General features: G+C 39.6%; 6 protein-coding genes and 1 long non-coding RNA gene across 18 annotated transcripts; all 7 read right to left on the bottom strand.

The window, feature by feature from the left end:
• Positions 1–54032: 54032 nt before the first annotated feature.
• On the bottom strand, positions 54033–55679 carry LOC120565331. The gene is made up of 3 exons (XR_005640223.1): positions 55467–55679; positions 54971–55253; positions 54033–54816 (listed from the first exon to the last, which is right to left on the bottom strand). It is a non-coding gene; the product is annotated as an uncharacterized LOC120565331 (long non-coding RNA).
• Positions 55680–75652: 19973 nt separating this feature from the next.
• Positions 75653–78053, bottom strand: adra2a (adrenoceptor alpha 2A). Its single transcript, XM_039809816.1, has 2 exons — positions 77788–78053; positions 75653–77608 (listed from the first exon to the last, which is right to left on the bottom strand). Exon 2 carries the CDS (start codon positions 77402–77404, stop codon positions 76166–76168), a length of 1239 nt encoding a protein of 412 aa, XP_039665750.1. The 5' UTR covers positions 77405–77608; positions 77788–78053; the 3' UTR covers positions 75653–76165.
• Positions 78054–93242: 15189 nt separating this feature from the next.
• shoc2 (SHOC2 leucine rich repeat scaffold protein) lies at positions 93243–106918 on the bottom strand. Of its 4 annotated transcripts, none has more exons than XM_039798660.1 (9): positions 106849–106918; positions 101304–102358; positions 100597–100734; positions 100358–100488; positions 99876–100064; positions 98151–98273; positions 97431–97568; positions 95692–95809; positions 93243–94773 (listed from the first exon to the last, which is right to left on the bottom strand). In XM_039798660.1, exons 2-9 carry the CDS (start codon positions 102004–102006, stop codon positions 94565–94567), a joined length of 1749 nt encoding a protein of 582 aa, XP_039654594.1. In that variant the 5' UTR covers positions 102007–102358; positions 106849–106918; the 3' UTR covers positions 93243–94564. The 4 variants fall into 4 exon arrangements, with proteins under 4 accessions (XP_039654594.1, XP_039654603.1, XP_039654612.1 ...); XM_039798669.1 differs by lacking the exon at positions 106849–106918 and adding an exon at positions 106712–106834; XM_039798678.1 differs by lacking the exon at positions 106849–106918 and adding an exon at positions 106368–106666.
• A 3230-nt stretch (positions 106919–110148) lies between these two features.
• pdcd4b (programmed cell death 4b) lies at positions 110149–123980 on the bottom strand. Of its 3 annotated transcripts, none has more exons than XM_039804480.1 (12): positions 123860–123980; positions 123274–123382; positions 122578–122895; positions 118395–118489; positions 116540–116653; positions 116168–116389; positions 114692–114789; positions 112743–112857; positions 111690–111797; positions 111238–111348; positions 110974–111113; positions 110149–110857 (listed from the first exon to the last, which is right to left on the bottom strand). In XM_039804480.1, exons 2-12 carry the CDS (start codon positions 123314–123316, stop codon positions 110797–110799), a joined length of 1425 nt encoding a protein of 474 aa, XP_039660414.1. In that variant the 5' UTR covers positions 123317–123382; positions 123860–123980; the 3' UTR covers positions 110149–110796. The 3 variants fall into 3 exon arrangements, with proteins under 3 accessions (XP_039660414.1, XP_039660430.1, XP_039660422.1); XM_039804496.1 differs by having other exon boundaries at positions 122578–122892; XM_039804488.1 differs by having other exon boundaries at positions 123842–123966.
• Positions 123981–124593: 613 nt separating this feature from the next.
• Positions 124594–176529, bottom strand: rbm20 (RNA binding motif protein 20). Of its 7 annotated transcripts, none has more exons than XM_039815406.1 (16): positions 175883–176529; positions 143810–144857; positions 143227–143291; positions 142731–142840; positions 141449–141549; positions 134188–134208; positions 133739–133885; positions 131516–131647; positions 131356–131435; positions 130507–131212; positions 130328–130414; positions 129582–130164; positions 129111–129176; positions 127525–127646; positions 126519–126594; positions 124594–125628 (listed from the first exon to the last, which is right to left on the bottom strand). In XM_039815406.1, exons 1-15 carry the CDS (start codon positions 176002–176004, stop codon positions 126565–126567), a joined length of 3420 nt encoding a protein of 1139 aa, XP_039671340.1. In that variant the 5' UTR covers positions 176005–176529; the 3' UTR covers positions 124594–125628; positions 126519–126564. The 7 variants fall into 7 exon arrangements, 6 of the variants coding, with proteins under 6 accessions (XP_039671340.1, XP_039671331.1, XP_039671316.1 ...); XM_039815397.1 differs by having other exon boundaries at positions 126539–126594; XR_005640663.1 differs by having other exon boundaries at positions 125553–125628; positions 126539–126599.
• A 13036-nt stretch (positions 176530–189565) lies between these two features.
• Positions 189566–219869, bottom strand: smc3 (structural maintenance of chromosomes 3). Its single transcript, XM_039800752.1, has 29 exons — positions 219674–219869; positions 218863–218938; positions 218601–218639; positions 218428–218495; positions 218143–218214; positions 216852–216931; positions 216687–216765; positions 216289–216406; positions 215921–216096; positions 215531–215611; positions 213713–213877; positions 211867–211988; positions 211479–211692; positions 211123–211226; positions 209720–209819; positions 207933–208093; positions 207103–207244; positions 205953–206103; positions 205631–205783; positions 203099–203250; positions 202755–202913; positions 201596–201703; positions 201149–201257; positions 199883–200130; positions 195762–195974; positions 194720–194911; positions 193858–194035; positions 193311–193417; positions 189566–190683 (listed from the first exon to the last, which is right to left on the bottom strand). Exons 1-29 carry the CDS (start codon positions 219686–219688, stop codon positions 190612–190614), a joined length of 3654 nt encoding a protein of 1217 aa, XP_039656686.1. The 5' UTR covers positions 219689–219869; the 3' UTR covers positions 189566–190611.
• Positions 219870–221392: 1523 nt separating this feature from the next.
• On the bottom strand, positions 221393–226490 carry dusp5 (dual specificity phosphatase 5). Its single transcript, XM_039810414.1, has 4 exons — positions 226018–226490; positions 225001–225140; positions 224106–224325; positions 221393–221853 (listed from the first exon to the last, which is right to left on the bottom strand). The coding sequence occupies exons 1-4, from the start codon at positions 226379–226381 to the stop codon at positions 221447–221449; spliced, it is 1131 nt and encodes a 376-aa protein (XP_039666348.1). The 5' UTR covers positions 226382–226490; the 3' UTR covers positions 221393–221446.
• Between the last annotated feature and the right edge of the window lie 30890 nt (positions 226491–257380).

The raw sequence follows: 257380 nt of genomic DNA, 5'->3' as shown, positions 1-257380 counted from the left end.
GACTTAACAAGGTGGGAAACAGATAATATCAATATTCAATTTTCATTTTTAGAACAGGCCTGAGGGCTACTCATGTGGTCCTTGGGGGCTACCTGGTGCCCGCGGGCACCGCGTTGGTGACCCCTGCACTAGTGGCTACAACCCCTTCATTTGCCTATGTTCATTTTCTACTTGTTATACATCAGTATATTCCTGTACTGTATGGAACAAATCCTTTGAATCACATCAGATTTAAATTTTTAACTTCAAACATCAAATAAATAATGTATTTATTTATTGCATGAAATTATGGAATCAATTATGAAGCAATTCTGCATCATGAATATAGATCATTTATGCACAGCACTTACACATAGCCTAATGTTACTGGGGTCGGATAGTGACATGGCATTAACTGGTCTGGTGTCTTTATGGGAGTAGAGCGTCAAGGAAACGTGTTAGGATGTATTACTACCTGAAAACTCTGCGGGACTCCGGGAACCTCGAGGCTACGAGGGACGTGTGAAGTGACCAGATGTGATGCGATGTGATTTGACTTTAGTTTACAGTAGTTTTGACCCTGTAAGAAAGTTAAACTATATTAAATAAAGGCCAAATACATGTATTGTCCTCTGAGCTCTCAGTGTTTTGTCTGACTATTACAAAGGCTATGCTCGATATGGCAGAAAACACTGTGCGGTCATGCAGGAACAGGATCACTGATACCAGAAGCTGATTGAGATAAGTTTTAAAGGCCTTTAAAGAATGACTTAACCCCATCTGACAATGTTGTTTTTGCTGACATCCGAGTTTAACTTATTACCTCGCTGCATAGATGTAGAAGTGTCTAGCCAAGATGCTCTGAGCCATGAGGTAAAAGAGTAGGAGTACCACTCTGTCTGGCATCAAATTTCAACCTGATCTTGACAGGGTTATGTTCATCTTAATTTTGTTTCATAATGAGCAGATCACACGCATCAACACGCTGTTTACCCCACCGGTTGCATCAACACCAAAAACAATATTTGAGACATGTAAAGCTTTTCTAGTTACTGAAACTCCAACGTAGCCAACGGAGGGCTGTGTTGAAATTCTACGTACTGTGAAACCAGTTCAAAAAAGTTCAAATGCGCATGCTGTTCGTGTTTTTAGAAGTATGAACAGCTTTTACAAAGTTTGTAGTTGCAAGATCTTTTGTATTCTAATTTATACAGTGATATTAGTTCCTAGTAACCAATAGGCCTACCCAAAATAGATTTTCTTTTTAAATGTAATATTTTCACTTGACATGGAGGTTTGAGGTTTTATTCTATTCCATCTATTATCTTTATTTGCCAAGTACATTTACACATAAGAGGAATGTATTCAAGTAAGTACTCAGCAGTGCTGACAATGAGCCACGTGCCACCCGGTGTACACACAAATGTTGCTCAAGGACACTTACGCAGCCGGGGAGCTTCTCACCACAATGTCTAACTCGAACGACGAACACCGTGTAACCAGTAACCAGTAACATAGCTCAAGCACGTCATTCGACTGGTCATGAGAGTTTTCCCAAGATGGCGCCTGCCTGTATACCGAACGGTTCTGTCTTTATAAACTATGTTTTTAATAAACTGTCTGTACACTTACAAAGTTCTCGATGCTTCGGGTTACATGTAGGGACCCTCATTATGCTACCGTGGAAATGTGGTGCTATTTTGAGCCTTGTTAGTGCTGTAGAAATAGGGATTTCTTTTTACTTTAGCATGCCCCGATGACTAGCGTTACAAGCTAATTACCGTTTTGCACTAAAACTGGTCACATTCGATTAGCATGAAAACATACCCCAGAGAACGGTCTACTCGGTACCCATGTGTTGTTAATCCCTAGGTTCATTTTGCGCCGGAATTGTCCTTTAATAGTGAAATCGGTTAACTGCTCAAGTGTTGAACTGCTGCATCCCTAAATTCTCAACATGAACTTCATCCGTGTGCTGCCTCAGCCTGATGCTGGCAGCTGCCGCCGCCCAGTCACCACAACCCTGTGGTGAGTATGGACACCCCTGTTGAGGACAACATTTATTTTTATGTCGGTGTATTGTGTGAAGCTGGATTTCAAGTGAATTAAAGCAAAGTGAAGAAAGATGAAGAATTTTTGTTTTAGTTTTGTTTAAGTTTGTTGTAAAAAAGGTACATTTCACAATAATTCTTCTATTTAGTTGGTCGTAATTTATATTGGTTTATTTAGTTATATTATATTATATATATACATATATATATATATATAATATAAATAGTTTGTATGTGTTTGAAACTGGAATTTGGGGTAGCCACATTCAAAATGTACGACATGTTTTTGACTAACTACTATCTCTATACTATATTTACCAGCAAAAACAAATATAATATAATATAAAATATTTATATATAGATTTTCTAACAATCGCTCCATTCACTTCGAATGACATAGATAGATAAGACATTGGCACCAAAGGAAAGGAGGATTGGTTCAAGGTAGGTTCACACAGATAAAACTTCAGGAAGGAAAACTGTGTAACAATTTATATTAAATGTATGATACCAATTAAAACAGATGAGAGAGGATTTGTTCAGAGTTTTAACAAAGTAATGTAACATATTCACAACAGATGTTTTCTTTGTGTGAAGCATGTGCAAGTGAGGAAGAGGAAATTCCTACTTGTATGATTTAAATATATATATATATATATCTGAATGGTGACTGTTTTGTGCAGCACTTTATTGTTAGATCCTCACATGTGACTTATGCTTTATGTCATCATGCCATTATTGGACTGTCTTCTCTGAGATTGGCTGCATCCCTATGACCTTGTCTGGCTACAAGCAACCGGATGGGGCACGATTAGGTGAGAACCTGAGCTGACGAAACCGCAGGAGCATAAAAACAGCAAAATAACCAACACCACAATTCAAAACATTGCTACTATTCATGTTAACGCTAATTTGTCAATAATATACTGTATTATTAGAATTATAAATAAGATGAAATACAAATCTCAAAAATGTTATAGAGCGCATTTTAAAACAACTGTTGACCAAAATGATTTACAGAGAGATGACAATTAGAGATAAAAGTGTGAGAGCCAACAATTCTGCATACATTTTAAAAAGCAAAAACAGAAATATAGGTCAGGTAAATGATCCAGTAATCATCATAGTAAATGCTATTTAGATTAACATGATTTCCAATGTTGTTTTAATCTGCTAAACCACCAGACAACACAACAAGTCACAGGGATGCATGTGAAAGTCATTTTAATAATCTTGACGCGTCACTTGACCCTGTTTGCATTGTCATAATTTACACAGTTCCTTGGTGCTGCAGGTTAATGGGAATCGTAAAATGATGAAATGGTGGTAGCAAATGCAGATTATTAAAGTGTAAATTAGACGTACACTGAGAACCAAGTAAGGGGACCTTTCATTAAAAATGTATGTAGCTGCATCCCTGCTATGTTTTCTATCTCTGTTATCCTCTTCAATAAAATCAGTTAAAAGCATTTAATAATACTGTACTAGTTTGGAGTTGGGTGCTTCAATGGGTGAGTGAATAAGACAGCAGAAAACAAATAAGATGTAGAAAAGTACAAAGAAAATAAATGAAATGGAAATGTTTAATCCATACCGAACATGTTTTTCATACTTTCTTTGGGTCTCTGGCAAAGAAGACTAATCAAGTAGAGTAAACATCTGGCTAACCCACCAGGAAAATCACTAATACTGAACGCAGCAGAACTACATTTTGTCTCAACCAATCATGGATTATCATGCTTTCATTTCCAAGGTTTTTAAACATTTTTAAGATATAAAGGTTCTTACGCAATACAATGAATTAGTGACTGAAAATGACACAGGCACTACACAATGCCAACAAAATCAAAACAAAACTTTTCAATAACACCTCATATAGCTGGATCCCTGCATTGTATTCCATCTCTGTCACATTCTTCAATAAAATAAAGAGGCTATATAGTCTTTACCAAACAACAAATTAAGCATACTGGTGGCAAATTAATCCATGATGTTCATCACTTCAAAATAAAACCATACAATTACTGTGTGTACCATAGCCTGAATACATGTCACACATATGTTTTCAAAAGACTTATTTTATTAGGTTTATAAGGGTTGCTCCTGTTAAGTTTAGATGGTAATTTGTCTGTTTGTCTGTTTAAATCCCCACATAGAAAACTGCAGTACTTACTGTCCTACAGCAGATGGAGGCAGCATTGCTCTTATCTTAGCGCTGCTTTGGTTTATGCATTTGGCCAATTTGTTTCTTAATTACAATGTTTACTGAAAATAAATAACTTAATGACTCTAGATCAATTACTCAAGTACCCTAGGTGGTAACAGTCCATGGTGATAAAACTTTATTTTAACCTCCCTATTTAGCTATTATAAGCAGGATATAAACAATAAATGGTCACAACACTTTATGACACCAGAATGTAGTTGTAAACTGAGATAAGCTATTTTTAAAGTTTATTAATGTCACTGTCATCAACTATAACTCCTCCTGTCAGGCAGGATAGAAGTACATTAGTATGCAACTTTCCTTATGTCTGTTTAATGCTACATTACATTGGGTCATTAACAATTAAGTATATACTGCTTAGAAAGGCTGCATTTGGGAATTGAAGTAAAGTGTTACCCAGAAGGGAACATGTGACTTCTACTTAAAGTAAAGTAATTGAACTGATACCAACGCGTTAACAGGCTGCTGAGCCAAGTGGAACATCAGTTTGCCTAAAGTTAGAGTTCTCTGCTACCCTATATGACACTTCCATCCAATTAAAGGTTATCTTTTGTTGTTCCATCTTTGAATCTATTTGAAAACTTCATGAGTGGCCGAATTACTCAGCTGTCTCTTCCTACAGTAATGGTTGACTAAACCACTGGATAACAATGATAAGAGGATCACTTTTAAACATTAGAGATCCTTCAGACTTCTTTCTCCTTCTGGGCATTTGTGAGTCATCTTCTAATAATGAACGTCAAGGTGTTTGGATTTGGCTACCTAACAAAAATATTAAAAAATGACTCATCTGTCCTGTGTGATTAAAGAGATGTGAGAATGCTCTTGAAGCATTAGCAGCAGTAATAGCCTTGCTAGTCTGTTCAATTATTGGTCTAATGATTATCTAAGCATGCTGGGACTTTGGCGCAGGCCAGCGCAGGAAGAAACGGGCTGAGTGTTAAGTCCCTGTTGTGATAAGGAAATTACATTGTTAAAGTTAGTTCTACCTTCCAATTTTACCACATTTAACTGAGCCTAAATTGTAAAGTGGGAGACGCTGTATGTAGATTTGTTAATTTTGTGACTGACTGCCAGCCAAGTCAGTCAGTGGAAAATCGAGGCAATTTCAAACCCTGCCACCTTAAAAATTTCAGCAGTGTCACATGAACAGGCCTAAAATAAAGCTCAATCAACAACTGAAACAGCAAAGAACGTAAAGCAACACTATGTAACTTTTCCCGCTTCGGTCCCCCTACAGGTTGTCTCATTGGAACTACAGCTGCAGTTAAAAGTTACATAGTGTTGGGGCGACCTCTAGATCACCCAGTAAGAGCGTGCGCCTCATGTAGGCTGAGTCCTTTGCTGCGGCCCGGGTTCGAGTCCGACCTGCGGCCCTTTGCTGCGCGTCATCCCCCATCTCTCTCTCCCACCTTTCCTGTCTATCCACTGTCACTATCAAATAAAGGGAAAAGCCCCCAAAATAATAATCTTAAAAAAAAAAGTTACACAAAAGTAAACATAACTTTGAACATAACTTTATTCTACAGAAGTGATTTTATTGACTGTGAATCAGTACTAAGCTTTGCTTTGCATGATGGTGCTGACAACCACAGAGGAAGATTTCAACCCCACTATAAACCCAATGTGATTTTAGTCAATTGGACTGAGCAAATTTAGCCAAAGAAATACTGAAACACTTTTGTTCTGTGGTGTAAACACACAACAAATGAAGCATATTTTTCAGACATCAGGAATAAAATTATGATCTTTTTAGACCTTTTTGTGGCCTTGTAATTCCAAAAGTGTTATAGATTTGTTTTATTTCTTATTATTATATAGTCTATTGATCAAGTCTATTCCTGTGCTTCCAAGTAGGATTTTAATATGTATTCTATTTTTTTCCTGGTTTGAGAACTATTTTTAAACTTTGTTTATCGTGTTATAATGCTAACATTAGCTAATTAGCACTAAACACAAAATATAGCTGAGGGGAATGTCATTAGTTTGGCAAGTATTTTGTCATAAACCAAAGTATTGGATACATTTGATCTGATGATGGTGCTAGAGGAATAGTCGGGGATTGGTAAATGTAATAGACCGATGTTGCCATGGTTGCTAGCTTGGCTAAATATTTAATAGAACAGGGCACTCGTGCAAAAGATAGTTACCATTGTTATATGACCATGACCACCCTGTAAAAACGACTGTATGATTGAATGAATAGCACTCCGTGTGATCTACAGTATATAATGCACAGTAGAGACTGTTGACACCAGTGCGAGAGTGAAAGGGAGTTAGAATTCATTACATACCAGATGGCATTGGTTGTATTCTTATATTTTTTGCTTTAAATCTTAGAGAGGTAATGTGTTGAGTCTCAAAGCATTTAGTGCCTATCAGCATGACTTGGATTGTAAATCCAAGCAGTTCCAGTGATTACAGGGTTTCTCATCCACAACTGATGCGTCATCAGATATGTCCAAATGCAAATTAGTGCATGCTGTCCTCTTGAGAATTTTAGTGACTTATTGAGCTGCCTGTACTTTTCCTAGATTAGAGTCATCCACACAGTCTCAGGGTCAACGCAGAGAGGAGTCAGCTGAGGTGGTTAGGTTTAGTTTTGGGTCTAGGAAAATTAAATAATAGTTACATATAGCAGAGTTGTTGTTTTTTTTTTTCATTTGAGAATATCTGGTCATGCCCATAATGAAAAACTGTCATCTTTTGGGTACATTGCATGATGGATGATTGTTAAACATTAAGGCAAAATGGTTAGTGTACAGTGAAGCTCTTTCTGTTTGATGCCAACACCCAAAGTGTACATATAAAAAAAATTCCCTGATGTAGTATCATCCTACAGTCCTTGTTTGACCAGTTGTACAGGAGGAAAAGCCCCAGAAATGCATTGGATGGCTGTTTTCAGTGTATTTTACTTTGAACTTAAATGTGTCTCATGTCAAATTTTCCTTTTTAAGCAGCTTATGTAGCACAACATATTTTAGTGTTTTAAACCCAAACACACAGTATTAATTCGGCCTGGCGATAGATTTTCAGGTCTTTGGATAATCCCTCGATATTATAAAACACTGCCACATGAACCAGTCACTGTTTATTAACCTTGTTACAAGAGAAACCCTTTATTTTGCTAGTTCTGTCAGGTTTACTTTCTGCTATGAGCAGAATGTACCAGGAAAGAAAAAACACATCAGTAAATGTATGCATGGACAGGGTGGCATGGACCCACTCATTCACCCACTACACATAACACACGCCTCGCACACCTCTTTTATCACTGCTCACTGTACTTATTGAGTGCTCATCCAGCCTGATCAAAGAGCCCTAATTACACCCATTAGAGAGTGACGACTCCACTGAGTGGGTACTACACCTACAAATAAGACTCTGTATGCAAGGTTACAGGTTTTAATGTGCGTGTATAAGAAGTTGTGTGTGTTGTGTGTGGGTGTGTGTGTGTTTGGAGTGTCACCAACAGTGTACATTGGAGCTTGAATGTGAACATGATGCAGTTGCTCCTGGTGCACCGGAACAATGTATTAGTCACTGTCACCCGCTATTCAGCAGAGGATGATGGACATCGGAGGGTCAGCCACCAATTATCCTCTTTACACTGAAGAGAGAGAGGCCGGCCCTCTTCTCCATGCCCCTCAATCTCCTCCCCTCTTTCTTTCCCTTTGTCATTCATGTTGTCACAGTATGTTTATCTGTTAGGAAGAAAAGGATCATACTAAATGGTCATTATTTGTGGAGTGTGAAGTGTGTACAAAGTCATTTTGGGAAAATGTCTGACATTATTTTATGATTATTATGTTATTTTATGTTTATCCCTGTCACCAGTACAACTTTTTGCATTTTAGCCTCTCTGATCCTACCATCCCAGAGGAGCTTACATTACTGCCATACAGCTCATCCTAAATTAATCTTCTCGTCGAACTCTCTGCATTAAAATGGAATAAGCATATTTCTCCAGATGTCAAAGACGTTTGTAAGACGTAAGACGGTTGTTCCCAACCTTGTGGTCACCCCTCAAAACGAAGCAAAGTCTACCACTGTTGCAATCACTGGTTGCATACATCTACTGGTCATGACCAGTTCAACCAAAGTCAACAAGTGTTTTACTTGAATTATTTTAGTTATTTATTAAACCATTAATTGGCCCAAAAAAAGCACAGATTAGTAGGTTTTTTATGTTCTAAAAAATGTAAGCTTTTGGTTTTTGATGTGAAAATGTGCAGACTGATGAACTGCAATAAGAAAATAAATTGGTAGAAATTAATATCTGTTACTGTTTACGTTTATATGGAAAACAAAAACAAAAAAGATAAATCACATCATGAATACATTTATTTATATTTGGGGGGCTATAGTGGCTGTGGGACTCTAAGCAACCACTTACTACTTTTAGCCCTCAAGCCAATGTAAGTTTAATGTGGAAGTGGTTCATTTAAACTTCTATTCTTTTTTTGACCTATACTGGAATTAGTAGGATTAGGGACTGTTTGTTATTTATTTCGAGGGCCACCGGAGGAGTTTTGGGACCTTTAGTCAAAATAGTCATGACCGTCCCCTCGCCAGTAATAATGTTTCTATGACCCTCCAAAACAATTTGGAAAGAAGGCATGACCCTCCCATAACAATTTATTGATATCTTCTGCATTGGTTTGGCTTGGCAAAGATATACAGATTGCCATTGATTTTTTACAGCCATGACATACATGACTAAATCTCTGCTTTCTCATCTGACGCATCCTACTCCTCTGTTATGGTGTTCGGGCCATTGCAGTAGATTTACTCACTAACGTTGTTGTGGAAACACAATTAGCATGGAAACTAAATGTACACTTCCTGCATTACTGCATTACTTCAAATACTGAGTTACTCCTCTAGTAAACTAGTATTCACATGAAATAAAACATTGAGACCATTCAGCAAGGCACTCTGGGTAACATTCAACACACAAACTGGTTGCTATGGACTCATCACTAGGCTTCCTCCACTTCGCCGTTTAAACAAAGTGGAATAAACGTAAGTCCAAATCTACACAAAACCCTAGCAACGTTCCTTTTCGTTTTTTGCATCCTGCTGCTCCCATCGTCAGCCAGGAAATATTTTTTTTACTAAAGCAGTATATGAAATCAGAGGTATTACCTACCACCATTTAGTTGTTTTGTGTTATTTAGCAAAGATATTTATAAAATATCTGGCCATGCCAGACGTAATTATTCCACTCATTTTTTAAACAATGCAATTTCAGCCACCAGGGGGGCAGTGCTCCCCCTGCCCCCCAGCAAACTCATGGGTCAGACCCATCTGGTAGCGAAGGAGGGCCGAGACTGAGAGCTACATGGAAAACTATGCACCAAATAAGCCACTTTGAAATTTTGCTGTTTCTATGAATAAAAAAGTTGGTTAACCCTGGACTAAAAATGGATGACCCTCCCCTCAACAAAGAATAAAAATACATGACCCTCCCCTATTTTCCTCCAGTGGTCCATTCCATGAATACCGAACGGTCCCTTAGATAGTTTGTAGTGTTGAAAGAAGTGAAACCTATTTTTGTACAAAAAAAACAAACAGGATGGAGTGATGATGAGGAGAGTTAATGATGTTTTTCATAAATTATTACAGTACTGTGAGCAACTGCTCTTGAATGCTGTTCCGCAAAAAGGTTGTGAAATTTATATTGTCATTCAAGGGGAGGAAAAAAGCAGAAGTTAATGGGCAAATAACACACTTTATGACTTTGCTGAGTGGCAAGTTCTGTAATGCACGCTTGTTTAAACAGACTCAAACATACTGGCACAGCATATGGCCATGGATATGTTTATGAACATACACATGTTCACACACAAACACAACATACAGAGTTTTTGCCACCTGTTAAGAAAAAAGAAAACGTCATTATTCAATTTGCGTCACATGAATAGTTACATAAGGAGCCGGTGAAACAAGTACATGATGTATTAGTAATGCACGGCTGTTGTGATCAGATGTGGAAATGAGGTGTGAAAGCCATAGGTGAAGATCGGAGGGCACAAATAGAGGAAACCATGCCATTATTCTTTTTTCATATCTGTCGCGTTAATAAGCGTAACTAATACTGGCTGACAGGGTACAAAATGTCCAGGCAGACCCCTAGAGAAAACATATTGTTCCCTTTTCCACAATTATCCAAGAAAATCTCCCCACATGGGTACCCCATCTGAGCCTGTTAGCTTCTTACAGAGGGTGACTTTTAGCAAAAAGTTCAACAGGATTTAAAACAGCTTTTCCCAAAGCATACGATTAAATTAAGCCCTAGCAAAACATGTTGACAGAGGGTTTAATCTAAATTACATGCCTGTTTTAAGGTCTGTCTTCCAGTGTGAATTAGTAAACTGCGAGTTGGAATTTGGTCTAAAGAAGCTATGCCAGTTGCATTCTTAACTGAATGGTTAATACGTCTTTCTTTTTTAGCCAAAATTGTAAGGAATGTTCTGCTAACTGAGCTTTGTTATTTTCACTAGTAATGTATAAGACTTAACAAAGATATCACAAGTGCAATTTGTATTCTTTTAATTTTGCTAAAATGTTGAGGTAAAAAAGGCTCACCCGGAATAGGACAATAGGCCTCCGTGTAGATATGGCCACACTGTGGGCTTACATTGCTATTCACATTAAACTGTGGAATTGCTTTGTTGTTCCTGACACCTTTCAGCCACCGTGGACACACCTTTTCTGCCATCAGTGTTGTCTGTCTAACTGTGCATCACAAACTTAACACAGCCTCAGTCTTTAAAGTCAGGCTAGCAAAAATTTAATCAAAGGAAAACTATAGTTTAGCACAACTTGGGACTTATTTTCGTTGCTCCAGACATCAGTTTTGTTAGTAGTACTACATGTTGTAAACAATATGGCAGTTTAGCCACATTAATTAACACTTTATTTGAAAGTATAACCATTTTATTACCATTTGCTTACATAGGCATGGGAATGTAATTGCTTTTGCAGGTATTTAGTCATAAACCAATGATGATGCTAGAGGAAAAGTCAGTTAATCATAAAGTTAATACAATTTATTCTGAGAGAGGCATGAATGCCTGTACTAGATTTCAGGGCAATACATCTGATATTTGTTGAAATATTTCACTCAAAACAAACAAAAAAAATTTCAACTTCATAGTGATGCTAAAGGAAAAAAGCTCTAGGATCTTTTGGGCACCATGAATGTCTGTACACAATTTCATGGCAAGATATTTCACTCCGAACCGCGTTGGACCAACTGACCGACCATCATTGCAGGACCACGCCGCTAGACCGGCTAAACATGTTTGTTTAATCTGTATTTCCATTTAACAATGCTTTGTTAAGATCCTTTAGATCCTAACTTCTAAAGTTACCCATACAAGGCTTGTTTTAATGATAGAACACTTAAAAGACACTTTCTCCACATAAATAATTGGAAATGTACAGTGAGGGAACAGGCTACATCGCTTTATGGGGCCCTTAAGGCCCTCTTTAACAGATGGACATGCCAGCACCATCAGCAGATACAAACAAGGCCCTGAAATGAATAGTCTAATTGATTTGTCTGTCTGAACAGGCCGTGTCATCATCAGCTATAGGTACAAAAAGAGGCCGATGTGTAATTATCGCGGCACATTGCAGGTCTGGAGAGGTCTGCTCTAATTCTCTAACTACTTGTGTGTCACAGAATGTGTATGTGCGTAAGTGTGTGTATGTGCGAGTGCCAGAGCATAGCAGCCATGGAAATGAAAAACACCCACTACACTGCTGACCCTACATGCAATATAATGCTCCAGAACCTTTCATCTCCGACGACCTAAACATTAGGAATAAAACAGATTTTACACTTGTTGAAAGTCCACACTGGTATTTAAACTTAAAACACATTATTGCAAAGTCATTTTTTTCTTCTTGCTCCCATTTTCAAAGGTCACAGCCTCAGCAATATACCCAAAGTAATGTGAACTAAACTCCCTCTTGATAAGCCATTAGAAAGGTTACAGCAACATTTTTTAGGTAGGTTGAGCCATCAGGGGATTATAATGGTAATTAGAGACTGCAATTTTTAAAGTGCAGGTTACTTTTTTTAAATTAGACAAGAAAAACACTTTTTCCACTTCTCTCATATGGGTTCTGTTCCTTTTTCATACACTTCAGATTATAAGAACATAAAAACAAAGACAGGAGAGACTCCACTTTGTGTTTAATGTGGCACTCACTGTTGACTGTCCTGTTAAACAAATGAACACACTATGCAGACGTCGTTCTAAGCGCTTTTGCTCTGCGGCTCACCAATAATCTGTGTGGATGCTGGTTCAGACAGTGCGAAGTTTCTGTTGATTTATGCTCCTTTACTCAGTGGACAGCGGTTTCACGCAGTGGTGGTGACAGATCCGGCTTGACATCCGTCATCCTGGGCCCATCACTCGTGATGTCAATGCTACATAACAAATTACAACCTTCAGTAGGACTCCGGTTTGCGTGTGTGCTGTACTGGGTTTCTGTTTATATTTGCATAAAGAGAGAGTGTATTACTATTTGAGCATGATTGTTCTTGTTTGTTCATGTGGGTGGATTCTGTTTTAATACTACCTGGGATTAGAAAGATACTCCTGATAGCTGTGTCATTATTCACTCCGTTTATGCACTCCAGTCAGCCAGTCAAAAGTTGGTTATGAAATATGTTGTTTATTACATTTTTTTGACATTTTAATAATGTAAAACTGTCCTGTTGTTCTGGCTTGGGCTGAGAAGATTGTTTAAATGCTATGAAAAATTGAAAGTGTCAAGTCGGTGAATCCAAAAGAAGTTACAGCACATCTAAAACATTTATATATATATATATATATATATATATATATATATATATATATATATATATATATATATATAAATCCATTCTGACACTGCAAAGTACATCAGATGATGAATTTTTTTATATTCGCTGTCTCTAAACCTATGCAGGCCAAAATGAAGAAAGACAATAATCATCATACTGACAGACAGTTGGGATTGGTTTAAAGAAATACAAATGAGCCAGAGCGTTGTTTCCCCTATCCAAGAATAGATAAGCGGTGTAGCCAGACCTTACTCCAACACTGACACAGTTTCACAATTTTTTTAAGCTTTTTCAGACACAGCAGGAACTCAGCTGGCCAGACTTTACCTTGACCTACAATAAAGGACCCTGGTCCAAAATAAAAAAACACCCGCCATTACTGAGACAGTTATACAAACACCCAATAACAGATGATGGAAGAAATAATGGACCCTGCCCATCAACAACCCACCATCATCCACTCGTTAGTCCTCACATATCCGCTTTAAGTTCTGTTTTCATGCGTATGTGTTTGTCCTCGTGTATGCAGCTGCTGAAATAGCCCGCTGAGTGGATGTGTAATGGGGAGTCGAGGTTAAGAACGGGTGTCCTCCATTACCTGCAATGCTTCTGCTCTCAACCAGTTTTGCTCAGATGTTCTCCACTGATGACGATTTTTTTGTATATATGGCCATTATGTGCCTCCGTACAGGAGGTGAGGGATAATCCAGAGCCTATCAGCTGGTTTGCTGATGACCTGTGTTCACTGCCTTCCTCCACCTTCTAATAATGTTGCTAAGGTCGACTCATGTCTTGTTCAAGTTTTTGTAAAAACCACAATTTGCTAATGTGCATTAGTTTGCATGATTCATCACTGTAATCTCCTGGTGTAGCGCTACATAGCTACTGAGCCTTTACAAGGGTCATGTCATCCGTATGACATTAAGCTGTTATTTGGTCAAGAATCGCAGATGGTGAGAGAGAAAGAGACAAAATGACTCAGTCATCACAGTGTTTCTATATCATATTCCTATAAAAATCATAAAAAAAGAATTTAGAACATACAATAGTAACACAGTTTATGGTAGGGGTGGAAAAAATACTTAGATCCTTTAATCCATAAAAGTTGTAATACAGAAACGTAAAAACAGTCCATTGCCAGTCATGTCCTGCATTCAAAATCTTACTTAAATTTAAGTTAAAAAAAAGTATTCTCAGCAAAATGTATTTAAAGAGGAACACCCATTTAAAAACCTTTTGCTCTATATTAAAATATGGTTTGAGAAGTATGTGTGCATTTTAAAGGATTCCTAGATTTTGAGTTTTGTTAACTTGCACACATTTCCTTGTGCATATATAGTTGTCCTTTATATATTATACATATAGTATGTAACTGCATGTATGATTGCTTATTAAATGTAGAATTAAATGTTTTGATTTATTTGTATTTTTCCCAAATCTTTTGGTAGCGTAAAGGTGCTATAAGCAAAGCAAGCTTTAGTCTAGTGTCAGTCACGCAAATTACGCCTCTGGACGGTTCGCCCTGAACAGACTACTAAGCTGTAAAATAGACAGCAACGGATGCACCAACCGCATGAGGAAGTGTTTCGTTGTGTCAACTTAGCCTCTGACTAAACTCATAACGCTAAATAACCAAAAACTCTGGTTATTTCCCTAAAACTCACTTTGCATTCTGCCTAAACACAGTATAATTAATTAGGAGTGCCAGTGCTGCTTCTCTTGAAATTAAACTGAAAAGAACACAGCAGCAAAACTGTGTGTTCTCTAACCAAGTGTGATCATAACGACTTGAAAAGAAGAATAAAAGGTTGATGAACTCTGAAAATGTCTTTACAGAATTGATGTAGGACTGGTTGATAAAAATTCAATACAAGCAGACCCCCCTCTCATTTATAATAAAAAGACGAATGCAATACACACGTCCATGGGGAATAAAAATACCAGTCTCCAGCCCATGCAAATCCTAACTGCTCCCGTAAAAATCATACTGAAAGTCTTGGCACTGCGCATGCACACACATGCGCGCACACAGAAGGACAGCCGACACTCAGCAGATGGTGTCCAGCAGCATACATATGCAAGTTATATAACTGAGCCAAATCCTCTACACTGAGACCTGGCAGCGTGCCAAAGGTCTGCAGCCAACTGAGCATTTACAGGAAAATCACCCACCTGCATATTTAAAATCCAGCCACAGATACTGAGGTGTTTCTGCTCAGGCAAAGCAAAAAGGATGTGACCACTGATTCTGTCAGCAGCCGTGTGTTTGTTTACAGACGTAAGAAAAAGACGGCCAGAGGTGGGAGTGTTTTTCTCTCGAGGCCACCAGGTTCTTCTTTGTATTTTAACTGTTAAGTGTTTCAAGTGATATGATGGGGCAAGAGTGGCCTTACAGTGAGAGATCACAAAGAAATATGCTCAATTTCAGCGAGCTTACATAGCTTAAAACTTGTCACCTTTGGGGAAAATACACCATTTTGAATGCAAAATATGTTTCATTTTGAACTAAATAGTAGTTTTTGACAACTGCACTTGATACTGGATTCCATGTCACATGTTTGTGATGTAAAATGTTTTCAGTTTCTGTTTAACTGAGCTACAGAATGTTAGCTCGTCCAAATCAAGCTAGCTTTAGGCTTTGTATGGACCTCTGACAGTGGCTGACAATTAAAAGTGGTATGTAGCAAAGTCTAGTTCATAATCAGATTAATTTTCTATGGAACACCACGGTTCGCCTCTCAAGGCAGTGTAGTCAGCAGCGTATGATGTGTGTCAAAACACCCATGCCTGTTTTCTATGGAAGTTCTACACACTTGCACACATGCTTCTGTGGTCATGCACATTGTGGCTACTGTACCCTAACTATGTCTTTTGTTAGTATTGTCCATCTGATATGTGTTGCATGCCATCCCAAATGTAGCAGAGAGAAGGAGAGAAATGGTTGAGAAAGAAAGCGTGTCACGGACACACAGTACATACTGTAGCTAAGCAGAGACAACATCTTTTTCTTCCCACTTGAGTTTGCAGCTATGCTCTAAACAGACTCAGTTATAGATACTAATGTTCATCAGCCAATTTTGTGTCATTGCTGCCAAAATGGTTTCAAGGTAGAAAAACATAGGGGCTTTGTTGGGGACTATTCATAGCTGTACACATTTGACGGTGAGTATTTAGCTCAATGGTGTTTTAAGCCCCCAATGTCAACTTCAAGGCAGCGCTGCGACCATTGACTTCAAGGCACCTAACCCTAACCTTAGCCGGGTTCAAAAATGGGCAGGAAGTAGGGTAGGGGACCCCCTACTTTATGCCCCTGACCAGATTTGGCATTGTGACTGGTTTTAATATTTCTTGAACAACAATAGAGCTTTATTGAGATATATCAGGCTTTGATACAGAGACAATAGTTGTTTGTATGATCAGTTCATTGTTGGTTGTGGTCTATAATAGGATTTGGGGACCATAAGAAAGATATCACTAACCTGATCTTTTCATTCCACTGCAAACATTTAGTTAAAGCAGAGAATGTGGTTTTAACTATATTCACCAACTACTCACAGTGTAGTTTTTAGCTGTGTACAAGTTATGTGTCAGCTAAGGTTGACCATTCTCAATTCTCTGGTTCTCCAACCAGAGGTTATCCTTCCTCATTAGGCAAATGTTTCAGGCCTCCACTGGTCAAGGACCCAGAGTGCCCTAACATGTAAATTAAATGAATAAAGAACATTGTTAATGTAGGCCAGGGTATGTCACAAATGAACCCTAGTTAGAGTGTGCTTATTTGATCTGTATCACTGACAGTAATAATGGATTATTCTCGTTCAAAGAGGAGCAATGTGGCACAAGATACTTGTTTCCTTAACAAAAATGCAATGCATTTATTCAAGTAGGACAGAAAAAAGAATTAAAGGAGAAAATAGATAAATAAATTGCTAAAGGTGCCATCTGTTTATTTCTCTACAGATAATTTTGCCTACAAAAGTGCTGCTAAAGATCAGTTCAGGATAAGTGCAGTAATGTTGGGATTGATGATGGTAATGACGACAACAGCGCCTCTTTCCTTCAAGGTTGATGGTGAAAAGCTTTCTTGCTCTTTAAAAAAAAAAAACGCAGCCCAGAAACCTTTCAACAAGAATTTCAAAACTGAAGACTGTAAATGGAAGCAAAAGTAAATGCCTACATATACTGTATAACCAGTGTTGGGAGTAAGAGTAAGTCAAAAAGCTGGCCGATGCCCAGCTTTATGCAAATGAATCATAGAACATGATCCATTCTATCCAGTAGAAGTAGACGAAAATCTTTCAAACTAACCTTTGTCGATCTGAAATGAAGACAGATTCAGCAACTGCATGGCCTATTTGTCGCTTAAAATGTTTTCAGAAACACATTTCGGTGAACTATTTTTGTAAAATACGAGATCGTATTCTCAATGAGCTGCCATGACACTCTGTTGAAATTCTCGAGTAGCCACACCCATGTCACGCATTCGTCCAATCAGCTGCTGGTCAGGGGCGTGGAGCATCAACCATGGCTGTATGACGTCGCAACACCACGCGATAGTCGTGTCGCAAAAGTGGATCTGTACCGTCTGTCTATCACCATAGACGGGCCAAATCAACCAATCAGATCAAACTGTTGCCGAAACCTGGAGAACAGCAAAAACATCTTTTCCTCTGAGAAAAGCCTCCAATGCCATTTTTTGCTCTTCTTTCAATGAAGGAATACTTTCTAATTCAGATAAATCTTGCATGATAGCTACGCTCATCTCATCCGTGGAAGCTGCCATGTTGTTTAGACTGAACAGTCGCTTCTCGTTGCGTCACACCTAAACCCGCCTCAAAACCAACGCTGATTGGTCGGTCATTTGGCGAACGGCTCCAAATTTTCTCTATCTCAAGATGCCAGACTGATCTGCGAGTGGAAAACTGGAGCTCGCGAGATCAGGACGGTCTCACGAGGCTACATTGGCGCAGGCAAACAAAATGCAAGAGTTGTCCCACAAAAATAACCTGCATCAGTTTTTGCTAAAACACAATCATTGCACCTGTAGGACCAAAGCAGCTCCTTGTGTTTAAATGCTGGGCAAATATTTCCGGTCTGAACACCCCTCAAGTCTACCCCTGGTCCAGACGGTGTGATGCTGATTAATAATCGAGTGTAACAGGGGACTTTCTGGTCAGTAGATAATCAATCTAAACCTGTCAATCATATCTCAATCATAATTTGTTTCTTTCAAACCAAGCATGCAATTCAAAACAAGAAGGATGTTGAATAGCCAGCAGTTTGGTAGTTTTTTTCTCTAACTTTGTGGCTGTTATTGAACTGTGCCTGCAGTCATCAGCCGGCATATTGGTTCTCTGAAGGGTGAGGAAAGTAAATATCACTGAATAGTTAAATGATGAAGTTTATTCGGAGTTCACTGAGGCCTCAAGCTGTCACACTAACCTGCATGAAATCCAATTGAACTTCTCCCGCGTTGATGAAACTTTGCTTGGCCGTGTTTGGTTTTCTCAGAGGTGCACAAAATCTGTCATCCATGTGTGGTGTAGTTTTCCACTGATTAAAGCCCTAGCTTGACGCTTTGTCCACTCCCTTTGCCTCCGAATCCACATCAATAAATCCATGGAACCACTCGTAGAAAAAGTATATCCGTTTACTCGGTTAGCAACATAAACTTCAGTACAGAAGTAGTACAAAAAATAAAAATGATTATTAACGGCAAAAGGGAAAAAGAAAAAATAGAAAGAGAAGGTCAAAAAACTGTGAGGCTCCACTCTATCCGTGCCTGACTGACCACTCGGATAACCCCTTTTTTCTTACTTTACTTCACGACTCTCGCGAGAGTATTCAATGTAATTAAAGGTGTATACGGTTAAAAGTAACAATGCAATATTTCCAAAATATCACCAATGTAATATAAATGCACTCTAAATTATCCACGAACATTTTAGATAATTAAACAATTCCTTGCATTACTGTAAATATTAACTAAAAATATTACCCCTAATTTCCTCAAAATAAATGAACAATGAAAATTAGCATTTAACACATAAATTAAAATCATTTATCAGTTAGCTGCATTTAGGCTACTACATGTGGGTTCCATTCAGCTATTCCTATTTTGAAATGGAAGCAGTGTTTTTTAAATGCACAAACATCAACCAAATGAATAGCCTCCAGCGAACGGGGTTATTTTAGTGGTTTTCCATACGGTGATTTATTTGTGGCGGCCTGCCACAATATCAACATTGACCGCCACTTTTTTTTTGTTTACTTACCACAAGTAAGTCTGTTTCTGTCTGCCGTTGGAAAACAACAACTAATGTTAGCTATGATAGCTGACATTAGCTGATCTTAACGTTAGCTAACGTTAGCGCTTGTTCCAGCGGACCAGCATAACGTCAGTTAGGTTAACTTTAACCAGCCTGGTTCTATATGAATAAACCACGGCAGAGAGAAACAGACTTAGCTTAACATACTTGCTGTTTGGGAGTTCCAGGTGAACCAATGAGACATTTCTGTGTTGTTACAGTTTTCTTCGATTGCTAAACGACAGTGGGCACAACTGGAGTCACATGTGCAAAACGCTAACTACAGTCTGAACAGCAGCAGTTCATGTGGACCAAACTCTAGTTCGTTTTTCATTGCTTGAACACAGTTTTCAAAACTCTACACACTTATCCCATGACTTTAACCACAACGTGCACAACACTGTAGATTTACAGCACTTTGTTCAAATGCTAACACACTGCTGTCAAAACTGTTAACCACACATTCAAAACAGAATAGATTTCAGTCTGGTGCCTATCAAACACTGCTGATTGCAATTTTAGCTGAAAGCCTAAGCAGGTGTCTTGTTTTAGACTAGTTAGTGAACATATATGGTATTTATACAGAGAAAGCTCAGAAAGTCTTTTTTTGTATACAAACACCAAATAAGAATGAAACTATCATACACTGTACTGTTTGAGAGAAACAGGTAAAAGAGCAAAGATACTACAGTAATATGTCCAGGTAAGATGTCTAAGGGTATGTCCACAGCTATAAAAAAAAGTGAAAAACACTATATCTTTACAATAGTAAAACTACGTTCTTACTGTTTTTCAGAAAGTAATGGAAGTGAAAGCAATGGAAACACCAAATTCATTTGTATTTAGAGATGATGCAGACATCCAATGTGATGAAGAAAACCTGCCACATGATGCTGGAGAGAGGCAGGCTTAGTCACACTATTCGTTGGTACTGTTATGTACCTTTAGTTTTTTTCCCCAGTAATTCCATAAATTACTAGAGACAAAATACTTTATTGAAGAAAACTGCTGATTTTCATTCCTTCTTGTTTACCTTATGTAAAAATTGGTATGCTATACAATCTATATTTTTTCCTTAAATAAACTGTTGAGTAGTGTCAAGTCACTCAAATTGTTCAAACTGTAAAGATGAAAAAGTTTGTAATTTCTGTATTGGTGTTTGATGCTAGTGTTTTTACCCTCAGTGTGTTCTGAGTGACAGTGTGTGTTATCTCAGTGAGGCCTGTGCATAGTGTTTGAGACGTGTGTTAAGAGTTGTGTTGCTTTGAATGAGTTTTGCAGGTGATGTGAACTGTTTAGTTCAGGTGACTGTAGGTAGTGCAGACTGTAGTTAGAGTTTTGCACATGTGACTCCAGTTGTGCCCACTGTCGTTTAGCAATTGGAAAAAACTGTAAAGGTCCCATGGCATGAAAATTTCACTTTATGAGGTTTATTAACATTAATATACGTTCCCCCAGCCTGCCTATGGTCCCCCAGTGTCTAGAAATGGCGATAGGTGTAAACCGAGCCCTGGGTATCCTGCTCTGCCTTTGAGAAAATGAAAGCTCAGATGGGCCGATCTGGAATCTGGCCCAGAGAATTTGGTCCACCCATGAGAGAGAGATATCATGGCTTTCAAACGAGCAAAGTGGCAGTTGGTCAAGGCCACACCCCCCCCCTCCACTTTGCCCCCCCCCCCTCTCTCCTCCTCAATAGCTACAGACACAGAAATGGCACATACTAAGGAAAGCTCATTGTGGGACTGCCTCTAGTGGCTGTAATTCTGCACCAAGGCTGAATTTCGGGAAAGAGACTTCAGATACAGTATTAGGGGACCACTAAGGCCTATATAAAAGCATCCAAAGAGCACCATGTCATGGGAACTTTAAGGAAAAACTCAGGAGCAGCACAACTCATTTCACATACGTAAAGAATGTTCAGGAGACTTTGATGACTTGGAGCATTTAATGAACACTCAATTGAGGAGACAATTAAGCTGGCAGTAAAGTTTAACCACAATGTTCTATTGTGCCGCACCGTCCCAACTATCTGAAGTTCCTTTCTTCCTGAAGGTGAATTTAAAAATAATTCTCAGTCTAAGCATGGCTGTCATTATCCAAAGCACTGAACTCGGCACTGGAACAGGCAAAACCCCAGATATAAAATCCCTCTCCTGTCCCTCCACAACCTCTAAATTCAAGTGACGGTAACCAAGCAACCGACGGCAACTTGATTATCATTCATCTGGTAAACCACTTACTTTTACGGAAAAACTATTTTCCTCCCTGACCCGCCCTGCTCAATTCCCAAACATAAATGCTGAGGTTGAACAACAGAGGCTGGGACTATCAGTGTTGTGGGAGAACAACGGTAAATACAATTTACTGCAATCTTGCTTCAGATACTCATTGATTATTTTTCTTGTGAAAATTAAACTGAGAGATAGATCTGGCTCTAACAGTGTACAGCAAAATAGCACATCTACATTATACAACAATATTTGTATGACCCTTAGACCTTTTCTAATTGCTTATTGGGTTTTAGCTGCAATTACATTGAGCCTTTTATTCCATTAACAATGAGAATAATGCCTAATGTAACAAACATAAAAATATAAATATATATAATAACACATTTTTTTAAAAGCTTTCTTTATTATGTGTTAATCCTACTGCAATTGCAAGCAGAGACCATTTTTAAAACTGCTGCATGAAAGTCAGTGTAGAAGCTTAAATCTGGCTTGAAAGAGCCAGCCCATTCTCACTCCCAACTCATAAAAATACTGATGCTTGGTCAGCGGTTCTCAGCGTGGGATACTGACGCAAAAATCACCCTTTAGTGTGACTTTAGCAGGAGACCGGGGTTCGTGTCCCGTTCGTGTCCCATCTGTCACTGAAACGTACATTTTGTAACCCCACCCACGATCTTTTCCTAAACCTAACTGTCCCGTTCTTGTGCCGCATGTCAGTCCCGACCAAGCACGTCTAAATATGACGCCAAAGGGCCAGGCGCTAAAGGAGACTTTTTGCATCAATAACAAACGGCAAAGGCACCTGACCAAGCGTCACTTTTTGATGCAATGGGATTATTTGTCCAAATTTCATTTCTGCTATTTTTTTTTTTTTTTTTAAAAACATTTTTTTTAAAAAAAAAAAAAAAAAAAAAAAAAAAAAAACCGAGGGGGGGAGGATTTTTTCCCTTTTTTTGTGCATCAGTAGTTTTTTGGGACATTGGTGTTTCCTGCCACCATCACCTTCCCACACTTCTCATTTACCCGTCTCTCATTTCAGGGAGCTAATTGGGCCGTAAAGTTGACTCAAGTGGTAAAGCTCAAATAGAATTAGCCGCGTTCTGCCTCATTTGGCAGAGGCAGAATAATCCAGCCCCCCTTTGCTTAGCCGCTGGCGTTCCCTGGTTAAACAGCTGTGGGTAAACACAGAGGAGACAGGATCACAGCCTCCTCCTCAGACAACGTTTGGATGTTCAGTACACAGCAGGCCAAACCACTCAGGCAACGGAGCTGCTGAGCCATAACAAATGCTTTTATTTTCTTTAGTTTGTTTACCATTAAAGATTCATTTTATATATATATATATATATGATAGAATAGAATGTTACAATGATATCTGGACATAAAGCAGCAATTCGCTATTGTCTCTAATAGATGATCAAGTCAGAATATTGGTGTAAACCGAGCCCTGGGTATCCTGCTCTGCCTTTGAGAAAATGAAAGCTCAGATGGGCCAATCTGGAATCTTGCTCCTTATGATGTCATAAGGAGCAAGGTTACCTCCCCTTTCACTGCTTTGCCTGCCTAGAGAATTTGGCCCAGCCATGAGAAAGAGAGAGACATCATGGCTTTCAAACAAGCAAAGTGGCAGTTGGTCAAGGCCACACCCTCACCCTCCACCTTGCCCCCCCCTCTCTCCTCCTCAATAGCTACAGACACAGAAATGGCACGTACTAAGGAAACCTCATTGTGGGACTGGCTCTAGTGGCTGTAATTCTGCACCACGGCTGAATTTCGGGAAAGAGACTTCAGATACAGTATTGGGGGACCACTAAGGTCTATATAAAAGTATACAAAGAGCACCATGTCATGGGACCTTTAAAAACTTAATCTACAAAGTAACTAGTAACTACATATAGTATACAATTTAAAATATAATATAGAGGAGCAAAAGTACACTATTACCCTTTGAAATGTTGTAAAGTTGAAGAATAAAGTAGCATGAAAAAGAACGTACAGTACAAGTAACTCAAAACTTTGTTTAAGTGCAGTTCTTGAGAGTAAATATACTTGGTAACATTCCACCATGATTGATTCCACCAAAATATAATGAATAAATTATACTGTGCAGTAACCTGTAAACATGTTTTACTGTGAAAATATGAATGGTCTTATGAAAATATATCATTCATTCAGAAGAGCGGAAGAGTTGGAGGAGTGTTGTGCCCCGCTGCCCGTACTCTACCCCAGCGACACTTGTGCACGTCTGTGTGTGGGGGAAGCCCTGAGGGCAGGGGGAGGGAGTAGATGGAGCCCAGAGGAGATGCTACTTTCAAATCTTGCTAGTTTTTCAACATTACCAACCCTGCCTTTAAATACCATGCCATAATGTAGATTTAGATGCTATAACATGTTTTAGTCTGGAGGTCTGACTTTACTGCAGGTTGACTGCACTCATCGTTCTGGAACTAAATTTAAAATTGTATTTTGGTTGATCTGCTATGCAGTAGTTTCAGTTTATATGAAGAACAAAACAACACAAATATTTCACATTCCTAGCCTTTATGTTCTGGGAACATCTTAGTTTGCGGAAACAGAAGGGGCCCTGCGCGTTTGTGTGATTTGGACATCTTGACAATAATGTCTAATTCAGGAGTGCTGGCTGGTTGGCTCCGTATTCTGGAGTAACTATCTCCTGGTAACACTGAGTGGGAGCAGGTTGTACTGTGTGGTGAGGTATTTGTATGAAATACTATCCTGGAACAAGAGGAGGAGGAGAGAGGGAGTAAGGGAGGAACAGAGGATGAGGCAGCCCAAAGCTAGTAAATAACGCTGGCCCATGTAATGAGCTGCAGGCTGGGCACCAACATCCTAAATTTGCTATTGATTTGGACACATCGGCCTGAGCTGGACCCCTGCTGTCAAATCTAGAGGTTTGTGGAAGGGAACAGTGATAAAGTGTTTTGATTAATTCTACTATAACTACTGTTTTTTTCCTCATTCGTTGGGTCTCCTACTTTTGTAAAAATTAGACTAAAAAGTCACAGAGTAATATGTATTTGAATGAGATGTCTGCATGTAATGTTTTGTAAATCATTTACCTTTACAATGTTCCTTCAGCCTCTTATAATCCTAATAAATCACATGGTTACACAAACACACACATCTATATGCTTTATCTAGAACATATTACAACAGGAAAAACACTGAGCAGCAGAGCAGCAGAGACATTGTCTGCTCCTTCCCAAACATTAATAACCTTTTCATTGACACAGTCACTGTTGGGCCACCAGCTCTGTGGCCCTTGTTAGCCATTTCGCACCATTAATCTTGTTCTGTTTACTCTGGTTAAAATCACTCACCCAGACACCTGTAGGGAGGGTTTAATGATGGCTCCCGTGAAGAGACTTGTGTGGTCAGCCGAGGTGGATGATGGCCGGCTAATGTGGTGACTATTAGCCCGCAGGCTTTGCTTCCATTTTTCTTCCTGCACAGGCTGACTCACCATGTGTCTTTTTGCCTGTTGTGGTTGGCTTCCCCCCATTTTTTTACCCAGTTACAAGCAGTCCACTCTGCCAGAGTATCTCCCTCTCTTCCCCTCATTTTTCTTTCTTCTCCATCTCCCATTATCCATTCACACACACACAGGTTCAAACTATTCATCTTGCTTGCTGTCCTCTCAATCTTTTGACACTTTTTCCAGAGTAAAATTACACCTGAAAGTGAAGATGCTCTTTCTCTCTCTCTCTCTCTCTCTCTCACACACACACACACGCTCTTATTTCTTATGTGCTTTTTCATTTTCTTGCTCTCCTCATGCTGGTATATGGTTTTCCTGAAAAACTGTAACCCATTTTCTCTGTATCTAATTTTTTAGGTCCTCAAGCAGACTTTTCTCTCCCAAGAGATCACGTTAGCCAACAATGAATAGCAAAGTGCACCACTGCTTAGAATCACTAACAACAAACGTGTTCAACAACTGAAGAGTTTCTCTTTTGTTGAAGAAAATGTTGTGAACCATGTAAAGTTGATTTGTTTAAGCAGTATTAATTCATTTTTGTGGGGGTCATTTGGGTGCACCAGAACAAGCTGTAAACACAACATTGACATAATGATCACCTTATAACAATATGGCTAACGTGTTAGCAAAGTTGCCTATTTACACATCCAGCAGACACAGAACAACATTAGCGATCATTTGCAGGCATTTTTCTGCTGATCTGACAAGTAAGGCCAACATTCACTCTCTTTAACCTCTGTTTTGCTCTCCACCAACTCCTAATGGAAAGTGCTCCACTATGTTTACAAGTTAGTTGCTAACAGCAGTTAGTTTAGTGCAGAACAGGTTGCATACAGTGAGTTAACAAATGCCTGCTGCTGGAAACAAGGTTGATTAGAAACAGTGAAAGTGAGCCAGAACAGTAAAACCAAAACAATGTGCTAAAAGACACTATTGCACTCTGGTAAGCTCAGGGAAACTGCAGAGTCAATGATAATTCTCTTTGGTTTCATCACAATGCATGACACCTTTCACATTACACATGATAATTATTATGACTGTTGTCAATATAAAAGTAGTAGATTAGTGCAGCTTTAAATCATTTCATTGCCACTTGGTAAATATAGCAAGGTATGGTTTATTAGTTCATTACAGTATTAAGATGAAAAAACAGAACCGACAGGAGTTGTTCAGGATCTACCAGAGCAAGGTAACAAACTATTAACTAAACTATTAAACACTACATACTGTAATTAAATGCAAGGAAAACTAATGAAAAGCAATTTTGAAAATGTGTCTGTATACACAGAATCCTCTGAAGCTATAGTATGTGGTTGCGGCTAATAGATACAAATTTAACATTTCTCTCCCTCCTCACACAGCGACAAAATTAATCAAGAGAAGTTCATTTGGTGGAGTTCATATTGAAGCTCCTCCTCATTTAACCCATAAAAGTGCATCATTGTCATGGTAACCATCTCTCATAACTGTATCGAGAGAGGTATGGAAATACCCTTCCAGGCAGAGTCGTGCAGTAAAACTCTCCGGTTACCTCTTTGTGGATACAGTTCGAGACTAACTTTGACTCATTGGCGTGTTAACGCCATTCTTCATTCATGATAATTTAATTTTCCTACAGTGTAGGAGACGGAGAGAGATAGACTGCCACATTTAAATAGGAAGCAGCACAGCAGATAGAGGAGACAATTTGGGGTTTGTCTGAGTTTCAGTATGAAGTGTGAGAGACAGATCAGCTATAAATAAAATAAAACTTGATATTTATATCGGCGATTCGGCCCAAAAGTGGGAAAATGCCCAGTATGCCCGATGGCCAGTCCAGCCCTGTGTACACGTAAGTATGAGAGTCATAAAATTGCACTAATAGGCCATACTTACAGCCACTTAAACCTTGACGTCTTTAAAAGACCCTCTGTTAATGCACATCAATCACGGCCCCTCTATAGGAGTCATGAGGTTTCCTGAGCTGCCATTTTGACCTTGCATGATGACTAGATGTTGGAGTACATGTGAGCAAGAACATTAAGCCTGAAGAAGATATCAGCATTCCATACATGCACTGCTACTTCTACATATGAATAACTGCTATAAATAGCAAAGGGGTCACGTCCTCTTTCACTAAGTTGTGGCAGAAAATGATAAAAGATTTGCAAAAGTGGATGAATGTTCTTGGTTGGTCCTCCACTTTGGTCCAGACTCAAATAGCTCAACAATTTTATTATTGGATGGATTGGGACATTTTGTACAGATATTTATGGTTTCTGGAGGTTGAATCCTAATGACTTTGGTAATCCTCCAACTTTTCCTCCAGCCAAGTACCGCTACAGCCACACAGAGCCGCTAGCTAGACTCTTACTAGGCATCAACAGTTATTTCTTCATTAAGATATAACAAAGACTAGAGGAACAAAACAAGCTTCTTCTGTTATTACACCACCTTTAGCCAAAATTCTTTAAGGCACCTGTATATACCATCATGACATGCAACTTAGTGATTTGACTGATCACAGCCATATTATTAAGCCAATTGCAAGTGTAAACATGACACTGTTGTGAACTGGCTTAATTGGTCACATATATATATATATATATATATATATATATATATATATATATCTGGAGCAAGACCGCGCACTAGACCAAGACTGTATGGCTGCAGCCTGGAGCGTCCCATGTCATGCCGACCCGTCTCATGCCATCCCGCCTGGTACCGTCCCCGAGCTTCTACTTTTCAAAATAAAAGCTGGTGTCTGGAATAAAATACTTTACTACTTTAATATTTTATTACTAATACATATAATTCTGCCAAAAAAAAGATGCCAAAATATCCACAGCAATCTCTATCACCACAGACGCTCTGCTGCTGTGCTGGCTGCACGCATCTGTTCACAACGCTGCCTGTCGGAACATTCTGCTTAAAGTGATGGTTCGGAGTAATTTCACCCTAGGGTCCTTTGCACCATGACCTCGAGCCAAACACCCCCCCAGAAGCTTTTTTCACCTGGGTCGAACATTGGGAGCGTTAGCGTAGCGTAGCGTTATCAGCTGAATAGCTTAGCGCAGAGGCTAATGGATCCGAAGTGTCTCTTAACATTACCCCACTAATAATGCCCGAAATGATACCAAACGTCTACAGTAGTACAAATAGGTTATGCACTCATAAAACGATGGATTGTAAAATTTGTAAGTACACCAGAAGTTTATGTAAATAACACTTGCCTGCTGGCTTCTGCTCTGCTGCTGCTGCTGCTGCTGTTACTACCGGGCAGTAAGAGTGCTTAGGAGCGTCTACAAATTACAACACCGAAAAGAGTGCAACAAAAATATTTATTAATTTAATGATTAAATAAGGTAATGTCTCCAAACTTACCTCAATTATTACTTGTCTCCTGCTAGTTATACTACAGCACTTACTTTAAAAAATAAATTAAATTAAAAATATTTTTTTTTGCATCTCTTTGTGTGCTGTAATTATGTATATCCCTAAGCACTCGCTTACAGCAGCAACAACAACAGCAGAGAGCAGAAGCCAGCAGGCAAGTGTTATTTTACATAAACTTCTGGTATACTAACAAACTTTCCAATCCATCGTTTTATGAGTGCATAACATATATATACAGTTAGACCTTTGTTATCATTTCGGGCATTAATAGTGGGGTAATGTTAAGAACACCGGTATCCATTAGCCTCTATAGCGACGTCTAACGCTACTCTAGCTAACTCTCCCAATGTTAGACCCAGGTGAAAAAAGCTTCTGGGGGGGTGTTTGGCTCGAGGTCATGGTGCAAAGGACCCTAGGGTGAAATTACTCCGAACCATCACTTTAACGTGAAAAGCTTAACGTGGTTTAATGTACCTCAACAACGATCAATGATCACCAGATTTATCATGGCCATATCTTGTAATGAACACTTAAGCCTGTCAAAAGAACTAAATCCAACGATTATAAGTTATCTTACATTAACATTTTCTTCTTCATTGGCGCAATGACGAGGAAAAAGCTTGTGAGCTTGTGTGGTAATCATTGATTACCACACAAGCTTTCTCATATTGCTCCTCATAACCACTGAAAACTGTCAAAAAATCGAACCAGAAATGTGGTGATGATTGATCGTTGTTTAGGTACATTAAACCATGTTAATCTTTTTCACGTTAGGACTTATAAAGCCCATGAGAACCGTTGGGAGTCAACCCACAGCCGCTCCGCGGCGCCCTGCTGAAAATGTGAAGCAGAAACTCGTCAGATGTCAGATAACGTCCATAATAATAGGACTTTGGGTCAGATTTTTTGACAGTTTTCAGTGGTTATGAGGACAAGAGTAATTTGAGTTATTTATTACATTTAATCACATTTTACGTAACTACGTTTATTTTAGTAAGCTGCAGCGATGGGTTTCAAACGGGCGCGTCCGAAAGAAAAAAAAAATTTATGCGTCATTGTACCCAGCACTTCTGGAAATGTACTTCCAAATGCGTCTCTGTCCCCAGCACATTTCAAACCAAACTGACGCCCATGGATTTACCCGTGAATCAATCTGGAAAATAATTCAATTTCGTATTTTTGACCCTCTGAATTTACCGTTGGATACGCCTCTGCATGAGACGGGGCGGCTTAGGACGCGCCAGGCTGCAGCCATACCCGCCTCCACTAGACTAGAGAGTGACTGCACGTGTGTGTGTGTGTGTTTGTGTGACTATAAATGCAGCAAACCGTCCTTATAGCTGTGTTTTGCCGCTTATTAGACCGATCACCCCCGAAATTGTGCAATGCAAAACAGGCTCATTGCAGCCACTAATGCAGGGAGAATAGACCTGTCTTGCCAAATGGATTTCTCTTCTTTTCTTTTTTTAACAGATTGCAAAGTGGCACTTTTATTTATTTTCTATTTTTGAACTTGCTGTTATTTGATGTAGATAGTTGTTTGTATTTCAATACAACTTGTTACTTCAATAAATTGGAACATTTTAAGCTTGTTGCGTATTTCATTAGCATTGTGTTGGGGCGATGGGGGCAGGTGGGGCTTGAAAATTCCCCCTTGTCCAAAGTGGGGAATGACCGAACTTTATAAAGTGATGTTACTGTAGTAACATCACTTTATCCACGCATATTCACTCTTTTTTAGCTCTGCTTTGGTCTTGACCAATTCCTGAGGGACATATGGGGATACTATGTTCACCAGCTAGTTGCTAACTGTGTCTGTCTGTCGTTTGGTGCTGAGCACGTAGTGTACAGTGGGTTTTTAGAGCTTTTTAACTGAAAACAACTGCCTGCTGCGGAAGTGAGGTTGGTGAAATTAAACCAAAACAATGAAGTTACAGGCCAAAAAACAAAACAACTCAAACGATTCATAGAGCTGAGTGGACGGGTGGTAAATCTCTGTGGGTTTATCACAACGAGTGACCCCTTTGGCATTACAGGTAGTCATTTGCTCCATTGTTAATATAGATTAGTTAGGAAATTATTAGTTAGGAAATGTTTCTTCCAACTGAGAAATATTTCTAAGTTAAGGACACTTGTGACTAAGGATGAATTAGAGATGATCATTCATGCTTTCATTTCTTCATGTTTAGATTACTGTAACAGTCTTTTTACCTGTCTGAGTAAGAATCAGCTTTATCGTCTCCAGACTGTTCAGAACTCTGCTGCAAGGCTTTTAATGCACATTAACAAAAGAGCACACATCACACCTGTTTTAGCAGCACTTCACTGGTTACCAGTCCAGCATAGAATTCAATTTAAAATCCTGGGCATTACTTTCAGAGCCTTGCACGGTCAAGTTCCTTCATTCATCTCTGATTTGATACAGCTACATACCCCTGTCTGAGATCATTAGGTCAGATGCTATTAGTGGTTCCCCGCACTAATTTTAAAACTAGAGGGGATCGGTCATTCCAGGCCGTGGCTCCTAGGCTGTGGAATGACTTGCCTCTCTCGCTACATTGTGTGGATTCTGTCGAATCTTATAAAAAGCAGCTGAAAACTCTGCTGTTCAAGCAGGCTTTTTACTTAGTTGAGGGGTTTTTATGGTTGTTTGTTATGTTTTCTATTTGTATTTAAATTTGCTTCTATTGTGACTTCTTGTGTGGTATTGCATTTTTATTGTGAAGCACTTTGTGATTTTTATCTGTGAAAGGTGCTATACAAATAAACTTTACTTACTTAGAAATATTTATTAGTGCAGCTTTAATGTCATATAATTAATATGCAATATGCAGAAATTGTATTGAAAGCTACTGGCTAACTACATATAATCAAATGATAGGCAATACATCATTCAGGTGTGTTTAAGGAAGGTCTCAAACTTGCAAAGTCAGTGCACAGGACACTGAGATTAAGAGACAAATGTGATGTCCACAGCTGTTAGAATGAAATAAGGTAACCTGTCATCAATACTCAGCTATGAGTATGTATTTACTGCTGGTTAGTACTGCTGCTCTGACCCACTTACAAAACACCATCAACACACACCATTTTATTAGCCTTGAAATCCAGACCCAAATACGAAAGATTAAGGGTCTGGCATTGAGTAATGAAAATGGCCCAACTCGAAGGGCGGAACCAAGCATGCATTTGAAAATCTCACTGCACGCAATTGGATAACACTACGACCAATCACAACAATACACGGGGTGACGTATCCAGAGCCCATACGCTTAGCTACCAGCGGAGCTAACTGGTAGATTAAACTGTCATCATCAGTTTAGCTCGCCTCTGGACCGCCTATATCAGATACACTGATGTGATTGGTGCAGCAAGGGCATAGTTAATGAGCATCATTACTCATTGCCAGAGTGACTTGCTGAGCAAATTCAAATTGTGCTCTCGCGAGAACTCTGGATTTCCAGGGTACCATTTTATATCAGAAAGAGGAAATTTGTCAAATTATAGTTTTTGCTCTGATTTGCAAATGTGTTTTTGAAAATAATTCGAAACAGTAAAATATTTCTTTGTCTTTGGACTCCTAATGCAGGGTTAATCCAGTGCATGTGAGAACAAATGTTTTTATTACACGTTGTAATTCAGTCAAAGTTCTCTCTCAGGTTGACCATGGGTGAATTAAAATTTCATGAGCTGAAAACAAAGAGTGTAGAAGTGTACTCAACAGCACCAATAAGTGAGAGAGATGACAGATACAGAGAGAAACAAAAGCACCCAACACATTTTCAACAAACCATTTAAACGATTTGCACTTCATTTTTTATGCTATCCAGTGTTTCTGAAGATTGGCTCGGGATTAATAAATTGCAGCATACGATGAGTATTTAAAAGATTATGAATCATTATCTTTTATTATTGTGCAAATATTTAGAGAGGAGAAACAATGCATTACATCCTATTATATGAAAGAGTGGGTAAACACAATTTTCTTCCAAATTACCTTCATCTATATCTACAGACTACATCTACTGCCTACTCATCCCACATGCAGAATATATGTTATTATATGGTATTAAAGATGATTTTTTGGGGCATTTTTAGGCCTTTATTTATAGAGGACAGCTGAATTCATGAAAGGGGAGAGAGAAGGGGAATGACATGCAGCAATGGGCCGCAGGTCGGAGTCGAACCTGCGGTTGCTGCGTTGAGGAGTAAACCTCTACTGTATATATGGGCACCTGGGTAGCTCACCTGGTAGAGCAGGCACCTATATATGTTTTTTAAATCCATGTGTGTGACGTCAGAGGGGTTGTCTGAACAGGTTTTCGGGTAGAATGCCAAGCAGCCCACCTCTCATCCTCAGGAGGGTAGAGAAATACTCCATTTTACCATACTTCAGTAGGTGAGAGGCGTACCTTTGCAAACAAAACATGAAATTACTCAACGCCTTCTCAGTGAATACACAGCTGGCCTACACACACAGCTCTCTACTGGAAACTGTGTGTGATGTTATTCTCTATGTGGTTATTCAGAGAAGTATGCATGAGATTATATTCTTTGAATGTTTTCTGTGTTTCATGACAGCATAATGTGATGTAAAAAGAGATTCATCACACATTTCTTTAATAGGAAATCATAGAAAAATAGCATAGAAAAATACATTTTGTGTAACATCTGCTGCTTGCCTACTGCTTCATACTGATACAACAAATGATGATATACAAGTCAGTGTATGACTTTATGACAATATGGTTGAAGTGATTTTAAAATCACTACATCCCAGGAACCCATTACTTTTTTCATGGGATTCCTCACAGCTGTGGATTATAAATCATAAATTAATAATTTATTCTTAGTTTCTTGTATTATTTCATATTCATTAGATAATGTGGTAGCAGAGTAACAAATTCCTCTTGAATTGCCTCATCTTGTGGTTGCAGGGGAGAATATGACCATCTTTGTGCTGATACTGTGTGGAGTGGCAGAGAAGGAAAACCTCACATGCAGCCATTACAGCATGTTGTTTCAGTGGTTTGGATTATTGTTGGATGTTTAGCTGTGACATTAGGGCATATGCACTCGATCAGAGGCGATTTCTTTAAGACTGCAAGGGAAGCTCAGCTTCCCCTAAAATGTCAAAAAATTAATGGTCAAATATGTACTATTGTGTTAACATTTTATTGACTAAAAATGCATTAGAACATGTTCATCTTGAAGACGAGTTGGTTCAGAATCAGCTACATATAGCAGGTCGACTGACTCGATTTCCTTCTCATAGATTCCCATAGCGTCACAGTGCATTTCCCTGTTGAAGCCTAGAGTCCATTGACTTCGGGCTGTTTTGAGCAGTTTTTTTCAGTGCTTCGAAACTAGAAGGTCATTGGATAAATGCTGCATTTATGTCCCGCTCACGGACGTCTCTGGAGGTCAATGGAGGAGTGAGCTTGCCTGGACTCCGGGCTTCTGCGTGATGATTGGAGGGTCTGTCGAAAGCCTGCATCTCCTTTTGATTGACAGCGATTTTGTACTATAAAAAGTTTCCAAGCTATCGAGCTCAGTCCCATCGCAGATTTTGCAAGTGTAGTCGAAAGATGAACTGCTGCAACCCATTTCTTGGTATTTACTTGGCAAAATTGCTAGAATTAGAATTAAACAGCAGGGCAGATCAACACCTAAGATTGATTTAGTGCCAGCTCTCCTGGTATGACAAAGTTAGCTGGCTGACTGGAAGTGCTGTGACAAAGAAAATGTACTGCTGGCCATGCCTCTTGATGAAATCATCTCACAGATATTATAAATAATAATAATAATAATAATAATAATAATAATTAAATATAAAAAATAAATTTTATGATGTAGGCCGGAAATTCCCCTCTTTGAAAGACCAGCAGCCGCCACTGCACTCGATGTACACTTGTTGAATGCCTCCCTGTGCTCTGGTTGTACGCCATCCTGCAGGTCTGCTTGTTAAAACTGCCTGCAGAGTTTTCCTGTACAGATCTGCTTTGTTCACTTATTCAAAAAATATATATTTAACCACACAGTTAGTTGCCATTTTAGCATTAAATGTGGAGAAACTGGAAGAAACGTTGCTGGTGAAATGTTGATGGATTCTGCTCTGTTGGACAGAGCCAGTCTAGTCTGTGCTAAGCTATGCTGCTGGCTGTAGTTTCACATCTAATAGATTACAGTTGACATGAGAGTGACTGGTATTCAATAATTGTATTGTCACACTATTCCTTTAATGTAAAGTGTATTATTCTTTCAAAACTGCCCACATAATGTACCTTCTTACTTGGCTTCATAATGTTAAAGCTGATACACCAAATAATTGACAGCAATTATAGAAAGTCCTGTTTCCTCCAACTTTCTCTTTCTTGGGTGTCACCTAACACCTAAAGAATTTTCATCAGCATGATCGCACAGTCATTGTTAGTCCAGACAGGTATTTTTTTATATCCTAGGCTACCTGCACAACCCACAGCTCACAATAACCCTGTATTATTTTAGAGCCTCTCCTCTGATCTTTACCTCACTGAGGCACAAGGCTTTTCTGACCACAACAAGCTCTTTATACGGTGATCGGCCAATTTGGAGTTCCGCAAAGCCGAGAGTGAGAACAGAGCACCTGGCTATACGTGAGGGGCATTCATGCTCACATTCTCTCTCACTCTCTCTCTTCACTTTGCTCTTTTGCTCTGTCCTCCAAGATTGATTCAAGGCGCTCTCGGAAAAACACTTTTTCTCTGCACACCTGTGGCGCTGACCTACTCGCTGGTCACAACAGGGTCTTCCACCAGCCTGATTTCGAAGCCAGAGGGCTTTAATAGAAGAAAAAAAACGTAATGCTACAAGCCTTTTTAAAAAATAAATAAAATACTTGGTTATGGTTAATTTAAAAGTAAAATGTATAACCCTAATTATATATCATTTTAAATGTTACCTTCAGGCTGGAGGCTCATTTTGAAATGTCTTTACTGTGACTGTTTCAACAGAGTTGTATTCATCATTACAATGGCAAAGGGTTGTTTTGAAAATGCAGATGAAAATTGTTGCTTAAGTGTGAGCAGAAAGAGTGCTGTTGTTATGCTGCCACATTTCTTCTCCTTCAGAAATATAAACAAACTTCTTCCCTGACCTGAATTCAGCTTTCATCATTGTTCTGCCAGCAGACTTGTTTATGTGTCTTTCCTTTTCTTTCTGTGTAGACATGCATTGATAGAACAAAAAAAAAAAAAAACCTTTGTCTCCATTGTCTCCATTGTCTCCATTGACATGGCAAATTTGGCTCCGTTTCAACAGGGTTCTGTGGCATCATATACAGTAGGTCATGTTTTAAGTGGAATCTGTCACATTTAGTAATGGAAATGTTCATGTTTTACAAGAATTTGAGAGTTTGAAAAGAAAGACCTAAATAAAAAGAGAGAATGTGGCCGCCAAAGATATTGACATAATTAAAAGACTGTTGGATGCTGCTTCTGTTGCTGCCAGCAATCCTCAGCAAGGCCATATTGGATATATTGAACTCCAGAGGAGCCATCCATCTGATTCAATACAGACAAAATGTTGTGGAATTTCTGACACACGTATTTAACACAAAATCATCAAGCACTCCTGCAGCATTCACTGTGCCACCAATCATGTTTCAGTACTAAACTGCGTACGTAAAGAGAACTTCTGAATACTGGTGTTGAAAATGTATCCATGGGTAATTTAATAAGTACTGCTGCTGGTGAACAACAAAGTTCTGCATGATGTGATGTGATGTGATGGGAAGGTTTCCAAGAACACGCTTTCACATTGTTAGCTAAATCATGTAGGCAGGGTCCAGATGCAAGAAACACATTGTTTCTGGTTGTTAAAGCTGCATTAATGAATCTCCCACCACTAGGGAGCAGACTCTCCAATAAAAACTACCAGCGATTAGTATGGGCTGAAATATGTGCCACCAGAAACTGAATTTGAATCATTTATATTTGAATTTGAATTGCTATACTTGAATTATTGCATTGAAAAACTGAATTTGAATCATATAATTTGAAATTGTAATACAATTTCAAATTATATGATTCAAATTCAGTTTTTCAATGCAATAATTCAAATTTATCAATTCAAATTCAAATATAAATGATTCAAATTACCCAGAGACGGATTATCATGACCGCGGGCCCTGGACACAAAATCGGAATGGGCCCCCTTCCATCCCCTAGTACCTACACACACAGATATTAACCAATACATTAAACGTGGTGGATTACCATTTTGAAAAAGTGTGAAAACAAATATCCTACCTATAATTTATCAGCCATTCTCGTGGTGCCACTTGTGCATTAGGCAATCGGCTGCACAACATGTCATTATTAAACGAGCGAACTCGACCACCTATTCAATAGTCTCTTGCTGATGCAGGGTATTTACCTCCTCTGTTGTGAAACGAAGAGGCACCTCTTTCAATGAGAATTGTTTTTTACTTTGTCACTGGATATATTTGCCCACATTGCAGGATCCTTAACAGTCTCACACCAAGAGTCGTCATCAGCCCCCCTCTGATATATGCCTGTAGTCTGGTTAAAGACAGTGTTGCCAACTTTGTTTCTAGATTTAGCGACTTTTCAGACCCCCTTAATGAATTTTTGTCACAAAAGCGACTAGTGACAAATCTGGCAACTTTCTGTAGAAAAGAAAGCGACTTTCTGTAAAAAAGTCGCCAGTATTGTCCAGCGCAAGGTATTTCTCTCCTGTGGCCGCCAAAACAGTCACCTCTCTCTTCTGTTCTGTGACTTTGGTGCAGAGGAGCAGCCCCTCCCCTCTCTCCTCATGTGCAGCAGCACGGCGCACAGTGCGCAGGCAGGTAGAAAGGGGAGAAGGGACAGGGTGCAGGGGCCGGTGGGAGAGACAGCGGGGAGAAAGACGTCGCTGAGCTGGCCTGGCCCTGGGCAAGCCAACCTTCTTGAGAATTCTTTATCAATCTTTTTCCCTCCCTTTGTAAAATTTCTTTTTTTACTTCAAAGATGGGCTACCTAAGTAATAATTATAAGGTAAAATAAATTCCTGTATTGAACAGAGGTGGGTAGAGTAGCCAAAAATTGTACTCAAGTAAAAGTACTGTTACTTCAGAATAATATGACTCAAGTAAAAGTAAAAAGTAGTCATCCAAATAATTACTTGAGTAAGAGTAAAAAAGTACTTGGTGAAAAAACTACTCAAGTACTGAGTAACTGCTGAGTAAAGTCTGGTTTATTTTTTTAACACAAACATTCAATCAGACAGACAAAAATTCAAAATAATCATCTTTAGGGAAATTATAGTTCATCCAATCAATAAAATAAATTAAAATAAATTAATTAATTACAAAATATTTTAAATTAAAATAATCCAGGTAAATTCAAATACTTAAAAAATGAAATGAATAAAATAATAATACATAAAAAATAAATAAGCACAAGAAACACAAATTTCCAAACCTTTATACTTTTTTTTACCAGGCTCTGCAGGCAGAACTAGAACAAGGTAATGTAGCTGCTGTTTGGCACTTTTACTAAGGTAACCATGCTTTCATTATGAGGCCAGAGGCCTGTACTACGAAGCAAGATTTGGTATTCTGTATCCCGAAGGTGGATCACTTGTTACCGGGTTCAATCGCTGTGGTAACTCATGCTGGACGCCTAACCTGGTCGGGAGCAGGTTATGTTGGAGATCAGAGATCAACCGGTGTAAAAGCACCACCCACTGACCAATCAATACTCGATTGATAACGGCGTCACCGTTCTTAGAAGATCAGGCGGAGCTCGGTGCGCAGAGAGGGAGAGAGGGGGGTGCGCTCATACAAAAAACATTTAGAGACCGACAACCCCGTTAACATTCCCTGATGGGTATATTTATGAAATATATAAATTTTAATGGGAGGGAATTACATATGGGCTATTTGTCGGCTTCTTGAGTCGTGTGTCGCCAATGCGCACATCGGTTTGAATTATGTTTTTTATATTTTTTATTTGCTCTCACTGATCGCTTCCACTGCCAGAGTTGCAACTCCTCTTTTAGGAAGTAGCGACTATATTGCGTTTTGTCTGTAAAACTGTGTCTGTGTTCTTCATATTTATGTAGAATTATAGTTTGCTCTTCTTATGTAAAACATGTGGCTATTGGTCATGTTGTGCAAACATCACCTCTTTTATGTGAACACGCGCCGCTAGATTGGGAAACCCTGGGTTGATTGAACTAGTTGTTAACCACCGTTATATATGTCAGTGGTCGTGACACAGCTTGCGGGACCGCGGTTGTTAGGTTAGGTGAAGCCGGGTAACTGAAAGAAATCCGGGACATGTTGATCTGGCCTCTGGGGTGTTCCTCCTCATCTGTGTCTGCATTGCCGATGGTTGATTCTGACATTGTAAAGCTAACCCATCCCGCCGATGAGATTGAGTATGGTCACGTGACGAGACTGCACAACTACGTTTGATTGGTGAAACACAGCCACGTGGTAGAGCCTTTAGCGGAAGTCTCTCTCTCTGTCAAAATAAAACATTAAAATGAGGCGAACGCGGGGGGATAAAAACAATGACGCGTAGAATACCAAAGAGGTAAAAAGAAAAGTAACAAGCTCATTGTGGCCTAATGTAGCGAAGTAAGAGTACAGTTTCTTCTTCACAAATCTACTCAAGTACAAGTAAAAAGTATAGTGATTTAAAACTTAATTTTTTCAAAAACGTACTCAAGTAAATGTAACGGAGTAAATGTAACTCGTTACTACCCACCTCTGGTATTGAATTTGTGATTATTTGGCTAAAGATGTCTATTTCTTTCTATCTACCTTTCTGACACAACCACTAAGCTTTATGCAAATGATTGCATAATGATGTCACTACTTTTAGCAACTTTTGGAGCTGGTGCTAGCTACTTTCAAATTGCTGTGGAGTAAAGTTTGGTAGCTCTCGGGGGACCCCTCACGGCCGGGTGCCCCAAGCAGTTGCCTGGTTTGCCTGTTGGCTCTTATCATACCGTGAATTAATTATTTTTTAATGATAATTTTGTTGGGCTTTTCCACCTTTTCTTTTTTGACAGGACAGCTAGGTGAGAAAGGGGGAAAACATGGAGGAAATAGTCACAGGTCGGATTCGAATCCTGGACCTCTGCATCGATGTATACAGCTCTCAGTATACGTGTGCCTCCTCTACTACCCACTGAGCCAACCTGGCCACACTCTTGCACAAATTATTGGCGTCACACAATGATAGTAAAATTTCAATTCATCAGAACGTTAGGGGCCCCTGTGGAGCGTCAGGGCCCTGGGTACGTGCCCACTTTGCCCATGCCAATTCCCTACCACCCTAGCGCCCTTTATATAGAGAGTGTGGCCAACTCAAATCATGGGCACCATATTGGATACCAACATCAGACGACTCTACAGTGTAACCCTATGGGGCGAATATGCTATCTTGAAATAAATCGCTTATTTTCACCATAAACAGGCATATACATGTTATTATCAACATTTGTCAATATGTAAAAGGCCCTTACAGAAATATTCCAGTTTATATTTACCTTATATATCGTAAATGGGCCTCAAAAAAATGCCCATTGTAGTGAGTGACCATGTCGCCTAATAAGTCTCAGAGCATGAGAATAATGTCCGCTAGATTACAGACTAGCTATAGCTAGCTTTGTGTGTAATGTAACAAAAGCCCACCCATCTGAGAGGAATATTGAATGAATATTGAATGAATATTTCATTCAATAAAATTATGGTACAAAAGGAGCATTAATGCCACAGGTCTTATGTTGACAACTTGGACGCAGATATGGGAAACTCCGAAGGCAGTCGTAATATTTACCTAGCAGGCTAGGCTAACGCTGTTGCGTTAAAGTTAGCAAACGTCGGCATAGCGCTAGCTAGCTGTATAAACTTGTGAAAAGTCGAACAACATCCCTGTCCAAGCTGTGTTTCAATTTCCCTCCAATATTATTATGAACATAATAAAGACACCTGGACTTGGTAGAGACCAAAAGCCATAGCTATGACTATGGCAAGATCACAAGCATTTAGGTACATGGAGTGCTAGCGAAAAAGCTAACGCTAGCATAAGGCTAACTTCAAACTTCATTAATTTCTAAAGCAGTGTTAGGACTTTTTTGACAGCATGGTACACATTAATGATGGTATTACTATATTTGTCCTATGTAATTTGTTATCATATCAAAGAGAGAAATTGACATTTACCTCACACAATAATTAACAGCTCCCATACTTTTCGCCTTTTTGCTTCATGGGGGGACTTGTGAAATCTTTTGCTGCTTCCCTGTCTTTCATTGCAGCCAAACGCACAACAGTTAGGCATATTTTCAGTGATTTATGTCATTTTTTAAATAATTTACAAAAATGTTCCACTATTCCTTGCACTATGTCAATGGGAATCAGATGAATGTTGGTATCAAACATGGAGTCCACGAAACACATGACCACCTCGGAACCATTCGCATAACGGGATAGCTCAGAACATTTGATTCCCTAGTTGGCAGTGACGGACTGGGAACAAAAAACGGCCCTGGCATTTCCACCCACCAGAGGCCCACCAGTGCGGGGGGGGGGGTCGCAGTTAGAACTTTTGACGCACAGAAAGAATACGCACTTTTGATAGCCCCAGTGCTGGTGAACATATATATATATATAAAAATGAATAAATCATCAGAGCCAGCCACTCCATAATAATATAATATTCTGAAGTAGCCAAATTTACTGTACCTACAATCCCTCCTGCAGCATTGCTCTCCATCTCTGTTGCTTCTGGTAATCCACATTCAGACCCTGCAGGCTTGTTGTTCTGTGTCTTAGTTCCATAGATTCGTTATCCATGTCTATCTCTTCATCCTCTTCTTGCTCGTTTTGTTCTTCCTCTTCCTCATTGTTCTGTCTTCTCCCTGGTGTGCTGGCTCAGACCTGTCGCTAACATGCTAGCTGTATTAGCGCTAATGCTAGCTGAAGCTGCACTTGAGTTTAAAGGGGTGATAGAATGCAAAACCGATTTTACCCTGTCATAGTTGAATAACGACAGTTCGGTGGGTAAATAGGACATACATAGAAGCTCAAAATCCCATTGACACCCCTTTACTATGAAAATCTCATATTTTGAAACTGCCGCTGAAAATGGGCGAATCTCAACAAAGCTAGTTGCTTGCGTAAGCATCTCAAAATCCGGAACCTTTGTCACAGCCGTGGGTGTATTAAGAGAATGGTCACGCCCCAACATTTACATAGGCTACACAACTGACCTGAGATCAGTTAGTCTTCTGAATCTAGGTCGTGCAGATCTCAGAAAATGTATACATTGTTCATATGCTATTTTACCATTAAATTCACTTCTGAGACTTTTTTATGCGAGAAATCAACTACTTAGAGGTCAAATATGGGCCGTTTTACGAAAATTTATGTCTAATGCAAATTTTGTCCGACTGTGTGTCGGACTTCAGAGGCTGGTGCTGCCTGTGTTGCTGCCTCGCCGCCTGGTCTGCCTTCCTCCACAGACCCCAGCTTGCTGTGAGCTCGATTGAGCTCCGCCGCGCTGCTGCAGCCACAGCACCCTCATACCCGCGCAAAGTCACCATTTGGGCTGGTGGACTACTACCAAACACGCTGCTCTGACAGAGCTCCAGGGCCTGCAACTCCCCTCTTCCTGCTAGCTAGCTAAATGCCCGGTGTATGTGAGTGAAAGCGCGGTCAGCGAGCTTTTTACGCCAGCATTCTCTTACCACAGATTCTAGTTAATCTTATAATGTGTGTAATTATAATGTGTTGAGTTATTTAAACAAACGATTGGGAAAATAAACTTGTCCATGAGTCTCATTGATAGAGCCTGCGGCTGGATGGAGCTCTATCAATGAGAGATAGCTAGCCTCCTCTTAGAATTCCTCTGGAATTCACAAATATTCATTAACTTGAAATCGGACACCGTTGTTAGCTTTATAAAACATATAGTTAGATGTTGTATAGCTAAGTGGCGTGACATGTGTGTAACATGCTCGCTGACCAGCCCACACACACGGGCCATTTAGCTAGCAGGAAGAGAGGAGATGCAGGCCCTGGAGCTTTGTCAGGGCAGCGGCGTTTGGTAGCGTAAGTCCACCAGCCCAAATGGTGACTTTGCGCGCGGGTATGAGGTGCTGTGGGCTGCAGCGCGTGTGCCCGTCGTAAGCTCAAAGGCCGAAGCTCAGGGCGGCGCCGTCTTGGAGGAGGCCAACGGGCGCAAGGCAGCAACACAGGCAGCTGAACCCGCACACAGTTTTACCAAATTTGCAATTAGCCATCCATTTTCGTAAAACGGCCCATATTTGAGCTTAATATAGTTGATTTCGCGTAAAAAGTCTCAGAAGTGAATTTGGTTAGGAAACATTGCAGTGTCTGGAATATGAGATTCTGTTCGCGTTTCTAATGTCTGTGTATTGGGGATTCGCTCAACCAATCAGCACACAACCTCTAATGTGTGTGTATGGCGAGTCGCTCAACCAATCAGCCGCGTCTCTATGTGTGTGTTAAGGGGCTAAGGCTCAACCAAGCAGCGCGCAGCTCATCTAAATATTCATGACCATACCATATTTGGAAGAAAAGCTCTTGTTACAAATAGGGCCAAAACACAGGGATGCATAAGGGCCAATAAAATATCAACCAGGCTATTTTCAGCCCAACTAATGTTACATACCCCATTAGGAGACCATAAGGAACAGTGTGAAATACCCTATATAATCATTCTATCACCCCTTTAAAAACAATCAGTCAGTTTGCAGCATTTTTCAACGTCAGCCAACAGTGCTCGATTCTGTCTTTAAATTCCCAGAAGGCATTGCTTCATTTTAACTTTTGCAAACAAATATTCAAATAAATGAAATACAGGTAGTTTGTTTTATTTTAAACCATGCACGTTTACATTTTTGTACATCTGATCTGAATAAGTAATTTTGCTACAAAACAGTACAGACTAATGTAAAAGTTTGTGACTGTAGAGGGTAACCGTGACTGTGATATAGAGCGACTCATATGTGGTATAAATACAAATCAGATTACATTTTTTCTAGGTGTGAAGGATTAGGGCAAGTTTGGTTATTGTTTGGCCAAAGATATTATTAATGCTTGAGGGGGCCAAGAGAAATTATATGCGCCGCTGTTTACAATTAAGTGGCCGCATGGGTGTGACAATCATGCGGCTCTCTGATTGGCCGGCTGGCCCAAACGGCCCATGAGGGCCCGCGGCCCCTCTGGCATCTGCCCAAATGCCAGATTACCAGTCCGTCACTGCTAGTTGGCCACACTCTCTCTATAAAGGGCGCTATACCACCCCCATCTTGATCGCCCCCCTGGTGGCTCGCTGTGGTTTAGGTCAAAATCTATGCCCCCTTCATGTTAGCTGATGGGGCATGGAACAAACCAAAAAATCAAAGTAGGCTACACATCAAATGCATTTTTCCCAAAGATGGTTTCTGTTATTTTACATAGTTCTTAACACACTGATTTATGTAAAGTGTTCATTTTTCTGATTTGTTTTTAATAATTTATTTGGGGGAAAAAAAGGAGTAATGTCCGTTACACTGTGTTGCTTCTACCAGACTCAAAAATACCTTAAAGATTTGGTTTAAAGCGTCGCTAATGCTGTTGGACTGGAACTGCTTCCAAGTTTCTTCATGAAATGTTTTGTAGCCCACTGCAATAGCTCTCCTCAAGGAAAACAATTATTTTTTTCCCATTAGGTTATGAGAGCTCTTGTGCCACTTGTGAAGTGGGTAGCAACATCAAAGACACTGCTACAAAACATCAAATGTACAGTTCAGATGGATGGCCTTTAATTAAATTGTATCAGATACTGAATGTTGTGATGCTTTACATGTGATCGTTATCATCATGTGTTGTGCTGTATTAAATAATTCAGGATGTTGTTGAGATGTGGAATTTAGTAAAAAAAAACTGTCAAATCTATCATTCTGGGTTGTCTCACCTTGTCTTTTTCTTGTTTGTTTTTGTTTAGTCATTTGATCATTCCGACACTTTGGTACCTCAACAACTGCTTTCAATAACACTGTGGATATTCGTGGTCTCCAGATGATAAAAAAAATGATCCTCCAATTTTCCCCTTTTGCACCATTATCAGGCCTCATCGTCCACTTGTATACAAAAATATCAAATCTTAATAAGTCCTCATCCAACACCACCCTCAGATATCAAAGCTGCATTATCTGATATTGTTTGGCATTTGTGTGCAACAAGCTGTAAAGATAACACTGACATGTCCCATTACACAGTTGCTATGGCGACCGTGGAGGAAGTCATGTAACTTGGTAGAGTAAGTCCATTAAGGGTGGATGGGAGTGGCAGTGGATAGGTCAAACAAGCACAGGACTTTGACCCAGGGGACAGTTTGTGTCCCGTTTGAAAATAAAAGTGCACGGCATGTTATTTTAACGTTGCCTAGCAAACGGAAGTAGGTCACGCTTTATGTTTAATGCGTAGCATTAATAATTATATAGCCCACAACAACAATAGCATTATCTGTTTTGCAGATTTCTGTGAAATGTATTGAGCACATTAATCTCAAGGTTATAAACCAGTTGTTTCAATTTTCAATAACTAATGGCCACCGTCAGGACAAATTTTAATGTATTAGCTCCACTAATGATGCGGCTCTATGAGCTGTAAGGGTTTTGACATTGTTGCCTCTAGAGGCAGCTAGCAGGCTTCTGCGGTTTAATTCTTGTTTTTTGTTTATATGCTGTCTGTCTTACAGGGATTTATAACTAACTACCTATACACAGTGTGCAGTTTTGTGCTTTGCTTTTGTTTGCTGTACAGACTTTAAAGAATTGTGCCCTGGAGCTGTACAGATGTATCCATCTTACTCTTGCTGTATAGCAATTGTGCACCACAGGGATTATTATTCCTTTTTTCTTAAAATTCAAATTCCGCCCTCGTCTCACCTTCTTTTCAGGCATGACAAGAAATCATTTGGCAACCTGTGATTTTATGAGTTTTGTGTTACAGGAACATTCAATCCAGGATTGTCTCCCTCTCCTGTGGAATAGGGGCGAGATTGGCTGCTTCTGCCTTGGTAAGCAGTGCAAGACAACAAGAGCTCAGAGAAATACAAGATGCAACATGGCATATTATTACACCTTTCAGTTGGCAATCAAACTTTGACAACATATGGCCCAAATGTGGTAGTCAAATAACAGCATCTTTGTTATTGTGTTAGCTTGGCGCTGCAGAATAGAAGCCCTGACAGTGCATTTGTGCGGGTTATAACACATGTCCAGAGAAGAGTGGCAGATGTGAATTCAGCATTTGTTTTCATTGTAAGACATTTAGAAACTTTTGAAGCATACAGACAAGTAGATTAAAAAGCAAACTGTTATTTGATAAAGATGGCCTGGGGAGGTGAAGAGCCTCTTCATAGTGGGGAAGCATGTGATTCAAACAAAAGACCAATAAAACACTCAGCAGAGGGAGAAAGTGGATAGTGGAGCAGAAAGAACGCATAACGTGCAGCAGATGAAGCAATGAGGCTAGCAACTGACAAAACAGTAAAAAGAGACCGGCAGCACAGATACCAGCAGCAAAGCAGGAAAAAAAAACTGAATAACAGGCGCAGCAGAAGACGGCTACCACAAATACAAATAACACCAGAGGCCACTTGCACCTGTGGGGGGAAACATGTTTATGACAGATGGAGAGCAGCAGGAGCAAACACAGCCAGAACACAGTAAAACAAGAACCAAAGCGGCAAAGCATTAATCACTAATTACAACTGGTCTACATTTAAATTGGGGTTTGCAGGGTTTTCAGCTGTTGTTCTGACAATGTGAAAGTTTTTTTTTTCCTCCTCTCCTGTGCAGTGCATCAGCGTCAGAGCTGTGGTTGAGGTGGAACATATTCATTTCCCCAGTGAACCATAACTATTCGCTCATGTCTGTTCTCTCAAGTTACCAATATGAATTGCTCTAATGTTGATTAAAAAAAAATAAAAAAGTTTTTCTGCTTCCACTCTTCAACTCTTCTGAGTCAGGGCAATATTTTTAAATGGATTATTTATATTTTCTCTGATCAATACACACTTTCTCATCAGTCATGTTGCTGATGTGGGAATCCACCCTTTGTTTACCGTGAAGGAGCTTTTACACAGCTACGTGGTAACTCGCTGCTTCCAGTCATTTCAATGAGGGAAGGCAGCAATGGGGAAGCAGTTTTGATCATGGCGGTAGGGGTATGAAGCGTTTGCACCATGAAGCGGGGTTCACCGTTGGCTTTAAAGTTTGATGATTTGTTGATCTATCCATCCACCCTGAACTCCCTGCACAGACTTTGATATTAAAATGTACATTCAAATTGAAGGTTTTTGACAATACTATGCACTACTCCATGATATGTGTCTAATATGATAACATCTTGCTATGGTTTAGCACCCCAAACACGGTGAAAATTGAGTCTTTATTTTTATTAATGGCAGTGATTTGCTGGTTATGGTTACAGGATTGTTAGGCCGCGGATACACGGTTGTTTAGTGCGACCCAAACCGTGGGGTCTGTTCTGTATTTAGACATTATCGTTAAACGCTGTCTTCTCTGTGCTGTGAATCCACATTACATCAGCCCTAGCTCTTTCTGCTCTCTTCTGTTTTTCTCCCAAAGATGAGTAAATATCTAATTTGCAGAATTGGTTTCATATGACGCTTTGGCCTCTGTAATATCCGCTTGCCACTTGATGCATTGTGTTTCATTTATTTTTTCTGGTTAGTGCTTGTGCCTAGCATTAGCAGCCCCCCACCCCCTCAACTCAATGTCCTCAATGTGCACAGAGGTGATACGCACCTTGTTAGTAAAAAAGCAACAGCCACATGAATCACTCGCAGGCTTTACTCCTAAATGGAGAGGTTGTCATGATGCACAGAGTTCAAGAGAGAAAAAGAGAACAAATCCTCCTCACGCTTTACACAGCAATGTGTTTTCTTATTGGGATTCGATGTTTGCGAATGAAACAGAGAGCAGCAAAGAGAATCATTATGACTTTTCACATGTAATTCTGGAGAAATAATAGGGCGTTCTTTACTCTGAACCGCAGTTCTTTGTTTGTAAAACTAGAATGCTGAATTTGCGTGAACATAAATTTGTAAAGAGGTATGAAGAATGCACAATGTTTAAAATGCTTCATATGTAATGTAACACATTTTCTTAAAAGATGGATATTTGTTTCTACTACATATTCTCAGACAGCTAAACAACCCCCTTGAATTCAGGCTTTGTTGTCGAAGCATTTTCCTTCGGTGACTCTGCAACCCATTTTCAGACAGCGTTGTTGTTTCCAGAGAATCAGATGAGGCCTGGAAGAGGAGATTAACACAATTAGTTACCATGCTGACTGTGTAGGCATCCTAGCACTTTTCAGCCTTTGTTTTAGCAGGCACATTGGCAAATGGATTGGTTATGTAGAGCAGCAGCCCCCAGGGGAGACATATTCATACCTGAGCGGTCCAGTATAGCCAGTCTCTCACACTGCTACTGCAGATACTGGGAGCATCAGTGATTAACTTCTTCCACATCCTTCAGTGTGTAATCTGAAGGGTAAAATACTTCATAAAACATTTTTAACATCATTAAAAACATTGGTAATGTATCATGAATTTATGTATATTTTTGTCCTTGCAGATGACTAACCAAACATAGATGACATCACACTGAAGTCAACACACTGAGATATTTCTAGTGAAGCTGTAATACTCTTTAGTGACGTTTCAGGGGTCTGAAATATCAACAGAAAAGATCAGGGTTTGGTGTCAGGCCTTAAAATGAAAAATCAAGGGCTTCTTTCAGGATTCACCATTTCATACAAATATTCAGGCGTAGCGGTTGCAGATCACCAGTTTGATCCCCTGGAATGGCAGGAAAACTCTGGCCATAAAACTACTGGTGAAAAACTACTAAGTCTTAAAACACTGGAATCAAACTAAAAATAGGTTCTTTAAATGTCCTAAATCCCCCCCAAAAGGAGCTAGTATGACCTCAGTTCTCTTACACACACATTTTATGTTGTGGAAACAGGCACAATCATGGCTGGTTTAAAAGTTAGCCTACTCTTTTGTTAAAATATGCATACACTCCTACCATTCACTAAAAGCAACAGATTCATACAAATCAAATGTCAGTAGTCACACACAAAGTCACTCTGAAACGAGACTGTCCTCCCTGGAAAAACGCCAGAAGTTGTTTGTTCAAGCAGCAATTGCGACCCATATTTACGTTTATAGTGGTGCCCTCTGTTGGCATTAGTAATCATGGCGGGATCAAAGCAGGAAGATAGTAGGAAGGAGGCATAGACAGTAAAAAGAAATGGACCAACAGATCCCGTTGCTCTGGACGGAGACCAGTGAAGGCTATAAGAAGCACTTTTCCGGTGAGGGCTGGGCGTTACTGCGCAGCCTCCAACGAGCTTGCCGATGTAGATGTGATATGAGCAACCTGTCGGAAAGTTGTAAGTCTTCTGGTAGCTGTGCCAAGAGCAATCTTAATCATTCCCAATCTTGTAGAGACGGAGAGCGTAGGTATATATAAGGAGATAACATAGACACAGGCTAATTATTGCTAACTAAAATGCTAGTTAACATTAGTAATTAAACCTAAACAGCTAATGTGAGTCGAAACTGTCTGCGAGCTATTCCTGTACTGTACGATAATTCCTCTACTATGCGACAGCAAGTCACGTGGTTATGACACAATCGTTAGCCTATTTTTACAAAAACGTCTGCTACGGAGCCATAACTTGAGGTACAAGGTAATGGAGCCTTTTATACATTGTCGTGTTTCTTTCGAAATAAACAATGGACAAATAAAGTCTTTAAACGCTTCAGATGTAAAGTTATTCGGTGTCAAAGTGATGTCAAAATTAATGGCAGTCAATGGGATGCTAACGGCGGGTGAGTGCTTGTTGCTGTTTGAAAAAAGTAAATGATACGGGTTTTTTTGTCTACGGAACAACAAAACTATGTCACATTTGGCGTCACAAGCATAACCGGATGTGAAGTGCACAAATGTAACAATTTTAACCCAAACCACAATCTTTTTCTAAACTTAACCAAGTAGTTTTTGTACCTAAACCTAACCAAACTGCGACGGTTTCACAACATTGACAATGCGTTAACAACAACCGATACATTCTCTGGTTTAGATATGAGGATGGAAAATGCTCCTGTGGGTCGTATGATGAATTAAAGACCTATATGACCTTGTGGTTTGGAGGATTTGTCTATGGGTGGCAGAGTTAGATTGTTAAAAGCCTCTGTTCTCCTTGTGTCTTTTTTTTTATGAATTCTCTTTTCTGTCATCTGTTTTTAAACATTAAACAACGACAATGGAAATGAACTGAGGACAGTGTTTGTGTGCTGTTGGTTATGACATAGTGATATGTTTGGTTTGGACACTCCAGATTTGCTTTTATGGCTTGTTGGTGTTCATCTGTTAGACTTTGGTCAGAAGTGCGTTATCTTTGTATAGCACAAAAAGGCGGAACCACACAGACGGAGGTGGATAAATAAAGCATCGAGCCAGTGGGACAGTACAGAGCAGCAGCAGGAGTGTGATGACCGTGAACAAGCTGCAGGATGATTGGTCATTTGTATGAATACGTGTGTGAATGATGTTTTTTTTTAATGAATTCACACTTTTTATCTTTCAAAACTGATTGGAGAGTAGAGAATGTAATAAAAATGTTGGCTGCTTTATATGCATATTATTTCAAAGCTAGCCAAAACAGAAAAAATATAGTTCACCGTCTGATTATCTCCGATATTGTTATCTCGATAATTACCCTATAAGATTACAGATCAAAGAAACTTCTCTAAAACTTATTTTTTAGTTTAGAAACAGCTGTGAACCTTTTTCAGAACAATATATGTCCGAGACAAAAGTACATTAACTTCTAGTGATACATGTTAAAGTAAAGCAATATTAGGATTATATAATTTAAGCAAAATAAACATTAGCATTTGTATTGCTCTCTCTGCTATAATGATAAATGTATGTCTAATTGGCATTTTGCTGTGCCCAGTCCACCTGTGGGATCCCTCATATGTTAGCAGTCAGTTGGTGCAATTAAAAATAAATTAACAAAACTATACTGTATATTGTACTAATATATATGTATGCATTTCCTTAAAATCTACCAAATAATGTCATATAACACCGGCACCATAACTCCCTCAAATTTGATACAGTGTAAAAACTTCACAAAAGTGAACAATAAACAAAAAATTGTAGCAATACTTACATTTTGGAAGGGATTGTTTTCCGATGTCTTTGCATGCCTCTGCTCCTCACATTTGAAGATACAACACATTGGGATGCTTTAACCATTTGGACACTACAAAAAATGTCAGGCAACCTAAACTCTTCACTACACCGAACTATGAAGAGGTGTGAGTGTTTTTGGCGTCTCTACTGAACCAGACAGTCAGTAGAAAAGCTCAACTGGCAGATATATATAAAGATATTCTGACTTTTTTTTCTGTGTGACTTATATCAGAGTGGAAAGTGTACAGATGAAGTTATGAGGCTGAGCTATCTCTGTGGTTTTAATGAGGAATGCTTACGATGGCACTGTATGGAAACCAACGGGCAAAAGTCTTTTTCCCACAATGTGACAAATGTCAGCTGAAGAAAAATAACCCACAAAAGTCAAAATGTCAACAAAACAAAATCCCCTAAAGACAAAGTCTCACAATGATTGTTCCACCGCTATGAGAACCCTTTTTCTTTATTTTCTGGTCACTTCTGTATTAACAAAGTCTTAATGACCACAGGGCCTGTGACATACAGTAACTGACAAATACAATCTTTTCCATCGTCTTTTTACCCCTGTACGTCACCGTATAGCTGACAGATTCTCGTGTTCCAAAGAGCATGTCGATATTACAGCCTCTGTGTAGGAGACTGTAAATGTCACAGTAAAATTTCAGCCATACATCAATCCGAGCACATAGCTGTTTTCCCTGGTTGTGAGAAAATGGCTATGAGAGATGAGAGGTTTTCACCGAATAGACAGTGACGACCCATCACCACCTTGAGAACTGGTAAAGTTAATGCTCCACAACGTTGTCTGTGCTGTGTGCGCCACAGAGCTGGAAGTGAAGTTTTCTCCAAGCCACCACAGAGACATTTAAAGAGGGCTAAACCTAATAAAGCCTGAGGAGTGAGGACTGCCATCGCTCAGCTGCAGAGTATTTCATTACCATAGGATGCTTTATCTGCCCTCAGCATCACTCACATGCATGTGACCCAAACTTGCCAGCACGCACATAATCAGAAGAATGGAGGTAAATATTCAAAGGACAGGAGAGAGAAAGCCTTTTATTGACACCTCAAGTCTTTCTTGGAAATTATTATTTAAAGATAGAAATGAATCAAAAACACTTTGACATTTAGCTTTGCAGGCTTTTTAAAAATGTGTCTGAATAATGGCTTTCGAAAGTTCTAGATGATGATTTGGACCAAATGGAAGCGCACTTCTGATTGGAGTTGGATGAAAACTGGGCTTTCATCAAATAAAAAAAGTTGGGATACAAGCTTCTCTCATCGGAGTTAAACTTCAAAAGTTTACAAAGTTGGCTTTTTTTCACCTCTGACTTTAATCATCCATCAAAATGACAACTTCATCTCCTATTTTGCATAACAAGCTTTTATTCACTTTTTTAGGTTTACTTTTCAAAGCTTTCTGGGAGATGATGACGCCTCAGGATTCACCTGACGAGTCTTGTTGTGATGTTCTCTCCTCCTCTGCACTGGCAGACTCACTTCTGGGAATTTCTGGGAGGCAGCTTCTTCCTTTGCCCATTGATTTCCTGCAGCAGCTTGTGGGCTAATTGCTCTTATCAAAATCATGACCTGCTACATGATGGCCGCCTTTAATCGCCTGCACCCTCGCCAGCAGCTACTGACATTTGGAACAATTAATTAATGCAAAGACAAGAGGGGGATGGCATCTGCTTTGCTTAGCTACGATGGCAGCTTTTGTTATTTAACACAGCCAGGCGAGGCCTCAGAAAGGGGGAGAGTTGGCAGTTGATATCTCACTACAGAGAGGCTGGGCTGAAGCATTGGAGATGCTCAGTTACATTAAAACAATTAAAAGCCTGTTGGTTTGAGAGGAAGGTAATGTGGGAAAACTGTGTTGGGTCTTTGATCTGATTATCTTGCAAAATTGCACGCAAGCTTTTATCCACCTTGAGTTACAAGTGCAACCAGTAGCGCTGGCAGCCGTAACCCTGTATGCACTGTGCGCACATATTTTGTTTATGTATCTCTGTTGTTGTTACTGGGGTTGGATTTCACCAGGGAGTGAGAGCGCTGGTTTCTGGAAAACACTGCGACACATCTGTAAGTTTTCTTGTCACTGTTTCGAGTGGTTTATTAAACCGGTTAATGCGAGAACTTTACTCTTGTCTCCGACTCGTAGAACCTTACAGTGAGGATGTGTGTACAGAACTGTGAATAAATGGATCGCCAAATCCAAAGTTAAACACCGCACTGGACATTTGTTTATTTTGTCCCGGCATCCATCTTCCTATTGGCTGTTCTACATGGCTGTCAGGCTTAGGTAGGTGGGGCTGACCTGGTCACAAGGCCACTGCTAGTTTACAAGAGAAGACTGAGAGCAGCTGGCGAGAGATTGAGATGTGAGTTCGAGGGAGACGGAGGTTTCGCTGTGTGTCGTGGCAGAGAATGGTCGCAATCCCCTTTTCCCCATTAAGTTGTGTTAATGTTACTGTCCACGTCCTTAAAGGTCTACAAATGAACTGTCAACCGAGAATTGATGCTAACCAGTGTCGGACCACGGAGTGAGCTGATCGAGTGACGGATCAAAGTGGTGACGGAGCAGCGAGGACAGGTAGGCCTTTTCACCATACCTGTAACCTGGCAGCCGAGCACTTATTTGTAGACATTCATATATGCATGGACGGCCCAGACCCTGGAAGCCCCTAGACAGGTATTGATAGCATCAAATTTTCCCAGGATTGTGGTTTATAGCCCAGAAAACGCATCCGAAACAAGTTCACGTGTTTGCCCCTCAGTTGCTTATTTAGATAGTCCTTTGTCTTGTAAAAGTGTAACATACTGTTTGAAGATACAAACAAAACATAAATCTAACCTGTGTGTTGCTTGTGCTTGTATTTTCCTCTAAACAGGATGCTCAGAATGAATCATTACAGTATTTCTGAATTGCTAAAACACTTTTGAATGTTTCTCTTGCTTTCTCAAAACCTTAAACACAAATCACCAAACTTAAGCTACACTGTCAAAACCTTTGACTTGTCTTGCTATATCAAACAATTGCTTGAGAACTAGGTTATCTTTACCCAAAACCAAACACTGTTTTCAGATAACACACACACCCAGCTAATGCATAAACACTACACAGCAGTCATTACACACTACAGAGATCAATGCTAAACACTGCACTCATGGCAGAGCAGGGGAAAAACATTCTATTTATTATGAAGTACTTTCACAATCCTGCACACAAATGTAGTCAAACAAAATATGCAGCAGATCGATAACAAGCAATGTCTTGGAGTCATTCTGCCTCAGCATCATGCCTTTGGGCATGGTCAGGCCACAGGACCTCATTGAAGTCACAGGCAATCTTGTCCCTTGCTTAACAACGGGGAAAGAATCCTTTAGCATGCCGAATCCAACCTTGAATCGCTTACACTCCAATGTTGTCACATGCTGCATCCATTGACTGAATGAGATTTTCCTGTGCATAAGGATTTCTGTCATAGACCTTCCACCTCCATGCAGAAAAAAATTCTTCAATGGGATTAAGGAAGGGAGAGTATGGTGGGAGGCACACGTTTATAAAACGTGGGTTATTTTCAAACCACTCACGAATTCACATTGGAAAAGTTCACATTGTCCCAGATTACCACATACATGGGATGCTCTGCCTGCTCATCACCTCTCTGTTCACGTCTCAGTAGCGCTTCCTGTAGAGCATACAGAAACTTTATAAGATGGGCAGTGTTGTAAGGCCCTAGAGTTACATGGTGGTGAATAACCCCGTAGCTGCTGACAGCAGCACATATGGTCATGTTGCCACCACGCTGCCCTTGCAACGCTCCCATTGCAACGCTGCCCTTGCAACGCTGCCCTTGCAACGCTACAATGGCACGTTGACCAATAATGTTGCGGCCTCTCCTTCTCCTCTTGGTGAGATTGAAGCCAGCTTCATCCAAGAAGATGCACTCATGAGGCCTCTCCATGGAATCCAGTTGAAACGGTCTATAGAAATGAACAAAAATAAATTTTTGAAGTAACGTAAATGACATAGCATTCCAGGCTTCATGACTCTATACATGTGCTGCATTACATTCAACACAGTAAAGATGTACAGTAACTCAATAGTGCTGTATAATCTCTGGACATGATTACTTACTTGTACATATTGATATAATAGCTCTTTTACCCTTTCAGAATTTCTCTCAAATGGTACTCTGTAGGCTTGTTTGAGACTTATCAGGTTGCGTTTCAGGACACGGTCAATTGTGGAGAGACTCACACTGTTGATTCCTTCAAAATTCACGTTGTCTTCCTCAACTCGCTGTTGTATTTCACGCAGACGAATGAGATTATTTTGAAGGACCATATTGACAATAATGGTCTCCTGCTGTTGTGAGAACATAAGTCTTCTTCCACCAGCATGTTGCAGTTTTTCAATTCTAGCAAATAAAACCTCTTGTTAGAATTGTACAGACAGGCCTAATGCATTGAAATGTCACCAAATATGTACAATACATAAAATAATATACAAGTATATCACTGCAAGAAAAGGGCCAATTTCTAGAGCTATGTTACAGTAATTTACTGAGACGTTCCACAACTGTACATACTGTACTGTAAGTTTGAGGGACCACAAATGATAGTCCAGTTACCTGTTCTCCTCTCTGAATGTCCTGACAATGGAGGCCACAGAGAACCTGCTTATGTTTGGTTGAACACGTAGTCCTGCTTCCCTCATACTCACTCCATGAACTAGAACATGGCCTATGATTGTTGCTCTAATTTCATTGGAAATGATGGCTCTTGATGTTCTTACGTCCACGTCCACACGTCCACGTCCACGTCCACGTCCACGTCCACGTCCACGTCCACGTCCACGTCCACGTCCACGTTCTCTCCTGCCCTCCATTGTGAAAATCACACATGCCATTTGGATTTGACATGGCTTTATATCCTGATTGCTGATTAGGTGCAACACATTACTGATTTGAAACAGGTGTGTTCAATTTTGAGTGCTTGTGTGTTACCGATGACAACAGTGTGTTGCTTGTGTTTCACTTTTGGGGGCTGTGTTGTGCCATTTTGAGTTGTGTGCACCACAATGCTACATGTGCTTTGTGAATGACAATGTGTTTACAGTTTTGCACAAAGAGTGATTCCGATTTGCTAGTTGTGTCTAACCACATGAGAAGTGTTTAAGGTTCTGCAAACTGTGTGATTCAATCAATAAAATGGTTTGTACACTTGCAACTTTGGTTTTGCAAATGGATTTTAGTGTTTTAGCAATTCAGAAATACTGTAACAAGGAGACTGCTGTTTGTCTCCCATTTCTAACCGACAGTCAACCTTGGTTTTATTAAAGCATGACGACGATTGTTCCCTATACTTAACCATGTGTTAATTAATGTAACCATGGCAATGGAAGTCCCCCAACCATAACCCGTATTTTAACCCAAACCATTAACTTGGAAGAAACAGAGAAACGGCATCCTGCTGATAGGGCCGTCAGATAAGAAAATGCTTGTGTCCTTCTAGAGGGCCTGTACAAACAATCTATTTTGACATTTAATTTGGAGGACTTGTTGTGAAGGACAGTCAGTTCAAGACTCAGCTTACAGTCTCCTGTTAGGATCCAGAGTTGCTAACACTCGCATCTCAAAACTCTTTGTAACCACAGTTTGTGGCATCATGGAGGTCCAGTGGAAAACCAGCTGTACACAAACAGAAAGCAGATAACTACTGCCTATAAAAACTGTGCAAATTACAGTGAGATGCCAGGGACAAATAGTTGAAGTGGAACTAATAATTCAAGTACGTTAGGCTGCGTTCAGACTGCAGGCAAAAAAAAATCTGATTTTTTTGGGGTCAAGTGACGAGGTCAGACTTCAGAAGTAGTGTGAACACTCAAATCTTGCCCAGATCAGATTTTTTTCTAATCAGATTTAGACCACTTTCATATGTGGTCCTAAATCAGACCCAGGTCTGATTTTTTTCAATGTTCAGTATGAACAACCAAGGAGGATTTGATGCGACTTTTACGTCAATCTACATCAACATTTGTCACAATTATGCGCCGGCGGGAGTTAGCCCTAGACACAGACAGTAAAATAAAAACTTGACTAGGCCTACAAAATGGAGAACAGTGATGGAGCAAGATAATGAAGGGAGAGTGAGGTGTTAGACCTAATTAGTGTATGGGGAGATACTTCAATTCAATCGAAACTAGAAGGATCATACCGTAACTGCTCCGTTTTTGAATAAATAGCAAACGGGTTAGGGTTATGCCAAAATAGCCAATTTGGCTCTCTTTCTCTTCATTTTTCTCCTCCTCAGAACCTGCTCATTAATGTTACGGCTGCCATTACACAAACATTTTGTAATAAAAGCGAAAATGCTTACTTCCTCCATAACCTCCCTAACATTAGTGCAACAGCGTGCTGCGTCATTGTTATTGTTCTTTTGCACATGCGGGCCAGTTCAAAACCGCAATCAGTCCACACTGGAATCTGCTATAGGCCACATTTTAAAAGGTCATGTGAACAGCCAAACAAGAAATCGGATCTGAGCAAAAAATCTGAATTAAGCATTAAGACTTGCAGTGTGAATGTAGCCTAGTTGTAAGTTTGTTTTGTATTACTGTAACAGTCTTTTAGACCTTTTCTTGTCCTCTGATTGGAGCTTCTGAAAGTGAAAAAAGCTATCCAGTACCAAAATGTTCTACTCTGATAACAAACAAGATGCAAATAAGATGTGTTCTCACAAAATAGTGATAGTTAACATGCTGGGAAGCTTCGATTATCTGAACACAAAATCAAGAGTGGCGAAAGACTTATTCAGATCCTTTACTTGGCTAAAAACTAGCAACCAATTTCCCTTAGCTGCAGTTCCATTCATCTCTACAAAGCTATATATTTTTAGTGCATTGGTAATACTTTATAATAAGGGTACACAATTACCATTGACACGCCATATTCAGATGGCCAGACACACGACTCCAATGATACAGTACTGTAATGTTGCTTCGATGATGTGTAAATAAGCGACTGTTGCTAACACAGACTGATCTCATGAATTGGCGCATGTATGACACGCCAATTATGACACGCCACTCCCAGGCTTTCACCTGGGAGAGCCGGGTTCGCGCCTCGCGTGTGGCGATTTTTCGGCCGTTTTTTGCCGTTTTTTGTTTTTAATTTTTTTTTTTTTATAAGCCTTACCCAATGTTTCTTTCCTAAACCCAACCATTTGTTGTTGTCGTAAGCGGGTTTTAGTCGTTATTTTCCGTGTTTTTGTCACTGTTTTGTTACTAAAGCCTTTCCCTGTGTTCTTTTCCTAAACTCAACCATTTTTTTTTTCTTGCCAGGCGTGTGACGTTGTTCTCGCGATAGTACGTCGCGTTCTCGCGATAACGCGCAACGTGGCGAGGCCACATGGTGGGTCTGTTTACATCAGCTGTTTCCAGCGTGTATCATACACGTGGATAGCTGAAAATGGCGTAAAATAACACGCCATTTGGCTTTATGAAAGTGGGGTATATATTTACGCAAAGTCATGATGCCATGTTGGCTAACACGTTTGCCATATAAAATGAAAAGGTGATAGTCTAATATGCAAATGTTATGTTTGCAACTTGTTTCCACTGCTTTCAAGTGACCAAAAAAAAATCTCTTCAGTGGAGTAAAATGTACAATATTTCACTCTGAAATGTAGTGAAGTAGAAGCATAAAGTTTTACAAAATGGAAATAAAAAGTACTTAGTTTTTAAGTACTTCAGTTAATGTAGGCTACATGTTAATAAAGCAGCTTTAGCCATTCAGCTTACTGCAAGAGCAGCACAGAAATAAACGCATATCTTCTCAGTTCAGCAAAGTGGAAAGTTTATAAATGTTTGCTTTAAGCTGAACACCTCGGTGTACCTGCTGCACTTCATCTATACCTCTATTCTAATCCTTCTCCTGCTTATTGGTATTCTTGAAATGGAGGTTCAGCTTGCAAAGTGAAAGTGCATATTGGATGAATATTCATTTCACTACTTCACTGAATTTTTAAAAGAAACTATAAAGAGTCATGGAAGTATAACAGCACTAATAAAATAAGGCAAAAAGCACACTGCAGAATAAAATAAAATAAAACATTTGAAGAATTAAAGCCAGGAAAATACTGACGGAAAAAGTATATATATATATATATATATATATATATATATACTGTATATAATTTATGCAGAAAAAGACATAAAGACAAAAGATGAGTGGACCAATGAAAAACCACACACACACAAGCTTACTATTACTGTTAGTGATGGGGCTCAGTCAGTTACCTTTATTTTATGACGGACAGACCTTCCTCTGGGTAAACACTCTAATATCTCTCTAATCAAATATCGCCACGGGTCTCGCCGACAGAAGATGCCTCCACACCACCTAAAACTGCCTTGTCCACTCATGTTTATTTGCTTTTTGTTTACAACTACTGTAATATTTTATATTATATATTTTTGCTGCTGCAACACCGTTATTTCCCATTTTTTGGGATCAATAAAAATCTATCTATCTATCTATCTATAGCCAGAGTTTCTACCTGTTCCTTCTCGTTAGGCCTGTAGTTTTTAACTCTCTACTGTCTGGTTCCACAAGGCTGCAAATATTTTTCCAAGCAGCAGATTTAGCTCGGTGAGTGTACTGTTTGTGAACGTTCCTGTTTGTATTGCATCTCTCCAGCGTTATACCAGAATAATAAGTTCATCATCCCCCTGGAAAATAACAGTGTAATTGGAGTATGGATGCAGCACCTTTGGGAGGTCCCTGAAATTACGCACAAGGTCCCTGCAATTGAATCCCCCTCTGGTAATAATTCCTGTCCACCATAAAATAGCAGCGATAATGTGCCTGCTGCCGTACGTACAGAGTGATTGTGAGAAGGGACTCCAAAAGTCACAGGCAGTTTGGCTCTTATCTACCGGCAGCAGTCACATCCCTCTGACTTGTGTCTGGCTTTTTGTTTTCATATTTCTGCAACAAGTTCCCACTTAGTCAAACAGTCAGTGGGGAGGAGAGGTCACCAGATGCAAGAGGAGGAAAAGAAGGAGGAGGAGAGAGGATGAAGAGAATGTGAAATGACAGGAGAGGAATGGGGGAGAAAATATAAGTAAATGGGTGGAAATGAAAAGAGAGGAGAGGAGGAAATGAAAGAAAAGAAGAAATGAGCCAGAAATTAAAAGAGACGAGGTAAGGAAGGGGAACAAGAAAAGATGAGAAAGAGGAGAGGACAAAGGGGAAAAAAAAGAGAAAAGATGGGGAGGATGAGAGGAAGAGGAGAGGAGAAGGAGGAGCGGGGGTTGGGCAGTTCCAGAATAAGCTGAGCTGTTTATCATTTTACTCCCCTAGGACGGCTAAAATCCTGTGAGAACTGACTACTGTGGAGTACTACACAAACACGCATGTACACACACACGCGCACGCACACACACAGTCTTAAGAAGCCAGCCACCATCATAACTCAGCATGGCGCGTGTTAAGGATTTCAACGACTTGCCACCTGCTCTGTCAAAATCCATTTCGACAGCAGAGATATTGATAAAGATATGCTCAGCGACACTTTTATCAAGGCGTTAAGTCATAAGAAATAGATTTTTCTAGCTGTCAGGACGTTAATGATGAATAACGATGACTGATGGCCAGAATGTAAACATCCGCTCGCTGAACTTGATCGGCTTCTCAAGAGTTTGGCAAAATTGTGAGATGTTTTATGAACTCGGAACAAAGGTTGTGAACTGTTTTCCCATGTAAGCTATCTGTAATACAAGAGCATGTATTTTGAACGTGTTTCATGTAATTCGTGATTAATGCCAAATCATGTGCTGAGAGCCTTTCTTTGATGTGTTTCTATGCCTCCCGTATGTTGGGGAGATTGATGTCTGTATTTCCATCAGATAACTCCCCCACGGCCTGAGTAATTCCCCCAGAAACAAACAAGAACCCAAAAAACGTGACGAGGAGTAGGAGAGAGGGAGAGTGAGAGACCACGCCAGATGTCGTCCTCCCTGAAGCTCGACTTCACTTTCTTTTTTCCCGGCTCCAATGATGTTTAGCTTTTTCATGCACAAATGATAATCCCATCAGTATTCACAGACAGGCCCTCTCCCCGTTGCTGTCTACCTCTCTGCTGCCCATGCATAGCCGTTTCTTTCTCTCTCAATTTTTCCCATTTTGCACCACTTTTTCAGCCCACTTCCAACTCCCCCGCCAAAAGTCTGGATAAATTAAAGAATTAAAGGAGTCATAAATTAAAGCAGAAGTTCAACATTCTGTGCGTGTATTTGTTGGGTATTTTAGAGTTTCCTCAAAATATATATCCACATGGGAAGGGAAGAGCAGATGGAGAAGTTAAAGGGGAAATACATTGTGGAGCTTTCAGGGAAGATCTGGAAAGCAGAATCTTCTCTTTGTCTTACTATTAAAACCAAAGTGTGTGATAGTCAAATTGAAGCATTGACAGCAATGCTGCTGCCAGTGCCGTTGTTTACCTTTTTCTTCTTCTTCTAGTCCGTAGAAATAGCAAAGTCGGTAGCATTTGCTCATTAGCGCCACCTCTGTTCAGGAGAAGACTGCAACTAGTGTTGTGACCACCACGCGCGAGTATAAACATTTAAGGCACTCTCATGATGTCACACTGGCGCTCGACAGCTCAGCTACGGCGAGTATATCCCACGTTTGAAAATAATGTGGCTCCCCGCAGTCTTGCGCAGAGAGCCATTTAAAGGCTGACCTTTGTTGGGAAAGGGACGCTATTAATTCATTGGCTTTGTTTAAAAGTGTTTCTGCTGAACACAACCTGAGCAGAGGATTATGGAGATAAATATCTCAGATATGGCTGTGTGAACAGTTTTGTGTGAGCTTAGAAGACTGTTGTAATATGTGTGTAATAGTAGTTTAACAATACATTATGTTCTCTCACATAAATAATAGCTTAATATTAAATTTAACTTTATGAGTTTTTTTAACATTAATATGAGTTACCCTAGCCTGCCTATGGTCCCCCAGTGGCTAGAAATGGCGGTAGGTGTAAACCGAGCCCTGGGTATCCTGCTCTGCCTTTGAGAAAATTAAAGCTCAGATGGGCCAATCTTGAATCTTCCCCTTATGACATCATAAGGGGAAAGGTTACCTGCCCTTTCTCTGCTTTGCCCGCCCAGAGAATTGGGCCATCATAAAAGAGAGAGAGAAAGAGAGAGACTTCATGGCTTCAAACAAACCAAGTGGATGCAGTTGGTCAGACCCAAAAAGGCGCCACCCCTCCACCTTGCCCCCCTCTCTCCTCCTCAATAGCATTTAAAGCTACAGACACAGAAATGGCACATACTAAGGAAAGCTCATTGTGGGACTGGCTCTAGTGGCTGTAATTCTGCACCAAGGCTGAATTTTAGGAAAGAGACTTCAGATACAGTATTGGGGGACCACTGAGGCCTATATAAAAGCATCCAAAAAGCAGCATGTCATGGGACCTTTAATCTTTTACACAGTATAATGCAGTCTAATGTGCTGCAACAAGCCTGTGTTATTGCTTCATTTGAAGGAACAATGCAGCCACGGTAGCAAAGTCCAGCCATAGACATCACTTTTCCCTTGATCCAACAAAGGAATATTTGTCTCCCACCTGATTTCTCTTAAGCAATTATGTTTCATGTTTCGCAGTTCAAATATTTACAAATGCACACTCTCAGGGGAGCATTAAACTCAATTTGTAGGTAAGCGTTCTCTGGGAGAGGCCATGCAGAGTATAATAAAAGAGTTTTTCTGTTTAACAGCACACAGCATGGGACACTGATTTTATTTTGAGGGAAATGAATGAAAGCAAAGTGAGAAAGCACAGATTTGCTGATGCTCTGTTTTGACATATTGTAATTTGCAGCTGTTTTTGTAATGACTTGTTCAATTGTGCACAATGTCCCAGGGTTTCCCAACCCATTTTCTCCTACCCGCACTGCTGTTCAATGTACACATGATGATTTCCTCAGAATGTTCCAGAGAGAATACCGGTGGTTTTCTTCCATTTGTGTTTGCCAGCCACATAACCCAATACACCCATAAATATGGGCTATCATGTCCATTTTCCATGCCTGGGCCTCAGACTAATTTACCACTGGCATTGATATGAAAGATAAGCCTTTTGTCTCAGGGAAATGGGATTATTCTCATTGATGGGAAGAGGCAGAATCACATCAGCTTTGACAAAAAGGGGACTGCTATGTACATGAGAAGATGACATAATATAGAGTTGGAGGCAGCAATATATAAAGTAGTCAGCTGAGCAGAGCTTCAGGTTTTAACAACTTGTCATGCAAATAGGGCGGAAGGCTTTAGCATATAGATGAGATGGACTTTGTGTTCCCGCCAAAGTGGCTGGTGTCACTTCACTCTTTCTGAATTTCTCTATCTGTCTGTTTCACCCACTCTTTCTCAGACACACACACACACACACACACACACCCTGCTCGTAAACCCTTGGCTTTATACCATTTGGATTCATACTTACTGGCACATCCCTCAAACATTTTCCACAATACTTATAATTATCTATAATGCATTTCTTTTCTGTGATTTGCAGGCATTTTGAATAATTCATTTTTACAAGGTGCTGACGTTACCTCTATTGTGCTTGTAAAATGAAATGAAATGACATGTTGAATTGTTTCCACAAGTGCGTTTACAATGTACATAATTACATTCACATACAATGTGCAGACTGACAGGCGAGTGTCACTCAAATTAGGATTACAGACACAGCTGTAGACCAGAAAACAGTGAGGCTGCTGTTTGTTAGATGAAACTAAGAACAAGTTAAACAAACCACAGAAACTAGGCAACTACAAATGTACTGATATCTGAACACAGAGATACTTTAAAATACAGTTTCTCTATAGTCTTTTGCATGACCACACTTGCTAAGACAAACTGAATAGGATACTTAATTTACCTAATATTGTCAGTCTGCTTCTTTACTTTGTAATTCTACTACTACTGCTACTTTTTTTTTATCATTGATTTTTTTTATTGCAACATCATCATTTTACAACTCAAATCTGTATAGAATACAGGTTGCAAAAAACATTTTGATTTATCCTATCCCTCTACCCTTAGCCCTTACACTACCCCCATCCCTCCCTCCACCTTCTTCCTTATCCCCCATGCTCCCCTCCCCCTCCCCCCCGGAACCATATGGGTCAGGGATTAATCCCATTTTATGTCTAATTTTCATTGTTAGGTATGCTCTATGACAAAATGTATATACTGATGGTTTGGAGTTTTTGATGAGTTTTTCCTTATCTGTTTTGAGGGTCTAAGGATTAAAGGTTTCATATTTTGTATGCACCTATGCAATGAAATATGTGATTTGACTTGACCACAGTATCATATTACTAAGGGGTCCCAGTAGAAATGCACTCTGACTCCGGGAATAAATCATAATACATTGTGCCAGTGGGAATGGGACATTAATCTATGGTGTCAAATTCACAATCTCAGCTCGAACAGTTCACAATGAACAGGAGACTCACAATGAACGAGAAAAGTAATTGAACAAAACTCATCCTATTGTTGCTGTTGCTATGGCAACATTTTTTTCTGCTCAACTTGTTCTGTTTTTATGTTTCTTTAAAGCTGTACAAGGTACGTTTTTGATGTCATTAAATCTATATTCTTAAAAGGCTCTGCAAACGTCTTCTCTGTGACTTTATGACAAAGATGTTCTGCCAAAGTGAGAGCAGTGTTCATTATTTCACGTGAGATTTCTGTGTTTGTGGTTTTCTCTCTTTGCTGTTCTCACTGGTTTGACGTAAGTCTCCCTCAGTGGGAGCAATGCGATGTCATCACATACATGCACCAATCAGAGTTTAGCTGCAATCAGAATCTGATGATAGTTGTGTTTCCATTGTCACTGAAATCTCATCAAACCACACACACACACACACACACACACACACACACACACACACACACACACACACACACACACACACACACACACACACACACCAGCTTCACCACATCAGCTTGTTTTTATTGAAGGCTTATCTTCTTCCACAGCCCCCTCCTTCAACCTCTTACCACATTTTGCTCTCCTATTTCCCCCTCCCTTTCCCCTCTACTATTCTGTATCTTTAACTTTTTTCTCTCTCTGCCTCCTCCTTTCTGTCATGTATACATGAACACACACACACACACACACTTCTGATGAAGCAGATTAGCTTTGCTTTTTAAGTAATTTTTTTATAAATAACACTTGTCTTGTGTTCAACTTTGATTGCTTATTTAGGCATGCCTATCTAATGGTATAGAGAATGCTGAGACTGACATATCACCCTGTATTGTCTTGAATAGATCAACTTCACAAATTGGAAAAAAAATATGAGTACTAGCTAGGGCTTTGACTCCGAACTTCGTTATTCGAATATCATTCAAAAATTTAAAAAAATAATGATATTCGAACGAATATTAGCCAGCCCTTAATATTCGAACCTGTTATGGGCATTATTTTTTGTAAATGCATTTGCTTGTAGCCTAAACGTTGTTTTCAGTTCAGATTCCGAGGCTTTTTCACGCATTTCAAAATGTAACTACACGTCGCGGCGACGCACGTCTCTCGGCCGTGGCTCGGTAGCGTTGCATTCCCCCCTAATTCTCAAAGAAGGCTGGCTTGCCCAGGGCCAGGCCAGCTCAGCGGCGTCTTTCTCCCGTCGCGTTCCGCTGTCTCTCCTACCTACACCGGCCCCGCACCCTGTCCCTTCTCCCCTTTCTACCTGCCTGCTCAGTGCTGCTGCACATGAGGAGAGAGCACAGAGGGGAGGGCGGGGCTGTTCCTCAGTCACACAACAAAAGAGAAAGGTGACTGTTTCGGCGGCCACAGGAGAGAAATGTGTTTGTGTTTAATCCAGGGTCTAACTTTTATTTATTTTTTTTAAACTGAAGGCATTTAATGGTCAAAATATTATTAATAAATATTCGAATATATTCGAATATTAATATTAATAAACAAACGAACTTCAAATATGATTTTTGGGCAAAAGTCAAAGCCCTAGTACTAGCTCAGTAGTAGCGATAGTATTACTACCAGTGTGGGGGGTAGCCTATAGAGGACAGAAGTACTGGACTTTCTCTGGAAAAAAAGAAAATATGTAAAATGGGACCAGGATCCACTGACAGCGTATTAAAGTGACTGTATATGTAATTTACTAACTCAAAAAAGTAAGTTTAGATTATAGTTACTCTTTCAGTTTTTAAACCAAGTTTTAAAAGTCTGGCTGCAACAAAACAATACAATCCAGCTTGATGATCCATCATATTTGCCCTACTTATCAAAATAAAATGCTGGTGTTGTTTACAGACATTCCTCTGATCACACATCATCTCTACAGCAGTGCGTGAGCTGAACGTACTAAGAGATCTTTAGCATGTTGCATCTGTTTGGTATAAAACACCACCAGCAGTCAGGTTGTACCTATAATGTGTGCAGTCTACTGCCAACACCTCACAGGATTTCATCTGAACTGAAGTTCAAATTTTTTGGTTGCCTGCCCTTTAGATCCACTAATGTATGAGGTTGCCTAGAGCGGCTTTAAAGGTCCATTTGGTGACTGTTTCATAGTTAAAGATTAACTTAGATATTACTAGCATTGTGTTTGACTCCTATAGGTTGTATGGAGGCATACAGCCCATTAGAATAGCATATTCTGATCTATTGTGGTTGGAGAGGTGCACAAGGAATGATGCATTTCTGTTTACAGTAATCAATGAACAAAAATGATTAAGGACAATGTTACCACTAAGCTCTATTCAATGAATCCTGCAATCATCAGACAACACCAGCTTCTGCAGTAATGCATCAACGTGCAAAAAATGCAGTTGTGACCTGGCCTTCTGTCCATGGTGCCACAATTGTGGAGAGTTCTCACCTAAAGCTTTAAAACAAAATGAATCTGTCTATCCACGTTGCCTTAGCAATGTTTACTTGATTACGAGCGCTGTGGTTTGCACTTCAGGGCCACCATACTAAAAGTCACATTATCAAATCACAAGTCACAAGTCACGCAGCACACACTGACACACAATCATTTTTGTACAACTGTAAATATATTTTACATTTACACAAACTGAAACGTTCCAATTGGTGTTAGAGAAACAGAGCTGCAGTATGAACTATTCAAAGACAAACGTCAAAACAAACACTTGGCTAAATTCATGACAAACACAACAAGCTGCTATCCACCAACCAGCTGCTTTCATTAAGTCACCATCATTAGGGGCTTCGGCGATGAAACAGCAGAGTGCTCAGGTATAATCTCCTTCAAACGCCCACCGGCCTGTCCATCAGTACACACTAGACAGTCATTACAGACACTACAGCAACCCACTTCAACTGCCCTCGCTGCGTCACACTGACTTTGCTGTTCCTGTGTCACCAAACAGATATTCTTCTCTGCTGTCCGTCACTCGTGGAGAGACAAGGGAGTTCAAGCAATGATCCTGAATCATGGAGAGCTCAACTCTTTGGCGCTTTTGTCTGCAATAATTGCAGAGCTGCACAAATGTGCCAGGAGCTGGAAATGTGCTGGTTGTTTTTTTAATCTTCCACCTCTGTTAAACTCTCGGTTTCGTAATACTCTCTTAACCATCGTTGTGCCAGAACACCACTAGGACATTAAAGCAGGATGACTCGTGGTCAGTGGTGGGAGAAGTACTCAGAACTAGGCTACTTTGTTACAAATAAGTCTTGCATTCAAAATATTACTTAAGTAAAAGTACATAAGTATTACCATGAAAATATACTTAAAGTACCAAAAGTAAAAGTACTCATTATGCAGAATAGAATGGCCCATTTCAGAATAATATAGCCTATATTATATCACTGAATTATAATTATTGATTCTTTAAAGTGTATGCATCAATAATGTCGCAGCTAGTAAAGGTGGGGCTAATTTCAACTACTTTAATAATGGTAACTTAATCCATAAAAATCAACCCTGTCTCCTAAAAATTACGCTCCCATTCAACTAAATTGCATTGTCAATAACGTTTAGAGGGAACGAAAACAATCCGGGTGAAAATATATTTCCCTCAAAATGTAATCAAGAATGCAGTTAAGTGTTTTTTTTTAGGAGGCAGGGCTGTAAAATCATTCAACATCATAATATATTAGTTGATTTATATTTTGTATAAATCTGATTCTATTCAAAAGTAACTAGTAGGCTAACTAATGCTGTCAAATAAATGTAGTGAAGTTAATAGCATAAAATGGAAATACTCAAGTAAAGTACAAGTACCTCAAAGTTATACTTAAGTCCAGTACTTGAGTAAATGGCAGAATGACAGAAAAGTCTGTCAACTGTTTTGATAATTTAGTGGTTTTTGTATATTTATTTTTGGATGTAATTTGGTTGTAATTTTATGTTTTGATGTAATTTACTAGTTTGCATAATCATCGTTGTCCAATGAAAACCATTTATTTCCCAAAGTGTTCATTCACAGGTTGAGAAAATCTACCTAATTTTGAAGCTAAATAAACCAATTAAATTAAGTTAAATTAAAAATAATTTCATTATCTGATAAATGTATTGTCACAGCTTTTTAAGCTCATGAAAAGTTTACATTTTGGAGATATATGGTTTTCATAGGACAGCAATGATGTAGATGTACGTGTGTGTATGCATATGCACATGGGTGTGTATATCTGCTGTACATAATTGATATACAGTATGTGTACATGTATGTTCATGCAGAGCTATTTTTAGATGTATTGTCTTGCATTCACCTTTATTTTTATTTATATATGTATGATTTTATAACGATAACTTGAATACCAAAATAAAGATAAATTAAATAACTGATTTAGCGTTTGTCATTTATCGAGCAAAAATGTTTGTTATGCAGGGATTTGGAACATCAAACCCTACGCTGTCTCCTTTCTTCAGCCACAGCGAATTACCTCGCAGGTCTAATAATCATGCTGCATAATGCTGTGTGGTCTCTGTGAACGATTGGGAGCTCATTGCTCTCATCACAATGAGCTTCTGGAAAATAGATTTGTCTAGACAAATTATTTCCCAGGGAAATAGCCTCTGCCCAGCATTGGTTTGTGTCTCCAATCAGACCCTGAGGCCTGACAGCTAATCAGCCTGTCGTTAATGAGACTGGGACTCTATTTTAAATGATACCTCTGAAACACTTGTTAGACTAAGGAGCTGACAGCCAACTATGAGCCGACTGTCAGAAAATATGATCCCACTTGAATATGTTCTTCAATGGTGTAAAGACCTCTTGTGAAATTGCCGCATTGAAGACAAGCAAATAAAAGTAGGGGAAAACAAGAGTGAGTCATCAATAACACTGTGAATAATCATGTATACTGCAGCCACCTCGAATGGGCGGATGTCACACTAAAACAATAAAATAAAAAAGATGTGCAGGTTGTTGCATGTGGGTGTCTCAGTCAATACTCATCATCATCATGACCTCTTCACCCCGGCCACCTACGGTACAATTGCACAAAGCAGGCACGCCCATCCTCCCACATCTACACACACACATACACACGCACACGCACACGCACGCATGCACACACACACACACACACACACACACACACACACACACACACACACACACTGTCACCTCAAAAGTGAGGCAGACAAGTCAAATGCAACTGCATCCCCCCACAACGCCCACATCATCCCACTACAAATGACTGTTTGTCCTGTATAGTTTTAGTGCCTGCTGACATTTTGTCCCTGTCTCTTTGAATGGTAGCTGCACTTAGCCACCATGGTTAGCCTTTTGGAGACAAATGTGCACTCTAACCTGATGTTCCATACCCCGATTCCCAGAGGCAAAGTGTGTGTGTGTGTGTGTGTGTGTGTGTGTGTGTGTGTGTGTGTGTGTGTGTGTGTCTAGACCCATGGTGAAGTGGAGAGGCATATAGTCTCCCAGCTCCTGACCCTGATGGAAGGCTTGAAGCAAAGGGATCATGTATATTGGAAATTCTTTTATTAGGAATAAACCCTTGAGATGTAGCATCTCGTTTTCGAGGGGGTCCTTAAAGGCAAACATATACAGTACATTCACAATTAAACAAAACAGTTAACAAAACAACTTGAGGAAACCTCAAGAAAAACATACATCAGACATACATACATACTAACAGACAAACGACAGGAAGGAAAAGGAAAATTAAAATAATAATAATATAAATAAATAAAATAAAGCAAGTAAAAAATAGTTAAATAAATAAAAATATCAAGCATGAGGAAAACAGTTGCAGCTTGTATACAAATAATTAAGAAGAGCCATCTTAAACTGGTGAAAAGAAGAGATAGCTCTAAAAGACCTAGGTAAACCATTCCAATCGGAAGGGGCTTTAAATTTAAAGGGGTGATAGAATGCAAAACCGATTTTACCCTGTCATAGTTGAATAACGACAGTTCGGTGGGTAAATAGGACATACATAGAAGCTCAAAATCCCATTGACACCCCTTTACTATGAAAATCTCATATTTTGAAACTGCCGCTGAAAACGGGTGAATCTCAACAAAGCTGGAAGTTGACGTCAACCTCCCAAAAACCGGAACCTTTGTCACAGCCATGGGTGTATTAAGAGAACGGTCACGCCCCAACATTTACATAGGCTACACAACTGACCTGAGATCAGGTAGTCTTCTGAATCTAGCTAGGTCACGCAGATCTCTGCTATTCCATTACAAAATTCACTTCTGAAACTTTTTTATGCGAGAAATCAACTATGTAAAGCTCAAATATGGGCCACTTTACGAAAATGGATGGCTAATTGCAAATTTTGTCCAACTGTGTGTCGGAGTTCAGCGCCGGTGCTGCCTGTGTAGCTGCCTCTCCGCCCGGCCACCCTTCCTTCACAGAACCCGGCCGTCTCTTGGGCTAATGACAACCAAATGCCCCTGCCCTGACAGAGCTCCAGGACCTGCAACTCCCCTCTTCCTGCTAGCTAAATGCCCGGTGTATGTGAGTGAGAGCGCGGTCAGCGAGCTTGTTACGCCAGCAATTTCTTACCACAGGTTTCAGTTAATCTTTTAATGTGTATAATTATAATGTGTTGAGTTACTTAAACAAACGATTGGGGAAATAAACGCCGCTTGTCCGCGAGTCTCATTGATAGAGCCTGCTGCTGGATGTAGCTCTATCAATGAGAGCTAGCTAGCCTCCTCTTAGAATTCCTCTGGAATTCACAAATATTCATTAACTTGAAATCGGACACCGTTGTTAGCTTTATAAGATATTTAGCTAGATGTTGTATACGTGGCGTGACGAAATTCAAACTGTAAATATACTTGAATTACGACCAAAAATGAAGCTAACTATCCGTGATTTGTAGCTACACAGGTAGCTAGGATTGAAGGGACAGTTGCAGCTAACGGAAGCCCTACTCTTCACAAATATTCATTAATTTGAAATCGGACACCGTTGTTAACTTTATAAGACATTTAGTTATATGTTGTATACGTGGCATGACGAAATTCAAACTGTAAATTTACTCGGAATGACGCCGAAAATGAAGCTAACTATCCGTGATTTGTAGCTACAAATCTACATCTAGCCGCAGGCTCTATCAATGGGACTCGCGGACAAGTGGCGTTTATTTCCCCAATCGTTTGTGTAAAATAACTCAACACATTATAATTATACGCATTAAAAGATTAACTGGAACCTGTGGTAAGAGATTGCTGGCGTAACAAGCTCGCTGACCGCGCTCTCACTCACATACACCGGGCATTTAGCTAGCAGGAAGAGAAGAGTTGCAGGCCCTGGAGCTCTGTCAGGGCAGGGGCATTTGGTTGTCATTAGCCCAAGAGACGGTGACTTTGCGCGGGTATGGAGTGCAGTGGGCTGCCAGTTGTGACGGAGCTTCAAGTACCTCATAGCAGGCCGGGGTCTGTGAAGGAAGGGTGGCCGGGCGGAGAGGCAGCTACACAGGCAGCACCGGCGCTGAACTCCGACACACAGTCGGACAAAATTTGCAATTAGCCATCCATTTTCGTAAAACTGCCCATATTTGAGCTTTACATATTTGATTTCTCGCATAAAAAAGTTTCAGAAGTGAATTTTGTAATGGAATAGCCCGATAAACAATGTATAACTTTGCAGTGTCTGAAATATGAGAGTCTCCCATGTGTTTCTATGTAGTTTGCTCAAACCAATCAGCACGTAGCTCATTCGGAATATTGATGAGCATACCATATTTGGAAGAAAAGCTCTTGTTCCAAATAGAGCCATATTCACAGGGTAGTTAAGGGCCTAATAAAATAGCATTCGGCCGATTTTCAGCCCAACCAATGTTACATACCCTATTAGGAGACCTTAAGGAACAGTGTAAAATACCCTATATAATCATTCTATCACCCCTTTAAAGGCTCTCCTCCCAATTTCTTTGGATATATGTGGTACAAAGAAGAAAAGGTGTTCAGTATCTCTTAAACTATAGGATGATTGATATAAGATCAAGTGTTGTTTCAGATAGAATGGGTAGTTTGAAAAAATGCATTTATAAACAAACTGCAACCAGTGAAACTGACGTCTAGCATTTAGTGAAATAATTGATTTTGGCTGTGTTCAGATAAACAGCATCCGCATTATCAATTATAAGCAATAATAGTTGAGTAATAATTTGTAATCTAATCTGTTTTGTAAAACAATTAACTGAGTGGTATAACATTCTTAAGCTACAGTTTATTTTTTTTCACAATGGAGTCATTATGAGGTCTGAAGGTAAGTCGGGAATCAAGATATTTATTCTCTAGTGGTGTACCATCCAGGAATTTAACCTCAAGAGAGTTATTTTGCTTATGGAGTGCAGATCTAGTTGCAAAAAGCATGCTATAGCACTTCTTTTTATTCAATAGAAGCAGATTAGAAGAGAACCATGTTTGAATACGATTGAAATCAAATTGAAGAGAGGTTTGAATCTCATGGCAGCCACAAACCGACCAAACAGGACCTGCTCGGAGGCGCTTTAGTCAGGACAGCCTCCCCACCCCCACACACACACACACACACCGCACACACACAATTTTATTCAGTTATTTTTCAAATATGGTGATGTCTCTCTCCAGGCAGGTTTGACCGAGAGATGGACATTGGAATCCCTGATTCGACTGGAGATCATGCAGATCCGCACCAAAAACATGAAACTGGCTGGCGACGTGGACCTGGAGACACTGTGTGTGTGTGTGTGTGTGTGTGTGTGTGTGTGTGTGTGGAGAGGAAACTGCTGACTTTAAAAGCTGGCTTCTTCCAATTGCCTGTCAGCAAGCACATCTGCCTAATGACATCACTGCTGCTTGTTGATGTGTGAGGTACTGAGAGGAAAAGGAGGGCAAGGCGAGACAAACACATATTTATCACTAAAAGTCCACTGACAAACCCTCTGTGCTGCTTCACATTTTTAAAGGATAGGTTCACATTTTTTACTTTTTTTTATACTCACATGCCCTTATGTACATGTAAAGAGTTTAGTTTAGTTTATACTAACCTTGATGAGATCACTCTGTAGCTCAATTCCAATGTAAGTGATGTGGAGCAAAATCCACAGTCCACACAGTCCACAATGCAAAAATGCATTCAAAAGTCATTGAAAATGATGCTTCGACAGTCTGACTTAGCCCAACGTGATCATATTGGAAGGTGTATAATTAGCAATTTTAAGGACATTTTGGGTTTCAAAAAGTTCCGTATTTCACTTGTCATTTAACACGCCATGTAACACATGGAAAGCAAAAATTTTGTAGTGATAACCTGCTAAATGTGTGAAATTGGTTTGTTTTTTATGACATTTGCTGATACACCTTGGCTAGTGACTCGCATCCAGAGTTGTGAAATTCCCTTTTTGCACTACTATCTCTGTGCCACAGCTTAGCAAGGAAACACTGTCTGGGGGAAGAGGAAAAGACTGTCACTTTGGAATAGATAGGTACAGGAAGAAGCCTAAAATTAGTTTTATTAGTTAGAGCACGCCTATGTGAACTGGGCCCAACGGGGGCCAAGTGGCAATTGCTTGATCATGGTAAATGCAAGGTAACTAGTAGTACAAGTATTGAAGAGTCATAAAATCAGCAAACTGAGTCAGAGTTACTGAGCAAGAATCTATCTTATGTTTAACATTAGCTTTTATTTCTCTATGTATTCAACTTTTTATTTGTAGGAGGAAGAATGTGTTATTTCTTTCAAAAGTTGCATAATCTTGTCTTAAGTTCTTGCACAGAAGAACTGTCGATTTTGTTCCCCCATCTCTTAGATTGGATTTGCAGATTTTTTTTACTATAATGGAAAGGAAGCAGGATTAAAGCGATCAGGAACTCTTTAAAGGCTACATGAGTATTTTGTTATGATATACTTGAAAATATTTTAACCCATCCTTTAATTTCAAACAAATGGCACCTTTGTCAGTGTCAGAAAAGATTTAAAGGCATTTACTGTTAATTCATCCTTAAATTCTTCTCAAGTTTTCTGAAATGGTCTCTCTTTTTTGAATGGGGATGTTTCACGAATGAACATTAATCAGACACCTTTCCTCTCTATTCAAGCTGGCTTCTAATATTTGGAGCACGTAATTTAGGATTTTCTTTTGCCAACATCAACTGAAAGTCAAGCGTGTCTGTCCAGTGGGAGCTCACCCCATGTGTTTATATGCACTGAAAACACACATGCACATTCTCACGCATACTCCGTCTTTCTCACAGACTGAAACACTTAGGCATTTTGTAAATGAGAAAGAGAGAGAGAGAGAGAGAGAGAGAGAGAGAGAGAGCGAGAGAGAGAGAGAGAGAGAGAGAGAGAGCAGAATACTCAAGTAAAAGTATTTCAAAATTGTAGTTGGCTACAAGGTAATACATTCCACCACTGTCAACATAAATACATAAAACTGTTTTCTCAACTCTAAATGTAAATAAGGTGCCAGAGTGCATAAAAAAGCATAAAAAAAGAGCTTGTTTATAAAAAAAAGATTCTTGAGAGAGGATCCCACTTGACCCCCCTACAGAGGTCTGGGCTAAGCCCACAATGTCCATATCCTAGAAATGTCTCTGACATGCACCATCCAGGCTGTGTTGGATGAGGTGCTGAATATACTGTCAGAGACTCCCAGAAGAACCAGTTAGCTTTCTGAGGAGAGTGCTGTTCACCTGCCTTCCTGACTGTCAAAAGGAATGCATTTAATTACAGTCCATCCACTGGGAAACGTTATATTCTCTGTATTCACTGCACAGCTGATAGTCAGTCTATTGTTATATTCATCCATTGTCCTAGACTTGAGCAGAGCAGATTAAAGAGAGAGAGAGAGAGAGAGAGAGAGAGAGAGAGAGAGAGAGCAGTCAATCGGTTTCTGGTCTGACAGGCTCCATGTCTACACTTAATGATGCAGACCGTGGTAACACAAAGAAGCAAATGAGCCATTACTTCTCCACTTCCCGTACCACGCATTACAACTGTGCTCATTATTTACAACTGATTCATTAAATGCCTCAGAAAGATTACAAAATGTAATTTAATTTTGGGAATCTGAGATCTCAGAATAAAGACCTCAATGATTAATCTGAGGGCCGAAGAACGTTTGCACATGTTCTATCTGGGCTCATTAAGAGCCGCGCTCCTTTTTAAATCTCTTGTAAAAGGTCAAATTCAACAGACGTGAACACATTTGTGTGTGTGTGTGTGTGTGTGTGTGTGTGTGTGTGTGTGTGTGTGTGTGTGTGTGTGTGTGTGTGTGTGTGTGTGTGTGTGTCAAGGCAGTGTAACAGTGCTTTAACTTGCTGTGGAGCCTTGAGACCAGTTCAGGAAATGGGTTTTATTCTTTAAAGAGCGAGCATTTATCCCACACTTTGTTATCATCATAGTCATCATCATCATTCTAATCATCATCGTCATCATAACCATCATCCTATCATACAAAATGGCACAATACTGTATCCATAACAACAAAAATAGAGACAGAAATATTCAGACAGGTCATTTTGCACATCAAACTGTCGTAAAGTACAACACATCATGACTTCACTATGTTGGTTTCATTGATAAAACTAAAAATAACATTTACAATAAAAACAGGGTTTCACTGTGGTGTTCTGTTAGGGTTAAACCTCTCTGTGTGATCGCTGTTGAAGCTGTGTGAAGATGTTCTGAAAAGATGCTGCACGTAAAGCTCATCCTGGGAAAGCCTTTCCAAGCAGTTACACCTAGAGCGTACAGGCCAGTGACTCATGCACAATGGTGTATGTATTTTATAATTTATGTACAATGTAGTAGTAAAAAAAAAAGTATGTACATTAAGACGGAGTTCATCATACATATCTTCTAGTGTCCCTCTTGCACAGTATCTTTTTGAACGACCTCCTAAAGTCATTGTTGAAGATAGTGTAAATGATGGGGTTCAACGCACTGTTGCAATAGCCAAACCAGAAGAAGAACTTGAACAGGGTGTCGGGCACCGGGCAGGACTCGCACAGCGTCATCAGCATGTATGTAAAGAAAAAGGGAAACCAACAGATGACAAACACTCCAATGACCACGGCCAGGACGAAGGTAAAGCGTTTCTCCCGGTTCTGTCGGCCCTTCCAGCGGCTGCCCTTGGTGCTCGCTGCCCGCTTCTGGATGCCATCGTCCCCCGGTTTGATTTGGCTCAGTTTGGTTTTCCCCTTGGTCGCTTTCTTTTTGATCGAGCAGGGATTGTTCACTTTGTGGTCGGAGGAGGACGACTCCTCGACGTCCACCCCGTTGACTTCGCCCTTCTCCTCATCCGCTCCTCCTTCCCCTGCCACTCCCTCCTTCAGCTCAATGTCCTGCTCGCCGTTCAGCTTCTCGTGGCAGCCATTCTCCTTCTGGTTGGCGGCAGCGACGGTGGCTGTCTTCTGCGCCTCCTTCCGCTTCCTGTCTCCCGGTGGCGCCCGTGTTCTCTTTTTGGCGATCTGGTAGATCCGCACGTAGACCAGAACCATGATGAGGCAGGGGAGGAAGAAGGAGCCGATGCAGGAGGAGATGACGTACCACTTTTCATTACTGATCTTACACACAGGGTCCTCCACGTTGTTTTCTTTCTCCATGGTGATTAGAGGAGGGAAGGAGATAACCGCCGCGATGACCCACACTATGAAGATGATGCACTTGATGCGTTGTGGCGTCCTCTTCAGGTTGTACTCGATGGCCTGTGTAATGGACCAGTAGCGGTCTAAGCTGATGGCACAGAGGTGGGCGATGGAGGCGGTGCAGAAAAGAACATCAAGTGCCAGATATATCTCACACCACACCTCCCCAAAGTACCAATATCCCATAAGCTCGTTGGCCAAGGAGAAAGGCATCACGAGGGTAGCCACCAAAATGTCCGCTGACGCCAGGGACACTAAGAATAAGTTCTGCGGAGCCCTCAGGGCCCGGCTTGTAAACACAGCTATGACCACCAGCACGTTGCCAAACACTATCAGCAGGATCATGATCCCCACCAGCACAGTGAGCGGCAGGGAGATGCAGAGGCTGTAAGGGGGCACGTCTGGAAGAGTCTGGTTGGTCTCGTTGTCAAACCCCATTGGAGCAGAATGGCCCACTTCCTATGTGAGTTCACCTGAGGTTAACAAATAGCATCGCCAGGAAGGACAGAGCTATAGCTCACAGCAGGGCTGAGAAAGGAAGGAACTAAATCACTCCTCTGAGGCTTTCCCGGCTTTTTTTCTCTTTCATCCTGTACCCTCCCCAAGGAGAAGCGCTTCTTATTTATGAGGCTGTCAGTCCATCTGAAATTATGAGGCAAGAAGAGGAAAATTCAGAATTCTCTATAGGCCTACACTTTTCAATCAATTATGATACGTCTTTTATATTATTTTAATTAGCCCAAGCACTATGTCTTGTGTCTTTGACTTTTCCCTGAATAACAGTGAGAACAAAGGCCATATAAAGTGCGAAGTAATCTTACCTGGGGCAGAAAGCGGTGACACAACCTCTCCTGTGCCAGAGACGCACGGGCGTTAAAAAGGCTGTCAGTGGGTAACTTCTTTAAGCAGATCAATTGAAAGCAAAGAAGATCCATGGGGCGGATGAAGCGTAAAGTCTTCCCTCCGTGTCTCCTCTTTCTCCCCACACAATGATCCCTGTGCTGCATCTAATGGTGTTCAGTCGCGGATCTAATAGAGCGCTAATCACGTTATCCCGGGCGCTGCCGCGGTGCTGTCAGTGTGGAGTCTCTCTCCTCAGTGTTAACCAGTGCGCCACTCCCTCTCTTTATAGCCCGCACGCTGCAAAAAGTGTCCCGCTCGCTGTAAGTCACTGTGCGTCCACAGTGTCAACATGGATAGACATGTGGCCATGAAAACATGTGACACAACAGGTAATAACACAAGGCAGCTTGTAGCGTAGTGAAGGAATTACAAGAAAAACACCAGCAGAAATGAATTTTCACGAGCCAGAAAAGAAATACACTTATTTATTAATTATATTATTTATTCATACACACGTGGACAAAGGCCTACATAGTTTACATACATGGTACACGTGAAGCCTGCAATGTGCTCCAAAACAATATGACATTAAATTCGTTTTTACATTAACTATAGGCCTACTTTAGGCTACGAATACACACATAAAACATTTACATTAACGTGTCGGCTTTAATACGAAGATGCCACATAATTATGATAATAAAAATAGTTTCATATAAAAATCAATTGCCTTGTAATAATGACTACTAGCCTGGCTCCGCCCTCCTACGTACTTCCGCTCAATTTTAATTTTCCTTCAGTACTATGTCTGGGTTTGTGGTGTATACTTGGGTTTTCTCCGGCCAAATCTTTACCGGTCCAATCAGCGAACAGAGGGAGTGGTTGAGAACGATGACGTTGAGGTCGTGCGCTAGTTTGAGTTGTAGTTCCGTAATGGCGGCGGAGAAAGATGCGAGCAAAGCCATTCGGTCCGTTGTGGCAACGCTGCCGAATATCCAGAAGTTAAAGCCTGAGCAAGAACAATCTTTGCTGAGTTTTGTTGGTGGCCATGATGTTGTGGCCCTCCGCCCCACGCGGTTCGGGAAAAGTTTGATTTTCCAGCTCGCTCCGTTAGTGGTGAAGGAGTTGGCGAACGCGAACGCTAGTGATGCTAAGCCGACGTCACGACCGAACGTTAGCGATTGGCTATGGCAGATCCAGAGTGGCTCTGGGCAGATCCAATAGTCTTAAACTCCAACAGAGTATCCGCCTTCAAGGAAGTTAACACTTGTCAATGGAGAGTGGCCAGACTCTCTGAGAGTCTGGTAGGACCAGGCTAAATTACTACCTCTTTGAAGTAGAAATTTCAGAGTTAGGCTATAGTTGATTTTTGTTATAATGGTTTGCATTAAAGTACATTTGGATGTAAAATATAAATACACAGGCAAAACACAGTTACAGTGCACTGCCCAAATTCAAATAAATAAATTAAAGTGCATTAGAGAAGCTAATCATTTAAAGGCACAGAACTGCAGAATTTTTATTTTATATATGACAGAGGGTAAAGTTTTAAGAAAATTAGGAAGTACACTAAGTTTATGTTGATCATGATAGTCTAATTCTATCTGGGCAGTCTGCAATAAAGTGTTTCATTTTGTTGTCAATTTGATCAGGTGAAGCCTGATTTAAAGTTGGTTGGATTGATTTTGTTCTCTTTACACCCTCACTCTCAATGTCATTCTCTATAAAAAAAAAAGTCTTCATTTTGTTGTGACACTGAGATTTCAGTATTGCTGAAACTGAACTGAAACCAATTAAACACACATTCACAGAGTTAAAAAGAAAATGGACAAAATGTAAAGAGTAAACTACAGAACCTGTTGGGACAGACATTTTTTGCAGTGCAGCTGCTAGACTCCGTTGCTACGCAGCAGACAGAGCCACACCACGTGGATATCAACACAAGCGTTTCATTACTTTGTCCAAACTTATTGGATGTAGCCACCTTTTACACTTCATGTCCAACACACAAGGGAGTCCCTAGACGTTGTCAGGAGCAGCACACCTCACACTGATTCACAGACCTGTATTTGATAAAGATTTGCCCAAAGGAAACATGGGAACAGGCACTATTGTGTTTTCACATGCGATTTGGGAGCAGTGATACAGGCAGGCTATTATTCATCCTCACTGTACTGAGGCCTACATGTAAGTCTAAAATAATGTGACCTCTTTTATGGGAGTTTTGGATCTTCCCTCTGTGTGTACTCTATCAATATGTGGCCTCAAAACACCTTAAAATATGCAGGTTAGCCTGGTGTTTGAACAGACATCGTTCGTTTCCCAATATGTGTTCTTCTATTGACTTGTGTGCTTGTGTCCCTGTGAAACGTCATCTCGTGTTGCCAAAGTACTGTCCCAATCATAGACTGTATTAACAGTCTATGGTCCCAATACACAAGTTCGCATTTCGCCAAGAACAGTTAAAATTCCCAGATGTATTCTTGACACGCCCATTTACCGAGGATACATCGGTTGGTAACTTGTATGAACTTCGCAGCACCTGTATCCCAACATTCATTTCGGCATTCAATGATGGTTGGATTTCCAGTACATAGACAGCCCAAAAACGGGACAATTTTCGCCATCTTATTCATCACTAAATTCACTTCTGAGAACATTATAGGCAAGAAATGAACGGTTTATATTTCGAATATAGGCAGTCTTGCGAAAATCTTTGCCGAATTGACAATTTGCTCCAAAGTTTTCGGAGTTTTCGGAGCTCCATAAAATGACGCGGCCGCCAGCTTGCGCCTGCCGGGGCCGCTTGCTCGGCGCTCGGACAGTCACACTCGGAGATCTCGCTGTAAGACGGAGGTCTTTTAGACCGGTCCCGTAAATAAGAGGCTTTTATTTCGCCGTTTCGGATCGTTTGTTTAAATATCACAACACGTGGTTAACTGTCTTTTCGGAGTTAAACTCAACAAGCACACACACACACACACACACACAGCGCAGCAGGCAGAGGAGAGATATACCATAGATAGACTGTATATTATATATTATGAGATATACCCGTTTCTTTTCGGGAGACTTGTTTAAATTATGCCATAGGCTAGGCCTATAGCCTACATTATATTTTGTATTTAGTTCATATTTTTGGTGTATTTGTTTTCTGATTTATTAGAAGTAGAGTTTCAGTCTTTATGATAAATGAACAGTTGTACATAAAGTGGTAACATGCTATGACATGTTATGTAGACTAAAGGGGAGACACCAACCTTTATAATTTGAATTTCTAATTTCCATCTCCCTGGGCATATACAGTGCACTACAATAATATAGAAATGATAATTCCACATAACACTAATAGGAACACATAGGACACACCAGTGCATATGCCTATTTATTTGTTTAATTTAAACTGACTTAAACTTATATGCTAATAATAGTAGGGATCACGTTCCACTCTTTTGAATAAGTAAGGGGTGTTTGAGCTAAACCATAAACAATAAAATTAAAGCTCAATTAGTTTTATTTTTCAATATTATTGCAATAGTTGTAGCATTATGAGGTTTTCTTGTCCGGAGATTGTTTTAATACAAAGTGGTTATATTGTTGTGGTTTTTATTTCTAGCTGGTATTTTTGAGCCTTGCAGGTAGCCTCTGTGCTGGGAGTATTGAGCAATAACAGGAAGAACGCATCGTCTCAAACTGTTAACAGCGTTTTCTGTGCTTGTGAACTTGTGAGTTAATTCTTCCAAGAACAACCAGCAAGAACGTTCTCCCCAAGAACACAAGTCCGTACTTTGCATTCTTGGTATTGAGAAACGCCCCTAGTCTATATCCACGGCGTTCCACTTCCGGGATTGCTCTGTTGCTGCCAGAAATCCCACCGGATTTCACTCTTTCCGGCCGGATGTCTAGTACCTTCCTCTTTCTTTGTGTTGTAATTTTAAACTCCGGTCGATTTATGAGGACTGTGGTGAACTGCTCCTCAGATCTCTGCAGGGTAAATCCAGACAGATCCAGATCTAGACTATCTGTCCAATCTGAGTTTTCTGTTGCACGACTAAAACAACTTTTGAACGTACACATGTTCCACCAAAACAACTTCCTTCCCGATACCGTGGCTCTGCCTGGTGCTTAGACAATTGTGATTGGTTTAAAGAAATGCCAATAAACCAGAGCACGTTTTTCTCCCATCCCGGAATGCTGGGGACTAGCCAGACCCTCCTTAGCAGCACCGTGGAGGAAGGTCTGGCAAAGCGAGACTAGAACAGACCAAAGGCAGCTGGGGTCAATTGTAAAAAATATATTTTTTTTAGATTGTATATATTTTACTATTATAAATGTATTTTATAAAGCAAGGTGTTGTCTCTATGCACTCATGTAACATTTGGAGTCCGTTGTAACAAGGCAAATATTTAACCTTACCTGACACCTGCATTCATTTGTTGATCCATGAAAAACAAGCTCCATCTTGTTTACTTTGTCCACATACATAAGGTGTGGTAAGTGGAGGCAGACATGCAACAGTTTAAGTAAGTCTTAAAAAGAAGTTTATTAAGCCACAACAGCAATGCTGTGTGTGTGTGTGTGGTTTGATGAGATGTCAATGACAATGGCCTAGAAACACAACTATCATCATCTGATTGCAGCTAAACTCTGATTGGTGCATGTATGTGGTGATGACATCACATTGTTCCCAGAGGCCCACTTACGTCAAACCAGTGAGAACAGCACAGAGAAAAAACCACAAACACGTGTGTGTGTGTGTGTGTGTGTGTGTGTGTCTAGACCCATGGTGAAGTGGAGAGGCGTATAGTCTCCCAGCTCCTGACCCTGATGGAAGGCCTGAAGCAAAGAGATCATGTAGTTGTCATGGCAGCCACAAACCGACCAAACAGGACCCTGTTCTGAGACGCTTTGGTCAGGACAGCCACCCCCTCCACACACACACACACACACACACACACACAACACACACACACACACACACATACACACGTGATGGACATTGGAATCCCTGATTCGACCGGCAGACTGGAGATCATGCAGATCCACACCAAAAACATGAAACTGGCTGGCGACATGGACCTGGAGACACTGTGTGTGTGTGTGTGTGTCATGGCAAAATGGGGTCCTGGAAACCCCTATCGTAGCGGGAACAATCACAGGGCCGGTTAAGTTCTTTGCCAGGTGTATGTCGGTCGGTGGACAGATTTTGTCGCTGAGATAGAGTCACAACTGTGCAGGATGCAGTCACAAAACTTTTAGGTGTGTAGTTGAGATCAAAATAAAGGCCAAGTTCAAAGATGGGTGTGGTCTAAGCAAGGGCCTGGAAGTAGTGGAGTAGGAAGTAGGGAAGGGGTCATTTCCCCCATCCATGGTGTTAAGGCTGGTGTGATCCCATCGCAAGATGGTCTCTCTAGTCTTTTTCATTGGTTGGTTTCATTGAATGAAAGTGAAGATAATTACCTCTTCTGAAGAGTCTATCATGTTTTTCTTAATGCTCCGTGTCCTCCTTGCATACCGGCAACTGCGTGGAGGAGGGGCGGGGGTGCGTGCGCAATCACGTAAGGCTGTATCATGTGGATGCGCCGACAGTGTCAGTGACAGTGTCATTACTTAGAATTCCTCATGGGGGGGGAGACAGAAACTACGCACTATAGCTTTAAATCAATATGAAATAAACAAGCAGTAAGTCAGACAATGTGTTATAAAAAAATGTAAACAGAGAACATAAAACTCGCTAAAATATAACAAGTAGCTTTATATTTACTGTTAAGTGTAACTAAATTCATAAGAAATTTTGAGCACTAACATTTTTACTCGTGAACAGGTTGAGTTTTATCACAACCATTATCAGTGGCAGCTATGATAGTAAAGCAATGTTTACTGCTTTAGCTTGTTAGCAATATGGTTTTGAAATGACAACCAGAAAAACTCAGGCAACTAACACTATTTCCCTTTTTTCATGGATGTTGTAAATTGATGGTTATTGTTGTGCGTCATTTCAGCAAATAAAAAATAAATAAACATGTCTTCAGATTTCATCCATCAGGGGATTCAACAATTTCTAAACTTCCAGTATTCCTGGAACTGGAGCCCCTTCTTACCACAAAAGCTCTGACTCAGACTATTTTTTTTTTATTTTATTTTTCACTCTCTCTGGTAAATCACTCTAGGAAGGCTATTGTAGGAGGAAATTCCTGAGAAACTGTGGGAGAATGTGGTGTAACTGTACACCCCTCGTCATCAGTCTGTGCTGGACATGGTGTACACGACGTGTCGTGTGTCCGCTGGATCAAAGTTTACTCTAGTTTTGTAACAATGCTGAATTAATTCGGTGCCATCTAAATCCTGCTACTCTTACACACATTTTGGTCCTGTCATGGTCCAACATAATACATTTCTAAAATGTCAAGGTGATGTGATCGTCTCTACTATCAAATGTGTTTATGCTGCTGATCTCTTTATTTGTGGATAAAGGATAGTCCCTAATTCCAGTATGTTCCACAGTGATGCTCTATAGCTCTATTTTTTATTCTTACAACAATTTTTAAAGCATGTTACGCACTTTGAATAGTTAAATAATAGATTTATTTGAGCTGTACATAACCACATTTACTTTTTATGTTTTTGTTCTGTCTGGCCTTAATTTTGTGTCTTTGATGTTACATCTACTCAGATGTTTTTATTCAATCTTTGTTCAATATCCAATACTCATGTCATGGTGTAAGTATACACTGGCTTTTAAATTGATTACATGAATGATATAAATGAGTATTTTAAAAATCACCTTTTTAGATGGTGAGTACAATTTCTACTTCCAATGTGTTAATGCGTTATTTTACAGGTCCTTACTATAAATAATTTTGAAGCTGATTCCTGGAAAGAACTATGTAATTTGGTACTAATTATAGGGAAAATAAGGCCATGTTCCATTGGTCCTTTTCCAATTAATTCATTCTAATAAACTGTCAGCAAAGCGAAGAGTGTTCTAGTCAGTGTACACTGGGTGAGTATAACATTAGAGGTGAAATACTGAATGAAACCCAGTCTGGGCTGGGATTGCCTCCACACGCCTCTCACCAGTTTGATTGACATTCAGAGTAATACAAAGCTTTTGCCTCTGACGTGAAAAGCAAACATAGGGGTGGCTGAGCCATAATGGCGGCGGCTAGCACTGCTAGCTCCCGCAGAAGCCTGGCCAGCGCACAGGGCAGAGCGGTGGCGCCGGCGACCAGCCAGTCAGTGGGACGTGAACACGAAGGGAGGAAGAAACGGGGAGGGCCAACAGTTGCAAAGGTAGGGGCTCTCATGCACTAACACGCACGTGCGGCCAGACCGGCTATACCGAAACAAAGAACAGAGAAGCTTGGATTACAACACACACTGAAGTAATGGGACTCCATTCTCTTCTCAGCACGCCATTACCAGACCTGCCAACCTTGAAAAACTTTTTTGAGTAGCAACTTACTGATTTATTGTCGAAGTTCTGGTTCATGAACATGGCGGCACGCACGTGGAAAAAATGTGCCATTAAATGTCAAATCTGTATACATTTTAAACCCTAGAAAATAATTATGTTCAAGTAGGCTACTTGAATTAAATGAAACATTTTATTTAAATTATCAGTCATATTTAATAGAATTAATTTGACCATAATATAATCCAATAAAATAAATTACACTGCATAATGAGCACTTTCACTTTTGGTACTTTAAGTATATTTTGATAACACTTTTGTACTATTACATATTAGGGAAGATGTTGAATGCAGGACTTGTAACGGACAAGTAATTTGTAAATCTACAACACTGTTTTTTCTACTTTTACTGCAATACATGATGTGAGTAAGTCTTCCACCTCTGGAAAATCACCAACAACAGTCGTGCATGAATACCTGCAGCAGTGTTTAACACTGAAAACACACAGCTCAGTTCAGCGTTTACTTGCAGCTCTGCTACAGTAGCAGATAACCGCTAACGTTACCTGCCGGTCACATCATCTCTAAACAGTCCGCTCACAGTGAAGTCCTGCACGCCTCAACAGATGTTAGAGTCTGGCGGCTGCTCGCTCTGTTACGCACACCGAGCAGATTGATGCGCCCACAGAGCCAATCTTTGCAGAGGTTACCGCTCGGTGTTTGACTAGCTAATAAGCCTTTAGCCTGTTAGCTTGAGCTTTTCCGAAGGCGCCGAACGGCCAGCCAAAGTCCGACAGACACCGACACATTCCGCACATCCTCCGCTCAGTTTTAACCTTTTGTGTTTAACTTAGGGAAACTAAACGGGAATGAGAGAGGAATGAATAACACTTGCATGTGATGCTTTCGTTTTACTATCAGTAGCCGATATCCCCACTTGACATTAGAGGAAGGGACCCGACGGTGTGATTGGTCAAACTCTTCTTCTTTAGTTTTTTTTCCAGCATGCTCGTGGCTGCTACGCTTTTTTTTTTAGCTGCCTACTATCATCAAGAGTTAGACTGAGACAGCTGCACGTCAACGAGTGAACTCAAAACAGTCAACTGATCGTATCACCGTATTTTGATGTCAAAATGCGTATCTACTACACAAAATGCGTACAGGTTGGCAGGTCTGCATTACTCCACTATATCTTTACATCGCAAATATTTGTTTACTGCTATATTAGTTTCGCTTTGCCAGACCTTCCTCCACAGCGCTGCAAAAGAGGGTCTGGCTAGTCCACACAGCATTTCCGGATGGGAGAAAAACGTGTGCTGGTTTATTGGCATTTCTTTAAACCAATCACAATCGTCATGGGGCGGGTAGGCCCACAGGATGTGGAACTCAGTTTGGTATCAGTCTATGAGAAGTAGCTAAGCTTGTCCTAAGTGCGTGTTTTTGTTGTTAATGTTACATTCTTTTCTTTAAGATTATTTTTGGGGCATTTTAAGACAGGACAGCTGAAGACATGAAAGGGGAAATGACACGCAGCAAAGGGCTGCAGGTCGGAGTCGAACCCAGGCCCCTGCGCGGAGGAGTAAACCTTTATATATGGGCGCCCGCTCTACCAGATGAGCTATCTGGGCACCCGTAAATGCTACATTTAGTAAAGTTTACAAGTATGCAAATATTATTTTTATATATACAGCTTAATCTGCATTATATACGTGGTTGGTCGATAAAGACCCGAGGATTGTTAAACAGTTATATTGTAGCCTTTATATTTGTGTTTGTATTTATTGTTTATTTCATATATGTTTAACATGTTTATGTACTATGCACCCACCACCAATGCAAATTCCTTGTAAGTGTTACTTACCTTGCAATAAATCATTTTCTGACTTCGGCTTTCTTTCTGATGTAGGAATGTTTGAGAAAACAACAACCATAGGCCCACATTTAAGGGTTAAATGGAGCTTTTCTTTCTAGGAAATTAATTTCTCCTATAATGTCTCTTTCAGGAAACTTCCTTGGGCATTATTAGAAAATTACAACCAGTAAACTAAAGTATTAGCCAACCTCTAATTCTTATACTGTACTTATAATGTCATTTCTTATCAGTGCTAAGTGTGGCTTTTGTTAAGAAAATCTCTAAAAGACGTGTCACTTAGATTTCTGAGGAGTAAGGAGAGGCTGGGGTAGAATTGAAAGTTAAGCAAGAGGTTTAATGAATAACACGATGAAAACGACAGTCAAAACACAATCAAACATAAAACATGAAACATTGCCAGCAGCAGACTGCAAAACATGCTTCCCCTGTCGAGTCACAGTTAGCAGCCATGCGACATGACAAAACAATACACTGTAAACAGCGGACTTCAACATGCTTCCCCTTGTGGGGTCACAGATTGAAGCCCCGTGACATGACAAAACAAATGTTAGCCTACACTGCAGCTGACAGCGGACTGAATCCATGCTTCTCCTTGTGGAGTCACATCGAAACAGTCCTGAGATCGTCTCAGGATCTGAATTATATTTCTGTCCCTCAGGATAAGGACACACCTCTGAATTTAGGTTTACTCCAGGTCACAGACTAAGGTTGATTATCATGTATTGCCGAATCTACAGAGATACACATTTTCTTTGTTCTAATCAGTCTGGCTTAGCAGGGAGTGGCTCCCAAAGTTGTTTAAACAATAAGTCTCCTAGAGCATCTACTTTTATGCTAAATAACAAACATAACCTAATTAATTCTTTAGAAACTTGGGTTTGGGGTGGGGTAGTCAAATGCTGATTAGTGTAGTTACTTGATTAGATTTAGCTGCAGGCCCCATTAAACAATGTTTTCAAAACATAAGCATGGTTTTAACTTTTTACAACCTAACAGCTTTCCATTTGGTGTTGGTTGAGCACGATGTCACTCACACCTGTTACTGCGGAAATGGAAGTTCACTCTCCCCTACTGATCAGAACAAGATGATATGGATTTTCAAAATATTTAATCGACATGAATTTCCACTTTGCAGAAAATACCCATAATGGATTATTTGACATTCACTTGCCCAATAAGTATCTGGGAAATGTCTGAGAGGCTTTTTGATGAATATTCAAAGCCGCACCTGTGAGACCGTGCTCATATCGCCCTGATAATCCCGTTTTTCCAGGCTCGTAGGTAAAATAACAGCTGTTTTGGGGTAAACAGCAATTTGTCGTGGCGCTTGTTGATGTATGGGTGTGCTGACAAAGCGCAAGGATACAGTGACACCTGTCGTCTCCTGCAAGAGCCCAGTCCCAGGAGGACCACGTCGTGGGAAAAATATATATATATATATTTGCAGGGGTATGACAATTTAGAGGATGAGGAATTAGAGGTCAGTGCTCTCAGGGTCTATTTTCACTTACCCGCCTTTGTTTTTACCTACAGGTGATTACACTAAGAGCCCCTTTGACTCGACGAGGACGAGTACAAACAGGTGGGGAAATGATTCCGCAGCAGCTCCACCGTTCAGTAAAACTAGAACAGATAGCAGGCTTCATTTGCCTTACAGAAGTGACTTTCAGGTGGTGGTGTTATAATCTTCATACTCCTGTCATCTCATTTGTCCGCCGGCAAAGTTCTCAGTTATGAGAGAAATGCAGGCAGCTGCGATCATTTTTATATTTTAATTCACCAACAGGGGGCGGTGTTAAACTGGAGCAGAGACACACACCACAGGGATGACTATTAAAAATCAATATCATATATCAAATATACCCGTGGCTCACCATCTTTGATTACAGGATTATTGGCAGATTGTGAAAAAACAGTCATAGCTGTTTATGATCTGTGCTCAGGTATGAAAAGAGAAGTGCAGCATCAAACGTAAACAAATGTTCTGGGAGACGATGCACCACAATGCAAATTACTACACCGTGGTTTTGGTTATGACATTAGAATGAACAATCTAAATGATGAAAAAAGTTGCATGTGTATGTGAAAATGCTGCATATAAAATACAACCACACAGGATAGTGCACTTCTACTTGCAGACTAACTGAACATAAAAATAATGAATTATAACAATATTTCCGAGAGCAGTTGTAGAGAAGAGCAGCTTCAGCTCTGACGCAGTGGTAACACCTGAATAAGACCAACGTGTGAAGTCATGTGAGTGACTTCACATGCTTCCAGTTACACACCCTGCCTGCACACCAACATGACAAACTCACATTTTTGAGGTTTGCTTTAATTTTCTGCTTCTGTATCTTTTTTGTTTTTTTTTCTGCAGGTTTTTGTTCTGACCCGTTCATGTGAAATGGATTCAGATATTAATAATTTTTTGGGGGAGATGCCAGCCAGACAGTGTAAACAGTGTAGCATCGTGCACCTAAGCAACATGAAGACCTTTACGTTTCACACACTACAGAGGAAGTCCCTTTGGAACTTTGGCAATGAGGATGATTTAATGCATGTCATGTAGCCTAAACATTTTTTTATTGTTATATAGATAGATGTGTGATGTATTTCTTCTATAATGGAAATGTGCAGACAGCAAGCTAAGAATTGCACCGTAACACCAAATCTGATGATGATTTGTTTAATTCTGTCAGCAAATGTCTTAAATAAGAATAACAAATCCAAAGACAAATCATTAACTGATAAAATATTGGTTTACGATTAAAAATCTGTCATTAAAATCTTAAATCTCTCTCAAAACATTAATGGTCCATTATTGTGTGTTGTTATGACAAAACATACATAAAGAAAATAAGCATTAACTGTTTTTTTGTATGTCAGTCAACTTGTCAATCTCATTGTGTGCTGTTTGTGGGGTTTATTGAAACCGAAATATAGATACGCAACACATCATAAATTTGTAAATATGTATCGGTTTATAACAGTTAAAAAGATGTATGTACATACAGAACATCACCAAACATGGTCATTTTCACTCAATTGCAAAGTAGCACTCTGCAACTAGTTGGTTTCAGGACAACTGTCTTACAATAGGGCGGCATTGATTAAGTTTGTCATTTACAACCAAGCACACACATTTTTCCTCTTTTTCATTTGCCAAATAATACTTAATAAAACAACAGGATGCTTACTAAAACAAATTGTAGTTGAATCGCTAGTCCAAATCCAAGTTCCTGCTGCCACCACGCAGCTTTGTATGTACACAGGTAGAAACACCTCAGACTGGATCTTGGTCACTGTGGTTAGCAATAAAGACTCACATAGAGGTAGTCATGTCTGCATCTGCTCGCCCAGTCGAGAGTCGAGACAACTGACCCAAAAACTTTGCTTTCAACATCTGTTCAATCTGTGGACCCAGATCCCTTCGCTGACATTAAAGAAATAAAAGAAGAAAAGTGATTATCTGTCTTTGTTGATTAAATCAAACGGTCATAAAGGTTTTGCTTGGTGCACATAAGGCAGACAATGGACATACTATGGGGAGGGGGTGTTTTTTGTGGGTGTGTGCAGGTGGGATTCAGGTAAGAGAAAGAGCTGGTGGCTTCACATTAAAAGGGCCTTTCCACCAAAAGTGACTTGGTTTAATTAGAAAAGCAGACTTTTATATAGATATGTGCTCCCAAGATGGAGAAAGTGTTCCTACAACATCGAGCTGAACTATCTAAAGTCATGTTTGTCCTTTCTGAAAACAGCTGCAACTTGAGATAGATGTGGTAAAAAAATAAAATAAAGTATGTATTTGAAGTCACATCATTTTATTTCCCCTGATCTTGCAATCGTATTACTCAAACATGATATGACTAGTGAGAAAAACATGAAAAAGAAAAAAAAAAAAAAACCATCTCATTTCTGTGGGGAAAAAAAGCTCTGCCTTTGCAGAATAAAAATGCAAGTCAGTTTTGGTGGAATTCCCCTTTAATGCCAAAGACAAGTGAGACGCAAGCTAATGCACATCCACTTGGTAGCATAATGGCATTATCTTCCATTGCACTTTGTCTTTTTGTAAAACTCATCACATTACAGACTTTGTAATACTGAGTCTACCGTAACGTCAGATTACTGTACAGAGTAAAAGGAAAAATAAGACAGAAAGAAACTAGACCCAAATTTACATTGTAACGACCAGTTGCTTGTCATCAAGTACAGTCAGTGGCCATAGACACAAGGAATAGCCAAACAAACACATAAAAAAGACCATTAAGGCTGTTTGTCAATGTAGATTAAGTAGGATAAGCATTGCCACACAACGCTTTGATACCCTTTGCAATATACAAAAAGGGAGCATTTGCAGATACACCAAATAGCCACTAAATCCAAGTCGTCTATGCAAAAACGCCTGATTCTGACCCAGACAAATCATGTCAAATATGTGTTCAACATGCTTGTTTCCTGTACAAAATAACCAGGCAAGAAAAAGACAAGTTGTAGAATAAAAAGCAAAAAGAGCGAAATGACTTTGATTCTGCGATGCTCTCAACGGCCTAAAATCGCAGCCAATAGAAAAATAAACACCAATTGTACTCCCATTATTTTTGGATGCACCAGTATGAAATAAGTCGTCATCATTTTTGATCCAACAAGTCACACCTCTCTGCGTTCCTCTCTAAATGCTCTCCGGTAAATTAGCCCAGTTCAGTTTCTGTCACACCTCCCATCATCCTCTGCGTCTTCATACACTGGCATCCTCAACCTTGCAAAATGGCACATGAAAAAAGTAAAAACATTGAGACTGAATGTAAAAATGGGTCACAGCACTCTCGCTGCATACCTAATGCACATCTCACTTTTGAGTACTTGTTGAAGGCATTTTTCACACAATTGTTTACAGCTAAAAGTAAATACACACACAAAAAAAAAAGAAAAACTTCCAAAGCTTTTATAGAAAACCCAGGAATGCAATGCCTCCGGTGTGTTGTTGAGCATGAACACAGAAAGCCCTTTTTACATTTTTTTGTGTTGTCTTTTTCCGACAGTCTTGTACTGTAACTGCGTTAAGCTCAAATATGCACCTTGTTGTGTTGTCTCATCGTTGTGTCCAAAACGATTTGATCTGTGAGAAACCCACGGGGCCTGACGCCAGATCGAAAAGGTCAGTGGATCTGTCCCTCGTCAGGATTTCGAGTGAAGTCTGTATCAGTGTTGGGAGTGGGTCGTTCCCCTTGTACAGCATATGTTTCAGTCCAAAAGCAGCAACAGGTTCTGCTGGTAAATTAGAAGCAGCGGTACATCGTTCCCCACGACCCGGCCCCACCCCCGAGGTGAGCTGTGGCGCTCTGATCACACAGGCCTCCCGTGGTGGAGCGCATACCACAGCCCACAAAAACACACCAAGCTGCTGCTGCAAAAAAATAGACCCATAGTTTCAATAGATAACAGATTCATGATTGATTATAGAGCGGGGATGCAACACATTTCCAAAAAGAAAAAAAAGGGGGGTTGTTTGATTACCTTTTTGTTGGGGATTTTAATGTACAGTCACTTGAAATAATACTAACTGAATGCACATTTCATCATTTAGAAAAAAAGAAAACACTTCATGTAAAAGGGATTTAAAATAAACGCCATTCTGAACTGCAATAAGCCGTTTTGCTTGCAATGGCGAAAGGACATAGGAACCTTAAAAAAAATCTCAAAGCCCCACAGACCCTTCTACAGTTCAAGAGAGCAAGTTCCTTTTAAGATTGACAGGATAAAACTTCCTCAAAGAAAGTTAACTAGTATATTCTGAGCCCGCTTAGCTCAACATTTATATTTAATTGATACAAATTTACATAATAAACCATTCTTTTAACAGATAAAATACTTTATGAAACAAAATGCCCCCATTCGAAATAACCAATGAGAGGCTACTGTGTGTTTTATTTCTGTAATATAGAGGATGCCAATGTCTTCTATTTTATTTTAAAAGTGCATAAGAGCAGCAGCATTGCTGGGACAGTGTGGGACAAAAGAAGATATATAAAAGAAAAAATGAAATTATAAATCAAGGGAACATTTTCCCCACCATGTAATTAAGATTCTTAGGAGACCCTGTCAAAAATCAAGAAACTATAGAAATAATGAGGATATTAACGAAAAAGGAAGTGTTACCTGTCAATTTTTAATTATCAAACCTTTTTCTTTAAGCTCTAACACACTCTCCACTTGCTCCAGAGACCCAGATAATGTCTTTTTGTTAAATGCGTGATATGTTGGTCAATTGAATGACAGCTATGCAGCCCAACACTGAAGATAATATCAAACCAGTAAACATAACTAAAATTGCACTCAAGGCAACAACCAGGATTTGAATTAATTAATAACACAAAAGCAAAAGCAATATAGACGGGGGTCACGGCACCACCCGATTTGGAGAAAAGTCCAACTTGCTTCTTTTTTCTTCAAGCATGTATGATTGGCATTTCTCATATGTATACATTACTAGCTTAATGTTTAACAACTACTGCTGCTATTTGTTAAAAATATCTCCAATCACCCTATTTTACAACTGATATCACTTGCTTTAACAGATTAATGTAACAGCAAAAGGAACACTAAAAAAAGAAAAAAAAGAAAAAAGGAAAAACTAAAGTCAAAACAGCATTAATAAAAAAGAATTATTGAAATAATTTATATCTTTGTATTCTCATGGAAAATTTTGTTTAGAAATGAACCACTGGATCAGTCTAAACATAGGCACAGTTTTTAAAAATAAACAAATGATTGAAAAAAAAAATTATAAACACGCAATCATCAGACCTTTGTTCTCTATGGTCAAAAAGCAGTTAGCATAAGTTATCTTGAGCGAAGGTGATGTTTAATAAAAAAAAAAGTGAATATCAAAAGAAAATATAACAAGATGACAAAGTTAAAATTTCGGCAGCAGCAGTAAATGTGAAGTTCCAAAGACTTTTTTTGTTTGTTTTTGCATACAATTGTATCCTTGCTCACATAATAGATGCTTGTAATTACTGTAAATACATTGGCAATGGGAGCACGGTTTATATGGTTAAAAGACTTGCCACTTAGCTCACAGTTACTCAATATATATAACTTCATATATCTTCAGTTTTGGCAAAGAGATGGAAATATTTTCCTCTTGTATGATTCGGAATGAAACATGAGTGGGGGTGGCTGGGGTCCTAAAATGACCGTGATGAACTCTGGAGTAACACAGAAGTCAAGTCTCAGACGATTCACCTCGTTTCTGCCCAAGGATGGCGAAAGAAACATTTTCTTCTTCTTCTTCTTCCTCCTCCTCCTCCTCCTCCTCCTCCTCCTGGTATTTGCCCCCGACACTGATTGTGGCCAGTCTGTTCTCTTTACAGTGTATGATACACATAATGGGGGCGGGCAGGCGAGAGGGTGCAGAGCAAGTGGAGGGTTTGGAGGTAAGAAGGACTGGGATTGAGCTGCTCTTGGCTCAGACCATGGCACGGTATGGTCCCTGCATCTTGAGGAACTGGATGATGAAGGAGGGGCCTCCCGCGACAATCTGGGGCGGCAGGTGGCTGAGGGGACAGTTCTCGATGCTCATGATGGACAGCTTGCTGCACAGGGCCAGCTCGAACGGGAGGCTGTGCAGGTTGGGGTTGTCATTGAGGTACAGTTCCTCCAAGTTCTCCAGTGTACCTGAGGACAGACATCAGTTACTGTTAGTCGCGGCGTGTACTCAAACTGATGCGGTCACTCAGGGAAAAAGGGTCTGAAATCAACAACCTCCGAGCAATACAGGTCAATAAAATATGATTTTCAGCAATAAAAAAAGTGCTCATCGCCACTCTTGATGCAATAATTCCTTTGTTATAATAATTCAAGCTGTGATTGTAAATATAAGATTTGAGAAGGTTACAGTACAAATAGTAATATCTTTTTTTTTTTAATTGACCAATTTTTCTTGATTTATATGTCAAATTTGAAAAGAAATGTGGAATAAAATGCTCATTACAATTTCTAAGACCCAAGGTCTTAAATGACAAACTATTAGTGGTGATGTTCATACATTATACTGTATAGTCATACTAAAAAAAATGATTGAAATGTAGTGGTTTCTAATGGCAACCTAAATACCTCCAAGCCTTCTAAATATACACCCACCTTTAGCTTCTTCCTCCACTCATTTTAATCTCTAGCTTAACTCCTAAGATCAGCAGTCACCAGCCTAGCGATGCTAACCTAATCACTCGGAGGAAGAATCTGAGGCGGGACATACGGTTAAGCTCTTACATCTTGATGGTTAAGTTTAGCTTTCATCAAGAAAACCATGGTACACTTCAAATAGATAAAAAAAAGCAGTTTATAAAAATTTGATTTTCAAAAAGTGCCACCAACTCCTTTAATATTGTTGATGACACAAACGAGTTTGTAGATTATGCTAAATATTAGAGTTTAGCTAACTTGTGTGTATGAACGTAAAATGTGCAGGTCATGTACAGTTTTACATCGTCACTACAGAACAATGAGTTGTAGTTTTTTTTTTTTTTTATTATTATAGTTTTACTGCATTTTTGTGTTTAGTTTAATGAGGGAAGAATTGAGGGAAGTACTTACCAATCTCCTCTGGAAGGTGTTGCAGCAGGTTCTCCCCCAAACCAAGATGAGTCAGGTTGGTGAGGTGGCCGATGCCTCTGGGTAACGTGGTCAGCTGATTATTTGTCAACACCAATTTCTAAAAAAGGTTGTTGAAATGAGGATTGCATTTACCAAATCGCAAAGTATAATTACCATCAAACCATTTATAACCCAGTTATAACCAACACCACTGCCCTCACAGAGACCAAATGTGGAGGATTATCTAGCATGTTCGATAACTAGTTCCTAAAAAAAATGTAAATGATGATTTGTATATAGCCAAGGATTAGCCTCTCAATGTATTAGTTTGCTGGAATGACGTTACATTAGTTTGAGTATCTTTGACCTATTACTGCACACCAGTTCACTCGTCCAACACCATCATTAAATTGTTATTAGTTTAATTAAATGAATGGCCGTTATAGGTTGGCCAAAACATGCACCTCCAGATTCAGGAACGGTTTTTATTCCCACAGGCAATTTGCACATTAAAAAAGAAAAAAACAATACTTTCATCCACTCATGCTGCGACGCACCTGCACTTTACGTTACAATGTGCAATAAGAGTAAATTATTTACCATTTTACTAAATTATTTTACTATGTTTTAATCCTTTTACCAGCTTCACATTCTCTACTCTATGTTCTTACTTTAATGCACCATAGCATTTTTAACATTGTTTTATGTACTTACAATTACAATAAAGTCCATTCTAATTCTGGTTCTTTCAACCCACTAACCAGGATTGGATACTGTTGATACCAATTGTGATTTTGCTTACTGATTTAGGTTCGTGTTATGTCCTGATTCTTATTACAGGTCCGCTATTAAACCCAGTTCAGACCAAAGATTTGCGACGAGACGAGTTGAAACTTGCAAGGCCTCGGTCTACAATGGTCTGAAACCTTCCAGTTTACACTAACGCGACTAGACGAGATGGTGTTTCATCTCCATAGCAACAACTCTTTACTTCCGTACCAAGTTACAGCTTTTCAGTTGTTTTTTTAGCTGGGTATAATTTGTAGTGTCTTAAAATATGAATGGGGATAGTGTTGCATTTCTAGTAGTGATCAAACGGTGAAAACAACGTGTTATTTGTCCGATTTACGACTTTGTTCAAACGCCTCTCCTTCTCTACATTCACTTGCTCGCGGGCGCTTCTTGAGACTCTGTCCAAAACTCTGCCATTTCATTCAGCTGACAGTTAACTGACTGACTTAACTTCGCTATGAGTTGATAGGCTGTTGAAACAGGTGAGGTCCTCTACATTCTAAAACCAGCCACTGGCGACTTGACAAGCTGAGTCGGAGGGGATTATCAGCTGGCTCGAGATGAGCTAAAACCGTCCAGTTCAGACCCCTGCAACGTTCTAAAACTGGGCGTCAGAGCAAGAAAATAAGTAAGTATATTAAAAGCTAAAATCCACCTTTATTTACAGCAACATTTGAGGCATGCATTGCCATCTGTTGCAGTGTGTGATACTACCACAGTCGCCAAAATCAGATTTTTTTAAAATACATTTACAGGGCTCCTCAGCCATGAACTGAAAATGAGCCTTACCAAATGCATCTAAAAAGAAAGAAGCAGCGGCTTAGATTCTAATAGTTATTTTTACCCATAGCAACAGATACAAACCAGATACTACAAAATTCTGTAAAAGTCATTAAACAAAAGAGCCTCAAGTATAATGGAGAGAACTGCATTTCTGGAACACTTACCTGTAAATCTTTAAGATACGCAATTTCATTAGGTAGAGATTCCAACTTGTTTTCCTCCAAGTCAAGTTCCCGTAGCTTTCTCAAATTCCCAATACCATGCGGTAACTTCTTGAGAAGATTATTGGACAATATTAACACCTGTGGAGATAATGGACAGGAAAACGGGTCAAAAGTGACAGTCTCGCATCATGCCACAAGCAATAAAGCAATCAGTCTCGACACAGAATGAACACATCTTTCTTAAATGATGTCAAATTACCAATGAAGACATTGGTAATTTTTGGATTCAAGTGAAACCATGAAAATTAAAAAAAAAAAAAAAAAAGGTATACTACTCACACTACACTGCTCTACTAATATTCATGTTTAGTGTTACTTTATAATTTTATTTTTTATTTGCAGCCAAAACTTAGGTTACTACAGTTTTTGTAGGGTCTGTGTAGTAGTTATGCATTTTTAATCAAACCCAAAACGTAATACCGTGACTAAGACTTGCTAAGTAAAGCCCTATGGCTATCTATGTTTGTTACACAAGCCATTTGCCTCAACGATACACTCCCAAGATAAGGGTTGTAATGTCTGGCTCCACCTGTTTTATTCCTGATTACTGGTTGCACAAAATCTACAATTTATGTAATGGTACCTTCCACTTCTTCTATAAACTCACTGGGTACTGCAATGGCAAGCTTAATAACTACTAGGTGTGAATGTAAGACTCACCTCCAGAGAGACTAAACCACAGACATCCTCTGGGATCTTTGTCAGCTGATTGGTGGCCAGGTTAAGCTCGACCATGCTAGTCCATGTGCCAAAGTCCAATGGCAGAGATGTTAACTGGTTGTCCTGAAGAAGACAATGACATACCTTTATTAGCAAAATAACAATTCAGAGGGTCAACACAAGGGCAATGCTGTTCAGAAGGCTGAGTAAACTAGCACACTATGCCAGTGTTACCTGGCACCAGGCAAAAATGTTCAAACTACATCCAATATGGACATAAACCGGCTAACAAGTTAAAGGTTTTTAATAGTTGTGCATGCCTGGCTTAAGGCCAGTACAGTTGAGATAAACACTGCATAAGCAAATAGGCGATGCAGTTCCACTCTACGGTGTTAAATTAAAGTGGCACTGGCCGTGAGATGTAATACTACATGTAAATGCAGTATTTTTTTTCCCCAGGATTTCCTGCACTACTTCTTCTCACTATGAAAAACAGATTCTCACACTGGCATCAAAAATAGACACTCTAAAAAGTATACACAACCTGGCTTCTGTAAAACAATGAAAGATGCATCATTGGTCAGTGTAACGCTTACCAGTAAACTTTTCTAAGCACAAACGGACATTTGGAAAAACAGAAAAATGGGTTAAAATATCCAAAGTATTCCACCTTGACAAATTAAATAATTGGATCTTTAACCTGTTTTTATTCAGAGGATCACAAATTTAGAAAATTACAAAATTGCATCTGGGCTCCAATTATTCAATACTGCAATGGTATTATCTTCCTCTACTTTGCAGAACATGCAGGTTATTAACTGCATATGGACCAAAAAAAACAGAGGTGCTTGCAACTGATGGTTTCGAGTGGGGGGGGTGGGGCGTGGCTAGGCGGAACGAGGGAGAGAATACCATTGCAGTATTGAATAATTGGAGCTCAGACGCAATTTTGTAATTTTCTAAATTTCTGATCCTCTGAATAAAAACTGAAAATTGGAAAAACAGTTTAAAGATCCAATTTTTTAAATTTGTCAAGGCAGAAAAAAATGAAAGTTGAACTGAAGAGCGTTACACTGACCATCATTGGACCTTGTTTTGCTTAATTTTACAATTATACACACGTTTACAGTACCAGCTCAGTTGTATTATAAATTAAGCCAAGTCCACATTACACAATGCTGAAGACCTACAAGACAGTGGATTTAACTTCTCAAATTTACATTCCTTAAAAACTGTATATTTCTTGTTTCTGACACAGTATAGCTCAGGTATAATTTAATCTCACATGTTTTCACAGGCCTTTTTTTTACTGAAGATATGTTTACATATTATGTTACATCGCAGCAGGAAATTCACAGGTGTATGTAAAATAATTATAATGGCTGAATTTAGCTGCTTCAGTTTCAGGGTCCTGGTATTGTGCATGCTGACTCACTGCCATGGCTTACTGGGACACTTGAATAGAACAGAGCCATCATTAATGTTATTAATAACACCTGTGTTTTTGTATTATGAAAAGTCAAAATGTGTGCTGTCTAGTCATCAAAGACTTTGATATCTTGTGATGCCGTGATCACACCTGACTTTGGCAAAAAATAAAAGTTTCACGCAGACAAAATTAAGAAGGTATTGATTCATGATTGTCTCTACATTGTTTAGACATTTTAAAGACAGCTGACTTAAGACTTTATCTCAATCACTTTACAAACAAAAATGCATATATACCTTCATGTTAAGCTTGCTTAACACTTTGGCTCTGGAGAAGATACCAAAGGGGATCTTGTTGATGCGGTTGTGCTCCATGTTGAGGGAGTAGATGGTGGAGAACTGGGATGGTCCTCCCACAGGGTACGACTGGAAGCAGTTCCTCGCCAGTGTTAGACTGGTCAGGTTAACCAAACTTGACAGTAGTCCCTGGTCAAGCACAGCAAAGAGACACAACGGAACCCGTATGAAAAGGACAGGACTTTATCACTACAGGCTGTGATTTTAACCTCAGTTATACACAAGAATTTAAGATGAAATGCTCTATGCAAATAACAATTATTTGTTGTTTGTCAATTTGTTTTTGCATTTACAAGAGCATTGCAGGAAACAGTTGATGTCAGTACAATACAAATTAAGACTGCAAGTGATGAGTAGTATTATTTTTTGTTATTATGTAGCAATGATATTTTAAATGGCATTCTATTTTTGGTTCCACTTACCTCTGGCAACACCGAAATGTTGTTGTTTTCAAGATTTAGCTCCTCCAGTTCTCGACATGTGGCTAATGATCTGGGGATGGCTGACAATCTATTGTATCGCAGACCTAAACGATTTATGCTTGCCAGGTTGCCTACAATGACAAAAAAAAAACATATCTAAGTAAACTTTTATTTTACCTTAACATTGATCAAATCATTATGCAATTTTGATTTTTGAGACGTAAAATACGCTTAATTACCTATAGTCTCTGGGAGGTCCAAGAGCTCATTGTGCTGCAAGTCGAGGTTGGTTATCTGCGTACAATTCCCAATCTCCTTCGGTAGGTGTTCCAACTGGTTATGGGCGACATCCAGAGTTATGAGGTTGCAAAGCTCCCCTGCAAAAAGATGCACACCAAATTGAGATATTTAGCTAATTCAAGATGAAAGCACTTTCATTAACCCACCTGCTGTACTGAAGACATCCATTCATTTATCTAATTTTTCACAAAGTCAGAATGCCATTGGTGCATAGCTTACGAAAACTGACCAAGTGTTGTAGCCACTACTCTCTCTTGCAGTACAATAAGACACTAAGTGTACGGGATACAATAAGCAGCTGGATTCATCGCTTCAACGTTCAGTAATTTGTTTGTGGTTTTTAACAGTAAGATATGTATTACTGCTGGAGCTGAAGAAGGGTGTGTACTCAATAACCATTAGTGCTAGGGCCCAGCATAATATAAGAATGTTTTACTGAACTGAATAAGATGTGCAAAATGCATTATGAGCACAAGATAAGCTGCACTGGAAATTAACACAAGCTGAATGCTATAAAGCCATTGGTAACCGACTACCTCCCACAATTATTTGATTTCTCATGGCCAATAGGCAAAAATAAAAAAAAATTAAAAAAAACTTGCCTTAATTAGAGGAAATTATCCAGTTTTTACACATTTTTGCTCACCTATCTCTGCGGGCAGCTGTTTAATTTTGTTCTCACGAATGCTGAGCATAGTGAGCTTGGATAGGTTTCGGATGTCCTTCTCCACAGTTGTAATGCGGTTGAAGCGCAGGTACAGCGTGGTCAGAGATGTCAGCCGATAGACAACAGCCGGTATCTCTCTCAGCTTGTTGTGCCGGAGGTCGAGCATTCGAAGCTTCTTAAGGGAGTCCAGGGAGTCAGGCAAACTGGTCAGGGAGTTCTCACTCAGGGCCAAAGTGACCAGGCCTGATAGGCAACCCACCTCCGCCGGCAGGCTCTGCAGCTTGTTGCTGTACAAGTAGAGTTCAGCCAGCTGCGTCAACTCCTTAATGGAGGTGGGCAGCATGTGAATGGACCTTTTAGATAGGTCCAGTCTCATTGAGTTCTCCTCCCGACACTTGTTGAGCTCTTTGATCACCTCGGCATTGCTGGACTTCTTGCGCGTACCTGGTGCCGGGTTTGGCCGCTTTATCGTATTGTCAACAGAGAAGGCAACACCCGGTGTTGAGCTGCTGGTGTCCTTCTTTCCTTCTTTGGCATCTTTCCCTTTGGTCTTCGTTTCTTTGCCACCATCCTTTACTAAGCTGGCTAGAGCCTTGGCCTCCTTTTCCCTTTCTTTCCCGGCTGGACCACCTTTGGGGTCCTTTTCTTTCGGGTCCTTTTCTTTGCCTAAAGTACTACTCATGTCGACGTTATCGGGCCTCCTGTAAAGTTGCTCATGGGAGTCTCTCTTGTCAGGTTACTTATTCGGGAAAAAAGAGACACAGATAGCCAAGGAGGCTTTTAAAGAAAACATCCCTATACAGGCCCATGCATTTATGATTATCCTTGAAATAAAGGCCTTGTGATCCAAAGGTTTTTGGGATACTTTGTTAAAATGCCATGGGAGAAAAAATCCTTTGAAGTAGCTGGACTGTGGCACCCATAGGCCACATGCTTAAGGGTTTGAACTGCATAAAATCCCAGGACCTTTGGATATAAGTTCAGGCTGCAAAGGTCATCAAGTTAGCTTTTTTTTTTAATCCCTCGAAGATTTGCTGTTGAGAAAAGATAAATACATTTTGTTTACATTTACAATTTAATTTTCACACTTTCACACAATGTGTTCCTAAGGCTCATTCTTTTTGTTTTCTGCCACTTTACAGAGAGAAACAAAGGGACAAAACTCATTTTCATCTGGATTTTCTGTCCTCATGATGCATCCAAAAACTGTTACATTCATCAAAGATGACACTGCTCGCCACAATTTATAGTAAACAGGGTCTTCTCGTGGGGGACACAGATCAGAATATGCTCCCACTGTTGGAGAGTGAGGAGGAAATTGAGAAGAAAATGCGAATAAGCTGCATCAGATTCCCTCAAATAAATAGTGACTGATAAACAGTGACAGTGGCATTTTGCAGGTGAACCACTAAGGCTGGGTACCGAATTCAATAAAAAGAAAAAAATACTTTTTTACTCCTTAGTATCGGAAAATGCCTCGTCATTCAATACCCAATTTGAATTCCTAAGGAGTAAATCTCATGAACGTCGGCGAGCCAATGGGCCCACAGCACTTCTACCAAGATCTAATAAAGTTTTCTGATTGGCTGTCTAACATAACACGTCGCAGAGACACGCACGGAAAACTCTACCTTACACACAGAGACGGCTCACGTAGCAGTAGCTGAAAAATAAATAAAAGATGTGTGCTGTAATGTTGTAATTTTATTGTAAAATTGGTATCGAAAAGTGGCCGGGTTGGCTCAGTGGGTAGGGCAGGCGCACATATACTGAGAGGTTTATGCCTCGACGCAGAGGTCCAAGGTTCGAATCCAACCTGTTAAAAGGCGGGAAAAAAATTGGTATCGAAAAAAGTATCGTTTAGGAGTCGGTATTGAAGTCACTGTATTGGTATTGAAATTGTTTTAACGATACCCAGCCCTGTGAACCACACCTCTAAAGAACCGCTGTTGGTGCAAAACTTTTTCATGCCATAAAAAAATAAATAAAAGTCTAAAAGAGAGGCTTTCCAAGCCGTCCTGCCATAACAAATCCACACCGACACTCCTCTCTTAACAGATATTATGCGATATGGGACAAATATTAACTATCATTTGAACTAATTTTAAGTTGGGCCTGCTGTGAGCTAAGGGTGCAATGTAAGCTCCATTATGTAGAAAGAAATACACAAATAGGCCTACATTAAAAAGGAGCCCTAATACCCTGACAATATTCTTCCATATTTATGAGGCATGAAAATCTGTTGAATGTACTGAGCATAACCATAACCTCACACCAACTTACTACTAAAAAAACATGGCCCAGTGGGTGCTGACAACACTGCAAGTCTACGGCCCCACCTAAACATGCAATCAGCTATTTAGCCTTCTCCTACGAAGCCTATAACCCAACAATCACATGGAATATTAACATCTCAAAGACACAAAGACAAAACTCTCAACTCTGTGGATCTTACATGACAAACTGAGCCAAAATGTCTCTGGAGGCATGTCTCTGTTTAGTCTCTGTTGCTGTTGTTCCTCTGTGACTGTGTAAAGCTCTCCTGCACTAGTACAAGCTAAGCTGTGGCAAAAAGAGAGGCAGGTTTGGCTCAGGATCAGAGATAAGTGAAAAGGTTAGGACTGCTGAGAGTAATCTTTAGAAGTTGCCTTCAAAGCACGAAGTCCCCACAACAACAGGTCATATGACCTTTTTGGTAACAGCAATCGCAGCACCCCTAATATGACAGAATGCTTGACAGTGTGTTCGGTAAATAAAAAAGGTATCCATTGCTCTTTGAGCCGATCATAAATAAGAGGGTCAATCACTGTAACTGGCATACCTGTGTAGAAAATAATTATTAACATAAAATGAGAATAACCAGGCCAGCCCAACAGCTGGGGTCAACCAACCCAAACTGCAAGCAACTTCCTTTTATGGTTGTACTCTCTACGTCCCTGCCCTGGTACATCATATGGTTTATAACAAGCCACATGTAAACATTATCTGTATAAAGTCATCTCTCTATTTAAAGACTTGATGTTTTCTGCTTAAACCTTAAAACAAAGACAAAACAAGACCAGAAAAAAAAGTTTAACATTCAAAGTTTAACAGAAAGGTCATATCCTAGTTATTTTTACAAATTGTAATGACATTTATGACTATCATATAAATTTTTGGTAAAGAAATCAAGCTTGGCCAGGTCATGAGAACAAAAATTAACCAAACCAAAGCAGGCATACATATTTAAGGCAGTGCCCACTTGTTTTGCATGAATGTAATGACTGAATAGCCTTAACAGTCTGACCACAAGGGAGGGGATATGTAGAAATGTAAACAACCCGTTAGCTGTGGAGAAAACAGCAGAATCACTAGATGGCCATTGGCCATTTGCCATCATTAAATGATTTTTGATCAGAAAACTGCCCTATTGATGGATGCTCTGAATTGGTTTAATGCCTTCACAACAGCCTAGTATCCAGGCGTGGAGGAATCATTTTTAAAAACGTCCTGGTTGTATGTTGACCAGAACCATTGGACAATGTCAATTCAACAGGCAAGTGCTAGGACAAGACTTGCAAGAATGTAATGAGTTCAATTAAGTTAATACTTAATACTATTTAGTAGAAATACGTATGAGGTTCAACTCATATACAGCTTCAGAGAAAAGCTAATGCATGTACTTCCAACACAACACCACGATAAAGTGCTACTACACACTTTGAACCCACATAGAGACTAATGAAGTTTCCATTAAGGATATATTGGGCCTATCTGACAATGCTAGTGCATTTAGGCCTAAGGAGTACGGTCTACTGTTCTCGTGCTTTTGGTTGTTCATTTCAATGCCTTTTTGATTAAATAAGAAATGCATCATTGTAAGGCAATCAAAGAATACAATAAAGCAAATGTAACAAACTGAAGTTATATGATATGACAAAATGCACTACCGAATATCTAAAACCCAGATCCTGTGTTACTGCTTGACAGTGGGCTACTACTACTACTACTACTACTACTACTACTACTACTACTACTAAGTATAAGAAATTACAAACCAGGAATAACCTGGTCTGTCAGGGAAAATGGTTATCGTGTAATATTGAGGTAAATCGCAAACCAGGAGGTGAGGTGGCAGCTATCAGCTACTGCTACTACACAACACTCCACAGGACGCAGCTAGCTTGATGGCTACATGTGCCAATGACAAATCCTTGGAAACAGATTACTGATAAAACGGTAGCAGTTGAGTTCGCGATGTCAAATCGCGTTTTGAGATTAATGAATTAATATGGACACCTAAGGAAAAAAACACTACGGTTGGTACCACTGTTTGGTCATCAGAATCAGAATAGGATTTATTGCCAAGTACCTTAACACTTACAAGGAATTTGCCTTGGGGATTGGTGCATACAGAAACGTATTAAAAAGGAAATAAACAATAAAGCAAAGTACTGCTAGAGAAAAGACCATAAATATTACAACAACAAATAGGTAAAAGACACGATAACCTTACAAATATGTGCAATATAGCTGCTTTACAATAAGAAAAAGAAGGCTGCCAGGTGTTGTGCAGGGAACGTGCAAAAGTTCAGGATATATGTAGCTAATGCTGTGACAATAATACCTTGACGCCAACAGTAATATTACTAAATGTTACGTTTTGGCTGTTAACCCAACATCAACTCACATAGGCTAAACATATTTAATGTTAGCTAAAGCAGCCTTAAAAGTGACTGGGGGAAAATATCTACAATACATCTATCTTGTGACCAATCTTTAAAAAGATCGCAAATTCACTAGCTAAGCCTACTAAAAAGGACCGACAACAAGGCAGGAAATAAAAGCAGCTAAGCTAAACGTCAACAGCGAACGTCAGTTGTGCCAGACTGCTAACGTCAGCTAGCGAGCCCGCCAGCTAGCTAACAGTATTTTAGCAAGAGATATTGTGAGTCACACGAAACAAAGTAACAGTGCGGCCAATGTGAAATAAGAAAAAGAACGTCTATTACTACGCGTATAGGACGGTGCAAAGGGTGTGGAGGCTTTCCCTGACATACTTACCAACACCCAGCGGTTAGCTTTATCTCAAGCAGAGCTACCTATGTGTAGGCCCGAGCAGAGCGGCTGTCGGACGCGGACCGACCCGTCCGCCGTGAGTTCGACCGAGAGGGGAAATCTCTGCTGCAGCCAGCAAAGCGGGCAGCAGACACCCAAAGAGAACAGCCGGTGGAGGCAACTGATGTCGCAATAGAGAGAGGCCACTTAAAGCACACAATGTGCGAGCTAACTGTAACACAGTGAATAACACCCGTCCTTGTATTGAATATTAGCCGAGGAAAAAAAGAAAACACTCTGAAAAACAGCGGCCATTCCGAAGCTGAACAAAAGAGTGCGTTCGTACTCACCACCGCAAAATGACACTTTAATGTTACACACGCCGTATCAAGGGGCTGACAAGTGTATTATCTTTGGAGAGATGCGTTATCGTGCTGTGTGTGTAAAACATCCACTGTTAATGAAATAATATAGCTAACTGTTTTACCTTCAGAGGTGTGACTCCGCCATCCTTGCTGCTTCCTCCTCTTTTCCTACACTGCTGCTCTCTGCTCCCCTCCCTCCCTCCCCTGCCACCAACCTGCGTCATTCGCACGCCTAACCAATGTTATCACGAGACTTTGAAATACAATAATCTTAATTTACAATTACATTCATTTTAGAAGTAAATAATGTTAAAGTTTTGTATGCAATATTAGTAGTAGTAGTAGTAGTAGTAATAATAATAATAATAATAATCCACTACAAGTAAAAGTCATGCATTCAATTTTTTTTTATTTAAAGACTCCCTACATATTAGACAGACAAGACATAGAATCTGCTTGGAATAATAATTTGTGTTTACTATCCCCAAGAAATTCCAGTTACCTTGTTAAAAAATCTTACATCTACCCATCCCTAATTAAAAAATCCAGAATATATGAATATGTAAATATATTTCTTTTGAAAATTGGAACTGCTGGACACAAAACTCCATTCTCGGTGTATGTGTCTAGGGGTTTGAAGTTTCCTCATCACTTGGGTAAATGTAATATTTCACCACAATTGGCTTCCATTGGCGGAAATATGCATATTGAGATAAAGTCATTCTTTTAAAACGTTTCTCATTATTTTGAGATACTAAGTCATTATTTTTAAAATAACATAGCATTATTTTGAGAAACTTTCTAATTCTAATGACTTACATGATCGTTTTTTCATCACATTGGCAGAAATGGGCTTCCATAGACGTAACTAGTAAATGTAGCTGTCAAATAAATATATAGGAGTACAATATTTTTCTCTATGAGTGGAATAGAAGAATAAAGTAGCATTCATCGAAGCAAAGAACATACATTGATATCTAACTACATTCAACAACAAAAAAATTCATACACTAATTATGCAAAACTCTTAATTAAACAAATGAAAAATAAAAAGCAGTCATGATCATGATTTTGAGTTGTGTTGTTGTGAGAGCCGCCTGCAGATCTGAGAAACAAAGCGAAGAAGAAGGTCACGTGATTCTCGCGGAAGCGTTGGCCTGACAACGACAACCGCTATATGTCAATGGACAACCGCTGTAATCTCTTCCTGACGCTAACCATAGACAGTATATAAGAAGACGCTAACGGTGGGGTTATCAACAATCATTTTTTTATTTTTATTTAACGTGTTTACACATGACAACGGAAATGTTTTTTTAAGTATATTGTAAGCGGTAATACATTTGACTTGTAGTTTGCTAAAAGAAAGGTACCGTTTAACGTTACTTTAGCTGGGCCTATGCTGTGTGTGCCGTTAGGTAGCTAGCTAGCTACGTGCTGAACCTAGATAGCTAGCTAGCTAGCTGCTGGGTAACGTTAGCCTTATTTTGAGCTAACGGCTATTATGCTATAAAAGACGGGATCCGATTTCTACTCCCAGTCTTTGAATTAGCCCAACTACCCAGTCGGTCACTTCGTTAATGTTCATATACTCGGACATGAACTCACTAAATTAACGCTACATCAAAATCATCTTGTGCAATTCGGGGTCGAATAGAATACGTGAACATTCAACATATTGCACCAGCTAAATGTCACAAAAACACCACAGGACAGCACTGATGTGAGATTATTTCTTGGCTGCAAACCACATTTCATCTCACTATCTTCCGTATTACTGAAGTTGAACCTCTAATATTAATAACACTGTGCATGTAAATAAAGCTGAACAAGTTTAAACTATTAGTGTGCTACAGTTCAAGCTAAGCTTGTACCCCTATCTTACCTGAATGCAATTAATCACCCAGTCATGCCTTGGAACAAGTATATTGTGCTTATCTGTTATAGTGTCTTTTACACATTTTATTGTAATATTTCTATTCTATATTTACTTTAACTGTTACAGTACTTTTTTATTCCATTTCGTTTGTTTATTGTATGCACCTAACATACCAAGTTAAATTCCTTGCAAGTGAAAATGGCAACAAATCTCATTCTGATCACCATTCATTATCGACTAAAACATACTCAGCAACATTAGTAGCTATCTTGATGACCCCACAATTTCACATTTTTAAATATTTGGCTTCTCTTCTTGAGCAGAGCTGCTTTGCAGATATTTAGTTCAATGTCTGTAGTAGCTAGGTATTATAAATGTTTCATCTATGTCAGATTGAACATGCTAAATTCAATAAACTAATATGTTTACCTTTCAGCAAGCAATCAAGAGGACACAATGCCAGAAGTCAAGTCAATATTCAGAGAAGTTCTGCCTAAAACAGGTTTGTACCACAACAGTTAGCTATTTGGACAGCAGTAGTTACAAACAAAAGGCTGTTTGTGGAGCTCAATACAACATGTGAACTGTTTAGAAATGTGCAAAAGCTTGCAAAATTAGTCAGTGGGTGCTGTGTGCTCACTCTTTACAGTCTCTTTTACAGCTCAACACCATGGACATTGTTGCTGTACAAACCGTTATATAATTTGGGTTAGTACCATAGCTGGATAAAAATGTAGTTCTGGTGTTAAAATTGTAATGCCTTCTAATGGCTACAAGCTGTTCAGGGGCAGAGCATTAGATGTGTGAAATGTCCAGATGGTATGCAGTGAGACTGATTGGTCAAAACTGACCATCAGTAACATTGTAACATTAAAAATCCTGGAGGTCGTAGGCTACTAGAATGACACAATTTTAACTGCAGAACTGTTTGGCTGTGATGCTTTATTTAAAAGTTTGTAGATAGGTAGAACACAGCTCGCAACGCTGCAAAAGGACTCTGTGAAAAATAGCAACAATCCAGCAAAGTCTGATTATTTTGCATTTAAACCAAGATTGGTTTCAATGATTTGAGAAATTATGGAGGTGAACATTTTTTTCTGTTTCGGCAATATCTACAGGCCAACTTTCCATGGAAGATGTCCCTACCATGGTTCTGTGTAAGCCAAAGCTGCTCCCACTCAAATCAGTCACCCTAGAGAAACTGGAGAAGATGCAGATGGAGGCTCAAGAGGCCGTCAAGCAGCAGGAACTGGCAGTGAAGGAGCAGTTGCAGTAGACGATAAACGGAGAATTTGTAACCGCAGGAATGGTCAAATTGGCAGAAAATTCCTTCAGATAGAAGGCACAAACCCAGAGTCTCCACACACTGGTAGAATTAGTATTTACATAAAGTTGACATTAATGCATACAAGAAAATGTCAGTTAACGGCTTCCTTCTTGAGTGAATGTAGAGCAGAACAATTAATGTGTCAGATCAAAGAGTGAAGTTGCAACATGTGGATAGTAATTTTGTGTTTATATTGTGACATTCACAAAAACAGTCTTTTTTTTTTTTTTTTTTTTTAAATAGCGATTTAATGAACAAACAAGGTCCAATACTGGTACATTTACAACACCAGTACTCCCCAGATATAAAAAATAAACACTCTAAACACTATTTTCTGAAGTTACCCAACTGGTATTTGTTTTTGTCTTGATACCTTCAACAATGACATGTGTGTAATTTAAAGGGTAAAAAGAAAAATAGTCAAGCACAGCATAGAAACAGCAGCTAGTTATGGAGCTAGTATTGCATTTAACCAACGTGCTCCCCTTTTCTTTATTTTTTTATACCCCCCTTTATAAAGCTTTTGACACAAACAAGTCATCTCAGTACAAACACTGCTTTCTACAAAACAAAAGGAGTGGCAGTGAAATCAAGAAAATACTGTACAAAAACAACATGGAATGACTGACACTGCGAGGTGTGGCACTTTAAGGGTTAGCTTATGTATATGTTTATATTGAAACACCTTGAAGAAAGTGATCTACTTCAGTTTCAATCAAAAGTGCAGTTTTTTTTTTTCCAATTTTAGAAATGAACATTATTTTGGGAAAAACATTTTACCCCAATATTTTGAAAAATATGCAAGTAAAAAAGTAGCTTTGTCCTCTTCTTTCCGGGAAATCTGGCACATTAAAAAAGGGCTCCTCAGTAACTTTCAAGTTTGACAACACCACCATCTCCCTCGCTGACAAATCTCTTCCGGCCTCTGACAAGAGACAGAACATATTAGCGTACAGTAATAACAAAACAAAAAGAAAATCAGGGAAACACATCTCCCGAGTGTAAGGTGTGTGTCTGAGAAAACTAGTAGCGTGCACTTACCGACAGGGACAAAGATCTCTTAACTTTACATCAATGATTCCCATACTGAAGCTTTTGTCAACACATTGCTCCAGGATGAAGTATGCACGAGGGACATCAATGTTGATTTCAGCAATGTCCATATAAACTCTTTCATAGCCCTATGAAAAAAAAAAAAGACACTGTATATAAACCAGCACTTTCTAAGGCTAGTGCACAAATGAGCTGGTGCTTGGGGAAATGATGATGTGCAGTGAATAATTCAAACACCAGGTGGCGCCTTACCCTTCTCATTTGGTCTATATTGATGACGGAAGAGACAGACAGGGACTTGAGTAACTGCAGAATCATTTTCAATGTTTTCTCTCCTTTGGACTCCAACATCATCACAATTGCCTTAGGGAAATAGAAATTTTCACAGCCTTGTATTAGCACTCAAAAACTGTTGCTGCTATCCACTGGAATAACTAAGTGCAGTACAAAACATACAGTTATTTTATTTACACTCCTGAATGGGGATTGAAAATTTACAGATAAAAACTTCAAACTATGATAAGATGTTTCAAATGATGGCGGAGTGTCATCTGCACACACAATATTGTTCAGGTATAGAATAAACATAAGTCTTTCTGGCTCAGTTTGGGTTTTGTTTAGCCTCTGACACACCTGAAATGTGATACTTTATGTGAAAGACTGAGTTTGGGCTGTTCTGCTTTAAACTAAAGCAAAGGGTTTACCTCATAGACAAACTCATGGTGGAAATGGGGAACCTCCAGATCTTTCAGGCACTTCTCAGCCTCCTTGCTGTCTCCAGACAGAATGTACTCCTTCAGCAGCAGGATCATCTGACAATACAGAATAGGAAATAACTATTATTAAAGGTCCCATGACATGCTGCTTTTTGGATGCTTTTATATAGGCCTTAGTGGTCCCCTAATACTGTATTATGGGGGTGAGGGTGGGGGTGTGGCCTTGACCAACTGCCACTTTGCTTGTTTGAAAGCCATGATGTCTCTCTCTCTCTCTCTCTCTCTCTCTCATGGGTGGACCAAATTCTCTGGGTGGGCAAAGCAGAGAAAGGGGAGGTAACCTTGCTCCTTATGACCTCATAAGGAGCAAGATTCTGGATCGGCCCATCTGAGCTTTCCATTTTCTCAAAAGGCAGAGCGGGATACCCAGGGCTCGGTTTACACCTATCACCATTTCTAGCCACTGGGGGACCATTTTCATGCCATGGGACATTTAACCTATGGCGTTTTTCTTACAGCTACAAGTTGTAAAAAGAGCACCAATGAGTCGTAATTGTAGGGAATTCTTGGACTTGAATGAGTGTTAAGGCTCTCTAAGCGGAATAGATGTTTACGAATCATGGTATCGCACCCAATATTCATAGAAACCCCCTTCTCAAAAGAACAGTGAGCCAGACAGGTACAGTGAAACTGCTGAACATGTTAATGTAGTACTGTTTGTTCTTGAGCATTTGAGAAATAAACCTGAACACTGTTTTCCTCAAGGGGTGCTGCATAGATAAAAGTTAGGGCAGTGTTTGCACAGAAGTGATGAAAGAGTTCGGGTTTCTCAGCCATCAAAAATGTCTTTCTTGTGGTGGTGAATTTACTGAACCAGATAACGCTTTATAACACAGACACACACAAAGCTAATATTTCACAAAAGAAATAAAAAATAAAAATAAAAAATAGTCTACTGAATTTTAGTTAGAAAAGGTGAAATAAAAAAAAAAAAACAGGTCTACTTCTGGTGTCTTCTCAAGTCCGCTTTATGTAATCTACCTCTTTAATGAGCTGTATGACAGGTCTCTGGCCCCCGCCTGTCCCCCACTGGTTGTCTATGCGTAGGCCACCCATACTCATCCTCAGCAGCACCGCCGCCCGGTCTAGTGACACTCTGGAAGATAAAAAAAAAATATACCAGTCAAGGTTTGTGGGGCAAAGTTGTTACACTGCAACACTTTCTTTCATACCCGCATCCATTACTGTCCCATCTCTCGTACATTGAAGTGATCTCACTGCTTCTCCTCCAATATACAAAAATTCTGGTGTTTTGCATGTTTGTTTTGTGGGTACTGTGGCTTTGATACAGAGCCCCTTTACCAAAAGTTGCTTGTCATGTTTGAGAGAACCTTTGTTTATCACATTAGTGTACTTACTGGAAAACGCTTTGGATAGGATTTGATTCCTATATGTGAAATAGAAAACTCAATACAAGATATGTTTCCTTTAAAATGCTCATATTATGCTAATTTTCAGGTTCATAAATTGTATTTAGGAGATTGTACCAGAATAGGTTTATGTGGTTTAATTTTCAGAAAACGCCATATATTTGTTGTACTGCACATTGCTGCAGCTCCTCTTTTCACCCTGTGTGTTGAGCTCTCCGTTTTAGCTAGAGTGAGGCATCTCACTTCTGTACCATCTTTGTTGGGAGTCGCACATGCTCAGTAAGTACTGCTAGCTTGTCAGTTGCAGAGTATGAGGGCGTGCCATGCTAGCAGCTAGGCGAGCATTATAGAAAGAAGAAAAATAACAAAAAAATAATATATATATATATATATATATTTTTTTTTTTATTATATTTTTTATTTTTATATATAGGGGTGGATACGGTTCATGAAAAAACACCCGAACCGCTCGGTTCGCTAGTCTCGGTTCGAGACATGTGGGTACCGCCGCGGTTCGTCAGTACACTGTTAATGTGCACTAACCTCTTACTGCCGTAGTGTCCACTTCGACACCTATGTTAAAACACTTACTGGAAATGACGGAAGGAGCGCGTGACAAACGCAACCCATGGCAGCTGATCGCGTCACATATATATATATATACACATACATACATATATATATATACCAAATTTTTTTCAATATATATATATATACACAGAACCGTAATGCATCACTGTGTGTGTGTGACACACGATGGGATAAATGATGAGATTTTGTGTGTGTGTGTGTGTGTGTGTGTGTGTGTGTGTGTGTGTGTGTGTGTGTGTGTGTGTGTGTGTGTGTGTGTGTGTGTGTGTGTGTGTGTATACACACACAGTGATGCACGGTCGTCACGGAAGTAAAGGCTGGACTACAATGGAGCTGTTTGGAGCAATTGGTGAACAGTGTTTTCTGTTGGAGATGAAGTCCCTTTGGTGTGGACTTTGGGTTTTTTCACTTTGTAAACCAATGGACCTCTTTCACAGCAGACATTTTGACTTGTCATAGAAGGAAAAGCACAGCTGAAAGTGATCACCTTAACGATGGCTCAAGTCCATCAAGTGTCCCAGTAAGCTATTTCAGTGAGTCAGCATGCACAATACCAGGGCCTCTCCTAAGTGGAATGCAGCCATCATTAATGGTTTCGAATACACCTGTGCTTTTCCTACTATGACATGTCAACATGTCTGCTGTGAAAAAGGTCTATAACGTGCACAAAAAGATAACACAATAAAGGAAAAGCCAAAAAAAAAAAAAAAAAAAAAATCAGATTCTCCTGCACTTTCTTACCTTACTTCCTGAAGTGGCCTCTCTATGCTATATTTAATGATCTGACTATTATGTGTACACACATTCTATATTATTGACTGAATACCCTCTTATATTTTAGGGATTCACTATAATCTCATTTACAAACACTTTAAACCCTGACATAATCACTAAGGATTTTCATAATAAGAGCATAGAACGGGAAACTAAAATAACGGCACCAGCAGAGCTCGGCCAACCATCCCATACCTTGTGTATTGACAGTCAACTCTGCCTTTATAGCCATCGATGTAGCTCTTGGACAATATTTGGTCGCTCACAGCGCGTGCAATGAATTGGCCCACCAACTGGAAAATGAACACAAAAGAGGGAACATTTTTTTAAACAAACATGAAAGTCAAGGGCCTCATGTTCATGAATGCCTGACATGTAAAACATCTAGCCTTTTTGTGCAGGGACATTCTGTGAGGAATAAGCACTTATTCAGAAAGACCCTGGCATTTCTATGGCTCCCTATTGATTCATTTTTTTTATTTATCTGGGAATTAATTTGTATTTGTTATATAGAAAATACAGGACAAAGTCATATTTTAAAATCACTAATGCAAAGTTGTTTTATTCCATTACTTCAAGGAACAGAGTCTTCTTGCAACAGTAAATAGAATACAGTTTTGTTGCATGAGAATACATGGAGGCCCCACAAATACACTGACATGACAGATGACTGGCAGTGGCCTCAGGGGCACGTGTGTATGTGTTTGTTTACAGTAGTGCAAGCACATGATTTAGGGAAACGAAAGAGCTGGCTTTGCTCTTCTGGCCTCCACAAAGCCTGTGCTCAACACTGATCATTGTTCCTGTTCAGACAAGAGGCAGCTCCGTCTCATTTGACCCATGGCTGTGTCTAGACTGGCAGGCACATGAGGAGAAAGAGAGGAGTGTGCAATGTGTGTGAAAGAAACTGAGAAAGAGAGAGTGAGATGGGTAAAGGGAGGCGGGGGCAAGGCAGAGTCATTACCCACAGAGAACTGGGAGAGTGGACAGAAATGACTAGTGAGCCCCAACGAGACAGGAAGGGTGTGAGGGGTGGCAACCAATAACCCTTTGAGCGTCCTTTGCTGAGCTTGCATTTTGCGAGAGCAGACAGACAATGGACAGAGATCTCATGTCTGTGCCACACACACACACACACACACACACACACACACACACACACACACACACACACACACACACACACACACACACACACACACACACACACACACACACACACACTTACAGTATGAAACGAGTTTTGTGTGTTGCTTGTAATGGGACTGACCAATAACGATATAAAAATGACTATCGTATATATTTTTCCATATCGTTTCTATGGCGATCTCAAAAAAACAGCGCCAGTAGCTGCGTTACGGCAATATGTACATCATTTGGACGACACTTCTCATACTTGAGCATTATGTTCATTCATTGTTCATTCAAAGTTCTTAATAAAATGAGAAAATATTCAGTACTTTGCATTTGTCAAGTATTTAATTTACATGAGTATACAAAAATAGGCTTCAACATGTGGTTATTTAATTACCAGAACACATGCTATATTGTGATATACAGTATATCGATGGAGATATGAAATTACTTAATTCGGGATAGAAGATTTTGGCCATTATCGCCCAGCTATAAGTTGCTAATTGAGCTACAGGTGTACACCCTCAGTTGACTCACCTGTGGGGCTCCAGGTGTGTCCAAGACCAGATCGGGCAGCTCTAGGAGCAGTTGGTCGAAGGACTTTTCCATGTCGCTGAGGGACAGCACCGGCCCACACAGGTCGGCCAGCAGCCTGGAGGTGAGCTCCCGGTGGCTGGCTTTGGCCTCCAGGGCCAGCGACACAGCCAGCGAGGGCACTTTGCTCTGCATCGGTCCCAGGTTCAGTTCTGCAAGCAGCTCCTGGATGTGGAGAGAAACATTAACTTGGCTGTGTTCACGTCTTTCAATTCTTGTTATTTATAGAGAACTTTCTATGTAGATTTCCGCTTCCGTTTCTTTCGGCTGCTGTCACGCACAAGTACACTGACAGGTTGTTTCCTGCACACTTACCGCTACTTCATTTGTGTCTCCATGTTCAAAGTACTCTTGCACTATGGGGGTGACTGTCTTCTCAAAGTCCCTCTCATCCAGCGGGGGAACCACAGTCTCATACACACAGTTTTCCTGTCAAAACAAAAATCACATTCTAGGTCAAGCATTTGGGAGATTAAATAAGGATGAGCTGTAGAGCTGCACGATATGTAAGGGATAATGTAGAGCGAGGCGGTTGTTATAGCGAATACAACCCCGACAGGGTGATCAGGACCAGGGTCTTGAATCAGCCTGAAGGGGTTGTATTCGCTATAACAACCGCCTCGCTCTACATTATCCCGCTTATTACATGGCTACTTACCAAATAAATCAATAATTTGACTAATAACTTGACAAAATATAGATTTAAATGGGAGTTTATTGATTTAAATACGATTGTATTGCTTCCACTAGAGAAAATAGTCCGTTCCGTCTCTACGGTTGGAATCCTGCGTCCATAGAAACGTAAAAACTCTGTAATGCAATCCTTCGTCTATTAGCTACTCAACACCACCTTACGGGCTGTGGTAGTAGCCGTATATTTTATGGGGTGCTGCCGTGGTGGACAAATGACCCAGCTGCTGTTTTAATCACTGCAGGAATTGACACAACATTAGCCGAAGCGTTGTAGTGAGCTAGCGGGCTATCGGCTGCTCTAATTTACAGTAAACTGAACATTTATGTTGACGGTGAAGTGAGACACGGTGAATGGCTTCTTTGGGAATATTTATGTGGACGTTTATGTCCTCATTCATCTCGTTTCCTTTTTGCAGAGCCGCTGCATGTTGACACACCTGTAAGTTAACGTTAAACAAGTTGCAATGTAAGCTAACTAATTAGCGTTGTTGTCCCTACGGCTGTTACTGCGTAGCTAGCGATCATAGACGGTATAGAAAGATACTAGCGATAGACGCTCATCAGATCTGCTGTCATTGCTTGGAGGACAGAAGTTGCTCCACGTTTCCCCACTTTTTGCCACAGCTGAATTATCCGGACTTCTTTCAGCGGATTGATTGATAGCTGTCCTCCAGAGTGAACAGAACTGCGTCCATGGCAACGCTCTGCTTTTGCATGGCAACGGTGTGTTATCCTTAGCAGCGGTCTGTTATCAAGAAATAACAGACCGCATTCTACGTTAGAATTCAAGCAAGCCATGTAATAAGAGGAAAATATCTAATTGCGATTATTTTGACTGATATTGCAATTGCGATATGAATCACGATATTGGAGGAATGATCATTTTTGTATCATTCTCATTTTCACTGGAAAAATATACATAAAAAAAAAGAAAAAGAAAAAAAAAAGAAGATTGATGATTTTTTTTTTTGCGAGGATCTGTACCAAACAAAGATGTTTTCTTTAGTCCGTAGGATAGGATTTGTAGGCCGGGACATCTGTACAGCACCACAACACTTCATTTTAGAATGGTTTGACACATATTTTGGCTTTAACATACACTCACCTAAAGGAGTATTAGGAACACCCTACAAAGACCGTGTTTGAGCTGCCATACATGCTGGTAGTTTTATCAAGAATTAACATTTACAGTAAATGACTCATTTGTACAGTTTGTGGTATTTATAAAACAGATTAATACAACACTTGTCAAATCTTGTCAAATCTACAATATGATGCAAGTTAGTACAGCAACGTCATAAACTACACCTTAAAAAATTACTACATTGCAACAAAGTCTCAACAAACATTACACATTATAAGCCCCACATACATTTCTTTTATTGCAGGGTTTTGCATTGATTGCATCAGATTTTACAAGTGACCATGCTATTCCGAACACTACATGTATAATAAAGAAAAACACCACAGACAGTACCTGAGCTTCGTCATAGTTGGGGTCTTTCTGATCCACCTCCTCCAGTTCATAAACTTCACCAGATCGGCCCCACACACCTTTTCCTCCAGCCCCACCTGCGGACAAACGTCAGTGACAATGTTCGACATGAGATCGGACAACATCCTCATGGCTCCTTTTAAAAAGGTAATATGGTAAAAAATAAAATAAAAAAAAGCAAGGTCATTTTCAAAAGACTGAGTGGCACATATCTGGTTACTTGAAACATGAGTTGTTTTGAAAACATCTCATCTCTGAACATGATGTCCCTGAAATATAACTCCTGAGAAACACCTTCAAAGCAGTTTTAAAGCAGACATAAGAAGAAGGTGGGGTAGTGTAGGGCTGCACAATTAATCAAATTTTAATCACGATCACGATTTTGGCTTCCCACGATCAAATTTGCTGATCGAGTGATATTTAAAATGAGTCATTCCCTTCATAGAACAGTTATTGCAAAGCCAATCTAGCGCTCCATAAACCACTGTCTGATCACATGTCTCCATGAGCCAATCAGAGCTGTTCCCTGCCTGCACCGCGCAGCTTAGTTTCTAGATGTAGACAGTCACAGAGGACAGAGTAACGTGAGGAAAATTCCACAACAGGTAGCAGTCGGTCATCATAAGCCGGTCACAATGTTTACCAGTTTACCAGTAAACGCAACGTTTTGTCCCGTCTGTGTTGTTTTTCAGACAACAGCAGGGACCAGTGCTAGTTTGTGTCTTTTAGCTCATAGCTTTAGCAGCAGACTGTTGGACGTCCCGCTATTGGAATCCTCCAGTGAAATACAGACACACTACACTGTTTAGCAGTCAGCTACTGTGGCTAACGGTAGGCTAACGTTACCTGCAGTGTAACGTGTTATAAGTGTGACAATCAGCGATGTTTATGTTGCCTCTAACGTGGGTTTCGGAGCATCAGAGCGCAACGCAGACATGTAAGTGGCAGCGTAATGAGCCACAGAAATCCGTGTAGCTATTTCGTCTGGTAGATACCAGGCACCACATGCGCCGTTAACGTGAACAGAAAATTGCATTGCCTGTATCTTTCACGGCAAACATGCATGTGTGGAAAGCGGTCGCACAACAGCTGAAATGGCATACTCCTTCACAGTATCCTTCAATAAAGGAGGAATGTAGCACAATATGGATGTAAAAGCAGTTATAATTATATAATTATGTGACAATAAAATTTGTTTTGGCTAAAATCAACAAATAATCGTGATAATTAATCGTGATCTCAATATTGATCAAAATAATCGTGATTATCATTTTGGCCATAATCGTGCAGCCCTAGGGTAGTGGTACTGAGGGTAAAAATTGAGACACGGAAACAGAAAGGTGATGCTGATCTATATATGAATCCTAAGTGTTTTTGTAACCTTTGTCAGATTAAATCTTATGAGCAATTTAGGGTCAAACACCCACTGTATGGTGCTAGTATCAGACATAACCCAGAAACATTTTCAGAATCTGCTCATTAAAAGCCTGACCACCCCCATGCTGTGATGAGGGTCAGAACCCGTCATTCCCCGATGTGGGTCGAATGCATTTGGGAGTTGCGCATGCTCAGATTTAAACGGTTTAACACCAAGGGATCCGGATCCGGCAAACGTTTTAGCTATCTATGATTGTTTGATTGCTAAAGTTAGCTTAAAACGCCATTCAAGTGACAGCATTTGTTGCGTTTGATTGCTTGTAGCCAGCAGTGAATGAATTTCGTTGTGTAGGTCCATTTTTAAATTGTATTGACATTACATAAATCTCTTGTTAGCAGGTTCTTGTAGGCTACTTCAGCCTCTAATCTAGAACTGACATCAGGGATCATGCTGTGAAAATGTGATGCCTTACGCTAAATAATAAATTACTGCTATGTAATGTACCTATCTCATAATTCTGTGGCTAACAGCAAAACAGATCTGGTAGCCTACCTGTGTGGGGCTGTCGCAAAGTGATGCATGCGCAACTCAAATCTGCACTTGACTCATATCGGTTAGTGACAACCCCCACTGGTTATTTTGTTGTCCTGACCTGACATCCAAACATCTCTGGAGACGTCCAAATTGTTTTCAAATGTGTGTAATATTATCATTAAAGGCTTTGCAGTGTCAAGCCTCTGGATACATTTTAAAGAGAAGTAACAGTTCTAACCTCAAGAAGGAAATAGCAGTCGAGAAAAGTGAGATGCTTTTGACAAACTGTCAACCAATAGGCCTTTAACTGAGTGTGCAGGCAGTTGCTTAGTGTTTTAGTCAAAACCACGCAATAGATTTTAGCCAATGATGCTCCATGTATTGTATTGTATTTTCTCTGTACCCAAAATAACCTACAACAATTCTCTTTCAGACCTCCTTATATCACAAAGCACATCTCTCTGCTATAGTTTATAACATGAGTTAGACTTCACGCAGGTCTTGTCCAGTGGTCAAAAAAGAAATACTATAGTTGTTATACTATTACTAATGTTATATGGATCATTATCTGTATGTGTAATCTCTACTAATACCCATGCTAAATTTGTTTTATTTATTTTATTTAACCCAAGGACCAAACATGCTGGGATACAAGCCCTCTATCTGGGGAGGTGACGCCTTTGTTTGTGTTACACAAACAAACATCTGCTGGGTCTGAGGTCAGACTGAAGACAGATTAAGAACCCAATATCAAGCAGCTTATGTGACATGCTTTAAAACCTCCATTAGTCCCAACCAGGCACAGTGGCACATGCCACTATATTTAGCACAGCCCACATTAGTTGTGGAAAACTGTTCCACTTCAGCATTAAAACATGGTGGATGCTACGTTGCTCTCGCCAGAGATTCTACACATCCACTGTATTTGTCTTTCAAAATTGCAATACATGAACTTTTAATGCATGAGAGCTCAAATAACAGGGCCCCACTGGCGTGACAGTTCTGTTATGCAACCAGCAAAATGAACAGACACTGTGCCAAGAGAAACTACACTTCCACAGGAAAAGCAAAGTGACTGAACTGTATTGCAGTCTGCTGGGACATATAGGTAGGAAGTGCATGCTTACGTCACTGAATGAGGACCCGCAGTTGGAGACAGCTGGACTATTAGAACACTTGCTAAATTCTGATCTGCTATATATTTGTGATGTATCAGTGTTACTTTTAAAAGTACAGTTCGGGGAAAGGCAGATTAAAGGGGCTATATTTGGTCTAATGTATAAATTGGATAAAGCAAGTAAGCCATTCTACAACATCAACTGAATACTTAATGCTGTTATCATTAGGGTCACCCGATAAAGTATTATATTGTCGTTTTTCTGTCCTTTAAAGCTGCCCCATCTTCTTACACATCTATTATTACAATGATAGTGTATATATAGTGTATACTGTATGTTTATTTGTATTGATTTGTATGTGCTTTTGTTTCTCCTGTCAAAGCTATTTGTAAACTGTTTTTTAAAAAGGTGCTATACAAATACAATTATTATTATTATTATTATTATTATTATTATTATTATTATTATTATAATATAGCTGTCATTGTTCTGTCCAGTAACACAAAAACAGTTAACAAAACTCATACACAGAACAGACATATGCTCCATTAACCTTATTAAATTAAAAAGGAGCATTCCAGTCAATTTCCCCTCAAATAACAGCTGTCTCCATCTCCACTCATGGCCATCCAAAAGGTGAAATAATAGTGTCACATCCAATGGGTTGACAGATTATCACAAACAAAAAGCAACTTCTGGTACACTTAACACAAATGTTGCCAAGATTATTATTTAACCTCTAATGGAAATTTACAGAAAAGCTTGGCAGAGCAGATGAAAAGAAAAGGTCGCTTTTAAATGGCCGTGACCTGCTCAAAATCACCTAGCCATTTGTGTACATGCTAATTGGTTTATGGCTCCTAGAAGGAGGGCCAGTCACAATGATGAAGGCCTTCTCTTTGTAGCACAGGGCACTAAAACACCAGAGGCTCTTTGATGTGCTTGTAGTCGCCTGTAGTAACTATAAGCAAAAGGTTATCCTTTGAAAATTAGAGAAAATGAGACATTTGATCTCTTTGGTATCACACAGCTATTACTTTAACATATATCATAATGTAGTATTGATAATATATTGCCATATTAAAAAGTAAACTGGACAGACTTCTTCATTTATTGAAATGTTAAATCTTCATACCTTTCTTTGGCAGACCTCTGCCCTTGCCCAGTCGGGACTTTCTGTCTAGCAGCTTGCTCTTAGGGCTGCTGGGTGCCACCGAGGTTCCACTGACCACGTCCCCGTTATCGCTGAGAGAGTCTCCCCTGCCGGAGTCCCTGGAGGAGTTCTTTCTCAGCCTCCGCTTGGCCTTCGCCTTGAGACGTGCTTCGTGGATGCTGATGCTAGACGAGGACAGCAAGTTGCCATTTATCTCATTTCTGAAGTTTTTGTTGACAACGAATCCCGCATTGTCTTCCTCTCCAGATAAAAAGGAGTCACTCAGGTCCTCCGCCTCTGCTGGATTTCAAGGACAAAATAGGGGAGAGTTTAAGTTGATGAGTAAGTGGTACTGGTTTGTCTGTGCAGAACAGATCAGGGAGATTAGAGCTGATTGTTCTTTGTTGTGTTTATTTCAGCCGGGGCCATGTGCAAATCCAATAAACTCAGGAAAAGATGCTTGATGTCAGACTCAATTATACTAAGTCAATTTCTATCGGCAATCACCCACAAAATGTAGGATGAATAGCAGAATGGCATCAATGCTACATTCAGCATCACAGAACCTGCAGGCAGTGCAAGAAAAATAAGCAGTCAACCACTTCCGCATGAAAAGTCCCCAGTGCCCCACATAATAAGACACAGCGGATGAGACATTTAAATTGTTGTCACACTCACCAACGGGGTTTGCGTTCAGCCAGGCCTCGCAGTCAGTTGCCATTTTTTTTTTAACAGAAAAGAGATTTTGCAGCAGAGCAGCGTGCAAACAAATTATTTCAAATAAAACCTGCAATGTTGAAGAGGAAACAGAATTTTATACGCAGACAAGATTAATAACATGCCCAGACATGCTGCCACGCAACAGCCTCCCCTCCCCCTATTTCATTCAAAGTGACACTGTTGATAAACAATAGCGTTGCGTTAGCTTGAATGTTTAGCGTTAGTGTCAAAATAAAGAGCTGCGTCAAAAGACTCAACTGTCTCCAGAGTATATAAAACGATCCTACTCATACACTTATACGATATACACTATCTAAATATGCAGTTTACAGTTTATTAACCGTTCGTTGATGTTACTGACTCGCCATTTATCGTTTGTTGAAGCTCAGACGTCAGTAAAATATAATATAACTGTCCGCTAGCTCGGTGTACATTTTTTAGCCACAGCGATAACACTGTAAGTCTCAACAATACTGACATAAAACATGCATTTCTATCTGCCTTGCTCTGTCGATTAGCTAAATACCTCACGATGAAAACTGACCGTCTGTTGCGTCCAAAGCTTCCAACTCTTAACACGAATCCTGTTGTTTTTTGTTTTATCTACCCAGCAACGCAGGAACGTAGGTCTGTGTTTTCTTTCTCTGATTGGCTGGGGGTGTGTGCGTTTTTAAAGCAAAGAACCAATGACAATGCAACACGGTTTTCTTCTCGCATGTTCTGTGTAGTATATGTTGTTTACAAAGTGTTGCCCCCTATCTGCGGTACTGCAAACAGCGCTTTCTATTTTGGGATATTTTCACATCGGCTACACCATTCTAGTCATTATTGATGATTATGATGATAATGATGATGATGATGGCGACGATGATATTGATGATAATGATTGATTGACTCTGTCAAATTAGCATAATTTGTTCTTCTGGCCAAGCATGCAGTCTGAACAATTAACTGTGTAAAAATTCTGTGTGAGTAAGCAGAATAACTGACAGTACAATCATTTAGCTGAGGATCAATGTTAAATGTCCAAACAAACAAGAATATCCAAACTGACTTACACATCTATTTAGGCCTAATTTTAACACACAGATGTGTTTTTTGCCTCAACACTTGGGGGAGCTCTTTTACAACATTCCAAACTCAAGTTCCACCAAGAACTAGTAAAGAAAATGGATGGATGGATGGATGGATGCTGCACTGTACCTGTCTGTGTTGTGACTGTGTGGCCATTATATATCACATAGCATACACTATACAATGATTATTTGAGGAAAAATACACGTTTAAAATGTTTATTCATGTTTTTTTGCATCAAAAATCATATGAAAAGTTTGTCAAAGAAAACAACACTATAATTGATGTCACAGGATCAGTATTCACAGTATACAAAAACAGAGTCTGATGTGATAATCCCTCTGAACAAATCACTTTCACTAAACATGAAACATTGCATGTTTAACTCTGATAAATTAAACACATGGTCCAGTTTAAGGTCTTTGATATTTAAGGCATTACATATGTCGGCAAATATGACTGGGATTGTCTTATGAATTCAATCCAATATAAAACTTTGAGAAAATAAATATCCTGCATGAATATCAATCCAAGTGATTTACATTTACCTGACAGACAGCTACTGTTGTGTGTACTGTGCATTAAATACAAATGAAATGTTGTGTACTAAGCTAAACATTGCAATCTATTAAACAAATACAACAAACCTGAGAATCTGACTCAGTTTTTTAACTGAGTAAACCTTAGCACATATTTCACGTCATTTTGCAGCTGTAACTGTATCATTGCTAAAATTGATTCAAACTCAGAAAATTGACTAACATGAAGCCCATTCTGTAAAAATGTGTCTTTTCAGTAATAATCATCATTGCAAATACATTTCCGTTCCAAAATAAATAACAAAAACATTTTTTATCACACAGTCCAATGAAGCAAACTGTAAGAAAATTGATAACCCTCCAAAGATGCAATTACATATTGTAGCCTCCATATACATTACACCTCAGCTTTGTACAAAATTGAGATATGAGATCTATGGCCATTCAAGACTAAACATCTAAACATCCCTTCTCCCATAATAAGAAAAGCAGTGCAATTGTCAAACATGCTCTAGCTTCCATGAGTCACATTATCTATGCTGTAGTTGTGCATAGCCTTGCACAAACAGCACACATACGAGAATCTTTCCTCTGCTGTTTGCTGTACAAGACGTGAGAGGTCAAGTTGACGTCAGTGTGCAGCTGAGGGTTCAGCAAGTATTCCCGACAGACTCTCCTCTGCCAGCTGGGACAGGTATTTCTGTAGACGAGTGGAAGAACAGAAAAAGCAAAGATTTACAATCCGAAATGACTAATCTGACTGCACAGAGGTCTTTTCTGTTAAGACTTGGTAAACTGTTTTCTCAACAACCGAGACCTCTTTAGCGATGATTTGTGGCAGCTCCACTGAGATAAAATGTTTCTTTTTCAAGAAAGATCAGGACAAGAAAGCAGCATCTTGATAAATGTCAGCATTGCAGTCAAACAACTAGCTGGCCAATCCTTTCCACCACTAGCATGTTGGATTTTACTGAACTTTTTTTTTTAGAGCTTTTTAAACATTTTATGAAAATGGTTTTCAGTTGAGTGATCATAAGTGTCAGTGACGAGAGCTGCAGTCCTTATTTGTCCAAATCCATTTTGAAAGAAGTTTCCACAAATACAATAATGAAGTGACACATTATAATCCGGAAAATCTAAATATTAGGTATATGAATAAAAAATTAGCAATTACCAGCTTCAGTTCAGTTGAGCTTGACTCAAATATCTGAGAACGGGAGCCTCGCTCACTCTCTCTTCTTTTTTTTTGTACAGCAGTTAAAGACTAGTTAAAAGCTGTGGCTGATGCTGTGTTGGATTTTAAACTGAATTGATTATAATGTAAAAAATAATTTTAAAAAGATATGCACTTCTCTGTGTTAAAGTTAAACTACGTAGAGTTAAACAGAAATCTATGGTAAAAAGAAAAGGACAAAAAATGATCTAAAACTATTAAACACCAGAACACACACACACACACACACACACACACACACACACACACACACACACACACACACACACACACACACACACACACACACACACACACACACACACACACACACACACACACACACACACACACAGAGCTTTGACAGACAGCACAACTGTTTCAAACAGTTTTTTTCCTCTTGGAATGTAATCCATCAAACGTTCAAATCTCTGCTCCTCCGGCTTGCCTCAGCTGTGCTGCCGGGGACAAGAGAAATACAAGATGGCTCGGTGCTGAGTGGCCAATAATCAGAAACCTAATACAGTTGCAATTTTACATGCAATGTGTATGTTCGTTCATGTGTGTGTGTGTGTGTGTGTGTGTGCTAGTTTGTGTGCCCATCTGACAGCATTCGTACATTTTATTTTTGATTTTTGATTAATCTGTTGATTATTTTTTCAATGAACTGTTTGAAAAAGACTAGTCTCTAAAATGTCAGTAAGAAAATCTTTATATTGCTTTGTTTTGTCCAACAAATAGTACAAAGCAAAAAGACGTTTCATTTAAAGTCATATAAATCAAATCATAAATTTGGCATTTAAACAGTTACTCAATTATTAAAACGAATTTGATTAGTTTATTAGTAGGCTATATTCACTGTCTTTTGCAGTCCTGTTTAGAAAACACCATATTTAATTGAACATTTAAAGTAAAAATTATCCCCAAAATGAAGAAAAGAAGAAAGGCAACAAAATTGATATAAAACGCATGTGCTGCATATATGTGAAGTGATAACTTACCAACCCAGCAACAGGTGGTGAAATCTTGTGAATTTTGCTACCAGACCACACTAACTGTGGACCACACCAGCAGTGCTCTCAGTACAGTGGAGCATACAGGCATACAGATTCAAATGTTTAATATATATTTATTACGTTTGCTAGTATAAAAGGTGTGACAGCAAATGCACATGCAGACATGTTTTATATGTACATACAGTACTACATGTACATTAACTGTCAGATACACAGATCTACCTCAGCGACGGTTAGCATGCTCATATAATTCACTAAAGAATGAATAAAATGTTGAATTGTATAATTCCCGATTATCATTTTATTCCTTCTTGTCATCATCACCAACTTCACCTGAAGGACCAGTGTGTCTCTGTGTAGTGTGTACCTGTAGGTTCCTGTAGTGTACGGTGCTGCGGCAGTGAGTGGTCTTTGCAGTCTCCTCACTATTATAGAACAGTCCGCAGAGTTTACAGTAGAAGCCGGTCCTCGGCACAACAAACTCAACACCTGTTAGACAGCAAACACAACTATTAGAATTAAATTCGCAGAAATCAACACCTGAGAGATGAGGGTCCTCACAAAGCAGTGATAGTACTTGAGGTATCCTCATGTATCCTCATTTGTTTTGTCACTCGCTTTATTCAAAACAACACAAAAAACTAAAGCATGCCTCTGTCAACAGCAGGCTAAATAATTAACTTCATGATCGATTCTCGTCAACATAATTTTTTTTTAATGAATGAAAAAAAACATATATTACTGAAAAAAGATTCAACCAAAATGAAAACTTTTTTTAATTTACTTGCAAGTGTTTTATGTCACTCAGATATGAAATACAAATTAAAGGTAACTCTATTCAGAGAAGAACTTCACACATTGACAGCAAGATGTATTGTATCTGCAAACAAATAACTTATACAAGCTTAAACCAAGGGACTGGATGTTAGTAAACTGCACATGAAAAGTGTTCATAAAAACACTACAATTTTATTTTCTCCAATGTTGAATGAATTAAAGGGAAAGTGACACTATTTTGTGACTTAATGGTTTCTGCTGATAAGATGAAAACCCTCTTACAAAACATATTTCCTATATTAGTATGCATGTTATTTTAGTCCCTTAAAAAGGTGAGTAGCCTACCAAGATACTTTTCAACAACTCATATCTGACTGTGACAATTAAAAAAATGGTACCCAAAATGGCAACAACAACAACCACATGACTCATCAGTGGTAAATTTGTGTTAGCCGTGCTATCAATGGACACACACACACACACACACACACACACACACACACACACACACACACACACACACACACACACACACACACACACACACACAAAACACACACACACACACACACACACACACAACACACGCATGCACACACACGCACACAAATTCTCGGGGCATCATACTATAACAGAAATAGCCACAGTCTTGTTGTCCTATTGTTGTTACACTGCACCAGTCTCCATACAGCAGGCCCAGTACTGGCCATGTGCTTGGCTGTGTCATTCTAGCCCTAATGATAACATAAAAACTCATCTCTCAGGGGTGCATTTCACAACCTGCTCACAGAAATAGGTCAGCAAAGTGACCACGCAATTCCAGTCAATTAGAGTGCTAATGCAACAGGCTGTCAGTGCACTTAATGGGGTATATGATAGGACTTTATCTTTAGGACTAGAACCACAAGCTGAAGACTCAATGAACTTGTCTCTGCGACAATGATTAAATATAGACCAGTTCAAGAACCCTTGGACTGGGTTTAATTCAGCCAGAGAAATCTGATCCGTTTTTTCATTATTTCTACCATTAAATCTTTTTTACATATTCTGATATTTGCAGACAGAATAAATAAAATCATTGAGGGTCTTAAATATAGTGGGTATTGTTCTCATTTTCAGTGTATTATAAAACATTCAAGTTAGAATCAGAGTGATAATAGAACTTGTTACACTTACCCAAAGGGATGCTGTGTTCACTGACAGCTTTGTCTTGCTCACGAGACGGCGAGGGTGCCTCAATCTCTGTAAAAGACATATAAATGATGCTCTTTGGGGGCATGTTACGTATTGACTTTTTACTCAAAAATATATAAAGATGTTTGACACAAGTTTAGGACATTACATGACAGAGTTGCATGAAATATCTGAAACAATAACAAAAACTTTTAGAAAGTACACATGTTCCACCAAAACATGTTCCTTTCCGAGGCTATTTTGCAGCGGCAACATGGCTTTGTCAGGCGCTTAGCATCTCCCAACATGGTTGCGATTGGTTTAAAGAAATGCCAATAAACCAGAGAATGTTTTTCTCCCATCCCGGAATGCTATGTGGACTAGCCAGACCCTCCTCCTGTGGAGGAAGGTCTGGTAAAAGCGAGACTACACGTGAATCTACTCTTAAGATTTGACTACTCTTTTGAAAAGTACCTTTTTTAAGCATATCAGCATCCTTGTGTTGAACCCCATTACTGATTGTTTCTGTAACCTGTCCTACTTCCAGGGTTTTGCTGTCCTCTGATACACACATGTGATTTTCCATTGGCTCCTCTGGGGGCCCACTTTTGGTTACTTTATCCTTTAAACATGTCTCCTCCAGTGCAGCCTTGAACTCCTCACTGGGGAAGTCACTAAGGTTAGTGATTGGGAGCTCAGGAATCTCTGGACTGAGTGTCTGGTCTTCAGTACTGGTTGCAGTTAAAACATTCCCTGGTTTCTCATCTACAGATGTTTCTGCCGGGCCTCCAGCATCCTTTTCCTGGTTAGACGTCTCGTTGGACGTCTCCTGCACCTCCAAGGACGAGGAGGAGGTAGGTGGTAATATATGCTCCTCGGCTGCGTTTTCCTCTGCAGACTCTTTGGGGCAGGATACATACTCTTCCAGCCCTGGAAGATCCGGCTCAATTATGGAATCATCTTCTCCTCCCACTTCATCTACAGTGACCAGTTCCTCCATGTTCTTAGGATACCAACACTCTTCATCAGTGTCATCTCCACTTCCCCACTCCTTCACCTTAGAAAAGTGATCAAGAAAAAGAACTATTAATATTCTACTCCAACTGCAGTAGTAGCAACCTGTAGCTTTAAAGAGGGTGCACACAAGTTTACAGTTAACCGGTGGGGTCAAATAGGGGCGTGAAGGAGTTTGAAGAGCTTGATCAAAATTCTTTACTTACAGTGTCTCTTTCTGTACTACATTCAGTAGCTTCTTTTGGCATATTGCTTTGCTGAGGTGAAACAGATTTTTCTTTTGACTGGCGATCCTGGAAAAAGGAATGACTTAGCAGCTAGAAGGCTGTGCCATGCAAAGGAAGTATACAACAACAAATAATATATATTTACAAAAGTAACTCACGGTATTTTCAGTAGCATTTTCTTTCTCATGTTTTTCCACAGTGGTGTGCCTCCTGCTTATCTTTTTGCTCCTGCCCCTGCCTGGTGAACCCTGCCTCTTGTCTTCTAGTGTTCTGCGAAGTGGCTCCTCAGTTATCTCAAACTCTGAATGCCTCGATCTACTGTGGTAGTCACCACCATCCCTCCTCTTTGGCTTTGCATCATGCCTTTGGTATGGAGGTCTGGGCGGCTTGTCTGACTTGTACATTTGTTCCTTCATGTAGAAATCGTCCTCCATATTCCTGTAAGAGTTGAAGGACATGCCTTGAGGGCTGCCTCGTGGGTGCCAGTCTCTGTTGCCCCTCATCCCTTCACCTCCTCCTCCTCCTCCTCGCTCATCTGCAGATCTCGAGCTGATATGATCCAAGGGTTTCTGGTAAGCCTTCCGACGGTCAGCTGCCCTTCCATTGGGCCGATCGTCATCCACGCTGCCCCCATTCCTCCATGGGTCATCCCTCTCCCTTTCATCCTCACCCCTGCGTAAGTGTGATGACCAATCCCAAGAGCCCCGGCGGGGGCCCAAGCCATTGCTGCCTCTCTCCGGACCCCTGCATGGTGCCCCCTGGGGGCTGTGGGCTGAGCTGCATGATGTAAAACTGGGGCTGTGGGAATGAGGACTCAGAGAGCGGCTGATAGGGCTGCGGGAGCGTGCTCTCTCTGGCATGTAGCTGGAGGGAGATGATGGGTAGATTACATGGAGAAATCCTCTAAAGCTGCACTTTGTGTTGTTATTTATGATATCAGAAATATCACACTGACTCAACTTCAATAATGAAAATTAATTCATGAAACAAATGAAAAGTTTCCTTACTGTTCAACTTCTGGCATCTCATCTCTTTCCCTCTGAGAGGTGAGATCCTGGATGATCGATTGAACATCTTTACCTGGTTTCTATACAGAAAATACATTTGTGTTCAGTAATTGGCTAATGCAACCTATAACCTGCTGTTTACTTTTTTCTTCAGTGTTACCTTGAGTTGCAGCTCCTTGTACCTCTTAGACATTCGTATGAGTAGTTTCTGATTGTTAACCATTGCTGGAGTAAGTTGGTAGTATTGAACCATGGCCTGAGCTGCTTCAACATATGCCATCTCCAGAAATGCCTTGTAGGACAAGAGAAAATTGCTGTAAACAATAATCCCCTTCTGACAGTTATATGGTTTGTCCTGCAGGACATCTGCACAAACATGTTTCACATCTCCGATGTCAGACTGGATGCAAGCAAATCTTTAAAAAAATCATTATCACAATGTATCACGTCATTGCCATAATAAATCATCAGAACAGTCGTTTTAGTCCCTGTAACTGATACCACGATTTTATTATGAATGCTTTAAATTTGATAGGGGTGATATTAATGGTGTAGTTCAGTTATGATATCTGAAACCTCGGAACCTGAGTGAGCTGTCATGTACTGGTAGTTAAACATCCAGTAAGTTGTGTCAAAGTACATGATATCACATAACAGCTGCAGCAGAAAAAAAGCTGATGATAATCACAAAAATGCACATAAATAACTTGTTGATTTGCATTTGGATAATTTTTTTCAAAGTGAAAATATCATCATCATCATCAACCTTTATTTAGTTCTCGGGAGTACAATTGAGGGCAAGCCCTCATTCTCAATGTAGCCGAGATAACATAAAATAAATACACAATATAATTTAAAACACAATTTACAAGTGTTGCACATTTATAAATATTCAATGCAAATACTGTAGAAATCATTAATAACAATTATGAGCAATCAACATACAGTATATACTAGGTGGTTGGTGCATTATAGAGGAATGCCGATTTCCCTAGTTCTGATTGAACCCTCGTGACCAAAAGTTAGATTTGTTTGATAAGGCCCTGAGTTCTACTCTAACAGAGCAGAAATATAAGGAGGGAGCTTACCGTTAATGGCATTAAAAATGAACAGACACCAATGGTTTTCACATCTTTCTGCTAAAGAAGATAGACCCACTTTAGCATAGAGTACACAGTGATGGGTGTTGTCGCTCGCTCCAGTGATAAATCTAAGAGCGGAGTGATAAATTGTGTCAAGGCGTATGAGATTAGATGGAGCAGCACTTCTATAAATAACGTCACCATAATCAAGCACTGAAAGAAAAACTGCTTCAACAATTCTTTTTCTGCTTGATAAAGGGAAGCAGGATTTGTTTCTGTAAAGGAATCCTAGTTTCTGTTTCAAGTTAATGATTAGATTATCAATATGGTAAAGAAAAGAAAACTTCTCATCAAACCAGATGCCAAGATATTTGTACTTGGACAAACACTCTATTTTTGATTCACTCGCAGTGTGTATAAACAAGCTATATAGTCAATATTCCTGGCCTTAGTAAACAAAATACATTTGGTCTTACTTCCATTTAGAACCATCTTATGTTTAACCAGCGCTTCCTGTAGGGCATTAAAAGCAAGCTGTAGCTTCTCCAAGGCAAGCTGAACAGAATCTGCAATGCAATATATAATTGTGTCGTCTGCATAAAGATGGACATGGCAGTCATTCAAAGAAGAAACAATATTATTGATATAAATATAAAAAAGGACAGGTGCCAGTCCCTGCAGGACCCTGCTAGCCCAATGTTGTACAACCTATGTAAAAGCAAGGGATGGTCAACCGTATCAAATGCTTTTGAAAGGTCTACAAAAGGGCAGATATAATATTACCTGCGACTAATGTAACAGCTGAGATGGTACTGTGATTGGCTCTAAATCCTGATTGGTGAGGACTCAAAACTGCAGAACTACTGAGGAAAACCTTAAGTTGATTATTTACCAGAGATTCCAGGAGTTTAGCAAGGCATGGTAATTTTGAAAGTGGTCTGTAATTGTCCATATAATTTTTGCCTCCTCCTTTGTGCAGTGGAATTATGTGTGCCAATTTCCAGATACTGGGAAATTTGCCAGTTGAAATAGAAAGGTTGAATATATGAGTTAATTGCTCAGCAATAAGTGGAGCAGCCAGTTTAAGAAAGAAAGGATCCAATTTATCCTCGCCAATTAAACCCCTGGGATTAATAGCTTGCAAGGCATCAAATACAACACCAGAAGAGATAGGATAGAATGAAAGCTTGGAGATCTGACGCACGTTATGTGCACAAAATATTTACAGGATCAACACCTTTTCTGTCATCAGGACATGTATATGAATAACAAATAATCAGTCAACAATAAGGTTCTTGTACCTGATGGGTAGAGCGCATGAGGATGTAGTTGGTGACTTTGCCAAAGGGTAATCCCAGGTTGATGACATCATTCTCTGTGCAGCTGCCTTCAGGGAGGTTGCAGATGTGAATGACTCGGCCTACTGTGGCCTTTCTGGGTGAAAATGGCTGCAAATAATCAAAACAATTACAACCATGAATATTATTTAAATATCACACAGATCATTAGCAAAACAATTATTGGACATCTGACAATACAATTTGTTGAATTGAGTCAACAACCCTAAAACCGTTATATCAATATTTAAACATTCAAACTTGCACCAAATCAGAATCAAAGTAACTTCATACTGCTTAAAATTACATTAAAGATGCCCTGTCATACAAAACCGTTTTTACTTGCATTTTTTGAAATATGTTAGGTCCATATGTGTTTGTGTTATGTTGTGAATGTGAAAATGAACTGCTACCTCCAATGTCAGCTCTAGCCCCTGAAAAGAAATAAGCAGAGAAATCAGGCCAATTACAAAAGCTGGTCAGTCTGACGTCATATTGCCTGAGCTCATTACTATTCATGAGCTCGCCCAGTTGGGCTGGTTAAGGATTCTGACAGCCAGGCTCTCATTGGCTAGCTGTTAGCCAATCAGATTCAAACAGCTTAGCTTGTTGAATATTAATGAGAACTGGCAGAAATTGAGCTGAGTCTTCCTGTAGGCTTTCTATACCACGCTAGAATGGCTTGAAACAAGGTAACCAAGGCATTTATTCCACAAAAAATGTCCATGAAAGAGTCCATGGTAGAACTTTAGACATTACCACAAAGTAATGAAATATGTGTGGCAGGGCACCTTTAAAGCTGGCTGAGGCACCTTATTTTTGGCGTTGTCAGGCAAAAAATCCATAATAATCTTTCAGCATAGTGTAAATCAAGTGGTCTGAGAGAAAACTAGACTTCTGCATCTCCTCAGTGCTCTGTTTTGAGGCTTAAGTAACTCTAGCCTGTGACGGTAGGATATGGTCAATCCCAGGTCATTTCAGAAAGATGACGCTCTGTTTTGTGCACACATTGCCTGTGCGACAGAGAGAGAAGAGGTCTCACTCTAATTCAAACTATGGCGTTTTTTTGCATTCTACCCCCTGCAGCTTTAACACCATGAACTGAGAAAGTCATCTGGTTTTGTTCAGTTCAAACCTGCCAACCCTATGATAAGAACCTCTAAGATCCTGCATGCACTGAACCCATCTGTCGTAGGTCAAGGAGTCTATTTGCAATGTGTAAGCCAACGCCTCCAACCACTTCCTTTTCTATTTCTACATAGGCAAATATACATAGCTAGGCTAGCAGTTCCATAACTTTCAATTAGATATGCACAGATGAAACGGAAACTAAAATGATATCTCCTCATCTAACTGTGGGCTCGACAGCAAAAAAAAAACATTCTTCCAAAAGTCTCTGTCTTGATGTGTAGCACATCAAAGTCAATCATACTGTAGGAAACTAGTCCATCTAACGTCAATGTAACACTATCACAGAGGATGTCATGTCACTTTCCCTCCTTGATACAACCCACCTCATTCCATCTATTAATAGTTCCTTGGCAGTAGTGCAACAGTGATAATCAAAGTTTACTTGTTTGGATTTAGAGACTTGTCAGCTGACTGGCCCCAGACATTTCACACATTTGACATAAATCCCTCTGGGCTGCCAACTATATCGACCTGCATTGCTGCCGGGTTCGGGCCTAGCTGTTATTTCTCAATATATTGGGTCGGGTTTGCGCAAATTTCACAGTGTTTTCTTCCTTCATGCAGACCTTATCTGTGTAATGTCATGGTCATTTGATTGTCTCATTGATTTTTCGCTGTTGTTCAAAAATCATGTCACTGACAGCAGTTGCCTAGAACAGTCCCGAGACCCCTGACTCTCATCGATATGGAGAGATGTTATACAATCTTTATTTAATATGGCATATAACAGTTTTTGGGCTGTGTTGAACATTCGATAAGGCGCATATCGGAGATAAGGTCACAAATGTCTGTTACCGCACTGAAAAGACTTTAGTTGACTTTAGCTTGTATTAAATTTGTTAGTATGAATTCAGTGGAAATTTGTGTTTTTAACCGGGCTCGGGCGCGAAACTGCTGCCGTAGTTCGGCTCTGGTTGGGCTTGCACAGAAATATATGCTGGTTCATGTAGGGTCAGGTCAGACTTTTTTGGGCCCCATCATAGCTCTAGTGGGCTGCAGAGAGACAGTACAGAGATAGTGAAACTACTTTAATCTGTTTTGGTTTTAGGTATTGTATTATCACTATTTCTGACAATCTATTGCTTAATTATTATTTACTTTTATAGCTTTATTTGTAAGGCATATAATATTAAAAGGTTTTAGTCTTCCTTTGTTTCTCTTTCAGATTTCTTATTATTCATCCAACTTTTTTCCCATCTCAAATATTTTGCAGCCCATCTGTCCCAACTTCTTGCCGAAGTATTTATCTTCACATCTGTCTTTACCTGCATCTTTCCTTCTTAGACTCACAACCACGTTTTTTCAACCTCTATCTCTGTCCAAAGCAGACATGCTAAGAAGGCAACACAGATGATCTAAAGAACTAGCTCCACCATAGAAGGGACTATGGCTGCCTGGTTCAGAGGCATGTGTAGAAGAAGTCCAGTGTCCATCATGCATCATATGCACGCTTTCAGTTGTTGTTTAACCTTTCCCAACAATGTACGTACTACATTTAGAAGGCAAAGGCAACTACCACTGACTGATTGAATCTGTCTTTCTTTATTCATCATCAAACTAGCCGGTGGACCTACTGTTTGACACCTCATGCTCCTCTAACATCATTGCAGAAAGCGGTTGTAAATTCAGCTCGTCATATCTTGGAGTCTCATTTCTGCAAACATTGTGCTGTAACTGCAAGTTTTCCAGTGCCCCTCCTCCTCCTTCCTGCATCTCTGGCTGACAGACCTGACAGACAGTTCCATGTGTGGGACATAATGGGTTCCTATTTCCACCTTGGACCAGCAGCAAGGGTCTCTGTTTTTACAGGGAATTTTTTCAGGGAAACTTTAAACCAACATATACTTTATACTGGGTCCAATAGATGGGAAGTGTAGAATGTTTAAAGGGGAGGAGGAAACCTTTACAATCTCAAAGTCACTTTACTATGCATGTCGAAACATAATCCGATGCAAGTGTGGCAGTATTCAAAACAAACATGAAGCACTGATCACAAAATCCATAAATAATGTGATTGTATCTCACAAAATCCTGATATTAGTAGTTAATAAACTGAGGACACATTTAGTAGTACTTTTGGCTAGTGACACAATTTTTTAAATGGGATACTCTATTCACAAATTGTGAAAAGGTCATATTACTATTCATACAACTGATCAAATGATCTGGATGAGCCAGATCACTGAATATCTATGACAACTTAATGGTTTCTGGCCAGCAAGCTGACATCAACAGCTTCAGATGATAAGAGCGATAATTTTATTCAACAGCTCCGAGCCACCACCAGAACACATATAAAGGTCAGTGCAGGTTGGGCTCAATAAACAGATCCAGGAATAGGCTGTTTATGTTCTTGGACTATTAGAGAGAACAAGAGTCTTGCTCACTGCACTCACTAATGTATGACTTGTAAAATGCTGTCTGTGTCTGAAAGCTCAGACAGTTTGTCCACAGCACTGATATCACTGTCAAGGTTGGCTCAGGCTTTGAACGGTAGCTGTTTCTGTTAACCGCAAACCAGAGGCGCAGAGTTATGCCATGTCATTGCCTACTCACAAGGAGGCACTACAGTACACACACTTTGGCGGTTGAGACTTTCAATGCATGGAACAACAAAAACAAAACTTTTGGAAACAATTAATTTTCAGTTGACACAAGTCCTTGGCAAAACAATCTCAGTTTTAGGCTATACATCAAAATATAATTTTAATTGAACTGGGGATTAAGTATGATTGAAACCTTGAGTATTAACATTTCTCTATAATATAGGCTTTATCACACTAAATTACATTTTACTTTTCAGTTGTTCAGCATAAAGAAGCAGCATTTTTTTTCTTCAATGTATTTATCTATAAATGTACGGATGAGACTATTTTTACCCTACACTACAGTCATCAGAGGTAATGGCTTTACCTGCCACAGTGTGTTCAGCCATATGTTCTGTTGCTGAAGCACTCCCAACACTATGACCAACTGAACTAGGGCCAAATGGTGTAAAGGACAACCATTTCACACAGTGCTTTCCTTTTTTCACTGACAGCGTGCTGACTGACATTAGCTGGAATCTCTCCTAAGGACATGTCTGTTTATTTGTACAAAGTAGGTTCCATGTTGAAGGACCCAGGGAGATGGTCAGTCTGGTTTCACAGTTTCTCCCCACGTTCCTTCGCATGGCGCAGGCACGCCGATCCCTCAGATCGCTTTACCAGTCACTCACCAGTATGAAACGTTACACCGTTGCCTGGGGGTGTGACCCGGGGTGTGACCTGGGGGTCTTAAGGTCTGTGCTCCTGACAGCAGTTAGCAGTAATCCTGTGTTTATCTCTTTTTGAGTTATCTTATCATATGAAGCTACTGTGCTACTTCAAACTGGGCAGCTGGAAACTGCAAACGACTGCTGTGTATGTGCAAGCATGCATGTGGTATGCTTGTATGTTATGCCCATGTGTGTGAGCTTCTCTGTACAGGTTGTAGTAATTGTTGTTTATTTTGATCACAAAATCAATTTAATTGAATGTAAATGTACAATATGTGTTTACGTTTTAATTTTCATAGACAAGCATACACAAATGAAACTTAATAAACCGAAAATAAGTTTACAAATTATCATTGCATGTGATTGTGCATGTGCATTCCTGTAAGTGCTCTCTGTTCAACAAAGGGCTCTAAAACCAGTAAAACCCCACCTGTTCTGCTTCGACAGGTGTGTGTTTATAGCAACCAACATTAGCTCATGAAGCACAGCCTATAAATATTTTCCCAATGATACAATAAAAGCCATTGTCAATAACCAACCAATGAAGCATTTGACTTTCACATCACTGAGTTCAGGCTCCTGTTATATTTGGTTCCACTGGCAATAAAAGAAAAGAAACTGGCTGAGATAAAACAGCAGAGTCACGCATGTTTGTTGAAACGGAAGAAGTGGTTTTACAGTAGAGGGTATGTAATGTAAACAACATGGCCTCCGAATCCGGAACAGCCCCCATCAACCATATAATTCTTTATTCTTAGATCTTATACACGTTTCTTTACGAGGCCCAAATTATCCGTTGTATTTTAATCGTACTCTTATACTACTACGTACTAGATATTTCTTTTTTACTATATACTACTAGCTTCTTTTATTTTCTTAAGTTATCTGTATAAATGCATGTAATATTTATTTATATTCTCATTAAGTGCAATCCTTTTGTGCATTTTACATTTCTGAAAAAAATCCCAAAATGTTAAAAGATACCAAATACATCAGGCTGAAATACAAGTAATAATGTTTATAAATTGATTCATTAACCTATATGGTTTTCATTCAATATTATATTAATTATTACTTCATAGTAAATATTATTAGTCATACAACAGCCTAACTTTTGTATAGTGATTAGTATAAATGTGATATACTGTGGCTTCATTAAAGAGCCAATGTATTTTTTGGACATAACGATTTCTTTAAGGGTCGGTAGGGTATGTTTGAAGTTAAGAAAACTGCAGCTAAAATACATGAAGTACAGGGTGTACAGTACAGTATGTATCTGTGTGCAGGTATGTGCTCCAGCATTGTGAGCATGTTAATGCCTGCTGACTGTTGAAAGCTGCGCACAGGGCACCAAAGATGGCTTTCCACAGGTTCACCGGGGCTAATCACCTCACTCATCATCTGAACTGTGCTTTTCAAGAGACCTGCCTTCGTGATGGATGCCTATTAACAGCTGCTGTTTTTCAAACCCAACGCTAACACTTTTGGACAGGCAAACTGACTGTGGGGCAGCAAGGAGTAAAAAAGAAATAGAAATAATCTTATTTAATTGTAGCCAAAGACATAGTGATGAGATTAACATAGATCATTTATTACCTATTGGTAACCCTATACATTCCTACAATGTATTATAGTTGCATCCTCCACTGTAATCAAAGTCTTACATTTGAGTATGTTTACAGATTCTGTTGCCTGGCAATGAAATACAAAATCATAGAAAATAATATAGTACTTGTTAAATAAACTTCTGTTCTGTCTATAGTACAATGTGGATAAAAAATCTGAACTACTGCTCATTTTCATCTCTTTCTTTTTACCACCTCATGCCAGGCAAGCGTCATTGCAGCAGCAGCCCTTCAGCAGCCTATTCAAATCCTCTATCAACGTCCACAAGGAAGTTACGTGTATAAGTAGAGTACGATTTTTAAGTGCAAATAAACAGTTAGCTCCACAGTACATGTGTGTGATGTAGTTGAAGCATGAGCCTGTGCAGAGCTTGTGTGGACAGCTGCTTTGGTTAACATGAAACTCTTTCTGTTCTGAAAAGGCAGACAATTTAAGACACTGCTGAGTTGTGTCTGGCCTTAACACATTTGCACTAGGACGCACTTCAAAATATCAAATGTGTTTCCCCCTGCCTAAAGTGGAACTGATGTATCAGTAATGTAATTAGCAATAACAAAAACATGATAATGCAGCATAAAACACAAAAGTATGAATAATTCAAGAACATTTTTATCTTATCTGTTCTTATCTTATCTTATCTTCCTCAATACGGAAGCTATTTTATCATATGTATATCCCCATTTTACTGCATAAATTGGATCCAGGGGCTGGATAATCATCAAGTGGTAAAATAAGGATATATAAAAAATCTTAACACATATTGTCTAGCCAACATTTAATGACACAGTTTGCCAGGCTATCCAGTTGAGTGGAAAAGAGTTGTCAAGCTCAGACAAAGCCTGCTGTTGGGCCCTAGCAGCTGTCAACAAGAGGATCTGGGTCCATTCATTTAGCACCTTATGCACTTTTTCATACTGCTGAGCTACAAATTGTTTATAGATACATTGGAAGAAATGCAGTATGTAGGAGAAATGCAGTATTTTAGGTAAATATAGATACAATATAATAACATACAACAATATCATCAGTCTGCACCCTGATCAGACAGAGCGCATTTTAGCTGCATGGGGCGGCTTTTTGTTATTGTTTTCAATGAGAGTTAAGTGTTGCTCGCTGCTTTTGCGGAGCGCCTCAAGTTTTTCCGCTCCATGCGCCGCGTGTTTTTGCAGGACAGCCCTGAACGTATTGAGTTGAAAACACACTTCAACTCAGAGCGGAAAAGCGCCTGATGTCATTTAACTGTACAGCAAAATAACGGTTGGCTGAGGACAGGTTATTGGGTGGTTGCCTAGCAAGAATAACAAATAGATGAAACTGGCATCGCTCTGTCTGATCGGGGCCTGACTCTGCACCAAACAACACCAATAGTGCCCTCCGAGTCTGTTATTGCAGTCATTGATAGGAGTCAAATGAATGATTTATAAATCACTTTGAACATTTCCCTGAAACAAGATATAATCAATCTACAGCCGTATTCATGTTCAAAGATGACAGCTGTTTCTTGTCATTAGCATTCTTTAGGGCCTGTCACAAAATTTGAGTTATATGCCAAGGGCAAGCTCTAATAATCCTGAGGAAAAAAAAACATACATTTGTCTGACCTTTGACTCTGGCTGGTGTGCGGCAAATCCTGTGTCTGACGGGGTATACGTCTTCATGGCTGCAGCTGGCAAGTATGATGTATTGGCTCCTGAGGATACATCTGTGGAAACAATTTGAAATTTGGATTTGCAGTATTCAGTCAACCAAGTGTGGAATGAAGTTGTATTTGTTAAATCAAAAGCTCAATGTTATCATTCAACCTTCATTATTATTTGTTTCCCTCACTTATTAGTTTGTTTGTTGTATAATTATTAGGAAATTTGAAAACAGCTGGTTGGAATAAAATGACTCAAAACATGCATCAGTTCTAAGAACTGACATCTGGGATATATGATACTGGTGCTACTAGTGGTGACACTTTACTGTGATGTCAATATACTGTCAGGTTCATTAATACCCTGGTTTGTTTTTCCAGCTGTGGGTTGGTGTTAAAAACGGACAGTTTGAAAACACCTTTTAAATGGAACTTTGAGGGTACCTCTAAAATATACATACACATATTAATTCAAGATTTAATTTAAATTCTAAAGACAAGATTTTTTAAAACTTACAATTAGTTGAATGTGCTGTAATTATAATGATATGGCTTTACATCTCAACAATGGTCCCATTGTGCTGGCTACAACAGTTGTGTCCTGGGTAGCTCAAAAGAAGACACAATTTTTCCTTCTTATTTACCGCTATTGTTCACCAACCTTTCCAAACACTGAATACTTAACTGAAAGAATAATAATAATTATAGGTTACATATTAATTGGTAACCATGTTTTTTCTGATTGAAGAGCAATCTCTCCAAGGCTGCTCAAGGGGTTAGGCGCAAAGGCTCTTTCTGGCTGTCCGCAGCCACCCACGGGTGGTTTGTCTTAAAGTAATTATACATTAGGGATATAGAAAGGAATATAGATATAGGGGGAACAGATACTAGCGATGCGATAGAAAACAGGTCCTCAATTTGATTCTGTGTAGAAAAGCACTACACGTGTCATTAGCTTGGTGGGTTTGCTGTTATAATATGTGCACCAAAAGTAGTAAGTGCAAATTAAGGGTTGGCTAAGTGTTGTGGTGCACCATATTTTGCATATTCTAACAGCATACATCAATGTATTAAAATACACTGTGTGAAGTTATAAAAACATGCTGCCTCATTCCCTCACGTAACTCTAAAAATACTCCCTGACCTCCATCTATCACTCTGTTTCACATATTCCAGCGCTCCGAAAAACATCAGTAGAACATCACGAGCAAATAGACGCACTTGTGGTAACAAATGGGTTATCCTACCTTGACTTGCAGCTGAGTAGACCATGGAGTTTGTCCCTCCGGGGTTTAGACCTCCATCAGAAGACCTACCGACAGGGTAGTGAACAGCTCCAGCTGATACCACTGCGGAGCTGCAACAATCAGAGAAGGCTGATTTTAGCTGCCTCTCCCCTGCCTTGCTCACTCATATCTTGTGACAGAGCTCATATTCATAGAAACATTAAGACAGCTGTATATAGAGGAAGGAAAAGCTAAATAAAATGCTTCCAACACTCAAGAGAGATATTTACTCCAAACTGATCAAATAGTGCTAAAGCTTAAAGAAAAACACATTTAAACATAGCTGGTAAGCGAGTTGGGGAAATGGCCAACCCGTGGTCAAGGATAATTAGAAAAGCAAACAAATCAACAAAAATCGGAATAAACCATGTGAAGCCACTAGCTTTGGGAACATCTTAAATTACTACTACTACTCAGTAGTAAAACTTTTAACTCTGTCCAAAGAATTTTAGTTCACCTTTCATTTGTGTACAAGGTTCGGTTCTGCAGGTGTAGTTTTCCCTTCACGTGCTGGTCCCAGTCCTAAAAACACACACACACACACACACACACACACACACACACACACACACACACACACACACACACACACACACACACACACACACACACACACACACACAGCATGGTAAGTCTTGCATAAGCTCATGTCTGAGAGCAGCCACTAAGATGTTGTCTCTTCACATAATAAAGAGACAACATTTTGGATTAGTAAATTAGTGGCTGCCCCTCAAATCTAAACACTAAGATACAGTATATCAGCTATTTTCAGGCCATTGTATTATCCAAACCCAGGACATTAACACATTTAGGGGTTATGAGCATCACATGACCTTGTTTTATTGGAAGGCAAACTACATGGGGATTGTATTGCCAGCTTGCTCAATTCTCCATTTCCTATTTTTAATTGAGGTGTGAGCTGAAAAATAGCCTTGCAGGTGAATCATTCTGTTTAGTTTCAGGTGGTCTACAGCTACCGTTGTTTACAAAACTCCGATTTACATACAAGCATTTACATTTTGACTGATCAGTTTACTCACCTTGAGGTTGTAGACCTTCTTGTCACAGATGCTACACTGGTGTGGAAGTTGATTGGGTGTGACGGCGTGGTAATCATTGACTTGATAAGGCTGAAGTGTCCTGGTACCTGAGGATAGCAATTCCTCACTTCCATGCAGGGGCTGGTAGCCCCCAAACCCCTGTGTGCCACTGGAAGCAAAAGAGGAAACCCCGCTTCTGGGATTAAACTTGGGATCAGGGGTTGGCTCCTCTGGGTTATACAGTTCCGTTCTGGGCCGAATTTGCTGCCCAGCTGCTGTCCACACATTGGCAGTGTTAGAAACCATATCCAATTTTCCAGTGTGGCTCAAGTTAGCAGGGCCTTTCCATTGCTCCTTATGCCCAGTGGAGTTATAAACATGCATGTTCTGCTCATTGACACTAAACCCAGATTGTTGCCCCTGCATATCATGTCTATAGAAATCTCTCTGAAAACCAACATTGTTCATGTTTTTTGCCTGAGTGTTAATCACTGTGTACTGTCCATCACCAGCAGTGGCTGATGCTGCAGATGTCCCCCCAACTAAGTTGTACTGAACACGCCTGTCAGTATCACAAGGGTATGTTGATGCTGAGGTTTTACCATACTCCGCACCCTGTTGGCCCACTGTTCCCCCTCCACCAGGATGGTTCAGTCTCACATTCCCTGGGTTTTGATTGAATCCACCACCCACCAAGGCCCCCAAGGCTGAATTGGAGGAGGAAAAACCTAGCACCCCCGTGGGGAAGGCACCCTGAGGGTTCCCAACCATAGTTGAAGTCCGTAGCTGATTGAACAGAGGTTGGGACATGGCGACATTGGAAAGAACCTGATTGAGGACAGTGGCAGCAGTGGCTGTATTGCCCCCCTGAGCCAGTTTCAGGCGATGGAGGGTAAGCTGGGCCTGGAGCTGAGCGAGCTGGAGGCTGGCTGGGGTCAGGAGGAGCTGCTGGTTCTGCTGCTGAGGTCCCACCTGCACACCGCCTGGCAGCTGGCCCCCTATCTGGAGGCTCTTCTTATCGGCGCTGTCCACTGGCACCGCACTGAGGCTATGGGGAAAAAAAGTAAAATAAACATCACATACTTTAGAAACCTCAAAGAACAAATCCACTCTCCATAATGTTACACAATACTACTTCATATTTGTTTTGTAACTCAGCAATTCATGTTAAAGGCATTTTTTTTTTCAAGATAACTGGTTATTTTACTGGTTATATTATACTGGTTGAATATAGAAGTATGGGTGGTTGAATTGTGGTGGAAGAGAAAGTGTCTATTAGACATTTTAAACAGATTAAATACACTTAATACACAGAGAATTAATGGGGGGTGATTGGGACTGGTATTCCATTTGTAATTACAAGGTGAGGAAACTGGCATGGAAGAGCAATGGATGGTCATAATAGTATGTCATAGTATCTCAAATGTTACCTGCAGCACGTTTTATCGTACAGTTTTTTCCAACTGCTTACACACAAAATCTTTTCATGTCACACGATCTTTGAAACCTCTCACTCAAAGTGCAAAACTACACAGCAAATCTCTAAAACCATAAGTTATTTCTCAGCCTTTCACTCAGTTTTCAATCACTTAAAACACTTTTTTCAAAACATTACACACAATTCTCTACCTAAGACACAAAAATCTAACAGGAAGTGACATGAAGTTTCCTTTTCCAAACACAACCAATCAAAATGCTACACTTATTTACCAGGGCACATACACACACACTCGTCACATGTGCAAACACATTATGCTTAACTGAACGCTAACCAATCACTGCTCAAGTATAAAACTATACATAGGTCAAAGGTCAGATTACCTGTTTTGAACAATGGATGCCAAAAATAGACAGAGAGCAAGGGGAGGAGGAGGGAGAGACGGGACGACAACAAAGAGGAGGAGGAGGAGGAGGAGGAGGAGGAGGGAAGAAGAGAAAGAAGGAGAGCCACCTCTGATGAGATCAGGGCCACACTTACAGTTTTTTCCAATTGCCAAAACACAATTTTGCAAACTAGGCTGGTTTTATGTAACACAATTCACAAAACCACACACCCAAACTGCAAAATACCTCTACTTTTGCACCAAATGGCACACACTTCATTCATATTATCAGATTTTTGTCTAACCAACTACACACTGTTAGGCATAATGAAAAGCATTCTCATCTTTAGTATGCTTTGCCATAATACTAAATTAGTTCAAATTGTAGAAAATTCTTCAGATATTATATTATTATATATTTACATTGGACTGAACAAAAATGCTCACAAAAAACAGTAAACTGAAAAAGAAAATTGCAGAAAAAATATATAGCAAAAAAAAGAGGCAAAAAAAAAAAAAAAAAAAAAAACTATGGTAACTATTAATTGTAAAAAGTGTCATTTTGAATTGCAAAATGTGTGTAAAGTAGAAAATGTGTTTTGACTCTAGACTTTAGACTTGAGAAGAGGATTTGCTCTCTGTGTGTCAGTTTAAATAATTGTGCTATGCATGATATTTTAGTGTGTTAGCAATTGGAAAAAAAACTGTATTCATCATGTGAACAACCACGGATTGACCATGAGAGAAGCCCATCTTGAGCAGCTTTACAGTGGCATCCATACTTCAAACCTTCAGAAATGAGAACAGGCATGCAACTATCTAATGACTATTTCAGCATTATATATCAATCAGACTTTGTTTTGCACAAAGTGCATACAATTACCTCCACCCCAATGTTACATTTCATTAATCTTAGAACTACAGAAAAAAATATCACTGGCGAAGAGACGTATTACTCAGTAGATACATCACTGCTTTCCTATTCTTGTTGATGGTAGCTTTTAGAAAGTTTCAGTTCCCCATATTCACACAATTATGTGCCTCATAGCTAGCATCTGCTGACAAGGCAAATCTCTAAGTGACTAAGCAGCAGATGGACCAGCAGTTGGGCACAGCCATCAGCTGGCTGTCAGTACTGCTGGGTTTAGGATAAAACAAAGGAAATAGTCAGTGCCAAGAGGTATTGCACAGCTGGACACTGTTCTCTAACATAACAAATGTGCTTGTTTATGGTAAGCAAATGTATTTTCCGTTGGTTATATGGCTGACGAAAGTAGCCAGGAAAGACGGTTATGTCAGCTAAGCAGAACAAATGTTGCGCCGAGAATATCTTATTTTTTATAATTTCTTAGTTTCGTGCTCTGGTAAGTCACCATCTACTACTGCACTGTATTGTGTGAACTACTAGTGACAATGAGAAGACTATCCATGGCAACTCGGTTATACATCCAAGCAGCGGAACCTGGGACAACAATGGTCTATGTATACTAAACTGGGAATAAAGTGAATGTGGAAGGCATGATGTAGCAACAGTTGTCCTAGGATTTTCATATCTGTCTCCTATGGTTCACAGATATGATTGTCGAGTTTACTAACAAGTAAAATGGACATTCTTCTCTGCTCAGGGCCACCGTGTGCCTTGCTTGTGCCCAGGACAAGATGATTTGAGGAAAGATGCAAGGCCCCCTCCCAGAAGATTATTTGAAGGTTCGAGGGCCCTCCTTGATTTAGCAGGGTTTTTCCTGCGTAGAGGAGTTTTTTCGGACTCTCCCGTGATTTATTTAAATATTAATATCTTTTTTTTTCTCCAGTTTTGTTAATTGGGGTTTTATTTACTCAAGCATAATATACATTTGATGTAGCTGGTTACACACAACATTGTGAACTTTTATAACAAGACCAATTCTAGAAGCTCTGCCATCTTTTGTAGTTCAAACATAATTTCAATTAATTCTAAACAACATATGGAAAATTATGGATTTCACCTTCCACAGAGAGGTGGTTTAACATAATTACAATTTCTTGGATAAAGAGAGAGTAGTTGAAGTAAAACAAGGACAGCTGTATAGGGCATGGTTCAAATATCAAGAGGTTAGCTGCCTAAGTGCCTATTTTCCTGCTATACTGTTCTGTACACCACCATCCTACATCACAAACTGCTAATAGAACCACTTAGAACTATATCACCCACTGGTGCGGTTACCCTGTTTGACTGGCCTGTCCTTTTCTGATGAATGCTCTCACATGCTGTCTAAACTTAGTTACTCAACTATTCATCACATCATCTATGTTAAGCACCTGACAGTGCCCTATCTAGACACTGCTCCTTCCAACCCTGCTAAAAGGTGACAGGCCAATCAGATTAGACGTGTCGAAATCCCAAATTGTTCTAAAGAAGGATTTGTCAGCCATGAAGTTTTGCACACAGAGAAACTGATGCACTGAATAATGGTTATTTGTGGTCATGTTTCCACAGCTTCTTGTTAAAAGGTTGTACTCTGCATGCGGATAGGTGGATTATAAAACAGGTTTTTAATTGTCTTTCTTAAATATAAAAAGTCCAAAAGACAATTTTAAATACAGTATGAATTTATGCAACTGAATCTTGCAGGAGATTATCACCTCCGGGCCTATCTTCCTACTGGCTTATGTAGTTGTGATGTGGTCTTGTGATTACATTGCCACATCATAAACTCATCATATCACAACCATAATTCATGCTCTAAGCTATACTGAGCTATAAACTATCCTGCTGTAGACATATGTTTCTGAAATTACACCACAAATCCAAAATGAAACCTCATGGAAACAATGTAAGTTTTCTGGACTTAAAAACCTTAATGCTGTAACTGACATAAAATAATGACATAATATTTTAAATATTGTATTTATGCATATATTTTTAAGGTTGTGCAATTTCAGTTCATTTATATCACTCAACTTTACAATGAGGTGTAATGGCTGGCAAATAATGGCACAAAGTAATTCTAAAACCTTCATAGAGCCAAACAATCCAAAATCAATTTAGAGACAACTGATAACAGATTCTATGTCCACAGTTCTACATCACAATGACTTAATGACATCAATATAACTTTGCTTTCGGCATACTTGTTCCAGGGAAGGGGTAGGACCATGTGAGTGTATACTTCTTCCTATTGTTGTTAATATTGTTTTATGTTATGTTAAAGGGGAATTCCAGTCGATTTCAACACGTAGCTCTGTTCTTTGTAAATTTGGAGTGCTGTCGGTAGCGAGAAAAACGAAAACAATCGGTGTTGCCTACACCGTGTTATCCTCCTGCTACAGTTTGTACCCAGGAGGCTGAAAGAAGGCTAAATGTGCTTTTAGCCTCTTAACATGTTTGAGATGTCATTACAAGTGCCTACCCATGTGAAGTGATTCCTTCCGAGTGAACACAGTGAATCTGACTGCAGTAGATGTGAAAGAAATGGATAAAAGTTGTGCTAATTCAGCTCTGTTTAGTTCCGGTGTTGAGACGGCAAGACGAGTGCTTCGGGACCGTCTACAAACTACAACACCGAAAAAAGATATAAAAATATTTTCAAAAATAGGCATATGCTTATTTTTTTAAAGTAAGTGCTGTAGTAGCCAGCAGAACTAGCAGGAGACAAGTTATAATTGAGGTAAATTTGGAGACATTACCTTATTTAATCATTAAATTAATAAATATTTTTTCTCTTTTCGGTGTTGTAGTTTGTAGACGGTCCCTAAGCACTCGTCTTGCCGTCTCACACTAAGTCTCACACTAAGTCTCACACTAAGTCTCACACTAAGTCTTGCTGTCTCAACACCAGAACTAAATGAAAGAGCTGAATTAGCATTAGTTTTATACATTTCTTTCACATCTACTGCAGTCAGATTCACTGTGTTCACTCGGAAGGAATCACTTCACATGGGTAGGCACTTGTAATGACATCTCAAACATGTTAAGAGGCTAAAAGCACATTTAGCCTTGTTTCAGCCTCCTGGGTACAAACTGTAGCAGGAGGATAACACGGTGTAGGCAACACCAATTGTTTTCGTTTTTCTCGCAACTGACAGCACTCCAAATTTACAAACAACAGAGCTACGTGTTGAAATCGACCAGAATTCTCCTTTAATTTATGTTATTTACGGTTGTGTTCATGAGAATTTGTATATTGAGAGTTTGCTATATGTTTACTGTTCATTCTATTTGTTATTTTTGTTTGTTTTGTTACATATTTTAAATAAAGTTTGACACACTCAGCCTCAAATAACAAATCATTTTGGATTTCGCTGGACTAAATACTAAAAAATAAAAATATTTAAGGGCAACAGTGGATATTAAACCCTTTTTTTTAACAATTGTGTTACTTTCACTTACTGTTGCCCCACCAATTTCACACATGGTAATGGTAGATTTATGAAAACTTAATTTAGGGCAACTTCATTCACTAAAAGTGTTACTGATATAAAAGCTGATTGCTTAAAAATAAATTAAAATGCTATTTCAAGTACTGATGTTTGTGTTTTAGAACAAACATCTAATAGACGCCAAAATTATGTGCGTTAAGTTTAAGGATCACATGGGTGTTTTAGCATAGGTTTTATGTATTTGCAATAAATACAATAACAAAAACATTTTGTAACAGACCTATATTAAAACCACATATCACAGTCTGAGGAGTTACACATGTAATTATGGTAATTGACTCACTTCGTACAATTGACAGTTCCAAGTTCCACTGCCGATTGTACCCTCTTAAGTGAGCAAGCATGCTGATGGAGAGATATACTTACACCATTCCAGCTTATGACTCAAAGCTATAAATACTGGAGTTGCCCTCTGCCATCCTGACAAACAGTGTTCTTAATAGACTAATATGGACTCCTGGGCTACTGGCACAGTGCTGGACACTTCAGACCAATCTTGTGATGTAGATATAGGGACTATGGGTGTCAAGGTAGATGGAAAGTGAGTAAAGCTTGCTCATTAAATTATTAAGAAAATGAGTCGCAATGTGTATTATTGGGATTTAATTAATCTTAATTTGGACCAGTAAACACAGTCACACCACCTGGACACATTACTACTACAACTGCAGTGGAATTGACCTCTTTGAAAGAACATATCAACCTACATTTCATTATATTCACTATACTCATAATAACATAAAAAAAGCATGTTCAAATGCGTTGTTAGAATACTTGTTAGCAGAGAGTACCACAGAGAGTAGCTAACTATGTGTAGTAAATAACAGAAAAATTGTATGGTCTCTGCATTTGAGCAGAGAGCAGAGAAGCCACATTATTTATGTATTATCTACTCTTTTTTTTCGACCATACGCTTCAACTGAGATTACAAATTGCTTTTTAAAAATGTCATTACTGACATGTCATTTGTGGAGCAACCGAGACAGCCTACCTCACGAATATTTGCTAATTATGCAGGCGACCAGAGCTGCTATCAGGCTTTCAGTAGCAGAGAAAAGCAAAATTTATTTAGAAGGAAATCTATCAATAAAGTCAGTTAATGAGGAAGAAAGCAAGAGACAATTCTGAGACACTTAATTTAAAATACACAAAATATTAAAGGTGCAAACAAAGACATAAATGTTTTTAGAAAGTCTATGAAGAAAAAGTTGTATTGAGCTTGGATCAATGTATATATATATATATATATATATATATAATATATACAAAAAACAATATGCAGATGTTTTGTTTTGGATGTGATGTTTTGACCCTTCTATGTTTTTGTAATTCATTTTTCAAATAAAATGCCAGTTCATGTGTTGCTGTGCTCTTCGGGACTGAACCTTTGACAGCCGAAAAAAGCCTTCACAGTCAAAGCTACAGTATGTCATAGCAGAGTTTATGAGCTCAGTCTTAAGAATAGCTTCATGTGGTCATTTAAAAACTCCTGCATGTAAACAAATTTGTAAATGTACACATGTCTGCATTGGAACTCAACTGGACCTCAAATTGAACTGTCCGGTGTAGGTCTACTCATCAATTTGTAAAAACACCTAGAACTGAATTTTCATTTGGAGCAAATAATCATATATCATGGAGAAATGGCTGTGGTATTTGAAATGACTTTTAACTTGTATCTGCTCGAGAGACTTGGCTTTCCAGCGCCCAGCCCCAGGTACAAAGCCTGACAAGAAAATGTGATAGTCTTAGTGTCCAGCAGGAACCCTGCTTAACACATGGCTTCTTAATTAATGCCCTAATAAAAAGAACATAATACTTGTGAAATACAATTTATTGATGTCATGCATCAATAAAAGAATAGGTAAGAAGTAGTAAGTTTGCATTAAGAAGAAAAACAACTTGTAGTATTAACATTTTTCATAAGACAATTAACAGACTACAGGTAACTATTCGATGTGAACATTTACTTGCAACAATTGACAATTTTTACAGATGCATCATTCAGTTTGCAAAGGAACTCATCTGGGATTTAATAGTCTAAATACCAACCATAAACGGCTGACACCAACATCAATAGACATTGATGTATAATAGTTTCCTATCATGTATTAAAAGCTTTTAGGGTACATCCACAACTTTCAACTTTAAAGTTAAACATGCATAAATATTGCAAAAATACTTTTAATCTGAAAGGTCAGCATCTCTCTGTGCAACAAATGTATGCCCAGTGGCCTAGCAACACAATGTACATGTTATAATGACACTTTAAGCAAACTGCATCAAATATGTATATTTTCCAGGACAGCTTTGGAGAACAAACATTTTGAAAGTCTTAATTCTAAGCCACATTGTCGTCGCAAAGTAAAGAAAAACCACACACGCGCGCACTTTCACAAAGATCAAAGACAGCTACACAGTCATAACAAAATGCCACATGGGCCCAATCATTTCACAGATCCTCAGTGGAGGAAGTAACAAATTAGAGGAAGGATTCAAGTCCAGTCCAGCTACAGAATAACCCTTTACTGAGTCCAATTAAACATCCAACAAAATAATCCATAATGTTAAAACACACTACAGCTCAATCGACGGCTATAAATCCTTCCTCTATGTGGATCCCCAACACAGTCCAGCTGACAAGACTTATCACCACATATACAGTACGCTACAACAGACATACTGAAAAGCACACCTGGAGGTATTGCAGAAACACACCAACCTTGAAAAGACAGGCAGCGGAGGTCCAAGTTACACCTCTGACACTAAACTCTGCACTGCCTCTATGCAGCCTGACCTGTGCCCAGCAGCTGAGACTGACGTATGGCTCTACCCTCTAACATGACGACTAGTGCTAGCATGTACAATAGCATCACATCACTGCTAGTCTTCACCCTATGTGAGTGACGCTGCTCTCCTGTGTTACTGACCACTGGACAGGCAGAGGAGACGCATGTGATGAAAAGTCACAAGTGGTCAGCATGTGTGTGTGTGTGTGTGTGTGTGTGTGTGTGTGTGTGTGTGTGTGTGTGTGTGTGTGTGTGTGTGTGTGTGTGTGTGTGTGTGTGTGAGGACGGGGGTAGACAAACACAGGAAAGTATTTACAGAGGAGGCCATGCTGTGCAATCCTGGAGCTGCTGCTTCCACGGTCCAAACAAAACTTAATGTAGAGTCTGGAGTCAAGTTCAAAGTAGTAGAAAACCGCAAAATTACTACTGACCTACTGCCACACACATCTTTTGTAGTGACATATAATTCCTCTTCTCAAAGATGCATGTTATTTAAAGAACACCAAACAATATGCCCCATACAGATGTAGCCGATTTAGTTTGTGAGGCAAAATGGTTTTGATGGACTCTTTCCTGGCAGAGATTATCTTTTTTTTTTTTCATGAGTGTTTCCTGGTGATCGACAGACACAGAGCACAATGTGATGGACGCACTCATCTCGGTCACAGCAAACTAGATAATGACAAGACGTCAAGCAGTGGATTTTGTAGCTCTGTGGAAGTGTTTTATTTAAGTGTTGTGTACTTTGGGGAAAAAAAGGCTCTATCACCAACTATTCCAAAAAGCAAAATGTAAAGGAGAAAAGTTTCCAGATTACTTGCACAAATATATCAAGAAAGATACACTGGCATTACTCTTCATAGATTAAAACAAATATAATAAAAAGTTAATGTCAAATGTATTAACTTGCAAAACATGAAGTGTTTTAATCTATTTTACTGACCGAGGTTTTATGTGAGGTATCTCTTTACAAGTTCATATGTGCAGTTCAGACGTTCCCGTGCTTGTAACATTTCAAATCAACTTTTTTTATTACTGTCAAGCTGACCTCCATTTAACTGTATGTAAAAAACAAACAATTTGTTTGATATACCAGACATTATGCAAATACAAAAAGGGTATTTTTTAAAGCATCATTTTAAAATAAATTATTTATAGTAAAGGCGATCAATAAGCCAACTGTTGACTCTACCATTTGAATAACTGGTAACTTATTCCTATGTTTATAGGAATGTTTATCCTTAATTAATTTAAATTACTACACGTTAGGTAAGCTGAAGATATACAAGTTTTAGGTACATAAAGCATGATATTCACATTCAAATATTATATAATATAACGCATGCAATAATATGAAAATATGCAGTCATAGTAGTCCTTTTTGGCCTGACTGAAAGAATAATTATGACTGATGCGTGGTGAGCTTAAAACACACTGCAACCAGAGTAGTTGATTTTCTATGACTTATTTTTGTCTTCTTTATGTCCCTTAGTGCCTGCATTGTGTGAATAAGTTAAATCACATTAAAATGATTTCCTTCTGTGTATATAGGGATATGAAGCCAATAATTTCCAATTTAAAATTATATAAAATGTAATGCTGCAATGTTTGCAAACATTTGTACTTAATATGCCATTCTTTAAAGGTGCTGTTTGGATTTTACTTTTATGTTATATTACTCCTCAATTAAAGATGGCAATAAAATAAAAATGAAAAATACTTTTTTTCCGTTCATTATCTTTTTCACTGTTTTGTTATTTTATGGCACGTACTCCAATTGGCAAAACAACCTTATTCAGAATTACACAAAACAGTTTGTTGGAGTTTTATACAGACAAAAAAACAAAACAAAAAAAACCCAGTACGAACACTATTACAGTACACACTGTAAAACGGAAAGGTATCCTATGAAAAAAATGATCTTACATCAAAATACATGTAAGCATACTATTTTGTCTAGGCTAGTGTATACATAATTTTTCTTTTCTGCCTTTTTCTATAGAGCTCCATCTGCAGCTCTTTACCGCTTTACCAACCATTCAACTCCAAGGGAGGTATCACCCTGACAGATTTACAGTCACTCCATCTGTTAGCATCACGCCCAGAGGGCAGGAGAGAACAAGACGCTTTTTATTTTGTGCCAATACAATACGATATGACATGATATATGATATTTAAAAGGCATATCACCTCAATATATTAATATTATTATTATTAATATCATTATTATTTGTATGACCCACTAATGCAGCGAACTACAAAGTAATTTGAACACAGAGACAAGGGTACGGCAATAACAACAACAATCAGGCCTGGCCAGGTTTTGTGCTGCCATTCAGATGAGTGCCCACTGAGGTATTTTTTTATGTGGGCTCACACGTATCACAATATGGTCTAATACTGATGTTAAAACAACTCAAATGTATGACCTTGTATTCTAATGATTATGATTATAAATAATTCAAAAATATGTATAATTATACGTATTTTAATTTTTTTATTGAGACCAAGATATCTCACTAGAGCTGAGATCCAATAGACAAATGCAGTAATACTGAATGTTATTGCACAGTGCAAAAAAAAAGTGAAGTCTATCATCTGTATTTCAGTTAACATTGTTTGTTGTTTTTTGGGCATTTATTATATAGGACAGCTGAAGATGTGAAGGGAGAGAAAGAGGGAATGATATGCAGCAAAGAGCCACAGGTCAGAGTTGAACCTACGGCTGCTGCGACAAGGACTGAGTCTTTGTACATGGGGTGCATGCGCTACCAGGTGAGCTATCCAGGCGCCCCTGAGACTTGTCTTGTCCTCATAAAACTGCCCTCCTTTGATGAGCAGCTGTAAATGCAAGTAGGTGTTTTAGGAGTTTTTGTTCATAAACTACAGCTGGAAACAGAGATTTGAAAGAAATCCTAGATGCAGAGAAGTCACTGGTGTTTACCTAAACCCTTTCAACTCTTTGTTGATTTCATTTTATGAAGTAGGTATATTTTATTTTTTGCTTGTTTGTTTTTGTTGTTTAGCAAATCTGCTGTTTCCTGCCACTGTGTGTGTTGGATATGACAGAGTTTATGATTATGGCCAGAGGATGGTGAAGGCACACACAGACACAGCATAGGTGTCTTACACAACACTTTTTACGTGGCCCACTAGGTGGTGCCACATATTTCCATTACTGGCCCCGGGAGGTCTGAAAGGAATGTATCAGCCTGCCATAGGAGGGCACTGTACTTATTTTGATCAGAACTTTCTACCCAACCTGCTAGAATGGGAGTCACGATGCTTGTATTTGCAGGCTGTGATTTAACCCTTGTGTGCTGTTCATATTTTGTTGAACACCACAATATCCCCTGGTCTGGTGGATCCACCACATTATTAGGCTTTTAAATCAATACAGCCCTAACAATTTATGTAAAAAAAAATGTTTTACTTTAGCTCAATTACGAATGATATATACATAATTTATGGTTCATATTTGCCATTTACCCCTGTGAGATCACATTTATGAACATATGATTATTTTCGTTTTTTGGAAGATTATACAATTATAAAAAAGGTAAAAAAAAAAACAGAAACAAGATTTTTGATCATTATTGGTACTTATTTCTTAGAACTTAATCAGAACAGGTGAACATGCTCGAAATGTAACAATTCTGTAACTTTGTGTGGGAATAGCAGGTGCAGAAAGACAAAATAGTTTCATAGCACCTACAATTAAATAAACTCGGGTCCAGTAGACCCGAACACCTCAAATGTAATAGTTATGTCTACCATGTGCAGTCATTGAAAATAAGTTATTTTTTATGTTCTTCCCAGAAAATGAGCCAATGCCAATGAGTTTGAGTTAGAATAAATAATAAATAGCATAATGTTTCTTTTAGCAAACATCGAAAACGGGTCCCTCAGAACCGAACAACATACAAGGGTTAAATATTGTGACTCATAATGTAATGTTACTTTGGTAAGTCACCTTTGAAATAGGATAAAAGTGCTTAAGAGATCATTTTTGCCAAGTCCTTATACATAGTTGGCTAAATCTTATATATAGACAGAGTGCTCATTGCAGACAGCAAATGCACCAGCAAATGTTTAAAGAGATATGCATACAATTACACATGAACTTTAGAATATGCGACTCAAGATACAAATCAAGAGGAGATCATGCAACCCTGACTCTTCCCAATATGGCATAAACAGTTACTGACATTCCAGAGCCTTAATTTAACTTTTCAACAAATCAGACAAGTAGCCGCGGCCTGCATAGTCAACACATAGCCACCATCATGCCACGAGATGAGATGGTTTCAAGGGGCGAGGTATGGGTGAGGAAGCAGGGTCGGCTTGCCTTGCTCCGCATTTGGCACAGTTGCAAATGGGGGTGGTTCCTGATTTACGGCGCCCTAGCAATGGGTAAGGTATCTTGGCAACAGAGACATAGGGTCTGGCCCCTCATGTCCACCATAAGGCCGGGGCGAATTCACAATAAGGCATCGCTTTGATTCATTCCATGTTTCTCTGAAAATGGTTGTAAAATAGTTAGATGTATGCTTGGGATCAGTCACAGGGTTTTATGAAGTGATATCAAAACGTAAACTAAAGTTTGTGAGGTAACTAGAACCGCAAGTACCCGGGCTTGGCTTTCCACTGTCAAATAAACCTATAAGTTCACATGCCTGACATTAAGTCACTGACTGAGTCACACACAAACAAGTTAAACCCAGAAACACTAAACCCTGAGAGGCTAGCGGGAGAAACATTTTTTCTCCACTTCTCTCTCACATACACATGGTAGCTGTAGGTGATCTTGTTTCAACCATTAGGACGGCGTAACACAGGATATTGGGGTCACAGAGAAACATACAGGTCAAAAGGAACCTTCTGACTTGACAGCTGCCTGCCAACTATAAAACTTTAAAAGCATTCAAAAAAAAAATGTCCCTAAGCAGGAAATCTGCAATTAGTTTTACAAGCTCTGCTGACATTGTGCCCATGTGAGGACTTTAGAGTAACACCTGTTTGGGGCATTTGCTAAGAAGTTTGAAGATAAACCTCTAAAAATTAAAAGAACCAAGACTCAAGAAGATGGTTTTACAACAGTGTAAAAAACACAATTCATAGCTGTCTTGCCTGGACTAAAAATGTGCTCATCATGCACTTTTGTAAAGTAAACCAGCAAAGCTTTCTAATGTAAACCATGAATGCCAACACCACTGTTTTGACAGATTATCAACACTTGCCCCTCTTTTCTGGCCTATCAGGTGTTTTATGGTCAGTTTTGATGTGCGTGTGCTGACAAGAGCTAAGAAAAGCTCTCCAGTTACCTGGGATCCACTGACATTGAGTGCTGGGACAGTGCAACTGGGTGCTGAGACAGCTTTCTTGGTCTTTGGACAGAGTGACATAAGAGATCCAAAGTTGCTGCTGTCAAAAGGAAAGGATGGCGACCGCACAGGCTAAAGGGAAAGTCTAAACTTACAGCAGCTATAACTCCTGTCACAGTAGCCACAAGTTTGACAAAAGAACATTCCCTTAAAATTCCAGTCACTCAAAAAAGGTGAGGGAGAAGGACCTATATAAGAGGGAGAATTACAGGAAAATGGCAAGCCCATATCAGGTAAAAAATAAGAAAGCATTTCTTTAGCAAGTTAATGTTGTTTAAATTGGATTAGAGAAATATTTGCCAGTTAGGGATTTCAGCACAGGAAGTGTCACAAGACTCAGAGGTGAAGAAATATGAGGAGTGGGGGAGGGATTGTGTTGGCTTTGACAACTGAGCCTGACGAGCCATTTTTCCTGCTGCTCTGAAATAGTTATTTATAGCTGCTGCCTGGGTGTAGACAGTAAATTTCTTTTAGCTGTTGTGCTGACCAGTGACACAATAAAAGTATATACTTTTTCTTTATGAAATTCTGCAGTTCCAAATATAAACCTATAAAATAGACAATTACACTTTCTACAGGATGCAAATTTGTTCTATTCACGAGCAGCTGCAGGGTACAGCATGAACACCTAACTGAAGTCTTCCCCGACAGCGGTCAGCAACATCGAAGCTATATTGGTGTACAAGGTGACGTAGCGATGATTCCCACAACCCCTCCTTCAGTCCTTCTCTCCTTCCTTCCTTCCTTCCTTCCTTTCATATCCCCCTCTCTTCGTTCTTACCTCACTCTCACTCCACTCCATCTCTGTCCAAAGCAATCATTGCATTTTAGCATCTGTCACTGCCGCCGTGCTTACAAATACCAATTAAACCCAGTTGCATTGTCCCAATCACTGACTTCCTAGCCAAAGGCAGTACAACTCCTGTCTCTCCTCCCATAATGTTTTTTAATTATCTCATTGCTTTTGAGCAGTAATTAGAATAGCCTTAGGGTTTCCTGCCCTATTTTTATATTATTGTGTATTTATGGTGAATACGTAAAACTGTACATTTTCAAATCAAATCAAGCATACAGTATTGAAAGTAAACAAACAGTACAAGCACAGCACAGGTGGTTGAACGTGATTTCCAAGGGAAACAATGTGGTTTGAGACTGTTCAGGAAACAAAAGATTGCAAATAAAATCCCTGCTATTTAATTTTGTGAAACCACAGTGCATAATCAGTTATCAAGGAAAACTAATCATGAATGCATGAGATTATTAGGGGACCTCAGGTTTAACAAAATAGAGTGATCGGCACTGAATTTCTACGTTGAAAGTTACAAACATAGCAGACTATCTCTACTATTGTTATGCATGTTCCTTCAGTTTAGTTCCTTCGTGAATTATAGTATGGCCTATTGTTGAGTCCCATAAATACGTTTAAGTCATATTTGGCACATTTAGGTGACTTAATGTTAAATATTGAAAGAGGAGATTAGGATGTTATGAGGAGTATAGGGTAAATAATGGATTTCTAATGCCAATATTTGAGAATCTGTTGGATTTTTTTATGTGGATCCAATGTTTGTTTCTTCTAAAACTCCAATACTGACAACTGTTAGATAGATTCCACCAAAAACTGTGTGGAGTATTGTTGAAATGAAAATGAAAATGGATTAAAATTATGTCTTGAAATGCTGAAATACATTATCAATCACACAAGCCTGTACCCACATGGTGGACGGAATACGTACAGGTCTGACAGTAATAGGGAGGGCACTGTGGCCATATGGCTCAACATGTCTCATCCCAGGAAGCTGCAGGCTGCTCAAATAGCCATTAGTACAAATTACCCAAATAATGAAAGTGAGTGAACGCAGCAACTTTTTCAACAGCTGCTCTGCAGGACCCCCAAAAAGACGAATAAACAAAAGGGGGAAAAGGGAAAAAGAGAAAGTTGTCCAGCAAAATCCCAGTGTAAGTGAGAAATCCCTCTCAAAGCCGGTGGACAGAATGGGTCGGCTATGCCCTGGAGTCACGACCATCAAGGGACTTCTCTGTGGAGCCTGGTCATTAGATAGAAACAATTAAATAAGACTTTTAATTTTGTGTTTCATAACTTTATGGCTACAAATAAACAGGATCTACCATTAGTTTCATTGCACATATAATTTAATAATTAAATGTATTGGTTTAAAACCAAACTAAACTAAACTAAACTAAACTAAACTAAAATGAATTAACATAGCATCTGAGACTGGGGAAACCAGAGCTGCCAGGGGAAGGGGGAAGCGTGTCAGATCTGAAGAAAAATAATACGTTAGGATTTGATTTGTTTGTCCATGAAGTGCTTGTCCATTATATAGGTCCAGAAAGTGCTCATGCATTAAATGGAAGGCATTTGCACTGCAAGACAATACACTGAGCCAATCTGAGATAGAGAAGTTTTATCTTCAGTTTTACTATCTGCAAGGGGGAAACGGGCAAATCCACACACTGCAGGGAGGCAGGAAGGTTACTGCTCCGCTATCTTCACATTGATGACTCACTGACAGCTGTATCTGAGCTGTTCCAGACCCACACACTAAAACATAAATGCAATCTTATTTATTTATGTGCAGTGTACACTCTGACAAGTTTTGTCTAAAACAGTTTGTGTTACTGAGAGAAATGTGGAAGGCAGGGAAGAGATTTATATCAGCAGTGCAATTATAGCCAATTACTTAATAACGGCTATCTGAAAAGGGATGTACGAAGCCACCACCTGTGCCCTCCAACCTCCCTGAGGTGCAATTGATCACCTGGGAGAATAATCGGTTTCTGGTATGGGTTTTGACCTTGTGCTGACAAACAGAGACCTTCTAGGCCACTTCCCTCATCACACTGGGTATTTTTGGTGGCCCATTAGCATGCCTGATTTCTAATCTGTTCCTCAAACTGCCAGGCATGAGAGCATTGCTCTATCATTTTCTTTATTTGTCTGTGTATGCATCTACATCCCTCTTTTACTGTCTTTCTTCCTATTTAAAGCTTTTTTTCTGTTTCACCCTCTCTGCCTTCCCACTTTCTTTCTCTCTTAGCCGTGCCTCCGCAGACGCAGACGCACACACACACACACACACACACACACACACACACACACACAGAGACATCTCTTCATCCGTCCCTGACACTCCCTGATAGCGATAGTAGTGAGACTGATACCAAAGGCTAGGAATAGATTGACGTAATATTGTTTTCAGTTTGGAACCAGCACCATGAGTTAATGTACAAAATGGGGAGTTTAAGAATTCAAAGTTGTCTTTACGATATAGAGGAGTAATTTTAAACTCTTATTCCAGGTAGAGCCACAAACATGTACAAGCAATGTCTATGATAACATTAAGCCTGTTTCTTTTGCTGTTGGTTTGGTTATTACATTACATGTCATTTAGCTGACACTTTTATTCAAAGCAACTTACAATTGCTATATATATATATATGTCAGAGGTCACACGCCTCTGGAGAAACTAGGGGTGAAGTGTCTTGCTCAGGGACACATTGGTAGATGTATCGTAGTGGGAATCAAACCCAGGTCTCCCACACCAAAGGTATGTGTTATATCCACTGTGCCATCACCACCTAAACTAGTGGTTTACTAAACTAGTGTGACACCAACTAATTCCTGAAAATATGGTATAGTCTTGTCAGGTATGAAGACTAGACAGGGATTTAAAAGAAGTCCATTATGCTTGCCTAAAGCTGGATGGACTGGAATAAGATTACTTTGGACTACACCCTCCAACAAAGTCTCAAACCAAAAGTCAAGCAAAACAAATGCAATGTACAATTACATTCTGTAAACTTTTCTGACATGGGTTAGACCAAAGAATATATGTTATCATCACACCTATGCGTGGTTATCTAACCCATTGTGTGGGTGTGCATATGTATGAGTACACAAATGCGTATGCATTTGGGAAGAATAAATGAGAAAAAATGGTACTGGTGGAAAAAGAGCAATGAGTGACAGACTGAGAGACAAGAGAGTTGCATAACAGCAATGAGTCAAGTATAATGATGAAATGAACAGGATTATTTTGCTTTCACTCACTCATTTGCCATTAACCTACATGACCAATGAACTGTAAGAACAATACTGACATTGCTATTAAAGCTAAAGAGATCAAGCAATTTAAATAATAATCACTACCTACTAAAGAAAAAAAAAACTCATTTAATTTGAGCTTCAAACTTGTTGTTACATCAACACAACGATGATGCATGATTAGTGCTGTCAGTTAAACGCGTTACTAACGGCGTTAATGCAAACTTATTTTAACGGTGTACTTTTTTTTTATCGCGAGATTAACGTTCTTTTTGGCCTAGCAAACTTTGTAGTTTTTTTCACATGCTGTTGCAACAACTAACGTTACAAAAACTACAACACCACACCGGATCTAGCTAAATCAGAAACAAAACAACAGGCACCCCGCACACACTTGTTTGGGCTTGCAAGCTGGCCAAAGAGTAGTAGGCTAACGTTTCGTTTTGAGTGGATGGCAAGCGCGAGACGCCGAAATGGATGCCAATAAGATTCTGAATGGAAAGTTTACTTTTAGAAAGTTGCCAAATGGTTCCATTGACAAGACCAAAGTGATCGTCCAGTCTGAAATACCACTTGATGGCCAAGCACACAGCTCAAAGCCAGGCGACAAAAGCACAAAGCAAGCCAATCCACTTTTCCATGTTGATAAGAGCATTAAAATTAGAAAAAAATAATGGGACAAAAAGAAATCAAGGGACATTTAAAATAGATAAAAATGTGCGATTAATTGTGAGTTAACTATGACATTAATGAGATTAATCGCGATTAAATATTTTAATCGTTTGACAGCACTATGCATGATCTATCCTAGTTCCCAAATTAACTGTTTTAGTGTTATGTAAGGTTTGTGCTTGCTCCAGACCCACAAACCTTTACATGACTCACCACTGTAACATGCAAAATATACTAGGTTTAGAGAGATTGAGACACTCAATGGCACCTGAACTTAAGAGGAGGTTGAGTTTATCACAGATCAGACTCTTGCAAAGAGGATGGCAGATTAATGGTCAATTTATGCTTCTGCATCAGGGAGGCACATAACCTCCCAGGTAATGCTGCTGGAACTGACATTCGCCTCCTTTGAAATCTATATGCTGATGCCATGTCTTCTCTGAAAGTTAACCTGAAACTGCATTTGTTGAATCATTGCATATGTTTTATGATGATAAAATTAATAAATACAGTTGATGATGTTGCTTAGAGAAACAAGTTTATGTCTGAAAGATCTCCAGACTGGCAGTATAAATCTGGGTAAAACTGGTAAAGCCAAAGAATGAACCTTCTTGAGCAAGTAATTTAACCTTCAACTGCTCCAGAGGAGCTGGTCAGTGTAGCAGCAGATACAACTGTGATTGAGCCTGTCCTCTTACAGAGCAGTCAGCCTAAATGCTTCGACCTAAAAGAGAAAAATTCAAATTCTCAAGTTGCAGTCATATATAGCTACAGGTCATTTATAGAACATTACTTTTAATGTACTTTACATATGCCAGTCTTAGTTCAAACTATGTTCATTTCTGATTACTGACCAATTGTGTTTAAATGCATTTAATAACCATGTTATTGCACATTCTCTAATTTCCTTTTCCCGTATCCCAATAACGTGGAATCTTTTTTTGTTGTAAAGGCAGTCGATAAAACATTCGGCACGCAAAGATGCTAAGATACTGTTAAAGGAAATGCATTATTAAATTACCTTAGTTTTTGAGTTTTGAAAACATATTTAAAAAAACTGCCATTAATTAATTTACTATTATGGTATGAGTTTGGCATGGTGCCATGGTTTTTGATTACAGGAAAGATAATACAAAGTGGGCTTGGTGACAGAGTGAGTGGTTCTCACTGGTGGCAATGTGGTCTCATGAGAGTCAATCTTCCTATCCTGCTCAGCCCATTTAAATCTAATCCCTCAATGTAAATCTGTTCTAAAGTTCTGTGGGATCCCACTGGTGTAAAATCTGCGGCTAAAGTGTGAAATAGCTTAAGGGTCGGTTAGGTTATATGTAACTGTAGCTGCAGCGTTTCTGCAAAATAGATTTCCTTTATAGCAAAGGTTGCACTCTATACAGACACAAATTACTCCATAAAACAGACAGACAGACACTATAGACAACATCATCAACATTATACCTACAGATCACAGAAAAGGCTAATGTAAAATTACTCATTTACAGAGAGAAAGTGGAAAAAGACAAAAAAGGTCATCACACAAAATGAAATTGTACAGATGGTAAGCAGTCTTGACCATGTACTGCCTCAGCCAAGTTTTAAGTTCATCTCAGAAGGGGGTAAACAAATAGGAACGGGTCAAAAAGCAACATGAGCCAACTCTATTATACACATATATACTATTATAATACATACGAGCGAGTCGCTCGTATTCTGCCATGTTGTGCCTCCATCTTTAAAATACATTAGCTAAAGAGGGACATATCCTCCGTCTTTTGCGCTTTTACACTCAGTGGCACTGTGACGAATGTCAGGGAGAGATTACACGCGACTGCCGGCAGATTTGAAAGCCTGTTGAAGATGGAGGATCAAACTGATACTTTACTAACATTAGCTTGCATTCTTTTGGGAACCTGATAGTTGATGTTAGCAATGAAATGGTACCAAAATAACGAAAACGTAAAACTATTATTACACTGGAAGGAACACTCACGGAAGAAGTCATACTTATAATAATAATAATAATACGGCAACCGTAGGAGTTAAAACGCGATCGGAATGGGAGGGGCTAGAAAGTAATATTCAGTTGGTTGTATATACAATTTCACCGCTAGATGGGAGAAATTCTTACACAATGTAGCTTTAACACCACAACAATCACCAGGATTCCTCAAGCTGCCACTCAATGGCATATAAGGTCCAGTATAGAAGTGTGAACGGTGCTGATGAGCCTTCATCTGCTACATGTTAATGAGTCTCATACATAGAGTATAATAATTTGGTGAAAAAACAGAGGCAGTAATTTAGATTGAGTAATCTGGTGGTAATGGAATTCCTTTGATGGAAAAGAACATATATGCCCTTAAGTCTAGTTATGTAAAACAAGCAGGATTGAACACGTAAAATCTTCTTTTTTTTTTACAACCTGCAACAACAACGCTTTACTACACAAACAGCAAACAAGTCAGTTTGGTAATCCTTAAGTGCTTTGCACACACAAGATAGACATGTAAAAAATAAATAAACTGAATAATCACACATGGTGTGCAACCACTATGCGTGATATACTATTTTAATGAAATACCTACATGCCTACTTCTAGAAATGCCAGTGTCTAATTCTGCATTCTTTACATTGCATTAGGCGGAAAAATTTTACAAAATATGCGAAACGTATCGCTAACTGTACAAGCTAATGTGCGTGCTGACGCTAAATTTACCTCCAGGAGCAGTCAACTAGAGTTCAGTGTTCACCTAACTCTACTGCTAAAGTAAACTGGCCCTGAAACTTCTCCAGGCCAAAAGCTGTTAATATTTACAAGGACATACTGTATGCCCATATAACAATGTTAAAAATACCAAATTGTTGACATTGACCTGAATCAAATGGGCTTAGATAACATGTCATAACACTTTTTAACACTTCAAAGTTGATCTATTACAGTGATTTGATAGTGGATAAACTTGTGTATCACATTGCTCTGATGTTTGTCTTGGTGACCTTTATGAATTTGCCAAAACTGCTTTTTAAGAAGTTGCCAAATTGCTGAGGATAAAACTGTTAACCTTGTTGCCAGATTATACTACTAGGGTCAAATACCAATATTTTATCACCTTCACCCTTGGGCCACATATTCCCTTGACTTAAAAGGCAGCCTACCACAAACAGATGACTTGCTTATACCTAGAGCCAAAAAAAAAACAAGACTATGTTGACCGTGTATGATCGTGAAATACTTGTGTGTTGTGTACTGAAGTAGAATATCACATGACATGGTTAAGATACATTTGAGGAGTGCTTTAATATAATGAATTCAACAATATAATCTTGCTATTTAAATAAAAAATGTTCTGGATTACTCATCTAAAGTGTTACTGAGTAAATAATATTACTTTGTTAAACAGCAACCAGGGTACAAAATTAGCACCATCCACCAGCCAGATGTTGGTAAAATATGCAAGCGGGTGGTAGATTTGCTTCACTCACCAGCCAAAACAATGTTAAGCTATTGAGTGGCTGGTAAAATCTGAACATTCACTAGCCATTTCCGACCAATGGTGTAATTTCATCACTCACTCACTCAGCAACAGTCTTTCGCAGTCCAGCCAAAAATTCCCCTTGCGGTACTGTCTTGTGTGTATCAATGCATCTATCAATGGTTATGTAATTCAGTGTAAGAGGGAGGCACACAGCCTTGTCACTGAATTGTGTCCAAGTTCTTAGCGCACAGTACATTACACTGTCACTGCATCCTACTGCAACATCTTAACACTAGTCTTGACAAAGTTACGAGTAGGCTTGACATCAAATTAACCATTTGATACAACTAAAGCCTAGACCAGCTAACTTTTTTTTTTAACCTATGGAAACTTAATCAAAAGCTTTGTGGCCTAATAAATACATGAATATCTCCCTGGTCTAAAGCACTGCCACTTCCTACTCATTGATGTCAGGATGGGTGAATCATATTTCCCTAACTGATCATTTATCCGGGGATTATTAATAATTATAGGGAGGTAATTAACATCCAATGCCCCCCTTCTGACTGCATGGTACTCCCTCCTGAGCAGCCTATTTCTTTCAAGGCCAAGCCTATACATAGCCAGCCCTAATGATGAGATAGGGGCCACTTGTTCATCCTCACCATGACAGTGATAGAATTCAAGCTCTAATTCAATATAATCACCAGGGCTACACAGACTCTGCGGACACAGAATTCCCCAGAATTGTCTGCAGATTTTTAACAAATTAAAAAAAATAAAATAAAAAAAACTCAGAATGTTAACACATCTACACCCCAAGCAGAAAAACTCAGATTCCGTTTGGGTCTGATAATCTCAAACAGTCTTGCTCTTTGATTTATGTAAACCGTAATTTATAACTGACTCTTCTGATGGCATGTGTCTTGTATCTGTTTTTGGTCTGCCTGCCTCACGTGTGTGGCAGAGGTACTGTAAATTTAGAAAAAAATTGTGTTCTGTCCCTGTCACCGTGTGGACAAAAGCAAAATGCCTTTGGGGTGACCACACGTGCTACAATCTCCCCTGGCCTCAGCTGTTGGTGCTGGCCTAACAGAACAGAGCAGAGTGGCTGTGTAAGACTTAAAACAGGGGTGGGTTTATGTATCATTTAGACACCCCCACTTTTCAACTGCTAAACCCGGAGGGCAACATGCTTTCTATACATTCTCCAAGGGCTTTTACCATAACACTATATACTGCTTTATAACAAGAGAGCTGTGGGGTGGCAGTAACTCAGTCTGGAGGGTTGCCGTTTAAAGTCCCACGAAAAGGATCCATGGGTTTTAGGTAGGACAGTTTTTGAGACAAGTCACATGAAATTTTGTCATCTGCAAAATTGCAGACCACATGTCCCCCCGTGTACAAAAGGTGTGACTTCGCTGACTGTACCTACAAGCCCGTCAACTGTGGAACATTTCCTTGTAGACCCTTGTATGTCCAAAACCTCCTCATTAACTTGGAACAGTGGGAAAGCACACTGACTTATTGCATCTCAGCATGGTATACCAGATGCAACAGAATGAAACAGGGGCTTCGCAGAAAGTCACTTAGGCAGCCCAGAAGATCATCGGAACTCAACTACCAGCAGTCGGCGACAACTTTGAGGCCCGATGCCGAAGCAGTGCCACCAATATCACCCACCCTGCTCACCATGCCTCTTCAGGCTCCTACCATCTGGTAGGAGATTCAGGACAATACACGTCCAGAATTTAAATTGCTTCTTACATTTTAAATGTTTGTTGTTTTTTAATATTCAGCGAATACAAACACACTTTCGATAATGTAAGACAGTAGTGTCAGTAATGATAATAAAGCCTCTTATGTCTGCAGAAAACTTCCCTCTGCTTAGAAACATAACTAGCTCTGCATGGTGAGGTAGACTCCAGGTTTAAATAATAGGTTGTTCCTGTGGTCTTCATAGCATTCTTAGGTCCCCTGTGTATATAGTTTACATAGAAACAGGAAACATAGAAAATGTCAATGTTGTGCACTCAACTTATACAGCAATGAAACAACCAAAAAAAGAGGTAAAATGGTTTTACTGTTAAGTAGCTCCTTTATGACTGTTCTTTGTGACAAAACGTGACAAAAATCAGTATGGTCAGTCAGTATGGGCTTTTGCACACTGTCTGCAGTGTCGACAAAAAACACTCTGTACTGTATCTGCCATGCAAAGTAGCAGCAACATTCAATTCACCCTCTTCCCTCCCTTCACTATCTCTTGAACAAATACCAAAAGCATCTGATTGATAACAAGGAGCAGTGGCCTCCTACTCACGTTAGCCTAGTCAGAAGAAAATAGGACAGCAGTGGCAGTATTGACAAGATCTTAAAACAGTGTCTGACTCACTTATGACACATGGAACCTAATGGGGGAATTAATAATGCTGTATTCAAGCAAAGTGCCCACGTACCCCAGCCTACCTACACTAGTACCTAGAGTACCTAATCAACAGAATAGTGAAAACTCAAGTGGACATTATGGAGAAAGTATGTTTTTTTCTTCTACATAGTCTTTACTAAAAAAAAACTTCACTTAAATTTGAGTACATTCATTTTAAAAATCTCTATAAACAATAATTACATTTCATTGTGGAAAAAAGTTTTGTTTTGTCTGAATTAATATATTTTGTTTAAGGCGGGGCTCCCGTCATCCACTTTCTGTTCCCGGTTTTACATTTGAACAGTTTGAAAAAATCTAATATATCCCTAGATGTGAAGGCAACAAGGGGGCACTAGTCCATTACTGTTTGTTAATCACTCTCTCTTTAATGAATTACTTCTGCTTTCCGTTGATCCATCAACAATGATCCAAAATTGTTTGTTGTTTTAAGATCTTGTCTTATGTTTCTGACCTTAGTACTATTTGAGTCCAAGGGCCCTGCAATGATGAATGCACAAAATTATGAGATCATCTAATGTCCCTGAGAATTGATAGATGAAGGACTACAGTGATGTAATTTCCCCTTTCAAGTGTAAAATGTACAGAATTTTCATATTTGTACATACAAAAACTAGAAAACACCACAACATATCCCACAAACACATGAAAACACAAAACCAAAGTCACTATGCACACACAGAGACAAACATGCAGACAAACACAAATTAATAAATTCTTTATTCTTATCTAATCTAGTCTCATTTTGAGAGTCTTACAGCCTGCTTCTAATATTTCCCAAGGGGCATTGCACTTCATTAGTTTCATATGAACAACCCTTTAAATTTAGATTGTGCTTACACTGAGACCTTTAAACTCTGCCAGCTCATATATTTAAGCATTAAGGACTGGGTAGTGATGAAGGACTAAGCACTTGATTCATTTTCTCCTGTAGTTTGAGCTAAGGTCAATTCCTGCTTGATGTTCCAGGGAGTCAAAATGTCACAAAGTGTCACAAAGCTTTGTCCTCAAAGCAACTTGAGTCACATTACAGCTTCATTTATGGCGGCCCCAGAAGAAAACCCGGAAACTGTGATGATTTTAGGATTAACTGGTGTATCCAACTCAAGCCTGTCCAAGTTATGTGCAAATCTCATTGGTAAATATATACAGATGAAAATACTCGACAATATTTGACATTGCTATTTTTTAATGTGGATACAGTGTACAGTATAAAGACATTTAAGCCTCTTAAACTCTATCCACTCCCATTGTTCCAGATAGTTAGCCCTGCTAAGTCTACCAACTCAACGCCTGCAAACCCCCTTCCACTAGGACATAATAATTACTGTATGCTGCAGAATCAGAACCACGGAGAAAAATATACAGTACAGGTGGCTATTTGGTGAAGTTTTCGAATGAAATCTGACATCCCGAGGTTGGACAATTTCTGGCATAACAGTAAAAAGAAAGCCAAATGACAACTTTTCTTCAAACTGTTCTTTGATGTTTACAATAATACAACAGACCAACCGAAACCAACCAACCAATCCATACAGAAGAGTTACAGAGTAGTGTGCTGATGTGTTTTATAAACATATTTTATAGATCGTATGCTAAAATGGTTTAAGAATATGCATTTAACAGTTTTGGCAATGAAATCATGGCGTGGAACGATTCAGAAGGTACAAGAACTAGATGTCTTGAAAATTAGAAGTGCAACCCTCGCCAAAGAAGTGCTGTGTTGCAAGTTTATGTTTTTCTGTTCTAATGTCACTTTAAATTAAACATAGAGAGGTGTATGTACCTGCCACTAGAATTTCATTTGGGCAAATAAATTGGAGGGAATGGTACTTTTTTTTCTCACGGCACAATGTTGTGATTTAGGCTGATATCATGGGTGTTTTTTACATTACAATCTTATGCTGATTTACTAATGCACAAGATGCACCTAGACTTGACTTATGTCACCACGAAAGAAGACTGGCCTCAGAGGCCCCTGCTTGGTGCCATGCAACTGTCAGCCATTTAACATCAAGATTAGCCACAGTTGCTTCCACGTGTCAACACAGCAATGAACACATGCTTAAGGTGGTGGTGGTGGTGGTGTGGGGGGGGAGAGAGATGGTAGTAAGACTACAGGAGATGACAATAAATATACACTTTATACACAAAAATCCTCCCAATGGTATTTCAAAATTTAGATTACATTTTTATTTTGTAGGAGGCAATAGACACATTGACCATTGTTTATACACTGCCTTTCCTTTTCGTACAACCACCTAGCCTGTGTAGGGGAACTTTGAACCACGGCTGAGTTGCTTGATTAAAAAAATAAAAATAAACATGTGTCTGAAATCCTGTTTCTGTTCCTTGTCTGAAACAACAAATTAAAATGCTCACTGCATTTATTTTACTCAGCCTTGTTCAAACTAATTCCATGGATTTCAAAGGAGACCCGCAATGTCACAGAGCCGTAAAGCCAGCTTCCTAATCAATCGCCACATCTAAGTCTAGACAAGCTTTTGGGTAGAGCCATATGAGGTGCGAGAAAGCCCGCCAGATTAGCTCTTGTTAATGACCTTCAGTGGGACAGGAAACTTTCACTTCACCAGTCTGTTTAAGTTAGGGCCTACCTTTGGTGTTTCTTCTAATATTTTGAAATATTAAGCACATACCCAGAGAGGCAGACAGAGATAATGGGTAGATGAATAGATCACAGGTCAGTCACAGAACAAAACAAAAACATGCAAAATCACACCTCCCGCTATAGGCAGAAAAATCCTCTTTCATGATAACAAACCTAAAGGTGCAAGATTCAGCTAACAAATTATTGGCTTAAGAATGTAGAACAGAGTAACTGCACAAAATAAATTGCTTGTTTCCATAAAATCAGTGACAATGCCACCACATTGTGTGGTTTTAGTCAGCCATGGTTAAATATTAAATTAGCTTAAAAAAATAATTAAAGAATAGTAGGGGTGGGGTAAAAAAAATGGGAGATAAATGTCTTCTTTTTGTAATATGGGAATTACACAATCATTACTTAGTTGTTCTAATTCTTTTGAAATTGACATTAGACACAGGAGTGTTTTTCCAACGTGCCACAAAAAAGGCAACATAACATCTAAAGGATTTATTTTATAGTGCTTTACAGCTAAATGTTCTCCCTTTACAATCTTGAGTGTCAGTATGGCAATGTAACAACATCTGGTGCCCTCAGGTTATGTCATTAAACGTAGGCTGCGGCTCTTGCTGTCTTAACACTTCAAGAAAAAACTCAACCCCGCAAACACAAAGCGTGGCCCCCAATAAAGCAGAAAAAATGAAAAAAAGCACAACTCAGTCAGATTTACCTTCCCAGTGGCATTTTCCCACGTCAGTGTGTTGCTGAAGAGCTGCAGGGACTGTGGTACAAGGTAAAATTTGCTTAGACAACTTTTCCTTCTGTGACATGCTGCCAGAGTGATATAGAGCCAGCAGGTGGGAAAGAGCGGTAAGATGAGGAAAGTGAAATGGCAAAAAGAGGGAAGGGATGAATGTTAATGTGAAAATGTAGAGACAATACATGTTAACCATGCTTAACTTATATTTTTGACCACAAATCTGTTGCAATCCATCACAAAGAATTCATCACCAAACCAAAGGAAAAACAAGACTATAACTCTAGCTACGTGGATCTTTCAGTACCATCATAATTCATCATATCATTTGTCTCTGACTAGTTTCTACTGTTGACCTTGCTTGCCTGGGGCCACAATACAGAGCTACATCAAAAGGCCAGTGGATTGACATGCTTGTTTGTCTAGCTTTAGCCATACAACTTTCACTGTTTATTTTGCACAAGTGTAGACTGTGGTTCACGTTCTTAACAGTCACAGAAAGTCAGCTAAGTGTAAACGGACATGCATGCTAAAGCAATGGCCAATGCATCATACCTTCCTTAGGAAAGACACATAGAGTACCTTTTTAGATCATTTCAGTTTATCATGTTAGGACTATATAAGGAGTTAAAAGTAAATAGTTCTAACTTGTATTTTACCCTGGCCTTATGTTATCTGCATTTCAACCAGAGCTTAAAGCTTTGTACTGTGGATTTTTACTTACTGTTATATTAATTTTTCAAAATATATACATACAGGAATGAATGCAACTGACAACTTGGTCTTAATATGTGATGGCCTGTTCAGAGAATGACCAACAAATGACAGGTTTTTATATCACTTAAGAGCAGAGCCTAACCCTACCACAACTTTTATCCTGTAACAGTATCACTGAAAAGACCCTGACGGGTGTTGAAACGGCAACCATGATTACATCAAAACTCTGACTCAAAAGAACAAACAAGGTTCTTGTTATTTAAAACAAATTCCTTGTGTGTGTAAAAACGTACTTGGCAATAAAGCTTTTTTCTGATTCTGAAAAGAGAGGATTTAAGAGAGATTGATAAGAGATTGTTAAAAAAGCGTGAGTGTTAAAAAAAGAAAAAGATATAGGAAGCTTGTCCCTCCAAGCGAACTGCTATTTAACTGTTTATGTTCAATACAGCAACTCCCTCTTGGCCTATTTGATTTATTATATTGGTATGTTATATCTAAATGTGATATTGTTCGACTATGTATTTCTATTATTGTTATACAATGTTCTGTTCATTTTGTTTTGTTTGTTAGATTATTTTAATTGCCTCTTTCTATCGACAACATCTATCAATGTTGGAGGATTGTCCAAGGTGGGGGATCTCTCTTAGAGTAGCCTAGTTTCTCCATTTAAAAAAATTAAAATTCTCATTAGGCTTTTTTAGAGAGTTTTCCTTAGAAAGCTTGGTCTGGGCCAGGAACCATTGTTAATGTGGACATAATAATATTGGGCCATATAAATAAACTTCACTTAATAAGAAAGTGAAAAACATGTAGGATAATTAATCATTAAATAAAGTAATAAATCTATTACCAGTAAGATAATTCAAAGTTGTGCTTTCTTGCATAAAGCCGAGCTGCATTCCTAATCCATTCATTTTGGAATTTGAAATTCTATGATGGGAATGATGGGAAATTTGAATAAAATAGACTTGCTTTTACGTAACTAACTACATTGTAAGTCTTAAGTATTTTCAATGTAAAGCCAATCAATTAAATTGAGTGTAACTGTATTAAGTATATTCTGTAACAGTACAGCAACTAGAGTGAAATGGAAACAGACAGATATGCAATTATAATAGCATAAACGTGTAATTTGGTGTGTATGGCTTTGAGCAGTTGTGCATTAACAGACCTTTAAACAAAAACATTTCTTATACAAAATCTTAGAAAACCCTGCTGGATATCAGGTTTAGTGGCACATCCTTAATTAGGTGATGATCTAAAATAAGCAGCAGACTGAAAATCCATTTATGGACTGCTGTACCCTTTTACTTTGTCGCTTAGCAAGTAATCTAATTAAATGATGCCACAACAACAACAACAACAAAATACGCACATGCAGTTTGCTCTTATTTATTATCACCCCTATGGCCATGACACATTTTTGACCAATAAAGCCAGCTTCCAGGGCCTGGTGGAGCATCCTGTATACATTAAACCACACAGTAAGGCTGCAATGGACTACACTGTCTTAAACGGTGACAATCTGATGTTCAATCTTTAGCTTGTGCCCATTACTGCTGTAATGTGGCCAACAATACTAATTCATAAAGAAAAAAAGAAACAATTCAGTCCTCACTTAATACACAAAGCTGCAAAGCACATTTTTTGTTGCATTGCAAATCAGCTGTGACATGTCAACATTTTTTATTACCTCACCCGGTGCTGAAATACAGCTATGTAGCGAAACTGACAGACTGAATGTAGGGCCTTGACATGTTTTCACAGCCTGACTTAAATGACTTCACCAGATGCATTTTTGTTTTAGAAACATTGAATTGTAATTTCCCAATTCTGAATTAACACATTTTTTTAAATGTCGCCAAAATTTAAGTCTCACAGACAAGATATGGTATGTTCAACATGAATTTGGTCGTTTTATGTATTCAGTACACAGTGAAAAACTTATTTTGTATAATTTTAATGTAACTATCAGAAACAGATTTGTACTGATAACCACATTCACTTAAAAGATTGCACTACTGTGGTGAAAGATGCCGATTTAAAAAAAGATAACATAGCAGCAAGTAGTTTAGCTAAATATATTAAATATACAAACATTAAACATTATTAAACCTTATGTGATCAGTGTTAAAAAAATGTGCTTGTGACATTTTTGTATTAATATAGCTTTTAAAATTATATTTTATTCTCCTTGATGTACACAATACATACAATAGTTGTAAAAATTTAAGATAAGATTCAATTTTGCACCCTGTCCCAAATTTGTTTCTTTGTAAAACGCCAACCAAAGATTTGATTTTGTGGCAGATAAAGTTAAGAACATGAGTTGTTTTACAAAGAATTTATAGCTAATTTAAATTTTCTTTTTAAATAAAACCTAGTCCCATGTTTTAGTCTTAAGTACTTAATACAAGAAACTAATTAACAGGTAATTGTGCAACATTAGTTAGTTGCAAGGATGTATATGTATAATAGTGTATAATACAAATTACTGCAATGATTGTCTCTCACCTATATTGAGTAGTCAGGCCAGTCTTTACCTAAACACAAACACCTTTATGCTATGTACAATTTGAGATTAATGTAACTTTAAATAAAAACCCATACTACTTTATGAGAAATATCCAAATACTTAGTTAAGAGACAAACAGCAGATTGTAGTATTATTGATATATAATTCAGTCCAGACACACTGCGGGAGGTTTCATACGGGCGGACATTCCAGCACATATATAATTCATCTTCCAGAAATACTTCCCACCACCACAGTTACATTTGGAAGATACAGTGTAATCACAAATACCATCATCCAAATCCCTGTGGAACATATTATTTTTTTCCTACAGCCATGTGAGCACCAGGGATGTGCTTATACTGTATACACCTGCTGATTTTGTGGTGGACATAACTTTCTCTTACCTCTGCAAGAGTTCACTCGTTGTCTCGGGGGGGTATCCGCCACTTTGTCCTTTTCCCAGCATTTTTGTATGGCCTCTCTTGACAATGTCAGTGCTACTTGTCCGATCCCAAGCTTGCTGCATGGCCAAACAAACTCCCTAGCACCACCTGCAGCCTTAACACCCTGAACCTCCCCAAACACTCCCTTCAAAAATAACTACCACAGACCAAAGACAGTGAGTCCTGATGAGCCAACCTTCTATAGCCTGCTCTGTTTTTCTCTCCCCTTACTGCATGGACAGATTACAGAGAGGCCAGCAGGAAGGAAAAGACCGGCTGCTGAGCTTTCCAGCAGGGGCTCTTCCACTCAGCTAGTCCTGATCGACAGCAGCAAAGGCAGCAAAGGCAGCAAAGGCAGCAAAGCACCCTTTAGCCTCTTCTCTCCAACTCTTTCCCTATGAACTACACAATGTACACCTACAAGACTTTCCTTCACTCTTCTCTCAAGTGTCAAAAGATGGGGGAATCAGAACAGAGCCTCTTCAAAGGCAAACAGGACGCTGACTGAGTGAAGTTTAAGAGAGAATAACAGAAGAGGTGGGCTCAGGGGATAGCAGAAGGGGTGTGAATTGGAAGGGACCAACTGGGAGTCCCTGCCCGGGACAGCTCCACGCGGCACAACAGGGAAAAGAAAGTCCCTCCTGCCACAACTGATTATCACCTCTACAGTCCCACACAAACACAAACCCACAGACACACACACCCTCACATAGTCTGGCCAATGAAGGGAAGCACTGGGGTTCTGGGAATGCAATCAGTCACTCAGTAGGTGTCGGTATTAATTTAGCTGCTGAATCATTGGACAGGTCAGATCTCCAGCCCCTGAAACACCGTGTCAGATTATTCACATTTTGTAATGGTCTGGCAGTCTGAGGTTTCACATCTGTGAGCCAAAAGGTGGGGCGTGCTCGGTAATAAATCACCATTAGCAGAAGAATAGTACTGAGTAAGAGCACATCGGAAATCCTTAAAGGATATACGACACCTCAAAAGGAAGAGACAAGGTCTATCTTGGTGTTGCCAGGTTGGATTTTTTTATTCTTTATTTATTTTTGGTTTGATAGGATAGGATAGATAGGTTGTCATTTGGCAAGGTGATTAATATTGTTACTGGGAGCATAGACTGTTTCCAAAGGATCAGTCTGAGAATCTGAGGTCCCATGTCTATTTCCAGAAACCGAAACTCTGTCTCCACATAGAAACATAACAATTTGAAAGTAGATATTTGCTTACAAATGATTTGTTTGACTCAGGATTCACAACAAATTGTGACACCTTTTAAAGGTTACCAGATAAGATGATAAATAAGAGCTAAAATATAGCAAGGATATAATAGATTATATACAGCCAAAACACAAAGAAAAGTTGCTACTTTGCTTTAATCTAGGAAAGTGGTGTAAATTTGATGAACGGATTTTACAAAGTTTTCTAATGTGAACAAACACTAACAATTGGCTTATGTTCACATGACTCAAGCATTCTTATGGTGTAATTTGACATTTTGACTTATTCTAGGACTTTATGAATCTACTTCATAAATGTACAAAGATGTGTCACACACACACACACACACACACACACACACACACACACACACACACACACACACACTCACTCACTCAACACACATGGTTGGTGCGTGTGTTACAGATAGCGGCTATCAGGGAAGGATAAACACAGACTGCAAAAACAGTCTAGCAGTCAAATTTGAGCAAATAAGTCAAGGCAAAAAGTTGCTTTGCATTCTACAAGTTTATGGTCAAATGTAAATGTGTTGTGTATTTCAGAGTTACTGTCTAGGGACATTGTTGATCAGTTCAAATCTCAGCCGACTGCAGACAAAAGCACACTGTCTCTCTCCCAGCAGTGCACAAGGACCTGAATCATACATCATGGTAAAGCACTTTCTTAATCCACCAAGAGAGAAAGCATTCTCTCCATCTTCACATTGTCTGTTCGATGATGAATGGCAAAAGTCAAAACATATCTGACAGATTCCTTGCTGACAACCACCAGGAAACACTTGCTAAGCATTGCGTGTTTGCAAGCATGTGCATATAGTCATGTGACTCTACATAACAATCCCCCAACTTATTTTCGGCCCTGTGAGAAAGCAGATACCACTGTAGGATGAAGTGGTTTTTATAATGGTGCTCGTCTGAATGACTCAGTGTTGAGCATGGCAGTAACATACTGTAAGTGAATTACAATAAAACTTGTTTGTCCAGTGAATCTCCAGCAATCGTTCAGAACCATCAAAATCCACATCCCCAATACAATAGTTAACTTTCACAAATATAGTACTGGAAGGATGTTTCTTGTACATACATTTTAACAGTTCCCTTCTCGTACATCACCATCCTCTTTGATATTAAAACAAATGAGCCACTGCACTGCAGCAATTTACGGAATGGAAAAAGTTTTTGAAAATGGACCCGGTCAGTGTAACGCTTATCAGTTCAATTTTCTAAGCACAAACGGAAATTTGGAAAAACAGAAAAATGGGTTCAAATATCAAATTTTTCGTTTTTTTTCCACCTTGACAAAATCTAAAATTGGATCTTTAAACTGTTTTTACAATTTTCTGTTTTTATTCAGAGGATCAGAAATTTTGAAAAATTACAAAATTGCGTCTGGGCTTGAGGGAGGGAGAGAACACCATTGCAGTATTGAATAATTGTATTCAATACTGCAATGGTGTTCTCTCCCTCGTTCCGCCTAGCTACGCCCTGCCCCGCCCTGCCCCCCACTCGAAACCATCAGTTGCAAACACCTCTGACCCCAAAGTCTATCCACGATAATATCCAACCAATCGTGCGTAACTAGGCGGAACGAGGGAGAGAACACCATTGCAGTATTGAATAACTGGAGCCCAGACGCAATTTTGTAATTTTCTAAATTTATGATCCTCTCAATAAAAGTAGGAAATTGAGGTGAAAAAAAAATGAAAAATTGGATATTTGAACCCATTTTTCTGTTTTCCCAAATGTCCGTTTGTGCTTAGAAAATTGAACTGATAAGCGTTACACTGACTGAACACCTACATACAGTACACACATACAACTTTACTGCTGCTAATCCAACCTTTAAAAATGATCACAGTGACACCCATGTCAAAGAACTAGAGTCTGTGCGTGTGTCTGCCTGTGTACTGCCCGTGTAAAAATGCTGTCTAGTTCTAATCATTATGGTGTTAGTAGTCAGTCAGAATATCAGTTAAGCCTTCTCACTACTCTAAAAGTGTGCCATCGAACCACATTTCCCATAATTCACCAATGCTTCCTCACGAGCTAACATTAGCGCAGTCGTGTGAACTGAGAACATGCTGAGAAGTGATCCGTCATATTCAGTGTAGCCAGTTGTGGTTGAAATACTGAGTGATGAAAAGTCATTTTTGATGATTTAGAGAGGCAGCAAGAGAACTAACCGATGAAAAAGTGTGGAAGTCTGAGTCACAACAAGACCAGAAGCCGGATTTGCAGATACAGCTCTCCGTTGCAAAAGGATTTACCTGAAGCTAGGGGTGCAAACAAGTGGTTGCCCTTTACTACTCTTGTACTAAAATCCCCACTGAACACTTACATTACTCAACAATTGTCTGTAAATGTGTTTTAAGTTGTTAAATTCTTTCACTTATTAGTGCATATATTGAAGAAACAAGTTTAAGCCTTTTACTTTCGTTGCATTGTTTTTTACATTTGAAATGATTGATTCTACATGTTATGGGAATTCATCTTTTGAAGAAGTCAAATGCTCAGAGTATTTGAGTCTCTCACAAAACATCCAACCATCCTCTCTAGCACTGCTGATAGATACTAAAAATAGGAATGTCCAGCCCTACTCGATAGACCTGCATGTTTTGTATGACGGGAGAAGTTGTCTCTGTGGTCTGCAAATATATGATTAAATTTAACTGCCTGAAATATTGTAAATGTCTGTATGGAAAGAACATTTTTTGGTTACACTTTACTTGAAGGTATCTACATAAGAGACTGTCATGAATGTGTCATAAACATTATAAACAAGTCATGAACGTTTAGGACATAAGTAACGTTTCTTTTAGTAAGTGTCATTCGGTTTTTTTCATGACAAGTTAGGGTTAGGGATAGGGTTCATGTGTCATGACTGTATCATGTGTTCATGTCACTCTTATGTAGATACCTTCAAGTAAAGTGTGTCACACTTTTTCTATATATTTTGGAAAATAATCAAGGCAGACTTCAAAGGTATGAGGCAATAACTCTATGTGTGTGTGTGTCTCAGTGTTTAAGCTTACAGTGTGTCCCAAAATTGGTATGTGTGGATTTAGCAGTACAGTATATCTTACCATGCATGCAGCCATTATAAGAAAATGATGAGGTATTTAGAGTGTTTCTAGTTTTACGGGGATAAAGGGAACAGGGAAATGGTTTGTGCTAATCTGGTTGGATGAAAAATGTAATGGCACATCTCTGTATCAGTCTCACCATTATATTTTGTGACACAATAATTCAGTGAAACAAAGATAACCCTGACAATCCATACCATTTGCCAAATACCAAAGTAAGACTGTGCTAAGTAAGAACATCTCCCTTTCCAGGCGATCAGTTTTCCAGAAAATGCTCCGGGTGCAGCTGGGAATGTCACTCTGAAGCTGAGCATTCCCATAAAGAGTGGAATGTTTATTTTGCAGTGGATTTAAGCTGACACGTGTGAAGCCTTTAACCAGGCTTAGTCTGTTAATTAAAACTATTCTAATATTCTACCTTTAGCCTCATTAGAGTGAGCCCTCTATGTTGAGAACTGAGCAGGCAACAGTATGTGACAAGCCAAAGTTCACAAATTCATTCACAAACACATGTGACACACTTACATACACACACATACACACTGAAGGTCATAAGTGGTTATGGTCATTGCATGAGAAGAAGGTATCTATTTCAGCAGGCCTCTTTTATTGTGTGCACACTTGAACAGGCACACCAGCAAGCAACAATGACATACATAGTTTGTGTATGTTTATCAACAATAGTGTTTTTCTGGTTTTGGGTTCTTTAAGTTAAATGTATCTTTTTAAATGATTCATTTCTTGTCAAACAGAACAAACATTTCATTGGATTCAAAATGTCTCCCAGTTGAAATAGCCTCTGGCAGGAGCATTTATACAATCAAACTAAAATTCACTAATAATCCCATGCCAAGAAAAGTCTTAGGTTTCTTGCTATCTCATTAAAGGGTTTGCAGTTTCCATTGCAGGTTGATCTGTCCTGAAGCTGCTTGGCATAAAACATAGCTTCACTTCTTTCATATTATGAGTGTGCCAATTGATCCATTTACAGATGTGTAGAACCCAAGCATGTGCACACATCTACAGCCTGGAAAATGTAGACACACACTCAGTCAAAACGGTTCGTCTAAATTACAAAAAAAAAAAATTGCAGTACAGACATTGGTGCCCTCGTGGCTAACCCAGACTTCTGAGAAGTCATAACCAGCTATCAGCATTTGTCCATGGATCCAGAGAGCATATGCCCTCATAAAACCAGCTTAAAAAAGGAATGAGGCACCAGCAATCACTGACAACAACAGCCTGTAAATTCTTTTGACAGCAGTTGCATTTTTTATTGTTGAACTAAAATACACAGTGACACACAGCCATGCGACAGAATCGCTATCGTCTAATCGTGTCACTGCCTTTACGGAACACACAAAGGAAATAAAAGCCTGTTTTAAACAGCCAAAAATAGAAGTGAGTTTATAAACAGTTAATGTTTTATAGACATGAATGACACTAACACCAGCAATGGAACCTGCATCAGAGCCTGTGCGAATGGATTCAGTCCCAAACCTGAGAAGCTTTAAACAGCTGAGATTAGGAAAGAGTTTGTTAACACGTTCGCATTTTATAGACTTAAACAGCCCCTACACTAACTTGCAAATAACTAAGTGGCAAGTCTTGTAAAAAGAAAAAAAAAAAAAAGATTGAACAGATTCTTGTAGTTAAATTGGTAATCTAACTTGTATGTGCGAATACAAATTAAACTGAATTTACAACTTCACACTTACCATAATAATCCTTTGATGGGTAGCAGTGAGTAAAGACAGGTTACTCAGACGAGGTTCCTGTCAGGGATGAAAAGAGCCATAACATTATTCTGAAGTAGAAGTACTATTACTTGACTTAAATATGACTCAAGCAGAAGGCAAATAGTGAAAAAAAGCTATTATGTTAAGAAAGCTCTGGCTGCTTTCAGTTTCTTAGTTGCATGTGATTTCAATGAAATCATCAAAATGGAATCCTGACTGCAGCATCTCTGTATACGCCATGTCAACCATCCTTCCTTAACTCAGAGATCTATTCTACATAAAAGAACATTTCTAGGAACTTGCTTAAAGATTGTAGTGTCACGGAAAAGACGCTAACAGCAAAATGAAACGAAATATTCTTCTGACTAAACTGTAGCAGCATAACTATAGGCTACTCTGTCATTTTCACCTTTCCTGGTTATTGGGGAAAATACTACTCAAAACTCTACTTAGGGGCAAAAAAGTAGAAATTCTGATTTTAGAATGCACTTAAGTAGCAGTGAAAATGCCTCTGTTATAACGACACTACTAATAATTGTTTACTTATAAACCACACGTGTTGTTGCCAGACCTATAGAAATCACTTACAGTGAAATGTAAGCCTTCAAATGTAATATTTAGAATATTAATCTACAGAACAAATAAATAAATGTAGTTTTTTTTGTTTATTTATTTAATTAATCAACATATTCCCAGTTTATCAAAGGTTTTAAAGTTGGTGCTATGAAATACCTGGTATTGGGTAGGTCTTTCCCTGGAAAAGTCCTGCGACGTTCAGGACACGCGGCCTCTTTTTGAACAAAGAACTTCATAGTTAGCACAAGCAGTCATAGACACCATGAGCCCACAGATTTATTCCAAATCTCAAATATTAACAAGATCATTTTTTTATGACAAATGCCATCCATGTTGTTTGATTGACAAGCAATCTCTCTGAAGTGAAGTGCAAAAATAGCACAATGAAAATAATAGAAATGAATAACTAAATCTTAAAGATAACCACTTCAAAACACTCCTGTTGTGTTTTTTTGTAAATTTTACAGCAATTCAGTTTAAATTACAGAAGGTTAAAAAGCCATGTAAATCACAGAATAAGATATTAAAACAACACTGATCTTCCTTGAGCACATTACACTTTGCCTCAGGCCAGCAGCTAGGGTCATGTAGTGAAATCAGGAGCCAGATCGGCTGGTGACCTTTGGTTCCACGGAGTCTGAGCCAGGGCCTCGTGGAGGGCTCCAGCAGCTCAACAGCAGACCACAGGACTTAACTGAATGTCTCTCTGTCAGGCAGATTCTTGTCAGCTCAATACATGGACGTTAGTCTGAGAAGCTCAAAACTAATATTATTCTTTCATTTGAATTCTAATCAGTATTTTTATTGATATTACTTAAGCTCTGGACGCAGCGACGGTGGCTCTGCAAAAGGGTCTCGGGAAGGAACTTGTTTTGGTGGAACACTTCAACGAAAAAGAAATATAATATATTAAATAAAGGTAACTGTTCACACAATACAGTAACGTGAGCTATTTAAATTAGCTGGGTACATGGTTAAACGTAATTTGCTCTTACCAGTGTATCGCCGTGTGTACTTTGTCCATAGCAATCCCCACCAACATATTCTTTGTAATTCTTTACAATCATTCCCTGAAAGAACAAAGCAGGCCTGCCTTGTTGCACGATCCACATTTTCTTCAGAACTTGCCATTTTCAGCGTGTAACTTGCTAGCTCGAAGTTTGTTGTCGTTTCCCTCCTATAATAGCCTACATTTTACACAACAATTAGAAAATCAATTGTCCTCTAAGCAGCGGGACAAGCAAGCCTGTAACAACGCATTATGTAATAAAACATCAAAATGTAATATTCAACCTTTATTTATTCAGGGAAGGTTCACTGAGAGGCAGCCTCTCTTTTGCAGGAACGCCCTGATCACATTCACACAATAACCACCCAAAAAGGATGGTCTTTTTCTCTCCTGGTTTTGAAAAGCATTTGAAGAAAAAAAAATCAAAAGGTAATAAATCTATTTCACCATAAAATACTGTATGTTAATTGCTTGTCTTAACTGTACTTACATGTAACATGGTGCTTGTGAATGTGCCACTATTGGCTGTGTATTAAAAGTTAGGAGATTAATATAAAACCTCAAACCTTTATGCTAACAGCCACAGCACTAGTGGTTCATTAGCTCACAGTAGTTACCAGGCATATTAAATAAAACTTTTAGTTTTTTCTATAAAGCAAACATCTTTCGTTGCAGTGTGCAGAAGCCACTAGATGGAAGGCGACATGTTAAAAGTCGGGTTCGGCAGCAATATTTTAATACAGTGTAATGGGAAAATTACATTTAAGCCTAATTCCTTATATTTTTATGTTTAATTCGTACTTTACTTCTCTCACAAATGCTGAAAGAGTTGATCTCATTTCCCACATGCAGATTTTGATTCTAACTGCTGAGACGTCCAGTCTGGAACATAATGTGAGCACTGTTTGTCTGAACAGATAGGGGCTACAAGGTCACCCTAAAACTATCGTACAGGGAGTGTAAATGACTCTGAAAATGCATATAAGCCTAGTGTTCTTGTTCACTCATTTGAGAAACTGACTCCACACTGGGCTGCGGCCTTTTGTGAAATCATGTTGCTCCTATATTTGCAAATATATCTTTTTTAATAAAATACAAAAACCCAACTTGGTTTTAGTCTCAGTCTGTCTTATTTGTTTAAATTTACTAAACTCTGAAATTTCCCCCCCCTGCTGCAAAGGAAACTTCCACTACAACAGTATCCTGTTATTTTTTTTAAATAGCAAGGTTTCTTTATTACCGTCATAAAATAATCTGCTGTGTATCATGCGCGTGTTTAGAATAAATGCCTTAAGCCTATGGAATTATTTTTGTGCCTTTAATTCCAAGCAAAACTTCTGAAGTATCTAACAAAAACGCTAACTCAAGCAAAAAAATTGTCACCTCAAAGGTACAGCTCCAAACTCATTCGATTAGCTTGAAAACATGTCCCAGAGAGCGACAGAGTAGGTACACATCAGTTAATAACCCCTCGGTTCGTTTTGCGCCGGAATTGTCCTTTAAGTTTTACCTTTGAGGTGACACTTTGTGTTTTTTGTTTGATACTTGAGAAGTTTTGCTTGGAATTAAAGGCACAAAAATCATCCCATATCAGGTTCACACCATAGACTATAACAGCATTCATTTATTTAAACACTAGATGTGTTACGTGAGCATGGCGTGCATCTTTTCATTTAGGTTCCCATGTTAACAGTCCTGGCTCCTGCTTTCGTATGTAGGCTGTGTTCAATATAAGATAAAGGACATATTTTGGATAAGAGGGTGATATTTGTCACTGATATTGACAGAGTTTAAATGTAGTTTAAGTCAACAATACACACCTACACAAGCAATGGCAATTTAAATGTCTGTCTAGAAAAATGAGTCGTTTGTTTTTGGGTTACAACTTACCCAGGACTTGAATTCATCTCTCAGTCCTTTCCTTGGTATGGCAGTTAGCCTAAGTTTGATACTCTTGAAACCCCTCGTTTGATTACCTGTATAATCTGCAATAACAGTAACATTAAAATATTTTGGACAATCAACAGCTGCATTGTTCAGTCAGCAATGTCTTGTTAACTCACCTGTAAGATTTTAAATAATGTATATATTTTTTTTTTTAAAGCTAACTGCCAAGTCTTGCAAACTAGTGTGGCCATCATATTCTAGCTTAATTTTAGCGTTAGCAAGTTAGCTTTACTGCAGTTACCGGTATGTCCGTTACAACCATGGATGTACAACAGGTAAAATAAACTACAGTAGTGTATCTAGCTAGAGGTGCAGTGAACAAAAATGTAGCCTAAATAATTTAGCAGCTCACAGTAGAAACCAAAGACTGAGCAGTTCACGCAACAGAAGTGTAATTCTGCGTTCACAGGAACACAGATATTTAAATTGCTTGCATGACGGCATGCAGTTAGCTGTAATTATTAACAAATCACCATACAAAATTCTACCATAATAATCTAACAATGTGGGGAAATGAGATAATTAAATCACAGGAAGGGGGAGGTCTCTAATGTCACTCCCACCTGCTGAACATACAAACTACCACTGCAAGCCCATACTTTGCCAAAAAAAAAAAAACTAAATTCAATTCAATTTAATGAATGAGATTGTATTTCCCCAGAGCAAAACAATGTCCATAAAACCCCATCTCTCATCAGTGATCTTTTGCTCGGCAGCCTGCAATCATCCATCACCACCACATGCAGGCTTTGGAACAGTAATATGTTTATATAGGAACTTTTTACAGACCAGGATCACATGTCTGCGATAGGCACCGAGACAAGCAGACAGATGACAGACCGATCATCTAACAGGCAGATAAAACAGATGGATATGGAGATGACTTTGGAGCTGCGGAGAAAGATAGTCAGTCAGCCCGTCAGTCCTGCATGGCAGATGGACCACCATGAAGTGCAAGGACAGAGCCAGTCTGTTCACAGGGCACCCTCCTGCTCCTCCTCCTCCTCCTTCACCGCAGTTAAAAAGCACCTGTTAGACAACAAATTAACTTGTTGACTGTAAAAAAGCAGGACAGCTTTATGTCTGTTTTTATGATAATGAGCTTGATTATGGGAGCTAGTATTATCTGTTCATTACTGTACTCCACATTTGGATACCAGATGGCAGTGGGGCAAGTGGATGGTTTGAAAGATATGGTGTTTATTGTCTGAGAATGGAGGGAAGAGGAGATGCAAAGGAGGGAGGAGAGGATTAGGGAGTGGGAGAAAATGCCTGCTATACAGAAGAAGAAAAAGACTACTTTATTAATCCCTAAATTACATTTTGTCACACTGTTAGTATGTACATTGCGCACAGGCCTGAAATACACACACACACGCATTAAATGGAGAGATGTCAAAGCGACTGGGCTGCCTATGCCCATGTTGGTTGTTGCTGGCATCTCTCCAGCTACCAGTCCACACTCCGTATGTGGTCCATACGAGGACTTGAACAAGCAAGCCTCCGGTTCCCAAGCCAATTCCCCACAGACTGAGCAATTTGGTATATTTTACAATTTACAATCAAATTATATTTAATAATAAAACTACAGGTCTAGAGAAATGTAATCCTGAATGTTTCCCTAATATATGCCTTTAACAAAATACAACTTTCAACTAAATTTGTGGTAGTTCTTGGCTAATTGGTGCCGTATTACACTAACTTAACTGTCCATCTGATAAACTGGTAAAAGGACTAAATAGTTATCAATTTAGCTTCCAGCCTATACATTATCTGTAACAATTTAAAGTAACTAGAGTGGCACTTTAATTTGGCCTCTAACTAGAACATCTACAGCATTATTTTGGAAGGCCATAAGGCTAACCAAGTAGTTTACCAAGACGGTTATAGCTAGTTTGGCTAGCTAGCTATCTTACTAGCCAAAGCTAATGAAGTCAACTAGCTAAAATGTAACAAGACCCTTTTGTCTCCAAATAAGCTTCACCAATATATTTTGACATGCCACAGTAAGAAAAGGCAGAGGTGTAAATACTAACATTAATGATGGCTGAATTCTGACAGAAGAAAAAATAATGAGCTTTTACTTTTGTGAACACAATTCACACATATGAGAGAAGACAGGGAGATGGAAGGAAATTGAAGATGAGTTTTAAGAATACGGCAGGTCTTCCTGATCCTCATCATCTGACAGCTGACTCTCCGACAGATACCTTGCAGGGTTGATAATATCTGGCAAGCAGAGCGACAGATCTGCTCTCTGCTGGCAGGCCCAGGCGCAGAGGGACGAGGTGTTCTGTCAATACCACACCAGGCTCACTGACGTGTTGGCACCAGTTTTTTTTAAACTGACTGAGGTCAGTGTGGTTCACATTTATTGGAATCAGAAAAACATCAAGTGCAGACAATATGGGTGATAACCTTATATGCAGGGTGAAAGAACACAACTGAAGTCATACAACAAATAGCTGCATACTACAATACATATACTAACATTCACTCTCGTGAATTGAAACGAATAAATCTGCTTTACATTAACGTTGCGTGTTTTTAAACACACGTCTGGTATAACCATCACTCTACTGTGTAAAATGATCTTTTTTTGTATACCTGTGTATATATGAAAACAATAAATAACATCTATACATAACTTTTATACCTGAAATCTATCTTTTAGTTGGAAAGAGTTTTGCACTGTACTAAGATCTAAATGACCAAATGTGGACAACCCGCTGCACACCATGATAACAAGGATATACTGGTGCGTTTTGTTTGTAAATGGTTATGAACAGTGTGCATTATTGCATCTCAGGCAATTTGAGCACTTATTCAGAACGTCATCTTCGATCATTGCCATTGTGTACTAAACTTCTGACGAGCAAACAGGAATGGAGTGTAGAAATGTAAATAGATGTTCCTTATATACCAGAATAATGTGTATGGTGGAGAAGATGGCGGAGGAATAACAGCTAAGGAGTGAGAAGGGGGGGGGGGTGATCATTTCAGAAGTGTGAATTAGTTGTTGAGAAAGCTGTAGAGAGCAGTACAGCAGAGTGTGACGTAAAGCAGTGGTTACCAAGATACAGAAGGTCTAGGGAGTGTTAACCAAAATATACCCATTATCTCCCTCCAACAGCAGCCCAGAAATGTATTTCTGCTTTAGGTGATGTCTAACAATATAACTGATGTAATAAAGTGGAGTCCAAATATGAAAAACACCCTCTGACGTCACGTACCATGCGAGCCCTGGCGAACACACCGGGTGGAGATGCTTTGGATGTCTGCGGCATTACCACACAGGTCCACCAATCCATCTCAGGAGGCCATGACCGGTCAGAAACGCCGTCAGTGCAAGGTGATGTTACACTAGAATGCGGCCGTGTATGCGCGACATGTGGGATCTCCCCTGACACACTGGGATTCAACCTTATCATTGATATCAAAAACAGAAATATAACAGGAGGTGTAAGGGCTGTGTAATGAGTGCCAGGTTCTGACCATGTGTCCACTGTTCCTCCATGCTGAATCTGAAGCGGGATGGAGTTTCCTCCTTCCTAGATATTTTAAGATTAAATACAGGCATACTGTACACACAATATAAAGAAATAGGTAACAAAAACAGAAATTATAAATACCAATAGAATACAATCATGGAATATGAGAACACATGTTGAAATTCAAAATGTTTCGTAAGTAAGTTAGTGGATTCACTTTTTAAAATTATATTTGTAAATACAAGTAAAAATAAGATCAATTCGGAACAGATTTGGTTCCAGCAACACAATTTTTGGATTTTCAAATAATGATGCTGTAAAGCCCTCTTGAATCACATATTTCCTCAAAAAGTTCAGACCTTTCCTCTGTATAAATACTGCTTTGACCATGTGAGGATGTCAGGTATCAATGGCACAGCACCACCTAGTGGTCTCATTAAGTGGGATGCAACAATGACAGTGTCATACAGTTTATTTTTTAAATCTTTTATTATTTTTGTATGTTTTCTAATAACATAAAATGAACCAAATTTAAAAATCAGATTTGAAACTAGGTGCAACATATGAGGAGTTTAATGCCAAACAATATATCCAGTTATGAAATCAAGAAATGATAAATTACAACTTGGCATTCCAGAAAAGTGTCACTTCTACTGAAGTTATTTCAGGACCCAATAAGATATGGTTATCCATCACTGAGTGCCTTCTGCTTTTTGAAATATTGACTGATGAAATCAGGGAGCTGTGTTGATTTCCACAACGGATATCTGGTGTTTGGAATTCAACCTTTCACATATTTAAGTGACCTAAAAACAGGAAATTTCACAATACAGTAAGAAAAAAAGAACCACAACCTTTAAACATTTTAAGCCACGTGGCTGGTTATAACATATACAAGTTAGAATTGTTTCACGGATATAAAGAGTATACATTACAGAAACCTCAGAGTGAACAAAAACTCTTTTTCCGAGGGTGGCAACAAAAACAAAAATCCAGATTGGCTCGAGAACCTTCCCATCTCCACTGAGCTTTAACAATCTTCATCTAAGTATCAATATCAAAATTCAACTGTCTCAACTGTACACAAGATGATCGGCTTTCTGAAAAGGCCCTGAAGGATTGTTATCTTTTAGAGCATCCATGGTACTTTGCATTTCAAATAACAGATTACCAAAATTCTGCTTAAAACTATTGTTTGACAGAAAAATTGTAACACAGTAACCCAAAAGGTTGTGCTCTGGAGGACCTCTTTAGACTAATTAATTTCAGTGTAAAACAACTACACTTGTAAGTTTTTTAGCAAAACCTTTTCCTCAAATTTGTAGTTTCAGCCTGGAATGATGTCAAAGGTAAACAGTAAATATCAGTTATTTCGAGCTGGGGTTTTCTGAGCATATCCAATTTAATCCACTCTTTGGAGAGGAGTCAGAGAAGCATAAGACTTGCTGCATTGTTTATCTTTAACAGAGACTAAAATAGGTTAGTGGACCGAGTGGGAAAATTATGTCTTTGGGCCCCGTTGTGGAAGTCTTCAAGCTACGCAGTGCACTGTAGAAGAGGAGGAGGAGGGGGTGGGAAGGATGATGAAGAGCTGAGAGCTATTAACCATGGGTGGTGTCATCCTCCACAAAGTCTTTGGCCTGCTCCGCTGTGATCACATCGATGTGACTCACCTAAACACACACGCACACACACAATGACCAATCAATGCCTCCATTTTAGCCACTCTGACTAAGCAGTGATCATTTATGTTATTAAGCCACAGGCGGCTCAGCAGAAAAATCAATCTAGCCTGCAGGGAAAATTGTGAATTAACAGTAAACACAGTGGACTGAAAGAAGAATCAGTAACGACAAAATATGACCGCTTGGACTATAAAACTGTGTATGTCTGTTCACTGGCAACCGTAATTTACAGAAAATGTATTGCCCTTTTGTGAGGATGCTTGTTTATGTGATAACTACCAGAGGTGTAAAAAAACATACTGAAATGGACAGGGAATGTTTTTTCTCTGTTATACATCATTTTGTAGACTCTCTAGGATGAGAATGATAATGATGACACACTGGCAGATACTTGCTCTTTTTTTAATCCAAAAGCAAGTACCAATTTGTTACAGTCATGCCAAGCAAACCTTACTCTGACCAAGCTGCTAGTAAACTCAATGTGTTTGCAACACAACAAAACTCTCACTGCACACTTGACTCACCCATCACAGACACTACTGATTATGTGTTGAGTTTGCGTTTATGCTGAATCATGCTATAGGGCCCTATCTTGCACTCAGCGCAATTGCCTTTGTACACAGACGCATGTATCATTCCTATTTTGCACCCGACGCACAGCGGACTTTTCCATCCACAGACGCACGTCGGTAAATTAGGGAATGTATTTGCGCTCCCGGGGGCGGTTCAGCGAAAAGAGGAGGCGTGTTCAGGCGCAAAAAAAGTTTCAGAAAACAATTCCGCCATTGACCAGGAAAAACCTGGTCTAAAGTCAGCGGCGCTAGTCTAAAGTCAGTAGCGCCTTATTCAGATGCTATTTTAGGGGCGCATGCTTGGCCATAATGTAGCGTGTGCACACGCGCATACACTTCTCTCATCTACAGCAGTTCCCATTTTTGAAAACCATACATAATTACAAAGGAAAATATTACTGAAAATGCGCTTCATGTGTTTGGATAGATCAGGAGGCATTTTACAGTACAGTCCTCAAAAAGTCGCAGCATTCTTTGTGGCTTGTTGTGTTTTACACATTTCCATGAATCATGGATGTGTTGATGACATAAATGAGGAAATATTAGAGGACTTAAGGAGACGTGATGTTGAACTACGGCGGGATTGGACACTCCGGCGGAATCTGGTCCGGGAGTGGCAATGCGCGATGCGCTCCTGGTGGAGCGGGTGGACGGAGATGGAGTGGGGGGAGGAGGAAGGGGCACAACAGGTGCAGGTGGTGCGTTTGGAGGCCCACGCCACGGGCATTTATTACTTTGCCGCATCTCGCATCGGCAGCTCCCGCTGGCGTGCGACAGGCAAATCCGCCGTCATAATAGCAATCCGCCATGGAACAAGCGCCCTGCTCTTAAAGGGAATGTGAGATGACGCTCTGATTGGTTATTTTCACGTTACGCCCAAACCACACCTAGCTACTTCAGACCAACCCATTTTAGATTTGCGTCGGGCGCAAGAGTCATTTATCCCGCCGGTAAAATAGCAACAGCGGCCGAGATCCGCCCACAAAGCTACTTGCGTTTTGCGTTTCATACTTGCGTTTCAGATCGTTAAAATAGGGCCCTTAAAGTTTAATCTCAAACAACTCTACAAGTGCACGTTCAATCGTATCTTTAGGAACATGGCACGGATCATGTCAGCTGCGGACAGCTAATGGAACAATATGGTTTTTGAACAAAACTGGAGTTCCAATGGCATAAAAGCATAAGCTGTAGCAGGCTGTGGTTACACAGTCATGACAAACACTAAACCCTCACCTTAAACATAAAACAAATAACCAGCATGGCATCAACAAGTCCCCATGAATTCTCCTCCCTAATAATAAAGTTATCTTTGGCTCTTTGCATGCCCCAATTCACAGGAGCACTAATGGACAATAATTCAATGTCTTGCTCAAGGGCACTTCGGCAACTTTGAAACTAGGTTCTTAACTATAACAATGACACCCTGCTGGCCCAAAAGGTTAATAGTTTTGTACAGGATAAATGGGATATTTATTCATTTCTAACATATTCTTCACTACCATTACATTTTGCACTTTTGAGTTTTTCATGCTCAGCTAGATATGTTTTGCTTTATGTTGCTGCAGATGCACTGTTGAGCAGGTTCTCCTGAAGTTGTATAGTTTGTTAAATGTTAAAAACCATCAGCAAAATGAAAAACAAGTGCATTTTATTTTATTTTTTTAATGTTGTGGCACTGTTAAAGCTATAGTGTGTAGTTTCTGTTGCCCCATTATACAAGCATGATGGACTCTTCAGAAGAGGTAATTATCTTCACTCGAGCTTCTGCACAGAAAAAGTCACCAGACGCCACAATCTTCTCAACATAGTCATACTGAGAAATCCAGAGAGAGTTGTGTGGAGCAGATAGTCTTAATTAGCTTTGTAGCAACTCATTTGGCAATGGCTTGAATGTAACGGACGTTCATTAATATCAAAAAGTCACGCTCTAAAGCTTTAAGATCCTACACGTCTGCGAGAAAACCTCTTCAGATAAAATTGAAACTTGAATGCATGATCCTTGTGGACAAGTGGGCAAATCCTGCCCTTTAGCAGAAGACTCACCTTGTTTCTGAATTTGACACCGTAGAACTTGTCCGCGGACTCGAGCAGCTCAGGCCTGAAGGTCGTGGTGATGAACTGGGCGTGGCCTGCCAGCTCAACGATCATGTCTGATATTGCCGTGTAAGACAAAGAGAAAAGTGATTTTGACTTTCTTACATTTTGTGTCAAAGAGACAAAATCATCTTGCTGGGGACTGAGGTAGCATATTGCTCACTGGCAACTCTGATAAACTCATTTTCATTATTAAAATAAGGAAAATTTCAAAAACCTCTGTATTACACTGTACGTATGCTACACAAACCGCTTTCTCAAAAGACTACAGGCTCACAATAGGCTATACAACTAAAACGCCTTTGTTATGCTATGCAATTCAAAATACCACAATACAGAGAATAACAAAGCTGAAACTTGTGCATTAGGAGGTGAGTTTAATTAGTGCGTTGTGAAATGTCAACATGAATGTGCGTTAGCATGTTGGATGTTTTTCCATCATATGTATGACATTCACTTAATTCCCTCTCTACATATATCTAAACTAGCAATTTACCTGAGACAGCCTTCCTGTGCTGGGCGTCGAGGGCTTGGTCGATCTCATCAAACAGGTAGAAAGGAGCGGGGTCACACTTTTGGATGGCAAATATCAGTGCCAGAGCCACCAGAGACTTCTGACCTCCAGACAGCTGCTGCATCTCTCTCATCTCACCCTGCTTCCCTGTGAACGACACCTACACGGGACAGGGGAGGTTGGTTGTTAGACACGAGGCAGAAACACGCAGAGAGAGATTTGTTATTTTTACTTAATGGTTTTATTATTATTATTATTATTATTATTATTATTAGATTCTGGTTTGGATGACCAAACCGATGAACAGAATGCTTCTGTGCTGTTATGACAGATTTAATAATAACAGATACATTTAGGGTGAAGAGAATCGGGTATTACTCATCGCATGACTAACTTCACCTTGGTCCTGCTTTGTAGCGATGGATCAGGCTTGTTGATGATAGTCCAGAAATACACATTCACATGTTTCCAGACAAAACCTCAAGGAGACTCTCATAAACTAGGACAATATTATACCCTTGCAATGCTTACCGTAGTTCAGTCTGAATGTGTGAATTACAGTATATAATGTGAATAATGCAAGAAATGCACCAGAGACCTCCCCTTTCTACATTTTCTTACCATTTTACATTACAACTGCCTTACAGTTATAGAAAATACACCTTTAAATATAGTTTAAAAACTAAATCAAAGAGATATTGTCATTTCAACACATTTGACTCAGATTTAAAAACATGTCATGAATAATACTTTGTGTAAGAAATTGCTGTACATGTTGAAATACTGTTATAAAAGGGAAAGCACTCTCAGTCAAAAGGGATAAAATGAATAAGAAGACTCTTACCCTGATGCCGACTCCAGTGAACTGGTCCACTGAAGGAACGCTGCTCTGCGAACCGGAGCCCCTCTCACTGTCTGCACCACCCTCTCCTTCATCTTGAGACTGGCTACCTTCAGCATCACCCTTCTTCATCACCAACGTAGCTTTGCCACCTGGCACCAGCTTCTGGAAAACCTCACTGAAGTTCTTTGACACCTGAGGGAAAGAAAACACGGCAAGAAGAGGACCAAAGTGAAATGAGTCACATTTGTCAGATTAGAAAATGTGAGGTTGAAGCAAAATATTCTTTTCTAAAAGTACAACTATGAGAATTGATAATAAGTGGAATAATTTATCAGATTGCTAAAAATTTGAATTTTTTAAAAATACAAATAAAATGTTCAAACATTAAAACTGCTATACTGTTCCATTTTCATGGTGGCAGTGTTTGAACAGCTGAAATTGTCATTATATATATAGTTTTTACATATTTAACTGATCTAAAGAAAAGCTGATTGTGTAACACAATGTAGTTTCCACCAGTAGAGATAACCTGTTATACTATTAACTGTGAGGCTACATGCAAATTGCAGATGTCTAAAAATCACTGTTTTAGTAGTAGTAGTAGTAGTAGTAGTAGTAGTAGTAGTGTGTGTGTGTGTTTAGTAATGATTTGTTCATTCATATTTTCTGCAACACTTGGATCACTTGAAGATGCTGACTGGCAAAACTGCCACTAATTCTCTACACTGGTATAATATTGCCCAATCTAACTCTAGGGCCATATTCTATAAATATACAGGATTGCATTGACTCTTATATCTTATGCCAGAGCGCCACTGTTGGCCACAGCCAAGGGGATTAAAAACATGCATGTCTGAGAAATATTTAATAAGCCACCTACAGGCTACATTTGTGGTCCTGCAAAACCAGGCTTGTCTTGTCATGTTAACCAATGAGTACCCATTAGCTGACTGATATATGACAGACTTTTGCATGAGCTAAGTGATGTCAATGGATGTATGCACCCATCTGGACACTGAACAGGGTCTGACGTGCCACGTACCTGTTTGAAGGTGAGCTGGATGGCCTCATACTTGCGCAGCTCCAGAACATTCATGAGCTCCATGATAGATTTGTAGCCACGATCCAACTCATCCTGACGCTTGATTAGCTTTTCCTTTTGCTCAGAGAAGTTGACAAACTGGTCCAGAGCTTTCTTGTTGACATGACTGTACTTCTTCAGCTCTGTGTTGCACTGCTCCAGTTTTCGGAACAACTGTTGGACAGGAAAAAAGGAAAAGATTGAAACATAAATCATGCTGGTATGTTTAAAATACCTCTCAAAACGTGCTTGTTTTCAGAGCCTTGTCTGTAATGTGGCTTTGAAGTATAATAATAATAATAATAATAATAATAATAATAATGAGGATTGCAGTTTTATTTATTCCATTCTTCTCCATATTAGTCAGACTGTTTTTTTGGTTACTCTACATCAGGGGTCACCAACCTTTTTGAAACCGAGAGCTACTTCATGGGTACTGAGTCATACAAAGGGCTACCAGTTTGATACACTCTTCTGAAATAACAAATTTGCTCAGTTTGCCTTTAGTTATATATGATTATGTTATGATGTTATAATTAATGATCAATGATACTCATCTATGTGAAGACACTGATCATGTTAATGATTTTTCACAATAATTATCAACAATGACTTAACAAGGTGGGTAACAGGTAATATGAATATTCAATTTTCATTTTTAGAACAGGCCCGAGGGCTACTCATGTGGTCCTTGGGGACTACCTGGTGCCCACGGGCACCGCGTTGGTGACCCCTGCTCTACATCATTTGTCCCTTTTTATTATTCCTGGTAAAGAGGTTTTAAATACACTATAAAACCCTAAGATTAAGATTCTTAAGTTAATGATTTAATGTTTTAAGATATATACATTGAAAGGCAGTGTAGGAAAAATGCATGCCTGCTTGAATTAAAAGATTCTTATCTAACGTTTTGAAAACTTTTCATTTAGCATTTTTGCTATTATTACACCTACACTGCCAGCAAATTTTGCAGAAATGATTTGATTTTTTTCCCCCACCAAAATATGCAAGCAGAATTCTGCCAACAAACCTGTGTATCATCTTGACGGACACAAGTTTTGCAAAGCTAGACAGTGAGCTGTATCCTGCTAGTATTAAGAGTGTGCACTTTTAGACTTTAAACAAGGACATGAATTCAGATCCATTATTCATTTCAGTACAAGTATTTAAAAGTTTGCTGCCAGATTCTATTAATATCTGAAGATGACCTGATTAGGAAGCAGCTTTGCCTTGATCAAAAATGGCATGCACTCTACAAACTATAAATTTATCCAACTGAATCACTAATGACCGAGGGAACACGAGCAAGTGCCATTATTACTTGGCCTTGTAATCCACTTCTGCAATCAACGGCACCATCTTGGCCCTGAGCAGTCCATGTCCTGTGGAGAGCGATTAACTATGTGGAGTGTTTATCAGACAGTGTGAGGCTATTTTCAGCATTGTCAAGACAGGAAGATGACACACACATACACAGACAAATACACAGACACACACACACAATGTACACACTCAGACACTTATTAAAGATGCAGCCAAGTTCACTCAACTCAGAGTCTGTGCTCCCAGAAGCAGCTGGCTGAAAGAAAATCAGAGACCGAGCACTATCTAGTGTCTGAGTCACTGGTGAGTGGGTGGGATGTGATGGCCTTGGGTCTTATTCCTCAGGAGATCTGACTCTATCCTTGTGTGTATGTCCGCACACTAATAAGCTAGATACAGGAGTAGGATTGGATGCACAGAAAAACTAGATCTTCATAGTTATTGTTAGCGCTGCTGTTGTTATATCTTCAGTGTCGATGTGAAGTATTTGTACTACAGTATGTAAGTACTATTTTTTTATAGCAACAACTGCTCAAGTGACTGTCTGGGGACAATCAGACAGTCTTTCCTTGCAGTCTTGAGTACAAATTTCCTACATAATATACTGTAATAAATCCAAAAATGACCCCAATGCGTCATCAGATATTAAGGAAACATGCTAAGTTAAAACTATCTTTTCTGACAACAACGCTAATGCCAGTATTTTCTCCTTCTGAAATTTCCGTTCCGTGACGTTATTAGTTTGTGTTTTGGCCTGTGTGTTGTTACCAACTGCCCAGTTTGACAGCCAGGCCGGGTTGCCAGATATACCTGTAAAAACGTAAACCCAGAGCGCTACAGCTGTAATGTCAGTCCAGCCATGAAAACAGCAAACAAACGAACAGGATCAATGAAAAAAATTCTACCCGACCTAAATAAAACGGCATGTTTCTAACAGTTGCGTGACCAGAGACGTAACAAACCCCGGGTAAATATCGGAGTTGTATTTGAAAGATGGAGACAGCTTAAGGTGCTGACACACCAAGGAGATTATCGGCCGTTGGACAGTCTGGCGAGGTCAGTGACTAGAGTCTGTTCGGTGTGTCCCGTGCCGTCGTCAGTCTGGGGGGCTGTCGGCGTTCATTTTTGTCGACCTGACATGTTCAGTCGGCGGCAGGGCAGTCGGGACTCACCCGGAAATGGCGAGCGGAATGAGGTGACTAGAGTCTCTCAAAATCTGACGAAAATCTTTTAAACTGACCTTTGTTGATCTGAAATGAAGACAGATTCAGGAACTGCATGGCCTATTTCTCGCTTAAAATGTTTTCAGAAACACGTTTCAGTGAACTATTTTAGTACAATATGAGATCGTATTCTGAGCAGCGGCCATGACAGTCTGGCTTTGAATTTCCTGAGAAAACAAATCCATGTGACACGTTCGTCCAATCAGCTGCCGGTTTTCATTTCTTGGGCAACAATACAGATTAGCGCCGCCTGCTTTTATGGAGGCGTATTATGTCTCGTCTCGTCTCTTTGGTGTGTTCTGTGGCACTTTTTGGACCAACACGAGGAGACTGATCATCTCGACTGGCTTTTCTGTCAACGGTCGGCCGTCTGCTTGGTGTGTCCAAAAGGACGCAGAGTTGGCTAATTTCCTCCAAAGGGTAAGCATTAGCTTCATGCTATTATTTTATTTACGACTACAAGGGACGGGCATTTTATGTCATTTCAACATTTGTGTACTCACATTGAATTATATAGCTAGAGTACCCGAGTTGGTTACTAGCAAAAACAATTGAGACACAGCCAGTAAAGTGATCCCGACTGGTCCTGGCTAACGCCGCCATGCTAACCCTGCTAACGTTACTAGAGGACCAGGCAAGCGGGCCACTGCTGTTTACAACGTGAAGCCTGTTCAGCGGGCGTAGCCGACAGCGGTGAGTTTGTTAAAGCCAAGAGAGGGGTGGGGCGACCTCTAGCTCACCCAGTAAGAGCGTTTGCCCCACGTTGGCTGAGTCTTGCAGCGGCGCAGAGTTCGAATATGACCTGCTGCCCTTTGCTGCATGTCATCACCCATCTCTCTCCCCCTTTCATTATCTATCCACTTACAAATAAAGAGAAAAGCCCCCCCCCCCCCAAAAAAAATCTTAAAAAATAAATAAAACAAAAGCCAAGAGAGGGGGGCTGTAAATCGGGAGGAGAGGACCGTGAGTTAGCAGTGTGTTTAGCGATTGTTGCTGTAATTTTAAGCCAATAAAGTGTGTTCAGTCGGGTGGAGAGGACGGCAAGATACTGGTATTTTTAACGGTTCTCACCGTAATTCTAAGCCAAGGAAGTATGTCTGTCTGTCGGGTGGAGAGGACGGCGAGGTTGTGGTTTTTTTTTTTTTTAGTGGTTCCTACCGTAATTCTAAGCCAAAAAAGTGTGTCTGTAAGTTGGCTACAGAGCTCCCCGTGAGCACAGACTTTTATGACTGTCAATATAGCCAGAATCTAACATTAGCTACTCCTCTGTGCTGTGAAGTAATGTCTGGCTATGTGAGACAAGCGTCTAGCAACATTGTTGGATGCTGCGGTCTCAGCCTGGCAACCTCTGTGAACTTCGAGTCTGGGGAGAAGGGGGCGAGGGAGACGACTCTCCAGTATTTTGAATTTGTACTGCAGTCACTATTTTAAACACTAGCTGTCAGTATTACATATTGCACCTTTAAGACAAAATTTTTGTGTGTGTGTGTGTGTGTGTGTGTGTGTGTGTGTGTGTGTGTGTGTGTGTGTGTGTACCTGTTTGAGTGTGAGGGTCTGGTACTTCTCAAAGGCCTCCTGAGGTAGCGAGCCAAGCTCTCTGATCTTCTTCATGCACTCCTCCTTCTTCTTGAGCAGCATGCCCTGCCTGTTAGTCATCTTCTCCAGCTCCTTGGTGTCATGGTTGATGGCATCATTCTGCTCCTTCTCAATGTTCTTCCAGCGGTCCATGCTCTTTATGTGGTCCTTGATCTCCCCCTCCGTCTTGTCAACCAGAGAATCCAGATCTGGGAAAGACATTGGAGGAGGCGGTAAGGTTGTGCAGCAATAGAGACGGTTTCATTCCAAATGAGACCTGAGTACATTAATCCATGGCTCAGAAAATTATAAATACTGTCACAGGCTTCTAAAAGTTACTGAAATTAACTTTTCAAAAGTAAACTGCTGCATGAACTAAATACATGGGTTTCATCTTCATTCAGTGGCCACAACTACTCCATTTGGCTTTACAACCATCATCAACAACCTGCTAACATGGAGGCTATTTCTCCCACCTTGTTAAGAGAGAGACAAAAGAAAACACTGATTGTTTAATGAATCATAAATGGAAAATTGGCATGCAAAGATTTAAGAACAAAGGATTAAATATAATGCCTACTTAAGAATAAGTGCAGTGAATATGTCTTTACTTAGTGACAATGATTAAATATGAACCCATAAAAAACAATTCTATTCAGCAACCAGTGTCCTAGCACCACGAGAACATTCATACAACAGCCAGGCGCTCTCTGGAACAACATATTATCCACATTGTGAGTCGATCACATCACAGCGATTCTCCCCATCTGCTGGTGGTAGCAACCCATTGAGGACAGTTTCTGAATTTAGATTACTCAGTGACAGCAACTTTTGGACTCAATAGATATTTAATCAGTTAAGATTACTTATATCATACAGTTGTGAAAATCTTTGTTAGCAGTTTGGAAATATACCTAATGATATATATGGCTGTCAAGTAGTGACGAGTACTGCATTAAAAAGGCTGCTTAAATCAATTATACAATCCAAAAATCATATATCTGCCACTTAATCCATCTTGATATCCATTTTTATTTATATTCTGGCCTTTTTTGTGTATTATAAGTATTAGTGTACATGTGTATGTGTGTGATGATCTGGATGAATTATCAGAAATTATATTTTGTTTAAGGGTCCTGAGGGAAAAGTGTGTGTTTTTTGAACTGCTTATCTAAACTTTAGGCTACTCTCAATAGCCCAGTGTTGTGTCTTTGGTACAATGCGTACCTTCTGATCGTGCCAAAGTCTCTTTGACACGTTTGTTGATGCCGTCCAGCTCAGATGTTGTGGCTGTGAGCACTGTGCCTCCCTCAGTCTCTCGCAGCTCATTTAGCTCCTGTGTCAATGCAAATTAGGTCACATCAAAAAAAGAGGGTCATACAAATTCAAACACCTCTGACTTGTATGAATGAAAGCATTGAATCCAAGACTCTCCATTTTAATCAGCACATTACATTCACTGAATCATCCAACAGCTGCAAACAAAACCTTTGAACTTGTTGGTTCTGCATACAAGTATGTATAATTGGATTTAAGAAGAACAAAAAAGAACCAAACAGCACTTAACATAAATTTTACATTACCCTATGGAAAAATGATTCTGTATGCAGAGCCTTACTATGAGATGTATGACAAACATGAATAATTCAAGGGAGTTTAAAAGGGACAGTGTACCTGCTCCACTTGGTCAAGACGCTTTCGTAAGTTCTCGTTGAGATACGTTTCCACTCTGGTCATTATGCCTTCCAGCTTAATCCTCTCGTTCAACAACTGTCTGTTGTCCTGTGGGTGGATAGAGAGATCAACACACAAAATACAAATGGTTACGCTTTGCCAAATGCAGACAAAACAAGACATTGGTATATTTTCAGTTAACTCCATATGTAAACATGTTTAACTAGGTTTATCTTGCTCCATGTTTTAGAAGGAAGAAATCTGACACATCGAATGTGCAATTAGGGAGCTGGAAATGGGAGTAATGTTAAGTGAAATAATATCTGCCTTTGACATCTTATACAGATTGCTATAATGTGACAACAATATCCACTTCTCACACAACACTGAATAAAGCGGTTGCTTAAAATTGTGTATAAGCAGTCTCTGGGTAGTTATTTGTGAACACTCGTACCTCTGTGTGTGCGTTCACTTAAGTCCAGGCAAATGCCATATTAACAATAACTCCTAACAAAGTCTTATGTCGCAACCAATATAACTTGACAACCGCCAACACTGCTGAACCAAACATGAAAGGCTCCATGTAGCAGAGGCGGAGATGTTGCACAACGATAGTGAGAATGGCTGTGAGTTCATTGAGGTGAGAGCTGAGAGCAGCTGGCAGTGAAAGAGAAGGAGGAGTCAACACTGGATCACAGGAACAACCCACACACAGATGCCGCCTGCTACTCTCACCTCAGTCAGGTCATTTGAATACACTAACAGGAGGTGGAGAGGGAGGGGAAACAGAAAAACAACAAAAATGTATGTAACAGTTGATTCTCTGAACTACATATTAGCAGATAGAGGGGTATGCATCCACTAGTTTAGCTACACAGTGCTTTTCTAAAAAGGTTTCTGAACCAAATGATCCTTGAAATCAATGTCCCACATTATGGCTAAAACAAACATTGTAGGTTATTGTTGCTCCACATAATTGAGATGTCATACATTCCAATATCAAAACTAATATTCGGTACAAAACAATTTTTTATCGTTTTCCTGATCCAAGACAAATCTATACCAGGGACAGAAATCCCTGCGACGGTTGGTTATTTGAAAGATCCTGCATAGAACAATAGACACAGATCATACGTCTCTGTCCAATCCTCCTGCTGACCTGCTGGAGTTGACGGATCTCATCGTTGAGGTCATCGACACGCCTCTGGTCCTCCAGGCTGAGCTGAGAGAGCAGATCTGTACCGAGCTCGGCCTTCAGTGACTCCCTGGTGGACTCCATCGCATGGAGGCTGGCCTCCAGACTCTGGAGACTGCGTTGCTGTAGAGAAAGGAAGAGTCAGACATCAGTGGATAGAACATACAGACTGAGCTGGGAAGAGGCTGAACCCGTCATAGAACATGCAACGAAGAATATTCAATTTGTTCAGGTCTTAGTGACCTTGAACTCTGGGCTGGTATATAAGCTTAAATGATGATATCGTGACAACATCAGTATATGATCACCTTGGGCATGAATGTCTTCTCTGACTGCTGCCTCTTCTCCTTCAGCATCTTCATCTCTGACAGAATACTGTCTCTGGATGCCTTGAACTTCCTCTGCTGTGTCTCGATCTGCTGCATTTGGTTCATCAGTTGGTCGATCTCATTGTTAATGCGTGGAGGCATGGATTAAGGAAGTATCAGACAATTTTTATTATGGAAGAGCATTTTCATTTGCATTACCTCTTGCACTGCCTAGGAGTGTGAGTCAAGTCAATATTTTATATAGCCTTGTTACGAGAGGTCTCTTGAGTAGTTGGCTGATAGGGCGAGTGACTTTAATGGGGGGGGGGGGAAAGGAAAAAACCTTAGTCAAGCAATATATGTTGCATGGACAGAAAAGATCAACATAATAAAATGACAGTATGAACAATCAGGATGACAAAATTGTAGATTGTAAAGATATATGAAGAATGGGTGCACACGGCTGAAACACTACATACTGTTCTTCCACTCAGTAGGACAAAAAAGCATTATCCACAAATTAACCAAAAACAGAAGCAGCAGAAAATAAAACAGGTCACAGGACAGCTAGTAGGCTTTTTAGTGCAACAGAGTGCTTCAATAATGTAATTGGCCTTCCAAGGCAAGACTCTGTCATCATTGATATCAAGGTAGAGGATTAAGGGGGGATGCACGTCACATCATTAATCTAAATTAACAGACAGGCTTATTGATCGTCCAGGACTACAACACTCTTCTGGGCCTTTGAGGTTCAACAGGACTCAATAAACGCTGAAGCCAATCAATCTGCTGATTTAAAAAGAGCTACTGAAAGTCAGAGGACCGACTGCCCTGCTGTTGCCCAGAGCAGATGGAAAAAAATAGCTGGTTTAAGGCCATCTGATCTGAGTTTTCAAAGCTGACATTAGGCAACTGGCCTGAATTAAATTAAATAAATAAAAAATGTAAGTAAAAGAAACCTGCATTAACCTCTGTGATGACCATTTAATCTCTCATGAATAAAATACCAATCAGGGGTATTTGACATAACCAAGTTAAGAGTTGTAGCAGTTATGAGCAGTCACAGCACAGGAGCCCTACTGCGTGACCTAAATACTTTCACTGCAATGTGATGCTGGTCGCAAAATGAAAACTTAAAATAGAAGGGATGTGTGAGGTGCATCAGTGTAAATCTCATGCTTATCAACAGGGCAGAGGTGGAGAGTGAATAACAAGAGGCTTTTAAATAATTAATCTGTTCTCTGAGTCATCGCTGCAGGACTGAAGGACTAGCACCATGTCATCCATCTCCCCTGCCTACGCACACATATGTACACAATCACCAGGTGCACACATCAACCCGCATACGCAGTCACACAGGTGTGCAAATACACATAATCATACCTGGGCGGAAGTGACCATATCCATAAACATACCGTACATGCCAAATCCTCTCTGATCCGCCTGTTTTGCCTTCATCAGCTGTGCAGAATTGAACCATACACTAATCCTTCTTGACCTGCTTAGACCGTCTTATTGCACCTGAGTAAGACTCCTGCTGGGGGAAGTAGCTACATAACCCAGATGATTAATCTGCATTTAAAATTTCAGGCTCAGTCATGCAACATTATCACACTGTAATTGAGTGAAGACTGCACTCAAGGGTGTTATAACTTCTTTCAATGGAGTTCCTAGACATGAGAAAGGCTCCTATACACTGCACAGTGGTATATGAATTATAATAATTCTTTATCAACAGACGGATGACTATGTAAAGGTCTTTTTAAAGACAGTTTCGGTTTCCAACACACTAACAAAAATATTAACTGTGCACGATGTTTCCTCCTCCATTTCTCCAAGGCCGAGTAAAGAATGCCAATATCACAAGTGCCTACAGTTTTACACTTTCAGTGTATTCCAGACAACAGCCTTGCATTGCCTGCTGTCCTTAAAATATATATTAAAATATGTGATTTTATGCAAATATGTCAACTGCAAAACTAATTTGGAAAAACTACTTCCAACTGAAACTCATCATTTAACATTTTGGAAAAATAGGCCATTCTAGCCTGAAAACTGAAACACTTTCGTTACAAGATAAGAAACTGATTTCTGACTAACTGTATTCAATTTCTATAAATATAACAATATTTCAAATGGGATGAAGTCTCTTCAATAACGTTGAATAATTCATTTTTAAAATGTCACGTACTCCTTCATCTACTTCCTGTTTACCCCATGGGATGAACACTGACAAAATAATTGTCAGTATTCATTTGTGACCCAACCCATTTTGTTATAATCAATACATCTCAATGCCAGCCAACAAAAAGAGACCTTTCTAATCTTCATAGAAACACCAACAGATTTCCGTTGTCAGTAATACTGCAACAATGTCTGCAGCGCTGCTTGCCATGCAGGGACATTTTAAAAACTCCAATACAAATCTCACAATGAAAACAATGTCAAATGTGACCGACTTCAGAGTGTACAGTTTTTCTATGGGCACTGATGATGTAATATTATATTTATGAGATATAATTAAAAGGATATGTTCAATGTTCCTGCGCAGGTTCTCATTGAGCTTGGCCTCCAGCTCACCCAGCTCCTCCTCAGCCTTCCTCATGTCTTTCTGCAGCTCCAGGCGAGACTTTCTGGTATCGTAGTAGCCTCCTGTCAGGGCTCCACGGTGGCTCACCTGGTCACCTAGAAGGTCACAACACAATGTTCAGAATATAAGACATATAGGGTTTCTACAGTACTAACATATAGTCCTTAAAAATAAAAAAAGTATGCTACATAAAAAGCTCAGCCACAATGCACTACTTCTTGTGATAGTGGTATATGCTACACTGTGTATCACAGGTCAGCTTACCCTCCAGAGTTATACAGTCCATGGTGAAAGCTCTGGCCAGCTGGGTGGAAACTTCCATGCTGCGACAAATCAGGGTCTTCCCAAACACGTGCTTGAAGGCCTTGTCAAAGTTGGTGCTGTAGCGTAGCTTGCTGATCATGGGGATAGCGTCCTTATGGGGGCAGAAACACGTTGGTATGAACTCAGTGGCAAATACTGCACACTTCCTCATCAAACAAGAACTGTCTGTCGTAGAATGGATGGTCTATATCGACGACGGTTCATTTACGGGATAGTCCCAGTGCCAATGGAAGTTCCGCCAGAAAAGCCTCACTTTCCGCTTTCTTTGAGTTAACTTTAAACTTCAGTCGCATTAGGCAACATTAACCAGAACCTCTGAGCAACGTGACAGGCTGCAAATGGCAAAAAGTTTTAAGTAAATTTGGATTGTGAAACAAGGCAGGCCTGCATGGTTCATTCAGGGAATGACAGTAAAGATTTACAAAGGATATTTTAACGGCATTTACTCTAACTGGGACGTTTTAGGACCTATTGGCTATTTGCCATGGACAAAACACAGCAATACACTGGTAAGAGCAAATTACATTTAACCATGTATCCAGCTAATTTATTTCACGCGTTAATGTATTGTGTAAACAGTTCATTTCATTATATATTGTATGTGGTGTTTTCTTGCTGGGTGCAAATGTTCCACCTAAACAAGTTCCTTCTCCAGAATATTTTGCAGAGCCACTGTAGCTGCGTCCGGAGATTAGCACCACCCAAGACGATTGTGATTGGTTTAAATAAATACAAACAACCCATTTATTCCTGGAATGTTGTGTGAACTAGCCAGACCTTCTGCAGCGCTGTGGCGAGGTCTGGCAATAAAAGACTATAGAATGCGTAACAGTGGAATATATGGTTGGTGTATCTGGAAAAATCGAGTGAGCTCATTGTGGCCTCATGTCCCAAAGGAGAAGAAGTTAGGATTAAGTTAGAGTAGGTGTATGGTAGTTATACCTCAAGGTAGCAAAATCAAGTAGGTTCTTAACATGCATGAATACAGTTTATTGTACGTTAATTGTTTCAGAGTTAGTTTTACACATTTGCTGTCAGGGTCTAAATGTACTGCCTACAGTACCAGGTGCTACATATGCATGTTTCTTACATTGGTCTCTGGGTAAGCGGTGTCCCTGACATCCAGCTTGGTCAGGGGCAGGAATGTGACTTCTCCAGGTAGGTTCATTTTGTTGAACTCCATTAGTATTTTGGTGCTGACCTCGTCAGTCTCCACAATGTGATAAAACAGTCTGGGGGAAAAGACATGACATGAGCAGGTAGGCAGAAATAACGACAAGAAAAAGAAAAATAGAGACATATGAGTGGATGAGTTTGCCACATTGTAACTTTAACTACAAATCAACCAACAAATATGTGTACACCACTGGACAAAAGTTTGGGGTCAGTTAGAAATTTCCATTCCACTCCATTATAGACAGAATACCAGCTTGTTTTTTTAACCAGGGCCGCAGTTTTCAGATTACATTATGTGCTTACATAATTGCAAAAGGGTTCTCCAATGTTTTCTCAGTTAGCCTTTTAAAATGATATCAGATTAGTAAACAATGTGCCTTTGGAAGAATGGATGAATGGTTGCTGATAATGGGCAAGAAAGATATTGCATTAAAGATCAGCCACTTCTTTCTACAACAGTCGAGAACCCTTTTGCAATTATGTAAACACATAATGTAATCTGAAAACTGCTGCCCTGATTAAAAAAACAATGCAACTGATCTCAGCTGGTATTCTGTCTGTAATGGAGTGGAAATTTCTAAGTGACCCCAAACTTTTGACCGGTAGTGTACATCTATGGAAGCATTTAATGTAAAAAGAAATATGATAACAACTGCTCCCATAATAAGTAGACCTTGTTTGATAGTGACATTTTCAGTGAAAACACAAGGAGCTAGCAATGCAAATTTTAAATGCAGCCCCCACCTGGTACCAGCAGTCACCTCCACACAGGTGTAAAAGGCAGGCTCGCACTCAAAGTTATTCATGACAATGCCGTGGTAACCATTGATGACATGTTGGTTGATGCCTTTCCGACGAAAATGCTCAAGGACTTTGTTGATGCTGTCAATGCCGTTGAGAATAGCCTGGAAGACCACAAGAGAAAGAAGAGGAATAATGAGTCTCACCTCAATTGAAAAAAAGATTGAATTTGATCCTAAAATCAATTGTTTAAAACTTCAGATTGGAAAATAACATTGACTACAATATGAAAAATACTGGAAGAATATGAATGTAATAATTAACACAGCATAAAAACACACCAAATCGTTATTATAATGTTCTCATAATAACGGTTAATTTTTCTTTTTTAATCACAGAAAGCATGATCTCTTCACTATAAAAGTACAATATTATTACAGAGGGATTTCTTAAGAGATGAAATACTGTGCTGTTAAATGAAGAAAATCAATCTAAAAAAAAAACAATGAAAAATGTGTTTCAAATACATTGTAGCTCAAATTGTGAGGTATAGACAAAAACAGGAAGATAACTTTTAATTTTGTTAAAAACTGTGCTGCCCTATGAACTGTACACTATGAATATAAAAGGTGACAGAATAGAGAGCCCATCCTATTCGTTGTTGCCTGTCATGAAGACAGGTTGAGTCAGCCGGGCCCAATGAAAGAAAAATAAACACTGGACATTTGTCCATGAAGACACAAAAAGCCTTCTTTCATCTTGGCAGACATTATTCAGAAGTGATATTTGATTGATACCAGAAGAAACGACTGGCGGTTATTGGACGAGGCAGCGTGGAGTGAGTCTGTGAATGTAAATTTAGCTGGTTATGATAAGGTGCCAGTAGCGAGGCAGATGAATGATTCTATTTGATATACCTATCCTGACAACTGGCTGAGTCACAAAGTGAGTCCTTCGCAGCTTCAGCTGGGCTCATATAGAGAAAGGCACTTTTTCATTTGGGATTTGATTTATCTTCACTTGCACATTTCCTCTCACAGTACTCCAGCAAGTAAGTGAATGTGGGAAGGTTTAAAATATCAAATCTTCTATATCAAATCACCCTATTACACGCGTCTACCTCTGGTCAGTCTATATCCTTGACGTTCCACTTCCGGGATTGCTCCGTTGCCGCCGGAAAATCCACCGGATTTCACTCATTTAGGCCAGATATCTGTTGCCTTGGCTTCCTTTGTGTTGGCATTTTAAACTCTGGTCGGTTTATAAGGACTATGGTTAACCTTTTCTCAGATCTCTGCAAGGTAAATCCAGACAGATAGCTAGACGATCTGTCCAATCTGAGTTTTCTGTTGCATGACTAAAACAACTTTTAAATGTACACATGTTCCACCAAAACAAGTTCCTTACGAGCTTATTTTGCAGCGGCACCGCAGCTTTTCTCCGGTGCTTAGCACCGCCCAAAATGTTAGTGATTGGTTTAAAGAAATGTCATTACACCAGAGCACGTTTGACTCCCATCCCCGAATGCTATGTGGAGTAGCCAGACTCTCCTCCGGTGCGCTTTGGAGGAGGGTCTGGCAAACAACTGTCATCCGGAGAAAAATGCAGGTAAGTGTGTGTGTGTGTGGTACCATAAATTTGTCATCAATTTCAGTCCTCTGAAAAGTAATTTCCATTTCTGTGCTCTCACACGCGCACACACTCTTTCACTGTTGAGACGGAACCATAAGGTATCCTGTAGCTACGTTAGGCAAGTCAATAATTACACAGTTGTGTACAGTGACACGGACCTTGCCAGTGGCCGCTCGAAGGAGCTGCTGTTTCTTCTCCAGTTCCTCTCGTTTGGCAGCCAGGGCCTGCTGCTCTGCATTCTCCTCACGCCACAGGTAGCTGGACAGACACAGACAGTCACACACAGTTACACTTATGTCACCTTAATTCTTGTTAAATAATCACATTTAAATAATTAAAACAATGTTATTATGCTGCCTTTTCACCCACTACAGATAAACAATGGATCACAGTGAATGGGTGGGTGGATTCAACATTAGACAAACAAACATATTCATGAAATGTTTAATTTAAATAACAGGCCCTCAGTACCATCACTAAATAAATAAACCTGTTTTTTAAATGTATATGGAAAAAAAATTATAATTTATTTATTAATAGTTGAAGACTTAAATGGAAATCCTCAGTTTGTCACATTTCAAGAAGCAGGGAAGCAGCTGTCCCGACTACATTTTCTTCACATCCCACAACACAATTCAAAAAAGGATTCTGGCAGCAGAGGCCCGAGGCATCATCCTCTCTGTTATATAAATAAACCTCATTGTTTAACAGGACAGAGAAGGCCCGGTGACATTCACAGCAGACAATACTCTGGTATGTAACTAAAGGTTGCCAAGCAGAAACTGCATATTTGCTTTAGGGCTGTCAAATATTCTTACAAGAAACAGGACATATGAAAATGTATATTCAAATATCATTGGGGGGGGGCTGTCTGCCTCACGCAAGAGACGCTGCCAGAGGTAAACAAACAACGAGGGGGAAGAAGACGCCAACAAAAACGTCTAACTGGAGAGACGACTAGATACCGACTTGTCGGTAAGGACAGATGCCAAAATCTTGAGACAAATTTAAGTTATGGCAAGAGACTTGTTGGTTTATTACCAAATTACAAACCGGATATATTATTGCAGCGTAATCTGCATCATGTCCTGCCTCCTGCATGCTCCAGAGAGAGAGGTGTATTATTTTATTTGTTTATTTTGTCATGTGTAGGTATGTTGTATGATATTTTAAAATACATGTTTATGTTGAAATAAATATAACTATACAAGTAGTTATGTCTCCCATTGTATTGGTTTGTCCTCTTATGTACATAATGCACACAAATAGATATTCCCCATCAACCTATGTGTTGTTGTTTTTTAAAGGAAAATTCTATCTTTTTGGACAATCTGACAGCCCTAATTGGCTCCAAGGAAGGGCAAACAATTAAAGCTGAAAAGCTTGATGCAAGATGCAGGCATCACTCATGTAAAGACTCATCTAAATGAAGTGATGCTATACTCTGTGAAACTACACACAAATATAAAAAAGCATGGAGCACAAGAAAAGGCTGAACTTTACATTAAGTTAATTCAAGATGTGAGATCAAAGAGAGGTCTAGAGGGGAAAAAGTTCTTACTTTCTTTCGCTCTGTAGCTCATCTTTCCTGTTCTTTACTTCATAATACTTTTTGTCCAATTCCTCAACGCGGGTCTTGACCTCATTTAGATCTTGATCGAGTTTCTATAAAGACAAGTTGAAAGTTGATATCAGATATACTCACCTGCTAGGTTATATTAAAACTACAGAAATTACATGACAAAATACATCATAGAGTAGCATTTAAAAGTAATAATAAACAAAGTATTTGAAGTTCCACAGGTGTATTTACTTCAGTTAATCATCAAGATTAAAACCCCTCACTGCAACCTGATGTAATTTCGAAAAAGAACTAACAGGTTATCACCTTGTTATCTTTAAACAAAAAGAACATACACTGTACTGCTCGAGGTTCTTCTCCTTGTTGGTCTCGGTGTCCTCCAGGTCTTTGTGGATGGCTGTGATCTGCCTCTTTTTATCATTGATGGCCTGGTCCAGAGACTTCAACTCCTTCTTAATCCACTTGTCCCTCTCTTCCTTGGAGGTGAACTGGCTGCCACGGCCCTGCTTGGCATACAGGTCTGTCCTCTCCTGTGTAGCCTGGGCCAGTCTGGAGTGAGGCATAACCACGCAGGGAGTTACATTTTTCAAAACTAATTCACGAGTTCACACCACATCCCCCTCTTGCAACGCAAATGGATTCAAAATGTGATAACTGACTCATCGAGATATACATGGTCATCAGCTGCTCAAGGGGTCATGGCTGAGAATGAGTCATCCCTACCTGGATATGCCCCGCTCCTCTTTTTCCTTCACCATATTGAATTTGGGTTCAGTCTCCTGAAGCTCTTTCTGCTTCTCCTCGATTTTCTCCAGCAGCTTCGTCCTCTCTTTCAGCAGGCGTTTCTGGAAGAACAGGCAATTTTACAACCAATCTTCAAAATGCGGAACGAAGAGGTGAGAAAGGGAAAGAAGAGAAACTGTTGGAAAATGGATACGTTGTTATGAAAGAAAGACGATGAAAGGATGATTTTAAAAGTACCTATATTTATTTGCATATATTATCTATGTAACGATACAGTACAAATGCTAAAACAAAATTATTGGAAATAAATACAAGTTGTATCCTATACTGCTCAGATGCAATATTCATATTAAGTTTGCACCTTAATTACTATGATTAAGATACTAAATGAACTCCTGCCTTTTAAAAGTTGAGGACAGATGCCATACATCTGTGCATTTATGGTGTAGGATAGATTCACAATATTCAGAAAAATTCAGATAATAAAAGGCAGCGTGGAATTCGAGGTTCACTTATCTACGCTTTGGAGTCCAATGGAAACTCTGCAAATGTGTATACCCAATGTGTAGATTTATTTAAGTATAATTAAAGAATTTACTTTATAGTAAACACCATAATGAATTCCCATCACGACAACTGATGGTGCCAGTAAACCACTGAACCAAAAAACAGGGATACTACAGGGAACCAACCTACAACATTAAAACCAAGTATTAACAGGTTGTGAATTCAGGAAACATGCAGCAAATTCAGAGGCAGAGAAGTAATAGGAAAAAGACCCTATGTAGAGTAAGCCCATTCTGAAAACTTCCATCTTTCATTTCATCAGATTTGAAAAAGAAAGAAAAAACCCACAGACCTGCCTAGTGACTACTGATTTTGACAGATTGTTCTGTGTGGGTGCTGATAGAGGGTTGTCATCCCACAGGCATGAAAACCTATACTTTCCCCTCCGTGTCAACACTATCTTAAATGTGAACCATCAGCAGCTAGTGACGAAGTTCTTCTTCCCTTGCTTTTCATTTTGCTCCAGTAAATTTTGGCTCATGTTCTGCCAGGTGGTCTTAATCCAATCAACAGTCAGCATGCCACCTGGGACCCATCATGGGTCACACACAGACTGAGCCAATAAAGCCGTTATGTATGATTATCGTCTTCATACTCACACGTGCACACAAACACACACTGAACAAAAGGCCAGACGGAGAGCAATTCATGCCAGCTCTGTACACACAACCTAATGCCAGGAATGATGTATAGTGGAGCTGATGGCAAAGAGTCTGATACACAGGCTCTGTTTTGGTTCTCAATTCATCCCACTATTGGACCAGCAAACGTTCTTCTAAAGGATTCAGCACTACAACGGTCAACTCTATACATTAGGCCAAACTGCTCAAGTAAATTTAACAGGTAATTCATCAGGACAATTTTGTAAAACAATATTTTTACATTTAAAGTTTTACAAGTAAAATTAAACCATGGCCTTTCCTGACATTCACTGATAACGATTTATTGTACTGTTGCTCAGCGTAAATACAATTTTAAGATATAATTTGGGATCTAGTAATCCTACTCCTCTTTTTTTAAACATTGTACAGACTGCATAATTGATTAATTAATTAAAAGAAATCAACAGGATTATGAGGGCAGTGTTCTTGAAGGGAAAAGTAATTGTACCCCTCTTTCCAACTGATAACAGGGGTGAAAAGAGAAAAACACTACCATCGTTCTCTACATACAGCGATGGTGCAGGGGAAGGGGGTGGGGGAGTGTTGCTGGTGCAGCATCACGTGTGCAGAGTGACGCAGATGGGAGGCTTCCGTACCCTCTGTTCGCTGTTCCCTGCCAGCTCGTCCTGCAGGTCCTTGGTCTTCAGCTCCAGCTTGGTCCTCTGCTTGATCTGCTCCTGGCGCTCGGCCGATAGCTGCTCCCTCTCTTCCTTCATGGCAGAGATCTTAGACTTCAGCTCTCGCACAACACGCTCCGTCTCCTACAGAAAGGAAGCCAAAATAAAGAAATGATTTAAAGGAGTGTAAATACAACAACTTGATTCCTCCTCAGTGATTAAGATTTTTTTTTAATCAAAGCCACATAGTGTCAGGAGAGTTAGATACATTAGACCTATTAAAATGTAAAGTTAAATTAATTACGTATTGTGTATTTATTTGGTGGCAGGGAGTCTGCTTAGTAGGCCTGCACGATATTGGAAAAAACTGACATTGCGATATTTTTTCCCCTGCGATATGAAAAAAGAAATTAATTATTACAAGATGACATAAATAGCTCTATTTGGAAATAATAAAATCATTCTCGACTCCTGGGGTGATTTTGTAGGGGTGTGCATCTACATACATGCTTTACAAACACCAAAGCAACTAACTGCGCTGTGACTACTCTTCTGAAGTGATTTTGGAGAGGGAAATTACACTGGTTGACTGACATGACACCATTGTATTCATATAATACCATCAATCCAGGGTGAAGTGAATGATATTAATAATGCATGCATGTTGCTTCCTCTAAATTTCCGGTTGTGGTCAACTAGTGCCTGCTTGTTTGTTTGATAAATTAATCAACATTGATTGTGATTGGTGGTTTGCTGTGCATGCAGAGCCTGTATGTCACACACTAGCAACAAACTGTGTATCCAAGAACACTTAAATCAGTGTAAATTATGTTATATCAGACAGACTTCTGTTGTAGATTAGTGTTACGTTTCCAGCGTCGCGGCTCCAAACGGTAACATTAGTTGGGACAGACGCCTTGTTTCTTTAGGCTAACTATATTAGCTTTAGAACTAGCCTCTTACTTTTGCTCTCAAAGTGCTCTAGAAGATGCATTTAACTTTAAAATATAATGAAATATAATGCAGTAAGGGAAGGGGGCTTTCCCATCCGACTACAACTGACCACAAAGTCCAGTTCATTTGATTAGTACGATCAGTGCATAAAGTGTGTGAAATACAGTTTAACTGCTGCTGCTACTTGAACGGGGCTCCACATAGAGGAGGAGCGAGACAATGTCTCTGCAGCTTATTCAGGGAGTCAGGTCAATGCTGCTAAGGCACTCAAAACTTTTTCTGATGCACTGGAAAATGTTTTTAATGCTACTACAAAACATTTTTACAGGTTATGAAACTGTGGTTTCTCGCTGCACCGCCGGTCCCCCGGTGCAGCATGGACACCGGGAGGGTCCGGTACAGCCTGACTGCAAACGGAGATCCCATTAGCGCTATACAGGAGCATTCAGATCCAGTCAAATCAGCGCCAGCCACATGTGTATATAGAGTAGTGGCTGTGGATGAGAGGGAGGCTGGCTGCTGAAAATCAGATGTTTTGGCGCTCGTGATATTCCTTTGGTACTGGCTAAAACCTCTTTGGGGGGGGTGCCAAAACTTTCTCTATGCAGGAAAAACCCTGACAGTGTAAGACAATCTTGTTTTTAAAAATTTGATAATTCTGGACATAAAATAAAATCACTATTCAACTACTCAACATCTGAAATGGGACCATATGATTTTGAATAATTCACGAGATATTGGACTCCTTTTTGGAGATAATGCTGTGATGATAATTACAATGTTTATTCTCACCCAACCTAATCCAAGATATCAACACTTCTTCTGCAAGGTGGAATTCTTTACCTCTACTTTGTCTCTGGCATCTTGTTGAGCATCACGCAGCTGTCTGGATTTGTCTCCACAGGTCTCTCTCTTGCTGGACAGCTGGGGGAAAAAAAATAAAAATAAAATAAAAGTCTGGTTATTGAAGCTGTACACAACAGAGGAGGAAACTCATGTTTTGGATCACAGGCCACAGTGACTGGTCGATTCTTGCATTTATTTGTATTTAAACAAGGATACCTCTTTTTTCTACAGTCAACTTTCAAATGGCTCTATACCAGTCTTAAAAAAATGCTGATAACCATTCATAGCCAAACTAAGATTCTGTATTGAGTATATGTAATATCCAAAAAACATGTTCTTTTACTGTATATACACAGTACATAATTAGTTTTTCCTTGAATTTGTTACCTCATCAAGTTTGGCGCGGGTTTCATTCAGCTCCTGGTTGTAGATGGTGTACTCCAGGGCTCTTCTCATCTTGTCCCACTTCTGGTACTGAGCCAGCTCCTCCTTCTCATCCTCCAGGGTGTGCAGCCGCTCCTCAATGTACTTCAACAGCTCATTGATCTTCTCTCGCTTCCCCTCTGAGGAACACATACTTCATGATGATGTTGTTGTTTAAATGTGACTATTAACTACACAGTGAATTTTCTGGGACTGGAATCTTTTTGATACAAGTGATAATTTAATGGTGACTAACGCTGTGTAGTAGGAATTGTAAAAGCATGACTGAATGAATGACAGTCTGTGAGACAGTGATGATAAGAAGCTTTTACCCGTCTCCTTCATGAGAGAAATACTCTCCTCTTTGCGCTCATCATACACTCGTGTCCCAGCCACCTCTCTCAGCAGCTTCAGACGCTGGGAGTCGGGTGCTGTGGCCATTTGGTTGATCTGCATTAAACATCGAAATAACATGTGAGATGGAACATCCTGCTGTTCAATGTAGTGCTAAGATGTTAAAGATTATAAATTGTATTTAAATTTAGCAGATGTTGATTTCTGATTTTAACAAAAACTCTTAAATCAGCTGATATTGGCCAAGATATTCAGCTATGTACAGTTGGTACACTTTTTATAGACCTGCTTAAATACTGCAATGCATTACACAACACTGAAAAATAAGCTATTATGTCTTAAACAAGTGTGAGGTTGGCACCCACTCCTTCCTCACCTTTCCCTGCTTGACGATGTAATAAGGGTTACTGCGGGAGAAGCCGGCACTCTCCAGAAGGTTCATGACATCATTCTTACTGCAAGAATCACAGACGCAAACAAGTGATTACATAGGAGTTATTTCCTTCGATTAAATGGACAGTCCATCCACAGCAATACTTACGTCACCATCTTCTTGTCTAAGAAGTACTGGTCCTTCTTTGCACCAATGACACGGCGAAGGGAGACTTCCTCTTTGTCAATCTGGAGGAAGAGACAGTTATCACTGGTCAAGAGGAGTATCACACATATCAGCGGAATTGGCTGGTTATGTTGCAGCTGTCGCCGTGGTCCTGCTGCACTCCCTGCTAAGCTCTGCGGTGCCCTGCAATGTCATGCTGCGTCCTGCTGAACCCTGCTGCTTCCTGCTACGTCCATCCATGCTCTGCTGGGCCACACTACATCCTGTAACGCCCTGCAGCGCACTGATATGACATGAACTACTACGACTACCATTTGAAGTCACTGTTCCATTATTAATTTGACTATTACTGCCACTGTTCATCACATCCCCAACCGGCACCGTCAGACACCGCCTACCAAGAGCCTGGGTCTGTCCGAGGTTTCTTCCCAAGAGGGAGTTTTTCCTGGCCACTGTCGCACTGCTTGCTCTTGAGGGAATTACTGTAATTGTTGGGGCTTTGTAAATTATAGAGTGTGGTCTAGACCTACTCTATCTGTAAAGTGTCTCGAGATAACTCGTGTTATGATTTGATACTATAAATAAAATTGGAAAACTGAAAATTGAATTGAAATTATGTTACAGTATTACCAGGCAGCAAATGGATTTCTAGAGTGGTGCAAACATCCGGCCTTCATCATCCGAATAATAAGCACTGTGTGTACTGGAAGCAGTATCACTACAATCAGTGATCGTAGACGTTGTCAGCAATTTAGGGAGACAGTTCAATATGAACTCAGAATAGTATAGTGATAATGTATCACTTCCAGTGGTAGCCTGGACTAAGGCTAAAGGCACTTTTAAAGTTTTTTTAAAAGTGATGCCAATAGCTGGTACCTTTGCTACATCTATGATGTACATTTTAGGAGTATTGGTACAAATGCAGGTGTAAAATGGGTTAAGTTGCCTATCTTAAAAGCCTTTTTTAAATTCTGTGCTTAATTTGGCAGTGTTGCACACAAAAATGTAAATTTTAGTATCAGCCAAACTGAAAAAAACTGGACATACAAAGATATGGACATTTAAGATTAAATTGGCCAATCCAGGCGGCATGACATTACACCTCTAGCTTTAGCTCATACTGGCTAACAATTAAAACAACCAAGTATGTATCACATATCGACAGAGAAGACAGGGCTTACTGGAAGGTTTCAAGAGTATCAAGTTAAAAAAATTCAATCAGTGTGCCTGCGATTACAGTAATAGATCAATATGAAATGATTGCCATTCCTACCGGCAGCCGGTTGTCAGAGTTGTCAAATATAATCTCCACAAAAGCCGAAATGACACGAGGACCAGTTCCCTCCTACAGCGACAGGGAAGAAAAAACATAATATTAAATGTTTACATTTAGCAATAGCCTTGTACGTAAAAAGCCGTTTCCCCATTGTGTTTCAATCTTCTTCAATACTTCACATTTCAACAGAAATGTAACTAATCCTATGAAGAATAATCCACCGGTTATTAGGAAGTTAGCAAGTCTAAAAAGACATTTTTTTTGTCATTTGTCTGAACTTACATGGAGCAGGGCCAGGCGCTGTTCAGGTCGCAGGTGGCTGAACTCATCACTGAGCACAAACTGGATGGCTAAGAAAGCAGAGCGGAGCCAAAGTTTGAGACTACAAGAAATAGCTACACAGAAGGGAAACATGTTTGACTGCTGTATGGTGTAATTCATTAAGGCAGACATACCATAGAAAAAGTTACTTTTTCCTGACCCATTTCTTCCAACTGTAACAGACAAAAAAACAAAACATAATGACGACATGGTGACATAAATACACTACAGCAACCCACATGAGACAAGTCTTTGGCACACCCATTTTGGTCTAGGAACTTGTAATGTAAATGCCTTCATTCAAAAGTACATCCCCTTACACCAACATACATATACTATTAAAAAATGCAGTATCATACAAAAAGAAAGTTGAGGTGAGCACATAATGTTACTCACCGATGACATTGTGCTTTGGACTAAATGGGTCTACCACAGTTTGGTCCCTGTAACTTCGGAACCCCTGGATGATGACCTGCACAAGAACCCACAGACCACCGTGAGCACAATATCCACCTATTTAACATTAACCACATATTGTAACGTTAGCTAGACAAAGTTATGTGAAGTGACTTCAGTAGCAATCCATGAACTATTCCTGAATGCAGCAATATTACTAACGCTACCTCGCACTTCCGATATAAGTTACACTCAACATGTTACAACGTTATAACTTTGGTGCTCAGCGCAGCATCAAACGCATCATAAACGGGGCACGATTTCCAACAGGGCCTTCCCTGTCGGCTACTGTATGGGGCACTTTTCATTCAGAACGCCAATGGGTTTGCAAGCTTGCTAACAAGATAAACCATACAGTAGACAACCACAAAGCTATCAAAGCTCATGTTTACATATGATGCAATCGACTGCTAGCTATATGGTATCGTGCAACATTAATAGAACAGCTACCACTCCGCTAACCTAATGTTTTAGCTTTGTAGCGTTAGCTTAGCATCCTGGGAAAGGGGGACGGGCAATTCCAACTGTAGCTAGCTAGCTAGATTAATCCAGGTAGCCATAGCTAGCGTTAGCAAGATAGCTATTTGATGTATCGCCGTCGTTGGTGTGATTTTGCATATCTCTGCAACAAAATTAACGTTAAACTGTGTGCAAACCCTCGGTATATCGAGCACAACCACTTAGCTAGCTAGTTGAATAACGTTAAGAGGCCAGGGAGAGTCGGCAACACGCACAAGTATCGTTAGCTTACCTGTTTGATATACATGGCTGTCTAAACAGAGCGTCTCCTTGTCTGAATTTGGAGATAAGCTCCCCCCCCTTCACTAAACTGGAGAAGCCAGGAATTTAATAACCGAAATTTAACAAATTATTAGAAATTCATGCATTCAAAATTGGTGTGGCAGAAGAGAATAACATGGAAAATGGCGGCGGGGGCGGGATAAAATGGATCATACCATTATGTGAAAACAGGGTTGTAGCAATAAACATATACCAATGATGTTTTGGTAGTGAAAACAAATTAGACGGAATTATAAATAGAAAAATACCATATTTATTTGTAAAGTATCTTCAATCGTTGGTCGTATGTGCTTGTGCATAATTACAGATTGGACATGTTTGTTATCTACTTACCTCCCTATTTGTAAAGCTGGTATAGTCTAGCTGCCTGTCTTCTAGGCGCCAAAGACCGAAAGAGTCGATAGCGCCGATTGATGGCCTGGTCCCAGACAGAGCCATAGAGATATAGCTAGATAGATAGCTATAGATATATATGTCTTTCTCTATCACTCTGGCCTGTCCCATTTCTCCCTCTAAAAGCTGCAATCAAGTAGAAACCAATCTCGACAAAGATTAATTGATAATCCCCAATCGAAATGTTTTATTTTTCTTTAGAAAGCAGAACGTCACTCTGCTTCAAATGGGGATTTCGACAGATTTTTTTAACCTGTGACTGCTTTTCATTTGTTCACACGTTTTCATTAAAAGTGTGTAGGTTGCACTTGATGATGAAGAATCTAGACATGCAGTCTGACCATTATGTAAGCAATGCTGCTTATTTGAAGTTTATAAAGGCCAACTCAGTCACTGCAGGTGTCACTGTTGCCTCAGCCTAATGTAATTGATCAATCTTAAAGTAGTATTGAGTGCTCAAAGTACTTATCAGTAATTTAGTATACTTTACTTGTGTATTTCCATTTTATGCAACTTATTGTACTACTTTTTTTTATAATTTGGTGATTTTTAATTCTTTCTGATAAACTGAAGTTGAACTGATTAAATGTTCCTTTATGGGTTGATAAAACAGGCCTGTTTTTCATTATCCAGGTGTCTGAAGTCACTGAAATGGCGAGAAATCAAGACACAACTACAGACATATGATCAGAAACCTGGATACTGTTAGAGTTTTGTATACAGGGATATGAATAATCAGGTTTTTCATGTTCCATGTAAAAAATCATGTGTCAAATAAGATCTAAACCACGATAAAGCTCAAGAACAGGATACAAATGCACATTTTAACGCACTCATTGATTTTTCCTCTGTCTTGTTGTTTGAGGGGTCCTAGTCCTGACTCCCAATATGACTTCTCAGTTAATAGACCTATCAACTACCACTAAAAACACAATTCTAGAATGATTATATGACAACGACTTCATCGTGTGGTGAAAACATTTATTAAACACATATTAACATCCACATTATTGAAAAAAACTGTAATTTTCAAATAAATTAGGTTTAAATGCCTGACTGTATTTGTGAATAGGCATACATCACAATAACAACCTAAGGCATGTATATTGCAGTTTATCACTGTGCTGTGTTTTTTCATCATAGCAGTTCTGAAGACAGGAAAACAGCACAGCGAGTGTTTGTAGCCTATTGTTTTCGTAGGCCTCGAGTCCCACGGACTGAATACTATGATCTTGACTGTTTCTGTCTAACTGCCGGTTTCGACACCAGGCACACAGAGAGCATTAATCTTTATTTTTTCAAGTAAGACTACAAGCAGTCAAAGTTCATTTTAAGGCAGTGCCGTTATTGGGCTCAGTTTGAACTGGTGGTGGACCGGGGACTGCAGGCAAGAGGTAGGGAGGGTGAACACAGATGGCTCAAAGTTTTTGGTGTTGAATGTGGTGTTGAAGTCGTTGGCAAAAAAGGAGGCGGACTCCGGGGTGCAGGGTGTGGCAGGTTCAGGTGTGGCGGCATGAGCTGGGGCCATGGAGAGGACCTCTGACTCAAACTGCAGCAGCTGACCCATGAAACTGAAGTTGGGTGAGATGACTGCCCGGCGCTGCTTGATGATGTCAAAGGCTGCATCCAGCCGCAGCTGCTGCGTCCTCATGATGTAGGCCAAGCAGATGGTTGGTGAGCGGGAGATGCCTGCTTCGCAGTGGACCAGAACCTTTCCCCCTGATTGCTTCACGTGATCTGGAAGGACAAGAAGAATGGAACAAGCCAACGTTAATGATCTGTGGCGAGATGGGGGCAGACTTTTTCTTTCTTTATGTGATCATGATCTTGTTTAAGTATTAAAAAAAATTACTATTTTTAACTATTTCAAAATAGAGGCTCTCATGTTTTATTTTTTTGGTTTTGTTTCTGTCTGTAATTGATATTTTTTAAAGTCAAGTTATGTTGTGGAGAGGTTCCAATTAATCAACAGGGAGTTTTAAACAGTGAATTATAACAAATGAAAAATCAATTTAATAATTTTAACGGTGTAATCAAAACCTACTTCTTACTCCCACTCACTAATTAATGCAAACACTTTTTTGCACATCCATCTAGTTTTCTCAATCGCACATACATATCCAGCAGCAGCAGGATGTAATGGACAAACAGGAATATAGACTTCATTTGTAGGGATACACATCTTTAACCAGTTTCAGACACTTGTGAGGCTTGTCTGAGTCACAGAGTGCAGCTGTACATGAGACTTTCTTTCTCCTCCACTGCTGTGGGGGTGCTGGGTGCTGCTGCAGAGCTCGCTGTGGCACAGAGTTGTGTTCTAATTTAGAGCTGCAGGCACTCCTACACACTCATCTGTATGTTCTAATGCCCACACAAAAATCTACTTTCTGTCAAGTGTCACTCACGACACATTTCAAGATTTTGTTCATTTCTAGAACTACTGCAAACACCTACAGGTCTCCTTCTGTCTGTCTCGTGTGTAAATTCGATCTGACCTACAGACAATTCCATGAAGCCACTGCAGACACCTACACGTTTGTGTGTGTCTCTCTCTACGCAATAAAAACACTGAGGGGCCACTTCTGTCTGGTCCTTAGAGCCACGGCAGCGGGAACAACGATGATTTCTGACAGCTTCTCGATAAACCACATGAATGAATCATGAACTTCCCATCTGGAGTGGAAGATGGTGGGGTGAAAAAAAGTGGAGTGATGGCAGCATTGGGTCAATAATATTTATCATCTCCTTCCTGACCAGTCACCAGATCATAAGGGTTTCTGATTGGTGATTGATTTCCATTTGGGGCCTATAGTTGCAGCTTGGTGATTATTTGTGTGCACTGTGTTTCTAATCACTTGGCATGGTTGATCAATTTTGGTGGCCCTATCTAAATGTAGGCTTAATCTGACCCTGGAACAATTTTCGGCCTTATTTAATAATAGACGGGCTTACACAAAGACACTCTGAATTTACGCTGCATCCACAAACAATGCACAATACCAACAATAGCCACCCAATTTCGGTCAGCCAAGCTGCTTGTGGGTGAGCTTTGTCCTTAGTTATTCCTGGCTATAAATAGCCACCAGCACATTATGTACATCTTTTGCTGCTGCTGCTGCTGCTGCTGCTATTATCCAACACCCCTCTCCTCTCCCACACACTCTCTCTTCCTCTCTAAAATATTCACTGCCCGGCTGCCCTCAGGTTCATCAATGATTCCCACCTGCAAGCAACCAACAACTATGCTTTCTCATTATGTGTCAGTCAGCTGGTTTTTGTCTTCCACCCAACCATCATAAACAACTGTGTGTGTGTGTGTGTGTGTGTGTGTGTGTGTGTGTGTGTGTGTGTGTGTGTATGTGTGTGTGTCAGTGTGTGTGTCAGTCAGCCCCCAACCTCCTCCACCCCACCATTACTAAACACGGACAGCTCACCCAGTTGTCACACTGACTGGCCACACCCGGCAGAGTAAGCTACCGAGATTAGGCCTGGAAGGTGATGACGGCATTTCGTCTTTTTCAAGTAAAGACGGAGCGAGGGAGGTCGGACGGGAGGGAGTGAGCAAATCCTGAATGAAAGCAAGCTGGCTGGATATGCTGGTTGGGGATTGAAGGCAGGCGATCAAGTTAAACTGATTACAGCTTGGTTTCTTAAAGCCTTCTTGTGAATGGCAGTCGGTGAGAGGCAGCGACAAAGACTTATTTTAAGATGCATTTCAAAAATAAACACACCTATGTATAAGAGACTCCTTAGGGTGATGTTGCACTATAAATATAGTAGCTGATGTTCCAGGAAAAGACTCCATTTTGGTGGAGTATTTATTTCCCTTTCCAATTTGAGTGATGAAACTATTTAGAGTATTGAGCCATGCGACTTTTTAGGATACAGATTCAGACGTTTGAGTGCAAACCCCTGTTGATCAATAGGAGTTAAAGAGCTAAACCCCATAAAAGGAGAGCCAGGCACAACGTTCATTCCGTTCAACTCACCAATAAAATCGATGGCCTCCTGGAAGTGGGAGCTGATGTCGGCCATGTTGTTGTCCTCCACTGGGATCCACTTGTAGTCATAGTGACCCTTGGCCGGCTGCAGGTCCCTGCGCGACACATTGAGCAAGGCCGTGATGTGAAGGTCGCTGAGATAGTCCTGTCTGGAGGCGTGGTAGGCACTACCGAGGTAGAGGAAAGGCAGGATCTCTACAGGTTTACCCTGAGAGGGAGAGGTAGGAGAAAAAAAAATCAGATGTGAGTTCATGTAGATAAGGACTACAATATACAACACCTTACAAGACGCCCAGATATTGATGCATCTGCTTTAATTCACCCATAATCCACCCCTGAGAAAATAGTCCAAGCCACAACATCCAAACACCTGTCAGCCCAATATGCTGCAGGGTAGAACATTATGTTCATCTGCAGACAAAACACACATGGATGCATGCAGCTGGACTAATGGACTTCCCCTATTATGTAAACCATTAAGTTAAATAACCCCCAATATGTCAACCAGACACAATATAGTGTTCTTTGAGATGTGAAGAAGCCACATGCTTTCTATTTGGGCAGTGGAGGAGATAGATGAAAGGTCAGAGATGAAAGAGTGCTTTTCTCTATGGGGTGTCCTGTTGTCAGCTGGGCATCATTGTGGTCTCTCCCTTTTTGAACCAAATATGAGATGGCTGGGGAGCATGAAGGTCAGATAATAGCCTACCATTGGTTGAGACAATGTATTGATGGACTGATGCCAAATATAAGTCTCTCTGATGGGCTTGGATGTGTATTTTTTATAATCTCTCTTTTTTTTTTGGATAAGGTTAAAAATACAACTGGCAGTGAATGTATGGCCTGTGTGGCCTAGGAAGTTTAGTAAAGGGTGTTTCCATACCTGATCATAATCTGGTTTGCGGTGAGAAAGCTTCTCACTGAGGCTGTTGACTCGTTTCTCGGTTTCAGTTTCGCCCTGGTCAATGGTTTTCACCTCAGTGCAAAGTTCAGGGTATTGAGAGTGGAAGTTCTCGTATCCGCCTGAGAAAAAGGGTTTAAAAAAAACATGAGCACTATACTATAATAAATAATTCTGCCTCTACTCCCAACACACACACACACACACACACATGAGCTACACATCTTGTAAAATAGCAGCGTTTATGAAAAATGTCTTAGCACTGGATTGTAACCTTTACAACCTGATTATAGGCGCCTAATTAATTTACAGGAGCCAGTGGAAAGACCGGTAATCCTTTTAGGGCAACATCCTGAGGACGCAGAGGTGACAGACGGAAATGGATGTGTTTCAACACATTATCACACACCTGATGGTTTAATTTAGCTAAAGTGATATTGCGATGGGATTACTTTTTCTTTTTTCTTTTATCAGTGAAAGTCATTGCAAAATCGCACTGACTCATCCGCTCCGTTGACGCACGCAGGACATTTGTCTCTCCAAGAAGTGAGAGAAAAATGTAGGCTGCTCTCAACAACACAGGCGAGAAGGATAATAAGAGAAACATGACTTGGTCTTAACTATATGCCTCTCTGGATTATAAAGGAAAAGTAAAATAAAATATAAAAACATGGGTTAGGCCTATAGGGTTAGTAGTAAATATAGTGACCTACGAGGAAATAGGCTTATTAGCTCTGTCAGAAAAATGGACAATAATTTATTTAGGCCTAATTAAGAATAGTCTCGGCCACTACTTTTACATTTGTGGTGCATAAACTAGCTACAGAGACATACCAAAAACAACAGTTTAATTTATTTAACAAAAGGCTAACGTGAAATATTTAAACGGCAGCCTAAATGGCTTTCTTACAATAGTAATACTAATCTATTCTTGAAACAACAACTAGGCAAATTGATAGTCCCCAAATTGATAGTCCCCAGAAATCAGAAATCTCTCACCTTTCAGGAAACAGACGTTTGCCCCACTCGCTAGATGAGAAAGAGTATTTATTACTATTTGTGCTACACTGTCCTTCTTCAGTTTTTGCCAGTGGGAGGTCCGGTCATCCAGAGCTATGATTGTCGATATGCTCCCCTCCCGAAGCCGAAGCAGGGATCTCTCATCCGGGATGACAAACTGCAGAGGAACAAGCCCTCCTCGAGACCTCCGGACCACCACTGAGTTGAGATTTACATTGACAGAGCCTTTGATATTGGAGTTCGTGAATGAAAGATAAGGTCTGCAATCCACAATAAGGCAGCTCCCGCACTCCTTCCTGATGATTTTCCTCAGACGCCGGCAGTCTATGCTGGAGATTTTCATTTTGCCTCCTCGGAGTTGTTATTATTGCCTAAAGAATTAAACTGAATTACTTCTGAACTGTGGATACGGGTGAGCGAGGAGTCCCGTGCGCGTCTGTACATGTCCTGAAAGGGGATTCCGGCAGATCAGTTTTATGTGAATGGCACCTCCGGCGCGTGACGTCAGGAACCATATATGGACACCGGCGAGGTGTGATCGCAGCAAAAAACCCTCCTACATCGATGACTGGACTGTGACTCCGCCCCCGGCCCTGGTAAATAAAACCCCCACTGCAGTGTGTTTGATTCAACTATTACTCACCGTGTATCCAGCACATAGGCTACACCGGGCCTTTCATTTTCAGCTCCCACTCTGTGTTCAGCGAAAATTTTGTGGACAAACCAGAGTGACTACAGCTACTAACTGAAATAAATCCAAACAATACTGTAGGCCTACATCCTCTTGACTAAAACAAATATGCAATGGTTTAAAAGGATATTAAACATCACAGCCACAATCACAAATATTTATAGGAAAAAAAGTACAGTAAGAGATAGCCTAGGCTACTGCTATGAATGATGAAGAATACAACACAAACACACACATATAGGCCTTTCCGAAAGGAGGTGTTACCATATGGATACAATACAATATTATATGAAAAAGGATGGCAACAGTGACCTTTGTTTTTATTATTAATTCATCTGCTGATTCTCAGTTACAGTAACTGATGATTATTCATTTGGACTGCAAATGTCAGGAAATGAAAAATGCTTCAAATTTATTGTTTTGTCCAACCCCCAAACCCAAAGGTAACCAATTTTCAATTATATAAACAATTAATTAATTATTACGAATAGTTGCTGATGAATGTTCAGACAGTCAATCAATCGATTGTTTTAGCCCTGATGCAAAAAAAAGGGGGGGGGGGGAGGTATAGTCACATACTGTATAGGCCTACATATAGTCATTATCATCCACAAAAACACAATTTACAAAAACACATAAACAAACATGTAGGCTTGTATATGAACCTATGGGGGAACATTAAAGAATAATAATGTTATATGACAGGAAATTACTGTAATAACACATAGAGCCTTCATGATACGCTGCAGGTCTTAAAAAAATAACCGTTTTATTACCGTTATAGAATAAAAAATCAAAAATGCCATATCATATCACTTAGCTCACATACTATAAACTCAATAGTCAGTAAAACACACTGTATGGTAAATCCCCAAATTTCTTTTGTTTAGGCTACTTATAAATAATCTTCCATGTACTTGGTAATGTGGGGACTTTTAAGGAGAAGGAGGAGCTCAGTAGCTGGACAACAAGTAGCCGACAAAAGCAACTTCCGCTCAGTTCCGTGTTCAGCCCAGTGAACCTGCTTTATATCCCTCAGCATGTAAGCCTAATCCCCCAAAATGAATTAACAGGTTTAAATGTCACACTGCATGTACTCACATGAGGTCATTACGTAATAACACACGGCTCTGGACTGTGTTTGGGTTCTGTTTGATGTTTGGATTTAAATATGTAACGTTAACCCTTACAATCCAACTGAATATTATATATATAGTGCTACCCAAAAGAGCAAGGAGAGTGGTATTAATCAATCAATCTTCTCATCTAACTTTCAGTATAAAAGCAAATAAGCATATTTTCCTAAAATGTCAATACACTGTATATCAACAGTAATTGAACTCACTGAAGCAGCCAATAAAGTTGCTCCTGGAATTCGATAATTTGACTATTAATGTGAATCTCTGAGCTATTACATACTGTTTGTATTTAAATCATTTTTATTTTATGGGTAGAGTTTCCACCCAGAGTGCGACAGAAGCTCAAGGTTCAAGGGCCAAGCCACGCTTAAAATGTAGCCTATACATAGCACAAACAAGAGGCCCTGAAAGCCTCTTTGGTGAAATGAATCCAACAAATGTGTTACATCATGTTGTGTCTGCTGCAGGAATGCGTGGGAACAATAAGTGCAAAACACAGAGAGAGAGAGAGAGAGAGAGAGAGAGAGAGAGAGAGAGAGAGAGACCATTCAATACTGTAATGGTGAAAGGACTCTACATGTGGTGCTGTGCCTGGCGAGCTGCCTGTCTTGGCTGAAAAAAAGAGGCTGTTAGATAGATAGATAGATAGATAGATAGATAGATAGATAGATAGATAGATAGATAGATAGATAGATATTGGATGGAGAGATAGATATTGGATGGAGAGATGCCTGGATGGACGCTGAGGATAAGAGGGACAACAGGCAGTGTGCCATATGGTCCAGTCTAATCTGGGCTTGTGACATCATGGCTGATGAGTGGGGAGGCCCACCATCCGTTTTCGAGCCCTCATTTCATTACGGGGTTTGTTAGTGTCAGCTGTAGATAACAACACTTGACCCAGACGAGCCAGATAAACAAGACGTGTATTCAACTAGCTTTTCACTCAAGTCTTTTATATATATATATATATATATATATATATACATATATCCTTCTCTCTTGTTTGTCTCTCCTCTGGTTTCTTTCCTTCCCTCCTTCTAGTCCCTCATTCTCACAACAGTTGTTTGAGCCCATACACATCTCTCTAACAGGATTGCCTCAGTATATCAGTGGCTCTGTAGTATCGCTAATACATTTAGGAAGCAGGCAGGCCACTTTTCAGCCAGACACAATCCTGGTTGCACAGAGCCCTGTAGTCAGCTGGTCGGCTATTAGGACTGTTGTGTCGGCCGTGTCTAACACAGTATTACAAAGTGTGTCATCTGTGTGGTGATGTCATCGAGTCACAAGTGCAACAGGTAATTTTACTTTTTTTGTTTGGAGTTCGAGGTTCAATTGATCTGTTAAAGCATGGGAATTGCAGTGTCATGTGCCTAAAAGACATTCAAATATGAATAAACACAACATAAAAGAGGAAAAACACACAAGACTAACCACAACAAATTAAAAAAAACATCCTGTGGGAAGTCATGACTGAAAGAACGAGATCCGGGGTACAAGCAGCCGAAATGGGTTTCCTCAGGAGGGTGACTGGCGTCTCCCTTAGAGATAGGGTGAGAAGCTCAGCCATCCCTGAGGAGCTCGGAGTATGCCCCCTGGGCACCTCCCTAGGGAGTTGTTCCAGGCACGTCCAACTGGGAGGAGGCCTCGGGGAAGACCCAGGACTAGGTGGAGGGATTATATCTCCAACCTGGCCTGGGAACGCCTCGGGATCCCGCAGTCGGAGCTGGTTAATGTGGCTCGGGAAAGGGAAGTATGGGGTCACCTGCTGGATATTCTGCCCCCGCGACCCGACCCCGGATATATGGATGGATGGATCCTGTGGGATGAAGCAGAGCCAGAGTAGAGCTGAACATAATGATTTCAACTAAATCACAACATCACTGCCAGTTGTTTTCACCTGCTATACTGTTCTCATCAACATACCGTGAGATTAGTTCTCTTACTCCCCAAGGGAAAAACATTAACAGCAGGTTGGATGGAGGCTTTGAGAATGTCCACAAAGGAGGATGAATGCAAGAAAATGTTACACTTTTAGATGTCAACGATATGTGTCAACAGTACGTTTATTCTTTCTAAGTGTTTTAATATGGTGAAATGTTTGGTTTAGTACATGCCATTAACCTGGTTTGTCCACTTCCAAATAGCAAGTTGATCAATTTCCTCTTTCCTACTTTGTCAAAGATTTACAGAAACAGCACTTCAAGTCTTACGGCTTATAGTCTGGTCTACTGAGCCTCCTGCCAGTCTCTGCTTCATATATTTTATATGTTTCATTGTTGGACACATCCAAAATTGTGGATCTAGAGAGAACCACTCTTTCGTTTATTCTTAAGGGTAACTCCAACAATTTACTGTTGTAGTGCACTATTTACAAAATAGTTCCTGCTATTGAACTTCACTGGAATGTTCTTGTATTTTGATATCAAGTCACAGAGTCTACATTTGCCCAGTCGTTTGCAAAAAAAGAAAAAGAAACAAGTGTTTGTTGAAGGTTTACCTTCATGTAAAAGATTTCTTCTGCATGTTTCTTGTTTACATTATTTGCTGACAGAGTAGTTTATCCTGCAGCCATCTTTATGTGTCGGTGTTTGTGCTGCATGTAACTCCTGTCACAAGGCTTTTTATTCAAACCAGACAATTACTGTTGGCCAAACTGCATTAGTAGGGTATGCAAGTGCGTCAAGTCACTTCCTGTCCAGAATGTCCCTTTTTCCACATAACTTATAAAAAGCACCAAAACACAATAGGTCGCCTTCGCTGGGACATGTACCCCCCTTCCCTCCCTCCCCCTCAGCTGCACAGGTGCTTCCTGATTTGCTGACTGAGATGCCAGATGATGATACGGTTTCCTAATAAAGCCCACATTACTCATATCGCCTCAGCTGACCACTGAGTACAGCAGGTTGGAATTCCACTCGGGTACCAAAAATGACTCAAAGAAAGAGTTTCAGTGCAGAGCTACAATTCATAACTCCTAGTACATTTACTGTAATAAAAGAAGTAATTTCTGGTAATGTCCCCCACAGACTTAAACAGAAAATCATCACAAGAAACTAATACACCAAATATAGCATGGGAAATGTGTTAACACAGTGGTTTTTTTGAAGTGTCAATGAAGGTTAAAGAATATAAAGTACAGTGTGAATTTACTGTCAAGCCCATTTCATTTATACCGTCCAAAATCATTAATCAATCAAATCAGTTTAGTTTCAGACAGTGCAATCTCTCATTTCCTCAATTTGGATAAGAATACACTTCCCAAAAAAATCTTTTAATAGAAATAAAAATGGAGAAACCTCAGAGATAGCAATAGGTGACACACACAGTGTTGCCAGATTCTACTGAGAAAAAACAGCTAATGTATAAACCTTATTTTTACCATCTATTTACAGTCTATGATATATGATATGATATACTTGCGTGTGTGTGTGTATGTGTGTGTGTGTGTGTGTGTGTGTGTGTGTGTGTGTGTGTGTGTGTGTGTGTGTGTGTGTGTGTGTGTGTGTGGGGCTAAACACATCGTCTCAGTCTTTTGTTTTATTGTATAATTAGCCAAACTAATCATAATGATAAATAATAGTCATAAAATAAAATAAGTCTTTCAGATAATATAACATGAAACATCAAAAAATGTCCCTCATATGAACAGATGAGCTTTAAGTGTTTTAATGCAGAACTATGAATATTAGGGATAAGAAAAAGATGTTTTAACTTAGTACTAATAGAGTGAAACGAGATGAGCCTACTGAACTCAGTGCCTTGTCAATCTGAGTCATACTGTTCGGATGAGAGGAGGGGCTGATTTATTGGAATCCACTTTTTGTTTGTGGAAACCACTCAAAAAGTACAAAAAGTAGCCCAAATTATCACAACATGCCCCAAACACTTTTTTACTGGAAAACAACCCAGTCTGACAACAGGGTAGATAAAAATAGCAGTCACAGAATTACAATATGGAGAAAAACAAGTAATGTTAAGTAAATTAAGCACATAACATAAGTATAAGTAAGTATAAGTACATAAGTATATCAGGGAATTCTGATGGCATGTAGTCACATGCTGTTTTTTTTTTTTTTTTTATGAGCAGAGACAGCAATAACAAACGTCAGCATTGTGAGTAACCACACAATCACATCCAATGCAGCAGTCAACCTGTGGCTGCCAAATTCAATGTGAAACAGGAATGTTTGGTATTCCTGAGTTCAAGCCATGATATGATGGCCCAGATGACACATGCAGAAGACACACACACACACACACACACACACACACACTACGATTTCCACCCACTGCTCATCGTCATGTCAAGACTCTTCGAGGCAAGCCAATCTCTTAGGCAAGACAAGGAGAGCAAGAGAGAGAGAGATAGAGGGTAAGAGAGAGAGAGAGAGAGAGAGAGAGAGAGAGAGAGAGAGAGAGTGTTTGGCAGATTAAAAAGGAGGTAAATCACCCATTAACTGACCCCAGTTTTTGTTGGAAAGAAAAGTCACTCTGGGTCTCCGGGTGAAATTTGCATTGCATAAAAATAGATGAGGCCTCAGGTGATAATAAATGTGGCTTGCCCTGTTTATGTCGCGGAAGTGAGAGTGCCATGGGAATTCACCGTAGAGCTCAAGGTGTTGCCATGCTGCTCTGTGACGTGTAAACTATGAAGAAAAACGTACACACCTGGTTATTTCTTTGACCCACGCTGTTAATGTGTGTCCAGATGTTCCACAACACAGACAGCATTTTCAGTTGACAAGATGCTGTAACTCTATGGAAAACCGAATTACATTGTGTACTGTATTGTGCTGTGCTGTGCTGTGAATCACATGGCTTGGTTACCGTAGAAGTGTTTTAAGAGCCCATGTGTATCACATCTCTTAAAATAACATAAGTATGCATGTAGAGCTGTGAAAGCTATTGTGACAGATGACAATCCAATGGAAAGCCAACTACATGCTCTTCACATTTACACTTTTACACATCCATATCTGGAAGCAGTTTCCCACCAGAGCTGCTCATAAACCCAATATATCACTGCATTTAGTACTCTGTGTTCCTTATGCTCCTTACCCAGAAATTAAACAGTTATTTACAGCAAAGATTTAACAGAAATGTGGTGATAAAGTAATACATCACCACACAAAATAGATCAGTAGTAAAGTCATTTCCTGTTTTGGCTTATCAACAAGGCTATTGGCTTTTTGCCACTAAAATGTGTTGCAATACTGATACTTTGTTGGCAGCACTGAGCTTTATTCCCGTTGAGAGCAGAGTTACAGAATGTGTCTTGAAATGCCAGTCGATGGGTAGTTTTTGTTCCAAGACAATACAAGCAGCCAGGGGGGTTAAAGGATAAGACTGTTGATATGCTGTATTTTTTTTTTTATTGTAAAGAAATGGAATAAAAACACCAAAACCAAAAATGAATTGATTATTCTAACTAACAAGTATTGTCTGTTTATCCAAAGCCTGATATCATGCATTCGTCTGTGCCATAGACTTCACTGATACATTCCTTCATTACTATGAACATGAACTGGGGTTTAATTCAAGTCCTATTACCGATGCCATAAATATTCACCAGAGCACAAAATATCTATTATTCCTCTGCTGAAAATAATCCCTAACAAATGCACCATTTACTCTTATTGGGGCAAGATTTACTGAAAACAACAGTGCCCAGCTATTTTAGGAATCCAATTGGAATCTTTAAAACTATACATTTGTGACCTGTTTATAAGATTCACAAAATGTTGGTGCAAATGGGCTTGTGACTGAGGATGAAGTCAGAAAGTAGTGAGAGCTGGATTAACGCATTGTTGGTTTTACAGTAGCTTTTTTTATAGGATTTGCTGACAGTAAGAAAAGTACATTATGGCGCTACAGTCTTTTTTTGTGCTACATTGGTTCACATGACCTCTTTAAGCAGGAAGTGGAAGAAGTGGAAGATCTGGGCAGAAATGTAACTTGAAAACAGTCTCTGTAATTTATTAGTTGAAAAAGTTGAGAGTATGAACACGTTTAGAGCGGTCACATTCGGTCACCCTTCTGTCTGCCTATCCTAAAAAATTATTTTATTTTATTTTGTGGTGTTTCTTTCTTTTTTTTTTTTTAAAAATTTTTTTTTTTTAAAAAAATTATAAAAAAAAATATATTTTATTATATTTAATTTTTTTTTATTTTTGTTTGAATAATTTTATAATATTTTGGTGCTTTTTTCCTCTTTTTTTTTTAAAATTTTTTTTTAAAAAAAATTAAAAATATATTTCATAATTTTAATTTTTTTTTACTTCTGCTTGAGTACAGTGGGTCACAGAGGAGAACGAGGAAGGAAGCCAGAAGACAAATAAACGTTGGGGCGGCACTGAAAATGTAGTTGGTTTTTGCCTTTCTGAGGGTGTTAATGTTATTTTGAGGAGGCAATAAATATCACTTTAAGCCTTTGGCGGGGAGTCAGACAATAGATCATCAACTTCAGAGCCCCTGCAGAATAAATCCCCACATGCACTTAGCATGATTGTGTACATCAAGCTTTTCTGCATAAAGAACAAAATAATCTGGGTTGTATGAGTGCAGGAGGGGGGGAGACTAAAGGCTCAGATATCATGTGCATTTCAGAGGACTCCAGCCACAATGGCTGTGAATTTGTCTCAGTTCACCTTTGTCCGTGGATATGATTATGAGATACACAGTTGTTGAAATTCAATATGGAATACAGGAAACAATGTAAAAAACTAAAAGTTGGAACAGGTTACAAGTGCAAAAGTCCCAGGAGTTTTACTAAGACACAGGGTTAGAGATATATGGTTTCAAGAAGCTTTGTAAAGCTTCCAGAAAGAGTGCCAGTTTCCTTATTCCATACCTTTGCTTTGTCACTTGACAAAAAAAAATCAAACTGATTTATAGGCAAAACAGCCTTCAGCTTCTATTGAGCATTTGCCGATGCCTGGGAAACCGGCTTTTGTTGTTCAAGGAAGTACGCTCTCTCGCAAGCTCAAAAACATTCCTGTAGACAATTGAATACTTGTAACTGCAGCTGTGTGTGTGTTTCAAAGGTGAAAGTTTGCAAGCAGTGAGATGATTGTAGCCTTCAGATGAAACAACATCATACATTTAGTTGTACAGTTTAAATTATAAATTATTTGGCACGGGATCACCTGAGATTACAAAGCATGTTGCATTTTTTTACAATGAAACACTTGACTCAGCAAGTACAGTACAATTCAAGCCATATCAGCGTCACAAGTTCCTGACAGTTTACAGTAAACAAGTCTGATGAGTCTGGATTTCAGACATTAATGTGGCCCACCACACAAAGTACAGGATGAATATTACTGAGGGGGATAGTAGTGCAGAATTGCACAGTGAATAAAAAAATAAAAAATATATATAATACAGCAAATACAACACTTTGAATATAAATGAAATAGAAAAAGATGTAATATCTTGAAAACAAAAAAGTGTCTGCAGACATGTAGTTAAATGTGATTACAATTTTTATTTTGTTTGTGGCTGCAAACCAGCTGAGGTTTTTACCTTACAATGGGGTTTTCCTTCACAATCTATACACAATAGATTTGGCAATAGGACTGTGGCTTATCATTAAAACAAATAGTATGTGACCTTCATGAGAAGGCATGTCAGAAATCCTCCCCTGTGTAGATGCAGTGATATATGGGATTTTTTAATTTTTTTTATGTAAGACCGGAATTTAAGAGTCACTTCTGTCTGCACCCACAGCTCTGTCTGGCTGTCTGTCGGTCCCCCACTCACCCTCTGTCTCTCTTTCTCTGTTTTACTTCCACCCTCTTCTCTCATCCTCTTTTGTCCAGCTGCATCCCCCACACACACACACACACACACACACACTTCCCCATCCTCCCCTCTCATCACCTGTGTGGGAGGTACAAAGCCAAATCCACTCAGCTGGAATTAAACTCACTGGGACCTTGCAGATTGCACTGCTCCGCTTTAGTCATGCACGCACACGCGCACGCACGCACGCGTTAGGGTGGATTTTCCCTTTAAGGTGAATGTTTCTATAAGGTTAAAGACAGTTTGTGCAGCCGTTTTTTTATTTGGCTATACACAGCAAGACCTACTGTACACAATGAACATGCATGCATACACATGACCAAAGTAACACCATGACAATGGTTACAATCTGCAAGAAAATGCTACCTATTGGACTTTATGTAATTGCAATAAAATTATCAACAGTATTAATACACCATCAGCGATTTTTAACCTGACAAAAAATATTGGTGTCTGCCTTAAAAAAGTATATGAGTTGTTTACATCTCATGCAACCTATTCCGGTTTAAAATGTCATTGAATAAAACCATTCACACAGTGTTTTTGTGAACAGAATGTATATATTTATTACGCAGACCATTGTTGTAGTGTTTGTAGTCATGTGGTTTAAGCTGATGTGATGCAGTACACTGCAGCTGGTGGTGGGTTTAGCAGGCACGCTGACATTCAGCTGGGCTTTGACATTTCCTCTTTATATACCATTCTTTACAAATCACTCAGAGGAGCGGAGGTAGGGGCTGGGCTGGTGACTCATATTGTCTGTCTTCATCTAACCTCCTCCAATCAGTGACAGAAGGAGCGAAGGATGTGGAGGTTTGACTTTCAATTTCTTGTTTTTCTTATTCCTCATATAGACTGTAACTCCCCAAGCTGCCACCTCAACCAACTGACTCAGGGAAGAAGTGTGGTTGTTTGAGAGACGCAAAGGTTACGCATCCCTTATTGCTGGCGCCATATCCCCACACACACTTCTCCCTTCCTTCCCACACAGCTATCAATTAGAATGAGGGACTCATTTTATCTTGATAACATACTGCCTTGATTACGAGGAACCGCTGTTTCTTGATAAGGCTGCTCTGTGGGAGGGATGAAGTGGTGTATAGAGAGGCGCAGAGGAGGAAAGACATGAGAACAGAAAATAAACAACACTAGAATCCCAGCTGTGATTAAGTGGCCGCATCCAGCTCGTCAGTTCTGGATAGGTCAGATGACAAAGTGAGAAACACGACATGTTAAGACTTCACTGACAAAACAAAAATTAAAGGAGGGGTTGACATTCTGATCTGTGTTCTTCTGCCCATTCATTTTAGAGTTTAGAGTGTCCATCTGGCAATAAAATATCCAGCCATCACAGCAGCCTATGCAGTAGCCACTGTACCTATGGCGAAGGCTACACAGTGGCTGGTGTGGGATGGGTGGGGGGGCTATGGAGATGCAACATGCAACATTAAGGAAGCTGAAGAAAGTCTCTTTTTCAGTAACACACATCTCTGCTGCAAAGCTTCTGCTTACCACAATCAATGTTCTGTATCCCAGTGAATGAAACGACATAAATATGTCGAATGAACAGCAGTTGAGTGCAATCAATAATTAGACACAGATGACAGCGCCTTATCATCTATGATACATCCATTCGGGGTCAAATTTGACGCTGTATTATAAATCAAAACCTACGTCTATCTACAGTAGGAAAGCTGTTACCCCTTGCATCCATCACCCATAATCTTTGCTTTCTCCATGCAGTTTGTCTGTGTTTTACATATGCTGTCATGGTTTTCCAGACCATTTCCTTTCATATACTTTAGTACAACATTTGTGTTGCTGTTTTTTTTAATCGATGCTCCTGAAAATGTTTGGACCTCTTTTAATACTCAGATTCAGAGTGTATCTGATATCAAAGTGCTGATAAATGCTAGTAATTGGCAATGAAACTGAAATGAACCATCTTTCTTTTCATCTAATTTTCACCAAATGTTGATGATGATTTTGTGTATCCTACATCAGTGTAATTTATTTCCAGTAAAGCATCTGTACTATATGCCACCGTAGCTACAGCGGAAATCCAGCTTTAAGAGGAAAGGTGGTAACATGATCGATGCACAGTACATACATGTTGTTGAAAAAATACTAGTAACGACCATGAAACCTTATACTGTATAATCCTTAAAGAAAATGTATCATCCACAGTGTACAAACTATAGCCACTTTCATTAAACAGTGTTTACAAGTCTGCTAATAGGGTTTTTGCTTACAGTAATTTCTTGTTTAAATTTCACAAAGGGACAAGAGGTAACATGGCGTAGTCTGAAATGATGCACTCTTCAGTAATTCTCATTAACTGAGTCACAGCCGGTGATGGAGCGGTCTATGTGGGCAGTGGACAAACCTGGGCCGATCTCTCTCGCAACCTTGATACTAAGCCAATGCTGTGTGCCCCGACAGATTGTGCTCAAGTGTAGGCCTAATATGATGAAACTTTGGTGAGAGGTTTGTGCTTGCTTATCTCAATGACACACTATGTCACTATGTTCAGTGAAAACATCAGTTTTGGGAGTGTCTTGAAATGTCAGTGGGAGGTGAGTTTTATTGTTCCAGGATGTTCCTGAAAGTAAGTTTTGAAACAAGGAGATCTTGGCTCGTGGCAAAAGAAAATGTTGAGTGTGTGTGTGTGTGTGTGTGTGTGTGTGTGTGTGTGTGAGAGAAACATAAATCCTCCAGAATCCTGCAGGAGCAGAAGAGTGTGGGTCAGAGATGCTGGAGCTGAAGACAGATGTTGGTCAACCTATTGTTTAAAAAAAGTTTTCAGTGCAGTTCATCATATATATATCCTATTATGTATATAACCTATTACTGTATTAGAGACTATATACAATATGGGCACTACTTTACTTTTTTAAAGTGTACCGTATACAAATAATGACAGTTTTCTATATTGGCAGTTAGTTTACAAGCAGAGTCACGCTCATATTAGCTTATTGGCTTGGCCACTAGCTGACTAATAACATCCAATAAATGCAGGTGTACGAAATGACTAATATAACGTGACACTTGCTATTATGGAGTTTTTCCATTGCGTGGTACCTGCTCGACTCGCCTCGACTCTACTCGCCTTTTTTGGTTTTCCATTATGAAAAAAAGTCCCTGGTACCTGCTAACAGGTACTTTTTTTAGTATCACCTCCGTCGAGGTTCCAAGCGAGCTGAGGCGATACCAAAAGGTGATGTGAAAACCTGCAGACTACTGATTGGTCAGAGAGAATCGTCACTGATCACTGCGTCATCATTGCTAGCGACAGACGGGGGTGTCCTGAACAAACCTGTGTATTTATAAGTACTCAGAAGCTATGTTTCCATCCACACGTTTTTATCCGAATTAAGTGATATCGAATGAAAAATGCCTTATGGAAACAGTAAAATTCGATTTCATGAATATCGACTCAAAGGAAATACGTTCGGTCTCATCGGATTTTCTCTTGATCGATATACGGCCTATGCGATAAACGCTGATGGAAACGTTATTTGCCAAATAAATGAATGAATTGCGATTAAGTTTTAGGTAATTTTATGGTTGCAACCCACCACAAAACGAAGAAGAAGTTTTAGTTCATTTCCGCCCAGTATTTCCGCTCTGTTTGCACACATGACAGATGTAAGTGGACGAACGAGGAGACAAGAGACTTTTTGAATTTAATTTACGAGCAAAATATAACGACTATTTTATAGCAAAAATCTAAGAAATGCCATCATTTATCAGGAACTCGCAAAGGAAATGACCAACAAAGGTTATGACAAGCCGTGGGACGTCCTCCGAGTAAATGGAAGGCGCTCAAACAGCAATACATGTCTCAAAAAAGAGAGTTGTCTCGCAGCGGTGCCAGAGGGAAAATAAAAGGAAAGTTCCACCTTTTTGATGAGCTGGATCAGATCCTCGGCCAAATGCCCATTGTAGCTTCCTCGGCTTCTAACATTAACAACAACAACTACTTTTGTCTAGCAAAACTTTGTTCACAAATGTTTGCTTGAATGTTGGGCGATTCAGTGCGAAAATGAATGGAAACACCTTTAAATGTCTCAAATCAATTCGATACACAAATTTAATTGCAAAACCGCATGTGACGTCATTACGCACAGGTTTTTATTCGCTTTAAAGCTGTTGGATGGAAACACACTTTCACCAGCTTTATTCGCATGAGTTCTTTACCGAACTTCAGATAATTCGATTGACAAGTGGATGGAATTCTATAAATTCTAGAAATGGTTATTTTGCTGATGCAAGTGTATCTGACTGAACATTACTGTTATTCTGACAGGAAATACAAACAAACATTTAAAACACAAATTTCAACTTTGAAAACCCGAACACTAGCAAAAACGCTTTTCTTGTTCACGTTTTTGCCGGAGCCATTGCACCGTTGTGCACAATATTTTCACTTTGGCTCTGCTCTGAGCAGCTCTTCAATTTGTTTTGTGTGCTGCATTGTGAGAAATAGTGTCTAATGTAGCTCAGCATAAATTCTTTCAGGGAGACTTCAATAACTTTATCACTTTTCTCCTAAACGGATCAGCTGTTTTTCAGAGAGTAGATTTTCAGTTAAACCAATCAGATTCGGCCTCGTATTTCACAAGCCAATCACAGCATGACATCCATGTTTTAAATCTGTTCTCTCCTCTGCGGCTGTCAGTTGTCATTTCAGGCAAGAGTGTGACCCTCCTCCTCCCCTTCCACCTCCAGGCATCTTCGCCCACGGCACTCTCGGTTTTCTTCTCCCTTTGACTCCTTCGATCTGGTCTTCGGGCTCCTTCACCACCACCACCAGTGTCTAGACTCCATCGGGGATATGTTCGGGTTTTCCTAAACCCTTTAAAATATATCTACATTTTATACGATGGAGTTTAATCTCCAAAGACTATGTACAATTCATATTTTGCACATGTAACTTACAAATAAATCTTGCATATCTGCAACAAAGTCTCTCCTGATTGAATTAACAACACACTCAAAAATGGGTGATATTAGTGCATGCTAACAGTCTTATGGATGCTTGATTCTATCAACAAAGGTTGTAGCATGGGCCAAGGAAGAACCCATTACATTTCGGAGTGGATCCAAATCACCGGGGGGTTGCTTTTGTTAACATTCAGGCTGGGACAATCGGTTACGTAAATGCGTCGACACAAATAATTTGCGTTGACGCGTCACTAAATAAAATAAATAAATAAAACTTGCATGCAAATTAATTAATGTAATGCGGAAATAATGTAATGCGGAACTACTGTTAGATACGCAGGTTCTAGGGACACTTAATCTGTAGCCCCGCCTTAACTCTGAAGCTAGCCGAGCTCCGGGGTAAGCTTCTCCTCAGAATGCGTACCTCCTATGGCGCCATTTTGATGCTAACAAGCATCACCTCCCGTTAGCATTCCATTGACTGCCATACATTTTGGCCCCACTTTGACAGCGAATAACTTTACATCTGAAGCGTTTAAAGACTCTATTTGTCCATTGTTCATTTCTAAAGAAACATGACAGTGTATAAAAGGCTCCATTACCTTGTACCTCACGTTATGGCTCCGTAGCAGATGTTTTTTGTAAAAATAGGCGATTGTGTCATAACCACGTGACTTACTGTCGCACAGTAGAGAAATTACCGTACAGTACAGGAGAAGCTCGCAGACAGTTTCAATTCACATTAGCTGTTTAAGTTTAATTACTAATTACTAATGTTAACTAGCATTTTAGTTAACAATAATTAGCCTGTGCCTATGTTATCTCCTTACATATACCTACGCTCTCAGTCTGCAAGATTGGGAATGATTGAGATTTCTCTTGGCACTGCTGGTACTGGTACCAGCTACCAGAAGACTTACAACTTTCAGACAGGTTGCTCACATCACATCTACGTCTTGGAGCTCAGTTGGAGGATGCGCAGTTACACACAGCTATCACCGGAAAAGTGCTTCTAATAGCCTTCGCTGGTCTCTGTCCAGAGCAACGGGATCTGTTGGTCCAGTTTATATATGTCAATGTTTTTTTGTCAGGTCGACGGTCCAGTGAGCGAAAAAAGCAAATACAGGTTAATCTCGCATACACTACTCTTTTTACACTTGCTTACTTTAAGTTTTTATTTTTGTATTCCTCCTGAAAGTGATTTTATTTTGTTGTTGGATTGATAGCCTACATCTGGCTTCAAGTTGCACTACAAATTCATTTGACTTTAACAGTGCAGCGTTAAAAATTTTAATAAATAGAAATTTGAACCTTAATAATTGAGCAATGGGAAAATAATCACTAATTGAAAAATTAATCGTTAGATTAATCTAAAAATTAATCGTTAGATTAGTTGACTAATCTAAAAAATAGTCGCTAGATTAATCGTTTAAAAAATAATTGTTTGGGACAGCTCTAGTTAATGTTGCGAGAAAGGGCATGGTCTTGTAGAATGTCTGCCCTGTTTGTTTTAGTTTTACTTGCTCTAAAATTCATATGAGGCATGCATTTCCAATAAAAAACTGATTTTGTTTTGTTTGGCATCGGCAATGCAGAATAAAAAATAAACACTTATGATGATGATGACTAATGGTGGGAGCGCATCACAACAGGCGTTTTCCCTTTAATTATTACTAGGAACATTGCTTCCTTTTCCAAGTAACATCCAATTGTGTTAGTTTACCTCCTTTTCTCTCATCCCATTTCCCACTGATATACATTATTAGGACATCACATAAAGGTCTAAATGAGAAATGCACATAAGTGTCTCATTCTGTGTCACGTATTGTCAAGAACATTTAAATGGCAACTGCAGCACCAACAGAGTAGTGACAGGGTCAGCTATGATCCATAAATTGCTGGTCAATTGTTGCTTGGGATAATTTGTTTTTCTGCTCTAGCAACCCAGGCCACCAGCAAATCATCCTCATTTTGTGTTTGTTTTCATGTTGTAAAAAATCAATTTGCCTGGGAAAAAAATGTCAAAGGAAAGATCAAAAAGTAATTTCCCGTCTCCTGAAAGTCAAGCCACTGACACACGCTAATGGCCATTTAATCTACCGCTGCAACTGATGGAGCACTTTGCTACGATTCCTTTCTTGATATAAGTGAAGGCAGACATATGCTAAACCAGGTTATCTCTGTTCTTTGTTTGTCTGAATTTTAAATGTAAAGCTAGGAGTCTTGATAGGAAAGGCTCCGGAGTGTCTGTTCATAAGGAAGCAATCAATGCTGGAAATGAGCCCTTCTACCTGAATTCAATCAGTGACGGAGCTAAAGCCCGTTATCATGAAGTACCTCTGGCACTGATGAAAGGGGACGAGGCAGGCAGACGTCTCCCAGCAGACAGGAGCCGGGCGGGGCTGGATGCTAGCGAGGCATTTCCCCTCTGAGTAGAATGAGGATCTGGGAGCAGGAAGCAAAAAGATGGTCAACGGTATCCCACAATTCTGTGGTTATGTTTAAGGTTTTCTGAACGTAAGACCAGTGATGCAGAAAGTCACGCAAAGTCAAATCCGACACCATTGTATACATTTTTCCTCAAAAATGTAATCTGTAATCAGGTGGTAACCCAAATTCGGTAATGTATTCTAGTTGCTGATATAGAGGACAAAGCAAAGAGCAGGACAGCTCTGCAGCATTTCAGTTTGGAATACAAATGGAAACTTTATTTAACAGCAGGCTGTAAGTCAATGAACACCTGCCACAGTTTGAACAGCCGTCTACTCTCACAGACATTTTCTCACACATATTGTATGTTTCCACAAGTATTTTCTGAGATAACCCACAAACAATTACCAGCTATCTTTTAACTCTAAAAAATACTTATTAATAATTATTTTGTGTTTAGATTACATAATACTACTACAACATATCACTGGCTGCATGTAATACTGTAATGTAAGCAAGTTCACTCAAAATGAATCCCCACTATTCAGCCAGTGTTCGTATAACGACGTGACAAAAAAACTAAAATCAACAGCCACTTTGACATTCTATTTGCTAGCTGCAGATCTAAATTCCCTGTGGTGGTCTGGTAATCTTCCCAGTGATCATGCTTCAGCCCTCGATTGTACTGCTCCTGGGGGAGGTGAGCTTCAAATTGGGTCTTCCTGAGAACTATAAAGCAGGACCACAGTCATACACATGCCAACTCGACGCACACACCAATGCACAAGTATAAACCTCAGGCCACTTGCGTAGGATACGGCGAAAACTCTGCATGGAGCCTCTGAAGAACCATAAATCACGCTTAATAAGTGAAGGAGGTGATTAGAAGAAAGACATACACACGCAGTGTCTACAGTAGCATGGATAATAAAGGACCTTTAACAACAAAATGAATGAGTCAGAGGAGTGACCACCCCCACTCTCTCGCTCAGTGACAGCTGATGCCTTGAAAGCTTATTTTATCCCATTTGAGGGCAATTACCTTGCCTCTTGACTCATCCTCCCATCTTGCACTTTGTTTCACCCATCGCTCCTGCTGCACACCTGATAAATGTCAACTCAAATATCCTTCACTCTTCTCGCTACCCCCTCTTATCTTCCAAAGTCAACTTCACCTGCTGTGCGCTCGTTTTCAGATTGCCAATTCCACCTGACGTCAAAATGCTCAAGTTAATTGGATATCTCTCTCGGCTATGATTGCACCCAAGCAATACTCTCCCTGCGCCTCTCTACACACACACACAGCTTTCCTTCTTTTGCCTGTGGGGCTTGGGCATCACCCGATGAGTCACCGCCTGCATTCACACTCTTATTAGCAGCTGCCATCGTCAGCGTGGTAACGATGCTGCTGACCTCAGTAGCGATGACTGAGGTCACGTTGAAACTCCACTGAGCTGATTGCTTTTTTAGTGTGATTTCCTCGATGTCGAGGAGCGGCTGTGTGAGAATGTGGTGACAGTGTGCAAATATATGAGATAAAGTGGTTCATCTTTGACGTGACGCTTTAAACATCTGTAACCAAGACCACGGTTACGATCACCAACTAAACCTGAGATGAGAAATTTGCTGTGACGCAAAATGTCTTCCCTACATGGACTTCCTCGGTCGAACAACTTTGGTTGTCGCTCTGTTGACAATTTGCATGGTCTTGCAATGTGTGAAATGTTTGAGTATCTGGGGTTTCTTGTAGTGACCCTATTTATGTTCTCTTTTTCATTTGTCATGCTTAAATGTTCTTAAGTGTCATTTTACTAAATATACACATCCAGTTCTCTTGTTAGGTTTTGTAAAATTTGTATGAACATTATGACTTGGCTTTGATCATGTGAAGCTTTATGTCATGTGACTGCTGGGTTATTAAACACATTTTAAAGGGGTACTTCATCAATTTAGTATTGCACTTCCAGACTCAAGTCTTCTTAACTCCACACCCACAGTTTGTAACGCAAGCCTTTTGTTTGAATTTTGAAGTCTCTGAGCCCAAGCTGAGATAACCCCTGATGACATCACTGTGATATAATCAGGGATACCATAGTAGTACTCCATGTGATGAATAAACTTACCTTAATGTGTAAAATAAGCAAGGTTTCCCTTTGATTTAGTTCAGGATGTATTGGAAAATCTATGTCATTCAAATTTAAAAGGAATTTTACGATTTGTTCAGATTACATAACATTATGTTACAATATTCAACAATGAAACATTGTTTCAAATGTCCTCGCTTTCAAAAGCTTGACTTGAAATGGAATAAAACCCAAAACTACATGTCTGTGATATGAGATGCATGAATTAATTGATAACATAAAAAAATACACAGATTGATGAAAAAAAAGAAAACTTTAATGATTTAACTGGCTTAAATTCTCCACGGACATGAATTGTGATTGAATAATTGCACTGAACAAATATGTAATTAACTATGATTTAATGTGATACATTGTTTTACTTGGTTATGGAATGCACCGTGACAGAAAAATAAAATACTTCTCAGTTTCTGTGCGTGAACTATATGCGGTTTACTTTACTTCCCTTGTAAAACAAGGTGCTAGTTTTTGTTTTAAAGTTGACTTCCCCTGAAAAGAAAACAGATGCAACACATGCCATCTTTTAAAGAAGGAACCAAATGACCGGTGATGAGGTTTATTAGGTCAAGAGAAGCTCTGAACTCATCACAAGATATTATTAACAAGAAACTTTTGAATAGAGAGTATATATCTACAAGTAGCATGTTAAGGCCTTTTCGGGTCAGGTCACCCCGGGCTTATGTGGCGGTGACCCGACCACGGATAAGCGGTTGAAGATGGATGGATGGATGGATGGATGGATGCTTTGCTTTGCTTTGGCCTGACTATTTGATCTGTTTGTACAATATCGAGGCAACAGGAAGTCCTGCTGTAAATTATGAACTAAAACTATTACACCCAAGAATTAATTCTTATGAAATTTCTAACCAGTAAATTACTATAACTGACCTCCTGTGTTGCTCTTCTTTCATAAATGATACTTCACAAAAACAACCACAGAAGCAATACAGCCTCATGCTTTGTTGTGAAATGAGCATGAACTCTGAAAAAAGTGGATTACAAGATATGGACACAAACTACACCACGAGACCATGAGAGGCCGGTGTAACAAAAGCACATGTCTGGATTATGTGTGACGAGAATAGATTGTGAGGTATATTAACATCCTACTTTATTCTGATCATTCTAAAACTTGTATTTAGGTCATATCTGAACTATCTATATGTAGCTAGAAGTGATGAACTTTAGCCTACTTTCAGAAGACACATCTGGAAAAGTGTTATCAATGGGGCCCTCCAGGACAGAGCCAGTTGGCATGAAGCCATTGGTCAGTTATCGATCCCACCCCAATTCATGGAATATACACATGTGGCACACACACAAAGAACTTTAGAGTGACTTTTGAGAATCTGAGAAGCGGTCCTCTAGGAGTTCTGCAGAGCTTGTACATGATGCTGATTTCTTTGATGTAAATAAACCTTTATAATCAAGAAACAGTGTCGACGGATTCCTTTCCACACAGCAATGCAGCATCGCTACAAAATACACCACAATTGGACACAGCATTATGTGATAGAGGTAGAGAAAGCTTTTTGCCATTGCTTTCTTACCAATCAATTTAAAAGTATAAGGAAGATAATTTAGACCTCTTTTACAATTTAGTTTCTAAATAAACATGATTAACATACTTTCAAGCATTCACTGGGGGCTAAACTTTCCTGAAAGCGTATTCTGCTTTAGCATGAAGAAAAACATATTTTATGGAAACTTGTTGTGTGTCTTCTTACACATGCTAAGATATGTCTTCTTCATAATGATAAGTCTTTCTTCCCAAAAAATTAATACAATAAGACCCATTAAGACAGTAAGTGGAGCGACTGCATGTGTACCACTCCTGTCCTGCATAAGCAACAGGATTGACAATTTCAGGAATTACCATGGGTAAAACAAAACTGTGGATTCAGCACTTACATCTCTGATTAGAAAGGTTGTCCAAACATTGCTATGCACATTGTTTGGCATGCCGAGAGGAACAGTTTCCTGTTAGCCAGTGTACTTCCTGTCCCCACTCTGGCAAGTGACACAGAACCTGCCATGTTCATCCTCTATAACAGGAAATGGACCAGCTCTTATCAGGAGGACTGAGGCTGGCTAGTAAACCTTGCAGCCAGATGCATGGATGATTGAAGTATTATAGAAACCTTTATTTATCCAGACATTCCGCTGTTTTAACTTCATATTGACACAAATTGTTACTTTGGAGACACCAAGATCATGGCTGTATGGTAAATATATAAAATCCTTCTGCTTTCAGTCTGATCAGCTTCTCTGTAGTAACTGGAGGCTCAAAGTCTGGCTCAGTGGCAAATGTTGATGTTGAAGGTGCAATGCTACATAGTCATCCTTCCCATTTACTTTTCCCAAGCCTATCTTGGAAGTCCAACCTTGATCATCCACTTTCTTACTTTCCAGCCTCTCCTACATTTCAGCTCTACTGCTCATTAAGGCTAAAATTGTTTTATTTTTCAAGGCTAAAAATTTCACAAATAATCAGATGCACTTTGAACACTTGCAGCTGTTTAAATGGGAAATCCCTAAATTAACAGGAAATCAAGTCAAAAGTCATGAAGGCAAAGTGCAAGAGATACAGAAGATGCAGTAGCCTACTTTGAGTGGATGTAGTCAGTGGTAACTGAACTGCAATCAGCAGATGAATCTCACCACCACACATCGTGTCAAGTTCTCAGGCCCTGTCAGCATGAATGGTGTTAAAGTGGACGGCTTCGTTCATAACAAGACTGAAACTGTAAAACTGAAAAATCCGTCCTATCAATGAGTTTTTGCATGCATCTGAGTGTTTATGTGTGTGTGTGTGCACAATGTGATTAGGAAATGAGTAAGATAGCCTTTGCACATTTATGTATGCATTTTTGCCAGTATGTGTGTTAGTCTGTGTTCGTGGAATTTCACCCATATTTAGTTCTCTTGCAGTGAAAGACAAACATGTAATTGTTTATCTATGATCAGAAAGGACTGCAGTTTCCTGAGGCAGATCCTGTTTCTTTGGAAAAAGTGTCACTTCCTATTGTACACTTGCTTAGTCAAAGTAGTCTGTTGAAATTCTAGTATGCAAATTCTAACAGTGTGGACAAAGAAAGTCAAAGAGTGGTCACATGAGTCTGTGTGAGAGTTTCTGAATGCTTTGAACAAACATTACACATCATATGATCTGCGCTTATTTTTTACATCTCATTTTATGGCAAATAGTCTTACATAATGTACATTTAGCTCAATTAAAGTTAATCACTGTTAAATTCACTCAGGCCACAGTGTGTATTTAACATGTGCAACCATGGCAATGTGCTAAAACAGTAAAAGCACAGCTAACTTTAACTTCATAATTGTTAAATTCTGATTCCAAACTTGTGTTTGAATTAAATAATAATCGCAAAAATAAGAGATACACTCTTGTACCTTACAAAAGTTGTAAGGAAGCGAGCGGTCTGGGTGGATGGTGGGCGTACAGAGCGCAAGACACTAGAGACCGTGGTTTGAAGCCTCCGTGGGAAATACACTGATTCGCTTTTTTACAGAACGTTAGCATATTTCCCAAAAGGTCAAACTATTCCTTTGGGAAGTTTGGGAAAAATCATGGTTAAATATAGAGAAAGTAAACACATCCATCTTCTCTTGCTGTCTTTTTCAATATTTGACTAAGGCTACAATCTTTCTCTAACTTTAATACTGTGAGTGCCTAAACATCAAAAAGGCTAATCATGCTTTAGTTTCTATGAGTGACATTTTTTTTTAACAATGTTTTTATTAATTTTTCATTGCAATTACAATTTTTGTAAGTACCGATACATTCAGTATGAACCTTTTACAACTTTACAGATAGTGTATGCTAATTAAAAAATCATTATCATGTTGACAAAAAATTGGTAGAACATGAATGTAATTTTTAGGAGAGAGTTTGTTTTGAATTTTTATGTCTTTAAGTGCCTAAATATATTTTTTATCTGGATTGGAAAAGTTGAAGAAATGTTTTACAACACAACAATATTGATAATTAAGGCAAAACGTTTATAATACATCTATTTTAAAGGAACACGCCGACTTATTGGGAATTTAGCTTATTCACCGTAACCCCCAGAGTAAGACAAGTCGATACATACCCTTCTCATCTCCGTGCGTGCTGTAACGCCATCTGACGGCTCCAGCATTAGCTTAGCCCAGCACAGATCCTGCAGGTAACTGGTTCCAACTAGCCTACTGCTCCGAATTGTGACAAAAGTGACAAAATAACGGCAACATGTTCCTGTTTACATTTGTGATTTGTAGAGTCACAGCGTGTACAAAAAACAACGTAACATGAGACACTGCCATCTTCTATCTGTAAACAAACCGGGAACTATATTCTCAGACAGGCTTGCTGCGAGCATATCACTCCGCCCAAGTACTATATTCTTCCGCCTGAGAATATAGTTCCCATATAGTTTGTTTACTGTTAGAAGATGGCTGTGTCTCATGTTACGTTGTTTTTTGTACACGCTGTGACTCTACAAATCACAACATGTAAATAGGAACATGTTGCCGTTGTTTTGTCACTTATTCAGAGCAGTAGGATTACTGGAACCATTCACCTGCCTGTTCTGTGATGGGCTGATGCCGCTGGAGCCGTCAGACAGCTTTACAGCACGCATGGAGATGAGAAGGGTATGTATCGACTTGTCTTACTCTGGGGGTTACGGTGAATAAGCTAAATTCCCAATAAGTCGGCGTGTTCCTTTAAAGTCCGTTGGTTGCTTTTAGGCATGAACAACGATCCATAGATTTTCAGATTGATAGCATCAGTCCACTCCCTGTCAAACTGTCCTGGGGGGTAGAAACAGACGTGTAGGGGGGTATCTGGGCCCAACACTCTACGCCCCTTATTCTCCCTGTTTACCCACCAACATCCTGCACAAACAGGCCTGCCTCTGAGACAACAGTGAGTAATCTTGCCCAATCTGCTGCTCCACCTTTCTGGCTTGTGCTTCCTCCCAGCAGGCCACAGCCCAGAGCCAAGAGCTCAACCCGCGTCACGCAGCTGACCTGGCTTATAGGTGTGATCTGAGAGGATGATGATAACGGGGACTAGTGTCAAGATGTTGATGATGACGAGGCTGATATACTGTAGGCTACAGTAGCAAATGGGATCCCATCTGGTAGAGAAGTGCTGATTAGAGTTAGAGCTGGCCGCCTGGCTGATGCTCCAGGGGAGATCCAGTTTATCAGGAAACAGGTTTTTATGCAATTCATCCTATCACATAAGCTGTGTGTACTGAACATGTGGTTATACTGTGGCAGCTAACAGGTGTGAACAGAGTGTAATTTTCTCTGGAAAAAAGCTTGGTATTAAAATGTAGAACATGAACTTGCTGAGGAAAGTGAGAGACATGCATGAAGGAAACACAAGTTTAAAAGTGAAACACCCAGTGGAAAGCACCTATTCCTCCATTTATTTTCTCCCACTTTTCCGGGTGTGGTTTGCTGTCGCAGAAGAAACTTTCCAACCCAACCTTCAAGTTCGGCAAGTTCAAATGATGCAAAGAAACTATTCTTTAATTGAGGTTTCCATGTGGAATGTTTTTCTTTTTCAAGCACGGCCATAAACTCTCACTCAAACTATAAAGGAACTGAAACATTTTGTGTAATATGCTTTTTTGATTTTGTGGTATAGGTTAGACGAGAAGATCGATACCACTCTCATGTCTATCCATTAAATATAAAGCTACAGCCAGCAGCCAGTTAGCTAAGCTTAGCATTTCTACCCAAGTAATAGTCCCGCACATGACCCTCCGTAAAACAGCAAACTGTAGTTTTTACACTTTGGTTTTTGCACAGATTAAACAACCAAGATATAACATATTAATAGTAAGCTTAAGAGGTTCTGGTAGGCACATTTTGTAACCATAGGACAGAGTCAAGCTAGCTGTTTCTCTCTGTTTCCAGACTTTATACTAAGCTAAGCTAACTGGCTCGAGCTTCATATTTAGCGTACAGACATGAGAATGGTATCAATCCTCTCATCTAGCTCTCTGTAAAAAAGTGAATGAATGTATTTCCCAAAATATCAAACTATTCCTTTAACTCTTCTTTTTTATATATATTGCTCATTTTGTTATTGTATTTTAGTCCACATTTTACCTGCTCATTTCACAAAACTTTGTGAGACTTAGTTCAGTTGGATAGTGCCGGGAGAGAGAGGGTGTGCTCAGCCAACATCCACAGTTAAATAAAGATTAAGTATGTGCTTAGTTTAGTTACACATCGAGCATTTACTTTCTTACCCTGCAGGCAGGAGCGATGACACCTTCATTAACAACTCAGGGAGTGCTGCTGAGAGGCAAAGCTAAGATCTGTGACTCAGCCGTGACAGTTCTGTGCCATTAACAGGATATATGATTAATTCTTTTTTTTTATCATTGTCTTTTGGTTTCTGCTATGTACAGTAATACTCTAAAGATACTCTAAGGGCCCTATCTTGCACCCAGCGCAATTGACTTTGTACACCGACGAATGAATCATTTATATTTTGCACCCGACGCACAGCAGACGTTTTCCTCCACAGACGCACGTCGGTAAATTAGGGAATATATTTGCGCTCCCGGGGGCAGTTCAGCGAAAAGAGGAGGCATGTTCAGGCGCAAACGTTCCCTGATGCTATTTTGCAGTTTCAGAAAACAATTCTGCCACTGACCAGGAAAAACCTGGTCTAAAGTCAGTGGCGCGTTATTCAGATACTATTTTAGGAGCTTGGCCATAATGTAGCGTGCGCACAACGCGCATACACTTTGCTTCCCTCATCTACACGGACGCAGCTGTTCCCATTTTTGCAAACCATACATAATTACAAGGAAAAATATTACTGAAACTGCGCTTCAGGTGTTTGGATAGATCAGCAGGCATTTTACAGTACAGTCCTCAAAAAGTTGCAGCATTCTTTGTGGCTTGTTGTGTTTTACACAACATTTCCATGAATCATGGATGTATTGATGACATAAATGAGGAAATATTAGAGGACTTAAGGAGACTTGAACTACGGCGGGATTGGACACCTGAGGGTCGATGGAGTGGAGGGGAAGAGGAAGGGGCACAACAGGAGCAGGTGGTGCGTTTGGAGGCCCACGCTCCATGGCTGCAGCAATCTTCTTCAGACTTAAGGAGATGTGCCCGAGAGGCTGCAGCAACATCGCCACCCGGACAAGACGGCATTTATTATTTTGCCCCATCCCGGACAGCTCCCGCTGGCGTGCGCCAGGCAAATCCGCCGTCATAATAGCAATCCGCCATGGAACAAGCGCGCTTGCTCTTAAAGGGAATGTGAGATGACGCTCTGATTGGTTTATTACACGTTACGCCCAAACCACACCTAGCTAATTCAGACCAACCCATTTTAGATTTGCGTCGGGCGCAAGACCCGCCGGTATAATAGCAACAGCTACTGACTTTAGACTAGCACCACTGACTTTAGACCAGGTTTTTCCTGGTCTGTGGTGGAATTGTTTTCTGAAACTGCAAAATAGCACCAGGGAACGTTTGCGCCTGAACACGCCTCCTCTTTTCGCTGAACTGCCCCCGGGGGCTAATTTACCGACGTGCGTCTGTGGAGGGAAAAGTCCGCTGTGCGTCGGTTCCAAAATAGGAACGATACATGTGTCGGTGTACAAAGGCAATTGCGCTGGGTGCAAGATAGGGCCCTAAGTCTTATAACTTTGTTGTTATGTTATAACATGTATTATTGTTAGATGTACATTAAAAGATGTTTTGTGTATCAGTCACGTGGCATTCCTTAGATCAGTCTGAGTAAACATCTCTTTTACAGGCAGTTGGGTGGATTTGGGATTTATGGTATTTATTTGTTGGGCAACATGCAAAAAGGTAATTTGTTACCCATGCAACCTTAGCAAAAGCATCTGGGGACGTCATGGTGGTCTATGGGTCTAAGACACATACCATGTAACCACAACATCCATGCTTGCATTTATGTGTGAGTGTGAGTAAGTGCATGTGTGTATATGAGCATAAGAGAGAGGGAGCATCTGCACGTGTGTGTGCATACGCATCAAAATATGTGTGAAAGAGATAATGAGGAATGAGTGTGTCTCCTTGTGTGTGTCTGTGACATGTGTGATGTGATTCCTGCCTCCCTGTCAATACATGATATACTAAGTCTTCAAAAGGTTCTTGAATGACGCACATCACAACAGGCGCAGCTTCATTTATGAGGTGCCTCGATGGCCTTTCCAGATATGATAATTCACAAACAGTGAAACCAATGTACTGTGTTCTTTTGCTTGTGATGCTGAAGAAATGTGAGTGGACGCAAATACTGAAACTAATGTTGTGCATGAGCAAAAAACAATACACTTTTTTTTAAATTGCCAAAAGCAAGTTTTAAAAGTGTCTTCTTTTTCTCAGCGATAGCTATTCCAGTGTTGGATTCAGATTTTCTGCCAAAGCATGAGGTAATTATTGTCTTATTCTTCTTTGCTTAAAGCTATAGTTTCTGTCACCCCCATGAGGAATTTTTAAGAAATGACAGCAACACTGTCAGCGCATCCACATGACGCAAGCCTTTGGTCATCGCGCCCCCACCCCTCCTCCACACTTGCTAACACGAAGGATTAAAAAGACAAGATGGACTCTTCAGAAGAGGTATCTTGTCATTTTTGTGTCCTCTTTGTCTCCATAGCTGAACGCTGCTGTTGTCCTTTCTCAACGGTGACGTAAAACACATCACTCGAGCTTCTGCACGTCTCTGGACTACACCCATTTTGTAAACATAGCCATACTGAGAATACAGAGAGAGTTTTGTGGAGTTGATAGGCTTAATTAGCTTTGTATCAACTAATTTGGCAATGGCTTGAATGTAACAGATGTTTATTAATATAAAATAGTTGTGCACTATAGCTTCAAACAATGTGTTTGGCTGCATTGTAACAGATACACCAGTGCCTCTTCCGTTGTTTTTCTGACAAAGAAGCTCAAGGAGTGTTTGCTATAGTATTAAACTGCGGAGTTGCCAGGTTGAGAATGCTAAACCCAACGTCACACAATGTCAATGTTAGCTTGATGCTTGTCTCACATTGCCAGACATTATTCCACAGCGCAGTGGAGTTGCTAGATGCTGCTATGTTGATGGTTATAAAAGCCTGTGCTCTCGCTGAGCTCTGTACCCGGCTGACAGTCACCTTTTATCGACTAACCGTAACAACGACTGGTAAAAAGGCAGCGACCTTGCAGAGCTTTGTGAGCGGCTGACAGCCACCTTTTACTTAACTGTACAGTCAGTGTATTGTATACTGTAGAGAACACTGTGTCCCAATCTAACAATTCAGGCTACGGGGTGTTTTGCTGAAATTAAATTGCATGTTTCCATTATGAGGAAGTCAATCTTGCGGTTTCTGGCATATGTCATGGATCCTACATTAGCAGTTAGCATGTATTAGCATGTATTAGCATGGTGGCGTTTACAAGCACTAGTCAGGATCACTTCCCCAGCTGTTTCTAAAAATTGTTTGCGAGTGTATCACTAGTTTTACTTTGAAAACAAATCACTTTGTTGACCAAAATCAGCTTCATCCTTTGTCCCATAGATTTTGAAATAGCGTTCCCTCAATGTTTAAGTGTTTAAATCACGGAACGGAAATTACAAAAGGAGAAAATACTGGCTTTAGCATTGTTGTCAGAAAACAAATATTTCAACTTAGCATGTTTCCTTGATATCTGATGACACATTGTGGTAATTTTTTTTATTAAATATAGTAAATGTATGGCACCCTTTAAGTACTTCTGTTATGTAACATGCATGGCATTTATTCATTGCACAATATACGTCACACACACAAACAATAACACACTAGTTGTGCAATGTCATACCATAGTAAATGGCTTGCAAAGTAATGTGCTCTAAACAAATAGAAACAATACTGTGTTGAAACATCAGGGAGGCTGAAAACATCTCAGCACATGGCACACTTACCAGATACCTTAAAGCTTTAGTGCTTAACTTTTTGACATTAATGAACATCTGTTACATTCAAGCTATTGCCAAATGAGTTGCTACAAAACTAGCTAGCTAAAGACTATCAGCTCCACACAACTCTCTCTGTATTTCTCAGTCTGGCTATGTTTAGAAGATTGTAGCGTCCGGTGACTTTCCCGCGCAGAAGCTCGAGTGAAGATAATTACCTCTTCTGAAGAGTCCATCATGTTTTTTAATCCTCTGGGTCCTCCTTGGCTACTAGCAACTGTGTGGAAGAGGGATGGGTGGGGGCGCGTGCACGATCACGTAAGGCTTGTATCATGTGGACACGCCGACAGTTTTGTTGTCATTACTTAGAATTCCTCATCCAGAAACTACTCACTACAGCTTTAAACTCAGTGACAAAACTCAAAAGCAATTTCTGTCCCACAAACGTCATCTTCAGCCGGCACAGAAACTGTGGTGGCAATTGCTAGGAGCAGTTTTTTCACAACGATTGAAGAAGTTGAGCCTACGTCAATCTCATGCATACTTTGTCTCTATTGTTGAGACCATTTCCCTATTACCATTTTTCAAGGAGCTTGGTAGCTACTGTAGCTTGTTGAGTAGGAAGATGGTGTCACCATCATTAATCCTAGAAAAATGTTATTGGTCGTTTTTGCGACCTGGCAAACAGTCGTCAGCAAGCACAGCACCAGACCAGTTTGCTAAACAAATTGGAAATGTGGCTGGCAATTCAGAGGTCTGGAACAATTACTGCCCCTAAATAAATCATTAGAAATTCTAAATATAAGATGTTCTCATTTCATCAAATCAGGGATTTACAACTACCACAATTGTTGAAATTTGGGCCCTTGAGAGGCTAACAGTTTTTTATTATTATTATTATTATTATTATTATTATTATTATTATTATTATTATTATTATTATTGTTATTAGGGGTCAAAGGTCACAACTTGTGAGTACATTTCTTCAACAAAAGGTATTCTCATAAAACATGGATTTCTGTGCTACAAATATTTTGGCAGTACACATTTTCCTGAGAGTTATTTCTCTTTGGAGTTAAAGTAAACACGGTGAACACTTCAAAGATGAAACTGGCCCGAGCAACCATGGGCTGCAGCCCTGCAGCCATTCAACCACCATTAGACAGCACAACCTCCTCTTTTGTCTCCTTTACTTTGCTTGACACAAAGTCATCAGTGACATAATCATACGACCACTGCCCGCTGGTGTCAAGGTTTATATTAAAAAGTGTAATGACAAGTCCAGTAAGGCATCAAAACCCTGCCTCATAATTTCATTCCAGAGGCATTTTGTCTGCAACTGATTGACTGGTTGCCTCAAAACACTTGACTTGACTTGGCTGAATATCAATGTCAGGCAGCATGACTATTATGCATTTAATATATATATATATATATATATATATATATATATATATATATATATATATATATATATATAATTCTGGAGTATAATACTTGGTATTTTAACATAATATAACAGACCTTGTTTAAAGTTCTGTCTGGTGACATGAAATACAGTATATCATATGGGTTTTGCTGCATTGAAAAATAGACTGTATACACTATCACACATTAAAAGAGAGAGAGAAAGAGAGAGAGAGAGAAGTCTTCAGGCAAAAGCACAGAGCCAAGGAAGAAAAAAGAAAGAAAGAAGCATCACACACCAAGAAGATGCTTTAATATATAATCAGTGGTGACTCACACTCTTTTGTCAAAACCCTCGTGCATGTACACACGCTCTCAGCTCACCCTCCAAAATCACAACCTGCCTCTGAGCATCACCCCACCTCACTCCAGCACGTCTTCCATTCCCCTCACAAAAACCGCCTATTTAGTCAGGCTTGACTCTGCTTAGTGTGCCAGGTGTTATGTTGTTGTTTTTGGGGGGCAGCGCACCATCTGATCAGCTTCCTGAGTAGGAACAGATAGTCACTGACTATCTAATCTGACTTCTTTCTGTACTCAGCATGCAATTACTTGTTTTAACCAAAGCAAAAGGTGTTTGTAAAACCCTCATGGAAATTGTAAGTTTTGCTATAAATATGGTGATTCTGGTATGCACACTGTATTTATTTTCAGTCTGAAACATGATTAAAAAAAATATGTGACTAGAGCGACATGTTTTGGTTTCAATGAGGTTTCATCGTGGATGTAGTACAGTAAACAATGAAAGTGACTGAAC

This window comes from Perca fluviatilis, chromosome 1 (genome assembly GCF_010015445.1).
Source record: "Perca fluviatilis chromosome 1, GENO_Pfluv_1.0, whole genome shotgun sequence".
NCBI lineage: Eukaryota > Metazoa > Chordata > Actinopteri > Perciformes > Percidae > Perca > Perca fluviatilis.
The sequence above is the reverse complement of the archived record's forward strand: the minus strand, read 5'-3'. Positions and strand labels throughout refer to the sequence as shown.

What these genes read in the sequence shown, in the direction of transcription:
- rbm20 (XM_039815382.1), bottom strand. Translation starts at nt 176,004, where the DNA reads ATGCAGCAAGCTTGGGATCGGACAAGTAGCACTGACATTGTCAAGAGA. An exon ending in GGCTAGAGCTGACATTGGAG is followed by an intron (nt 133,886 to 134,187) that starts GTAGCAGTTCAT and finishes GATTATTTGCAG; the next exon opens with CCATTTTCACCCAGAAAGGC. An exon ending in TACACTACAGGAACCTACAG is followed by an intron (nt 125,629 to 127,524) that starts GTACACACTACA and finishes ACTCGTCTACAG; the next exon opens with AAATACCTGTCCCAGCTGGC.
- dusp5 (XM_039810414.1), bottom strand. Translation starts at nt 226,381, where the DNA reads ATGAAAATCTCCAGCATAGACTGCCGGCGTCTGAGGAAAATCATCAGG. An exon ending in AAACGTCTGTTTCCTGAAAG is followed by an intron (nt 225,141 to 226,017) that starts GTGAGAGATTTC and finishes CCTTTTTCTCAG; the next exon opens with GCGGATACGAGAACTTCCAC. An exon ending in GCAAACCAGATTATGATCAG is followed by an intron (nt 224,326 to 225,000) that starts GTATGGAAACAC and finishes TCTCCCTCTCAG; the next exon opens with GGTAAACCTGTAGAGATCCT.
- smc3 (XM_039800752.1), bottom strand. An exon ending in AGATCCGTCAACTCCAGCAG is followed by an intron (nt 201,704 to 202,754) that starts GTCAGCAGGAGG and finishes ATCCACCCACAG; the next exon opens with GACAACAGACAGTTGTTGAA. An exon ending in TCCAGCTCACCTTCAAACAG is followed by an intron (nt 194,912 to 195,761) that starts GTACGTGGCACG and finishes TCTTTCCCTCAG; the next exon opens with GTGTCAAAGAACTTCAGTGA.
- adra2a (XM_039809816.1), bottom strand. Translation starts at nt 77,404, where the DNA reads ATGGGGTTTGACAACGAGACCAACCAGACTCTTCCAGACGTGCCCCCT.
- pdcd4b (XM_039804480.1), bottom strand. Translation starts at nt 123,316, where the DNA reads ATGGCAACTGACTGCGAGGCCTGGCTGAACGCAAACCCCGTTG. An exon ending in CAGAGGTCTGCCAAAGAAAG is followed by an intron (nt 118,490 to 122,577) that starts GTATGAAGATTT and finishes GTTTGTCCGCAG; the next exon opens with GTGGGGCTGGAGGAAAAGGT. An exon ending in AGAGATCTTTGTCCCTGTCG is followed by an intron (nt 110,858 to 110,973) that starts GTAAGTGCACGC and finishes GTCTCTTGTCAG; the next exon opens with AGGCCGGAAGAGATTTGTCA.
- shoc2 (XM_039798660.1), bottom strand. Translation starts at nt 102,006, where the DNA reads ATGAGTAGTACTTTAGGCAAAGAAAAGGACCCGAAAGAAAAGGACCCC. An exon ending in GGACCTCCCAGAGACTATAG is followed by an intron (nt 100,489 to 100,596) that starts GTAATTAAGCGT and finishes TTGTCATTGTAG; the next exon opens with GCAACCTGGCAAGCATAAAT. An exon ending in GTGGTTTAGTCTCTCTGGAG is followed by an intron (nt 97,569 to 98,150) that starts GTGAGTCTTACA and finishes TTATCTCCACAG; the next exon opens with GTGTTAATATTGTCCAATAA.